General features: G+C 34.9%; 3 protein-coding genes and 4 long non-coding RNA genes across 23 annotated transcripts in view; 4 read left to right on the forward strand and 3 right to left on the reverse strand.

Moving 5' to 3' along the window:
- The first annotated feature begins 1691 nt into the window (after window positions 1–1691).
- LOC149080160 (uncharacterized) lies at window positions 1692–37238 on the forward strand. 2 transcript variants are annotated; one of them, XR_016193536.1, is made up of 6 exons: window positions 1693–1772; window positions 7422–7949; window positions 9237–9331; window positions 17580–17651; window positions 22779–26481; window positions 28748–37238. It is a non-coding gene; the product is annotated as an uncharacterized LOC149080160 (long non-coding RNA). The 2 variants fall into 2 exon arrangements; XR_016193537.1 differs by lacking the exon at window positions 7422–7949 and having other exon boundaries at window positions 1692–1772.
- A 4638-nt stretch (window positions 37239–41876) lies between these two features.
- On the forward strand, window positions 41877–155833 carry LOC149080161 (eukaryotic translation initiation factor 4B-like). Of its 8 annotated transcripts, none has more exons than XM_089239186.1 (16): window positions 41938–42049; window positions 52090–52227; window positions 60209–60393; window positions 78795–78911; window positions 83365–83410; window positions 90245–90355; window positions 94916–95104; window positions 97335–97391; window positions 103673–103729; window positions 114419–114493; window positions 123891–124068; window positions 129662–129734; window positions 132079–132133; window positions 135804–135895; window positions 146053–146202; window positions 154298–155833. In XM_089239186.1, the coding sequence occupies exons 1-16, from the start codon at window positions 42037–42039 to the stop codon at window positions 154346–154348; spliced, it is 1587 nt and encodes a 528-aa protein (XP_089095312.1). In that variant the 5' UTR covers window positions 41938–42036; the 3' UTR covers window positions 154349–155833. The 8 variants fall into 8 exon arrangements, with proteins under 8 accessions (XP_089095315.1, XP_089095312.1, XP_089095313.1 ...); XM_089239187.1 differs by having other exon boundaries at window positions 90248–90355; window positions 154298–154491; XM_089239189.1 differs by lacking the exon at window positions 146053–146202 and having other exon boundaries at window positions 41877–42049.
- Window positions 66784–69228, reverse strand: LOC149080162 (uncharacterized). Its single transcript, XM_089239194.1, has 4 exons — window positions 68936–69228; window positions 68380–68571; window positions 68037–68163; window positions 66784–67267 (listed from the first exon to the last, which is right to left on the reverse strand). Exons 1-4 carry the CDS (start codon window positions 69146–69148, stop codon window positions 66804–66806), a joined length of 996 nt encoding a protein of 331 aa, XP_089095320.1. The 5' UTR covers window positions 69149–69228; the 3' UTR covers window positions 66784–66803.
- Window positions 155834–162006: 6173 nt separating the features above from the next.
- LOC149080163 (uncharacterized) lies at window positions 162007–196568 on the forward strand. Of its 2 annotated transcripts, none has more exons than XR_016193539.1 (3): window positions 162007–162517; window positions 183435–183561; window positions 196305–196568. It is a non-coding gene; the product is annotated as an uncharacterized LOC149080163 (long non-coding RNA). The 2 variants fall into 2 exon arrangements; XR_016193538.1 differs by lacking the exon at window positions 196305–196568 and adding an exon at window positions 184309–184432.
- LOC149080164 (protein zwilch homolog) lies at window positions 170655–258502 on the reverse strand. 7 transcript variants are annotated; one of them, XM_089239199.1, is made up of 17 exons: window positions 258300–258447; window positions 254767–254847; window positions 239003–239045; window positions 233698–233793; window positions 232489–232700; window positions 227352–227497; window positions 218850–218932; window positions 206737–206886; window positions 206191–206262; window positions 205513–205615; window positions 202855–202989; window positions 201002–201081; window positions 195419–195524; window positions 188520–188697; window positions 184301–184399; window positions 179619–179728; window positions 170655–170793 (listed from the first exon to the last, which is right to left on the reverse strand). In XM_089239199.1, exons 2-17 carry the CDS (start codon window positions 254805–254807, stop codon window positions 170708–170710), a joined length of 1740 nt encoding a protein of 579 aa, XP_089095325.1. In that variant the 5' UTR covers window positions 254808–254847; window positions 258300–258447; the 3' UTR covers window positions 170655–170707. The 7 variants fall into 7 exon arrangements, with proteins under 7 accessions (XP_089095325.1, XP_089095328.1, XP_089095327.1 ...); XM_089239201.1 differs by lacking the exon at window positions 170655–170793 and adding an exon at window positions 170834–172959 and having other exon boundaries at window positions 258300–258446; XM_089239200.1 differs by lacking the exon at window positions 170655–170793 and adding an exon at window positions 172974–174503 and having other exon boundaries at window positions 258300–258446.
- LOC149080165 (uncharacterized) lies at window positions 209308–240155 on the forward strand. The gene is made up of 3 exons (XR_016193540.1): window positions 209308–209388; window positions 217896–218306; window positions 239601–240155. It is a non-coding gene; the product is annotated as an uncharacterized LOC149080165 (long non-coding RNA).
- Window positions 258503–270888: 12386 nt separating the features above from the next.
- LOC149080166 (uncharacterized) overlaps window positions 270889–288358 on the reverse strand; it is a 21071-nt gene continuing 3601 nt past the window's right edge. The window contains exons 2-3 of one of the 2 annotated variants that reach the window (XR_016193494.1): window positions 286482–286517; window positions 270889–271351 (exon numbers count right to left, since the gene is read on the reverse strand). This is a non-coding gene — a long non-coding RNA (uncharacterized LOC149080166). The remainder of the gene's footprint in view (window positions 271352–286481; window positions 286518–288358) is intronic. The other variant, XR_016193495.1, reaches the window with a different exon arrangement.

A 288358-nucleotide genomic window follows, 5' to 3' on the forward strand; every position in this document is an offset into this window, starting at 1 on the left:
GAGTAAAATACGCAAAGTGTAATTTTCTTATGTTTTCTGTAATTGTAATCAAAAAATATATCATAATGAAGGATGGCTACATTTTGCGAGTTTTATTAATGTTGTTTTATCGCACATAAATAACAACTGTTAAAATTTTGAGGCAAACTTGATAATTTAACTAATATTATTGCTTATAAAATATTTAACTATTATCAAATCATATTGTTTTTTTTCCATGAGGCACAATCAAAATCCAGTCGCTAATTTCAATCAAAGAATTGAAACAATTTTATTTGATAGGTGGCAGAGGGGTTTCTAGTTCATTGATGTCTTTCTCACATGTAAAATATGTACAGTATAATTCTTTAATTATAAAGAATATAATAAATAAATATAATAAATTTCTTAATTATTTATCTTCTTAATATTTTCTAGAAGGCATATTTTTGCTGATAACTAATAAAAAATACTTTTATCAATTTTTTTTTTATTTCAGAAATTTCTTGAAAAAACCTTTTTTTTTTCACCATTTTTCCATGTTTTCAATCAGATGAAATAATTTTTCCCCAAATATTTTGTCAGTGCATTCTTTTCTGCTGTGTTATGAACAACAATCAAAAATACAATCACGTGAATAAATCCTTATAGTGAGTGTTTGAGAATAATCTTTGAATGAAATATAGGATTTTTAAAATAATTACATGAAAAATTTAGCTTTAATTTCCTAATTCATGACGCATTTTATCCTTGACAGACACATAACACAACGTTAGGCTTCTTTAAAGCGGTGGCTTTTTATATTTAACACACTTTTTTTTTATAAATTTTTAAATTCAATTTTTGAACTCCCAAATTATTGAATCTTATTGTCACTTTAATGTTATTGAATCCCTTTCTTTCAGATGAGCCTGGAAAATACCGGCTAATTGAACTATAGATACATCATTTTTTTTTACGGGGCAGGCAACGACGCCGGGTATCAGCTAGTTAAAAATAAATTAATAGGAATTCTCGAATCACCCAAAAGAACTTATTCTGAAAATCTTTTCAAACTTGGGGATGAAAAACCGCTATTTTTTTATGGTATTTCAGAAAAGTTTGGTTGCCGCTGTGGTGGTCGAGTGGTCATAGTGACGGACTCGTGTCTTGGCATTCGTCGGGTTCGAACTCCACCGTCGCCACAGTGGTGATCGGCTCAAGTTGGTTTTCTGTGGTTTCCAACTTCAAGGCGCGAATGCGAGCTGATCTCTCTTTTAAAGTCTCGCCACAGAGAGCAACAGACCTACAAACAGTACAAATATTTAATTCAATCATAACACATCCCTCACTTCACTTCTGAACTATAGATTTCAGCACTGAAAAATCAAACACAACACTACATGTGCACTCAGAATGTTAGGTACACACAAGGTTACACTTCCGCCACAATTCACTAGGTAGTAAATTGCCCATAGATGGTGATAGACCTGAGTTGTGTTCGGTTTGAAAGAAATAAAGAAAAGTTTTTGGTAAGTTTTGCTTCATAATTGGCAACTAAGCCGTAACTTGGCGACAATTAGCGATGGCCCGTATTTGCGAACCAAATTTTCTTATTTTTTTCGAGAAAATATGGTCATTCTACTCATATCGAGCTTGCTGTTTCAATCAGGGGAACAGCCAAGGTTTCTAGAATATATAGCAGGTTTCTAGAATATATTCTAGTCAAGTCAAGGCATTGTACTCAGACGGATGCCGGTATCCGTATGACTGTGGCTATATATTCTATAAACCTTGTATCACAACGTTCTTCAGTAAGTAAACACTGTTTATCAGTCAGCATAGAACCCTGAATAATAAGACCAAGACTGTTTATCAATTGCAGGATAAGAGCCCCTGAGTAGCTTTTGCCTTGGTACAATTGATTGAAGATTGAAAGTATGTCCATGCCAAAGCTAGTTAAGTAATCGTTAATCTGGTTTTGGCCCACACGTGGCGGATTGGTGTATATTTTATTTATATCATTAGCATCTCTGGAAATGTAACGGTTCTTCTACTCCTTGCAGGTTTCAAAATGTTAATTTTTAATAATAATCAATGACCAAAGGGAAGTCGAAAGCGATTCAGTCTCGGGAACAGATGCAGTATGGTCCGCCACGATTTTGGCGACTTTTTTCTCGCGATAAGTCGCCAAGACCGTCATAATGCTTCTCTGTTGAGAAAATAAACGTTTCTGAGGTGCCATATTTGGCGACTTTTTGAAGGGTATCTAAAGTCCATGGTACCCATCGGACACAATAATAGAACCAGGCTTTATGTTTCTTCTAATAACTTTGAGAAGAGTTATATTTATTCTAGCCTGAACAACCTTCAAAAAACACCTATCAGTCACCCTTCCAAAGGCTGAGGTTACGTTGATTCTTTTACCATGATTAAATTTCCTCTTGCGAAATTTATTTTCATTGATTTCTGGAATTGTACCGAACCCAATCATCTTATTTCTGTGCAGACACAATTCAACACATATCTCCATGCAGAAACTCATCCTATCCATGACAGATCTCTCTGAAACATTGATCTCGAAAGAAATAAAATCAGAGGTGGCATTTCATACCCACATATTCATCATCATTAAAATCTGAATTAGATTTAACTTACTCTGCCTCCTCCCCCAGGCGGAGGCCTTAAGTGCAGGGGGGAGGATTCGTAAAAACGATATCTGGCTAAAATTTTTGAAAGTAAACATTTCTCACCAGGTAGGGGGCCTTAGAAAAATCACTTTGCCCAAGGTCCCAGGATGTGGTTAAGACGGCTGACTCTAGACCAGTGGTTCTCAATCTTTTTGGAACCGCGGCCCGGTGAATCAAATTGCTGAGTTTACGGCCCGGTCTGGAATAGTTTACTCGTTCAAAAGTTAATAATTAATAAACAACCAATTACATTTTGATTGTGAGCTAATTAATTAAAAACCCATTTAATCAATTAATAATTGATTAATTAATTTAATCTATTTTAATTGATTAATTAATTTAATCTATTTTAATTGGTTAATTAATTTAATGTATTTCAATTGATTAATTAATTTAATGTATTTCAATTGATTAAAACCATTTATAATGAATTCATTATTTTCTTGCGGAGTGATGAAAATTTTTTTTTCCGGTAATGTATTAATAACGTGCAGAAGTCAAAACATAAACGAAGCGTCTCATCAGCAACTGCAGTAAACATCATCATTGCTTAAGCGCCGGAACCTATGTACTGAGGCTGTTTGAGCGCCCCCAATATATTTTACGAGATGGCTGAGCCACCAATAATCAATATACAATGTAACGTTCCACTCACTCTCCTGCATAAGGGCTTGAGCACGTATATACGGGACAAATGGCAACCTTCAGCCCCCCTCAACGTTTTCTTCATTTCAGCGCTTCTACCTCATTGAAAAATTCAATTGATCACAAATCAATCGAGACGTCTTAATATTCAATTCTACAGACTAATTTCGCATAGTGTGTAAAAATATGAAGTTTTCATTCATAGTGGGCAATGGAATTTTTTTGAGCTGACATCAACGCAGCACTTATTTATTAGCACTTTTTTAATAACTTAGTGTAAAATATATTTTACAATCGAACTTTGCATTTAATCTTAGCTAGAAAGAAGGTAATGGTATAAAAAAATCGTCTATATTGTAACTCACCATAAAAGTCTGCTGAAGAGCAGAAAATTGTTAATTTTTGGGCGAAACACTTTTCGGTATATTCAGGATAGATGCTTATGTTAAATTATGTAACTTGATAAATTACAAAACTTTGATCGCGATTTTTCTACTCTAAAACTTTTCTCTATTTTTTAACAAAAATTGAGATTTGTGAACCTATCCACACTCTGGAAAAGAAATCAAAACAAAAACTCTCGCAACGTAATTCACTGCGTTTTTGCAAAGAAAACGGTATTCGAGTTATCACCAGTAGTTATGTGCACCTTGATGACCGTTTCAAAAACACACTATTTTCTGTATACAGATGGTGCTTCACTGATTAGTCTCTGAGATTTGCCACGCATATGTGAAATACTTCGTTCTTTTCTGAGAACACATACTAAATCGTAAAGAGGTTTTTACCACTGGCCATAAATAAACGGGTCCAATGGTCGATGGTGGTTTTCTATTGCCCAGAAATTTTCCTAATCACTCGCAATTATTCCCCTTTGAAGTTATGCAGCTTGGCGAGTAGCACAGATGTTTTTCCAGTCTCCAAGGAACGTGGGATGCCGAGTTTTCTCATGGCATTATTGTTTGTCTTCAGGACATTTTCTGTGGTGCCAACAATGGCAAACCGTGGACACGCAAACGACAGGGTCATCAGAGAGAGCCCTGAAGCAGTAGGATATTTTCGGGGAAAGGGACGGAGAGTATGGAAAAACATTCCCCACCCCTGCTGTATTGTTTGGGTTTCATGAAGACTGATACTCAAAAATACGAAAAGAAAAAAATCACAATTAAAAATACTAGTTTCGAGGGGAAGGGAAGGACCAGAGACATGTTTCCTTTCCTTTGGGCCTTGCAACAAAACGAAGGATTTTCAGTGCGATAAGGGGAAGAGGAATCCTCCAAATTCTTATAATTTGCAATTGCGGCTGGAAGCCTTTGATCTGGAACTCTAGGAGGGTTTTTCATCTTCCTTTGTATGATTTTTAGACTGAAAAACTAAAATAATATGTACCATAATAGTGAAATAAACCAATTAGTTATTCGTGAAAATACAATACTTTGAAAAATGAAAGGGTAATGAATATATTCTCGCGGCCCAGTACGATTGATGTCACGGCCCGGCGGTTGAGAAACACTGCTCTAGACCACTCACTGAACTGGTCCCTCGCTCTGTAGGTAGCTTGTTTGGTCATTCACACGCTTGCTCACACTCCAAGTCACTCTTGCTCACTCATGTGCTTCCAAACTCTCTAGGTCACTGACTGTCTGGGCAGAGGTGAGGGTTATATATCTCCCATCCTACTAATTTTCTTGGCCACTTAGTCCTCAAATCTGCTGCCCTTCTGAACTTGCCGCCCTAAGCTATAGTCTGCTAAGCGCCCTGTAAATACGACACTGTCTTCGGTGTCAGGGCATGTGGGTTTGAAATCTGAGTGCTGCAGAAAAAAATTAGAAAAGTAGCTGCAAAAAAAAATTTCTTGAATTAATAGAGATATGAATTATTAGTATAATAGACAGACAGCAGTAATCTGGCACATATCACACCAGGATAAGCTGGGTTACCAAAATTGCTGAATTACTGCATGTTGTGATTGAAAAACCCATTTAAATAATATAAACTTTTGCTCATAGACATGCACTAATATATATTTTCTTCTATGTTCGAAGAAAAGCAGCCTAAAAACACCAGATTACTGGAGGGATTATTTTAACTTTTTTTCTAGATAGGAGGCACATTGCCTTTTATTTCACATGCACAGACTTGTTTCTCTGCTCACAGAATTTCAATATCTTTGTGGAATGATAAAATGACATGCTGCCTTTAAAAGTATAGGGAGTTTTTTTCTGCGCAGCAAAAAACTGTACCTATATAAAAAAGCATTCTTGGACTCTAAACATCCATATTTTGTAAACTTTTTCACCATGAAAACATGGTGTCTTTCTTAGGCACTTTTGTCCATAATCAATAAATGGGTAATAATAAAATTTTATCAGCAAAAATATGCCTTCTAGAAAATATTAAGAAGATAAATAATTAAGAAATTTATTATATTTATTTATTATATTCTTTATAATTAAAGAATTATACTGTACATATTATACATGTGAGAAAGACATCAATGCATTAGAAACCCCTCTGCCACCTATCAAATAAAATTGTTTCAATTCTTTGATTGAAATTAGCGACTGGATTTTGATTGTGCCTCATGGAAAAAAAACAATATGATTTGATAATAGTTAAATATTTTATAAGCAATAATATTAGTTAAATTATCAAGTTTGCCTCAAAATTTTAACAGTTGTTATTTATGTGCGGTAAAATAACATTAATAAAACTCGCAAAATGTAGCCATCCTTCATTATCATATTGTTTTTGATTACAATTACAGAAAACATAAGAAAATTACACTTTGCATATTTTACTCGTTATTTTACCATACACAAATAGCATTGTTAAAGTCTTGAGGCAAACTTGACAATTTAATTGATATTATTGCTTACAAATATTCATCATACGATATTGCTCTTTTCATGCTGCAAAAAGAGGGTCAAACCTCTCTTTCTCGAAAACTCTATTTCTTGAAAAACTATCTCAAAGAAGAAAAGAAATTCCTGCATTTACTTTACGAAATCAATGCATTTTCATCTCTGTCTCGAAGTAATTTTTAAAAAACTCTCTCTCTCTTAAAGACCAGGCCAAGATTATAGTGGAAAGAAAACACTGAAATTCTTTTCCTTCCGCATAAATCTGACTTTTTCGGATTTGAAAGAAACTAATAAGAAAGGATTATTACAACCCATTGTGCTGATGGATCTTGTCAATCATAGGTGGAAACTATGATTGGTGGGAAGTGGATGCTATGTGGATGGCTTGTTCAGCATGGCAAAAAGTCAGCCAACAGAAAATTCAAAATAACGCCAAGAAAGCTGGGTTTGTAACCAGCCATCTATGTGATGAAGGATCAATTCCGATGACTCGCTCAAATTTTAGTGCTTCTCAGAAGAATGCTGAAGATGAAATTTCAGAACATTGGGAAATTACCAAAAAACACTTGAATCTGGAAATTTCATTTCCCAATTTTGTGGAAATGGTCAGCTCACTACAAAGTTATGGCACTTACCGAAATTTTTGCTGAATGTATGGCCAACTCGGGTGATGAAAATGCAGCAGAACATGATTCAGAGGAACAGAAAAAAGTAACAGTGAAAAATTCCGAACATCCTGTAAAAACGGTGTGTCATTTTCTGGGGCAAACTTAAAAGTTCAGAAATATTTGCAGCTCTTGCTGGTATCAATGACATTGTGAAGGCTCAAGAGCAAAAAACGTGCATCAATCTAAGCTTATATTGATATGATTATTTTATATAGGTCTATATATAAAAGTACTTTAAATAAGGTATATGTAAATAAAATTTGAATTGATCTATATTAGAACGTATTTAAGTGTATTTTTGCATTTAGTGCTGTTACTTAATTAATATTAACTCTTAACTCTCACTAGTTAAGTTATGCAATCAATGTGTTCAATAATTATATTTATAATTTCATCAATATGTAGTAAAATATAGTACAGTATTTTAGTTTTTCCTCAATCTAAATTTTTGGTGTGTTTTTCCTTTCTTACACAAAAAAAAACAACTCTATCTCGAAATTTTTTTTGGTCCCTTCAGTTTCGAGATAGAGAGATTTGACTAATCAAAATCCTGTCACTTATTTTAATCTAAGAATTTTAACAATTTTATTTGATAGGTTGCAGAAGGAGGTTCCAGTTCATTGATGTTTCTCACATGTAATACAGGGTGATTCTAAATTCGTGGGACAAACGTAAGAGGTAATATAAGACACCTAAACAAGCATTTTTGATCACCGAATGTGCGGTCGAACTGCAATAGCTATGGCGGTAGAGGGTGTTTTGGAGAGTGCACAACACTTCACTAAAAACAAATATTTTTTCCGACGGATTTGCTGCAATATATGCCATCAACCATTCGAGGGTGCATATGCACTTCAGAGATGGGATTGGAGTTTGTTTTTTATTGCTGCAAGGACCATATGAAGGTGATGCAAAGCCAAGCAATGATCAAGCGGTAAAATGACTTGTGGACTACCTAAGTTGCACCATGAAAAGACCTACCACATTACACTATCCTGCACCCTGGTCATGAACATTAGCATACACAAGATAACCTTGGGTTTGGGGAGTGCAAGGAATTTCTCCCAGAGAAATTTTGAGCTACTTACCTTCAAGAAGCATTTTAAATTAACAGAAATGTATAAGTAAGTATAACATACAGTATAAAGGTATTTTCTCTTTAGATATTTGAATTTTTTATTAAAATATTTGAATTTTTTTGAACTTTTGATCATCTTGGGGAAGACATGCCCCCCCCCCCCATGTTCTCTTGCTTGCACCTCAGGTCACAAACATATGAACTCAGGGCTGCCACTTTGCTAGAAAATTTTGCTGCAGGGTATGAATAAAAAGGTAAGAAAAACCTCTCTTCATGCTACGCATGTGTGGGCAACAATACAGAGAATCACAATTTTAAAAACAAGGAAATGACGAGAGCGATTCTTGGACTTGGATTTTCAATGAACAAATTTTTTGGATTAAAAAAAAAATCCTTTGGATTCAAAATAAATATTAATTTATTAAAATCTGTTCTGTTATAAAACTTGATTGAATAAGATTTTCCTTCAAACTATTGTAGGTAGAATTTTAATACGTTATATGATGTATACAGTATGTGCTAAATAGCTCAGTTAATACAAAATTCCTTAATACGTTATATGATGTATACAGTATGTGCTAAATAGCTCAGTTAATACAAGATTCCTTGAAAGACTGGTTATATTTTTGGAGATGATTACAAGGAAGAAAATTCATCTCTGCCCTCGTGGGAACTTGAATCCTGGTCTCTCGTTTGCTGGATGAGTGCTCTACCAACTAAGCTATAGAAACAGATAGAATATTTCTCCCTTGGAGCTTGTGTATATATATATGTTGAAAGACTCTGTACATGGACGTTGGCAGCAATCAACTAATAGCTTATGAATTATTAGTTGATTGCTGCCACCTGAATTTTCTTTCTTGTAATCATCCTCTCCCAAAATTTTATCAGTCTTTCGAGTAATCTTGTATTAACAAGTGGAAAGGACATTTCTACATAGCTCAGTTAACCCTCTGAAAGGAAGAAATTTTTTCAAAACCCATAGGAAAAAATGTAAAAAGGTGGGCCCACTTTGAAACAACCTGCGCCCCTTCAAAGAAGTTTTTTTATTTGATATATTTACTCTCATCAGGACATTCTCTTGTGACATGTTAAATTATCAATTTATTAATTTTTCACCCCCCCCCCCCCCCAAGGGGTCCATGAACACTTTGGGAACTACTGTATCAAGGTGAAGAAAGAAAACTTTTCACATAGTCGTCTTAAGGGCGGCAAAATATTATTTACCTCAGGCGGCAAAATTTATAGGACTGGCCCTTCCTGTATCCATTTATAATCCTTGCATGCATAAAATGACTGTTGCTACAAAAATGATCTATGCTTATGTTTTCAGATTCAAATAATATGGAGGAAGAACAAGAACAACTTTACCAATTTACAAAGAGAGATCGAAGAAGAGAGTTGACTTGGTTTTTTTTTAATTTTCCAGTATGTTTTATTTTGATTATGACTTTTTATAGGAACTTCTCTAATGAATTGGCACATGTCAGAATGTGCTGTGTACCTAATCTAATATGAAGAGGAAACAAACTTGCCTGTTAAAAAGTTATACTACCTGTTTTTTTAACCATAACTTTTTAACTGCTTAGTCATCTATGAGCGATTGATAAGATATTGTAAAAATTTAATTATTAATAAAACAAATGATGTAATTTCTTAAAAAGTTATATGCTGCAATTTGCAGTGTAATAATGATTCCTCAATAAATATGTTTTGAACTAATTTTTTGGTTGCTAGAAAAGTTATGAGGCTAAAAAAAAAAAAAGAGAAAAAAATTTTACTTTATTTAAGAGTTGAACTGCTCCAATTGCTCATAGATAATTAGCTTAGTAGGCTGCTGAATCACTTATTGATGATTTGCTATTTAGGAGGGAAAAAAAGAGGAAGCTTTTTTCTCTTACTCTTGTGGATGGGTATATCTCATACTATTTTTGCAGTTTATATATAAGGGCTAAGCATGTGAGCCTCAATTCAACCAAGGCATACAGCAAACATTCCCTCTAATCCGCAACAGTTTGAAAATTTGCAGAATGAAATTTTTTTTACACGGAGACACTCAAAAATATTGGTAAAATTGTCATCTCTTTCCACTGTGCCGAAAATTGAAATTCTTCATTCATGTCACTTTTAATGCTGAATATAATATTTTGAGTTTCTGTAATTTCCTGCCACTTCTAATTCACAGGTTATACATAAAATCTGAAATTTGAAGTGTAGATTATAGACTTCTGCTTTTTTTCTGAAAGGTATGGAATAAAAATAAATAGTTTATATATATATAGGGTGCATAGGTAATAGGACATATGGTATTTTATTGGCAAACCATTGATCCTAGGTCATACTTCGAATTACAGAAAGTGTCCGAATGACATGTAGTACTCAGATATGTCATTCATCGTTGAAACAGCATTAACCTTTTGGGCTGGAAATTAATTGGCAGAAGCCCACGACTGCGAGCTTTTACTTGTAATAATTTCTATTAAAGTTTTAAGCAGGTTGTGTGTAAAAAATGCATATAGTTGCACTACTTAGATAAATATAAATAAGATTTACAATGTTTTTTAAAGCATTTTATTAATAATTCTGTACAGTATGATAAACTTCAAAACAATGAGGAATATGCAATGCAACAACACACATTTTTTACACTCCTCCCAGACAGTTTCACTGTGTTTATTGTGTTTCCCACATACCTTGCACTTTCGCTGAGGCCTTTACCTTTTGTAGGTGGAATTTTTCCTGGAAAATGTCCCCACTGTTTTGCCTGCAGACGCAGTGGTGTATTATCTTCAGAGGCCTTCTGCATGTTCAATATTCAGCAATATTTATATTTTGTAAGATTTCTTTTGCAATGTCCAGTCGAAATTTTAAAAATGAATATTTCCTGCCATTTGGCGTTTGTTGTACTTTGTGAAATAAAACAAATGCATCATAAATGAATATCATATCCATTAGATAAAAAAATATTTTTCTGTAGCTTTTATAAAATTTTCTCATCATAGGAAAGGAAGATAAGTAGTTATCCTGTAAATCGACACCACACTCATGCTGTTGTTATTTATTGTACCGCAATAAAACAAATAAAATTTTACAACGAACTCAGTTCTCTGCAATAGCACTACTGATTGCATGCTCAAATATCGTGTTGCTGTAATACCTACTTACTTATAATATAATAGTATTTTATAAATAGTAAATTCAGTAGACGTGCTATGCACGTCACTGCCACTTGAGAAGCAGATAACAAGCAATGTGCATAGCATGTCTTTCCAGCCCAAGAGGTTAAATATGGGTAAAAACGTTTACTCACATTTAACACTATTTTTTCCCAACTTTCTTTGGTTTTTCAAATTCAAATATCTCAGTGAATATTGTACTTAGAAACTTGGAATGCTTTTTCTTGGCATCAGAAAAGAGAGGGCAACAACTTTGTAATTTCGTTCTTGAGCACACTGTCCATATAAAATGTTAAAATTTTTATTTTGATAACTATACAACCCCTTGCAATATGAATGACATATCTGAGTACTACATGTTATTTGGATACTTTTTCTAATTGGAAGTATGCCTCTAGGATCAATGGTTTGCTAGTAAAATACCGTACACCCTGTTACCTATGCACCCTATATATATATATATAAACTATTTATTTTTATTCCATACCTTTCAGAAAAAAAGCAGAAGTCTATAATCTACACTTCAAATTTCAGATTTTATGTATAACCTGTGAATTAGAAGTGGCAGGAAATTACAGAAACTCAAAATATATTCAGCATTAAAAGTGACGTGAATGAAGAATTTCAATTTTCGGCATAGTGGAAAGAGATGACAATTTTACCGACATTTACGAGTGTCCCAGTGTAAAGGCAAACTATCAACCGCCCAATAATTATACATGTGATTCCTTGTGAAAAACTAATATAGGAAAGTTTTTTCCCTTTTAAGTTCAGATGAATATATATATGAGTTATAATGTTTTGAACTTTTGTGACGCATGATTTTTGTATTGGTCAATTGCATGTCAAAAAAAAAAACACAAAAGTTAAATTTTTCTCAGCAGAGGGTTGCAGTGTTTTTGAAAATGAACTAAATCCAATTTTGTAGAAACCAAAATCAGTTATTTTCTTTCAAGATTGGTGCTTTTTCTTCTTTGTGTAAAGGGATGTTCACCAAACGAGATCTGTGGAAATTTTTTTTTTCCCAAAATCAATACTTTTTTGCCAACATGTGGTAGTTTGTTCTCCTTCACTATCAGGCCAAATTTTTTAAGGGAAGGGGCATTGGGTCAGTGCATAGTGTTTACTGTGTGATTGTTTTTTTTATGCTGTCGTTTTAATTTGATTACATATTGATCAGTAAGACAGGGCTATATATTTTTAGTTATTTCAAAATTGCATTCAAATTGTTACAGAAAAGCTTCAAGGGAGATTGTAAAAAGTGGTAGCTTGACAAAGGTAGCTCGTGGAAACTGTAAAATAATAACAATGATTCAATCAGAAACTTCTAATCAAACTAATTATTTATGAACTCAGGTATTCAAAACAATTAGTGGTTACAGATTTTTTCTATTGATTATTGATCGAGTCACATTTTCATACTTATAATGTTGCAATAAAAGCTTTTCATTTCCTTGTGAATTGATTTTTATCGTGCTGAAATGTTAATAAATTTTTTACCTTGTTACAAGAAAGATTTTGATGACTTTGAAATAAACTTCAACCTATATGATTCAAGCAGAACTTGGTCATTTTTTCAAATAAAATTTCATTCATGTACGTATTTATAGAGGGGCAGTTGCCCCGGGCCCCTCTTAGCATAGATGGACTTCAGGCTCTCTCCCTTCTAGGCGCTATTAATTTTGCTGCCCCTAGGAGATGCTCTTATGTATATATTTATAATGTAATATTATATCTAAATATTTCTATTTCTTCCTGAAAAATCATGCCCTCTACCCCATTAAGTTCTCAATTTTCAAAATGAAAGCCACCTCTTCACTGTTTGTTCTTCTAAATATGGTTTTGAGTACTGTTTCATACACACTCGCGTAAGTCAACATAAATGAGATGCCATGTAAATTTCAAACTGTATTTTTTAGACTTCATTGTGACAATTTGTAATTGTGATCAATTTCATTCAACCAGCTTATTGTGCTAATCAAGTTAATTATGTTGCAGAATTAAAATCAAACACTGGCGCAACCATTGCCCCCACATGTAGGACAAGGCTTCTAGACTGGCCCCCGAGCGCATGCTGTTCTATAGTGAATTTGTAGCATGAAAAAAATTATAATAATTGCCTCGAGGCCCTGTCAGCCCCATCCGTGTCGGGGTCATGGATGCAGGACTGTCTTAAGAGAACCGCTGGCATCCGAGCCAAGTAATTTTTCTGAGGCCCTACGAGACAAATTTACATACACACTCCTCGAAAGTTTCAACTATATCTCATTTTTGTGAGGACCCTCTTCTCTTGAGTTCTCGGGTCATGCGTTAAGCCGGAATTGCATGGATGTGATTTGTAAAGCTTCAAAAACTTCGAAGTTGAAACTGGAAAGAAAATCTCATCTCAAAATTGTTAGTGAAACTTGATTCATTTAAATGAGCCAAATCAAATGAAAACACACATGCTGATCAAAGCAAAAACATTTTGAATTTTGAGTATAAAATAGTGTAAATGTTCACAAGAGAAATAAAACTGGTTTGCTTTTTCTCAATTTTTCTTTAGGGTTATACGAATGTTACCAAGTTTCAAAAACACAAAGTTGTACTTTTGATGTATGTTCGGTGAATTTGGCTGGATTTTTAAGTGATGTCATCAGTTTTTAGACCTTTATAACTCATTAATTATAGGTCAAATTGAAAAACTGAAAACACTTTTCTACATTAGTTTTTCACAGGAATCACGTGTAATTATTGAGCGGTTTATAGATTTCCCTGTATATTCCTTCTTTTTCAAAATATATCAGATGATGTATAGATGTGGTAGAAGCATCAACATTTTTTTCTAGAAAATATGACCAACAACCAGGTTAGGGGTCATTCAAGTGTTATGTCAGTATCAATGGGGGAAGGGGTTTCCGATTTGCTGACTTTTGATGACAAGGAGGGGGAGGGGGGTTTGGATAATGCTTACGTCATCAACCAGCCTTTATGAAAATATGAAATATTCTTAATGGCATCTTACTCGGTGCACCAAAAATGAAAAACCCTTTCGATAGTTTGTGGGCACTTGAAGTAACATTCCCCCTATTGATAAGAGCCCTACAGAGCCACTTTAGTGATTTCTAAATGTTTTGCGGATCCAAGTGATCTAGAAATGTGTCTGAGCCGCTTAAGTGCTCTGGAACTGTGCCACGCATCACTCAAGTGATCCGTAATTATGCCGCAGATCACACTTAAATGATCTGAGAATGTGCATAACTTGAGTGATGTAGAACTGCACTGGGGGATGCTTAAGTGCTCTGAAGCTATGCCCCATGTCATTCAAGGTATTTCTAAATGTTTCACGAATCACTTAAGTGTTCTGGAACTGTGTTGCGGGTCACTTAAGTGATCTGTGAATGTGCCACGGGCCACTTAAATACTCTGGAATTGTACCATGGATCACTTAAACAATCTGTAAATGTGCCGCTGAGTTCATTTTTAGAAAATTAGGTTTGAGGAGAGCAGGCCGCATCAGATGACCTTCGGGGCCGTATTTGGTCCGTGCGCCAAGGGCCGTTATGCGATTTACCATATATGGCTTAGAGCAGCGGTTCTCAACCTTTTTTGTCCCACGAAGCCCTTCCCAGTATATAATTTCTATGGCAGAGCCCCGTAGGCCTATTTTTTATTTATTCATCAAAATTACTGACTTATTTTTATTATTCAAAAATATTAATAATTATTCTTTTCAAATTTACTGTTTTTTTTGTTTTTTTTTCCTCGAGCGGCCGCGGAGACCCTGGGAGTTCACACGAAGCCCTTAGGGCTCTGCAGAGCACCGGTTGAGAATCGCTGGCTTAGAGGGTGGGTCATGATAAATTTTTTGAGTTCCTAGCCTTCAAATGGCATTGATATTAACAGAGATTGGTCAAATATTTGGCTGGATATTTTTTTGATAACATATAAAGGTACTTTTTTTCCGAAATTTCAATTAAACATTTTTTTTTTGCATTAAAAAAATAAATTTTTGATCTTGGGCGGGGGAGCACTAACCCCCTATGTCCCCACCCCATGTATGTCTCTGATCCAGCCAATATGCGTTAGGATTCAGAGGGGCAGAGCTGATGACGAAATTTTGCTGGGAAGGAGGTCAGTGTTTTGATGACAAGGGGGGGGGGCAAAAATGACTAAAAATTTGCTGACGTAATACTTATGAAAAAAAATTGATATTTTTAATTTAAGTCAGATTTTTTATAATTCAAATCAGATTTTATATTCAAATTAACTGATTGCTTATTAATTAAAAAATCTTGTAAATTATTAAGAAATCATAGTTTTTCTTCCATATTAATCTCTCAAATTTAATTCAGCATAAATGAATAAAGTAACAAATGAACTACAAGCAAGAAATATGAACACCAAAAATCTGTTTTTTTTAACATAAAACCCACAAAGCAGAACGCTTTGCATTTTTCTGCAATGAGCCCTTGATTGACTGGAAATGTTCTGCAGTAAAAGTTTTCCATAATAGTTTTTCTTCACTACACTTTTCTAAAAATTCTTTCAGATTGTTCTGCAGTAGCACTGATGGTTCTGCAATGTACATCGCAGATTTTGGCATATTCTGCTTTGGGTCATGAGAGGTTGTTGAGCCCAAATTAACTTCATGGGTTTTTCTTGTAGAGTGCTTATATCTATAAGGGTTCCCCTTTTTAAAACAAATTCCTGGTCAGTGTTGCATATGGTGCACAGGTTATGCATATGTATCAAACATTGTCTGACAAGATGGTTTCTTGCACAATTGATGCATGAATTTAATATGTATCTAGGGATTAGGTTCAAGTCTATATTTACCTGATCTTTTATATTACTTTTAATCAAGAACTTTACTACATTTCAAATCACATGCATGCCATACTAGGTTAGATTTTTCAATTTTTAGATCTCATTATTGCACACATTAAAGTTAAATAAAAGAAAAATGAAATTTAAATTTTGTGATTTAAATCAATGATTTTTTTTTTAAATCAAGTGATTTAAATATTGATTTTAATTATGATTTAAAGCCACTTACCCTGCCAACAACCCCTCCCCATTCCTTTAGATCTCATTAGTGGTGATACAGACAGCTATCAGATATTTTTAAGTGCGGCGATATATGATAACTTTTTTCCTCGAAGTAGTGAAACTTTCATGTGTGGATATGCTGAAAATTGTTTCCTGAAAAATGATACAATAAACACAGTAGATCCCACTTATAAAATTTTTCAAAAACTGTCATGAAAGAACATTGTAAGTGAGAAAATGTTTTAAACAGAAAATCTGGATGTTTATCAGCAAAAGTTGAGGCCACAAAAAAAGTTGTTCTAAGCAGGAACGTTATAAGCAAGATTTACTGTATCGTGAAAAATTACAAAAATTAAGAATTTTGGTTATCGATATCGCTGCAACTTTTCCTATAAATGTTTTTCTCTATATTCAAATGAAAAGTGCTAATTATTCCAACTTTTTATTTAACCCTTTCCGACTCAGTAAAAATTCCCTTTTCAAACACTGAAAATAAACTTTAGATGAAACGAAAATTAGTTTAGGGGTTACTTTAAACCACCTTTATAAACACTAGATAACAGCACCACATAAGCCGATCCATACTTTTGGCCTTTGTTTATTTTTTGAAAACCCTTATTTTTCAAAGAAATGGATTCAAATTTCAAAGAATTTTCTTTTTTTGGAATAAAAAGGATTTCCAGAAAAAAAATTATACATTATTTTTTTGGCTGTACACTAAACTCTTTATTCTGTATAAGTTTTAACTTTTTACATTCAACACTTGCCTAAAATCGAGTCCTGAATTCAAGGTTGGGCACACCCACAAAATTAAAACGGTAAGTGCAATCTTTACAAAGTTATACATGCATACTCCTCTAGGCCTGAATAGACTGCCTACAAATTTTTATTGTGTAATTCCAACTTCAAAGAGTGGCGTGCCAGAAAGGGTTAATGTGTCACCATATAAACAATTTAATTTTTATGTTCCCAATTATCTTACGGAAGCAAAATTGATTTTTATTATCACAACTTATATTTTTCATATTTTACAAGGACAGCTTTCCAACAATCTTGTGTCTTTCAACATAAAAAGGGGGCAATTAAGTGCCGCAAAAGTTGGAACAAAAATTATTTAGGACTGTTTTTCATGAGAAAAAATCTGCTTTGGGAAATTCTGTTGGTACCTAAATGTTTGTTTCAATTTGTCAAACCCTGGGTATACTGCTTGATAACTAAATTCATGCATACGTTGAATTGACTATTTTACACTTAAAAATGATAAAATTTAGAAAACGACAAACAAAATTATGTATGCAAGACAAAAAAAAAAAAATCAATGCTATTTTTTTCCATTCTTCAGCATACAATCTTGCACAGATGAAAATATTTTTGAATGCTTGAATGTGTCCATATCTATTGTTTCCCATTATTTTATCTTGCTTTTACTCTTATTCAAATGACATTATTTCAGAAATAAATATTTTTAGGCATTTATTCCTCACATTTGAATGACTGAGTTTGTGGATGCTTTTGCAATATTTATCAGCTCAATTGTAAAGGTAAGTTTTTGTAAAATTCAAAACAGTTTTACTTTGTGATTATAAAAAGCTAAGTTATTACAAAGCTGTGGTTTCCAAAATGTTTTGGACCGAGGAGCAATTTTTTCTGCGCAGATTTCATCTTGGAAACATTTTTTCCAGAGAACTTATGCAATCTTAATACTGATATGAAATTTTTTTGCCACTGACTTTTCAGAGCAGGTTCTACATTTCACTAATTGGAAGTTTTTAGCACATATTTATATTATCTCTCAAAAAAATTATTACATTTTAAGAAACTGTCATTTGAAAATTTTTGTAATTATATGCATACTTCTAAAGTCAACAGCTGCGAAGATAGTACTATATATAAACAATTTGAATCACCCTTTATATATAGTCAAAAAACACATTACAGTCAAATCCCATTATAACGAAATTCAAGAGACCAGAGAAATCACTTTGTTATAATGGAAATTTTGTTATAAAGGAATTCCAGGTTTTCCCCTTGTTCCTTATTAATTAAACTTATATGGGGTCATTAGAAAAGTGTTCGTTAAAATGAGATTTTCACTATAACTGTATTCATTAAAGCGGGATTCGACTATACCAATTTTTTTCCTTGAAATTGTATTGAACTTTTTTAGTGTTATTTCAATGCAAAACATGCTATATACAGTCAAACCTCATTAGTGCATCACCCTGGTAACTCGTCACTCTGCTTACCGGGTCACTTTTTCGGCTATCCCAATTATCCCCTATGGAGTGCTAATGTTAGTAAACTCCTGATAATGCATTACCCCACTCCACTTAAGACATCGCTTTTCGTGGAAGCATTCTTTGGAAAATTACCATTCAAATCGGAAACTCTTCGTACAATATACACAATGAGTCAGACGCTCACTTTTATCATGCCACCGAACCCCAAAGCAAAATTTTTTGCTTTGTTCTGTAACAATCCCTCAGCTGACTTAAAATGTTCTGCGGTAAAAACTTGCATCTACATAATAGCGTTTTTCTACACTTTTCTTAAAATTCTTCCAGATTGTTCTGCAACAGCACTGGTTGTTCTGTGACGTACGTCGCACACTTCGGCATATTCTGCTTTTGGGTCAACGATCTACCTAGCATTTCAAGCAGAAGCCACCTTTCACTGCAGGCTTGTTAACAAATTCTTTCAACATTGGGCTATTTCTTATTTGGGAATGGTTCAGCTGTGATATTTTTTTCTTGGCGAGTTGCAATTTTTGGTCAGCTTTAGCTGAGAAAGTGTCCACGGTAGAAATTCACCAATTTTTTTTTAGAGAAAAAAAGGTGTTCAATATTTTTTTATCTACTTTTTGACGTTTTAACCTTCTACCAGCCGAATTAAGATTTGATTGATTTTCTTCAATTTTTTTCTATTATTTCACCTTTTGACAAACCATAAAATTAATGGTTATTATAATAACCATAAAATTAATGAAAAAAAATTCGCCTGTATGTTTTCTAGACTTTCCCATGTCTATTGAAACAACATTAAAATTAAAAACAAAAAAATTAAATTTTATTCTTCCTTGCAAATAGGAAATTTAAAATAATTAAAAAATGAACCTGTCACTAATTTGAAATAATGAAATGAACCTGTCACTAATTTGAAATAATGAAATGAACCTGTCACTAATTTGAAATAATGAAATGAACCTGAATGAAAAAAAAATGACCTTGAATAAAAGTTTTGTTTTGCCAATTAAGTTTTGAAATTTAAACTAAATTTTTTTTTTTTTTTGTTATGTGTAACTCTTGACTGCATTGCCTTTGAATCATGTTCATGTTTAACTCTCAAGTGTAAACTAATAGCCAAGTATAACTTATGTTAACTAATAACCAAGACTACATTTTTTTTTAAAAATTGACATATATTGATATAGATTCAACAACGTCATTATTCATCAACAAAATCATTTTCCATCCCTCTTTCTACTGGCAGTATTGGTAGTTAAATCTGGATATTTTTTTTTTTAAATATACTATATTTACATGGTAATCACAATAATTTAGTAATTCGTTGCTTTCAAAATGTACACAGTCTTGAACATAACCAAGACACAAATTCAAAATTCATGCAACTACGTAAAAAAGCTAAAATTTTCCTCACTTAAGAAATAATGAAGAATCAATTACCAAAAACAATTTATTCATATTTATATGGAAGTATTTGAGATTGCTAAAAAAATGGTACATATAACACAAACACGCATAGCAAATAAATATTGTGATTTTCTTCCGTGGCTTTATTAAATAACTGTGATGGAGCCTTTTTGGCTCATTTTCATCTTCAATGGCCACATTCTATTATGGATATGTGCTTTCATTCGTCTTTTGCTCCCAAATACTTGTTTATCTGAAAAATTAAACACAGGTTTCATGAAAAAAAAATTCCCCCTAAATAATTAAGCAAATTATACTCATTTGTTGTGATTTCAAGCAGAGTTGTTTGGTTTAAACCATGTTGGTTTAAATCTTGGTTTAACCAAGTGGTTTTTTTAAAAAAATCAAATAAAAGTTGCCTAAATATCATTTTTTTTCCTTGAAAAATATCATATTGGTTCATTATTAGCCAAAATGTTTCATTTTTACCACATTTTATATCCTTGGGGTACATTCTGATGGTATATCTTTAATGACATACGATTTTATGAGTGGTTTTTTTTTTCAAAAAGTCTCATAAAAGTGGCTAGAATACATATATATTTTTCATATGAAGTATCTTAGTTATTTAAAGTTATGTATAAGAGCCAAAATTTCTCATTCTTACAACATTTTCTAACCTTTGGCTACATTCTGATGCTCTATCTTTAGCAAATTCATGAATAAAGATTGCATCACACATCTAAATGTAGTGGTGTATTATCTCACAGGGTTTCTTTTTCCCTTCACAAAGAAGCAGCTACAGTAGTGTCACCATCATGCTAGGGCCAGGTGGTCCTATAATCCAATAAAGACACCAACTGTCCTTAAAGGACAAAGACTAGTGTACTAGTAGTTACATTACCTCACATACATTTTCATTTTCTTTCCCGTAAGAAGTAGCACATCTCCTATTGTATATCTCCCAGTCTTAATATTCAATAGTTGTTTTTTTTTATACTTTCACACACACACTTTGTTAAGCCCAGTTAATCAAGGTTCTACTGTATAGTAGTAACAGGTTCATGAAAAATAATCAGCTATATACAGGGTGATTATAATTTAAGTTTTGATTCCAAAATTATTATGTCCAAAACAATAAGTACTGATCCGAATGACTTGAAAAATTGCATGGATACTGCTGAAGCAATGGAAGTTTCCTTCGCAAAAGAAAAAAGTGCGAAATGTGCAAGTAGATGATACTGTACTTGGCCAGCAGTATAATCTATTTTGTGCAACCACATCATTTCGGCACTTCCACAGCATCAGTGTGTGGATAGAACTTCTATCAAGATGCACATTGCAATACCAGCAAAGCAGCTGCTGAAGACCCATTTTGACAGGATGCACCTTAACCCTTGCAACTTCTGGCTGTGGGGGTACCTCAAAATGTTATAAACAGTGGTCAGATTGCAAACTTTGGTGAATTGCAATCTCCAGCACATTACCTATATGTTAGAAGTTCCTCAGGATAATTAACGGGAGGGGAGTGGCGTTTAGTTTAATAAAGCTGAATTGCAAGCACATCCACATTATGACTATGGCTTACTCTGATTCTGTTGTTGAACAACAATTTTTGTGCTTTCAACCTCTTAGCCAGAAGTTAGGAAGTTGTAGTTATTTGTTCAATTACTTCGTTTTTTGTGATGTTTCCATGAATTATGAAAATGTGAAATGCTATAATTAAGGTATCATTCTGCCATGACTGGCTATCGTTTCCATTCTTCGAGCAAATTTCCCACATGTTGGATGTCATTAATTTTACATTTTTAAGTATTTTTTCCCCTTTATCAAATAAAATTGAATTTTTTCAGAAATATTCATGTCAATTTTCAAGTCATTCTGACAATCATTCTTTTTTTACAGTGTTTTGAAATCAGAACCTTAGTTATAATCACCCTGTATATCGTAAATCATTGCTAATTAATCTGCATTATTTATGCTTTATTAAATGCATTATATTCACCTAATTTTTATTACTTTTTGCAAAATAGCCTCCTAATTAAGTATACTGAAAGTAACTGGAGAAAAACCTTTATATATTATATGGTTAATAATAACATTAAAAGAATTTTCAAACACACAGTAATCCATTGAGTTAAGCAAAAACTAATTAAATTGCAAAAGTTGGTTTTTGTTAAAATGTAATAAATATTTATTGATTAATTAGCATGGGAATAGTGTTAATTACATTAATAAACATTTTATTTTAGTTAATTATTAGAAGTTTGAATGATTTTTCAGAAATTTCATTGTTTTTAATGTTAATACTATTCAAAACAAAAAAAACGGTTTAAACCAAAAAAAACCCGGTTTTTTGGTTTTTTTACCAACCCTGATTTCAAGTACAGTGGAATCATACTGCATAATACAAATAAAGCACATGTAATCACCAATTACATGGTATGAGTTAAGTAATGATAGATTACTCAAATAATATAAATTTCAATCATTGCCCAATGCTGGCATGAACTCCACATAAATAAGTTTTCAAAAAGTAATTTCATGAATTTTTGAATTGGTGTTTTGTGCATGAAAGGTATGATCACACACTAAAATCTTGATAAAATGACACTCTGCAGATCAAGAAAAAATAGTTGTTCTCTAGAAGGACTGCTATTGTAAATAACTTGAGAATATTCTTATTATTCTTAATTAGAATATTCTCCTGTTATTTATAGTATATAAATTATATATAATACATAATATCCTAGAAAATATTCTCTGGAAGGGCTACTTTTATAAATTACTGGGGAATATTCTTATCGAAACTAATAAGAATTATTCTCAAGTTATTTATAGTTCTTCCAGAGAATATTATTCAGTTATTTATAATAGTAGTCCTTCTCCAACAGTATTCTCAAGAATATTTGTAACAGCATGTATTATAATAAATAATCTCTATAAATAACTTGAGAATAATTCTTATTATTTTCTATAAGAATACTCTCTGGTATTTTATAATGGTAGTCCTTCCAGACAATATTCTCTGTCCCTGTCTTTCTTCCCATCAAGAAGATGCGGAAATAATGAAATTTGCAGCCCCAATATTAAAGTTCAAAAGCAAGAAAATGAAACCAACACACATGGCTGAATTGCACAACTTGCAAAGAAATATGAGTGATACACAGAATTTAAGTGTATGAAGAAAACAACAGTTCTGTATCTTCTTAGAATGAAGGTGATTATATTGGAATAGCTTCCTTTATTGTTTTTGGTTAAATTTTTTTATTTTGAACTTATTCTGAAAATTTAACTTAAAAATTTTTTAAGGTTTAAAAAATATATATATAATATCTTAAGATTTCTAAAATCTTCATAACAGAACTCAAAACCTCTCATCATGAGAAGCAGGGACGCCAGAAGTCAAAAATGATTGGTGTTGCTCAAAGTATGAGAGTCATTTCTCCTACAGGCCATAATATTTACATATATTTTTCACTGACCATACGTCCTTTTGTAGTAGAATGTTTCGTTTTTTCCCCGAATCTATGATTTCAGTGATGGCCGTTCTACAACCTACTTTTGCAGTAGTGGTAAGATTTTTACACCACAGTAAAATGTAATAAACCTATGCAGGAGGGGGTATAGGGATCTCCTGTATCTGCCCCAAGAGCCAAGACAATCAAAAATTAAAATTATTTTTTTGAATAAATTAAAATATTGAAAGAAAATACCTTTGTGTGCTATATTTTTAAATTTCTGTTAATTTAAAATGTTTTTTGAAGGTAATAAATTCAGATTGTCTCTGGGACAGATGCCCTGTGCCCACTCATAATATTCACATAAAACTGTGAAATTCTATTATAAACCTATAGTGGTGGAAAATAGGTTTAATCATCAATCAAATGATGATTTTGATCATCAATCAATGATGGTTTTGATCATCAATCAATGATGGTTTTGATCATCAATCAATGATGGTTTTGATCATCAATCTACGATGGTTTTGATCATCAATTCTTTAAAATCATGCTAATGCGTATTCTGAAATCGAATAATTCTATCGTATGTATTTTAGTTTTTTAATCAATGATTTTATTGGATTGTTGACGATTTAGTTGGATTTGCATTTCAAGTTCTCCGATAATTTAAATTGATAGCCATCACCACAGAGTAAAGTTGCAACATTTGAGTATACTGTTTCAGAATATTGGGGAAGCTTACATTGAAAACAGAAAGTGATGCAAATAGATAATGCAGGGGTTCTCAAACTGTGCCGCGGCACCCTGCAAAAGTTTTTCGAAGAGACTCTTTGTTAAACTGCTCTGAGGAGCTGCGGATAAGCGTTGATTAGGGAAAGAGGTGCCGCGGGTGGAAAAAGTTTGAAAACCCCTGACATAAAATATAAGTGTAGAAGAGGCCCCACACATTCTCCAACACTGCCTGCGCTAGGATCTTTAACGGGTCCCCAGGCCAAGTGAAACTTCAGAATTAAGGCAAGAAGTAATTTCAGAATTCATGAAAGCCTCCAATAGTTTACCGTGAGTGTACCACAAATCAATGTGCCCAGCAGTACCGTCTTGGGCCTCAAGAGAACTAGAAGTAGTTGATTTTTTCGGGAATTTGCCAGGTAGAGCCTTGGAAAAATCATTTGGCATGGGGTCCCATGTTGCTTCTAAGACGGCCTTGGTGCCCAGTGCGACCGCTCCTGTCTCACACTCCTAAGAGCGGCTCTCACTTTTTTTCATTTTTCTTTGACAGTTTCAACCATTTTTTCTACTGAGGGCAAAGCAAGTATTGGGAAGGGTGGGGAAGACTAAGGTGAAGAGATGCTTGGCTAGTCAGTGAATATCTGTTGTTTAAATTTTGTTGGCTGGGCTGTCCTCACATCCCGTAGGCTGGGATTTTTGGCGGGTCCAAGCAGAGGCGGATTTAAGGACGGGTGCACACCCTGGGCCACGTAAAACCCAAACGTTACACTTTTTTTTAATTTAAGGTTCCAGTATTTACTTTTGCGTCTGGGGCATCAACTGACTTTAATCCACATCTGCCCCCAAGCAAAACTTTTCACTGGCCCTTCTGTAGTGAATTTACTGCTTGAAAAAAAACCCAAAAAATTATTGTAATTGCCCCAGGTCTGTTCCCATGTCAGTCCTACCCTTGTGGGGTCAAATGCCGAACTTGGCCATACAGAAATCTGGCGTCGACATTTGCACAACAATTTTACCGAATTTAAGAGTTGAACTTGAAAGTTGTTGGCAACATTCCCAGTTTAAACTTGTTTTTCTACAGTTAATTACACAAAAGAAAGCAAAAAAAAAAAAAAATGTCATTTAGATAAAAGCAAACTTACATGGGGTAGAATCTAGTTCATCAATATGTCACTATGAAATCCTTTGAAGCATTTTATTTTATTTTTTTTTATTTTTTTTGCTCACATAGGAGCATTTCATTATTCCAACAGAGCAAATTTGTGATTACTACTATCTGACATAAATAGTTTAATCTTACACGAACGGCAAGGAAGGGTTCGATTCTCTACATGTAGCTGGTCATCCGACAGAGATGAGCGCGGGAAAAAATTACACCATAAGAAGTCCAGCATAGGAATTCTTTATTGTTGGCAGCAGAAACAATTTTTTCCCCCTGATGTGGAAGGTATACTGTATATCTATTCAAGAAAACAGCCAGGGAATTTTAGCCACACACTAATTGTATGCTATCAGCGGCTCTCTTTTCGCTGAGTAAAAAAAGACTGGCAGCTTCAATGTTAATTGAACGCATGTGTTGAATAGGTCTGCAAAACGATTTTTTCCTCTCCCTATAGAAATATTTGGTTCTGAAGAAAAAAAGAAGCTAAAAGCCCCCATCCCACGATTACTTGTTTCGCGACGCAGGGTAAGATAATAAAAAGTCTTTGTTGAACGTAAACTGTAAAAATCACAGCCGGCGTGAAGGAAATCCCGTACTTAATCGAACATCTCAAAGGAAGGCGCTTGGTGGGGAGAAAAAATTTGGGGAGTGTGTAATAGAGAGAGAGAGAGGTTCAGTATGTGTTAGCTGCAGGACAAATACTCAGCAGCGCAAACGAGCACTCTTCCTTCTCTATCCATTTCAAAATGTCTGAACTTTCCCTGTTGTTGGCTAGATGTTCCTCCCGTTCTGTGGCCTTTGTATTGAAAGCCATAAAAGTTATTGCTTCCCCGAGGCCACCTCGGATCCTGACAAAGACTTTTATTATCTTTTACTTTAATTATCTTACCCTGTGCGTCGCGAACCAAGTGATCGTGGGATGGGGCTTTAATATCCCTTTACAATTCCCATTTCCCCATGGTGCTTGCGGGCATTGGCAACACCCCCTAAAGAAGAAAGCCTCTACACCAAGCTTCCCACCGAAGGATGAGTCATGCTCTGGTGGCTGGGAAAAACTAGTTCCGAAGATCGCCTTCTTCTTCTTGATGCTAAACGTCACTGGCCTGCTTGAATGTTGAGTCCATCTTCTTCATTAAGGATAATTCTAATTTTTGTTTAAAAATAATAATAATTGTTATGCTTTTTCTCTGCATGTAAAAACCTAAAGTAGAACATGGTTTTTAAATGTTCAATCGTTAACTGCCGCGGGAATTACGAGGGAACGGAGAAAGTTTCAATGTTCCGCTTCCCCAAAGATGATGACATTTTAAAAAAATGGCTGGCAGTGATTCCTCAACAAAATTTGAAGATCACTAAAAATTCAAGGGTAAGTTTCAATCTATTTATTTAAATTTTTTATTTCAATTTCATGCTATTTTTCCCCATATTTTGAAACAATATTCTAAATTTTTTTCTGTGAGTGAATGTGTTAGAAATATATTTTTTTTAAAAATTGAGGCAGACGTATGTTCTAAAAAGTTTTTTTAAATATCATTTTTTATTTGTTCTATTCTTAAAATTTTGTGTAGTTGGTTTTTCAAAAATGGGAATAATTTTTTTCAATTCTAATTATATTTTAAGCAACAGTGCAGCCTAAATAGTTCCTAATTATTTTTGTCAACAATATTACATTTGATATAATGATAAACTATTCATATATATATATAATTATGTTAATTACTAATTATACCTTGATGAATTGGAATTTAATATAATATTTTGTCAGTCACTATAATCAAATACAAATAAATTATTAATCATAATTTATTCAATAATTGTCGCATTTAATAGCAGCCTAAAAGTAGAAACTGAACGAAGCATTAAAATTGAAATTTTTGAATCCAAAAGATTTCTCCCTAACATTAAAGACTATCCAGTGATATATATATATATATATCAGGGTTGGCAGGTTTTTGACACATGGCAGTTTTTGACGGTTTAAACCGCAGTTTAAACTGTCACGTCAAAAACCCTCCGTCAAAAACCTTTGTCAAAACTGTCAAAAACCTAAAATATTGCTTTTCGATATAAAAATTCCCAATGAAAATGCACACGTTAATTGCATGTAATGTTTAAAGTGACTATGTTATACAAAGAATAAATATTTAATAAGATTCTAAAATAATTTTCTACTCCCGACAGAATTATTTTGGACAATATATGGTTTTTTTTTCTTATAAAATTTGAATAAAGCATAACATGAACATTGAAGGGAAAACTGTGGAATGATTTGACATTCTTTGATTCAAGATGATTCTTGACCTTCCAAAATTTCTTCAACTGCTTATATATATGCATTGATATAAACTATCTGCTGTACTCTTTTTACAACAGATAAGTGTTTAAAAAAGTTTATTACATCATGTATGTAATGTTGATTTCTGTTATTATTAAATTATCTAGATAACCACTGATACTTAAAACAATACCCTTATTGCACATAACATTGAAATATATCTAGCGATCAAAATACTGAATTGTAGGACTAAAATGTCATTTAATTTGGCAATGCTAGCTTGTATATGTCAAACTTGGTTTATTCTTACTTTTGCACTATGATACGGTACATTTACTAGTATTTATAATGCTATGGTTTTCCAATTGAAGCTGTATTCAAACATGCAAAACAAATGCTTTGGGTATAAAGTCTTGTCAGCTCTGCTTTGGTTGAAAATAGTCTTTAAAGCTGTGTGAATCTAAGAATCTAATCACCCTGATCTAAGAAATTTTTAGGAGAAAATAAATGAGTTTAGTTAGTGCATTAACAGACGCTGCGTTAGAAATTTTATATGGAATAAAATTTTGGGCAGATCAGAAAATTTAAAATATCAAAATATATTTTTTTCCTCAGTAATTATAATTCTGAATATAAAACCCTTTAATCTAAATAAAAATAAGTATTTTGTTATTTAGCATATCTATCAAGTTAACAAAAACTATTTGACATCATTGACAGTAAGATTTTGATAGTTTTAGTACCGAGTTAGTTTCTGGGGTCAAAAACCTAACCCTGATGCCTTATCATACATATTTTGAATAAGCAGCTCTAATCCACTTAACAAATTGAACACAGGTAATGAGTAGCTTAGTTAAATAAACCATAAAATTATATTTTATATGTTCTAGACTCTTATGTTGAAGAATTCAAAATTGCAAATTATAATTAATATTTTGTTTTAATTATTGTAATAAATTAATGTTTAAAAATAAAACATTGTAATATGCCAAAAAGTAAGTTTTTCATCATGTTGTATACCTATTATGTTCAAAACATTATCAAAAGGCATTCATTTAGGTTTTTGACGGTTTTCGACAGTTTTTGACGGTTTAAACCAGTTTTTGACAGTTTAAACCAGTTTTCGACGCTTGTCGTGTCAAAAACCCAACCCTGATATATATATAGGTTTGTGAAAGTTTTTCTCTTAATTCTCCCCATTTTTAACAGTTCTTTCATGACTAAAATTCTTGTAGGAATAGAGATTAATTTTACATGTGTTTTTAAAAATTTGTTTTCTTAGCAGTTAATTTTAAAAAAAGAAATGCCATATTTGTCTCCTTTTTCATCTAATTTGTATTATTTTATTGGTTTCTAGATCTGTGAAGCACATTTCCAAGAAAGTGACATGCAGCGACGGTGTGAATTGTTTGTGGAAAAAACCGGTGAAAATTAAGTGTTCCTCTCCTTCATCCACATCTTTATGATTTTGCTATTCCTTCAAATTTTCCAAGCTGCCCTAAATATTTTTCCACCAGAAAATGTTTCCGAGAAGGACCTGATGTAAAACGACTTCGTTTAGAAAATGAAGCTCTCTCCAGTGCCATTCAGGACAGCATTAGATCAAAAGAACTATATGAGAATAAGTTTACGTTCAAGACTTTTCAACAACTAAAAAATTGTTTGAAGGACTTCAAAATGGACAAGTGGACTTTGATTATGGATGACAATTATGTAATGTTTGTGTTGCGAAAAGTTGGACTAGCACCTCAGTTGATAGCATCTGTGGTCATTGATGAATCCTTGACATTGGTAAGTGTTTACAAATCTGTAAAAATATCAAAGTTGAGAAAATTGAATTTTCCCATGACTGTTACTGACATAAATCGTATTTCTGAAATTTTGCACCAACTGGAAAACTTCAATGCTTCTTGCAATCAGAAAGATGATCTTCTAAATCTATGTAAAAGCGCTGTTGGAGAATTGAAAAATAGTATGGAGGAAAAAAATATATGTGATTTTGTTGAAGAACAACTATTATTGCTATCGATTCCCAAAAATTAGAGAAAATATTCCTCAGAATTTTTAATTCTTTGTTCGATGTTATTTTATATCTCCCCATTGCTATAAATTTCTGCGTAAAAGTAATATTTTTATACTACCACATCCTGCCACTTTACAGCGGTTGTTTGTAAATTACATTGCTGATCCATTAGATCAGTGGTTCTCAACCTTTTTTTGTCCATGGCCCCCTTTCAACCTTTTCTCATTCCTGTGGCCCCCTTGCGAACATGAATAATTTTCTACTCCTCCCTTTCTCCCCCACCCCCGTTTTCCCATTAGAAGATAGTTATTCAAAAATTGTCTGAAGTATAAATATTTTTGAATTTAATTTGATTAATTTTTAATTTATGAAAATAACGAAAAAGCAGAATAAACATAATAGAATACAGTAAGAATAGAATAAACCCTTGGGGTCACAAAGGGTCTGTATTATCGTAATGTTACTTTTTGTGAAGTTTATTGTTTTGTGCTTTTCTCAGTTTGATTTGTATTTTTTATGTGTTGTGTCAGTCCAATTAAAAAATATATATATTTTTAATCAATATAAACTCTGCGCTTGAAGACGGCACAATGTCATCAAGTTACTGTACTGGATGAAATTTTCATTATTTCCAAATTAGTTTTTTTTTTTTTTGTGTAAAAGATTATGGTTTCATTGAGAAATGTCAGTTGTCGCTTCCAAAATATGCATTCTTATAATGATAAAAACCGCATAAAGTGGTAGCGCAAGCAGTTTTATTAATTTTATTCTCTTCATGCGGATAAAAGTAGTAATGAGGGAGTAGCCACACAAATGAATCACAACTGAAAAGTTCAACCTTTCACATCGTTTTCAACAATAATACATGTGTAAAGGATATAGGTTCATGTTGGAGCCCTACTATGGATTTTAAAAAAAAACTAAAATGTGCGTGTGAAAATTTTCTTAAATATTTGTTTGAACCATTCATTCCAGAGAAATCTTGTACGCAGTGACAAAACTGTTCGTGTACAAAGAGACGCATTGAGCGGGTTATGGACATTTCAAAGTGAAGACTTGCGTGAGAATTTATTGCACTTTTTTTAGACATCAGCATAGGCAGTGAGTCTCTAATAAACGGATTTAAATTGCTTTAAATGTAGTCATACGTCTTTTTAGGTGTAAATGTCCACTACATTGTTCTTGCAGGATAGGAAAAATGCATTGAAATTATTTAGGATGCTGCAGGCCAGTAGTAGGGCAGTTAAAAGGAAGCATTACAATATTGATTAAAAACTTTAAAGATGTGGTGTCAATCTTGGAGGAAGCCCCAATACAGGGGCGGCTCGAGTTTACCTGCCGCCCGGATGCGAAGCCTCATGTGCCACCCCTACTGGCGACCCTGCCAGGAGGCTGATAGGGATTCGGTGAAAGGCACCTGGAGATAAACCTGATTTTTTTCAGAAGAAAGCCGCACATAATTGTTTACCGTGCAAAATGTGCGTGACCATACGTCCCGCTTTTGAAGTAGAAAATTTTTTGTTCTAGAATTATTTTACCTTTCTTAATAAATGCCAGATAACTTAATCCTTGACAGAGCACTTATTTTTGTGAGCCATCATCACTTATCCTGTGAAGATGATATTTAACGGGGTAATTTTTATTAAGAAAATTTTTTCAAACGTGTTTCTGGTGTTCCAGTAGCCGGACAAGTGAAAAACCAAAACTTTCCTTTGCCTTCATTTGACTATTGTGGATCAAATTCTGAGTGAGAATATGGGCCCCCTCCTAGTCAGATTTCTCACGGCCCCTTCTATAGTTAATTTATAGCCTGAAAAAGCCAAAAAATTATGAGAATTATCCCGCGCTCTTGTGGGGGCCATGGGTGAGGGAACCAAAATGGCCCTTGTAATAGAGTACAGGGGTGGCGCTTGGCCACGCGACCCATTGCAGCCACACGGAGCACCACTTGTTAAATCCGGGGTGAATGGGTAAAAAAAAAAGTTCAATTTGCCAAAAAAAAAACCAAACTGTCGGCTCTGGAGGGGCGCAAAATCGGAAATGAAGGGCCGAAAAAATGTTTTGTTAGGAATTGTTTGGATAAATTGTGAGGGAGGGGCATGACCTTCTAAAGGTAGGGCTGACAGGGCACCAGCTTGAGGCCCGGGACTAAATCCTTATAATTCACTCTATAAATTAACTGTAGAAGGGGCCCCGTGGAAAATCGGGCATGGGCCCTACGCCCCCCTTAAAGATTCCCTGACGCAGGAAGTAGGGGCTATGGAGGGAGCAATAAGTAGGAGGTGCAAAAAATAAGTCCCACACGGATACATATTTTGTCTCGAGCCGCCCTGATAGCTTTCTGGTATTACGATCAGAGGCCTTGTCTATTTTCTCAACGTTTCCGTTGTCGAGCTATAGTAGGACTCAAAAGCGTGAATTTTTACTGTGTCAAATTTTGTTGTCTTAAGTAAAGTCTAAGCTGCCGCTCCTTGCACAGTGCCGTCTTAAGGCATGGGCTCACCCAGGCACGGCCCGGGGGCCTCAAGCGAAAAGGAGCCTCACAAAAATGAGATCTGGTTGAAATTTTCGAGAATTTGTTTGGTAGGGCCTCTGAAAAATCAATTGGCCCGGGGGCCCATGATACTCTTAAGATGGCCCTGCCCTTACAACCTGCCGCACCCCTTGCACCCTCGCTTAAGCCGCCCCTGTCCCAATACATTATCACAGCAATGTAGTTTTAAAAAATTTTTAATTTCACTGGTATTTTTCCCTATGTATGATTTGATCTCTAAGAATTCATTATAACTAAATTCGACTTTATTTCTTTTCAGCAGAGGCAATGGATTGGCACCCCCTTTCAAAATTCATAAAAAAATACCCCAGAGCAATCATTCTATATTCAATTTTTATAAATATATTCCTCATCAGACTACTCAGTGCTGGCTGAAGATAGCTTTGTGCTAAACTAGATGGCTATCCGTCTGTAATTGCATGAAAACAATGGGTTTTTTACAAGCTTTCATTTTTCACCAATCTACTTCTTGGATTACATTTACTACCAGCACTCAAAAGAATGCCAATGAATGGTCAACAAATCTTTGTCTGCTTTCTTTATGACAGCCCTTTTTGAATGAAAAGTCTTCGAACACACAATTTTCTGTCTTTACAGTTACTTCATTTTGCTTAAACCTCTTCTAATAGTTTGTGTCAGGGCCTACTGTCACCCCCAAGTCGTAAAACCACCGAGATTACATGAACTTATTTTATTTTCTTCCTCATGTTAATGTTACTTGAATGGGGGAAAATTTGCGAAAAAGATATGCTATATATATTGTATTCTATGCATTTTGTTTGCAATTAAATTTTAGTCAGAGTGACTAAAAAAATTTAATTTCTTAAACTTCTTCGTGGCCCCCGTATCAGTAGCCATGGCTCCCCTTTTGCGAGATTTTCATCCGTGGCCCCTGGTTGAGAACCACTGCATTAGATGAGCAAAATGATGTTAATTTCTTGTTATACATCAAAGATAAAGTCTCTCATCTCAATGAAAATGACAAAACAGTGTCATTGTTAATGGATGAGATTCACATTAAAGCTGCTCTTAATTAAAAAGGTGGAAATCTGATTGGCCTTTCAGTCAATTCAGAAGATATTGCCACTACATGTTATGTATTCATGATACAAAGTGTGAAATCTATTTTCAAAAATGTAGTTCATATTTATCCAGTTAAAACTATTTCCGGTGATATTTTGCATGCATTTTTATTGAAATTAATTATTGGCTTAGAAAATCTTGGTTTTAAAGTAATTTGTGTCTGTAGCGACAATAATGCAATCAATCGAAAAGTAATGTCTCAATTCACCAATCCTCCTAAACTTCTTAGTAAGTATAATCATCCTGTTGATAACAACAGGCCATTGTTTTTTGTTATTGACACTGTGCATTTACTGAAAAACATACGAAACAACTGGCTTAACCAGAAAAACGCAGAAATTACATTTTACTATCCTCCCTTCAATAGCAATGAAATGTCTCCAGGTGATAAATTGAAAACAGCTTCATTCAAAACCCTGAGAAAATTACACGAAATTGAATCGTTGAATGTTGTTAAATATTGCCATACCATAACTAACAAGTCACTTCGTCCTTCTAATTTAGAATGACAAAATGTCAAGTTAGTATTGCAAGTATTTAATGCACATACTGTAGAAGGTTTGAAAATTGCAGGCCCAGTTTATAATTTGTTAAACTTTGCGGAAACTTCTTCATTCATCAAACTTATTACCACTTGGTGGGATATTGTAAATGTTAAAACTCCTTTTAAAGGCATTGCAAAAAGAAATGAATTTCAGCAACCACTCACGAACTTGCCAAGTTATACAAGATTAGAATTTTTGCAAAATTTTTCTTTGTGGTTGGATAAATGGAAAACATGCAACAGTGACACTGGAAAATTAAGTAATGAAACTCATTTAGCTCTATCACACTCAACAGAGGCTCTAATTGACATTGTCAAGTATTGCACAGGAGAATTGCAAATGTCTTACATTCTTACTGGAAAATTTCAAACTGACTCATTAGCAAAAAGATTTGGTTTATACAGACAGTTGGCAGGTGCATAATATAATGTCTCTTTAACACAAATATTTGAAACTGAAACTAAACTGTGAGTACGAAGTCTTCTTCCCTTAACTTTAAATTCACATTTATATGGGGATTTTGTAGTTGACAATTTCAATACTGAAGAAAATATAAGTGCACCACTTATAGATGATGATGACTCCAAAAACTTCAACTTTTTGGTGAACTTGGATGATTTAGAATGTGCTGATGACTTAAATATCATCCTAACATATATTGCTGGGTATTGTGTCAATGTTTGTTTGAAAAAGCTCAAATGCGAAACTTGCCATGATATTCTAATTACAAATAGTACAAATGACATAAAATACCAATTGATAGAAAATATGGATAAAGGGGGATTAAAATATCCATCTAATGAAATAATAACTGTTGTAAAATTTGATTATGTGATCATCACAAAACTGTTATCTGTATTTGAAAAGGAATTCATTAAATGCAAAAACCACCGAAATGTAGCTTGTAATGTTACGTTACAAAACCTGCGTTTATCAGAGATATATTTGAATTCCGAATGTCATAAACATAATATGTATGATGTCATCAAAACTATTGTTTTTTCCTCAACAAATACTCTATTGAAAAATTATTGTAAAAAAGTCAATGATGATTTGATTAAAAAAAAAATTGCCTGTAAGCAAAATAGGAAATTAGAAACATTAAAGAAATAATTTTGTGTGCATGTAAATATGTGTCTGATTATGTATATTGTGTGTTGTTTAATAAACGTTTTTGATTTAAAAAATTTGTGGTTTTATTTTGGAACAAAAAAATTCAAGGTGTTGCATTTTCATAGATTATCAAAGGCTGCTTTAATTATTTTTATTTATTACTATTACTTTCATTTTTTTAATTATTTTTTAAAGGAATATGGAACAAAAATCAATTACTTTTAAATGGAAATGGGCTATTTTTTTAATCTTTTTCGCGATTACAGTTGCACTTTGAAGAAAAATAAAACGCGAAAGAAGAGAAAACAGCGTATAGGGAAATGCCCCTTTACCTTTGAAGGAAGAAACCTAGGCCACCAGAGCATGACTCATTCTTTGTGTGCGAGGGCTTTCTTCTTTAGGGGGTGTTGGCATTGGTGCCGGCCTTGATTTTGAACAACACAATGCAAATCACACGGGTAGGGATATGAATACAAGAAATGGAAAGAAAATGACGACATTTTTTCTTGGTTAATGGTGTCCTTTTTTATGCAAAATTCTGTTTTATCAACCCTAGGGGATAATGAGCAGGCCAAACGTTCTAGGAAAAGTGTGCAAACTTCTCAAACATGAATTCATAGGTTCTCCGGATTGGGGGGGGGGGGAGATAGATATTGACTTTTACAGTTGGCAGTGCGGAAAAGCAATACGAAAAAAACACGCAAGTTTTAAAATAAATATAGTGATTTAAAATACTTTTTTTACATTCTTTTAAATTTACATTCTTAAAATACTTTTTTTACAATGAAGGGAAACATTCCCTTCACTTTTCCATTGTACAACATGATGTATAACTTGTGTATGTCCAGAAACGAGATGCATGAGACATAGTTGTCTCAATTTTCATGGTGCATCCAATAACTGTTTGATCTCGTTTATCGAATCATCTTTTCTTCCATGCACAAGAATCATTTTTGATATTTGTCTTTGGTAAATATAGAATGTTAAATAATTATTCACATGCGTTCTGGAAGTAATAGCAGAGAGGTTTCCTGGTGTTTTCGACGATAACTTCCTGGTGATAATTAAAAAGTTGTGTATCTTTTTATTTGAAGTCATTTATGTATTTTTTTTCTTCACAAATTCTCCCTCACACTGCCAGAAGTCGGGAAAAATTGAAAAACAAACGTCGAACCATTTTTCCTTTCTTTTTGAATCTCAATATACAGCATCTCATTTTACTAGGATGTTTTTTCAATACATGTTTCTGTGTCTGTATTTATTTATTTATATTATGTTGAGCTTTGAATTTTTTTTAATTTTGGTAATAGCGCTGGAATATAAACGGTCCTGTAGTCTGATTTTTTTATATTTTTTTGCGGTATAAACTTCAGATAACAAAGCTATGTCATTATTGCATTTATATATTATTTTTTTTATTTTACAAGTTTTATTTTCTCAGCGACATTTTTTGTACTTTTTAACTACATCAATGAGACTATTGATATTTTTTAACCCTTTACACAGCATAATAGCAATAAGCTTCCTTATGATTTTCAGCAGTAAATGAGTATATATAAAGTAATGGGTATATAGAGCAGCTTTTTTAAAGTGTGCGTCGCTATTTCTAGAGGCATCTCCAACCTCTATGTGGGGTGTCGCGGCGAGCTTGAGATATTGATTTGCGCTCCTATTTATGCTTCGAAGAAGTTCTTTTATATAAAGAAAGGGAAAACATCTATTCACCTATCCTGAAGAGCCGCTAACAAATCATGAATCAGGCCAGAGAGCCGTGGTTGACAAAAATTGTAAACTATTGGTATAGGGAAAAAGTGTTCCACTGAGAGAGGGATTAACTTTACAAAATATTTGGGCTTGCCAATGCTAAAATAACGAGGTAAGATATCTTGTCAATGCCACTCAAAGGGTTGAGATCGGTCTGAAATCAGCAATGAAATGTACTGTCTCAAGTCTATTGCTGTGACTGCCGTTGTGGTATTCAGATTCTATGATGCTCATTTTATTCCCATGCTTAATGGATATACAGGGTGTCTGAGAAAGTCCCTCGGACCTGAAATGACGTGCAAACAAAAAGAGCTACAGTTATGCAACTCCTCACAAGGAAAGAGTCCCAAGGATATGTCTTCAAAAATTTTAATTTAAAAAAACCGCTTTCAGTGCAATATTCAAGCTATGTGCAAATGATTGGTATTGCTTTAGCAACACGAGCAGATATGTTCCGGCGTCCCTGATGAGAAGAGAACTAAGAATATTCTCGAACTAAAAGTTGTCATTGGGGGGGGGGGGGTGATTGTGCCAAAAATTTTGTTTTAAATGTTTCAGGCAATGAAAAACTGATTTATATTTTATAATATAAACTAACCTGGATCGCGTTCTGAAACGTGACGGTGAATATGGCCGTAAATGACTAGCCCGGCATTCCAACTACAATGCTGGCGAACAGCGCTCCCTCAAGCGTGCATAACTGCGGATGATCAGAACTTTGATTACTTGTTGTGAAACTTGACGTGTAAACGTACTCTCTTCGTGTAGAGTATCGCTAAATAAAGAGTTTTTCACCCATTATTGGCTTGTCATTTCTGCATCTTCGTTTATCCTCCAGCTGATCAGGTTGGGGTTACTGGTCATACATTCCTATGTGATTCTGTTTTGTTTTTGTGTTTTCTACCTCCCCTAAAAGTTTGTACGTTGAGTTTTGAATCACCCTGTATATATTTGTGTATATATAATTAGTTATATTTATATTGCTTGTATTTCTTACTTTATTATATTTATATAATTAGCTCTTTTTTTATGAATAAGACAGCGTTAAACACAGTATAAAAAGGTCGAGAAGTGATCATAAATCAATCAAAATGAATCTAAGTAGTCAGGGAAAATATGTATATCACAAGTATATACATGATGAGTTTCCCTGTGATACTCATACATACGGGACGGATTTAGGAATTTAGCTATAGCAGAAATTGTGACTGCTTCTGACTAAACGACTATAGCTACACGAACTTAACTGAAAAGACCATCAGTGGTTTTTGACGAGCGTCAAATAGCACCATTTTCACTCCTTAGTGGTACGGCACAGTGCTTGCTGAAAGGTCTGAAGGGGGAAAATTTTGAATTAAATGAGAAATTTAATAAAAGTCCTGAAAGGAAAATGTTCACACCAGAATATTATCATCAGCCAGTTCAGTCTTCGTAACACTTTTAAGAAATTTTGAATTTGCCAGTTCGGCGAAGTGAAACCTAGATATCGTTCGGGAAAAACCGTCAAAAATGCCTGGACGTGCCCGTTAGTAATTTTGGTCTTGTTAGTTGAGAGGCAAGTCCTTGGGACTTGTTTTTCATGAGAAGAAATCACGAAAAATAGATAAGTCCAAATGGCGAAGCGCCATTGGACGAGACTGGCCCTGCTTCCGAGAGCGCCGTCAAAGCTGTTAAGATATTGCCGTTAGAAGAAATTTAAGAGAGAAAATTAATAAATAATTTCAAGTTCAGAGGGGTAGAAAAGAAAAAGAGTACAGAAAGAGATTTTTAATATATTTTTCAAAAATTTGAGAATTTTTCTTTGGGGGGGGGGCGCTTGATTTTTTGATAGAATTAGTTATGTTGGTTAAATAATCCAAAACGTTAGTTAATACAAAACGAAAGAGGATGGCACAAAAGTGATGGACGGAAAGTAGAGAAGAAATTTTGTTGATCGCACAGCTACACGACCATGCAATGCAATATTCAAGTACTGATCAATCGCTACTGATAAAAAAACTTTCCGTAAGGCGTAAATATAACTGTTAGAAGTTACAACAAAAACTGTTTTTGAAAAATTGAATCGTAAACGAAGAGAACAAAGCAATTGCGTCACTGCAAGTAGTCAACTGGATGGTTCTGAAGAGATTAATGGCACGTTCTCAAAATAGCGGCTCTGTATATGCAAATTAGAGAGGAAGACGAATATCGGCAAAATTTTTCCGACTGTAACTAGATAAGCTTATCTATAGTTTTAAAGAAGCCTGTGGCAAGCACAAACCACTTTGTAGAAAAGTATACAGTTTTGTGTGAGAAGAAAAGGAATTTTTCCACGAAAAAATAGAATACTTCGATTTTTTTTTTGAAGATAGATAGCGCCTTATAATTTGCTATCGAGTAAAGGTGTGGTCATTAGATTCAAAAATGAGGACGCGTGTATGTGCAACCCTTGGAAACGACATAATTTTTTACAACATCATGACAGTTTAATAACAGGTGACGCCACTATATCTTGAAAGAACAACAAAGATTTCAACTGTTTTTCCAATCAAAACAATCACTTTCAATATTTTTAAAGTATTTTTTTTTTCCTTCACGGGGTTCCTTCGGCAGAGAATATTTATTAGGAAATCGGGCATTGAGTGCTGCTTCATTGATTTTAGGGCCGTATGGACGTATGGTCACACCCAGGCACGGTCCAGAATCTCAGATGTATAGGGAGCTCCAGGATAACGAGATGTATGCTGTGATTTTCAAAAGTATTCAAATTTTTGGAGGGGAGGGGTATCTGTCCATTACACATTAGCTGTTGCTAATGCAACAGGCCATTTCATAAGAAATTCAAACTGGTGGGGCTCTTTGAAGAAAAGGCATCCATCAGTGTGGCGGGGGTCATAATCATTGACAAAAAATAGTTATAGCCTACGACTGAACATTTTTCTCTATACTTCATTGGCGGAGATACTGGGGCCTAGTGTCAAAGGTGGAGTCGACTGATGTTTATACGAATATGCATCATAATCGTGCCCCCAGAATTCCAAGTCTATCTCCCCCATGCTTTACTTGTGGACCAAAACCCACCAGCAGTTAACGCGTTAAAAAAAAAAGGACTGCAATGCAAACAATGATATAGGTCAGTGGTTCCCAAAGTGGGTGTTAACACCCCCTTGGGGGTGATGGAATGTTCCGGTGGGGAGGTAGAAGCTACGAGTTAGGATTCTATGGGTTAGATTGCGATGGGAGAAAAAAGGTTGGGAAACTATGGTATATAGATCATAGTTTCCCAACCTTTTTTGCCTCATCGCCTCCTTCTTCAGAAATTTTTTCTTCCATCGCCCCCCCCCCCTAACGCAATCTAACCCATAGGATTCTGTTATATCCGTAGCTTCTACCGCCCCCCTGGATCATTCCATCGCCCCCAGGTGTTGGGAATCATTGGTATAGATGGATGTTCAAGATCTCTCTCTTTCAGCGCTATTTTCAGTCTGTCCTTTTCATGTTACTGCTTTATCGAGCACGAGGGTAGCATCCGTCCAGCTTGGAGGCAACTTCGGTTATTGTTTTCTGCGAATATTCTAACGGTTTGATCATTTTTGTCGCACCACGGTCATTTTCTACACACGAGGGCTTTATAGACCGGGACCTACAATTTATTGCCGATTCCGAACGGCAGGCTTGTTTTTTTTTATACTCATCGAGAGTTTGGTGCGCTAACCCCTCGATGTGGGACTCCCTGCGGTATCAATTTTTTTGCTACGGTCAAGTCGCCGTTTCTGTTGTACCCCTGTGTCTGGAAAGTTTTCTGAAAAGGATGAACCGGATATTGAACTCACAACACCTCTAAACATCCTTTGGTACTTTAGGCGGGTATCTTATCGACCTGGGCTACCGCGCCCCAGATTCACTATTCTAACGGTGAAAGTGCATAAATATCTGTGCGGTGCTTTTGAAGAGGTATATTTTTATATCTCCCTCTAAGGTGTAGTGGGGAAATATGTTTCACATTGCTTTTTTTTTTTTTTTTTAATCTAGAAGTGAAATAAAAATTAATCTTGTGTGTGAAACCTAAAAATGAGAGCATAAAGGAAAGAAATTTCAAAAATGCTTGCGGATGCTCAGTGACGAAAAAAATTATGTCTGCTAACCCTAGATTTGGGTGTTTCAACGAGAAAAATACAAGGAATTCGGATAGTAAATACGGGATATCGTCAAAAAAGTTGCCAAGTGTTGCTGAAATTTCCAATTGTCATCAAAAGAGTCTATAATCAGCATCACTTTGAGGGACAGGCACAGGATGATCCCATACAAATCAATGTCAAAATTGCCAATTTTACCGTAGAAATGCGGAAATTCAGTAGGTTTTCCGCCACATCAATAATTTTAAAAATTGATTGAATTCTCTATTTTTGAAATATTGAGTTCGCTTAGAGATACGAAGCTCAGACAATTGAACTTCAAGAACATTTTCGAAATGTCTAGTGCTCATTAAAAAATTAAAGATACATTTGTCCGTTTTTTTAATTTAGATTCATCCTTCATGAGTCGCCATATTGGTTACCTTGTCTACGGTTTGTATGTCCCTCAAAGAAAGAGGGAAATATTACCTGATTCAAAAAGGCAGGAAATAAAAAGCTGAAAGTTAACAGCGAATCTGTTGTGAAATGAGCTTTAATTACGATTTAGCTAAAAACATAGAATAATTTTATTTAAAAACAAATCAAGACGACGACCCGTAAAATATGGGTCGTATGGTCACCTAAATATAATGGACTCTAATGAGCTCGCAGATGCCTGTGATTTTGTAGCGTGGCGTATCAGCTGTCCTGCCGTCATATTTTTGCGATTTCGCACAATAAAAACACACTAAAAAAAAACAAAAATACAGAGAAGATTGGGGAAGGCTGCTTTTGATTCCTCCAGAACCAAAATATTCTGCTTTTGGGAAAACGGCTTTAAGAGCTCTAACGGATGTATTCACCAACACAGTTTCAACTGCAGTCACAGGCGAAAGGATTGAAGATCGAAACGGATTGGTTAAATTAAGGATTTTAACCAATCCGTGTCGATCGCTGATCGTTTAACCTGCGATTGTAGTTTAAACTGTGTTGGTGAATACGGCCGTAAGATAGGAATTTGATCCATTAACTGGTGGATTGGTTCGGGGCCGTAACTAGAATTTTTGTGAGGTGGGGGGAAGAACAAACATGATTTTTCCGCCCTGACCAATTAAACTAAATAACTGCTGTTCGGAATCGGTAATAAATAGTAGGTCACGGTCTAATTAGCCCTCGTATGCAGAAAAAGACCATGGTGTGGCAAAAATGATCAAATTGAATAATTTTTATGGTATTTTTGTTCCCTCAAAACTTGTCGCTCGCCTGAAGTTTTTGCCGCACTTTTCCAGTTGCGTTCCATCAGTTTCGGCCTTCTGGGGGGCGGTGCGGTGCCAGACTGCTTATTTTTCAAATTAGTTTCCAAACATGCCGCTAGAGGACTAAAAAGAAATGTCCATAATGATGCACAAACATTAATGTATTGGTAGCTGGCAATACCCTACAACCGTAATTTCCTGAATCTTGTGCAAAATGGCTTCCTCAGGTAAACGATCCATGTGGCATATTATTCATTCACGATCGTGATATTCCATTCAATTATAATCCAAATGGTGCAACGTCTTAAAATGCTATTCGTAGACACAAATTTATGACGGGATAGGGACGAAGACCTTTAAAACTTGGTCACATCCCCACATGCAAAAATTGATGCGCACGTGACATTTCATCCTTATGCCAGTATTACAGTATTGTTGGGGACTTGATTGGTTGATTGCTGGATTAACGATTTCGTATTGCCTTCTATGAAAGGAAACTGTGTGATATCATTTATTGAGTCTTCTTGCACACGCTTCTTTTGTGTCTTTTTTATTTTTTGAATCTGTGTGGAAATGGTACTGAAAAAATCTCTCCTTTTGACCAGTATTTCTACAAAAGAATTTTCAATGTTTATTACACTGTTCAAATGAAAATTGACTACTTGTACCGTTGTACTGCAATGTTTTATTTTCTTACCAATTTTAATAGTGAAACCTTTATAAATTTCATGCTATTTCTATTTTCCAGATAAAAATGTTAGTTTTTGTAATTTCTATAGGTTTTTTTTTATTATCATTAGTCTCAATGCTATACCACTAAATCCTATGTGAATAGATGGAAACAAATTGGATTCAGCACTTTACTGTTACCTTCTGACCTGTTATTTGCTTTGTGTACATTAATCTTGTCTTCAGAATCTAATTTCATATACAATTGTAAAAAAACTTGACATGACTATTTCTACTTTTGCAATCAATGACTTCATTTGCAAATTCAAACATGTACTGTGTCCTTTACTTCCTGAGCAGCTACAGGTTCACTGACACTTGTTTTTAATTTTTATACTGCCTTTTTATAAAAATACTATGGCACCGTGAACAGTTGTCATTAATTTCCGTATTATGTATATCTAAAGCTTTGTACAAAAAGTACTTCACATTAACACTAATTGATAAACTGTTTCTACCTGTGAATTATCCTCTTTTGTGTAATGAAAGCTAAATTTATGCTCGAAATCAAAGTTTCATGTTTTTATTTACATGACAAATTTCCATGGCATTGATATGGTTTTAGTCAGTCTCCATCCCTCCTATGTAGTCATGAGTAAAATGGAAAAAATGTTGAAATCAGCACTTTTTTTTCATTCTGGCCTAAGATTAGCTGTTTCTATTACTTCGATCTTGACTTCGGCATTAAATTCCATCCATTTATATACAAAAAACTTGATGTGAATATTTCTACTTTCACAATAAATGACTATTTGCAAGTTCACACAGTACAGTATTCTTCAATTCCTGAGCAGCTACAGGTTCATTTGACACTTGCTTTTATTTTTTACACTCCCTTCATACAAAAATACTGTGGTGTCATGAACTGTTGTCATTCATTTTCATATTCAGTATATCTATAGCATCTGTTGAAAGTGATTGCGAATTATATAGTCGAACCAGGGTTGTCAGGTTTATTGTCCGGGTAGATACCCATTTCCCCCCTCTCCAGACCAGATTCTTTAGACTGAAAAATTCAGATATTTTTTGGAATTTTTTTAATATTTTGAGTTTAATTAAAAATAGCATATTATATGATGTTTAAAAATATATATTCAAGTGGCGAATTTAAATTTTTTTAAAAGCAATAGTATAATAGCAAAACATTTATTTATGTGCAAAGCAAGCGTGAATTTGCACACAATTATCATGACCTGCAAAGCAAAATATGCTGAAATCTGATGTGCATCGTAGAACAATCAATGCTACTGCAGAATAATTTAAGAATTTTAAGATCAGTATAGAAAACACTATTATGGGTATTTTTACGGCAGAACATTTTCGGTCATCCGAAGGCCTGTTGCAATGTAAAATATTCTGCTTTGGGCATCGCGACTATCTTATTCAAACATAAAAATATTATATGAGATTGGATTACAGTGGAAGTTCAGTTAACAAGCAACAATTTTGAAATTATGCAGTTGTATTGCAATGCTTTATCTTACCAATTTTAATATTGCAACATTTGTAAATTTCATACCCTTTCTATTTTACAGATGAAAATGCTAGTTTTTATCATTTCTATAGGGTTTTTTATTGTTAGTCTCTATTCTGTACCAAAAAGTTATATGTGAGCAGGTGAAAACAAATTGGATTCAGCACATTACTGTTCCCTTCTGACCTGTATTTGCTTTGTGTACATTAATCTTGACTTCAAAATCTAATTACATATACAGTTGTAAAAAATCTTGACATGACTTTCTACTTTTGCGATCAATGACTTCATTTGCAAATTCACACAGGTACTGTATCTTTCACTTCCTGAGCAGCTATAGGTTCACTAACAATTGTTTTTAATTTTTATACCGCCTTCATATAGAAATACTATGGCACCATGAACAGTTGTCATTAATTTCCATATTATGTATATCTAAAGCTTTGTACGAAAAGTACTTCATTAATACTAATTGATAAAGTGTTTCTTCCTGTGAATTATCCTCCTTTGTGTAATGAAAGCCAAATTTATTCTCCAAATCAAAGTTTCATGTTTTTATTTACATGGCAAATTTCCATGGGATTCACATGCTTTTAATCAGTCTCCATCCCTCCAATGTAGTCATAAGTAACATAGAAAAAATGTTGAAATCAGCACTTTGTTTTTTCATTCTGGCCTAAGATTAGCTGTTTCTATTATATCGATCTTGACTTCTGCATCAAATTCCATCCATTTATATAAAAAAAAAACTTGAAGTGAATATTTCTACTTTTGCAATCAATGACTTTGATAGCAAACTCACACAGGTACTGTATCCTTTAATTCCCGAGCAGCTACAGGTTTACTGACATTTGTCTTTTAAAATCTCTCAGTAGAAAAATACTGTGGTGCCATGAACTGCCATCATTCATTTGCAGATTCAGCATATTTATAGCTATCTGCTGAAAATGATTCACAATTATAGAGTCGAACCCTGATGTTGTGCCAAACGAGGGTTGTCAAATTTACTTCCAAGGTATCAATTTCCCCTCCCTCCGGACTGGATTTTGTAGGCTGAAAAATCCAGGTGTTTTTTTTTTTTGAGATTTAAAAAAAAATGTTTTGAGATTTACTTAATTAAAAAATAGCGGCATATTATGTTTAAAAATATATATTCAAGTGAGAAGAATTTCAAATTTTTTAAAAGCAATAGTAAAATAGCAAAACATTTGTTTATGCGCTACCATGAATTTACACACAATTATCACAACAATCTTTTTAAAACACATATTTAAACACAAGATCAAACTACATTGGATCTTCGGTTTAACGAGCAATTCTCATAAAGAACAGAAACTTTGAAAAAAAATTTACTCGGTTAACAAGCGATGGGCTTGTTATGGTTCGCATTGCAAACAAAAAATTTTGTGCTTCGTTTATATTTTATTCACTTTCATTCACACACATGCTATGGATTGTGGGCAATATTCTCCCCTGCAGAGAGAGAGATAGTTTCCTCCTGTCAGCCTACCTTATGTGTATGTATCCTTAAAGTTATTTCAAATTGTGCTTGGAGAAAACTGTAGGCTGATTGCATTATTGAAGGTGACTTTGAAGGGCAAGCTCATGAACAGAGCCAACATTTGTCAGATTATGTTCCAGACAAAGACCATGGACTGGAGCTGTATGAGGATGATATTCAAAAACCAGTGGTAGAACATGGTCAACACACTCCCGGAGTGTGATATTGACCATTAATGGATCTGCTTGATGGATCACGCAACAGCAAGAGTTTATGGACAGTATCTCCTCTGAGGAAAGGAGAAGTGAAGTCCCTTGGTTATGGTGAAGCGACAAACACCATAAATCAGAAGGATAATACTACGTCAACCCAGGTTATTAACTATTTAATCAATGCTAAATAAACAAAAACTATATTATATCAAACATTAAGTGAAATGGGAGTTAGTAAATATATACACAAAAAAGCGCAGTTCTTTTATCGGTGACTCTCCTGATCACTTGCTGCACTTGTCGCGCCATATACATGATGTCGTCTTATTTGCATGTGCATATAGTCTCCTCTCAGTGTACCAGCGGTATGCTGAATTTTAATTTATTTAAATGCCTTATTGAGAGATCAGAAAAGAAAAAATGTTGTATTAAGCAGCTGATTAGGTTTTTGCAGCAGCTGTTCAATCTGTTGGCGTTACAGATGAGAATTTGAAATAATTTGTGTGTACAGTACTGTATCCTATAGCACTAGAAGAGCAGAACTATACATTATACCTAAAAAGGCCTCTAGCAGTCATTTTGACTGTTGCTTCTTTTTAGTGCAGTATATTTGACTGAATTTTTACAATAAAAAATAACCAATATTATCCCTCATTGTTAATTTTGAAGAAATTTGTGTCGTCTTAAGCATACAGGGTGTCCATAAAATGACTTTCCAACTATAAATGTGAAAAATTAGAGTTCAACTGTGAACAAGATTTACCATGGAAAAAAGATAAACATTGCATTTATATCACATCGTACATTGTTTCATTTTGATGATGGTTTTTATAGGTTATATAGTTTCATTTTTATAGGTATATCACTTTTTTTTATTCACTTTTATTTAATTTGTGCATGCTATATGGATGATATGGACAACATATACTATTATGCCACTGTAAATTTGCACTATCGAGAAAAAACTAATTCCTTCTCATTATATCGTGTTTGATTACTAGAGCCGGAAGTTTGGGCAAAATTCCTTAAATGCCTTTTTTTTGCCTATTTTCAAGTTTTTCTGGAAATTTTTCTGTTATAAATACTTATTTTAACATAGTTTCAAGTTTATTGGTGCATTTTAGAGGTCATAATATGCAAAACTTGGATATTTTGAGCATTGAAAAAAAAAAAAAAAAAAAAACTTTTTAAAAACAATTTTCTTACTATAGAGATGGATGATAATTTTTTTCTTGGTCAAGATACATGAAATCAATAGGCTTTCTGAATATTGCCAAGGTGAACAGGAAAAAAAAGTAAATTCTCTCCACCGGGAATCAAACCCAGGACATCTTGCGTACTGGGCAAGCACATAGACCATCAGTGTGCTTTTATTTTCATTTCTCTGCTTCGATTTGATTTCTTGGTATTAATTTTCATTAGAAAGTTTCTCCCCCAGCTCCATTTGAACACGAATAATTTGGTGAGATGATGATCTGAGAGATATAGAACTTGGTGTTGCCACGTGAATTAACATTACTTTGACCGTATGGTGTTAGCATATGCTCTCCCACATCTTGCGGTAGAGCCCCAGGCTAGGATCTTTGGGCAACCTCCTTGTCAGTTGTTTCATGTGCCCTAACAAAAAGAACTTATTGCATGGAAAAAAACAAAAAAGGTAAGAATCATCCTGTCCCTCCCGGCTGGAGCCCTGTCAGCCCCACCCTTGTGGGGGTCGTGTGTTAGTCGTGTTTCAGATGAATGCAACCCATGCTAGAAAAGCAGAGGAAAATTATAATTATTATTGCTTGCTTCTCCACATGCTTCACGTTATATGTCCCACTCAGGCATTGGACTACATTGTATATGTATAGCTGACTGATGGCTGTTCCAAGAGGTCATCAGTTGACGTTGTGACTTGCCCAAAGCAGAATAGGAGAAGTGGGGACCACTGTTGTTTTGATTTTGTTTTTACACTACAAATGCACTGCAAACAACCATGGATATTTATTTTACATATTTTTTGGTATTTGATTAAATTGACCAGAGTCACCCTCAGGCAGGCACAGATCCAGGGTGATGTGTTGGAGGGGGCAATTTTTTGGGCATGTTTGGCGCAGATGCCAAACATGCTTAAAATATAAAAATATTTTTAAAAATTAAAATTATTTAAAACTTTAAATCAACTAAAAATTGTTTGATTTTTCATTGCTGTCATCTGTATTTCAGAAGTGAAGTGAGTGATGTTATGATTTAATTACATTTGTACTGATTGTAGGTCTGTTGCTCTCTGTGGTGATATTTTAAAGGGGAGATCGGCTCGCATTCGTGCCTTAAAGTTGGGAACTACTGAATACCAACTTGAGCTGATGATCACTGTGGCGACAGTGCGGTTCGAACTCTGGACCTCGCGACAGGAGTCCGTCGCAATGACCACTCGACCACCACAGCGACCTTCATTTACATCATTTCATACTGTGCACCGCCCAGGCTCTATCGACCATTGTCAATTTTAGCCATAAGTGAGAGATCCCCATGTGGGGTCTCTTCTTTTCTCATTCAGTAGTCTGTTTATTTGCAGGCCAATTCATGGGGGTCCTCAGTTGGCTCTGCGTGGCTCATTCTTCAGTCATATCAGATAAGTACTTGCCACCCGGTACTGGACCTGACCAAAACGACTTTGTTTCCATCCAGAGGGACCCCAAGGTGGTCCCTTTGTGGACTCTGCTTGTTTCGCTCAATACCTTGTTTAGTATTTACCCATGATCTAAAGCTATCTATTTGAAGTTATTTATACTATTAGCAGAGTTGCCAACTGCTACGGATTGTCCATGGTTTCTATGGACGACCGCAATGAACTACAGAGCTTATTAGTTCAGAGCTTTTAGCGTATTAGTGATTTGAATGATTTGATAAATCTCAGGTTTCAGGTCACCATTGTGATTGAAAAATTGGCATTAGCGCCTAAAATCTGCATAATAAGGGATGACCAAGTCCTGGAAAAGTAAAAAGTTAGATAATTGAATTTTGACTGTTTTTTGCTACTAAGAAATTTATTCCATTCGCCTAAATTTATTTTCAAATCCTGGGGATTTATTCCAATTGTCTAAATTTATTTTCAAATCCTGGGGATTTATTCCAATTGCCTAAATTTATTTTCAAATCCTGGGGATTTTTTCCAACTGTTTTCACCAGTAAGTTTTCCACCTTTGAGCTATGATTACTGGATTCATCATTCACGATGACATAATCCTACTTCCACCCTTCAAGTCTCAACTTCTCTTGTGAGCAAGTCACTGTTTCCTGGTTAGGGAGTTGTGAGATCTATTTCAAGATCTAATTATTACAATATGTTCATTATGTTGACATTTAAAACAAACACTATTGCTATATTTAAATAAGCATCTTATTATTGGACAAGAATAAGGGTCATTCCATTTCAAATCACCCGGCAAAATGACACCCATAGTCTTAGATTTCGATGATTTTTTTTTTATTTGTTGCATTTACCATCCTTATTAACCGTGTGAAATATTATTTGCATATCTCTAAAACTTTTTGAGAAAAAAAATGTTGAAATTTATCAAAAACTGATGCAGATGACTTTTCCGAGGCTCATATTTAAGCGGCATTGTTTGAGAAAATAAATCATAACTTTTTCAATTTTCAATATATTCAAGTGAAATTTTCACTAAAGTGTTCACAAAAACATACAGAATATGAATAAAATAATTCATACACTTACATTTGAAATTTACATGCAAAAAAATTATGTAAATTCTGTTTTTGTGGAATTTTTCGTTAGAAAAAATACAATTTTTCAAACGTATTTTTAGACCAGAGGCACAGCAGTTACCAAAACAACTTTTATTTTAAATTTCTCCTAAACATATGAAGTAAAATACTGGAGAAAAAAATAATGTTTTTTTTGACCGTTAATATGTTTATTCTGGCTCGCAACACAAAATTCATCGCAATAAGACTGGATCGTTCTGATTTCAAATCATTCAACTAGATACTGAAATGCAACCCATCATCCCGGATTCCAATTATTATTTTTTATTTATTGCTTCTACCATGCTTGTTGACCATGCAAAGTTTCATGTACATATCTCAAAAACTTTTTGAGAAAAAAAATGTCTTCTAATCCCACTAATGACGTCTGTTAGGCTAACCCCATTCAAGCAATATTATTTGTGAAAATATATCATAAGTTTGCAGATTTTCAATATATACAAAAGAAATTTCCACTAAAATGCTCACAAAAAAATGTAGATTATGACTAGGAAATTAGATTGCAAAAAAATTGTTGAAAATTAATTTTTGATTCTTTTTATAATAACACAATGGCTCACCTTTGCTTTTTCATTTACAAAAGCTCTCCTGCTTTTCTCACAGCATATTCAGTGACATTGAACTCTTCAGATTTTTTTCCTTGTTCCCCTTTCTTAAAGCAGGGCCAGAGTTAAAATTTGCAGTTTTCCCCTTGTTGTGATGGTTAAATTGAGTCTTATTTCTAATTAACTTTATCAAAATAATCATATTTGCTTTCTGTTTAATATCTTCATTATGTGTGCTTTGAGATTAATTTTCTGGTAATTCTTCAAAAACTTAACAAACATTTGATTTTAAATTGTTGCAAGCAGATTCAACTTTTCTTTTGGCATTGTTTGACTTGCACTGTGGAGCTACCCTATGAAGTTTAATTGGTTACTCTTCTATGTTCTGTAGAGATGAATTTATTTCTTCAAGAGCTTCTTGTTTAATAATTGACATTTTTCCAAGTTACTTCTCTACATTACTATCACTGTTCATCACAGTATTCAGTTTCTTCACTTAATTTATTGTTGTTTATTATATTCACTGTCCCTACAGTCATGGCATATTTTTTGCCCTGGAAATTTATTTTATTCACCCAAAACCTTTTTTTTTCACCAACTCCCATTTGACACATTACATTAACATTTATAATTATTTCATGAATTCATTTAATCCTAGAATTTTAAAATTTATTAATTGTTTTGAATTATTGCATTAACTACTCATGAAACTTAATTTAGTGAATACTGTAATAAATGTATAAGCGTACATGAAAAATAAAATACAAATTTCTTTTTACTAAGCATGAATCATTATATTAAGTCAAAATGTACAAATATAATTAATGTAGTCATATAAGTACAATTGTGTTTTGTTACTCAAATGTGTTAACTGTCAAAATAATGTTTACTTTTCTACAGTCTTCTTAATATATTAATAGGATTAAATTTAAAAAAAATTGAAAATTCATGCTGTGCATCCAAAAAAAAATTGTGTTAAAAATAATAAAAAAATTGAATTTAAATGACTTTTTTCCTCTAAGGCTTACATTTTTTCTATTCATAATCTGCATTTTTTTGTGGGCATTTTAGTGGAAATTTCTTTTGTATATATTGAAAATCTGCAAACTTATGATATATTTTCACAAATAATATTGCTTGAATGGGGTTAGCCTAACAGACGTCATTAGTGGGGTTAGAAGACATTTTTTTTCTCAAAAAGTTTTTGAGATATGTACATGAAACTTTGCATGGTCAACAAGCATGGTAGAAGCAATAAATAAAAAATAATAATTGGAATCCGGGATGATGGGTTGCATTTCAGTATCTAGTTGAATGATTTGAAATCAGAACGATCCAGTCTTATTGCGATGAATTTTGTGTTGCGAACCAGAATAAACATATTAACTGTCAAAAAAAACATTATTTTTTTCTCCAGTATTTTACTTCATATGTTTAGGAGAAATTTAAAATAAAAGTTGTTTTGGTAACTGCTGTGCCTCTGGTCTAAAAATACGTTTGAAAAATTGTATTTTTTCTAACGAAAAATTCCACAAAAACAAAGTTTACATAATTTTTTTGCATGTAAATTTCAAATGTAAGTGTATGAATTATTTTATTCATATTCTGTATGTTTTTGTGAACACTTTAGTGAAAATTTCACTTGAATATATTGAAAATTGAAAAAGTTATGATTTATTTTCTCAAACAATGCCGCTTAAATATGAGCCTCGGAAAAGTCATCTGCATCAGTTTTTGATAAATTTCAACATTTTTTTCCTCAAAAAGTTTTAGAGATATGCAAATAATATTTCACACGGTTAATAAGGATGGTAAACGCAACAAATAAAAAAAAAATCATTGAAATCTGAGACTATGGGTGTCATGGCTGGGTGATTTGACATGGAATGACCCATAAAGCAAAACATCTTTAAAATATTTTTTTCTATTCGTTATTTTTCTGCTAATTTTTAAATAGCTTATTCTGTAAATTTATTTCATTACTTATTGTTAAAGTAATTTTCGATGCGAAACTGATTCCAGTTTTTTTTAGGGAGAGGTAAAAATCGCCGTATAAAAGGAAAAACAGTTGATTTAAGTTCATTTCTTGGTGATCAGAAAACTGCTCCAGGTTTTGCTGTAGTAAATCCTAAGCTTGATTGGGCTGATTATGTTGAAGAAGAAAGTGAAGGTGAGATTCTTTTTACTAGTAGTCTTATTCCTATTGTTTAAATTTTATTTTTTTCAAGGTTATTACAAATGCTATTATGACTATCTGAATAAAATAAATTGATATTTACAAATAATTGAGTACACTATCTGAGAAATATTATTGTTCCTATTATAAGTAATAGATAAAGTGGAATTAGGGTCACAGAAAAAATTAACACTGGTTTGATGTTGATGGTTCAATTAAATGTCTTAGGTAAAATTTTCAGTTGTTCAAAGTTTTCAATTGTTTTTTAATACAATAAAACCTGTCTTTAACAAAATTGCAAGGGACCAAGATTTTTTTCCATTGAAGACAGGTTTCCGCTTGATAAAGGTTCAATTAACATAATGTGTGAAATTATGTCATGATCTGGTACATATTCTATAATATGGTACATATTCTGGTATATTCTATAATTACTGCTCTATATACGCATCATTTGATATGATACATTACTTATTAACAGCACATTACGCACATATTTACTTTGAAAAATTTCACAAGAAATAATACATTACATACATAAGTTAATCACATCACACAGTAATCAATGAAATTGAAAAAAAGATAACTAATACACACACAAAATTTGTTTTAACAAAAATATATTTGATATTTTAATTTTTTCCAGTAATCAATAAGAGTTTTTTGTATGCAGTTCACACCCTTTGCTGCCTGACCACCTGCAAACGGTTTGGCTTTAGAAATCATACAAAACATGTCCGAGTCATGATGTCGTAAAGCAAAGTGCTGCAGTTCTTTCAAGGTTTTGGCAGCATCAATTTAAATCTTCACCCTACACTGTTCTTCCGAAATTACAACGTCCATCTCTCCTTCATCCTCCTCTTTTTCTCTCTCCGTTTCATTCACTTCTTTCTCACTTTTAAAATTTTCAATCAAAGTGTAAATATCTGCTTTGTCAGGTTCAGTTTGTACATTGTCTTAAATTTTGGAAAAAAAAATCAAACTTTTTGTAGCTCTGCTAACATAGCTGCCAAGTCTCCCGAATTTTATCTTCATCTCCCGACCTCCCGAAAATTTCTTGAATCTCCCAAATTTTTACAAAAATTGTAAAAATCCCTAATTGTCCCTAAAAATTTTCTACATTGAAAAATTTCCTAAGAATTTTCTCGGGGGGGAAAAAGGTTTGCTTCTGTTCTTTTTCCCTTTTGAAATGACGTCGCGCCTAGTAAGTGGAGAATAGTGGGAATTTCTTTTTACGGAAGTTTTGTTGTGAACCCTCCGATGGCAACAAGAAAAGTTATTTGTCTTATCGTGCAGGGAAATAGCTTAGCAGCCAATAGCAGCCTGGATAATAATTGAAGGTTATAGTGACGCTCATATGGTCAAACTTTCCTCTTTGTTGTTGAAGTCATGTACATGAGGTAACGAAACATGGATGAAACATGATAAGCCGAAAAAGTATTTAATTAATTTTAAAGATACTTATTCAGATGAATTTCCTTTCATCAACCGTTCCAGAAAAGGGACGACTTTTGCTTTTTGTACAGTTTATGTTACAGATATCAACATCGGTCATGGTGGGAAGAATGACATCCATATGAAATCAAAAAAACATAGAGCAAGTACCAAAACAAGTCAGTGTTTAAAAATTGACGCTTTTTTCCTTCATCTTCCGATGATTTTGGGGTCATTCGTGCAGAATGTTCGTTCACATCATTTTTGATTGAACGCAATTTGCCGGTCAGCTGCGCTGATCACGTAGGACCATTACTGAAGAAAATGTTTCAGGATTCCGAAACTGCAAAAAGTGTGGATGTGCTTGCACAAAAGCAACAGCTATAATTCACGTGATGTCTGAAGCAGAACAATCTTCATTAATTGTGGTTTTACGTCAGAAACCATTTGCTATTGCTACCGATGGTATTAACAAGGATGACAAACTATATCCCGTTGTTGTGACGTATTTCGATGGTAAAACTTTGCAAATTCAAAGTGATTCATTGTGTGCTCCTGTTTTGAGCGGTGATGCAACAGGGAGAAACATTGCAATCTTGTTGTTGACAGTTTGGTGTCCAGGGAAATTACAATAAAAAATTGTATTGCCCTTGGTTATGACAATGCAAATGTGGTGATTGGGCATCGCAAAGGTGTTGAGTCAGTTTTAACTGACCATCACAGTGAAATTTTTGTAATGGGTTATGTGAGCCATCTCACTGATCTGGCTGCTGGACGAGGAATGGCCTCTTTGCCCATAAATGTAGATGAAATTTTAGTTAATGTTATTACTATTTAAAACGGAGTGCAAAGACTGAGCAAATTTGAGCAGTTCCAGGAACTTCATGGAACAGAAATGAGAAAAATCCTCAAACATGTCGAAACCAAGTGATTATCCATGGGTTGATGTTTGAATAGATTGATTGAACAGTGGGACCCACTGTTGAGTTTTTGTACTGAAAAAGTTTCAAATAGGCCTACTTGCAGGAAAAAAACAAGAGACACAAACTGAGATTCTTATAGAATTCCAAAAGTTCGAAAATTATCAGAAACAACAGAGATCACAAATACAGGTTTGAATTTCAATAAAATTTCCTGAAGTTTCCAAAACAGCCTTGAGTAAAAATTTCAAGAGGAAGGAGCGAACAGGTACAAAATTAAAACACAATGAACAGAAAATTGATACACCCAGAAATAAAAAAGAGCGTGTCTTTGAATTTCTTTTATCAGATCTGAATAAGGCATTCTGTTTGTTCTTGAAAAATATCATACCTGTATTGGAAAGGTTTAGCTCAATTTCACAGTCACAGTATCCTTTGAAACATGTTTTATGAAAATTATTATAGATTTTTTTAAGGAGCTGCTCTCGAAATTTGTGAAAGCAAATTTTGCAAAGGAAAAAAAAAATCTCCACTGCTTGTGGATTACCATAATCCTGAAAACCAAAAAAAAAAAAAAAAGATCTTGAGATTGTCATTGGCAGTCTAACTTCAAACTTAGTTTCATCTTTGCCAAATAGAGATAGAGCATTTTTCTTTTTGAATGTAAGAAAATATTTTGTTTCGGATTACATTTATCACACTTTCCCTCTTAATTCAGACATTTTGGTCAATGCTGAAGTAGTAAATTCAGCAACTATTTCATATTCTGACTTTTCAAAAGTCAAATATTTTGTTGAAAAGTTTCCTGTCATTTCATTTAAGAAAGAAGATGAAACTATGGAAAAGGTCTTGGATGATTTAGAGCCACAGTTCTGTGAATTGCAGATGGAAGATTTGGCTGACTTGTTAAATAACAAAAAACAAGATGTTCAATGGACACGGATTGGTAACATTACAAGTGCAATCGGGGGAAAAAAATGAAAGACTATCCAAAGTGGCTATCCATACTTGTAATTCCTCATTCCAATGCTGAATGTGAGAGAATTTTCAGTCAGGTTAGAAAAATAAAAACTGACTTTAAATCATCTCTTTCTAATGAGAACCTGGAAAGTTTACTTGTAGCTAAACATTGTCACGAAACTGAGTGCTTTCAAAAAGATTTCAGTAATGAATTTCTGAAGAAAGCTAAGTCTGCTACACATGCACAACTTCACTTTTAAGTCAAACCTTTGCATTGAATTTTTATTTTCCTGTAAATTTTTTTGATCCAAGTATTTTTATAAAAAATTTTCTTGTTAAAGTCCTTTGACTTTTTTTTAAAAAGAAAGCATTCCCACATTTGAGTAATAAATTTATATTAAAGTACTTTTTCTGAAGAGGCTGTATTTAGTCTAACTATGTGTTTTAAAATAAATTTTTGATATCCTTTCTGTAAATGCTGTTTTAGATCACTATTGAAATTTTGGCATCCAATTTCACTTGTTTTTTATGTAGGGATTTTGTTCCCAAGGGTTTAACTTACATGTGGGGCAAATCCCTATATTATTTGAAAAATCCCTTTTGTATTTATTTAGGAGTGGTTTTAGTAGAAAATATGGGTTCGCGCGAAAATCTCCCTAATTTTCATTTTCAAAAGTTGGCAGCTATATGCTAAAAATAATTTATATATTAATTTTAATTCTAAAATAGTAAACGAAGTTATGTTATTGTGAAATATCTACTTTATGCAATAAAAATGTTACTTTATTTTAAAAATAATCAGGTAGTAAAACGCCTGTGGCGTACCATGTACTGAGATCTGCGCAGAGGGGTTAATACTGCTGTAAAATTCCTCGCTGTCAAAAATGCAAAAATGTGTGAAATTATGCAACTTTACAATCAAGGATGTAATATTGTGTCCAAAAGCCATTGGAATAAATTCAAACAAGTTTTCCTGTTTTCTTTCCTCTCTCCTCATTACCGCAAAACATTGTTGCAACCCCCATGAAAAAATTTTTTTTTACTTGATGTATTTTTCTATACATATATTTCTATACAAGCACATAAGAATGAAAAAACTTGTAGGTGAGGGCGAAAAGAAATCTTTGTACCTTACTCTTATCTGTAATTATTACAGATGTGTTTATTATAATTATTACAGATAAGAGAGAAAGAGAATGTAGTATCTGTTATACTGTATTCTTCTGATTTGTTTGTTTTTTTTCTTTCAACTTTTTTTCCCTTCCTTTTTCTAACATGCGGTTAGGTTAGGACAAGGTTGCCACATATTTATTGCTGATTTGTTGAGCAGAGATCATCCGAATTTCTCACCTATCTCTTGTAAGCGAAGCGGTTAAAGCTCTAAACACTTTTAAGGAATAACTTTAAGGAATAAAAAAAAATAGGCAGATACGATGGTATACATACACCTCTAAGCAGGGTTGGCAGGTTTTTGACACGTGGCAGTTTTTGACAGTTTAAACTGTCACGTCAAAAACCTAAAGTATTGCTTTTCGATGTAAAAATTCCCATTGGAAATGCACACATTAATTGCATGTAATGTTTAAAGTGACTATGTTATACAAAGAAAAAATATTTAATATGATTCTAAAATAATTTTCTACTCTCGACAGAATTATTTTGGACAATATTTTTTTTTTCCTTATAAAATTTGAATAAACTAGAACATGAACATTGAAGGGAGAACTGGAACGATTTGACATTCTTTGATTCAAGATGATTCTTGACCTTCCAAAATTTCTTCAACTGCTTATATATGTGTGCATTGATATAAACCATCTGTTGTACTTGTTTTACAGCAGATAAAAGTTTAAAAAAAGGTTTATTACATCATTATATATGTATGGTGATTTGTTATTAAATTATCTACATAACCACTGATACTTAAAATGATACTCTTATTGCACATAACATTGAAATATATCTAGCGATCAAAATATTAAATTGTAGGACTAAAATGTCATTTAATTGTCGCTGCTAGCTTGAATGTCGAACTTAGTTATTCTTCTTTTGCACTATGATATGGTATATTTACTAGCATTTATAATGCAATGGTTTTCCAATCGAAGCTGTAATCAAACGTGCAAAACAAATGCTTTGGGTATCAAGTCTTGCCAGCTCTGCTCTGGTTGAAAATACACTTTAAAGCTCTGTGAATTTATACACCCTGATCTAAGAAATTTTTAGGTGAAAATAAATGAGTCTAATTAGTGTTTTAACAGATGCTGCTTGAGAATTTTTATATGGAATAAAATTTTGGGCGGATCAGAAAATTTAAAATATCAAAATAGATATTTTTCCTCAGTAATTATCATTCTGAATATAATACCCTTTAATCTAAATAAAAGTAAGTGTTTTGTTGTTTATATATATAACATATCTATCAAGTTAACAAAAACTATTTGACAACATTGACATCAAGATTTTGATAGTTTTAATGCAGAGTTAGTTTCTGGGCTCAAAAACCCAACCCTGATGCCCTATCATATATATTTTGAATAAGCAGCTCTATTCCACTTAGCAAAATTGAACACAGGTAATGAGTAGCTTAGATAAATAAACCATAAAATTATATTTTATATGTTCTAGACTCTCATGTTGAAGAATTCAAAATTGCAAATTATAATTAATATTTTCTTTTAATTATTGTTATAAATTAATGTTTAAAAATAAAACATTGTAATATGCAAAAAAGTAAGTTTTTCATCATGTTGTATACCTATTGTGTTCAAAACATTATCAAAAGGCATTAATTTAGGTTTTTGACGGTTTAAACCAGTTTTTGGCACTTGTCATGTCAAAAACCTAACCTTGCCTCTAAGTCTTGCCGATGTCGTCCATTTATATGAAAACTCTCTAACAAAATCCTATTATATTACAGATTGTAAAATTATTCATGGATATTTTCTTAGGAAAATTATTGTGAAATAAAGGGTTTCCACTCGTCCTACTTTTTTTGGTAAAATGTTCTACTTTTGTTCTACTTTCTAGTTTTTGCCCTACTTCTATTTTTTTTTTTTAATCCTATCAACAAAATTTGTGTAGTTGAGTAGGGAATCATCGATATGTAGACAAACAATACAAATGTAGTAGATTGCAATTAATGATTCTGCCAAAGCTGAAATTGTATTGTTTTTCAGGTTATTCGGGGGGTTGTATGTGCACCATTTAGTTTATTAATTTTTCTTATGCTTAGTTTGGGGGTTCAACAAGTAGGGAAGTCATTAAAAACTTCTGTCTGGACGAAAAAAATAATTTTGTATTTACTACTGGTTTTGGACAGTAATATTAATCATTCAAAATTAAGGTACACATTTTGTGTATGGTGAAACAACAGTTTGCATTATGAAACAGTTGGATACATAGGCTTATTCTAGGTTTGGTGATTCTGATGCTACCCAATAGCATTCAATTGTCTTTTGTATTTTTTGGGAATGCAGATGCCAAAACAATATTTTACAATATTTTCAAACAATATCTGGACGAAAAAAATAATTTTGTATTTACTACTGGTTTTGGACAGTAATATTAATCATTCAAAATTAAGGTACACATTTTGTGTATGGTGAAACAACAGTTTGCATTATGAAACAGTTGGATACATAGGCTTATTCTAGGTTTGGTGATTCTAATGCTACCCAATAGCATTCAATTGTCTTTTGTATTTTTTGGGAATGCAGATGCCAAAACAATATTTATAATGCTCAGCTAGAAAGAGCCAGAAATGAAAGTGCTTCATTTGTCAAAACGATGACTGGCATTGAAATGTGAAAAAATCAATTTATAAAAAGATAGACAATGAAGTAAAACCATCTGGTTCACCTTGACTTATATACATTACATCTGGTAATTTAAAAGTTTTATGCTGTGCTTTTGAAAGTGGTCTAGAAATAGCATCATTTGTAAAAGTATGTGACTTCATAATTTGCTTTGTACATTGTCGAAGAGAGTTGACACACTGGACTGTGGAACACTCCAAAAAAAGAAGGTAATTTATATTGTGAGGAGAGACAAAAGTTTTATCTGTGGTTGCTAGTACACTGTTTTTGCCCAAAATTGTTTTTGTTACCAAGTCATTTTTGTCATTTTGCTTTGGCTCGAGTTTTTCTTGCAGGATACTGAAATAGAGCTATGACAAAAAAAAAAAATTGTTTTTTAAATAAAAATTTTTGGGTATGCTTATTATGCTATGATTATGTTCTCTGGGAGTATCCTCCCTCATCCTACTTTTTAGTCCTGCTTTTTCCTACTTATTCCAATTTTTTTGAGTGGGTGCCCTGGAAATATTTCTTTAGACTAGTAGAAATAATTTAGAGAATTATTCTGTGACAAAATTATTTGAAAATTTATCATTGGAATAACAGAAAAGATTCAATCTCTTCAAAGGAATATTAAATCATGAAAATTTGTTAAAACTTTCCAGTACTATCTATTGACTACCAACTGTGGGACTTGATAAACAAGATGAAGCATGTACAAAGAATAGAGATGTTTTTTTTTAGTTTATAGTTTTGGTTTGGTACCAGCGATTATTATTTTTGTAAATAGATACAGTTATATAAAAAAATGTACGCTTCAAAAAATGTAACAACTATTATTTGATTCCATGTTTTCATTTTCAGACAAATATTCAAATTATCGCAAAGAAGAGAAACAGCTTGTGCTTCCAACTGCACCAAAAGCTGCTCGAGGTCCTGATTTTGATGTTAGCAAAATTCCATCTGAACCTCCATTTACTGCTTACATTGGAAACTTGCCCTTTGATATTACAGAAGATGAAATAATACGTTTCTTTGGAAACCTACTAGTATGTTCTATTTTCAATACTACCTTGTAATGTTCTGTTTAATTAATATTTTTATTTTCAAAAAGCAAATACAGTACATTTCCCTTAATCTGATCACATCAAGACAGTAAAGTGTCTGTACAGTGTGTAAAGTGTCTGACAGTAAAGTGTACATAAAGACAGTAGTTTTTAATGATTGATAACTATATCCCCCCTCCAAAAAAAACCCCCAATCGCAAGTACGATGACCATGTTCTGTTTAAAAGCGAAAAATGTGCTGTTTCTTCTTTTTCTCATACATTTCAGTCATCCTGTAGTATTAATCAGAACAAAAATTTAATAAATCATATCTATTGTGAATATTAATGATTACTGTATATCTGAAATCTAACATTTCAGTAACTTTTCATGAGTTTAACTTGGATTTCATTGCTCATTAACTTGGCAATGTTTCATCCATGGCTTTGAAACTGGAATAAACAATAAATTTAGAAAAGTGACTTCATTGACATATAGAAATCTCTAGTTAAGTTGAAATTTAGTTTTTAAAAACAAGCACCTTTCTAGAAGCAGGTATAAACCAGGGTTGTTTGGTTTAAACCAACTGGTTTTTTTCAAAAAATCAGATAAAAGTGGCCTAAATATCATTTTTTTTTCCCCTGAAAAATATCATATTTGTTCATTATTAGCCAAAATGTTTCATTTTTACCTCATTTTATATCCTTGGGGTACATTCTGACGGTATATCTTTAAATGACATAAGATTTTATAAGTGGTTTTTTTCAAAAAGTCTCATAAAAGTGGCCAGAATATATATATATTTTTCATATGAAGTATCTTAGTCATTTAAAGTTATATATAAAAGCCAAAACTTCTCATCCTTACAACATTTTCTAACCTTTGGCTACATTCTGATGCTCTATCTTTAGCAAATTCATGAATAAGGATTGCATCACACTTCTAAATGTAGTGGTGTATTACATATCTCACAGGGTTTCTTTTTCCCTTCACAAAGAAGCAGCTACAGTAGTGACACCATCATGCTAGGGACAGGTGATCCTATAATCCAATAAAGACACCAGGGGCTGTACTATCTCTTCATGCTTATCGGGAATCCGATCCGTATCCCCGCCGATTATGACAATATAAGCATGAAAGGGAAATTTCCGTACTAGCGGCATTCTTCCTCCGAAAACAAGCATGGTATTTCTCCGAATATTCGGATGACGATAAGCATAGGGAAGACCCACTGCTTAAGCAGCATCTGATCGGATATTCTCTTGTAGCGATGGCGGCGTCAATGGTTGCTCTCATTGATTACTTTTATAAGTATGACTCTGATAGTGAGGACAGTGACGAAGGTTCGGCTGAAAAACGGCAAGCCATCGATGCGCTCTCTCTGCGAAATGACGAGTTTATTCGGCTTTTCCGTTTATCCAAAAGAAACTTTCATATTCTGTGTAAAGAATTGCGACCGATACTCGAACCACGATCTCAGCTGAAGACAGCAATAACAGTGGAAAGAAAGGTAAGAATTATAAATTATATCATTATGAATTAATTTTAATAATATATAATTAATGAATAATTTTTGTGAACAATTGTGTTGAGTCAGCTGAAAACTATGGAACTCACTAAGCCTCGTTGAAAAATGTGTACAGATCGCGAAATGTCAGGAAATACTTTTCACGAACTCCTGCTTAAACACATGGGCTCAGAAAAACGAGAAGCAGTTGAGTACTTCAGAAATTTTCCAGGTAGTGCCTCAGAAGAACCATGATGCTCTTAAGACGGCTTGGGGGGGGGGGCGCCCTCACGTGGATTAGGGGCCCCATGATTAGAATAAGTGCTGTGGTTTTCAAGAGTTTTTAAAGTGGTGGGTATGTGTACTTCTAATTTAAACAGGGGCCCTACAGATCACTATTTGTTTTTGTTTCATCATCAACTTGCAAAATATTTAAGGCCCAAACCCCCCCCCCTTCCCTTGCATTTCTCATGTAAATCATTAAAATAATGTATCAGTGCAGAAATCAAAACATCACAAACGGGGGCAGTACCTACCTTTAATTACTTTTATTTTCGTCTAAGGCGCCATAGCTCAGGTTTATAAGATACTCGCTCAAAGTACCAGAGGCTGGTGGTTTAGAGCTGTCTCGTGTTCGATACCCGGTTCGTCATTGTCAGAAAACTTTCCTGACACAGGTGTACACAAAAATTGTGACATGGCCGCAGAAAAAATTGCTTCCACAGGGAGTTCCACATCGAGGGGTTAGTGCACCAACCTCTCCATGAGTATAAAAAACAAGCCTGCCCTTTCAGAATCGGCAATAAATTGTAGGTCCCAGTCTAATTAGTCCTCATGTGTAGAAAATGACTGTGGCGTGACAAAAATTATCAATATTCTCATCTAACAAATCCCAATACTTTGAATCCTCTTCCAACATCTGGGTCTTTCACCTGTGCATATTGCTTCTTACATACAACGAGATGTCTGGGGGGGACTTTAGGTAAACATAATACTACTTGCGACTGAACTGTGCACGGGATGAAACTTTGAACAGTTCAGTTTCAAAAATGTGTTTGATTGTACTTGTTTCATAGGTAATAAGCATTTTTCAGGCTTATTACTAATGAACGGCTTATCACAGGCAGGCGATGCTGAAATACACATTTCTGTTCAGTTAGATTTATCTTTGTCATTCTTTTGTTGGTTATTGCAGCGTGGATTCAAGGCACGAATTGTAATAATCTTTTTTTCAATTTCACAGGTGCTCTGTGCATTGCGGTTCTACGCCACCGGTGCATTCCAGAAAACCTTAAGCCAAGACGTATGCTTGGCTATGAGCCAACAGTCAGTTAGCAACATTATTGGTCAGGTTACTGATGCAATTAATGAACTGATGTTGGCGAAGTATGTGTCTTTTCCTGATCCATCTACATATGTAGATGTTCAGCAAAAATTCAAAGATGCATATGGGTTTCCTGGAGTCATTGGTGTCGTTGACGGCACCCATATTGCCATAGAGGCTCCTTCTCTTTATGATCCGAGGTTCAGAGAGGCTGATTTTGTTAATAGAAAAATGTATCACTCCATTAATGTACAGTTGGTGAGTAGTAATATCTGTATTGCCATTTTTTTTTTCTTCGTGAATAATTTTTTTTTTTCTCCTTCAATGAAACTTAGCGTTACTGTTGTAATTTCTGCTCTCATAGGTTTGTGATGCTGACTTAAAAATTATAAATATCAACAGTCGATACCCGGGATGCACACATGATGCTTTCATATGGAGCAACTGTGGTTTGAGGGCACATATAGAAAACCAACAGCTTGGTTCGGAACCGTCAGGCTGGCTTCTAGGTCAATATATGTTTTACCTCTTTTTACATCCCAATAAGTTCTCATAAACTTGAGTTCTAAAAAGACTACCACATTATATTCAAATTTCTATTAACATGTCTCGTGTTTTTCCTTAGGTGACAGTGGTTACCCATCTGAACCATGGCTTTTGACACCTCTTGCTCACCCACAGACTGCTGCAGAGAAGCGCTACAATGATTGTCTGAAGAGAGCAAGATCTGTGATTGAGAGGTGCAATGGTGTCCTCAAGTCAAGGTTCAGGTGTTTAAGTAAGCACCGTACTTTGAAGTACAGCCCAACGATGGCATCAAGAATCGTCAATGCCTGTGCTGTGTTGCACAACATGTGCACAAATGAACGCATCGAGCTTATGTGTGATAGCGATGAGGATGATGACACTCCTTTCGATGACGAAATGACCCAAAGTCCTCAAGAAAGGAGAAACGGGTTGAGGACCAGAGAGAGGGTTATTGCAAATCATTTTTCAAGAACATAATATATTGGGTATGTAACATCATACACTATGGATAGGGCCTTTGTTTTTATGAAAAAATTTTTTCTCCCATTCACTTCCACATACATTTTTACCTCTGATATCCCATTAACTGTGGGTATAAAATGAAGAATAGATTTCTTAATTAGAAAGTAATTAGGATATTATATATTCATAAAAAAAACCTATTGGGAAACCATTGCCAAAATATAGTCATTTGAATGACATGCATTGTACGTGGGCGATACCTTGATTTTTTTTTTTAAATAATGGAAGTTTGGTCATACAAATTTTTTTTGGGAAAGCGCATTACATTTGTCGTAATTATCAGGTTTTTCCCTTTGATAATCGCTCTTATCTTGAGTTGCAACATTTTAGATTCATTTGCCACCCTCACTTATTTTACTGGCAATTTGTTTTTTTTTTTTTTTCAGCCACCTTCCTATAGAAGCAGATGGCTGCTGTTGATTGGGTAAAGCAGAATCTGCCATTCAAAAGCATGGAATCTCTGTAAAGTCTTCAGCTCCTCTACATAATCACTTGAAGAATCAGATTTTCAACATCTTGGCAATATTCCATCACAGAGGTCAATATTTTGAAAGGCTTAAAATCTTATTAGGCATAGACCGGTTCTACTGGGTTTGTAAATATGTAAATTTTTACACATAATTTTTCCTACTGTAATTATTTTTTTTCAATCACATTTTATACTCCGCTTTTTTTAATACCGATTTGTAAGAGTACATTTATTAGATCATCACATTGACACAGCTCAGTATAAATAGATTTGTGTTACTACACAAATTGTGACATAACATCTGTCACAGCCCTGTTAAGTGCCTTTTTGTGTGACCACTTGAGCTTTCCTAATACTTATTTTCTAGTCCAATCATGAGGACAATAAATTTTTTATTTTATTCTTTATTATAACCTAGGCTATAATTCATCTTTATACCAACCCTCGTGTACTTTGCAACACTGTCCTCGGAATAGCAGAGAAAGACTTGTTGTATGAACTGTTTGTTGATTTCAGTCGGGACCTCTAAGACCACTAGTTTACATTTGCTCCTCTGTGAAGTCTTTTTTTTTTCATTACAGTGAATTTGCAACAAGTCTAACTCCAATAGCTTGAATATCTGTTTCAGTATGAGTGTGCAGCTCATTAATTAAATATGCGTGCTTGCTTGTTAGAAATACCATTCCCTCATAGATTATTACTTCAGTGAAGAGATACTGATGAAATTTATGTTTATATATATTTGCCCCCCTGACGCCTACGGCGTCCAACCCCCCCCCCCCCAACTTCTCCAATGGAGCTAACTACTCGTTACGTCTTCTTTAATTATAAAGCTAAATTTTCCTCAGGCACTGCTAATGTCTGCGAAATAGCTATTCATTGCCAGTTTTCTATTCTGATTTCGATAAGCAATGCACTGCCATCATAAATACAAAAGAATACTCTATGCAATGCTTAATTGGAGTTGTGTTTTGTTTTTAAAACTCAAATTCATTTTTTTTCATTATATAGAAAGTCAGTAATTTTTTTCCCCCCTAGAATCAAATTCTGCTACAACGATTTTTTTTTTTTGCGGGTGTTAAAAATTAGAAATTCCTTTTACAACTAAATTTAGTTATAATGAAGTGATTTCTTCGGTCTCCTGGAGTTCGTTATAACGGGATTCGATTGTGCAAGAAATTTCTGTTAATTTAATGCTGTTTGAAGGATAAGATATACATACCACTTGAAGGGGGTCTGCTGTACAATTACAGATCACTAGTTTTTACCATGTGTTTGTGTTTTCATTGCACACGTACCATTTCTGTGTAATCTTATTTTGTCTGTGAAGATCAGTGTAATGTATTTTATGTATATGTAATTGTGCTATATGAGATAATTTTATGGAATAGGGATATATTGTAAGCAAACTCGACTGGCAATTTTAATAAAAATTTATCAATTTCTGTATACCATGTGTGAATACTCCATTGCTTTTTTTCTTAGTGTTAATCAAGTATAAAAACTACAAATGAAAATTCAGTAGAAATGCATTCATACATTTCATTAAGAGAAAAACCATACTAATAACTGCATGGAGTCAAAACGCCAATTTGAGACATTATTTGATAAAACGAACTTTGAACCTCCAGTACTAAGGGAGCAAAAATATTTGTGGTGGCTCACCTAGGATTGTTGCCAAGTGTGGAGATGGCGTGAGAGGATGCTGATTCAATATGTTGTGTTGTCTATGATTCATTAAGCGCTAATTACATTTTCATTTTTACAAGCGTTCATGTCCAGGTTTGGAAATGGGTGTGATATTTCCTTTCCCTGAAACAATTATAATTCCATGTTTTACACCTGACATGAAATTTTCAATGAAAAATTCACCATGGATCTAGATATGCTCACAATGAGCAAGCTTCATAGCACTGCAGCATGACAATAGAATTATTCTCCATCTTTCGGAAGTGTGATGCAAAAAAAAAAAAAAACTTTAATCAACGTTTCAGAACTTGAATGAAACTGATGAGCATAATTTAAGAAAAAAAACAACATAAAAACAGCGCATAAAATTTATTTTATTTCTTTTGAATTAATTGAAACAATAATTTGTTTCTCTCCTCTTCCATTTTTATTCGTCTCTCCTCTAATTGCAATTTTTTTTCCTCAAGTGCAAATAATTTTTCTAAGCCATCAGCCACATTTTTTAATGCTGCTGCGTTAGTTCCGTGGGCTTTGGCAGTGGCTTCATGAGCCTGCGCTGCTGCTTTCTGCGCTTCGATGAGCTCCAGCATTGCGTCTTTTTTTCGTTTCCCCCTCATTCGCTGAACACCATTTGGGTCAGAGCTACCCACAGGAGTTGGCAATGGATTTTGGGCAGCATCGAGGGGTTGAGCTGGCAGTGGCGCTGTGGTGGGAGCTGGCCGTGGTGCTGGAGCTGGCGGCGGTGCTGTGGCGGGAGCTGGCGGAGGTGCTGCGGTGGGAGCTGGTGATGGCCCTGGGAAAGGTGCTGGCAAAATTTCCTCATCAGAGCAATAGGGATCTGTAAATTACAAGTTTGATTTGATCAATAACTCTAGTAATTCATCATAATAACAATGTAAGCAAACTTCAGACATTAGTCTAGTGTAGTGGTTTTTCACCGGTGCTTCACGGAGCCCTTCGCAGCTGCTTCAGAATATTGAGAACTGCTGGTCTAGTGCAATGGTTTCCAATCTTTTGAAAAGTGAGAGTCCTTCTTTTATTTACCAATTTATGTTGGTATGAATATAATGTGTTATTAGATTTTTTCATACCTACCCTTGTAGGAAGACAATTTTTTTTTGCTTGCTTAAGTATCTAGTACAAATTAACTAGCAAAAACAGATATAGTAATACCTTTAAAAGTACGTTTTAACGAAGTGATTTGACAGAATATTGATTATTTAGCTTGTTTTCCCAAAATATCAATTTCCTTGCAATTCATTGCAATTACCAATAAAATATTTTTTTCTGATTAAAAATAAAATTATTAGTTTTTTTTAAATGATTGATATTGGATTTTAACTGTGCTATGCAATTATTTACGTAAATATTGAACTGGTAACCGACTGATTTTTTTGTGTGGATTGATTTTGACTGATCCGAAAGATTAATGCTACAACAGAGCGAAATGAAGCTAAGCAACGAAAGTTCAGTGTTAAAAATGTTCACAGAGTTATGCCTTGATTATGGGTTTTTAAACACAGCTACCCAATTCTGTGTAGAATATATACACAATGTAAAAAATGAGTAGTGTAAAAAAAATAGCATAACAAAAATTGTTGCCTTACCAAGCTCTGTGGCTGTAATTGTGAAACTATTCATGGAGATCCTAGAACTCTCCATGACATGCAGTGGCTCTTCTTCTTCTGCAGGATAGAAGAGAACCTGCTGCTCAACCATACCAGAGGTTGAAGGCTGGAAGAAAAAGCAATGTCCTCATGAAATATTTATTGATGATTTGTATAACAAAGAAATTAATCACTCACTGATATCATTATCTTACATTATATCATTGCGATTCAAAAAGGGACTATAACAGTTAATGGGTGCATGCATTGCTAAAAATGAGAAAAGTTGATCTCCTGAAAAGAAGGAAGTAGCTGAGGAACTCTACAGCGAAATTATACCAACCTGACTCTGATACGTGACAGTCTCAGCAACCTCTGCATTTCCATAGATAACAAAATCTCCAAGAAGGGAGACCACCTTCTCTTCCACTTGCGTCAATGGGCAGAACCTCGCCACGCCACCTCCAGTTTTTCCCATGTTCTTTTTCCGCGCAGCAGCCTTTTTTTTAATCTCGCTCTTGTACTTGATCCAAGTCTGAAAACAAGTTACGGTTGCCAATTTCAGAAAAAATAACATGAAACAATGTTTTGAACATCAAACAAGATGGAATGGTGTTGCAAATTTTATAGTTGTGTGGTAACTAACCCTTCAAGTGACAATGACGAGATATTATATATTCGGGTGAAAAAAATTTTGGCGCTTTAAAGTTTTTCTAATAAGATTTTTAGGGGGATTTGTCCATATAGTAACCATTACTTATTCTTTTTAAGAAGCTTCTCAAATAATCAGACTATATATTGAAGTAAATAGCAACACACTGTATGCAAGGATTATTTAATTTGATCAAAGATAGAGCGGTTAAAAAATGTATTAAATAAAGTATATAACATTTACTTACGGTTTTCCAATCTAGCCACGTTTTCTGCGGCCCCATCGGCATGGCATTTAATCTGTTGGCCAACCGCATCCACAACGCATCTTTATCCTCTCTAGTGAACTGAGAATCAAACTTCCCATCAATCATAGATTGATGGGAAATTATGAAATTTACCATTACCTCAAATTGCGCTGAGGTGGTTTTGGGCCGCCTTGTGCTACTTTTTGCGGACATCGTACCCTATCAGCTTGTGCCTATACGTGAATGAAAACAAATATTTTGCACGTGCAATGCAAGTGAATTTGTTGCCAACGTCGCTGAACAAAAAAAACCTGTAAATGTTAGTAGTAGTTGTATATCCCAAGCCTAACGTTGATTGGTCGGCGGTCGATCATCCAAAGGGAAAACTGTCTTTCCCTACGCAGAAAGTCATTTCTTTCAATTTTCCCTCTTTTACGTCACGTGACCTTAAGGATGACGATGATGAAAAATTTCTTGGTAGCGTTTTTCGGATTATTCTTACCGTCATTCTTATGAACCGATGCTTATGATTCGGATGGGATGAGAATAAGCATGAGGAGCTAGTACTGCCCCAGCTGTCCTTCAAGGACAAAGACTGGTGTACTAGTTGTTACATTACCTCACATACATTTTCATTCCCATAAGAAGTAGCACATCTCCTACTGTATATCTCCCAGTCTTAATATTCAATAGTTGTTTTTTTATACTTTCACACACACACTGTTAAGCCCAGTTAATCAAGATTCTACTGCATAGTAGTAACAGATTTATAAAAAATAATCAGCTATATACAGGGTGATTATAATTTAAGTTTTGATTCCAAAACTATACAATAATTACTGATCAGAATGACTTGAAAATTTGCATTGATATTCCTGAAGCAATGGAAGTTTCTTTCGCAAAAGGAAAAAAAGTGCAAGTAGATGATGCTGTACTTGGCCAGCAGTATAATCTATTTTGGGCAACCACATCATTTCGGCACTTCCACAGCATCAGTGTGTGGATATAACTTCTATCAAGATGCACATTGCAATACCAGCAAAGCAGCTGCTGAAGACCCATTTTGAGAGGATGCACCTTAACCCTTGCAACTTCTGGCTGTGGGGGGTACCTCAAAATATTATAAACAGTGGTCAGATTGCAAACTTTGGTGAATTGCAATCTCCAGCACATTCCCTATATGTTAGAAGTTCCCCATTCCTCAGGAATATGAACGGGGGAAAGGGGGCGCGTATGGTTTAATAAAGCTGAATTGCAAGCACATCCACATTATGACCATGGCATATTCCGATTCTGCTGTTGAACAAGAATTTGTGTGCTTTCAACCTCATAGCCAGAACACGCGGTGAACAACATATTTAACATTTTTTGAGTAAGTTGTAGTTATTTGTTCAATTACTTCATTTTTTGTGATGTTTCCATGAATTATGAAATCGTGAAATGCTATAATTAAGGTATCATTCTGCCATGACTGGCTATCATTTCCATTCTGCAAGCAAATTTCCCTCATGTTTGATGATGTCATTAATTTTACATTTTTAAGTATTTTTTCCCCTTTATCAAATAAAATTGAATTTTTTCAGGAATATTCATGTCAATTTTCAAGTCATTCTGACAATCGCTCTTTTTTTACAGTGTTTCGAAATCAGAACCTTAGTTATAATCACCCTGTATATTGTAAATCATCACTAATTAATCTACATTATTTATGCTTTATTAAATACATTATATTCACCTAATTTTTATTACTTTTTGCAAAATAGCTCCTAATTAAGTATACTGAAAGTAACTGGAGAAAAACCGTTATATATTATATGATTAATAATAACATTAAAAGAATTTTCAAACACACAGTAATCCATTGAGTTAAGCAAAAAATAATTAAATTGCAAAAGTTGGTTTTTGTTAAAACTTAATAAATATTTATTGATTAATTAGCATGGGAATAGTGTTAATTACATTAATAAACATTTTATTTTTGTTAATTATTGGAAGTTTGAATGATTTTTCAGAAATTTCATTGTTTTTAATGTTAATACTATTTAAAACAAAAAACCGGTTTAAACCAAAAAAACCCGGTTTTTTGGTTTTTTTAAAGAAAAAACTGTTTTTTTACCAACCCTGGTATAAACCCATAGCAGAATATGCCAAAATCTGTGACGTATGTTGCAGAACAGTCCCAAAGAATTTTAAGAAAAATATAGGAAACACTATTATAGCAATTTTTACTGTAGAACATTTCCGTCAGCCAAAGGTTCATTGCAGAACAAAGCAAAACATTCTGCTTTGGGGGTATAGAGAATTCCTGCCTTTTGAATGAATGCACCTCTGTGTAGATTATATTGTTACAAAAATTGTATAAATAATCATTATTTATCATGTGTTATGTCATTTTTTTCACCTGTAAATAACCTTTAATAGAAGTCTGCAAATATCGCTTAGTTGGTACATTTGGCAATGGTTATAAGAAATTAGCAAAATTATTATGCAGAAAGAAGAAATATAAAGATATTACACGAATTATGAGATTATTCTAGGAAATTCTTTTGTCTATATAAATGGCGGCACTAAAATAGAAGTATGGCCAGTTAGAATTGTATCAGGAAGACCAGATCTTATTTGTTGATCACACTATCTGTAGTTCAGGTTCTGTCAAGATCTCTGCTTGTAAATAATAGATAACAATTTGATGTGTCAGAAGTGGGATAATTCAAGGCCATGAATGGTAAAGACCAGAGGAATAAACATGGACGAGATGCGAGACCAGCTGATGTCTGATGGGCCTGATGAAATCAGGCATCGAAGACAGGATTCAGTCAACATGTTCAGCTATGAAAGATGTCACCAGCTCTATTGCCGCTGTCAACTCCTCCACCACTAAAGTCAAATATTGCTGTCAAGGAGAATGTCACCAACTCTATCACTGAAGTTAGAAAAGATGTCACTGCCATGAAGGGAGACATCACCATTGCCATCGTTGGAGTAAAGGATGGCATCTCTCGCCATTGCCATCGCTGAAGTGAAAGAATGACACTGTCACTGAAGTGAAAGAAGAGCTCTTCCAGGAGAAGCTGCCTGAAAGAATACAAGAGTTGGAAAAGAAAATTCAAAAGCCAACGTCTTCTGTGGACACTCACCAGGTCTTGCCAGCCATATCTGACGTTAGCTGGCCAAACATCAAGTCATCAATGTGCAACAGAAGAACATCATGGTTGAGCTACAGGACACAGTTTGAGAAGATTGCCTCCATGAATGGATGAGACTGTGTGCTCAAGGCCTTCCAACTAGCTGCCACACTCCAAGGTGAAGCCGCTGAGGTTCTACAGATGGTCGCCACTGAAGACCGATACAGCTCTGACAAACGTACTTGAGTTGAGGTTTGGAGAAAACTACCTCAAGCACTTTCACCTTCTGCAACTCAAGACCAGGCAGCAGAAGACCAGGGAAACATTGCAAGAACTGGCCATGGACATTGAGAGGCTCTTGCAGTTGGCCACCCAGACTGCTCTCTGGACATGGAATGGATTGACCCTGCAATTCTTCATTGATTCTGTCAAAGATTTGGACATCTAGCAGGCGTTGCATCTGGGCGAACACAAGGACATGAGAAGTGCTCTTGGGCGTTGTTATGCCATGAACTTTGCAGCAGCCCATCAAGCTTCCAGGAGAGAGCAATGAGTGGTCCGCAGTGCTGTTGCAGAGGACTCTACTGCGGACATCATCAGTAAACTGAATGAATTCCTAGTGAGTGCCAGGAACAATCTTGGGAACCGAAAAGACAAATCACTGGTTTGCTGGAAATGGCATGAAAAAGGTCACCTGTGGAGCACATGCTCAGTTGCGGCTGCTGGTATGGGAAATGTGGCATGCCAAGTGTACCACATCCAACAGCTGCATGGTGGAGACTATGGACTATATGTGAGAGGTGAAATTGGTGGACTTCTACGTAGGATTTACACGAACACTGGAGCCACTGTGAGCGTAGAACGGACCTGGCCCAAAAATTCCATCAATGACTTCTTTACAAGCCACCATCATTAACGCTGCAGATAGTAACGAGAGAAAGTAACTGTGCATGGACATGAAAAATTGGATTTTCCCGGTGAAGTTCACCACGGTTGCTTACCGACACTGTCTTCATGGCTGACATAAAAGACCCATGTATCATCAGACTGGACTTCCTGAGGAAACATGGATTTTTCTTGGGCATGAGGAATGACCAGTTGCACACTCTGAAGGGATGCATCGCCTTACTCAGGTGTGGTCATGATGAATTTCCTCCATGACAAGTGGTGGCCATTCTGGAAGTGGAAAAATAGTTCAGCCCCGATGGCATTAAAAAAGAAACAGCGTATAGAAATGCTGATGCCCTGACGAGAGGACCGGGTCCACAGAACCTTCATCAATGCCTCAAGGTAAAAGAGAAATATGGGCCGGTGAACCCTGTAGGGAGACAGGTAACATCTCAAGTCCCAAATGACGATCCTTGAAGCGACGAGAACACCCAGAAGGCCCAGCTAGAAGATCCAGACGTACGACCAATTATCAAGGGGCACGGTAGCCCAGGTCGATAAGATACTCGCCTAAAGTAGCGAAGGCTGTTTAGAGGTGTCGCGAGTTTGATACCTGGTTCGTCCTTGTCAGAAAACTTTCCTGACACAGGGATACAACAGAAACGGCAGGGAGTCTTCCATCAAGGGATTAGCGCACCAACCTCTCGAGGAGTATAAAAAAACAAGCCATTTGGAAAAAACAAGCCAACTGCCATTTGGAATCTGCAATAAATTGTAGGTCCCGGTCTAATTAGCCTTTGTGTGCAGAAAATGACCATGGTGCAACAAAAATTATCAATGACCAATAATCGACTTGAAGGAATCCACACAGAGTAAACCAACGTGGCAAGACATCTTCTCTTCCAGTCTGATGACCAAAAGATACTTTGTTTCAAACCGAGCACAACTCAGGTCTATCACCATCTATGGGCAATTTTACTACCTAGTGAGTTGTGCCGGAAGTGTAACAGTGTGAGTGCGTATGTAGTGTTTTTTTTTTTCAATGCTGCCATCTATAAGATAAGATACCAACAAACAGTACAAATGTAATTCAATCATAACACATTACTGAGAAGTGAAGTGAGTAATGTTTTACATTTGTACTGAATTACATTTGTACTGTTTGTAGATCTGTTGCTCTCTGTGGCGAGACTTTTTAAAGGGGAGATTGGCTCCCATTCACGCATTGAAGTTGGGGAACCACAGAAAACCAACTTCACCTGACCATCACTGTGGCGACGGTGGAGTTTGAACCAGGGTCCTCGCGATGCAAGTCTGTCACTGACCACTCGACTACCATAGCAGCGACCAAAAGATACTGGGCGCTACGGGAATCCCTGGAGATGAGATGGTATGCTGTTCTGCAAATGGGTGTCGGAGGACGTAAAGATGTTCAGATGGCGACTCATCCTTCCTCTCTAGAGGTCCGTGAACGATTCTGTGGGGACAAGTCCAGGACTGATGTGGAAAAGTTGTTCAAGAGTTGCGATGCCTGCGCTGCTCGCGAAGGACCTCCACGACGCACCCAGGCACGCCTTCAACGCCACAATGTTGGAACGTTCGGGGGAATCGCCATGAATGCCCTGGGACCATTACCAAAAACCACCTACAAAAGCACCGGATTCTCAGTCGCAAAGGCACATAGGACATGGTCTTCAGCTGCCAGGCAACCGCCAGATGCTCCTCTTCCACCAGAACAATAATGTTACAATAACAGGATCAACATCAGTTTCAAAACGATGAAGAACCATTATGATGCGAAGGCCATATCTCACAACTTCAAGGAAAGACAGCTTGTCTGGCTCCAGAACCCGGCTTAAAAGGACTCTTCCCGAAACTCCAGACATCACGGGAAGGACCCTACAGAGGCGTGAAGAAACTAAATGTCCTAGTTCGCATTCAAGGAGTCCCTCATCGAAGTGCAAGGTGGTCCACTTCGACAGGCTAGCTCCAAACCACAGTGAATGACAGTGCGACCTGCCAGCTTGAGCACTGAGTTGTCGGGACGAACAATTTTGAAGCAGGGAGCAATGTGATGAAAATTACATTGCATGTAAGTGGTGTGCATTGTGTCGAAGAGCATGGGTGGAGATACGGGGGGGGGCAAAGGTGGAGTCGACTGATCTAATGTATATATGCATATATGAATTGACATCATCGTGCCCCCCAGGCTTCCAAGTCTATCTCCGCCTATGTCTAAGAGAGTTGACAGATTGGACTGTGTAAGACTCCAAAAAAAAAAAAAAAAAAAACCAGAAAAGAATTATCTGTGGTTGCTAATGCACTGTTTTGGCCAAAAATTGTTTTTGTAATCAAGTCATTTCTTTCATTTTGCTTTGACTTGAGTCAGTTTTATAGGATACTTTCAATTAAAATTTTTAAAAAATCACATTTTTGAGTATTTTTTATTGCGCTATGATTATGTTGTCTTAGATGGGGTACCCCCTCCTGATGGCAAAGCTGTCCATTCAACACTATTGACAAGCTTTAAGCCAGTGTTGGCATGTCTGCAAATAACATGCAGTACTCAGAAAACTTTTTCTAATTGGAAGTATACCTCTAAGGTCAACGGTTTGCCAGTAAAATGCCATATCCCTTGTTTGCTATGCACCCTGTATAAATACTATACTTTGTATTATATAGCCTAACATATTCTTATTAAACGTTTCCTGTAATAAGATTATCGCTTTATCAACAATTCATTTAAAACTATCCAATCTCACATAGGTGATGTCTAACTGGACAGGCATTATTATATTCATGCCTTTAATTTTATTGCTGAAATGATACAGGATTCGTACAGTCCTTGGAAAAAAAGTTCATTTTCAAGTCTTTGAAAAATTATTGCAGTCCTTAAAAATAATCATTTTCAAGTGCTTATAAGTGCTTGAATTTTTTTTTTGTGTGAATTTCTTCCATCACTTGTTGTCCCCCTTCAACTAAATCCCCCATATATATACACCCATATTCCACTGGGGTGAAAATGTTTAGAACAATAATGATACAATGATTACAAGACAATGTTCACAACAGGACATATCACCCATGCCTGAGGTATTTCTATGCTTAAAAAGATGTTGCAAAATTATTTTAATACTTAATTTCAGTGAACAATAAAATTTCAGTAGGCTTTGCTGAAAATATATGGAAAATAATGGCACATTTTCATGAAAAGTTGGGATGGCCAAAATTACATGAAGATATGGGAATGTCCCAGGAAATATACAGATCTATATAGTCGCCCTATATATATATGATTAAATGGTTTCTAATTTTTTTATTGAAGGAAAATTTCAATACTGTTACAAATATAAAGTGATTTCTTCTTAAATGTCATTTAAGAATGACTTAAATGTCATTTCTAAACTACAATGACTTTTTTTAACGTAAGACTTCCCCCTTCAAAACTTGACATTGTCTATAAGTTGGAATGAGAATTATAATTGTTTGAAAAAATTATATATATATATATATATATATATATATATATATTTGAAAGTATGAATGTCTGTGTGTGTGTGTGTTCTTTATACAAATCTACAATTTTAGACTGATTGTTACCAAATTTTGTAAGTATACCAAACAGGAGTGGGATTTAACCGTGGGCTACTTTAAAAGTAGAAATTAATTGCTTTTGGGTTAGATAATACAATTGAACAACTGACATTAGTTGACCCAAAATTACAAAAAGGAACCATGGCTATAAGCATTTCGGAACTATATGAAGTTCTTTCATCAGTAGCAGAACTAGTGAAAATATTGTAAAATACTCCCTATAGTGGGAGTTACTCGCTGTTGTAGACAAATTTTGTATTGAATTTGACTCTTTTGTCTACAACAGCGAGTAACTCGTGCTATAAGGAGTATTTTACAATATTTTCACTAGTTCTGCTACTGATGAAGGAACTTCATACAGTTCCGTATGATCAACTAACATCGGTCGTTCAATTGTAATACTTTAAAAGTTCATAAGAAATGGGCGAAAAACTGATGGGCAACAATGGTTTCTCGGCCTTAACAATGACTCTCGGAACGTTTATTTTGGTGACCATGGTTCCCTAACAATGCATATCAGTCATGTGCATGCCTTTACAATAGTTTGCCACTTCTTTAATGCTGCCAGTAATATGCATGATAGTTCATGCCTTTGTGATGGTTTGTCACTTTTTCAATCCTCTCAGTAATTGAAGAAAACCCGGGCAGCACCGGGTATTACAGCTAGTCGTTAATAAATTAGCATTTCAAACTCGAAATTAAAAATGAGTAAATGTTGAATATAAATTTTAAACAATGTAAGTAATTTCATTTTTTTTAAAATCAAAATTTTTATCATCCGCTATGTCCTTGAATTTTGAAATTTTGATTGGAAAAGTGCTTGAATTTTTTTACTTTCAAACAGTATTAACCTTGTAATATAAAACAGCGTTACATGCACATGAATGTGTGGTGTGTACGGTTTAAAAATTTGAAAAAAAATTCATGTTTAATTTATTTGTATTGTTATGAACTGCTTATGCTCCAACATTTATTTGATAGGATGAAATCACTTTTTTTAATGTAAAAATGAGAAATAAAGCCCTACAAAATAACACCATGATTTGGGGGTGGGGGAGAAATGGAAGATGTTTTATTCATTTTTCTGGCTGGTGATATCGTTTGTATAAAAAATATACATTGGCTTTCCGCATCAATAATTGATGAGAGAGAAAAAAATCGTACTTGAATGGTATAATTTTTCTTCTCTCTGCTAAAATTCTAATTGCAATTGATCGATTAAATTCAGAAAATACAGTTAAGAGCTAATTACAGCAATATCTATGTAAAGCTGATTTGGAACAAAAAAATTCACGATCGCAGGAATTATTTATTAATGATTTCAATAAAAACTTATATAGAATAGTTTATTTTAATTAATAAATTGTCATCAGTTTTTAATAACATAAATTTCAATGAATAATTATTGAAATGAGCAATCCCATCAGTAATAATATGCTTCTGGAAAAGTCTATTTTTTGTGAGCAAATGACAACCCCAGATTTTGATCTGCCAACAGGGAAAAACTTCATCGAGGAACGGGGAGCATTGTACTTTCCAAAACTCTACACGCCATGCAAAAGCATTTGAATTTCGCCACATGCTTCCCTTTACCTACACAATTCAGAACAGGGCCTTCTTTCGTGCAGGAAAGACTGCCCACACTAATGTCTCTTTTTAACCAACATGCTCTTGGGAAATCACACTCCTAATTGCCTCTGATGAAGTGTCCCGCTCCTGGCATGCTGGAAAGATTGTACGTGTAAAGGGGCCTTTTAGATTATCATAAAAAATAATAGAGTGCCAAAACAGAATATGCCGAAATCTGTGACTTATGTCGCAGAACAGTCATTTCTACTGCACAACATTTCCAGTCAGCCGAGGGCTCCTTGCAGAACAATCCAAAGCATTCTGCTTTGAGGGTGGCAGACAAATTCAGTGTCTAAGATAATGAATGTGTCAAGATACAGAGGTGACCAAACAGATAGGTTTTGCTGTATTAAATTAAATTTTAGAGGTGGATGATACTTTGAACTGTTGGTAATTGTTAATTCACACCAATTTTTTTTTTTTTTTGCTGCTACACTAATGCACATTAAATTGCAAGGCTGTGATGAAGGAAGCATGAGTAAATGCTTCTGTATGCTAAACAAAATATGATGTGCCAAATTTGTACATTAAATTGTATAAATAAACATACAGAGCCATTATTAATTTACTAAAATTTATCAAGTATTTGATGTGGAATAAAAAAGTTTTTATATATATTAAAGGTAATATCTGTGCGTTTACCCCGTGATGGAGGGGATAGAGGAAGAATGCGGGGATTTGGCTATGCAGAATTTGATACTAAACAGGCATTAATTGAAGCTCTATCTTTGAACGGCGAGGTAAGCTGGCTTTTCTTTTTTGATAAAATAGCAGGGGAGATGTGCTGGATTTCCTGAAATCCATTACTTTTCATAATCTTGTCAGTCAGATGACCAGTTGGAAATGTAAAAAATATTATTTTTCATTCTTTTATATATCAATGTTTCACTTGGTAATTTATGTTTGATATTGATTATAATATTTGATCTTATTTTTGCATGTTAATAGCAAAGTATGACATGACATTTTATAAAAATTCACTATATATCATGCATTCTATTGAATACCTAAAGGTTTTCAGGTAAAGTATAAAATTTAAGCTCCTGTGATCAGATCCAACACACCCTATGCAAGGATGGAAACTGATGTCAAAATTAACATTTAGCACAAAATTTTATCCTGTTCCAAAAGTGTGTTTTGTGTTAGTTCTGCGCCGAATCAGGTGGTGGTTTGCATTTTCTTTTATATGTTCATAGAGCTCTTTAAAATACCTTTTATATTTTCCTTTCAATAATATATAATATGTGCTTTGAATATCTAGAATCTTGAGAAACATATGCACAAAAAAATTTTCCCCGAGCCTCTACAAGACATGTTTATTCCAAGAGTGTGTTCTTCTGTATGACCATTTTTCCTTTCTCACCATCTACCATTATCATGTTATTTTGTGAACTTCGAAAGCAGTTGTACTATTTAAATAGAGAGATACAGTATTGGTATTACCCACAGGCTATTTTTGAGAATTTTTTTTTTAATGTTGTGGAAGCAATACAAAGATTTTTTGTTTGGAAAAAAAATGTAATTCTTTTTCTTGTCCTTCATAACTTTATCCCAAGGCAAGTTTTTTTAGAAGTGACAAGCATGTCAAACGTATAATACATCTCATAAGCATCCTTGCCCCCACTCTGGTTAGAGATGCAAGACTGAATAGTGTAAATTCGCAAATGAAGCCAGGTCCATAACTGTGGTAGGGGGGAAGACCCCCCCCCCATATACACCTCTGCTGCCACTCTGTGATATTTTTTTTTATAGCAATTTTCCACATTTTTAGCTTTATCAGGGTGTATTGATTTTAATTATATAGAGTTTTACATTATACACCTTTTAGATTATTTAAAAAATTTAATAAATGTATGTACTGTGGGCTTCTCAATATTATGAAACATTGATTGTATATTGCTATAATAGTATTTCACATTTTTTACATACTTTTTGCTGCTTTTCATTCAGCATAACTCAGCAGGTTTTCGTGTAAGGAAAAAAAGCCAAAATCCAAACCAGTTGAATAGAAATTTAAAGTGATCCTAGTTTTTTTAAGCTTTTTTTTACTTGTATTTTTAACTACCTCAGTCCTGGCGTCCTCTGTAGGAGATACTGGGCAGCACTTGAAAACACATCCATTTAGCTAAAAGAAATGCTTACAGAGACCTCAAAATTGGTTCTAGATGTTTTAAACATTTGGTATAGTAAATTGTTCTTACAGTCCCCCCATACATACCTCCCAACAATGGCCGCTAAGGGGACTGTGAAAATGTGGCATCTATTGGGAAGTTGCTGTTATTGGGAATCATCGTTTTATTTCTGAAAACAACTAAAATTTGCTATCTATATAACATGTAAAATGGTAATCCATTCTGTAATTGATTACAATTACATAATTTATACAAAAATTGCCACGTTTTTAAGACAAATAAATTCAATTGGTCGAATGGTCGACGCGTTTCGGCTCTTCAATGGAGAGCCGTCATCAGGACCTCGTGGTCAGAACTCACACGAATGAAGAGTGATGTTTACGTCTGGTCGTCCGAAGAGTTCGCCTTTGTATTTGCTGCGTCCGAGTGGTCTTTGGATGCGAATTGGGGAGCCATCTGTTGTAAAGTGTTGAAAGTTTTTTCACGACTGAGGTTAATAAAGCCTGTCCAAGCTGACGAAATAGGTGGTGTGTTTCTTCCATCATTAACGAGGAAATTCTGGCATGTTCTGATGAAGTATCCCTCGAGAAAAATTCAATTCCGAATTGTGTGTTGCTTTTTTAAAAACAAATGCTTTGTCAAAATCAAAATGATGTGAATGTTGCCAACAGTGTTGGGCAATAGCCGAATTATCCGTCCGTCCCTTCTAAACATGCTTTCGGTGTTTGAGAACTCGAATATTTAGATTTCTTCTAGTTTGGCCAATATATCCATTTTCACAATTCTTGCATGGGATGAAGTAGATGAACATCATCGAACATATCTGTGATGCCTTGCAACGTGCTGTTCAGAAGAGATCTCCACCCCCTCTTACTCCTACGGATTTATGGACAGCCCTGCAGGATTCATGGTGTCAATTACCTCCAGCACTACTTCAGACATTAGTCGAGTCCATGTCATGTCGTGTTGCGGCACTTCTAACTACTACTACTAGTAGTAGTAGTGAGAAGTGCCACTAATAGGCCTACTACTAGTAGTAGTAGTGGCACTTCTGCGTGCTCCCGGGGGCCCTACACGATATTAGGCAGGTGTACCAGTGTTTTCGGCTCTTCAGTGTAATACAAACATTTTTCAAAGTTCTTAGTAATTCAGTTTATTTATTTATTATTTTTTTTTAAATTCTCAATGACTGAGACAGCCATGGTGCCAACGGGGTCATGACAATCATTGAGCTCCTCTATCTCTGTCACAAGGGAGTCCAATTTTACCCCATTAAAACTTAAATCTCAAACAACCAAATCCAATTCATAATTATTAAAAAATTCATTAATTATTAAAAACAATCGATCTGGAGTTCCTGTCTTTTTAGAAACAGCCATCCTCATAGCCAATCCAAAAGACAACCTTGAATCCCAATTTTGGTGTTTATTGCGCTCATAGCACCCAATCATGTGTTTAATTTCTTCATTCTATCAGTTAAATTTCTCTGAGGATGGTATGTAGTGGTAAACCTATGCTTAACATTTAAAACGCTACAAATTTCTTTCAATAAATTTGAAGTAAAACAAGATCCATTATGTGAAATTAAATGCTTTGGAAATCCATATCTACAGAAATATTCAAATATTCATAGATTAATCTTTTACTAATTACACTAGTAGTAGCTTTTCTCGAGGGGAAAGGTTCAACACACTTGGAAAAATAGTCTACCTCTACCAGTAAACATTTCCTTTATTTGATATGGGAAATGCACCTATTGTATCCACACCAATCATTTCCCCTGGATATTTAATCTGAGTACTTTTCATAAGCCTTGACATTATCCTGACATTATCATGCAAGTCTGACATATTGGGCAGCTCAGTACATACTTTTTTACATCAGCTCTTATTTTAGGCCAATAACACCTCTGTATGCAATTGTCATATGCAATTCCCATATGTCCTGCTATAGCATGATCATGCATTTCTTGTAAAAATTTGTTTACAATCAGGAGGAATAATTAAATGTTTTTTCCCTTTCACAATATAGTAAATAATAGATTATTTTCAAAACTGGAATTTTTTGTTTTCTAATTTTTTTCTTTCCCTGAACAAAAGTATTGAATTAATTGAAAATAATATTTTTTCTGATTTCTTTTAATTTCTTCAGGATCTAAAAGGTCGATTAATAAACTTTAACTGTTTTATGAAGTAACATTCTCCACTGTGGTTAGAGCATTAACATTGATGATTTGCTGGAAGAAAAAAAATATAGAAAAGTTTCTTGACTGCCAAATAAAAAATTGTAAATCAGTAATAAGGTGCAGCCAACAGAAAAACGTAGCACATAAAAAAACAAAGAAAAAGAAGATTAGGTTGAGCTGCATGCAACTGACAGCATCACCTTGAAGTTAATAAAAACCTCAACCAGAAAAATCTCAGGACAAGATTAAGTTTGCCACGTTTGAAAAATCAAGGAAAAGATCATTGCTTTGTAAGCAGCTGTAAGCACTTATTGAAGGAAAAATTTCTTTTGCATATATGGAGGGAGAACTATATCTCCAAAATTTCTTGGAATCAATTTATTCCATTTGATCGTTTTTGATCACTTTTGTTGCACCATGGTCATTTTATGCATGCGAGGGCTAATTAGAAAAGCACCTAAAATTTATTGCCGATTCCGAATGGCAGGCTTGTCTTTATACTCTATGAGAGGTTGGTGTGCTAACCCCTTGATGGGGAACTCCCTGCGGTGGCAATTCTTTTTTGCAGTCATGTCACCATTTCTGTTGTGCCCGTGTGTCAGGAAAGTTTTCTGACAAAGACAAAATGGGTATCGAACTCGCGACACCTCTAAACATCCTTTGTTACTTCAGATGAGTATCTTATCAACCTGGGCTGCCACGTCCCAATTTATACCATTGTCCTATAATATTTGTATTTTTACACTGAGAGTATTCTCTATTTTGGAAGGTTTTTGATATTTATTTTACAAAGATGGTGCATGCTGTTTGAAAAATAATACAGTGCATTCATGATTATGAATCTGTAAAAGTCTTGGTTTTTAAATTGTATTGCAGACGTTGAAAAACAGACCAGTGAAAGTGAGCCTTGCAGGTGAAAGTGGTAAGATTATTTTAAGTTAAATTTTTAATACTTTTAGCTTTCATTATCTGTCAATTAAAAAATTTCAAAGCAAAACTCGCAAGTAAAATCAAACATCACAATAGCAAACTCTGAGGGATAATACACTGCTGGCCACCCAAATTGCAACACCAAGAAAGACAAGAGATATCGCAACAATATTTATTTTGTAGATAACATGTTGACCAAGCATCAAATGATTAAATTTATAGACTTCCGTGACGTGTGGTTCCTGCCAAAATCAGGAGCCATAGTAGCCGCCATTGTTGGAGATCACCGCTGCAACACGCCTCGCCATTGATTCAAAGAGACTTTGGATGTGTTCTTGGGGTACAGCAGACCAAGCAGCTTCCACGCGTTGCCAAAGTTGATCTGGTGTGGCAGCTGGGGATGTAATCTGGGTCAATCGTTGAGCAACCATGGACCACATGTTTTCTATCGGCGAAAGATCCGGAGAGCGAGCTGGCCAGGGAAGTAATTCAATCTGGCGATTGACGAAGAACCTTTGAACAATGCGTGCCACGTGTGGTCGCGTATTATCCTGTTGAAATATGGCTGTGGGCAAGCCCTGAAGGTAAGGAAGGACAACTGGCTCCAACACCTCAGAGATGTAGCGCTGGCTTTTTAAAGTACCGGCAATGTGTACTAGAGGAGTGCGAGAGTGATATCCAATACCGCCCCATACCATAATACCCGGTGCAGGACCAGTGTGGCGGTGTATAACGCAGCTGTTCAGCATCCTCTCTCCACGGTGTCTCCAGACTCGAATTCGACCATCGTGGTGTTGCAGACAGAAGCGTGACTCGTCAGTAAAGACAATTTCATTCCATTGTGCCGTCCACATCCTTCTTTCATCGCACTATTGGCGGTGGAGACGTCTGTGGTTCTGCGTCAAGGGTAGACGAAGCAATGGACGTCTTGCGGACAAACCACTCTGCTGCAAACGGCGTCGAATGGTACGCGCAGACACTGGATGATGCGGTACAGACTGAATGTGCTGTGCTATGGTTCGTGATGTGGCAGAGCGATCCGTCACTGCCATACGCACAATACGCCTGTCATCACGTGAAGTGGTGCACTGAGGTGGATGCGATCGAACACGTCGGTCCGTCGTACCCTCCTGCATCCAACGATCACATATCCGCATTACAGTTGTTTGGTTTCGTCCAACACGACTACCGATTTCCCTGAAAGATAATCCACAATCTCGGTAGGCCACTATCCTTCCTCTGTCGAACTCGGATACTTGATCAAAAGATGATCGCTGTTTTCTATGAGGCATAATTGATCGTTTTTTTTGAAAAAACCACAAGAAAAACACAATTGCCGTACTTCAAATCGTCGAAATCTCCAAGCCTTAAATAGCGCTTTGAAGTGGCGCCACAGGCGCGCGTGATGTGCGTCTGCGCTGAAATTCTAATCATTTGCATATCTCACCTCCGCTAATGCATGTTGTAAATTTCATATTATTTGCATGCTTCCTTCTGGGTGTTGCATTTACGGTGGCCAGCAGTGTATTTGGTTCATTTTGTCTTGTGCATTGCCATGTCTTATCAGATTTGGGGGAATTCTATTGAAATAGATTATCACATGTTTTGTTTTACCTCAGTTTCACCAGTGATAGTTGTCAGTGAAGCTTGGATTTTATGGAAACACATGTGCATATGCCCGGGGTCTGTCCAGCCAAAATTTGGGTCCCACAATATTCGAGATCTGAAAAGTGGACCCTTCACAAAATAAAAATTCATGAAACCATGAATTTGGCATTTCTTTTGTGGAAGATTACATAGATTATTTCACTTGAACAAAATTACTTATTTTCACAAAATTAATGACCCTTCTTTCAAAAAGAAGGTAAATTTTCATAAACAAGATTCTACAATAAAGTCTGGACAGATCCCTGTATGGATTTGTATATTTTGGTGGTTTTTTTAGTATTATTGCATATAAATGCAGAAAATAATTTTCAGAATAAGTATATTTTTGAAAGCTCACTTTTTTTTAAATATAAATTTTCAAATAAATATTGTTCATCATGTATTCATATCATCAGTTTTTTCTGCAGGTGGTATTCAGTGAATTAAGAGATGTTTGCAGTATAGAGTATTTTCCAAATATCAACTGTTTTATTGTAACACTTTCTAGAGATAAATCAAAAGTGTTAATTTTCTTTTAGAAATAGTGTCAAAATTCTTTTTTTATTGGTATTTTATTACTAAACAGCTACAACGAACTAGAAACTAAAATCCCTAAATAAATGTGTAAAAGTTATTTGCATATGCAGTGTATACAGATGTGTGGATATTTTTGGTAGATGATTATGCGCTAAGAAATAGAAAATATGCATTTTAAAAAACATATCTGCTTTTTTATTGCATGGTGATTTATTAATATTTTCTCATTTTTGGTACAGATTTTGGAATTTTTAACTCTTACAGGGTTTTTAGTGCATAATTTGGCATTGTTAAGTGCATATTTCGTCCTTTTTTTGAGCATATAATCTGAGCTTCAGTTAGCAGCATTAAGCTATTCTTTACCCTTTTTTCCTCTATCAAATACAGTGAAAATCCTATATAATGATATCCTCTATGGTGATACATTCATACTTCAGCTAATAAAGATTGTACCATAATCACATTCGTTAGCTGAAATCTGGTTTCTCATAGGTTCCTATGGGAATTCATTTAATTTGTGCTAGGTACATCACAAAATCTGATGAGTTTTATAAAGCACAAAAAAAGATAAAACGAGTGAAGACTAAGCTGAACAGCTTCAAAATTGAATGAAGGAGAATTGACAGAAGATGAGATGTACTGAAAGATCTTTTTATTATACACTGTATGCACAGTCCATTTGGATTTGTCATTGTTCTCTAGCATGATGTGGTCATCTCATTTCACCGTCTTCTACATTCAGATGGAAAAGATAAGCTTCTTAAAATGGCTAGACCCTTCAGTTAATAGGGGTGCTAAGAGCATTAAAAACATTTGAGTGTAGCAGAATGGGAACTCTGCGCCAATTGCGCCGAAATTAACATCTTGCTCCAATAGTGTATTTTTGTATTTTTCTGCACCAAATAGTGAATTTTGTTTCAGTATGCTTGGAATTTCAGAAAGGACGGCAAAACATTTTTGTTCCTGCTTGCCGCAAAACGATTCTTTCTGAGAAGAGCATGTTTCAGAGGGGCCGATTTATTGCCGAATAATGAGTGTTAAATCACCAATGTCACTGAACAACAAGTGTTAAATCGTCAATATTGCCAAATAGTGAGTGTTAGATCACCAAATAACGAGTGTTAGATCACTAGTCTAATATCGCTAATATCGCCAAATAATAAGTGCTGAATTGCGAAACATTGTGTTGATTCTTCAAAATTCTCTCCTGTTTTGCAACAATTTCTTTCTGAGTATAGAAAAATTGAAAACTAGAAATTTTTTTAGCCCATTTGAAGTGCTGCTGTTCCAGACAGCAAATAATGCCCTGAGTAAGCAAAAATCATCTTAAATATACTGGTGTGAAAAATTTTATGCACAAGATAAGCCAGATAATAGATTAAGATAATAAATGCTAATAAAAATAGACTATATTCTACTGAAGCTCCTACTTCTCCAATACACAATCAACTACTGATCTGCTATATAAAAGGTAAATTTCCTCAGAATCCCCTGGGCTTACTCTGATTGGAGGATAATGGTTGCTATCACATAATTGCTGATTTACATATACTGTGTGTGTGTGTGGTGACTTTCTAAAAATGTATATGTACCAATTATCTCTCTTCAAACAAACTTAAATTAAACAAATATTATAACTTGATAATTACACAAATTATGAACATAAATATAATATATACTTCATTTGAGCAAAAATACATAAATATATAATTCTTTCAATCTAACAAAACAAGGTGTCCAAAGCCTGAACACCAAAAACAAAGAACAAGCGGATGGAAAGATATCTTTTGATAACAAAAGACAAAAGTGCTGTTGTTTTATTTTGAAAAGGGGTGAAGGTCAACGAAAATATTCTTGTTAATTTCGCTGCTCCAATTTATAAATATCTGCTCCGAATCCTGAATTTTGCTGCTCCTAAATGGACTTTGTCACTTTCCACCCCTGGTGTAGCCTTCTCTTTTCCCCCTCCCCCCTTCAATTCATTTTCCTCTTAGTTTAATCATTCATGTTGCATAAAATCGCTCAAAAGCCTTCTGAAAGAAAGTGGTATATCTGAAAAGTAATTCTGGGGCAGACATAAATTAATCCGGCTCGAATGATAGTAATTCTGATGATGATTGCATGAAAATTCAACTCACAACATGGCTGTGGTATGTTAGCAATTACATAGATATATCTACCAAAAAAAACTCAAACTATATATTCAACAAACCTATAATCAAAACATTCGTAAGCTGATGCTGAAAAACCGCAACAAAAGCGTAAGCTGAGGTATATTACTCAACTGTTATATATTATATTCTCTAGTCCTGATTTTTCATGATGTTAATTATCAAGTTTATTGTTATATATTAAGTGGCAATGACAAGATATCTCGCATGCGTAAAGTCATATTTTAGCTTTGACAAGCCCAGATATTTTGTAAAGTAGATTTCTCAATGAAAAACTTTTCCCTATACCCCTTCATTAAAAAAGACATAGCATTTTGAAGGGTCGTTTAGGCACATGATTGTGGAGACACATGGGCGTGAAGCGGAAGAGGAAAATAACTGCAGAAAATGGACAATATGGGATTGTATAGGACTGGTCACACACAACACACGTTCCTCGCACAAAAGGCGCGTTCTGAAGGTCGCACATACAAAAGCGCAAGTGCTATTTTTTTGAATATTTTTGCTATTTGCCGTGGTCACATGAATTTTAGCACATGCTGTGGGTATTTCTTTTTCCCCCCTTCTATATTTTCTTTTTTTTGCTATTTAGAAATGGATTAATTTGGAAATTCTTTCATGTTGATTTTTTTCACTTTTTCTCTTTTTCCCCTGTTGTGGCTTCTGATTTTGTATTTATATTTGCATAAAGCAAGGGTTCTCAACCTATGAGTAGCAACTGAACATGGTTTGCAGGGGATTCTGAGATGGGTCATACAGTAAGACGCTTTAATATACATTACTAAAGGCTTTATAAAAGGGGCTCTAGGTCATACAAATCCACTTACAATCTGGTTAAAAATCCATTCGTTGCTGCATCACTAGTTTCAGGGCACTTATCTTAACAGCATCTGTGGATTGGACTGGGACCCAGTCATTTTTTGGGGCTCTCTTGAGCCGTGATTTTATATATTTTTGGGAAGTCAATTCAAAAATTTTTAACATTATTACTGAATGCACAGTAGAGGTGTCAAAAATGTTTTAGACCTACAAAATTTACAGGTGCTACAAATGCTGTACCCCACACTGGCTCTGATGCTGTTAATGCATGGGAACGCTGAAAAATATCTAGAAAAGTATAAACCCCACAAACGAAAATTCAGAAATGATAAGAATTTGGAATTAATGAAAGAAGTGAATAATTCCAGAGTAAGTGAAACCATTTTCTTAGTTCAGTTTCCCAAACTTTTTGTTCCATTGCCCCCTCTACTTCAGGAATTTTTTCTCATCGCACCTCAACTCAAGCGAACCAATAGGATCCTATGTTATACCTGTCATTTTATTGCCCCCCCCCCTGAATCATTTTATTACCCACTTTGGGAAACATCTTAGTTGAAGATAATGCGAGAATTAAAAAAAATGCAAGAAACAATAAAAATATTGCAAAAATCAATGAAAATTATGCAAGAATTAAAAAATAATTTAAAAAGTTAAAAATTAATGAGAAATAAATTAAAATAAGTCTAGATTTAAAAATTCAGAATTTATGAAAAAAAAATTCAAGTTGAATTTGTACATTTCCAGTTTCTAATAATTTTGATCCCCATGTTTAATTCAGTGCCCTTTCTCAGGTCCTGTTGTCTCACCTGTTAAGATGCCACTAACTGGTTTTAAAAGATTATAAAGCCAAAAACTTTATTATTTATGAACATTTAATAAGCATGTTTTCAAATTTGTAATAGGCCCATGGGTCATGAAGTTGATCCTTCTTTTTAAAAATATTCTGAGTTAATTTTTATATGGTAGTGCAGTCAATAGAAGATGACTGCAAAATATAATCTCGTTTGGCCAGGGGGTGGAAGCTGTTCGAAAACAGGTTTGACAAGATCATACAGATATGCTCTGTGATGATCTTGAGATATATTGTGCTGCAGCTCTTCTGTTGCTGCACACAATGCATCTCAGTTGCCTGGCACCTCTTTTGTTCGCAAGCGATTTCCATCCACTATTCCGCTTTTTCTGCTCGAAGTTTTTTGTCTTAGCTGCCATTCTTTGAAGACTTGAGATACGAGAAAAGCCAAGAAGGTTAGCAGCTTTGGAGATACTGGAACCGCCCCTTCTGGCGCCCAAAATCATGTTATGTTCAGTCATTCAAATCTCTTGTTTTCTCCATGAAAAGGCAAATTGCAACATTAGCTGGTGCTTCTGACCACGGGAGTTTTTTTTAATCAGCAAATCTTGTTTATTATGTCAGAGCATGTTCTGCACCGATGATTCTTAAGTTTAAGTAAGAATTGTTCCTAATTTTTTGGCCACAGAGTGTATATTTCATCTTTAGCGATAACTTGATATATAACGATACATTTCTCAGGCGTTTAACTTGTACCGCCATTCAATCATTATGTCTCATGAATAATTGTGGGTAGCAGTTAAATTTTCCAAGTCCTGATCTAGCATATGTTTGCATTTTAAATGTTTTTCAATGTTTTCAGTAGACAATGATAAGAATGAAAGAAAAAATGACGGCATTGATCGAACAGCAAGTGATTGGCGAGCTGCTCCAAAAGCTGATGATTCATTTAGTAGCAGGAACCAACGAAATAGTAAGTAAACTATCATTTATATACATTTTTTTCATTCTTATTAAAACTGCTGTTGAAAATTTAACATTATAACCTTGATAAAAGTTGTCATATATCATGTTTTTTTGTTGTCTTCTAACATGCACAATGTAACAAAAGTTACTAATATTTGGATATTTTTTAATTAGCTGTGCAGTTCCTAACTAGGGTTTTCGGGGCGAGATTTCTCGCCTGCCCATTCTCTGGAATTTTTTGCGATTTCCTGTTCTGAAATCCTGAGAAAAATTCCCGGGAAATCTGGAAAATTACTGTTGTGACACATTAATACTGAAAATGAAGTACAAAAGATTTAAAAAAAAAAAGTGGGAATACTTGTTGAAAATTTACTTAATCTTCTATACCAGTGTTTCTCAACCGAAGCACCAGTAAAAAATGTCTGAAACAATTCGACGGACCACTTGCATCCTGTATTACAGGACACTTTTGTACTATTAAAGGTTCTGAATTTCTTTCTTTGTTCTGTTTTTTCCAATGATGTATATTTAAATTTATAATGTCCACTCCGAAATCATTAATAAACAGCATTTTTATATATAATTTCGAATTTTTAAATAATTTTTCCATACTTAGGATAATATTGGGAACAAATATTCATCTCACATTGTCAAATTAAACTGGTTTTCCTCAATTTTTCAGCAATCTTAACTAAAATTGGGGGTTTTGCTGACTTATGGCAATATTTTAGAGATATTTGACGGTGACGTCCCGTATTTTACAGTAATTAGGTCATTTGAATGGTTTTTTTTGTCAAATTTTTGATTACTGCGATTTGCAGTAACCTTTTATTTCTCCACTTTTCACCCCTTTTTGCAATAATCAGCAAATTTCTGTAAATTGCATTTTTGGGCTGCAAATAAGTGATGTCCCGTATTTAGGATTGCAACTTCCCACATTTTTCTTGATGAAGAATAATGAACCCAAGTATGAAAGCACAATTTTTATTTATGAATCCATATGGATATTACTGTAACATCAGTTACACAATTGAATAATTTTCCATCCAGTTAGAATTTAATTATCAAGTCTGCCTGCCCTTTTCCTGCCTGCCTCATCAGCACTTCTTATTTAAGGGGCCCCTTTTTCCATGGAGAATAATTGTGTAATACCTTCAATACATTCTAACCTTTCCTCTCTCCACAACCTTAATACTTAAAAACCTATCTTTTTTTCCCTCTTCGTCTAACCACCTGCAAGTGATTGAGAGAGGAAGTCTTTTATGGCTTTACAATGCCCGATTGGGTTCACGTGAATCCCTTCCCTGAGAAAATTAACCAAACCCCCTTGTTTTTTAAGCAGTCCTGTAGGAAAATAAAAGAGCAATTGGGGAGGGGCTTTTTTCTTTACTTTCAAGTGAAATGACCACTGACCATGATCAGCCTTTCCATCTGAATGGCTTTAAATGAAAAAAAAAAAACTTATGCACTCATAAAACATAAGATTAACATGATTATATTATATCTATGGATGTACAAGTGTGGGGGAAAAATCATATTGTACAGTTGAAGCTACAAATCTCAAACATTTAGACGCAGTTTAGTAGGTAGAATTCTTGAATGCTTATTCTGTGTTAGTGGTTGTGAATTATATTTATCAGTAGTGATTAAGAGTGATGTGTAAGCATGTGATCAGCCAGCATAATTGGGATGAAGCCATCTTAGTGCTGCATAGGCAAGTTGTTATTCAAACTGTACAAAAGGTAAGACATTTTTTCTTTTTTTCCCTTTTCTAACTGTGGAAAATTACACAAACAGTGATACCTCGGCTGACAAATTTTTTGGCTAACGAAAGATTTTTTAGATTTATCAGCCTCGGCTAACGAATATGGATTCATCTAACAAAATGGTTTTTTTATATGGAATTGCCAACTGCTATGGATTGTCTACAGTTTCTATGAACAGCCACACTTGAATACGGAGCTACAGAAGATAATCTTAATACAGAAATTTTTTTTTTTTTTCAAATATGTACTTATGTTTTTCTCAGAAAAGAATTTGGGTCTTTGAATTTCTTATGGTATTTTACTTATTTTTATTTTTGATGTCACATCAATCTTCAAAGTCTTTGCTGTAGTGATAAATTCATATTTGCGTGTGAGAGAGTTTGAGTGAAGACAAAACCTGGACTAGAAAAGGGAGGGTGATCTAACTGATATTTGGGCCACATTGAAAGGAATACAGTAACTAACTCAATATTGAGTGCTTTTTCAAGTTTTATAAAACAACTTTTTTTTTTAGTTTTTTAAGTTTTTTAGAGTGAAATCCCATCCTTAGATTAGTTACTTCTGAAATATAAAATTTCAATTTTTTTAAAGTTTATAGACTCAATATCGTGTAAAATATATATGTATGTATATATCGGGGTAGGGCGACACACACCAAAACTATTCAAGTGCTTAGGGCCTTCAAACGTGTTAATCCAGCTCTGAGTGAATGCTGTACATAGATAACGTTGTTTAATAAAAGTATTTAGTTTTAAAAATTTTAAAAATATTATAAATATTTAAAAATATTATAAATATTTAAAAATATTATAAATATTTAAAATTATTATAAATATTTAAAATTATTATAAATATTTAAAATTATTATAAATATTTAAAGTTATTATAATATTTATAGTTTTAAATTTTTTAAATATTTATAGTTTTAAATTTTTTAAATATTTATAGTTTTAAATTTTTTAAATATTTATAGTTTTTAATTTTTTAAATATTTATAGTTTTAAATTTTTTAAATATTTATAGTTTTTAATTTTTTAAAAATTTAAAAAGAAAAAATTAAAAATTTGTAATTAAATTTAAAAGTTATTAAAGTATTCAGTCAATTATATTTGTAATGAATTACAGAACGGCTTATAATTTTGGCCCCCGTCAGTGTCCATTGTTGGCAGGTTTTATTATATAAAATCGTAAATTATAGACAAAAGGCAGTTAAAGTTGCTATATCTTTATCTCAGAAGGAAACAGAGGGATAGACGTATGTGGGTACACCCTATTGATGCACAGGGACTTTCACATGGTGTTTTTAAGGGTATTTATGTCAAATAATTAAAAAAATTCTGTGCAAAAATCATCTTGAAAAAGTAGCCAAAGATGTGCACAAATTCAACCCACACCCGCATCGTGTGAATAGCTCCGAATAACCTAATGTACAAAACTTGTATGTACAGATGCGGAGCCCCCACTTAGGTTCTTAGGTTTTGACACATGCGGACGCCATCTGGACCCACGTGAACACTTTGAAGGTGCGGGCACATTCCGCATCATCTGAAAGGCTCTGTATATAGCCTTTCAGACGATAATAATATTGATAATGCTCCATAAATACAATATTGATAATGCTCCATAAATACAAAAAAAAAGTGAAAAGTTTACAAAAAAATTGGATATATTGACTATGCTTGGCGAAAGTAAGTCAATAGCTGCTGTGGCTCACCAGCAGATTATTTTCATGATATAGATCCGTCGATAGTACATTCTTCACATGTCGAAAAATTGGTAGAGGAGGTCTTGTCAACGTACTCCAACATACTTGATGATATGAAGAAGAAACAGCAAACAGAAATCACAATGTTTTTTCAGAAAACATCAATCAATCACTGCACCCTCTTTTACATTCCCTTATATTTTTGCGTCACCCTGCTCTTCTCATGATGTTCAATAAACAAGATGGTTATTTGCAGATTTCCCATGTTTCCCCCACCCCCAGAATGTAACCCCCACAAATACGGGGGTGGGGGGGTCGACTATAATTTAGATCATATTTTCCCAACATTTTTGTCCCATCACCCCCCAACACAATCTAACCCATAGGATCCTAAGTTATACCTATAGTTTCTACCGCCCATGTTGGGAATCACTGATTTAGAATGATATTAGATGGTTTAGAATTATATATGTGCCCCAAAGCAGAATGTGCCAAAATCTGTGATGTATGTCGCAGAACAATTAGCGCTACTGCAGAACAATTTGGCAGAATTTTAAGAAAAATGCAAAAAAACACTATTACATGTTTGGGGATTTTTACCGCAGAACATTTCCAGTCAGCTAAAGGCTCGTCGCAGAACAGTGCTAAACATTCTGCTTTGGGGTATATGTGCATCACAGTGTATACGCATTTAGTCCGGGAAATTTTTGAATTTGGTGAGGGAGAGTCGGAAATGATCAAGCAGATTTTGCTGGGGACCCTGCAATTATATTAATTTTTTTTAAATTAAAAAAAAAGTAATTTTTGTGTGATTTTTTTTTTTTTTGTTGTTGTCCGGAGAAGGGGGCCCTTTCCTATAGCAAAGCTCAACATTCATCACTAGTGAGAGGCTGAATGCCAAAGTTGGCATGGATATTGGCACAAGCTAACATAAATTGGCACAAATCACAGCAGATTTGTGAGCTGAAATTATGGAATGCATATTATGGGATAAATTTTCTATGAAATCCTTGGAAAGCATTTTTTCAATTTTTTTTTAAATTTGTAATCTTTTTTAAATATTCATGATTTAATAGCCTTGAAATTTTATCTGTAGGTAAATATGAAGAACAAGAGAGCAGAGAACCATATAGGGGAAGAAATAGCTATGGTGAAGATCGAGGTCGTTTTGATGGTAATCGTCAGTCTTATCAAGGTAGAAGAAGTGCAGATCGAGATAGAGATTTTTTTTCTGAAAGAGACAGAGGGTTTAACCGACGATATGGTGACAGTGGCTTTGACAGAGGTTAATTTCAATTTTTTGTTAACAGTACATTGAAGTAGTCTAACCCACTTGTATGAAATAAACTTCATATAAATTTTACCAAGTTATATAAATTTTTAACGTGGTATAACGTTCATTGCTTTAACTGTGCCACACTTACAACATCAGTTTTTATAGTCCCCCTTGCTAGCATATTTAGCAAATAGGACTCATTGAATCACACTGCTTATAAAGTGATTTTATTCAATCCCCAGGAGTGACCTTATATAGTAGAACCTCGTTTATCCTTAACATAAATTTTCCAAACTCAGTCAACTGAACACTTTTTCAACTTAACTCATTTTCAGTTTTCTATAGTCAATGATGCTCAAGAGTTGGTATGTTTTTGGAACTTCTTATCTCCCAACACGATAGCTTCCTTCTATTGTATAATAATTCATTTCCAAGCAATTGTACATACTGTACCTGTGAGCCATAGATGTTAGTAGGGTAGATGTAGTTGTAAATAATTGACAAGCAAACAAATGCGTGAATAGGAGCAGATTTAGCAGCTATTTCCTTTGCAGTATCAATTTAGTTTCGAAATTGATTTTCTGAATTATTCACATTTCCGAACACCCTTCTGTCCCAATGTGTTTGGATAATCGATGTTCTCTTGTACAAAGGTATGACAGTACTGAAATCAAATGTAGCATTAATGAATAAACTAACAAATAAACTCCAACGGGTAAGAAAATTTGTTCCTTGACATGAAAGTTTATTGAGTGATTAACTTCAGTGATGAACATTTTTCTTGTAGTGAAAAGTGTTTTTATTCTTGCGACCTACTCCTTAAAGTGGTGGGGATTCAGTATTGCAAATTTCCACTGTGTGGTCGTATTGCAACGCTCCTGCATATGCCCCAGGTTGAAATCTTTGCCCCTGGTTTCTTTGATCCAGAGAATTGGTGCAAAAGGTGCACAGAAACAGTCAAATGGTTCAAAAGACATTTTAAATTTCAACAAGATTGTTTATTAACATTTTAACAGAGGTTAATTAGGTTGCAAATGAAAGGTTAACAATGAAAGAATTCTCAAATAATCATTCCAGTCTGCATGTAAGTCTGAAGTGGCAGTTGAAGTTTGACAATGAATCTCAAGCTACACAGGCTGTGACGTCACATACCTTGAAAGGAGCGGGCACGATCCGATGTGAGGCTACACATGGCAGGAAGACACTGGGAAATCTGCATGCCTGACAATACGAGTTGGGGCCAGGGTTGCCCCTGACTTTTTATCAGTTCTAGCAATTCGGCTAATCCGATAGAAAAAATTGTAGCCAAATGAGAGCCAAATTAATGTGTCATAAAATACAAATTCCAAAAGAATTGCGTCAAATGACTGATTCAACCATCAACAGGCCGAATAGACATGCAATTTGATGAATTTGATCTTTTAGTTTTTCGCCAAATGAAATATTTTGATTTGGTGCAATGGCGATCAGCAGCGTGAACACTGATCGAAGCAACTATCAATGCCAAGTGGGAAAGTGGACAACTAGATCCAATTGCCAGATGACGACCAGCATCAGGAAAAGTAGCAGATGACTAGCGTTACATCAAGATGATCATGAAAAGATGTGATGCGCACTGGAACCAGACGGAGGACAAAAAAGAAAAAATGGTGGCCATTTTTTCTTTTTTCTGCCCTCCCTCCTTTACTCTTTGCTGGTTCATTTTGAATTCAACTCTTTTGTCTGCAACAGTGAGTAACTCTCTCTATAAGGAGTAGTTTATAATATTTTCTTTGTCTGCTACTGATGAAGGAACTTCATATAGTTCTGAAACACGTATAGCCGTGGTTCCTCTTGTAATTTTGGGTTTACTAACGTCGCTCGTTCAATTGCATTATCTAACCCAAAAGGTAATTCATTTCTAAGGTTTTGGTGTTCAAGCAGCAGAAATTCTTGCTGCCTAGGCTTTCAGTATGCATGGTGTATAGTTTGGAAGAAGTCTTGTCATTTCAGAATTGCATGTTTTATCAGTGACAGATACTTCAGAAAAAATGTGAAATGACTTTAATTTGTGACGGAAATTTATTTAGAATTGTCCATTCTAATCTTTTTTGGCAAAACTTTCGGCATTTCACAGAAAAGTTACTCTTTGTATCACAAATATAGCTCGTTTTTAGTCCTGCTCTATTGTTACCAAGTTTCATGGTGAAATATTGATGACAACTCTAATTTCATAATTCATTTATTTTTTTATAATTAGATAGAGGCAATCGAGCAGACAAAAAAGATGATTTTGAATTCCGGAGAGATGACCGTGGTAAGAGTGAAGTTTTTGGATTTCATTAAAACTTACTTTAATCACTTGAAAGCAACATTTTCATCTTTAATACAAACTTCCTTACCAGAATAATAAAGAATATATTGCATTTCTGTATGTTTAGGGCACGCATTTCATTCATTTTGCAAATTAAAGTGAAAAATCTTTGTCCATCTGACTGTGAAAAACATACCCTTCTCTTCCTGAATGTCTTCAAAATTTTAACATTGTATTCACTGAGAATAGGACTTTCTTCTTGACTGTTAAGTCTTTGCCAAGTTTGCTAAGTGTTTGTACATCTTTGATGCAGTGTTCGTCCCAGAATGCTTTTTTGATTTGAGAAAAAAATCCGGATGTAAGGCTTCAGTGTAGAACATAGTAAAGATGCATAAATACAGTCCATCCCAAAAGTTTAGATAATGTATTTTTAAATTTTTTCTTGTATTTTTAATTTTTTTTTTTAAATAGCAAGATATATACACTGAAGGGCCAAAAAAACTGGTACACCTGCCTAATATTGTGTAGGGCCCCCACGAGCCTGCAGAAGTGCCGCAACATGACGTGGCATGGACTCGACTAATGTCTGAAGTAGTGCTGGAGGTAATTGACACCATGAATCCTGCAGGGCTGCACACGCCCCATACCATCACAGAGCCTCCACCAGCTTGAACAGTCCCCTGTTGACATGTAGGGTCCATGGATTCATGAGGTTGTCTCCATACCTGTACACGTCCATCAGCTCGAAGCAATTGGAACCGAGACTCGTCAGACCAGGCAACGTGTTTCCAGTCCTCAACAGTCCAATGTCGGTGTTGTCGGGCCCAGGCGAGGCGTAAAGCTTTGTGTCATGCAGTCATCAAGGGTACACGAGTGGACCTTCGGCTCCGAAAGCTCATATCGATGATGTTTCGTTGAATGGTTTGCACGCTGACACTTGTTGATGGCCCAGCATTGAAATCTGCAGCAATTTGCGGAAGGGTTGCACGTCTGTCACGTTTAATGATTCTCGTTAGTCGTCGTTGGTCCCGTTCTTGCGTGATCTTTTTCCGGCCGCAGCGATGCCGTAGATTTAATTTTTTACCGGATTTCCGATATTCACTGTACACTCGTGAAATGGTCGTACGTGAAAATCCAAATTTCATCGCTACCTCGGAGATGCTATGTCCCATCTCTCGTGCGCCGACTATAACACCAAGTTCAAACTCACTTAAATCTCGATAACCTGCCATTGTAGAAGCAGTAATCTCTCTAACAACTATGCCAGACACTTGTTGTGTTATATAGGCGTTGCCGACCGCAGCGCCGTACTCTGATTGGTTCCATATCTCTTTATTTGCGTACGCATGCCTGTACCAGTTTTTTTGGCTCTTCAGTTTATATGTTGAGCAAAATTAACCAGCTTTTAATGGACAATACCTAAAGAATGTTACATTCATAAAAAATATTTTCATAGAACATTTAAAATACAGTAAAACTTGGTTAATTTGAACTTAGATAATTCGAATTTTGGGTAATTCAAACTTGGACAGTTAAAATTTTTGGTAATTTGAACTTCTACAAATTCCCCTTGAGTTTTTTAAAAAAAAATTAATATTTAAAAATTTATTGTTTAATTCAGTTTTTTTTCATATGTTTGGAATAATTCAAAGTTGGTGAAAAAAAAAATCAGAATTTTTTTGTGAAGCAAATTTAGTTTGAAACAGTTCTACAAGAAGTCAGACTTGGTTTTTTTCCTCTCTCGACCTAGTTAAACGAGAAATTTTAAAAAACAAACGAACATTTGAAAAAAAAAAAATCTCTACTCTGTCCTTGATAATTTAATGTCCATTTTTATTGTTCATTATGAGCTGTTTTTATGAGTTAATAATGAACTGGTGATAACTTTATTGTATTATATTACATACAATATTTACTCTGATTCATTCTCAGCATGTTTGTCATTTACTCTCATTACCACCTTCATGCAACGTAATAAGTGTTTTTTCTTTTAGTGCCAGAATACTTGACAATTTTCTAATGCTAAATTAAGAGATAAATTGAGCGTCTCGGTTGAGTGGTCTGAGCTGGAGAAAAAACAGTTCTTGTTGATCAGGAAGTTGCACTCAAAGTTTGCTATTTTTTAGCAGAGGCATCTACCATAGATTAAGTTTTGTGTTGACATACTGCAGGAATCTCTCGACTTACATGATCACTAAAAGTGAAAGATTTCTTTCGAAGGAAGTGTCTCATAGAAATAAGAGATAGTCGAATAGGAGTTGGAGAAGACTTGTCGGCCAACCTCACACCCTCAAATCTGTTCAAAATCTCTCTTGATAATGTATCAGTCATCAAGTTCAGCTAGATAATGAACACGACCCAATCATTGAATAACAGTTCCATACTTCCATAGGCTTGAATGATTGTAATTTCTTGACTCTACTCTCTCCTCTTTTGAAAAATTTGTCAAAGACTGGTTGTGTTACTTTGTTCTTGTATGACTTGAGTTGTAAGATTTGAGGAGATCTAGCTTTGATCTGAGATTCTCTCCAAACAATAATTCTGCTGGTGTCTTTTCACATGAAAGAGGCACAACTCTGTACCGAAATAGTAGTTTACATAATTTTTCGTGGAGTGTTCCTTCAAATTCTGTGCATTTCAGTTTTGTCTTCAGGGTTTGACAATATTGTTCTGCTTGTCCATTTGTTGAGGGATAACCAGGAGCTGTCATTCATTGTTGAATATCATTTCATTTGCAGAAGTCTACGAATTCTGGTAATTTGAAAATTGAAGCATTGTCACTAACGAGAATTTCTGGCAGTTCAGGTCGACAGAATATTTCTCACAGAAAATGAATTGTAATAGCTGAATCTGGAGCTTTCTTCATGTAATAAATTTCTGGCCATTTAGACTTTGCGTTAATGACAAGTAACAAGAAATGTCCCATGAAGGGTCCCGCAGAGTCCATGTGAACACTTGTCCATGAGCCAATTTCTTGTTGAAATTTCCCAATTGTGCACTGGAACGTTCTGGAGGTTTTTCTTTGTCAACAATTCTTGGAACTTTTCACTAGACTTTCTGTGTCTGAGTCTATGTTCTTCCAATAGCAGTAATTTCGGGCAAGTGCTTTCATCTTCACAACTCCACAATGAGTTGAGTATAGTTCTTGAACGGTAGTTGGCTGAAATGCCTTAGGTATTATCTCACGCTATCCATGAAGTAGAATTCCATCTTGTAATGCTATTTCTGGGTCACATAAAGTTCATTGCACTTGCACATCACATTTTTCTATAGTTAACCAAGATCATCATCCAATTATGTTACTTTTCAAATTTCTTCAGAAGTAATTGTGTCTGTGTGTCTGATCATTGATTCTTGCAGGATACATACATCAATTGTATTGCCTTGTACATCTGTCAGTGGTAAGAGTGTTCTTGACTAATAGTCCACGTTTGCAGGTTCAAATTTTTTATGCTTGATGTCATAGTCGAAGTTCGAAAGGTACCGTAAGATTCTTGTAGCTGATAATACTGCAAGTTTTTTCTCTGGATGCAAGAGAGTCATCATTGGTTTATTGTCCACTACTAATGCGAAATTTTGACCGAAGATGTAATCATAGAACCAGGGTTGGCAGGTTTTTGACACATGACAGTTTATGACGGTTTAAACCATCACATCACAGCCCACAGTCAAAAACCTAAAATATTGCTTTTAAATATAAAAATTCCCATTGAAAATACACACGTTAATTGCAATGTTTAAAGTGACTGTTAATACAAAGAATAAATATTTAATATGATTGTGTAAAATAATTTTCTACTCTCTACAGAATTGTGGACAAAATATATAGGGTTTTTTTCCTTACAAAATGTACAATTTGAATAAAACATAGCATAAACACTGAAGGGGAAAAAACTATGGAATCATCTGACATTCTCTTATTCAAGATGATTCTTGACCTTCCAAAATTTCTTCAACTGCTTATATAGCCTATGTGCTTTGATATAAACCATCTGCTGTAGTCTTTTTACAAAAGATAAGTGTTTAAAAAAGTTTATAACATCACATATGTAATGTTGATTTCTGTTATTAAATTATCTAGATAATCACTGAGATACTCTTATTGTACATAACATTGAAATATATCTAACGATCAAAATATTAAAGTGTAGAACTAAAATGTCATTTAATTTAGCAATTCTAGCTTGTGCATGAAGCTTAAGAAACTCCTGTAACTTATCCTTAGTCTAACTTAGTTATTCTTTCTTCTGCACTATGATATGGTATATTTACTAGCATTTATAATGCAATGGTTTTCTAATTGAAGCTGTATTTAATTTTAAATGTGCAAAACAAATGCTTTGGGTAGTCCTGACGGCTTTACTTTGGTTGAAAATACTCTTTAAAACTCTGAATTTAAACACCCGGAGCTCTAAGAAATTTTTAGATAAAAATAAATGAATTTAATTAGTGTATTAACAGATTCTGTGTGAATTTTTACATGGAATAAAATTTTGGGCCAGATCAGATAATTTATCAAAATAGATTCTCAGTAATTTAATTCCAAATATAAAACCCTTTAATTTACATAAAAGTGTTTTTTTTATTTAGCATATCTATCAGGTTAAAAAAACTATTTGACAACATTGACATTAAGTTTTTTACTGTTTTATAGTTTCTGAAGTCTAAAACTTAACTCTGTGATGAAAACGGATGTGTCATCCACATTCCATTTTTTTCATCATTAAATATGACACTGAGTCATTTGTCTCAACACATACACTTGCCCCAAAGCAGAATATGTCAAAATCAGTGACGTACGTCACAGACAATCATGTTACTGCAGAACAATCTACAGACCTGCCAACTCTCTGGATTTAGGCGGGAGAATCTGAATTTTCCTCCTACCCACAGAGGACAGCCGTGGTCATTTCCATCAAGCAGTCGTAAAAAAAGTCTTGGTGACTGCATTTAAGCAACTGGTAAAGATGTGACTTTGTTTACGTAGCGTTTATCGGGCAGTCATTTATTAGAACCATGACCTTTGTTGCCGAAATTCCTGTATAATCGTTATTGTATTCCATTAACAGTCGTGCGGTAAACACAAGTTTTTTTGTCAGCAGCTTTGTATTTTGCAGTTTTTAAATTGTTTGCCCCGATTAAATGTGTCTTCAGAAAGAAAATATGAAACTTTAAGCTATATGAAGCTAAGTATAAAGCTTTTAAGAGTTCATATACCCAAGATTATCAATCACTGATAGCATCCACGAAAGGAAACATGTTTTATGAACGGAAACTTATGTTTTATGAACGGTATGTAGGTGTGATTTCTGTATTCTGCATGGAAAGACTGACATGCAATTATATTCTGCTCGGGGGCAATGCAGAACCTGCCTTGGGGGGGGGGGAGAAATGGAACTTTTTCTTACTTGATGGGAAAAAATTTTAGAAATTATTTTTTTGCTCATTTTTTTTTTTGATTGAGACTATGAGTACCAGGGGGGGGGGGAGCATTTTTGCATTAAAATCAATCTTTGAATGGTTGTCTTCACGTAAACTTGTACTGCATAGCATAACACAATGTGGTTTCGGCTTTTGAGACATACAATAAGCCAATACATGATAAACGCATCATTTTGACTGGTTTAAAGTAATTGCAATGTCTTTTACAGCCTTTCCTTTTGCTTTTAAATGAAGTACTTGAGTAATCTTGTATGAAATATATGATGACTTTGGTATTTTTTCATTGGATGAAAACAAAACTTTTCACTTTTATACTATCACGTTCCCGAAATGTCATATAGACGCAATCGCAAAAATTTGCATATAATCAGAAATCTGTCAACTTTTAAAACAGCTATTTTTCAAATTTTTGAATTAAAAAAAATTAATCAATTTTTCTTAAAAATGACCAAAGATCCAAGAGAGCTTTCACATTCTGATTGCAATTAAAAAAAGTCAAAATTCGAAAGGATATTCATAGCACGGTTAAAAATATAGTGTCTAAACCAACTGTATTACAGTTCATTAATAAAACTGCTTTACTTATTGAATCCTATATTTCGCTGGCTGAAAATTGCTCTGAAATTCACTTCATTTCTTCCCACCCGTTTCTGATTATATTTTGTGGTCCTTCCCACCACTACCCCAGATAATTGAGGTTTTATTGCATAAAGAAATGGCAGCTGTATTGCTAATTATATTGTATTGAACTCATGGTGATAATTTTTTTTTTAAAGTTTCAGTGAAATATATTAATGACAGCTCTTAAGTCACAATTCACTCATTTATTTTTTTATAATTAGACAGAGGCAATCGAACAGAAAAAAAAGACGATTTTGAATTTCGGAGAGATGATCGGGGTAAGAATGAAGTTTTTGTTTTTGCCTAAAATTTGCATTCATCACTTTGAAGTGAAAATTCTGTTTTCAAAACAAAATTCCATACCAGAATGTACCATACAGGGTGTCTACCATCACGTAAAACTCACAAAGTCCTGGAATGAGAAAAAAGGTAACAGAAGTCCCGAAAAAGTCACAAAATTTTAATGAAGGTTAGATTTTTTTTATTTTCCAGAGCCCTTTTTTTAAATTTCTTTTCCCCAAAATCTAGGCCATGGGGAAGCTATGGCGTTCAATGTTTTTTCTTGGGTTTTATTCTTACTTTTTTTGCCCCGGAGGGATGGATGGGTAAGTATCAACAGAAAAGAACAATGTCAATGTGTAGCCACCCTATATTGGGGCAGACATATGGGTGAGGCAAAAAAGCTATTTGGACTGGATGAACACAAAACTTTTTTCTTTGCTTGTCCAGACCTTTCAATATCTGTAATATTCCCCCTGAAGCAGTGTTTTCATGATCATATGATAATTCCTGGAGGAGGAGAGGGGTCTGTAATAGACCACAGCAACAGCAGTAGGGAGTCCTCTTGGGAACAATACTTGTTTTCTGTAGAAAAGAAATTACCTTCCCCCCCCCCCACACACACACACACACACACATTGTGTAACAGAGCTGTTTAGTCTGACTATATTTCCTCCAGAGAAATACGGGAAATTAGGATTCCAAACACGGGAAAACGTGGGACATCACCAATTATTGCCAAAATTGAACGAAGTTGCCAAATATTACTGAAATTATGAGAAAAACAATATGGCAGGAAATGAAGCATTACTGCAATTGCGGTGAATTAAAATGAATTCCAGGAGAAAAGACTTATGAAGATAAATATTCTTACTTATAGTTGCAATTATAATATAATTTATGAGTTGAAAAATAATTTCAAACTTTGACTTCAATGAAGAATAAAAGTTCAAGTAGGCTTCGTGTAAAAAAGAGCAAAAACTGGGATACTTTTGCCAAAAAGTCGGGATGGCCAGAAAAAATGGGAAATGCCAGGAGTGTCGTGGGGAATACGGGACGTATGGTTGCCCTAGGGCTGTTGGATCTCTGGCAGGTTCTCAAGCCAGAGTTCTCTCTGGATGGGGCTCTGTAGTGAATTTATGGCATGAAAAAACAATAATGATAATTGTCCCTGGCTTTAGGGCTGCAGCTTTATCAGCCTCATTTTTGTGGGGGGGGGGGAGAAGGAAAGGGCACAAATTTTTCCCCCTGCGAAGGAAGAAAAACATTTTTTTTTGAATTAGCATCCATTTTTTTTTATCGTGTCTATCGTTACCAACTGGCTATAGCGAACGACGAAATCATACAGTATACACATGTGACAGAACAAGAGTGTTCAATAGAAGACAGACACCAGACTTGTTTGCCATTAATTGTGTTGTGACACAACATTTAGTCCAAATTTAAAGGAGTACCTGTGTTTCCAAAAGCATGCATCGCGGCTCCTAGGAGTGTTGTGGCAAGCTGAAAATATTGATTTGTGTGCCTATTTATGCTTTGAAGTGGTTCTCTCTTTTATATGGTGAAAATATCTGCCAAACTTTTTGGGAAGCCGCCAATGAACCATGAATTATGCAAGGGAGGCAGCTGACAAAAGCAAAATATAGGAATATGGTGAAAAACTTGCAATCTAGACGGACACCTAAGCATGACCATAAAGCAAATAACACACGTCTAATATTGGACTTGGAAAAATGTGAAAAGGAATATGTGAAATCCGTCCTTTGGAAGGGCCCTTGGTTCGTCTAGTGCAGTGTTTCTCAACCCTGCAGGAACATGGCATCTGCTAAACCGGGCTGTGAGTGGTTTATTGTTTTATTTTCACCCATTTATTTCCCATTACTCTTGTATATGCCCAGGCCTTACAATCAAGAGAAAGAAATTAGTCATGCTGCCTCAGGATTCCAAAGGTTGAGAACCACTGGTCTATTGGCCTCCATATCCTGCAGTAAGACCCCCCCCCCCCAAGCTGAGATCTTTGGTGGGCTCAGGCAAAATTTTTCACGGATCCCTGTATAGTGAATTTATACTGTTAAAAAAGGAAAATGATTATCTCATTTAGGATCCCAGGGCTGGAACCCTATCAGCCCCCTACTGTGCTTCCCTCCTAATTGGAAAATCTGCCAGACTATGTCTGTACCCTTACACGAAGGCTTTGGCTCTCGTATATAAGAAACATTTCTTTTAATTTTTTATTTTATCTGTGGCAATACATTTTGTTTGCAATGTATACGCTAATGCAATCAGTAAAGAAATAGGCTCATTAGTGTGCATTCTATTTAGATTGTTTTCCTCTGATGCACATCCGTGTCTGGCGATGAGCGTCGATTCCGACGGCAAACTACCGATTTTGACAGTCGGCACCAATCATGGAACCGACTGAACAATCTGCTCGATCAATTACACCTTGCTCCATTCAACATCCTTCTGGTCTTTTGCTCTGTTTTGTGCCCACTATTGCTATGCGTTGCAGCGCAACACGGCTGCTGTGCCCACGGCTTCATATAGCTCAATAGTGCGTTCCGTAGTTTTGCATTTGCAGGATCCATTTTCAACAAGTGTGGGTGCTCCCATGGAGCTTGCTTTGGAAAGTTTTGTCATAGGTGGCGAAGAAACTCAGATACGACAAAAACCTTGAGGAAATCCTGGGTTGCCAGACGCCAGTATATGCGACCCGCAAGGGCGTATGCCTGAATGGATTGCATTGAATGTGCTTGATCTACCGAGGGCTTAATGATCTCTCCAAGTTGGTTGGAGCCATAGATGGGGATACGGGGGGGGGGAAGAGGACAATAAAGATGATTGCCGCTCCCCCTATTAAGAACGTTATTTGCTTAGGCAGAAGATGGACATTAGTCCCCACCCACCTTGTTGGGGGAAACAACCTGTATCCACTTATGCTTTTGTGGGGCTTATGTGGCTTGAGCCCTTAGGGTCCAGTTTCTATGGGGCATTGTATTTAAATCAACTTGAAATTTAAAAGTTTTTAAATATTAAATTTTTTTTGTAAATTCACTTGCGTTCCCTTTTTTCATTAAGACCCTCTCTTTTATTAACCCAAACCCCCCAGGTGGTCGCTACTCACAGTTTGGGAACAATTGATGTAAGAAAACAATCCAACATGGCTCATTTTGTTGAATGCAGGACACCCACTCGTCCTACCTTTTGGTAAAATGACCTACTTTCTAGCTTTTGTTTTACTTTTCCTACTTTGTTAATGAAATCCTATCAACAAAATTTGTATAACTGATTTTAATTAAGGAGGGAATCATGGATGTAATGCCAAATAATACAAATGTAGTAGATTGCAATTAATGAGTCTGCCAAAGCATAAATTGTATTGTTTTTAAGTTTATTTGGTTTCCCGGGATGTATGTGAACCATTTGGTGGTTTAGTAATGTTTCATTTGCTTAGTTTGAGGATTCTACAAATAGAGTAGTCGTTAAATACTTCTGCCTGGTTAAAAAACAATAATTTTGTATTTACTACTCTTGGACAGTAACTAACATTCATTGTTCAAAATTATGGTGCACGTTTTCTGTATAGGTGAAACACAGTTTGCATAAATAACAAAGCAGTTGGGTACATAGACCTACTCTAGGTTTTGTGACTTTGATAATATTCAATTGCATTCAATTTTCTTCCGTATTTTTAGGGCATGAAGAGGTACAAAGCATATTTACAATGCTCAAGTAAAGAGATAGAAATGAAAGTGCTTTATTTGTCAAAAACAATTACACTGGCATTGACCACTAAAATTTAAACAAATCCTTTTTTAAAAGGAATGGACAACACAGTAAAACCATCTGGTCCACCTTAACTTATTTATATCAGACCTTGTAATTTACACATATTGCTTTTGGAAGTGGTATCAAAAGAGCGTCATTCTTAAAAACTTATATGTCTTCATAATTTGCTGTGCGTATTGTCGAAAAGAGTTAACAGACTGGACTGTGAAAGACTCCCAAAAAAAAAAAAAGTGTATATATATATAATGTAGTGAAGAGAGCAGAAAACAATTATCTGTGGTTGCTAACACCCATTTTGGCCAAAAACTGCTTTTGTTACCAAGTCATTTCTGTCATTTTGATTTGGCTCAAGTTAAATCTGATAGGATACTGAAATAGTGCTAGGAGAAAAAATAATTTAAAACTTTTTCAAAAAAAAATATGGGGATTTTTTTTATTATGCTATGATTATGTTGTCTAAAGAGGGGTACCCTCCCCCATCCTAGTTTTTCTAATTTTTTGAGTGGGGGCCCTGCAAATGTGAAAAGGTTGCAGAAAAAATCACCAAAAAGTCCTCGGAAAGTCACAGAATTTTGTTTTTGCTATTTGGTAGACACCCTGTCATATTTTTGTGTCCAGGACGTGCATTCTCTTGTCCAAAATTGATGAAATGTAAAATCTTCCTTTTGACGATGGGAAACATTTCCCTCTTATTTTTATCTATTGAACCTACTCCACTGATCTTTTCCTTCATTTATTTCCTGAATGGTAACAAAGATACTAGTTTTAGAGTTGTATCACTGGTACTTCACCTAAAAATAGTCCAAAATTTGTTTCCAAGAACTTGTTCCTTTTTTACTTATTGTTTTTTAGATATGTTTAAAAACATTTTCAAACCAAATGCCATACTCTTTGACTTTGAAACATTTTAATTCTTTCTGCATAATGAAGATAATCCTAGGAACTGGGTACCAAAATGGCAAATGCATCAACTTTTCTCTATAGGTGCCTTATATGAAACAAACAGCGGTTAGGAAGTGGGCTGAAACTTGAGCTTCTATAAACTAAACATGTTATTGGTTTCCAGGACTGAAATATTAGTATGCACACCAACTGGGGAATCTGAATATGACCTCCTAATTTTTATTAGAAGTATTCCTGACCATCTAATTTTTATTTTTTCTAGGCATAGTTATCACTATTGATCATTTCATGTCTTCATGCCTTATCTATACGTGTTATTGATTTGTACAACAGAAATCTTGACGGTTAGAATGGATCTCTTGCTAACAGATAAAGATCCAGTATTGAATTCTAACTAATTTTTTAGCATGAGGTTTTTGAAGTTTTGGATGCATCTTTTTGATTGACAGAATAAAAAGTTATCTGTTGCTTTTCTGATGAAGGGAGCTATTATTCAAACTCCAATTAATCATAATCTCTATAGTTATAACTACACATGAATATGTGTCTAGAAGAATGGCATATGTTAAAATTTTAAAATTTTATAAAAAAACACCAACAACTAAGCATCTTATTTTGAGGTCAGAATCACTGCAGAAATCACATATACCCTTTTTCAGTATGCCCTTATGTGGTAGTTTTGAACCCTAAAACCATTACAGCAGAGTTTGCCACATCAAATTTTACCTTCTAATTAAAAAAAAAGAACATTTTGGAAAAAATTTAACAATTTGCCCTTTCTTCAGACACCTATTCAAATATTAACTATGTTATGAGGTGACTTTTGATAAATCTTGGAGAATTTTCTGGTTTTTACTGCTCTATTTGTCAGGTCGCCTGGAAAAATGCCAAAATGACACCAGTAGTCTCAGATTTCAAAGATTTTTTTATTTGTTGCTTTTACCATCCTTATTAACAGTGTGAAATATTATTTGCATATCTCTAAAACCTTTTGAGAAAAAAAATGCTGAAATGTATCAAAAAATGATGGAGATGACTTTTCCTAGGCTCAATTTTTGAGCGGCATTTGAGAAAATAAATCATAACTTTTTCAATTTTCAATATATTCAAGTGAAATTTTCACTAAAGTGTTCACAAAAACATACAGAATATGAATAAAAATAATTTATACACTTACATTCGAAATTTACATGCAAAAAAATTATGTAAATTCTGTTTTTGTGGAATTTGTTTTGTGAGAAAAAATATAATTTTTCTAAGATATTTTTAGACCAGAGGCACAGCAGTTACCAAAACAACTTTTATTTTTAATTTCTCCTAAATATATCAAGATTGGAGGGAAAAAATAATGTTTTTTTTGACCGTTAATATATTTATTCTGGCTCATGACACAAAATTCATCGAAATAAGACTGGATCGCTCCGATTTCAAATCATTCAACTAGATACTACTGAAGTGCAACCCATTATCCCAGATTCAAATTATTATTTTTTGTTTATTGCTTCTTCCATCCATGTTGACCATGCAAAATTCCATGCATGTATTTCGAAAACTTTTGAGAAAAAAAAATGTCTTCTAACCCCACTAATGACGTCTCTAAGGCTAATCCCATTCAAGCAATATTATTTATGAAAATGTGTCATAACTTTGCAGATTTTCAATACATTCAAATGAAATTTTCAGTAAAATGCCCACAAAAAAAATGCAAATTATGATTAGGAAAGAAAATTTAAACCTTTGAATTAAAATAAGATTGCAAAAAAAATGATTGAAATTTAATTTTTGATTTTTTTAATAATAAAAAGACAATAACTCACCTTTGTTTTTTCATTTACAAAAGCTCTCCTGCTTTTCGCACAGCGTATTCAGTGGCATTGCTCTTCACAGATTTTTTTTCCTTGTTTCATGAAGCAGGGGCCAGAGTTAAAATTTGCAGTTTTGCCCTTGTGATCGTTAAATTGAGTTATATTTTGAATTAGCTCAATCAAAATAAGAAATATCATTTGCTTTCTGTTTAATACCTTCATTAAGTGTGCTTTGAGATTCATTTTCTGGTAATTCTTCAAAAACTTTACAAACATTTGATTTTAAAGTGTTGCAAGCAGATTCAACTTTTCTTTTGGCATTGTTTGACTTGCACTGTGGAGCTACCCTATGAAGTTTAATTGGTTACTCTTCTATGTTCTGTAGAGATGAATTTATTTCTTCAAGAGCTTCTTGTTTAATAATTGACATTTTTCCAAGTTACTTCTCTACATTACTATCACTGTTCATTACAGTATTCAGTTTCTTCACCTAATTTATTGTTGTTTATTATATTCACTGTCCCTACAGTCATGGCATATTTTTTGCCCTGGAATTGATTTTGTACAACCATTTATTTCATTTATACATGAAAAATACAAGTTTACTATCCTTAAACCTTTTGTTATTTTTTTCTTATGACATTTTAAAGGATTAAAGCATGCTTTCGGATATATTTCATACTTTGAGAAAAAAGCTCTATGATGCTTAAACACACAGTAGATAAATGTTCAGAACTTGCTCCACTCCTCAAGATCGAAAGATTGATGTCCGATTGGTCCAATGATGTGTAATGGGTAACAGATTTTTCACTTTTGCATAACACTTTTTGTGACGATGATGAACGCCAGGGTCTCTGCCACCGGACTTATCCCGTTGCCGAGATGTTTTCCAGCCCAGCTTCGTGGCAGAGTCTGGAACAAAGTGAGTGTGTGTGTACACCTAACAGACTGAGTGTGTAGCTAGTGCTGTGTATAATATTTCAGTGCTGCCATCTGTACTTCGAATTGTGAGTGAAGTGTAATGATTGAATATTTGTAACGTTGTAGGCCTGTTGCTCTCTGTGGCGAGACTTTTTAACGGGGAGATCGGCTCGCATTCGCGCCTTGAAGTTGGGAACCACAGAAAACCAACTTCAGCCGACCACCACTGTGGGGTTCGAACCTGGATCCTCGCATCGGGAGTCCGTCACTATAACCACTCGACCACCACAGCGGCCACTTTTTGTGACAGTCAGATCCAGTTTCTTTTCCAACACTATAAATTTCAAGTGTCTTTTCTGACTTCCAAAATGATATAAAATATTTAGCTCAAATGAAAATTGTGTTATCATAAGAAAAATTGCTAACCCTGGAGTAGGCTACTCTATGAAGCACATTCTGTCTTCAGCAAGATCATAATTGAGACTTTCATCATTTGTATGTGGGGGGCAGTTTAGTTCCAATACTTTTGTTTTAGTTTTCTCAATGAAGCAGCAGCAGTGACTTTATCATCACCTGTAGGGATGATAAAGTCTTATCAAATAAGACACCAACTGCCCTCTGAAGGACAAAGACCAGTGTGCCATAGTTTATGGTGTAGTTCTATCTTCACAGAAGCTATTATTATTTTTTACAATCATCATAACAAGAAACATCACAACTAATATATCAAACCACCAGACATTATATACATTAGGTTTTAATTCTACTCTTTGATCTGCCTCAGCTATAACAATCAGGTTGTATCTGATAATTATTTTATTTTTTGTCATTTAATCCTCATTCTGGCTTTTTATCAGCAATATTTCTTGGGAAAAATTTGTAGAGGCCTGTATTAAATATGATGTAGAATTTTTTTCACACAAGTATAACCATTTCATATTTATTATATGTATTAAATATATGTTTATTAAAATATATGCTGTAAAAATCAAAGTAATTTTTAAAAAAATTTAACACTGTTTTGGTAAAATACCTTTATAATTAAGAATGTTAAAAAAACTTCAAAATACATCTATATATATGATTAATAATATCTGGATTTATCAAATACAAAATAATTCTTTATGCAAAAATATAATACCAGATTGCAAAAGTTCGCCTTTGTTCCATCATAAAAAATATTTATAGATCAAATAAAAGTGAAATTAATTATTATTTTAATTATTTGGAATTTGAACACTTTTCTAAGAATCTGAACATGAAGGTTTAATTTAGAAAATTATTTTATTCAACAATAAAAGAATTTATTGTAAGTATGAATTTAAACCAAAAACCTTTTTTTCACCAACTCTGATTTGACACATTAACATTTCTAATTATTTCATGAATTCATTCAATCGTAGAATTTTAAAATTTATTAAATGCTTTGAATTATTGCATTAACTACTCACGAAACTTAATTTAGTGAATACTATAATAAATGTATAAGCGTACATGGAAAAATAAAATGTAAATTTCTTTTTATTAAGCATCAATCATTGTATTAAGTCAAAATGTATAAATATAATTAATGTAGTTATATAAGTAAAATTGTGTTTTGTTACTCAAATGTATTAACTGTCAAAATGATGTTTACTCTTCTAGTCTTCTTGTTAATATATTAATAGGATTAAATTTAAAAAAAAAAATTCATGCTGTGCATCCAAAAAAAAAGTGTTTAAAAAATTGTTTTACTTTACAAAAATATTAAATTTAAATGACATTTTGCTCTAAAGTTTAAATTTTCTTTCTTATTCATAATCTGCATTTTTTTTTGTGTGCATTTTAGTGAAAATTTCTTTTGAATGTATTGAAAATTTGCAAAGTTATGATACATTTTCATAAATAATATTGCTTGAATGGGGTTAGCCTTACAGACGTCATTCGTGGACGTCTGATAAAAAATGTTGAAGACATTTTTTTTCTCAAAAGTTTTTGAGATATATGCATGGAATTTCGCATGGTCAACTAGGATGTGTAGAAGATTGCTTCTACACATAAACAAAAAATAATAATTGGAATCTGGGATGATGAGTTGCACTTCAGTATCTAGTTAAATGATTTGAAATCAAAGCAATCCAGTCTTATTTCGATGAATTTTGTGTTGAAAGCCAGAATAAATATATTAACGGTCAAAAAAACATTATTTTTTCCCTCCAATCTTGATATATTTAGGAGAAATTCAAAATAAAAGTTGTTTTGGTAACTGCTGTGCCTCTCTCTGGTCTAAAACTATGTTAGAAAAATTATATTTTTTCTAACGAAAAATTTTCCACAAAAACAGAATTTACATAATTTTTTTGCATGTAAATTGCAAATGTAAATGTATGAATTATTTTCATTGATATTCTGTATGTTTATGTCAACACTTTAGTGAAAATTTCACTTGAATATATTGAAAATTTAAAAAGTTACGATTTATTTTCTCAAACAATGCTGCTTAAAAATTGAGCCTCTGAAAAGTCATCTGCATCGTTTTTTAAAAATTCAAAATTTTTTTTCAAAGTTTTTTTTAAAGTTTTAAAGATATGCAAATAATATTTAACACAGTTAATAAGGATGGTAGAAGCAACAAATAAAAAAAAATTATCAAAATCTGACCATGGGTTTCATGGCTGGGTGATTTGACATGAAATGACCCTGTCTAGTTCTGTGTGAATTTTACAAAAACAACAAACATGTATTGTTTTGCAACAGGATTGTACACTGATCGCACAACAGTTCATGCATCATCTAATTTTAACAGTGACACATTTTTTTCATTTCATTCACCCCCATTTTTGACAAGATTTACGCAAAGAACTCAAATCTATGATGCACATTAAATCTCTATGCACATTCATTACATGTCTCTTTTCTACTTTTTTTTAAATCTTATCAAATAAAGAACAACCTATCACATGTCACCCCCTTTAATACCATTCCTCTGTCCGTTTACTACTCAGTAAAAACTGATCAATAATTAAAAAGAATAGAAAGGTATTTGGGGAAAGACGACACAAAAATTAAAGTTATTGAATAATTCCCAGATTTAATTGAACTGAAGTAGAAAAAAAAAAATTTTAAAAGCTATGTAACCTGTAGATTTATTTCTGAAATTACTGTAATCTTTTTTGAATATTTTCACTGGATAATGGTAAGCTTTTCCTTTTGATAATATTCTTAATTTTTGTCAAGTTCTTTTAATCTTAAATGTTTTAAAATTTCGTTTTAAATTTTTCTGTCTTAAAGGTTATAATAGAAGTGGAAGAATAGATAAAAGAGAAAATTTTGATAGAGATGGAAGAGATGAAGATCAAGATAGAGGCATGTTTCATGCTATAAATTTGTTCTTTATTTCTCATTTTCAATGTGATAGTTTCTTGTTTATATAATTTGAGAAAATGATTTTTGTTATATAAAATTAGTTTTTTTTGTGTGTGTCAACAGTGCAACCAATGTGCATCAATTGATTCAATACATTTCAGTGAAGATAGGAAAAAATTTAATGCAAAAAATTGATTATATTTAGGGGTGAATATGTTAATTATAAACAAATACTGATTTCTTTTTATGAAGATATATTGGCCTAAATTGTGTCAAGTCTTAAGATAAATGATGAGGCTTACACTAATTTTTAATCATTATAATAAAAATTAGTGTTAGAGGGAATTTAAAAAAAAAAAGTGTTACCTCAGGCCAAATTTTTTGCAGCACATTGTAGACTGTGTATACTAGAGAAAACTAGAAGCAGACAAACTATAAATCTTAAATCTGTCAAAAATAACTAACTAGGTGTTATTTTTTGTCAGCCATTCTGTACATTTCATACAATTTTAGATTTCATCAAAAATTCTCAATGGACAATTTTTTTTTTCAAATAAACATTTCATAATTTGATTGGGTTAGGAAATCTACAAGACCAAATAAAAATTTCTGAAAAGACAAGATAAACTTCTCTTAACATCAACAGATGTTCTTGGGGATTTTTTTTTGGGGGGGGGGGAACTGATCCACTCTGTGTTAATTTCTCTTTAGTTTCAAAACAGAAACATCAGACATTCCCGTAAAGAGAGCAAAAATTTTTCTGCTGGGAATAAGTTCACTTTTTTTCCCATTTTATAATAGCAAATAGATTGGTCTGCTCCACTTTTAGTACACTGACTTTTTCTTTTTCGTAGTATCAATAAGCTCCATACTATTCCGCAAGGACTAAATGGTGAAAACCAAAATACTGAAAATTGATGTTATGTGCTCGTTATTAGTTCAATATTCCCAAGGCCAAAAAAAAACCATGAAATCTTACTGCATGCAGCATTCTTACAGATCAAAATCATTCAACATGAATTTGTATGTAATACATGCAAATACTATACCATGTTTACTTTTATATAACAAAAAATTCTTCTTTCTCTGAACATCCCATATAAGGATAAAATTTATTGAACATTTATTGTTTGGTTAAGTGAGGCCAGCTCTTGGAATTTTTACTAAATATTAAATTTACCTGGAATCGATTCTAAGCTTTGTCATCTATAAAGGAAGATATAAGTTAAGTGATGAAAGTAATGTTTCTTTTTTTCTTTTCTTTTTTGTTTAAAAACTTTTTAGCCTCTTTTTTATTTTGAAAAATATCCAAAAGATACAAATGCCCTAAAACCTTAAAAAATACCCTAAAAGTGAAAAAGTTGAAAGATGCAAAAAATATATATATAAATAAATGTCATCAACATCTGGGCCCTGGCTATGAGTAATAGGAACACTGATACAAATTGAAGAGCACTGTGTACAGCGTAGGAAATGCATCAATGACAGTGCTTCTGATTTATCCTGAAGATAAAGAAGATTACAGGTTGATTTTTATATAAATAAAATTATCACGGAACATGGGTCCCTTGGATATTACCAGGAATGGAGACACATCAGATGGACGATATATCTTCTGTAGAAGTACGTTGTGGTTTTGCCGCCTGGCAGTCCTGTGGTTAGGGAGCTAACTTCTGACTTTGCAGGTCTGAGTTTGAATCCCGGTTCAGGCATGGATGTCTACTAACACACTACCAAATTCCCTGGACAAATCGTAAAGATCTCTTCGGAATACGTAGTGATTACATTATTTTTAATATAAAAAAAAAAGCAACAGAAGATTCCACTACATTTTTAAATGCCCACATTGGGACACAAGAAAAGCTACGACACAAGATCAGAGACACTTATCAATAAAATATATTAAGATTAAGGAAGATAAAAGACTTCCTAAGAGAAATTTTGAGTACAGCATTAGAAACATTTAGAATATCAAATGTATAAAGTAAATCTAACAAAACTTTAATTTGTAATGGTGGAATGGATTGAATATATCGCTAGTAGTGTATATATAAAACGTAGTGTAAAAGTGTTCTGTGAAAGAATATTAAGAGTATAATTGTTAAGTTTGCATATAATTCATGTTTTGTGGGTGATTTGAAATACCCAAGCATATCTTGAGGATTGTAAACTAGAATTTTTAGTTGTAACTGCTTCACTTTTGCTTAGTGTTTCTCACAAATTCAATTTATTAATATGAATATTTCATGTTGGGTGTGTTGTTTTTTTTTGGCAAATTTTTTACCAAAAATATAAAATAGTGATCCAATTGATTGAACTTTTCTAATTGTATTGATGAGTATATATGAAATTGAATCCACACATCAATAATGTATATTGTGTTAACCCGTAATGTGAAGCGGGTAATACACTGTGTTGACAAACTAACACAAACAATATAAGATTTGTGTGAAAGGATTACATATAGTATATGGAACTTACGTAAAAGAATATTTTGTGATTTTGCACACACAAGATGATGTGTGTAAGTAAATTTTGTATATTTGTTGTTAAACATACACACATGCAAGTTGCAGGACAGTTTGTAAATTGTTTCTGATATAATGTGGTTTTGCTGTTTTGTCCTGTGAGTTTCGGGAGGACACTGCAATTTTTCTCATTTATTTTCTTTTTCTTTGGCAAACTAAAATTGGAGGATGTCTTAATTTATTCATTGTTTTCATGTTAACCCATTAACGCCGGTTGGTAAGAAAATTTGTTATTCTAAATTTTAAGTTTTTTCTTTGCCAATAAATGATGAAAGTGGTTCCACTCATTATTTTTTGTTTTTAAAAAAATCAGTCATTAATAGGTTAATCTTTAACTCAATTAACTTTAAATCATGCAGAAACAATAAAGGTGTAATGATCTGTGCCGTCTTAATGCATGGGCCCACCCGGGCACATCAAGAGAAGAGGGGCCTCAGAAAAATGAGAAGTAGTTGAATTTTTTGAGGATTTGCCTGTTAGGGCCTCAGAAAAATCACTTGGCCCGGGGGCCCGTGATGCTCTTAAGACTGCCCTGGTAATGATTATGATTGGGACACTCATGAAAAATGAAATACTGAACAGGACAGCTCTCAAGGCATCTGATCATCTGAGATAGTCTCATGTCCTATTGGACGAGACAAGGTAATGCAACAGAGCTTATCCTGAAGCCTTCGATTTTCTAGCCTGATTAAAATATTCCAGTCAGAAGCTGGATTCTTCTGATTTTTCATATCTTTATCGAAAAATCATCAAATTGGGCTTTGCTTTAGTGGAAAATTCCTCAAGGAAATATTCTTTCAGTCCTTGCAATTCCAGGCTGATCATGTTTTCTCAAAAAAAAAATATGGGAAATTATGATTTCAAGCACTGGGAATTGATATTTGTCACCAAATATGATGCCAAAAGTAAGCAAAGATGCTGATTATTACTAAAAAAATCAGGGCAGTGAAAAATAATGGAACGTCAAGAGAGAACAGGTCATATTGTTACCAGAAGCAATCTTAAAAAATCCCCAGTTTAACTTTTTATTTGTATGTGATGTTTTCTTCTCTCTGTACAAGATATTTCATCACTTGATCAGGATTGTAATTTTGTCTGGTTTAAATTAGTTTTGATCAGGCTACCACCAGCCAAAAATGGTTTTAATCGGATAAAAGTGATCAAAACTGGCCAAAACTATTGAAATAGTCTTAAACTGATGTGAAAGCAAACAGTTAAAACTATTACTACATTAAATTTCAAATTACGGTCAGTTTTTAATTTTATTAAGCATCAGAATGTTTTCTTAAAAAAATGGGGTTGCATTGACTAACCAGAAGTGGTTCTAACCATGCAAAAAACCTGTTTCAACCGTTTTGGTTGATTATCAGTTTTGACCATTTTACGACTATAGACAACTTCAAATGTCAAAAGGAATAGCAACTAATTTTTCCATTAATTTTTTGACAAGTAGTTTCTCATAGAGTTGCCATAGTTGTATGCTACTCTTCCCACAGCAGGCAAGGCTGCAACTACAGTTGATTCCTGTTTCAAAAACTGTTACAGCAAAAATATCATTTTAACAAAACTTTTCTAATCCCCTAAATAAGTTTACATAGAAACAATATAAAAATCCAGAATTCCTTTATAACAAAGTTATTTCTCTGGTCTTTTAGAGTTCATTATGAGATTTGACTGTAGTAGAGGGCGGGAGTGTCTAGTGCCCTGGGCGCTGAGTTTGTTTTTCTGTTCAAAATTATGTGGAGGGGGGGGGGGTAAAATAGACTGGCTGTGACAGTCAGACCGGCGGACAGTAAATTTTTTTTCTAGTGGTTGCAGTGTCAGCAGGTTGTACGGTTACTAACTTATTTCAATTCACTTATTTATAACTTGATTATCTTGATGTTTATTGATTGTTTCTCCTATCATTTTTATTTTATTAAAATATTTACAACTATTACTACATCAGTTTCAAGACCATATTTGACCACATCTGGATGTGGTTTTAGCCAGTGTCAAAATGCCAACTCTTTATCTATTATAATGAGTTTTTATTCTGGAAAGGAACAGTTAACTAAAAACTCTAGACTGTCCAACAGTTTATAGTGGGAACTAATTTAGGCCTAGATGTTTTCTTTTCATGCTATACTATCATATCATTACTACTAATCCACACATGCACCTCATCCATATTCCTCTGCAGAACTTCTAACGAATTGATACATGTTGAATGTGTATGTATGTTACAGTGGGTCACCGTACTATGTAAATTTTTTTTTTTTTAAATTTCTATCCGGTACAGCACGAAAAGGGTGCCAAATGATGTCTTTAGCTCACATATAAATTCTTTTAAGAATGGGTTACCATCTTCTCTCTGCCTCCGGATTTACTTTAAAGAATACATATTTTGAAGAAAAAAATGTTTTTTTGATGATTTGTCACAGTATATAAGGTTTTACAAAAAAATGTTAATGTGTGTTTATAAAACAAATACAAATTGCATGAGTAACATTTATTTATTACAAGAAAAAATTTACAAAAGTGGAATTTATATTATCATATTTCAAATAGCGCAAAAATCCTTATTGAGTTTCGACACAGCATTTCGAGACTTACTAACTGAAACAGCGACCCAGTCCATGTTCCAAAGAATTTCTAACCGATGGGTCACTGCTGGGGTAAAACAGCATGACGGTGGATTAAATATATTCTACTTCTACCAGTAAATGAGATCGATGTAAGGTGATACATCAAATTCTACAATAGGAAGTTGAAACAGTCTTAATCTATTTTTCTGAATGCGGCGGGCTACTAGTTCACGGATGTGCAGTTCAGAGTCTGTCAGCATTGTGATCAATGAATTTTCAGGGTGTGCGAAGTAAGTGTTTCTTTGTGAATTACGGGATATATTTTGCCTTTCAGTTCTGCAGGCAACGACGAGCTTGAACAGGTGCAGTGTTCCACCTTTACAGGAATGGTGAGTTTTGATAGCAAACCAAGTTGGAGCGTAAAACTTGACGATGTGTTGCTAGAATTATTAAATTTTCAGAAGGAGATTCCATCGAAACGTACAAATGTAGAATTCGATTAGCACGAGCTAGCCATCGGGCATGAGACATTTTGCCTGGTGATTTGTTGGTCATTTTGACCATTTTTGTACCATGGTCATTTTTCTGCACATGAGGGCTAATTAGACAGGACCTACAATTTATTGCCGATTCCGAATGACAGGCTTGTTTTTTATACTCGTCGAGAGATTGGTGTGCTAACCCCTTGATGGAGGACTCCCTGCGGTAACAATCTTTTCCTGCAGTCATGTCGCCGTTTTTGTTTTGCCCCTGTGTCAGGAAAGTTTTCTGACAAAAACAAACCGGGTATCGAACTCTCGACACCTCTAAACATTCTTTGATTTTTTAGACGAGTATCTTATCAACCTGGGATACCGTCCTGGCAATTTGTTTGCTAAATCCTTAAGCCTTTTGAAACTGCTGAGACTATTCTGTACAAATATGTTTGGTCTGTGCTAATACCTTGAATAGAAAAATTGGGTAATTCTCTTGAAATAACTTGAAACGAAACACTTGGGGTTTTTTTTCACACATTTCTATATCTTTGCCCATTCTCCCTGAAAATGTTTTGGGTCCTGATGTGCTGCTGTCGGAAGGGTAATTCGTTCATATGCAGTAGACAGATAATCCACCGCAACGGCTTATCTAAATTTTTTTTCAAGCAGACGTATCACACCTTCATATTTACCAATGTTCACATTAGTTTCACGTCACACCCAACTGCCACTAAAGATTCCATAGATATTTCTGATTCCAAGCAGAAATTGAAGAATTGCTTGTTCTATGCATTCAAATGTGCCAGAAGCTGGTGCTTCAACAATGGTTCCATTATTAATTTAATATGCTCTTCAAGAATGCTGTCTATACCTTTTTCCGTTCTTTTCTGATATAATTAAAGTTTTATCCTTCTGTCCGTCAAAGTAAACTGAAGAGCCAAAAAAAACTGGTACAGGCATGCGTATGCAAATAAAGAGATATGGAACCAATCAGAGTACGGCGCTTCGGTCGGCAACGCCTATATAACACAACAAGTGTCCGGCATAGTTGTTAGAGAGGTTACTACTGCTACAATGGCAGGTTATCAAGATTTAAGTGAGTTTGAACGTGGTGTTATAGTCGGCGCACGAGAGATGGGACATAGCATCTGATACGTCTAGATACGACTTTGATAGGTGACAGGTACGTAAGCATCCTGTCTGACACCCATTCATGTCCATTGTGCATTCCGACGGATTTGCACAATTTCAGCAGGACAATGCGACACCCCACACGTCTAGAATTGCTACAAAGTGGCTCCAGGAACACTCTTCTGACTTTAGACACTTCCGCTGGCCACCAAAATCCCCAGACATGAACATTATTGAACATATCTGGGATGTCTTGCAACGTGCTGTTCAGAAGAGATCTCCACCCCCTCTTACTCCTATGGATTTATGGACAGCCCTGCAGGATTCATGGTGTCAATTACCTCCAGCACTACTTCAGACATTAGTCGAGTCCATGCCACGTCATGTTGCGGCACTTCTGCGTGCTCCCGGGGCCCTACACGATATTAGGCATGTATACCAGTTTTTTTGGCTCTTCAGTGTATGAGACAGTTATTTTTAGGACTTTGGTCGCTCATTGGTCGATTAGGAAGCTTTTCTCTCTGACAGGTATATTCTGTATTAGGGGCAAATGCACTCTTCAATGTTCTTACACTTGCAGGATGAAATAAATGTTAAACAATAATTTATGGCGAATCTCTTCTAATTGCTTCTTCTGTATTTAAGGTGTGATTTTAAAAGATTTTGGGATTTCGTACATGATACGCCTTAAACATCGCTTTCACTCATTTATGTTGGACAGAAGGAATGGAATCTCTTGACCATATTTCCTTAATTTTTGCCCCGACAATGTCCTCTAGTTCTTTATACGTGGGGCTGTTTATTAGTTTCATTATCAAGTTTTATTTTATGACAGTTTCACTCATAGAACTTAATAATATCTTTGTAGGTTGGTAATATATTGCATTTAACGTCACTTGAATCATGAAATAACGGACATTTCCACTTTGAACGAGTACGATCCACGATGAAAATAGCACAAGCGAGAGCAGCACAACCTCGCCTTATTTCAGCCGGAGTTATACTGGGAAAAATGAGTGTCCCATGCACACGCGTAGTGTCTTCCTAGACTCTACCCTCTAATACCTACAATGTGACAAATTGTCTATGTTTGTAGAAAGTAACACAATTGGTTGAAACCCTAATTAAAACCTACCTTGGGAAAAAAAAAATCGAAAAATATCAATCTGGAGGCAGTTACACTAATCAGAATGTAAAAAAAATCACAAGTGTTATTTTGAGACCATTTAGCACCTTTTTATCGCTGTGCCCCTTAAGAAATGTGATTTTTATTTTTTTGACCCACCCTAATGTACGTGTTGTAAACCTAACTTTGTTTGTCTCCGTGTAATGCTTTTTATGTGTAGGGCTGCCATCTGCCATCAATTTTTCCAACTATGACTGAAGCATTATGATTGAATAATTGTATCGGTGTAGGCCTGTTACTTTCTGTGGTGAGAGTTTTTAATGGGACTATCATACTTTTGGAGAACCATAAGCAGTCAACTATCTGATTATGAAATTTGCCTATATATAAAAGTTCCATTTGATTTTTGCGCTCAATCTTTTGTTGGCCATTTGGAAAAGCTGATGGTTAAAACTAAATTTACAATGAATTGATATATCGATTGTATAACTTCACATTAACTTTTTTCTTTTTTAAATTTCACAATGTTGTTTATCTGCTTATGAATAGTATTTTAACTTCATGCATGGCAGACATCTTCAACCCATTACTTGCAAACACCATGGTGCTCCAGGAAGCACCCAGAATGCTCGATGTTTGTATCTGATTTCGTGCTCGTGAGCACTTGAACAAATTTCATTCAAGGATTGAAATTCTGATTTCATGCATTCGTATGTTGAACTTGCCGTAAGGGTGCTCTTCTTTTGATGATGGGTACAGGCAGTGCTCGTGACTAGAAAAAGATTGAAGACCTCTGATGTATGGTAATGAGGTGAAGGTTTTAGACAGTATAGGATATAAGAGTTTTTGGACAATATGGTAAAAAATGTGTTTACTTTTTGGTTTTTACTATAATGACCAAAACCTCACAGTACCTGTTTTGTATTGATAATTCTTTGATTTTGGATGTGCTTTTTTTATGGCGTGAATTCAATTTTATTCAAGTTTACTATAAATCTTTCATATAATTAACTTATATACATTTTAATTTTAGCCACCTCATTGGCCATTTTGTCTGTTGTGGCCTTTGTATTAAATATTCATACTTTATTTCATGTGATTAATTTTATTGAGTTAAGACAATATCATGTAACTACTCTTTTTAAGAATTTAATGGGAAAAAATTGAAGTTTGGAGTTTTTTTTTTTGACCCCTTGAAGTGGTTGAAACTGGCTGAAACTAATATTGAACAGGCCAATTTATACCTCCCTGGGTTAAAACGGGCACAACCTTGCACATGATAAACTACAGATTCTTCAAGTCTGGGAATCGGCACCTTTGGTAATGGAGTTTAATACTTATGTTGTTAAATACTTATTTTTATTTTTACATGTACCTTTGCACAAGTGACAGTTTGAATATACCAAGATACCAAATTTTCATAGAATGAAAGAAACTTGACCTTCAGTGTGGCTATTTATTCTTATCGTATAACAGAAAATAAAAAATTTATTGATTTTATATCAACATCTAGAATGTTAAAAATGTCATGCTCAAAACATTACACAATGTAAATGTTTTATTCTTTAGGCACTGATAGATCAAAAGATCGTCCTAGACTACAACTGAAACCACGTAGTGTCCCAGTTGGTGAGCAGACTCTTGGAAATCCTTCTAACTCTTCTTCAATATTTGGTGGAGCAAAACCAGTAGATACAGCAGCAAAAGAAAGAGAAATTGAAATTCGACTGGCAAAAGAAAGAGAAAAGTATTTTTATTTTCAGTTATCTTGTACAAGTAATGTGATTAGCTACTGGCTGATTGATTAATGCCATAATACTTAAAATCGCATTAAAATAAGTCAGTCATGGTGCATTTTTTTGTCAAGTAATGATATGTTTGAACTGCATGTAATTGGGAGTGTCTATTGCAGTAGTCTTAATAATCCAAGATGCTGTAGGTACCAAAGAATACTCTAGTGAAAACTCTTCGTCAGTGCTGTCTGCAAGTGATTGTTCATTGTTTTCTTGTATCATATGAACGATATCGTTGACCGTTAATGGTTCCGAAGTGAAGGCCACAGTGAAGTGAAAGTCAGAGAAAATAAATTGTCCAGCGTTCATTCGGAACAAACATTTCTTTTGCGATGTGTTTCCACAAACGCTGCGAATCTGTGGATGCACTTTCATCAGCTTTATTCCAAGTTTCACAGAATTCTGCTGTGATTAAATTTGCTTTCTTCTACCCATTACGATCTGTCTAAGCTCCAGCTATCATATCCATAGCTTGCTTGACATCATACCTCACTACGATTTCTTCAATATCAAGCTGGTGAATACATCTCAGCAGTTGCGTACGGTACTTTCCTTTCACCATATTAATTATGCATTGGTCAAATGGTTGTAAAACAGATATGCAGTTAGGAGGCATGTGTTCGATGTGAATGCACTCTAATTTTGAAGACTTAATGTGTACAGTACAATTGGTGATAAGAAGCAAGATCTTTCTATTTTTTCGCTTCATTTTTCCGTAAAACTTAACTAGCCCCTTATTAAAAATTCTTGTAGTTATCCTAGCCCTTCGACTTGATTTATAATTACAAGGCAGTGATTTCACGTTCTTAAGGCACCATGGATTCATAAATTCTTCAATCACCATAACTTTTCTTTCTTCGATTCCATTCATGCTGCAGCAAAACAAAGCAGTTAAGGGTCGCTTAGAGTTTTTGCTACTTATCTTTTTTAAATGTCAAAGTTTTGTTAGGGGGTCATTCAAGCATTTAGTCAGCATTGATGGGAGGGGGTTTCTGATTTGATGACAAGGAGGGGGGGGGGTTGGATGATGCGTACGTAATCAACCACCCTTTATGAAGTTATAAAATATTCTTAATGGCATCTTATTCGGAGCGCCAAAAATGGAAAAATCTTTCGATAGTTATTGGGCACCTGAACTAACATTCTACCTATTGATAAGTTCTCTACAGCAGGGTTTCCCAACAGGTGTTCCGTTCCGCGGAACCTTTGGGTTCCGTGAAAGCTTTTTTGGGGTGGGTTCGGCGGAATCAAAAGGGATGGAACCTGAAAATTCGAGAACCCTGGTAGTTTGAAATTTTTTCTTGTTACTGTTTCACCTGAAGCAATTTTTTATTTTTATTTCTGTTGGGAACAGGTACTCTAAAATAATTCAGAGAAGATATTGGATAATCGACCACTAAAAGACAATATTCTTGTTGGCTCCTTTCTTTCTTTCCTCCTATTCTCGCACACAAGTCCTTCAGACAACAACAGTCAAGATGACTTCCTGGGAATTGGTATTCCCAAAACTCTCAAGACATACATGAGAAGATATTGGATAATCGACCACTAAAAGACAATATTCTTGTTGGCTCCTTTCTTTCTTTCCTCCTATTCTCGCACACAAGTCCTTCAGACAACAACAGTCAAGATGACTTCCTGGGAATTGGTATTCCCAAAACTCTCAAGACATACATGAGAATTTGTATAAGGGTCTTCCTTCAAAGATTCAGAAGTATTAAATTATTCCTTTGCATTCTGCGCCTCTCCAGACTGCCTCTCTTAATTGGAATCGCCAATTGAGATTAATGGCGTCGGATTCTTATCACTTTTCTGACTAACAAATCCTAAATAGCAATTCTAAGACAGAGAGAAAAAGAGAAAGCTTTACTTATCTAACTTGCCTGAGGTTATATTCTCCCATGCTACAGATTCTTCACAAATGGAACCTTGTTTACACAACGTTCAAGAGGCCACGTCAAAATGTCGTATAAGGGTGGAAATCGTACAATCAAAACTTCTTTGAAAATGACCCCCCATCCCATAGACCTCACAGAAAATATCACAAAAATTCAATGGTTCCAATTGCATTTTGTTTGTTATATAATAATTCTAAAGAGAAATTATCCACAATAATAAGTTTTTCAAAACAATATAGTAAATTACTTAAATAACTAATTCGCATTTCATCACTGTTCCTTAAATCCTGAGTATTCTTATATTGTTGTTCTGGAGATTTGAAAAAAACGTAACTTTTCACTTTTTTGAAAAAGTTTGTTTTTGTTTTCTATATTGATCAAAGCAGATAATAGTTTGACATCGAGTCCAATTCTCTAAAAGTTGTCTAAAAGAGAAGAACCGAAATACAGTGTTTCTCAAAGTCTCTCAGGGGCGTCGCAGCAAACTGTCGACATTGCTGATTGCTTGTTCAGTGCTTTAAAAGGATGCATTTTTAAACTATTCTGAGTAGGGCTGTAACCAGAGAGGAACTTGGGAGTTCTGGTGACCCGAGCGCCGGACCACAGGGGGCGAAAATCTGTGTGTTCTTATTTGTTTGAAGCCTAAGCTTGTCTTGTTTTACTCTGTTGAAGCTTAAGAATAGTTTTTGTTCATATTAACTATAGCTAGTTCTGGTTTGGCACCCTTTCTCTTACTTTGACCACTCGTTCCACATTTGTGATGAGAATGGTGTATGCCAAAATTCACACTCAATCCATGACCAAGTACAGTGAGTAGTAATTTTTGCTTGTTCCATATTTTGTTATCAATATTATTTATCGTTAATGACTATTTCATCCAGGGTAGTGACTACTATTTCTCTGAGGAGGGGCAAACATGATTTCGTCACCCTCTCCACTTGAATTCTGATGATTTTAAAATGGTATTTTTGTTCTTCACTGATATTTGCCGCCCCCCTAAAGTTTGGCGTCCGGGACAGTTTTCCCCCTCCTCAGTTCCAGCCTTGATTTCATCTATTTTTTTACTAGTTTCTTGTTTTTTTGACAGTTTCTTACATTTCGTGAATTTTAATGTGAATACTTGAACGAGAAATCAGTGATACTATGTACTAGTTGTCAAGATTAAAAAACAGTGCGTATTTGTGAAATACTAATTACATAGCAGTGAAATATGGTAGCCTAGGTCGATAAGATACTTGTGAACTGTGCCACAAGATGCTCAGATGTAGTGTTCAATACCCTCTTTTGTCCTTTACAGTGCTTTTTACGATGATCGACATAATGATCAAACAGCACGTTGCTATTGAAGAAAGTATGCACACCAAATGTTTGTTGTTCAAACCCCTCTCGGTGAGAAACAAAAAAGCCGTTTGGATCAGCTGTGAACTGTATAAGTAACAGTCTAATTAGTTTATTCAAAATGAGAAAAATAAATGTGGATGAGAAAAAAAGATTAAATGAGCATGTTTTTCATTATCCTGAAGCTATGTGCATAACTAGGATGACCATATAAGAAAAAAAACAAAAATATTTCCATTGATCCATAGCTCATGCTAAAATAACGAATTCACGATTTAAAAATTTCAAAGTGAGTTTTTTAGAAAGTTTGACAAAATTAACATTTATATTAAAAATGTTAATTTTATGATGAAATAACAGAATATTATGAAAAAATAATTCAATAATTCTGCCTCGTAAAATATGGATCATATGGTCACAGTATGTGCAACTCGCAAATATATATATTTTTTGACACTTTTATCTACTGCAAGTGAAGATTTTTGTTTTGCAGAGCGAATGCTGACTTTTAGGACACCCTGTATATTGAAGAAATATTCAAAGTTTGTTAAGGGTTTCCACGGAATACCCTCGTTACCATCAAGGTTTTCGCGCGAGCTTTCACGTTGGAAAACCCTGCCTACAGAGCCACTTTAATAATCTCTGAATGTTCCACGGATCCTTCAAGTGCTCTGGAAATGTTTCCAGGCCGCTTAAGTGCTTTGGAACTGTGCCACGCATCACTCAAGTGATTCTTAATTATGCCATGGATCACTTAAGTAATCTGGGAATGTTCCATGGGTAACTTGAGTGATGTAGAACCACACTGGGGACCACTTAAGTGCTCTAAAACTATGTCATATGTCACTCAAGGGATCTCTAAATGTGCCACGGATCATTTAAGTGTTCTGTAACTGTGTTGCGGGTTACTTAGGTGATCATTGAATGTGAAAGTGATCTTTGAGGCACTTGATCACCTCAGTGATCTGAAATTGTGCCACAGGCAACTTAAATGCTCTGGAATCGTGCCACTGGTCATTTAAGTAATTTGTAAATGTGCCGCTTAGTTCGTTTTTACAAAATTAGGTTGGAGGGCAGCAAGCCAGATCGGATAACCTTCAGGGCCACATTTGGTCTGCGGGTCAAGGGTGGGTTGGAATGAATTTCTGAGAGAAAACTTTTGAGTTGTTACCCTTCAAATAGCATTGAAATGAACAGAAATCAATTATATATAATTACATATAAAGGTGTTTTCTTTCGAAATTTTAATTTTTTTTAAATATTTTTTTGCATTAAATTTTTTTTTTGTCTGGGGAGGGAGGCGCACGAGCCCCCTATGCCCCCCTCCCGTGTACGTTTCTGATCCCACCAATAAGCATTAATAGGTAGGAGGCAGGGATGATGACATTTTGCTGACAAGGGAGAGGGAAGGGGTCAAAAATAACTAAACATTTGCTTACGTAATACTTGAACGGCCCCTAGGTAACAGTTGGGAGAAGATTCCAGCTTTGTCTGCGTTAAACACATTGGAAGGATCATATGATTTTACCACTTTTGTTATTTCACCAGCTTTCCATTCATTCACATTTTTCATATCAACTAAATTTGCTTCCTCACCATGCATTCTTTGAAGCAATTAGCCAGCCGACACTTGCTTGAGAGTTTTCGCATCCAAAAGCACGTGCAAATGCCAAAACCTTTTCTCCTAGGAGCGGATTGGTAACTGGGATATTTCGGGAATGAATGTCCCAAAACCAGGTAAAGACAGCTGCATCCACATCTTGTGAATTCGAAAGTTAGATCTTTTTCCTAAGAGATCCTAGAACTACTGTTTGAATTTGCAATTTCAATTTCGGCCGATTTTTTCAAAAACATTGAAAGAGTAGAATGGAGATTGATTCTTTTGTTTTTCGGAAACGTGTTTTCGAGTTCGTTATAACAGATTTTTCATTTCGTTATACCGGAATTACACAATACATTGTTGCTATGTAAATTGGTTTGAAGGATTGGAAAAGTTTTCGTTACAACAAGATTTTCATATAACGGTATTCGACTGTATATAAAACATTATTTCAAATATTATACAATTATTTCCACCTTGCTTTTATAATGCTCTAATAATTTTTTTTGGAAGTGAAAATCACAAGGGTAATATGCTTTCTGCATTGGCCAGGTTTATGTGTCGTAAGAAATTTTTGATGAAAAAAATTTGTCATTGAAAATTTTTTGTCTCTACCTGCTGCCATATCCAGACTTGACATCATTGTTACTTATTTGCATCAGTTATATGTGGTGAATATCGAGGTTCTGATATGTATATATTTTATTTTAGGCTTGGAGATGATGCAGGAAAACCAAAGTTTTCTTCATGGGGTGATGGAATGGATGCTGAAACTGTTAAAAAGGTATGCATTCCAAAAACAGTATATGGTCATTGAATAAGAAATCACCATTTTTTACAAAATAAATTTCATAAACAGCAAATTAATTTAATATCTATAGAACGCGTCCATGTTATATTAAAAAACAGATTGCTAACTCATGTTGTTAATTAAAGTGTACAGTAAAGGTGCTGCTGAGCAAATATAACATACAATATTGTGAATACAAGGTTCATTGAACGACTGGTTATTTGTGGAGATGAAAATTACAATTAAGAAAATTCATCACTGCCCCCACAGGGACTCGAACCCCGATCTCTTGCTTACCGGACAAGTGCTCTCGTCCTGATAGCATCATCCTCCATCACTGATAGCATCCACGATTATTTTATTCTGCTCAAGGGCTACATGCCTTTGTGGGGAGGCACTTTTTCTCGATTAAATTTTTTTTTCAAAAATTATCACAATTTATTTTGATTGGGTCCACAGGGCCCTCAGGAGAATCTCCGGATTCCAAAAGTTTGTACGTCTGTATGTAGGTTCTTATTATGGCAATAAAATGACATATATGGATATTGACAGATATAAGGATTTTTTTAGATGCAAAAGTGTGCTTGCCAGATTTTCAAGTGAATCGCCAGATTTTTGTGAGAAAATTGCAGGATTTTTACCTTTGGAAGGCTGGCAGGTCTAGTTAAGCTTTTGTATTCAGAATCTGGACCCTGTATTGATCTACTGATATCAAAAGCGTTATTTCTGTCATCATCCGACTTCATAGTATGATGATTTTGTATTTTCCCCACTTAATTATTAAACATCATAGCCATTCGTACGAAATGTCATGTCAAAATTCTCAATTTTTTTTGTCACTAAAAGCTTCTTCACATTTAATTCCTTGTTCTGCAAAAATGTCATGATGTATTTTACAGTTGCCTATTCATTTTACAGATATCTATTGGTCATTCTCTTGGTGAGAAATGTATGACACTTTCACAGAACGCATGTGAGAATTTTTTAGTTGCATAAAAAAAATTGAGAATTTTGACATGACAATTTATGCAAACGACACAAAATTCTTCATTTTCTTCAGAGTTCTTTTTTATGTCACCAACGGTTAACAGAAACAATGACATCAAATTCTCTTGCTATTTATGCTTTTTAGATTCAATTCCTAAGACAACTAGGAAATTTTGCTCCACAGTTAAAATAACACGCATTCTTTTACTATTTTTTACCATATTCTTGAAAGTCAACACAATTTGGTTTTTTTTTCATCCTCCACTACACCCTTTAGAAATTAATTTGCTGGTGAAAAGATTTCAGACTTACAGTAGAACTACATTTGTAGTTCCCTGTACATTTTTGTTCCCTGATTCAGAGATGCCGCTGTACTCTAAATTACCTGGGGTCCCAGGACGCAGGTTATTCGAAAAACCTGGATCCTTTTTGAGTGAAAGTAGGTCCCTCTCAAAAATTAATTATCTTCCAGCATGTCCCAGGTCTTTGATCACCTACTTATATTTCTTCTTTGAGACTGAGCAGTGGGTCATGTTCTGGGTAGGGGAAGAAAGTATCTGTGAATCAAGTATAAATCATTTCTAAAAAAATGTTCTATCAGAGGGTCCATTGTCTACTAGTAGGAAAAGCTTGCAAAGAAGCTCATTAGCACTGAGAAATTAAAGTATGGAATTGCGCACATGTAATAAATCTGAAATATACAGTTGATCCCAGTTATAACGTCTCTTCCATTTAGAACGTTTTCCCACTTAGTACAATTTACTTACGTGGTCCTAACATTAAGTAATTCTCCTTAACATTTCCAATTCATACATTTTTGCTCTAAATCTGCTCCAAATCCTATATTTTGCTGCTCCAAAATGGACTTCATCCCTTCCTACCCCTGAATACACAAACAACTACTGATCTATGGATCTACTATGAAAAAGGGAAATTTCCCCAGAATCCCCTGGACTTACACTGATTGGAGGATAATGACTGATGTCACATAATTGCTAATTTACATATACTGATGACACTTTCTAAAAATTTATATGTACCAATTATCTCTTCAAACTCAAATTAAACAAATATTATCTCTTAACTTGATAATTACACAAATTATAAGCATAATATATATTTCATTTTAGCAAAAATATATAATTTTTTCAATCCAACATTTTTTCTTTCCAAGTTCAACTCAGCATAAAATCCAGAAAAGAGTCTAGTTTCCTTTCAATTGTAACCAAATTTCTTGACATCACATTTTTAAGAGAACTGCTTTGTTTTTTTGTAATGCCATGTTTATAAATAAAATGTTTTTATATATTTGATCATCAAAAGTTTAATTTAAATTCTCAATGTTTTACAGGTGGAAACAAAAAAGCAACCTGAAGAGCCTTTGCGAGAAAAAAACCATACCAGAGGTGTGTATTTGATAAATTACAAAGCTTATATATTTGTAATTAATTATAGATGCATCTGATATGCTTAGGTCGATTTCGCATTCTTTGTTGATGAAAGTATAAAATTAAAATTTCTATGAAACAAAATTTTTTTACTAGAATGTTCACATACTTCCTACATATCTCCCACCAGTATAAATGAACAAAAAAGAAGTAACGTATCGTCCCCCACATACCAGAAGTACAAATGAGCAATTTTTCCCTTTTTTTTATCAGCTGCTTAAGATTTGCCTGAAACGCAAATGAATGTTTATCCCTATTGAAACACATTACAAAACATTTTAGGAAAATAACTTTCATGGCCAGAGAAAACATTCAAACATCATTTTCCACATTCTTTTTTTTTCCAAGGACATTGTACATTCGTGCTTCTGGCATGAGGTGGATGATATGATTGTAGCCCTATTTATATCTGAATCTATCAAATGATACATTGCATTCTGTTTAATTGGAAACCATCTGAAACATAAATGTGCTGAATTTTCAGATGAAATTTAGAAATTTCCTCACCAAAAAAAAATTACAGGTAAAAAAATCTTGTTCAAAATCTTTGAGTGATCATGCTCTAAGCAGTGTTTCTTAATCTTTTTTCACTCATGGCCTTCTTTCGACCATATTTTGTTCTTGTGGTCCCTTCTGACTTATCCAAGCTTTCCTACCATCATCCTGAAGCAAGACCCTTTCTACTTACTGATTTGTTTTTGGAAAGTAAATTTATAGCGAACAAAAATTTTATGAATAATGCCTATTTCTGGAGGCCAGAGAGGCTCACTCTTGTGGGAGGATCTATGTAAGGCCACTTCAACATCATGGGCCCCAGAGGCAAATGATGTTCTAGGATCCCATACTTAGTTGGATGAAACAGCTTACATAGTTGCATACTTACTCAAAAATCATAGTATCTTATCATTTAGGCTCCCAATGGACATAAGAGCCCCTGTCATATGTCCATTTGGGGGCCCCAATGTCTGACCTACTTAATGAGACCTGTACTTATGACCTACCCCAATTGTCTGGTTCTATAGAGAATTATGCTGGATTCTGAAAGTAGTTACACCCTTTCCTATCATATTTCATTTGAAAGTTTTATCTCTTCACATTTGAATTTTTTTCACCTCTTTCTGTGGCCCCCTTGACTAACTGCCATGGCTCCTCTTCCACTTGATTTTCACCTGTGGCCACCTTAGAATATCCCAGTACTGCAGGGGGGGGCCATGTAGCCCCAGGTTGAGAGCCACTGCTCTAAGTGATAGTTGAGTATAAATTGATACATAGGCAATAACTTATTCCTGTGCAACTTAGCATCACTAGACCAAAATATCAACATTTCATGGACTCCTTTCCAGTACTAGTATACGAGATGAATTCTATTTTTTAAACTTATCTTCATGGGAAATAATTGCATATATTTGTACCATACTCTGTGGCAAAATTATTACATGAAAAATGCACAACCTGATATATCCAAACGTAGAAGTAACTGTCATAAAAATTTTATTTTTCTTTATTATCTGGCAGGATTGTTTGGTTTAAACCTTGGTTTTAACCAAGTGGTTTTTTTCAAAAAATCAAATAAAAGTTGCCTAAATATAATTTTTTTCCTTGAAAAATATGATATTGGTTCATTATTATCCAAAATGTTTCATTTTTACCACATTTTATATCCTTGGGGTACATTCTGATGGGGTATAAATGACATAAGATTTTATAAGTGGTTTTTTTCAAAAAGTCTCATAAAAGTGGCCAGAATATATATTTTTCATATGATATATCTTAGTCATTTAAAGTTATATATAAAAGCCAAAATTTCTCATTCTTACAACATTTTCTAACCTTTGGCTATATTCTGATGCTCTATCTTTAGCAAATTCATGAATAAGGATTGCATCATACATCTAAATGTAGTGGTGTATTATCTCACAGGGTTTCTTTTTCCCTTGACGAAGAAGCAGCTACAGTAGTGACACCATCATGCTAGGGGCAGGTGGTCCTATAATCCAATAAAGACAACAGCTGTCCTTAAAGGATAAAGACTAATGTACTAGTAGTTACATTACCTCACATACATTTTCATTTTCTTTCCCATAAGAAGTAGCACATCTCCTACTGTATATCTCCCAGTCTTAATATTCAATAGTTGTTGTTTTTTTTTATACTTTCACACGCACACTGTTAAGCCTAGTTAAACAAGGTTCTACTGTATAGTAGTAACAGATTTATGAAAAATAATCAGCTATATACAGCGTGATTATAATTTAAGTTTTGATTCCAAAACTATATAATAAGTACTAATCAGAATGACTTGAAAATTTGCATGGATACTCCTGAAGCAATGGAAGTTTATTTCGCAAAAGAAAAAAGTGCAAAATGTGCAAGTAGATGATGCTGTACTTGGCCAGCAGTATAATCTATTTTGGGCAACCACATCATTTCGGCACTTCCACAGCATAAGTGTGTGGATATAACTTCTATCAAGATGCACATTGCAATACCAGCAAAGCAGCTGCTGAAGACCCATTTTGAGAGGATGCACCTTAACCCTTGCAACTTCTGGCTGTGGGGGGTACCTCAAAATGTTATAAACAGTGGTCAGATTGCAAACTTTGATGAATTGTAATCTCCAGCACATTCCCTATATGTTAGAAGTTCCCCATTCCTCAGGAATATGAACGGGGGAAAGGGGGCGCGTTTGGTTTAATAAAGCTGAATTGCAAGCACATCCACATTATGACCATGGCATATTCCGATTCTGCTGTTGAACAAGAATTTGTGTGCTTTCAACCTCATAGCCAGAACACGCGGTGAACAACATATTTAACATTTTTTGAGTAAGTTGTAGTTATTTGTTCAATTACTTCGTTTTTTGTGATGTTTCCATGAATTATGAAATCGTGAAATGCTATAATTAAGGTATCATTCTGCCATGACTGGCTATCATTTCCATTCTGCAAGCAAATTTCCCTCATGTTTGATGATGTCATTAATTTTACATTTTTAAGTATTTTTTCCCCTTTATCAAATAAAATTGAATTTTTTCAGGAATATTCATGTCAATTTTCAAATCATTCTGACAATTGTTCTTGTTTTTCGGTGTTTTGAAATCAGAACCTTAGTTATAATCACCCTGTATATCGTAAATCATTGCTAATTAATCTACATTATTTATGCTTTATTAAATACATTATATTCACCTAATTTTTATTACTTTTTGCAAAATAGCTCCTAATTAAGTATACTGAAAGTAACTGGAGAAAAACCGTTATATATTATATGATTAATAATAACATTAAAAGAATTTTCAAACACACAGTAATCCATTGAGTTAAGCAAAAAATAATTAAATTGCAAAAGTTGGTTTTTGTTAAAATTTAATAAATATTTATTGATTAATTAGCATGGGAATAGTGTTAATTACATTAATAAACATTTTATTTTAGTTAATTATTGGAAGTTTGAATGATTTTTCAGAAATTTCATTGTTTTTAATGTTAATACTATTTAAAACAAAAAAAAACCGGTTTAAACCAAAAAACCCGTTTTTTTTGGTTTTTTTCACCAACCCTGTTATCTGGCATCATCATACTCTGTGAATCTCTTCCAACAACTTAGTAAGTATGCTTTTATTCTGTAGCTGATGGCAATGAGCGATCATCAAAAGACCATTTAAATTTTGTCAAGAGCGGTACTCATGTTAGTTCATCAGAGCAAGAAAATGGTGAACCTGTGAGTAATTTTTTTATGAAATATAATTTTGTATAAAATTTATAACATGGCAAGTTATGACATGTACATAATACTAGCATGTTCTCAATTGTATGATTCACAAATATGCAAAATAGATATTTTCTTTTAAGGATATCAAGCTGATACAGCAGACTTGACCTTTAGATATTGGTTTTGATATATTGCAGGCGCATGGCACTTTGATCAATTGAAGTTGTAAAAGTAAAATTTACATGGTTAATTTATAGTAATCATTCTTAGAAGAAATCTCTGGCTCATTTCATCAGGTTTTAGCACTTATTCAAATACATAGAGTGTCAGGTAACTAATTGAAACTAAGTTCAGATAATCTGAAGTTTTATAAAAATGACTTCCATTCACTATGCATGTCTTGAAATTGCATATGTTATGTTAAAGTTTATAGTTTGATGTAATGGATCAATCTTACTACATCAGATAGATGTCTATTCTAAAGAGAAATGCATTAAAATTTCAAATAGTTTGATTTTAATACCAATGTAAATTAAGAATGTGATTACTCTGTTTATATGGCTTTTTCAAGTTGATAAAAATTGTTTTTTCGGGTTCGAAGACCGTCGTCCGTTTGAGTTTGTTCTCAACCTCAAACGGACGACGGTCTTCGAACCCGAAAAAACAATTTTTATCAAATGATGGCCGCGAAAACCTTATAGACTATTTTTTCAAGTTGTTTGTTTTGAGGAAGAAAAATTCACAATTTTTGCAATGATGAATATTACAGTAGGAATCAATCTCAATTTTTTTATTTCTGATGAATTTGAAATTTCTTGTCTCTAATGAGTGATTGAGAGAATTGGATAAAGTAAATTTTACCTTTGGGGCCGTTCAAGTATTACGTCATCATTGATGGGGGGGGGGTTCCGATTTACTTACTTTTGATGATAGGGGGGGGTTTGGATAATGCTTACGTCATCAACCACCCTTTATGAAAATATGAAATATTTTTAATGGCATCTTATAGGCGCGCTAAAAACAAGAAAAACCTTTTGATAGTTTGTGGGCACTTGAAGTAACATTCCCCCCCCCCACTATCGATAAGTGCCCTACAGAGACACTATAGTGATCTCTAAATTTTTCGCGGACCCAAGTGATCTGGAAATGTGTCCGGGCCACTTAAGTGCTCTGGAAATGTGTCCGGGCCACTTAAGTGCTCTGGAACTGTGCCATGCATCACTTAAATAATCTGAGAATGTGCCGCGCGTAATTTGAGTAATGTAGAACCGCACTGGGGGGAGCCACTTAAGTGCTCTAAAACTATGTCACATGTCACTGCATTTCAAACCCCTGATTAACAGCACCCCATATTTTATGGACAAACTTTTTTGTCCCAAAGGGGTCCACCAAATCGAGACTATGCAGTAATCAGTGAAGTTCAGAAAAGTTGCAGGTGGACGATATTACATCGGTGGTCAAACCGATTTGTCGCATTGAAATTGTGTGCAGAAGAAACTTTTTTCTGATTAAAATTTCATTCGGAATAAATAAAGAGCATGTTTATGTATTCCTTTTTTTTCAGATATTAATGAATACAAATTTTTAAAATAATTTAAAATAAGTTCTATGAATTGAATCACAATTTTAGCAAGTACATTCAGGTATGCCAATATTGGCATGAAGCCTCTCAGCAATCCTGAATGTTGACTTTTAGGGTTGGCACCACTCCCTCCCTTGTCTGGAAAATATAATCATAGCTTAATGAAAGAAATTCATTTTAATTAATCAAATCATCAAAAATTAATCATAGCCTAATGAAAGAAAAAATACTGATATATCTTAATCTATACATATGAAATAACATGTTTCGACTGATTCATTATCGCCAAGCCAAAACCCCTGAAGCTGTAAATTTTAAGTTTTATCTCATGATCTAAAGACTCACTAAGGAGGAATTTTCCAAAATTTGATCGCTAAGGAGGGTTTAAAGGTTATATAGAGAAATCATGCTGATCTGAAATTATAAATGTGAAATTTTATCAGTACAGTGAATTCTGTATGAAACAGAACGTCAAGAGACTGAAATAATATTTCATTTTAGACAAATTTACGTTTTATATAAATACAAATACAAGGCCACAACAGGCAAAATGCCCAACGAGGTGGCTGAGAAAACTATGCTCATAACAAATATGGATCTGATATGTTTCTAAACTACAGCAAACCAACTGAAAATGCAATTATAAAGAGCACTAATCATTAAACAGACTCTATTCTGATTCCATTTAAAACAAGTTTCCACTTCTCATACAGTGTCCATCTTAGACAGGTTTCACTGTAGTTTCATTTCCTGATTACTTAGACTTGATGACTTGTAAAGATTTACTAAGAAGGAGTTTTTCAAAATTTGATCCGGGGGGGGGGGTCATGGTTATAAGGGGTTTCGAAGATTATATGGGGCAATCATTACTGAGCCCCAACTGCTGAAGCTACAAATATGAAATTTGGTTAATATTATATTTTATAACATAGAGACTTGCCAAAAACAGGACTTCTGGAAATGACTCCCAAGGGGGTAATGAGGGGTTCAAATATTATATGAAAGAACCATCGCGAGTAATTTTTAGATTACCACATCCATGCGAGCGAAACCGCGGGGTATCAGCTAGTTTTTTACAGAAAATTTCAATTGGGATGAATTCATAGATGAATAAGATTCCAGCATTCCATAAGCACTGGAGCTGGGGGGGGGGGTGGCAAGTACACTGGGCCTCCAAGAAAGGTTGCAAGTTCCTCAGTAATTCATGAATATTCAATATAACGCCTCCCTGCATAAGCACTTGTGGGACTTCTACAGACCCTACACCCCAATGTTTTCTTCCCATCAAAACTCCTGTGACAACTATGATGACACATTCTCTGTAAGCTAGGAGTGCAATAAAATCATTACTGATTGCAAAATAATCTTGTGTTTAGAAATTTTTTGGGTTATAAAAATGGTAAGTTTGATTTAATTATTTCATACTATTATACATGGTGTCCTTTAAATCCTAATTCGGCCTCTATCTCATCAACCATTCGTCATAGAGGTATGGTTCTAGTTTAAAAAATTCTCAAAATGTTTTCAGAAATCATCCTGTAGCGGTGAGTGAAAATAGTGTTACAAAATAAAAAAAATTGAATTTTTATGCGCTCCCTTTGCTTTTTAAGATCCAATTAAAAAATTGTTGCTCTGTACCTCTTGATGCAAAAAAAATCCTATATTTTCAATTTTTATACACACTCAGACGTTTTCATTTGAAAATTGGAGAAAAATTGGAAAAAAATAGCAAACTAATGGACAATGCTCTTTCCACTCATTTATGTTATCTTTTTGTGTTTGCCTCAGGAGAGAGACAGCAACAACTTTCTAATTGGAGCTTAAAAAAAGGAGATGGGGAACCATATAAAAATTTTGATTTTATTTTTGACACACTGTATTTTCACTTTTAGAGGGTCAAAAATGGCTAAAAATCTGCTTATGTAATACTTGAATGGCCCCTTACAGATACCCTGTAAGGAAAATCCATGTTGAAGTTCCATTGAAATGTAAACCTCATAGGCCGGGATTACATTATAAAAGTCCTTTGTCAAAGATCATTCATACAATAAGTTTGAGAAAAAATTTGATAGTGTAATGGGCAAATTTGATGAAAGTTGCTATTCATCAAGTTTTTTTTTATCAAATTAAGCCTCCTCGTCCAATATTTGAAAAAAGATTAATGTTGATGCTTTACTGCAGTTTCAATTGCTGAAGTTTATGTATATACTTTGTGATTTCATAAAGAAATTAAAAAATGAGTTTTATGTAGTCAGTGGGAGCTACAAAGATCTTAATGCCGTACGTGAACATCAGGTAACTGAATTTCTCTAGCTGACTACAAAATCAGAAACAAACGGTTGGATGCTTATCGGTTATAACAAATTTAATTCGGTCCTAGTGAACCTGCAATGCAATACTAAAATAGGGTTTAAAATATCGTTATAACGAATAGACATATTTATATATATGGGATACAAGGAGTCATGTTTTCTAGTAATATGTCACCACCCATGGGGGGGGGGGGAGATTGCATTAGCTGACTTTCAATGACAAGGTGGGGGGGGGGGGAGGTGTTCGAATGATAATTGTATGAGCAATAGAGGTACAAAAATATGAAATTGGGTTATGGTATTTGGTTGGTATATATTAAATGGTATATAATTTCCGAAAGTACAGTATTTATGCAAATTAGTCCTTGTAATTCTGGTACTTGCAATCAGGTAGTGGGGCCTCATGATGCTCTCAAGTTTTACGGACATGGGTTACAGCAAGATTGAGGTTGGATGGAGCAATGAAGGTTACATGCCGTGGGTGATAATCTAGGAGTCCGTGGGGTTGTTTCCAAGTTTTTCTTTGGCAAGCCACACTGGTGGATCGATTTTTTTTTTTAAATTTTCTTTTCAATGGATTACACTCCATAAATTCCAAATTAATATTTCAGGAAGAAAGAATCTTTGAAGTACTACTGCGTACTATTGCGAGAATTGGCTTTGGTGTGTTGTCAACGCGATAGCTAGATGGTGACCTCTAGCTTTAGATAATGCTCTGGTTCTGTTCATTCCCATATAACCACTTTTTTTTTGAAGGATCGACATAACTACAAATTTGTGTCAGAGTTCCTCTGTCTTTGTAAACTAATACGCCACAGTGCTGGTCGGCTGAAGGTAGTTTTCAACTTTGAGAGCCCTGAATGCAAGTCTATTTCACGTTAAAAATCTCACCTCTGAGAGAATCAGGCCTCCAATGGTACAAATATTCGATCTTTATACTTCACTCACAATTTAAAATGTTGATGGCAGCACTGGAATATCAGACACAACACTAGATAGGCACTCAGACTGTTAGGTACACACCCACATCTCCGGCACAACTTATTTGTTAGTAACTTGCCCATGACAATACACCAGAGTTGTGCTGGGTTTGAAAGAAAGTATTTGTAAACGTTAGAACCATTAAAATATCAATAACAATTCAATGGACCACTTACAGCCAGATTTTAAAAATTTTGCCTTCCATGGCCCCCTTGTCTTTGTCAACGTTTACTTACGGCTCCCCAGAATTTAAAGTATACTAGATTCTCGGTAACTCGACACCCCAAAAGTATTGACAAACATGTTGACTTAAGCAGATGCCGAGTTAGCGGGGTTTCACTAAATTTTTGTCCGATCGTTTTTGTGTGTGTAATTATATACATTCTTCTAACAATTGTGTTAAATAGAATGCTAATTCTCATTAATTTTAATTCGGAGGAGTTTCAGAATAGAATCAAAACGTATAAAAAAAATTTACCTCAAAAAATAATCAAGTACATTTGCTTGTTTTTCTTTCCAAAGAGAAAACAAAACTTTTTCTACACTATTCAGTTTTACCGTGATTGTTTGGCTTTTTCCTGACTGTGTAGGAAGTGACGGATCACATCTAGAGTAAAAACTCTATATTTAGTGCATCATGGAGAGATGGTGCAAATAATTTTTCATCTGAACTTTCTGTGATTCTATTTCTTCAAAACATGAAGCACTTGCTTTTTTTGGGTGATTGATTCTAGAATATCGTTGTCGGCTAAAAGTCCTGAAGTTACAAGATCAGAGTCAATACTCATAAATTTATCATTGATACAATCACCCATAGTGGTATTTGTGCTTTTTTTCACACTTAATCTGGGAGGAATCTTTGGAGAAATAATCATTCTCCAAAGACTCCGAACAAAAACCAACATGACGGAAGCAGTTCCTAATTGTGGCACTCGTGCCTGAGGTCCATGCAGAATCAATCATTTCAACTGCATCTAAAACAGAAATTTTTGCTTCCATAAATTCACAAATTTTTTGTCTGCAATTTTCTGTAAAGTTTTCATACTTAGGATAATTCCTAATTTCCTTGATTGATACTTTTTGCAAAATCTTTTGCTTTCTCTTGAATTATTGGTCCTGATAATGGGATTGAGTGAGATTGAGGGATTTGAACCAAAAAAGAGTTGCTTCTCTGAAATTCTGATTTCTTATGCATTTTCTGGTGGGTTCATAAAAAGATTCAAATGCTGAAAAAATATTTCCCTCATTTTTAGCAAATGTTGAAATGGGTTCCGTGCAACTCCTTATTCTTTGGCAAGTTCACTGAGTTTTTCCCAATTCTAGTTTTTTGAAAATTTCAACTTTTGATTTTGAAGTTAAAGTATGAAGTTCGCATGGAGCCATTACATTCACGTTTGTCAATACTCACAATGATAACCAAATGACATATTCTGCGTTTAACCAGGCTTTAGCTCTTTTTCTTTTACTCCTTTTCCAAAAAATCGTAAAACCAATTTCCGCCAAAAACATTCTCCGCAACAGACAGTATTAAAACTCACAACAGATATTTATCCCTATTGGATGTTGACAATTTCAACATCCAATAGGGATCATCCCCACTTTTTTTGGCCATGAAAAGACTGAAAGACCTGTCCTGGAAACGCCACTGAAATGATAGGCTGGCCACGAGGCTTCAAACATTCATTCTTCACATGTATGCCCCCCCCCCCAATAGCACAAAAAAGGGACCCATTATATAGAACGAAGCGAAGGATTATCAAAGTACCCACAGACAACGTAAAACAATTCTTAGAATGGTAACACACCGGCAATTGTAAAAACCAGTTGTTGTAAAGGGACAAAAGTTGTAGTCAACTTAAGCAGAGTTAAACCAAACATGTGTCGAGTTAGTTTCCCCTTCTTTGAAATTAGTATTGGGCCAACCAAGGGAATAATAGATGTCAAGTTATCCAGATAGTCAAGGTATCCTCGTGTCGAGTTACTGAAAGTCTACTGTACTACTTCAAATCACTGAACAGTTGCACATTAATACAGACAAATCGCCTCTGATAAAGGCTGGTGACTCACCCTTAGAAGCTGCGACTCTCACTTTCAGAACCGCTGACTTGCAGTACACGGGTATTAATATTTTATTCAAAACTACTTGAGTATCTTTAATGTTTGTAACATACGTAAGTAATTTTCATTGTAATTTTCTTAAATTTTCAAGTCTGTTCGAGGACCACCTCTTCCATCATCACGAATAGGTTGACAAGTGAGTTTTTCTCATTAAACTTGGATATTTATGGTTTATCTGTTTTCATAAATATTGGATACAACGGATGTTTTTCACGTTCCACTTCATTATATCCGGGCTTGGCTCTTTATAGACACATCACTGGATTTGTTGGTTCATACTGATGATTCATTTATTTCATCATCTGAGATGGGTGACAGTGAACCAATACATTATATCAGGTGGCAAATCTTTTATCAAATATTGCCTCTTCGTCAGTGTGATAAAAGAGTTATGCTTATGCTCTTCTTATCCCGCAGTTTCAATCGCCGAAAATATGTACGTGACACTGTGACATATTAACTCTTCAAAAACCTGTTCTTTCTACGTCATCTTCTCCTCTCACTTGTCCCTCCTTTTTCTGAGGAGAAAAAAAAAAGATGATTCTCTTGAGTTTTCAACAATAAATATAGAAAATCAGGAACGTAACTAGGCTGGGGCAACAGGAGCACTGCCCCAGGGCTCTGAGCCAAATGGGGGCCCACAAAAATATACACTTACCAGAGCCAGCCAAAATTTGGGTCTGTTTTCCGGACCATTCAAGTTCCGGATCTAAAAAACAAATCCTTCATGAAATAATGAGTCCATAAATTTGAAATTTAATCTCTTTTGTGATAGATCAACTAGATCATTTAGCTTCCCACAAAATCACACTCATTTCTCACAAAATTAATGACCCTTTTCACAAAAACATGACCCTTTTCACAAAAACATGACCCTGCAAAAAAGTCTGGGCAGCTGGGCCTGCTTAGCCCAAATAGAAGTCTGCCCTGGGGTCACCAAAAAGGCACAACAAGGCCTTATAGAAAATAAGTTTTATGTCACCCGCTTCTCTTGCCCAGTTCATGGTTCACTTTCTGCTCCCCAGAAAAGTTAAGTGGTCACTTATAAAAGAACCAATTCAGAGCAAAAAGAGGCACAATGCCCCTAGAAGCCATGGCGCACACTTTGATAAACCCTGTCATATCACATCACTGGATTTGATGGTTCGCATTAATGATACATTTATTTAATTATCTGAGATGGTAGAGATTCATTATATTAGGGGTGGTTATTTTTAATATTCGAGAGCTAATATAATGTTCAGTTGCAGCATCACGGCCCACAGGTGCCACTCCGATGTATATGCCACGGTTTGTATAAGCTCGGAGACAAGGTGAAATGGTGAAAGTTCGAAAAATGCTCGCAAACATTTTTATTTCAGCTTCATTATTAAGTCCAAGCCTGTTTTTAATCAGTCAATAAACCATCATTAACTTATTAGTTTTTGACAATTATTAATTAATATAATAATTAAACAATTAAATTAAGATAATAGGGAATTAAATTAATGAATAAATTATTTATTCTCAACAAGTAAAAACCTGCTTTAAAAAATTAAAAAACTATCATGAACTTATTAGTTTTTCCAAATGCTGCCATGTATCCAAGTTTAGGTTCACTTGTAGTCAAGGCCGTTATTGTCCCAATATCTCCAGAGGGGTGCGGGGTTATTCGCTCACTGTGTGGGGATGCGGATCAGCAAATGAAACTCACCCGACACCCCATGCATCAGCACGACAATAAGTTTTACTTAAATACTTATTATAAATTCATTAATAAGCATCATTCACACTAGTAATTATAATTATTAAACAATTAAGACCAGTGGAGAACTATTAAGTTAATGATGGGTAATTAATTCATTGAAAACAGGCTTTTATACTGGTATGAGTAAATTAATTATGAGCATCAATTACTTAAATAGCATCAAAACCTTATCATGGTGGTTATATTGTTTATAATTATTATGAATCAACTAATGAGCATCAGGAACTCATAAGTTCATGATGATTGATTCATTTAAAACAGACTGACTTGGTAAAAATCCCAAATGAAAACGTTTACAAGTGTTTTTTGGACTTTCACCAACTTGCCTTGATAAAACCGAGTCTGAGATTTTACTGTGACATATAAGCTGCAATAAGTAATATGGTGAAACACTAGCAATGTATTCACTAAACTTTCTCTCTGGGCTTTGTACATTAAAAGTTGCATTCCCAGACAAAATACAATCACCCACATAAGCTTCATTTTTTTTAACTGGAGCCATTACAGAGATTGCAAATGATAAATTTCCTATAGCAAATGGTAAAAAAATTTCTTCATCCATAACTACTACCAGCAGCGGCACAAGACTAACGAAGACGAACTGACAAAAATTTCTGCAAAACCAATTTTATATAAATCTTTTATGTAGTGTAATAAGGTCCATTTCTTTTATAAACTAAATGTTATTAAAAAAATTTGAACACAAAATTTATAAAAGATGTTTGCCAAGTTTTATAAAAGGAATTTTATCAAACTTTTATACTGTAATTCTGGCCTTAGTAGAAAAGGTTAATGTACTATTGCTATTTATCAGCATTCCATTGTTCATTTGGTCACTTTTAAAATATTTCAGTCACGATTTTCACTAGTTTTGAGGCTGTCATCCATGCTGAGCCCTGTTATTTGAAAGTGTATTCAAAGTTCTCATGACAATGCACAAGGATGAAATTTTCCATCAAATTTTTCCAAAAAAATCCATCAATTTTTTTATACATCATTTGCATTATAAAATCAATTTACAAAGTAGAACGAAAGCCAAACACTCTGTTCCTGGATGAAGAGGAAAGGACTACATACTCAAATGTTATATTCTGACATTTCAAACCATGTATTAATTATATTTTATTATGTTTTTAGTGATTATGAGACTTTTTTAAAAAATTCCAGAGTTGAATTTGTTGTGTGAAGCTGTCTTAAAACAATTTTGTTTGCATTTTGTTAAAGAAAACATGCCATCTCTATGCTTATGACAGAGACCGTAGGACCTAAAAAAATAATTTTTTTTTTCATATCAATGAAATACATATGAATAAAAAGTTATTACACCTTACTTAAAATTTTCTCATGCTACTCACATACACCTGTCTTTTCATCATAAGGTTTGAGAGCCATGTGAGAATAGAAACTTTGTTTTAACCTAAAATAGGGTTTAAGACGTAATATTCAGTTTCGGAAATGGAATCATCAAGAAATTAATTCAAGTACTAAGAGCTCAATAATGAATGGTGGAGAAAGTGAACTACTGTTAAAGAAGAGAGCTCCTATACCATCTAGAATCCAAAAAGAAATTCACAAGGTGACTTTTCGAATAATTGCATGCATGCACGCACGTAACAGCAATTGAATGGCTATTAGCTGTTAGTGATAGAGAAAAGCTTTTATTTTGCGCTTTTTATACTCATGATATTTTAATGTTTGGTAAATTGGGTTCTTGTCAGTCCATTTTTGTTTTTTGTATATTCTATATTGTTGAGGTATTGACAGTCTATCTTTTTGAGATGTAGCCAGAGAAAGATGAAAAATTTGAATAGAAAAGAACGCAGTAGAGAGAAACCCAGTTATATCATGCTTTAGTGCAAAATGAGATGTATTGCAGGCATCATTGTGTACTTTCTTATTTTACAAATTTTTATTTTGAAAATTAACATTTACAAACTTTTTTTAAATGCTGTTTTAATCCTGAAAGGAATATTTTTTTAATGTACTTTATAGACGCTGTTTGTCTGTGAGTGATGAGATGAGCTACCAACTAGGTAGCAAACAGATTCCTTTTATGATCTTGCTGCCATTAAGCAATTTCCTTTGGAGAAACATTTAGAACAAGTGTGCAAAATGGAACAGACATTTATTTAACTCTGAATGTGCAAATTTTTGTTTTTTGTTTTTCAGTCCCATTTTTTAATTAGAAAAAATTAGTTAAACATATTAATTAAGAAATCATTTATCTCTCTATAAGTAGCCGTTTATATTGACTTGAGAAGTTGCATTTGTGTTTTATTTAAAATTCAATTCTTACAATTGAGTGGAGATTGCTCATAGATTATTCAGGAGTTTAAATATAAAATTATAAGCTCTGCAACACTAAATTCTAAATGCAGTTAATTCTAACTACAGTAACCACCTTTATATCACACGTGTAGAGCGACAAAGAAAGAACTAAATATAACTGATGGCTTTATGTTAAATTTTTAACACTAGTTCTAATAAAAGATATAAAATATCAGAATTTTACTAGGGACTATTGTACATTACTGTTGAGGTACACTGCTAAATTCTCATTTGCTTAAAAAAATTACAATTTTGCTGAGTATAGTTAAAGAAAACAAACCTTTGCATAGAAATTTATTTGTATACTTTTGAGTGGAGATAAATTGCAGAACTGATATCAATAGATGTACATGTTAACTTTGAGTAAAGCTTGTTTGAAGCAAAAAGTGTACAGAATTTATGAATTTGCAAACATTTTTGTTGTGAACTGTGATATCTTGAGATGTTTTTAGAAATCAATATCACTTGAAGCTATTCAAGTGAAAATAAAATATAAATTTTGACGATTGCTTGTGCTTTAAAAAAATGTATCAACCTATACATGGTTTAATCCTCAAATTTCTCTTGAAGGTAGGAAATCCAGATAATTTGAGTTGCAAATTTGTTGGAATTTTTCCACTCAGAGAGCAAAATTTTTGACTAATATATTTGAATTCGTTGCTTCAACACATTCATTGATTTCTTTATTAAAAATTCATTCGATAATCATAAATAAAATTTCTTTTTTCCTATCTCTTATTGATGTTTGGTCACCAGTATTAAAATTCTGAAAAACTTAGAAGGGGTTTGGTGCGAATATACAACGTGGCTGAATAAATTACATTCAAATGTGCTAATTACATGCAGTGAGACTTTCAAAACTTTGTTTTTTTCTTTGATAATGTTTTTGGGTTGGGTTTATGCATCTAGCTTGTTTTAAAATTACTGTACTTTAACTCAAGTAAATGAGACTATTTGCATGTTGATTTTGGAAGTATGTTCTTTCTGTTTGAATGGTCTGATAGTTTAAAAATGCAACTTATTGTGATTTATGTGGATAAACCAAATGCTATGATCCATAATCTAAAACTACAGCTATAGTTCTTGTAACTTATTTTTATAAAAATAAAAACATTATTGCATGTTGAGAAATGCATGGATTAAGTTGTGATTATAGATTTATGAAATTTAATCATTTAATGCCTGCCCTAGTTCCATATATCTATAGATCAACAAGCACATTTTAATCTTTTGTTAAAGACTGGTATAATTTAAACAATGGAATCATGTCTACATATATGAATCATTTCATATTTTTTGAGTAAACTATAAATTATTAGATTTACATGATATGTAATAAACTTTTCATTGATTTGAAAAACAACATGAGTTTGTGTTGATATGAAGGATAAGACAAAGTTTAAAATGGTTTTGAAGATGAATACAAAATATATAAATTGATGTGTTTTTCTGATGGGTGCTGTTGTCAAAGGTAAACAATCAGTACAATTTAAATGCTCAGAATCAAGTCAAAAAATCCATCTGCAGTTGCATGAAAAGAGATGCCCCGATTGGTCTTTGAGAGTCACGGTTTTATTCACATTTTTTGGTAAATTTTCAGTGGATACATTTTTTTTCAAATTTTGAAAGTGTTTTTTTAGTTTTATTCATCGAAAGTGAGTTAAATTAGCATTCAATACTATGGAGAATAGTGCTATATCTTTTATGAATGATGCCATTGATTTGAAGCACACAGAAAGTGTATAATTTAGTTGTAAAGACAACATGTGTAATGCAGCCTTTCTAGTAATACAGATAATTTAAACATTTTTTAAATTCATGTATGAATTCAGAATCTATAGCTGCAACCCAGAAAATTGTTTCGTAGTGCATAAGAAACTTGGTCCCCTGTGAGTTTTTTTTCTTCTGTCCTTTTTGCTCATTACCAAATTTAAAAGCTATCAAAAAGGACTTTTTTGAAACAAGGCACATAATGTTAATCAATATTGTTATCAGCGTTATAGTCAAAACAGTGGAACCCAGTTTCATACATCTCTCATTTATATGTTTGGCTTTGGTTGGAATTCATCCTGCATGCTTAAATGTTAGAATATTTCATTTATGCTGCACACGATGACTTTTTGTAAAAATTCAATTTTTATCCATCGAATCTACATAATTTTTGTAAAACAAGTCATTGACATCACTAAACAACTGTAAAGGTAATTATCGACCGATATGAAAATTAGCATTGAGCCAGTTATGAACATTTTACAAATAGTAAGTAACAATTTATTGCCTGTTTCTGAGAATTTAGCAGACACTGCGAGTCCTAAAGAAACAGATTCCAACTGTTTGAACCGTGACCATATGGGGGGGGGGTGTCTGTCCAGACTTGTTTTGTAGGGTCTTATTTTTGTGAAGAGAGTCATTAATTTTGTGGGAAGTGAAATAATCTAGTTAATCTATCTCAAAAGAACTGAAATGCCAACTTTATGGTTTCATTAACTCTTATTTTGTAAAGGGTCTGTTTTTCATGTCTAGAATTTAGTGGTGTTATTTTTAGATTTAGAATTTTGTATAGGGTCTGGGAAACGAACCCAAATTTTGGCTGGACACCCCCTGCATACATTCTTTTTTGATTTTTTTTCCAATGCCCACAGTGTTATTCTTGGAGGGTAGGAAAATACATTGAAAGTGTCTGGCAGGGTGTTTACAATCACTGAAAAGTCACGAAGTCACGGAATGGAGAAAAGGTCACAGATGTTCCAAAAAAGTCACAAAATATGAGTAAAGGTCACAGATTTTTTTTTGATTCTTTCCCCCCCTAAAACCTAGGCTTTGGAGAAGCTTGTGGCATTAAATATTTTTTCTTCTCTCTCAGGTTTCTTTTCTCTTTTTTATTGCCCTGGAGAGAGGAATGGATGGGTGAGTAGCAACAGAAAAGAACAATGTCAATGTGTAGTCACCCTACATCAGGACAGACATATGGGTGGGGCAGAAAAAAAAAACTTTTCTTGCTTTGCTTGTTGGGACCTCTCAACACATTTCCCTAGCAGTGTTCTCAGGATCGCACGATTGACTTTCACAGTAATTGGGAGTCCTCTTGGGAACAAAATCAGTTTTCCGTAGAAAGGACACGACCTTCCCCTCACATCCTGGAGCAGGGCTATTGGATCTTCAGCATGTCCACAATCCAGAGTTTTGAAGGGGAGGGTGGGGGGGGGGAACGGGTAGTGTATTTATAGCATGAAAAAACAAGCAATGATAATTATTGTCCCGGGCCTCAGGACTGCATCCCTATCAGCCCCATCCTTGTGGGAGGCCAGGTGAAAAGGCACAAATTGTTTTTTCCCCGCAAAGAAATTTTTTTTTTGTTAAATATCACCCTTTTTTTAATTGTGCCAATCTTTACCGACTAGGGACAAGCTATAACGAACAATGAAATCGTACAGTATACGAATGTGACAGAGAACGCAAGAGTAGAAACATCAGACTCATACGCCATTAATTGCGTTGCGATGCAACATTTAGGCCAAATTTAAAGGAGTACCACAGTGCCTCCAAATATTGTGCATCATGACTTTTAGGAGCGTTGTGGCGAGCTGAAAATATTGATTTGTGTGCCTATTTATGCTTTAAAGTGGTTCTTGTATATGGGAAAATATTTGCCAAACTTTTTGGGGAGCCACCGATGAACCATTAATTACGCAAGGAAGGCAGCTGACAGAGAACTGTGACAAGCTTGTGATCTTAGACCGACAACAAAGCATGACGATAAAGTAAATAACAAGTGTATAATATCAGACTTCGAAAAATTTGAATAGGAAAAGGAATATGTTAAATTCAGTCTTTCGGAAGGGCCCTGGGTTGGTCTAGCTGGAGCGTAATGGTTTTTTCTGGGAAATTGAACATCATGAAGGCTTCGGTCTAGTGCAGTGTTTCTCAACCACCAGGCCCTGACATAGACCAAACCAGGCCGTGAATGGTTTATTGTTAAATTTTGCCCATTTATTTCTTCTTATTCAGTCACTAAATTGAAAATCGAAAATTATGAGTTGAGTCGGGCCAGGTTAAAAATAAACTATTGGCATCAAAGCCAGTTTTATTCATAGCAAGTAAGTAGGTACAAATAATAAACATAAGTCAATCTATGTATACAGTTAGTAATCCACCCACCTGGAGCTACGTATACAAAACCAATGAAAACGTTCACTGGGTGCCGTATTCAAAAATAAAGATAACATCAAAGAGAAGGGAAAAAAATCTTTATCGCTCAATGCGAGCAGTTAAACAGAAGATGTGTGATCATGGGAAAAGAAAATCAGCATTTCTGCCTAACAATTTCCCATTAATTGTGTGTATGGCCGGACCTTCTAATCAAGAAAAGAAATCAGCTGTGGCAGATTCCAAAGGTTTAGAACGACATCCTGCAGTAAGGACCCTAAACTGGGATCTTTGACGGGCCCGGGTCAGATTTTTCACTTGTCCCTGTATAGTGAATTGATAGCGTAAAAAAAAATTTGAGAATTATCTCAGGTCCCCGGGCTCATGGCTCCCACTTGTCCTACTTTTTGGTAAAATGCCAGACTTTTATCCTACTTTTTTACCAAATCCTATCAACAAAATTTGGGTGATTCATTTTAATTGAGCAGGGAATCATTGATATATTGCCAAATATTACAAATGTTGGAGATTGCAGTTAATGATTCTGCCAAAGCAGAAATTGTATTGCTTTAAGGTTATTTGGGGGGGTTGTATGAGGACCATTTCGTTTATTAATTTTTCATTTGCTTAGTTTGAACAAGTAGAGTAGTCATTAAAGACTTCTGTGTGGATGGAAAAAATAATTTTTTATTTATTACTTCATGGTCTTGGACAGTGACTAACATTCATCATTCAAAGTTATGGTGCAAACAGGGCCGTCATTTCAACTTTTTCCAGGGGGGGGGGGTATGTGTGTATATATATACCATTTTTAATATATTTTCAAAAGCCGGGGGGGGGCTGTTGCCCCCCCCCCCCAAATGACAGGCCTGGGTGCAAATAGGTGAAACGACAGTTTGCATTACAAAGCAGTTGGGCCTATTCTAGGTTTGGTGATTCTGATGCTACACAATAGCATTCAGTTGTCTTTTGTAATTTTAAGGCATGAAGAGACATAAACAATATTTACAATGTGTGCTCCACAAGGAGCTAGAAATGAAAGTGCTTCATTTGTCAAAAGCGATTACACTAGCATGGAACAGTAAAATGTAAACAAATTCCTTTAAAAAAGTATGGACAATGCAGTAAAACTATCTTGTTCCCCTTGCCTTATTTACAACGGATCTTGTAATTTACACATTTTGCACTGTACTTTTGAAAGTGGTGTCGAAGGAGCTTCATTCTTAAAAAAACGTATGTCTTCAAAATTTGCTGTGCATTGTTGAAGAGAGTTGACAAACTCTGCACTTTAAAAGACTCCAAAAAAATGCAATATATATGAGGAGAGGCAGAAAAGAATTATCTGTGGTTGCTAGTATACTGTTTTGGCCAAAATTTTGGTTTTGTAACCAAGTCATTTTGCTTTGGCTTGAGTCCAAATCTTATAGGATACTGAAATAGTGCTGTTAAATTTTTTTTTGTGGGATTGTTTTTCATTATGCTATGATTATGTTGTCTAAGGGGGTTACCCTCCCTGTCCTACTTTTTAGCCCTGCATTTTCCTAATGTTGTAAGTGGGAACCCTGTCAGCCCCCTACTGTGCTTCCTTGCGCTGGTGAATGGGGCATTGACTCAGAATTGGAAAATTGAATGGGCTATTTTGTACATCTCGCTCCATTCGATGTTTTTTTGCTTTGTTTTGAGCCCACTATCGCTATGCGTCTCATCGCAACGTGGCTGTTGTGCACACGGCTTAATATCTGTGTTTTCAGTAGTTTTGCATTCATAGGATGTGTTTTAAACTTGCGCAGATGCGCCCGTAGAGCTTATTTTGGAAAGTTTTGTCGTATAGGTGCCGAGAAGGAACTCTGATATGACAAAAGCAGGGGGTGTAGGGTTGCCATACTTCGATCTATATTGCCCATAAAGGCATATGCTGGGATGGATTGCATTGGATATTCATGATCTACTGAGGGCTTAGGTGACCTCGCAAAGTTGGTTGAAGGCATTTGTGAGGGGATATACAGAGAGAGAGGGCAACTGGGACGATTGCCCCTAAAAAAATTATTGGCATAGGTAGATGGACATTTGTTACCCCCACCCCCTAAGTTCGAGAAAGAACCTATAACCACGCTTTTGCGAGGGCGGCTTATGCGACTTGAGCCCTTAGGGTCCAGTTCTTATGGGGTATTGTATTTTTTTTGAGATCTTTAATTTAAAAGTTTTTAAAACTAACAAATTTTTTTTTTTTTTTGTGGTTGTCCCCAAGTTCAACATTCAGCACTACTGAGATGCTTCATGCCAATGTTGGCATGTCTGCATGTGCGTATATATTTTTACATCATCATGCTCTATGGGAAATTTTGAAGGATTAAAATAGATTTCTTATCAAATGTTTTTATTTTGTAAATTCACACGCGCGCGACTGTGACATTTACTCAGTTTGGAAACCAGTGATATAAGAAAACAGTCCAGCATGGTTCATTTTGTTGAATGAGAAAAGCAACCGAAAAGTCACTGTGTTTTGCTTTTGGTAGACACCCTGAAGTCTGCTAATAGGTTTTCTTTCAAAATGTCTTAATACATCCCCAAGTTGATTTTACTGCTTACATACACGATTGGAATCTTTTCTTGGGATGCAAATCATCACTGATCCACCTCTGAATTGGCATTTTGATCCATTATTGAACTTAACAACAGTCTTCAATCTTTTGATTCTTAAAATTTTCTAATCAGACATCCCATTTCCTGTGAGTGAATATTTTGCTGTTTTCAATTTCCAACAAATTTGTTGCCTTTGGCATGTTCAGTTTCAGAGAAAACCCTGATTTCACTGGACTGATGTAAAAAAAATCTTGTTAACATGTCAAAAATCCAAATCTCTTTCCCAGACATTAAAAAAAAATGTCCTTATACTCTTTCTCCAAATCTGACCACTCCTATAATTTTAACTTGTTTCTCTGAAACAATGCATCATTAATCAAAAATATTATACCGCTGGAATGATAAGTGGGTTCATAATCCAAAATGTAATTGTTTTGGCTATTATCATAGCATTACATGAAATTATCAAGAAATATATCATTGAATTGATGAATACAAAAAAAAAAAATCTTCAGTGGAAGAAAACTTTCTTATTGGTATAAGGTTAACTTTTTTCAACACAATTTTATAGATTTTTTTTTTTAATCATTTGATTCTATGCTTTAATGTTTCAGGAGGCTTTCTTGTCCAATAAATTTGCTCATTTGTCAAGTCAAGATGAATAAAAAGTTGAAATGAAAGTGGATAAATATGGTGTACTTATTTTTTGGAAGCTAAAGAGAACATTCTTCAGCTGCCTGCCCTGAAAAACAGAACATTCACTAAATGTGCCTTCATTTTGATTGGTTTATTTTCTTTTTATAAATGTGTATGTTTTGCCTTTGTGGCATACATGAGGTTTTACTTTTTTGGTCAAATATTCAACTAATATATATAAATATGTATATGATAGTACGTTATTTTTGGTCGAAAGTTTTGACATAGTATAGTAGATCATTCTGGGTCAGAGTTTTGTGGACATAGTGGACTTATTTTGTATTTATTGGAAAATATGAATAACAATATATATAATATGAAATACATATTTCAAACACTGTCATACAAAATCTTATTGGACTAGCTGGCATGATGAATATCATTGCTTTTGTAGTTATACTTAATAAACATCCAATTAGAATAAATATATATAAAATTATTATACATATAGGGACATGAAGGAAAATCTATTATAAGAATATAAACATTTTAAATTATTAATCTTTAACAGATTTGCAGTGTTTTTGCACGATGCTTTGAATGAATTAAATATATTCATGACTATTTATTATACCTTATTTATTGTATATTTAATTTTAGAATGATTTCAAGACTTTTGTTCCTTGGCGGTAATTAATTTATTTGTACAATGTTTTGAAACTGTTAGAATTTTTTTTCATAGTATGATATTGAATGTGTTAAGCAAGTTATTACTTGCATATTTTGATTTTATGGACTGTTTTGTGGATAAGATGAATATTTTGATGAATTATCAGTATCTGATACTGCAAAAACTCATTTGGAGTGGTTAAATTTTTTATATTGCGCCAAATGTTTTCCTTGCATTTATTTTTTAATGCTAGACTTCTTTTTCTGTTCTTGTACACACCAAATGAGTTTTTGATAGGTTGTTTTGTATATTCGGCATAATGTAATTTACTTGCATCACAAGTGAGAGGAAAAAACATTTTCTTCCTACTCTTGTGCCAAAATAGTCTAAGGGCTCTAGTGAAAAAATGCACATTTTTATTTCTTGTGCATAGGTTATAGATTGACCTTTCATGTGTCAGTGAAAAAAGAGGGGGTTGGTAATTTATAGTTTTCTATAACCATGTTACCCTATAAAACTTCTAGCAATTTCACAAAATATTAAAATTTCAGAATGTATAATATAATAATCTTTCCTATAGTTAATACACAATAAATCGAAATGTTTACTGAGAAGTTGCTTCCATAATGAGGTGAATTTGTGGTGAAGGGCTCTTGAAGTATATATTTATGCATATTTCCACTTTCATTCATTGTAATTTAATAGTTACTCTGTGCATTTTTATACCAAATGAATTGACAGTCTTAGTCGCTGTAGAAATGTACAGTTTGTGTTCTGTTCAGCAAAAAACGTGATTTGTCATGGAGTTTAAATGTTACAAAGTAAATAAATTACATCGAGAACATGCAATAGAATAATATTAGTGTAAATGTGTCTGGTGCATTTTCTAATACATGTTCTGTGCTGACCTATGATGATAATTAAGTATACATTTTTAATTCATTTGCAGATCAACATTCCTTAGAAATGGGTAATAAAAGGGTTTTCTTATCTCTGTAATGCCGAAGGTAGAAGGCAACATCTCACTAAAAGAAAATTTTACAGGAGCGGCCATTTAATGGGTTTTTTTTCAGTATGGAGCTGGCTTGTTTTATAAAGTATATCATTTATTTTAATAGAAGTTCGTTACACTACACATAGGTATTAGGACACACTATAGGTATTAAGTACTACTATTAAACCAAACATACATCTCATCCATATTCCTCTGCAGTACTTCTAACACAGTGGTTCTCAACCTTTTTTCACTCGCTGAGCTATAATTTCTATGGTGGAGCCCCATTTTTTATTTATACATCAAAGTTACTGATTTATTTTTATTTTAAAATATAATTTTTTCAAACTTACTATTTTTTTTTGATCGGAAGGGTAGTGCACACGAAGCACTGGCTGAGAACAAATGTTCTAACAAATTGGTACATGTTGGAATGTATGTGTAGTGCTAACATCTGCCATCAATTTTTCTGAGTCAGGTGCCACTGACATGCTATAGCACAAATGCCTGGAATTTCGGGAAGTATGCACAAAAAAATTTGTTCAGGCATTGTGTGGAAATGTACTTTCAGAGTTTTGAGGAGAAAACCCCCTCTGCACCAATTTTCCTTCTCACCATCTATCATGATTGTGCTAAGGCGTTGTGACCTTGAAAGGTAGTTTCACTAGAATGTACTGTATCAGTAAAAAATATATAACCCTGTGGGTTATCACAAATAAAGCTAACGAAATATCAAGTTGCATTCGTGAATAAGCGACTATTATACGAAGTTTTGCAATTTCTGAGGGTTTTTCCTTAGGGTTATATATTGGAAATCACAATACTCTCGCGGCTATCCACCCACGTCAAAGACAGCATATTTACCACGTAAATTTGTTCCATTTGGACAATATTGTATGTACACCTTTTTGAAGAGTTGTATGATTGGATCGCTCATTTAAATTGTGAACAAATTTTCTGAGATCTTTGGAGAGAAAAAAAACGATCACAAATATCCAGTCTTGTCATCTAGCTGCTATGCGGTTGTGAGTTTCACACCACGAAATCCAGGTTTTGGACCTGCTAATGCACAGTGGTAGTCAGCTAAATACAATTTTCTGAGGTTTCCAAAGGCTATTCCTTTGAAATAAAGCTGTGTTGCCATGACACAGAAGCAGCTATTAGGATATGCAGTCCCATTGTGGGGAGGGAAATCCAAGATAAAAGGGTGATTAGGAATTGCAGGGCTAATACAAATGTGGCATAGCTTCCATATTTAGGTGTGAAATATGTGGCAGTTGAATGGTGGTAGACCACAGCTGCACGCTCCCATTGAAAAAATTGGCAAAAGGATGGGGAGAGTACCCCCTTTTAGACAACATAATCATAAAAAAAAATCCCTCAATTTTTATATTTTAAACAAATTCATAGCACTATTTTGGTATCATATAGGATTGACACAAGCCAAAACAAACTGACATGGTAACAAAACAGTGTATTATCAACCACAGATAATTGTTTCTTCTCACAATATGGAGTCTTCCGAAGCCCAGTCTCTCAACCCTCTTCGACAATGCACAGCAAATTATGAAGAATGACACTCTTTCGAGACTGCTTTGAAAAGCACAGTGCAAAATGTGTAAATTAGTGTCCATTGTAAATAAGCCAAGGTGAACTGTGTGTGTGTGGATAGTTTCACTACATTGTCCATCCTTTTTTAAATGGATTTCTGTTTACATTCTATTGTTCAATGCCGGTGTAATTTTAACAAATGAAGCACGTCCATTTCTAGCTCTTTGCTGAGCATTGTAAATATTATTTATACCTTCAAAATACAGGAGACAATGCTATTGGGTATCATCAAACCTAGAACAGGCCTATGTATCCAACTGCTTTGTTATACAAACTGTTGTTTCACCTATACACAAAATGTGCACCATAATTTTGAATGATGAATGTTAGTTACTGTCCAAGACTATGTGAAGGAGTAAATACAAAATTATTTTTTCCATCCAGATAAGATATGACTGCTCTACTTGTTGAACCCTTAAACTAAACAAATGAAAAATTAACAAACCAAATAATCCACATATACCCCCAAAATAACCTTAAGAACGATACAATTTCTGCTTTGACAGAATCTGTAATTGCAATCTACTACATTTGTATCTGTCAATATATTGATTCCCTCCTCAATTAAAATCAATTACACAAGGTTTTTTTGATTGTATTTGGTGAAAAAGTAGGCCAAACCTAGAAAGTAGGGCAAGTGGGAGCTCTGCAGCTGTGCACTATTAGGGAAGAAAAATAAAATCATTCCACTCAAGCATTTATACGAATCGTAAGATCATCATCAGAGAATGATTTGCTTTAAATCAGAACTTATTATTGGAAGATGTACAATTTTTCTGAAATGAAAAATCAATCGAGAAATTATACTCTCATTTTTTTTATTAGTAAATACTGTAATGTAATGTGCTTAACTTAATTGTATTTGTTACATATGTTAATTCTGCATTGTTGATGGGTTTCTTTGTAATTTTTCTTTACCAACAGAATCCTTAGCGATGAATACTAATATAACTAAACCTAGTTATATTAGTAAATTAAACTTTTTTGGGAGTGAATCTTTGGATAGAGCATGTTTTTAAAAATCAGTTGATTCATAGGGGTACCTATAAATGATGGGGGGGGGGACCTAATTTTACTGAAAAAGAACTCTGGTAAATTACAGTGGAGCAGCATCTCTGATGAGTGAAGTGTAATGATTGAATAACTCTACTATAGTAGGCCTGTTGCTCTCTGTGGCGAAACTTTTTAAAGGGCAGATCGGCATGAAATCGAGAACTACAGGAATCCAACTTCAACTGACCACCACTGTGGCAATGGTGGGGTTCAAACCTGGCTCCTTGCGATATGAGTAACCAAATTAGCAAGTACTGTAAATTAACAGCGTTATCCTATTGATGAAAATCAATATACAGGATCTTTTACCTCCGGCATACAGGTCTATTTAACACATTTATTATTTTTAGAGAGCATAGTATTTCACTGAGGGGAAAGAAAATCTTTCTGAAGGAATTGCAGAAGAGAGAGAATCAATGATGCCAAACATCTGAATACGTACACAACCAGGGTTCATACAAAATTTCCTAAATAAAAATTAAGGACTTTTTAAGGAGTCATGGCAAATTTCATAACTTGCAGCAAAAAAAGGATGGGGCACATATGCAAATTTATTTTTAATTTGCCAAACAAATTTTCCCTCTTCTCAAAAATATAGATGTAAAAGTGGTTCAGAAATTACAACTTTTGATCTGTTACCCAGCATTATAAGAATTCATAAAATAATCAATCCACATACAGATAATCAGTACTTTTCTGTTGTCACCAAAGTGTTATAAAACCTTTAAGTTTCAGTCAAAAATATAACTCATAAAAGTATCACAAAATTCTAAGTGAGGGCTTATCAATATAAAAATTCTAAGTGATATTCATTCCCCCCCTCAATTATTCAAAATAAAAAAAACCAAAGCTGACAACGATTTTTTTTTTTTAAAATTATTTATATTTGCAGCCACTCTTTATTCGCCTCTCGCTTAAAGTGGATCAACACACACAAATTTTTAAAATTAAGTTTTTCCAATTTTTTTTGGTTTGATTCCTGCTGCCTTCTTGTTTTTCAGTTATACTCAAAGAAATCGATGCAAAATGGGAGCAAATTTTAGGACATTAAAAACAATGTTTGGCGATTTAGCACTCGTTATTTGGCGACATTGGTGATTTAACACTCGTTATTTGGCGGACTAGCTCTTTTATTCATGAAATAATTTTTTTGCCCATGAAACATCGGGATTTGACGCAATGATGGTCGCATTGACGACTTTTTTTTTGCTTTTTGAAAACTGAAACCGCGGTCGGTGGTTGAGAAACATTGGACTAGAGTAAACCATCTTATATCCCAGAAGGGACAGCCCGGGTTGTGTGTGGTCTGACAGAGTAAACCATCTTCAGCTGCACGATCAAGGATATGATCAGCGTTTCATGATGAGGGGGCCAATAATTAAAGAGCTGCGGTTACCACAGTCCGATTTTCAAGGACAAAATTGAGAGCGGGAACTTGCTATGAAAATCCAACACACATCTAAATTCAATTTCAATCCTTTGAATTTTGTAGAAGACTGAAAATACTCTCAAATTTTGCATAATTTTTTTTCATAAAATAAAATACTGCTTAAAATAAAAATTTTCTTTTTTATATTCCCCTTAAAATTTTGGAGAGGAGTGAAATTGCTCTTCAAAATTATTTTCTCGAATAATTCTAAGTGCGACTATAGAAGATGGGAGGAATCATTTCGTGGCAATGCGAAAACTTTTTTTGTGCCCTTTTCCGAAAGTCTGTGAATTTAATTCGCTGAGCGTGTCATTGTACATACCATAGAGAAAAACATAAGTATTTCTCCTCTAAAGGTGCATACAAGACAGGTATAAAAGTATTTCGAGGAGTTTCCAGGTACACACACAAAAAAAGCGCTGTTTGACACAGAAAAATACGAAAATACACTATAGGAGCAAGATGTTAATTTTGGCGCAGAGTTCCCACCACTGGTAGCATCATTTTCTGGACAGGAATGATGGAACTTACTAACTTCTTTATTTCAATTTTTTTGACAGAACAACAATCTTTTCTCAGCATATCAGAAGCGGGTGTGGCCTCTGTAGTCCGACCAATCAGGTGTCCTTATCACAGCTGCGCTGGTCGTCCGCAGAGCTGTTCCCACCCGCTACCAGGTGGCCTTGAAATACCTTTCTTTTTTTCAGGGACCTTCTTTCAGCATCAAGTACTACTCATCAACCTTAGCAGGAAATATTCCAGGGTTGGAGGAAAGTAGACTTTTTCTTAGAAACAGCTGGAAGGATTTTAAGGAGTCTTAACCCATTTGCATCGTTCAAAAAAGTGGAAAATTGGCCCATATCACCAAAATCTTTTATTTTGTATAAAGTTAGAAATATTTCAAAATGAAAAAAGCGAAAAACAAAATTGCGTACACAAAGAATTTATACTTATTTCAATGAAAATAATTTGAAAAATTACATTTAATAGTTTTATACAGTATGATAGTACTCTAGTGTTTTGTTCTTGCGCATATCTGCGCTTTGGTGATAACGGCCAGGAAAATTCCACGCATATAGGTGCTTATGATGCAAATGGGTTAAAAAGGAAATGAAAATGACTTTAAGGAGTTTAAGCATCGTACGAACCCTGAACAAAGTATCAGAATAAATATGTGTGAGGAATGGGTACTGTTTTTCAAGGGCGTAGCGGGGGGGACTTGGTTGTCTGGTCCCCCCCGAAATGTGAGAAAATGACCGGAAAAAGATGGCCAAATCCATTGTTCTGTCACTTTGGTTCCCCCCCCCCCCGAACGAAATTTCTGGCTACGCCCCTGCTGTTTTTAAAACTAAAGAAAATGACATGCTTGGTCTGACTAAAAGATATAGAAAGCTAGTCCCTACTGCTCGAAATGTAACAATATGATAGGCTCAGATCATACTAAAATTCAGTGAAAAAAGTGCGATGACATTCACGCCCAAAAATACAGTCGGTCCAGCTTATGACCTTTTTTTTCAGCGAAAATGAATGTTGAACCCAGTCATTTGCTGAATCTGTGTTTAAGATGAAAAAACAAAATTTGTAAAACTAAGTGCTTTTCTAGCCGGTCAACTTCTCGCGGTACTAATTCGTCGCAGCTCTAATTTTGTAGCTGTACAAGTTTGCAGGGCTCTGCACGGGTCACTTTTATCACGTATTTTCAGGCCCAGGTCACTTTTTACACTTTTTTAGCAAAAAAACATCGGTCTCGCGCGCTTTTCTATTGTCAGTGTTTTTCTTTTCTTCAAGGAGGAACACTTTACCGGTTCAATACACGACCACCTAGATAATATAGGTTATATAGGAGGTCGTGTTCAATATCGCTAATTTTCTCCCTCCCTTTATTGAACTACCATCAAAGGCGTCTTATCTTCCCGGGAGCATAGCGTGTGACGTCAGCATAACTTGATTTCAAGGCGCTTGGAAGGATTAAGACGCCTTCATTAAGGAGTTCTAGGAAGGATAGTTCCTTGGTTAAAGAATCGTCATTTTATGGAAAAGCCGGTCGGAAAAAAAAACTAGCATAAAAGGCGTATACTTACAACAAAGAATTTTCCCCCCTACTACCATTCATTCTTATTTCCCCACCTGCTCACTCGTTCTTTCATTTTCATCTTATTTTAAAATTGATCCTTTTATTTGTTTTAAAAAGTTTTAGTCCTAAGGGCCGAATTCCTTTCTTGGACCATCGAGCAAGTTACATTTGTTGTTTGTTCTATCGTTACTTTTTTCTAATGTTATTTGAAATGACGATTTAAGAGAGCCCGTGCAGAAACTAACTTACGCGCTGCGGGAGAATGCCGAAGCGCGTATTAAAGACACGTATTATTAATACGTATTAAGCGTATTAATAAGCTTTGGAGAATACTCTTGTAGCTGGCCAAGGTTAAAGAAGCTCGCAGGTATTTTGAATTTACTTACAATAAAAAAATTATCCGATTGAAAATCGCGATCTCTATTTACAAATAAAATTCGTACTATTTTTCTAACTGGATTTAAATCTCAGCAAGAAACCGTTGCCCCAAATTTGATCGAGAGGAGAACTATTTATGAAAAGATCACAGAATCCAGCAATTCAACATTTAGTTTAACACAAGGGTTTCCAAATCAGATGAAAATTGGTCATCAGGCTGATAAAAACTCAGTTAATGCATTCGAGCCGTAGATAGAGGCGGATTTAACGGTGGGCACACCGAGCGCGCCTTTGGCCCCTACTTTACTCTTTTTTCCTAATTTAAAGGGCCTAATATTAATTTTTTTTTATGCCCGGGCCGTCAACTGACCTTTATCCGCTTCTGGCCGTAACTTAATTTAGAGCATCTTCACGATACTGATTGTTGACTTAATATCGACATCTTGCGCTCAATTCTTGGTATTGTGTAAAAAAATCCCATTTTTAGACCTCGGAAGTTATTAAAACGTTTTTGTCTCGAGTCGCTATTACGACCGCAATAGGAGAGGGCGGGGGTCTGTTATTGAACGAGGAAAGGTGCCGAGTTTACTCTTTTTCTATTAAAAAGAGTGGATACCGGCCCCGGGCGATAGTAAATTTTCGTTCGTACTTGCGACCCGGGTTGCTACATACCGTGATCAGATCTAAAACTGGGAGCGGGGGGCAATGCCTCGGACGGCGTTTTTGATGGAATGGTATATTTAAGAAAAGGCAATAAAAATTCCTTTGCAAAATTATCGAATTTCACAGTCAAGGGGCAGTAAAATTACGTTTCCCCTTCAGAAAAATCAATTTTATTACGGGCATGGTAAATCGGGTGCCCCGGGTGGGGACGAATTCTTTGTTTTTGTTCGTTGAAAATTACGGGAGGAGTCAGCGCTAACGTGGCGACTTTTTTTCGCGCTAAAATAGGTAACCCTGACAGCACAGCATCCATAAACTCTATCAACCGCATTTATAAACCCCGTATGTCGTTGATTCGATTTTTGTGTTCATTTTACCCTAATTTTCCGTATTTCCCGATATATTTCTATCGATTTTCGCATACTGCCGCATATTAGGTTGATTCATATAAATTATGTTTTTGTAATTTTTTATGTGCCCTGTGTCAGCCGCTGTGGTGGTAGAGTGGTCATAGTGACGGACTCGCATCGCGAGGATCCGGGTTCGAACCCCACCGGCGCCACAGTGGTGGTCGGCTGAAGTTGGTTTTCTGTGGTTCCCAATTTCAAGGCTTCTGGCCTGAAATTGGGAACCGATGCGGGCCGATCTCCCCGTTAAAAAGTCTCGCCACAGAGAGCAACAGGCCTACAACATTACAAATATTCAATCATTACACTTCACTCCCAATTTGAAGTATAGATGACAGCACTGAAGTATCAGACACAACACTAGCTACACACTCAAACTGTTAGGTGCACTCACTTTGTTCCAGACTCTGCCACGAAAGCAGGGCGGGAAGAGATCTCAGCAACGGGATAAGTCCAGTGGCGAAGCCCCTGGCGTTTATTCATTGTGCCCTTTGTCAGCCATCTTGAATTGACTACCGCAAAACGGCGATTCCTTGGCGCGAAAAAAAGTCGCCACGTTGGTGCTTACAAGGTTCATGGGAAATTTACCGGGGAAGGCCGCGGAGAGTCTCTTTTTCTGTTAAAAATTACGGGGGGGGGGGGCCAGGAGCCAAAATTATACTGTTTCCAGGGGTGGGAACACTGCGCCAAAATTAACATCTTGCGCCATCCTGCTCCAATAGTGTATTTTCGTATTTTTCTGCCAAATAGCTAATTTTGCTTCCGTATGCCTGGAATTTCGGAAAGAACGCCAAAAAATTTTTGTACCTGCTTACCGCGAAACGATTCTTTCTAAGAGCGTGTTTTATTAAACTGTACGCCTTATTTAAACTATCGGCCTTTCCATCGCGATAATATCCGTGATCGTGCAACTGAAGATGGCTTGCAATGGTCTTTCAGCTTTAAAGCGCAAATGCGAGTCAGTTGCCGTTTAAAAAAAAAAGTCTCCTCTGGAAGCAGCAGAAATTACTGTAGTCGATCATCACTGCGTCAAATCCCGATGTCTCGTGAAAAAAATTTTCATTCCGGGAGTAAAAAGTGCGTTTCCGCCGAATTACGAATGCTAATTTAGAAACTTTGCCGAATAACGAGTGCCAGATCACCAACATCGCCAAATAATAAGTACTTAATCGCCAAACGTCGTGTTGATTCTTCCGAAATTCTCTCCCATTTGCGACAATTTCTTTCCAAGTATGAAAAAATTGAAAACTTATAGAAAATTTTTAGCCCATTTGAAGTGCTGCGGTTCCAGACAGACAATAGTGCCCTCAGTAAGCAAAAATCATCTTAAATAGACTGGTGTGAAAAATTTTATGACGGCCTCTCTTTCAAACAAGCTGTCAAAAGCCTGAAACACCAAAAACAAAAAACAAGCTGATGAAAAGATGTTTGATAGCAAAAGACAGTGCAGTTGTTTTATTTTGAAAAGGGGTGAGGGTTAACAAAAATATTCTTGTTAATTTTCCCTGCTCCAATTTATAAATATCTGCTCCGGATCCTGAATTTGCTACTCCAAAACTGCTCAGAATCCTGAATTTTGCTGCTTCAAAGCTGCTCCAAAATGGACTTTGTCACTTCCCACCCCTGTGTTTCTGGGTAAAGGAGTAAATGTGTGTTTTTTTGCAGGGGTGTATGTTGTGTGTAAAAAAAGAAAAATATATATTTTTAAAAATTTTTCTCTCAAAAACCAAACAATTTCAAAACTGGTTTATTTTCTCCCTCACCCAAGGGCAGTATTATTTTCCCCCGCCTGTAAAATAGTAGACTCACCCACTTTTCCCAGTCCAGCCATAGGTGGAGATGGACTTGAAGGTCTTGGGGGGTGTGACACGATGACAATTAATATACATCATATATATGTATATATCAGTAGACCATTGACGCTGGGGGGAGGGTGGATTGCCCCTCCCTCAACGTATAATAATTTAAATACTTTATTCAATTTAATAATTTAAATACTTTATTCAATTTAATAATTTAAATACTTTATTCAATTTAATAATTTAAATACTTTATTCAATTTAATAATTTAAATAATTTATTTATAATTCAGTAATTTAAGTAATTTTTTGATTTAATAATTTAAAATATTGTTAAAAATTTAATTTTATAGTTTTTAATCATTATAGTAAATTTCTTAAAATTTGTTGGAACGTATTATACAAACCTAGGTATGTAAATCAAATTTGTACTAGTTAAAAAAGTTTGAGTACATTTTGTATACTGTCATTAATGGCATAACATGAATGAAAAATCCACTGAAATGTAGATGGGACAAATTCTCTCATCAAATTTTGTGTTATTTCATTTTTTTCCCTTTTTTGAATGTGAAAACTTTTTCCCGTTTTGAAGTTTTTCCTGCTTAAATTAATTTTAAGATGGGTTGTGGTAAGCAATATGGGGGAAGGCATTGCTGTTACTCAGAAAGGATATAATGTAGTTATTCTCTCACACATAGTTGTTGATAAATTTTATAAGTTATTCAAAACTTTTCTGGTTAGCAGAATGTGTTTGAGTTTGATTTAATTATTTCACACTATTATGTAAAAAAAAAAAAAAAAAAAAGCAATTTCAATGAGTTCTATTGAAATGCAAAGTTAAAACTAAATTCAATTTCAATTCATTCAATTTGGTAATAATTAAAATTCATTGTCCATTTGGTCTCTTTTTAAAAATATTTTGGTCACTATTTAAACATTTTGGTCACTATCTGCTCACTTTTTAAAACATTTTGGTCACTATTTTCACTAGTTTTGAGGCCATGATCCGTGCTGACCCCTGAGTTTGCCGCCGTGTCAATTCGTCGTGACGTCAATTTATATATTACAGCACAGAATCAATTCACACACACACATCGAACCATCGATTCTTCACTGTACATGTTCCACGTGAGCTTGTATGTAGGTTTTTGTCTTACACGTGAAATAAAAAACATGAACAAAAGTGTACAGTCAGTTAACGGAAAGGTCATCGAAATTAAAATTACAATATCAATCACATTTAAAAATTTAACTACATATAAAAATATTTAAAAATTCAGTTAGGGGCCATTCAAGTGTTATGTAAGTAAATTTTTAGCCATTTTTGACCCCCTCACCTCTTGTCAGCAAAATTTCGTCATCACTGCCTCCTAACGCATAATGGCGGGATTAGAAACGTACATGGGAGGGGGCATAGGGACCTGTGCCACCCCCCCCTAGATGAAAAAATGTTTGTAATACACAAGATATTTAAAAAAAAAATTAAAATTTCGAAAGAAAATACCTTTATATGCTATTATAATAAATTTCTGTTAATTTCAATGTTATTTAAAGGGTAAGAACTTAAAATTTCTCTTTAAAAAATCCATTGCGACCCACCTTTTAAGTCATATATGGTAAACCCTTGACCCACAGACCAAATGTGGTCCTGAGGGTCATCTGATGTGACTTTTCTCCCCCCCCCCAACCTAAGTAATCCACGACACAGTTACGGAACACTTAAATGATCCGTAGCATATTTAGAGATCCCTTGAGTGACATGTGGCACAGTTTTAAAGCACTTAAGCGGCCTGGAAACATTTTCAGAGTACTTAAAGGATCCGTGAAACATTTACAGATCATTAAAGTCGCTCTGTAGGGGACTTATCAATAGGTAGTTATTGGGTACCTGAACTAACATTCTATCGAAATGGTTTTTTTTTTTTCGTTTTTGGCGCACCGAATAAGATGCCATTAAGAATATTTCATATCTTCATAAAGGGTGGTTAATGACATAAGCATCATCCAAACCCCCATCCCCTCCCCCATTGATGCTGACGTAATACTTGAATGACCCCTTGAAATTTGAAATGTTTTTTCGGGGTCATTCAAGTATGGATGTTTGATTAATGATTGTTAGATTTATAGTAACTGATTTTTGCTGTGATAAAATTTCAATATTATGTGGAAAAATTTCGGTTTGTATGATATTCCCCAAATTACAGTGAGTCTATCTTTAACGGTAAATTTCTATCTGCACCATGGGCTCAAGAGTTCCCTCCCCCCTCCGAGAGTAACCAACATTTACCATTACAGTATCTCTGTAAGGACCTGAAATATTTAATTAATAATTCAATTACATTAATATTTAATTTTCAACGTATAAGCCGCACTTCCTGCTTTTGTTGGAATTTCTCACAGCGAAGGGAATTGGGTGCAGATCAAGGGTAGAAATGTACAGTGCTTATGAATCACGATTCGATGAAATTTCATATTGCCCACAGGATAAGCACCGACAAAGGCCATGTAATCACCAATAAGAAAGACGACTATGGGTCAGTCGCATATCTTTGGCTGGCTTGTTTGAATGTTTTCACATAGTTTTCATTAGCGTCTAAGCTTTTGGTACAAGGTTGGTGTGCTTGGACTACATATTTCTGTTGGCAAAAACATGGAATAATGCAAAACTGAACGTGGAAATGATATGTTGGTTTGTGTGTGTTTTTAAAAGTTTTCCCTATAATTCATATTCCGAAATTAGAAAAAATTTTAATGCAATTGAATGAATTAGACCCTATTATTGATTTTCTTTGAGTTTTTTGTTGTATCAGAAAATAGAGATACAGATTATACGGATGACAAAAAATAATGTTGGACTTTTCAAATTAAATTGCAATAAATTAAATCTACGTATTGTTTAAAAAAAAAATTATGATAGAATAACAAGTGATGCTATTTTAAACTATTAATCAACATCTGGCTTTTTATTGTGATATTCATGTTAGATAAGTGTTTAAATAAAATGTTATTCAAAGGCACTGAAAATAAATAAAGGTTTAGATATTGTGGAGTGTTTATATGTGTGAGATACGAATTGTTTTTAAAATTATCCTAATACTACAGGCTATAATCAGAGGCGGATTTATAGTTTTCCCACCTGTGGGCTATTCAAACCTTGCCTCCCTTCTTCCTTTCTAATTCATGTTCTTAATCACCAATTACTCGATTTTGATTACACCCTTTCACTTGTCATCTTGGGATAAAGCCTGCATACCCCCCCTCACCACACAGAAAATATGCCTTTGAATATAATCCTTTATTGTCTGCTAATTCATTTGTGTCGTAGGAAGAAATTTTTACTAATCTTTGACTGGAGCCGTATGAGTGTCATGTACATGAAGTTACATACAATAGGCTAATTAAAAGTCGGATTTCATTCTTTTTACTTGAGAGTTGTTACTTTAGAGTTGAAAAAAAAAAATCGATTGACATTTGCAGTGGTGTCAGAGACAGATGCAGTGGATGCCCAGGGTACTTCATGGAATGGGTATGAGCACCCAGAGAAATGATTCAGAAATCAATTTCCTACTTCAAGATCAAGACAAGAACCCACAAGTTCCAAACACTTCCAGGATCCTTGGCCAGTCAAAGGTGCCGACATGAAAGAAACATTGAGGAAGGAGGGGGAGCTGAAAATCGCCATTCATTCCGTATATAAGGGACTCAAACCCGTACTCAGGAGGTGAAATGGTACATTGCCTTATATATTCATGAGTTATTGGAGTGAGGGGGGCCTCAAATGGCATCAGCCCACAGTTTCTGGCGCTTATGGTAGGAGTGTTTGAATATTATTTCGGTGTGATAATACAAAGTGATTTGAAATGTACATTGCATTGCAAAAAAATAATTTGAAAATAAGACTTTTCACAGCTGTTACACATAAAACGTAGATACATTGTCGATAAAAAATTCCTTAAAGATATGTTCTCTGCATAGATACATTTAATAGTGAATTACGGAAATCGTGCTGGGGGGGGGGGGGAGGCACATTGATCGCAATTTATTATCTCAATGTGCACCCTCCAACGCCCCTCGATGCAAGAAATGGAAATTGCTACAGAAAGCGGGAAGCGCAGCCTATACGATGGAAACTAAATTTTTAAAATTTATTTGATCCCAATTTATTATCTTGGTGTGCTCCCCAATGCCCCTCACTGCGAGAAATGAAAATCCCGACAGAAATGCTGCTTATATGGTGAAAATTTAAATTTTAAAAATTTATTGGATCCCAATTTATTTCTTAGTGAGCTCCCCAACGCCCCTCACTGCGTGAAATGGAAATCCAGGCTTATATGGTGAAAATTAAATTTTAAAAATTTATTGGATCACAATTTATTATCTTGGTGTACGTTCCAATGTCCCTCGATGACTTCAATTAATGCTTTCCTTCATTTGTTAAAAATTAAAACAGATGGGAAGGGGGAACATTTCCAATAAATGGGGAAAAAAATTAGTTCCATTTCTTACGCCTAAACAAAACTACTCTATAAGATCACAACAAACACATGAATTTTAAAGCAATTAAAATTTGTCGCGACGAATTGACATCGCGCTGAAATGACTTCGCGACAAATTTGTACCGCAACAGAATGAGCCTGCGAAAAATTTGTACCACGACGAAATGAGCCTGTGACAAATTTGTGCTGCGACGAAACGAGCCTGCGACAAATTTGTACCGCGACGAAATGAGCCTGCGACAAATTGACCTAGACCATACAAGATTATATTGATATTTAACAAAATATTTTTTAACCATCCACAAAAAAACAACAAAATTCATTTGTTGATTGTAAACACAGGGAATCTATCGGAAATTCAGCAAAAGATCAAATAGGTCATTTTTTTAAAAAACAATTCTGTCTTCATTCTTGTCTTCATTTTCCATGCTCATTCCTTCCTTCAAGGAAACAAAGTTACTTTTCCTCATTTTGTCAAACAATTTGATTATGTGAATTAAGTGCATTATCTCCGTATTATGAGAGCGTAAAATAAATCCAGTTTTTTCTGGTTCTCGCATTTACTCTCATTTTCTCAAGGTTTCCCTTTTGAATTTTCTCTCGTTAAATCCAAGCTGCCATAAAAAACCTTGCTAGTTGAAAGCCACAGAATTTGTATACAATTAATATTGTAAAAAAACAACATTGATTTGCTTTTTATAAGCGGATTCATTTGTGTTACACATAAACCAATTTCATATACATTGTGCAATGACAAGCAGTAAACTTTGATCATTTTATGTATTTGTAGCTTTCTAAACAATAGAGGTTATTTCTATTCCCAATTAGAGTTGATAAAAACTGCAGAACAAGCTTGATACTTGGAGATACTTGAAGTTGACACTACCGGATCACAGCTTTCTAAAAGAAAACAGTATGAACAAAACAAAAATGATAGTTATAAAATGTTTTACAAACATTACAATATTGAATTGAAATATGTTTATTATTCAATATTTTACATGTTAGAAGAAACTGGCTAGAATAAAACTCCAATCAGAAAATTCTCTTTGGTGGTGTGAAACTGCATGTGGCTAGTCTCACAATATTCTTAAGTACATCAGGCAGTATTATGTGCTGTGGAACTGCTGCCATCTATTCCAAACTTATAGTGAGATACTGATGATGAGTTATTTTGCTTCTATAATTTTGTGGGTGTAATCCTTGCTGACCTCTTATTCAAATTTACCTACTCAAACAAAACAATTGATGGAAAAAGTAAAGCAAATTGACACTTTTTGGAGAAATCGACGCCACCCCCTTTCAGCACTTTTTCATTTGCTAAATGACATTTTATTATCACAATGATGAGAATAGAAAATACTGGTTGTGCCTGTTGCTTACTGTGACACCATTTTTACTTTGGTTTTCTGTGATTGTCAGATTCCATACTTGTTAACTATCATTGAATGTGTGTAGTTTGTACTGATAAAATACTGAATTATGGTGAATCATGAAAACTATAGAAGTCTTTTTAGTAACTGCTTTTAATTGAGGATTTTTTTGAATTCCATCATCCCATTGAGTATAAAATGACATCACAAAGACTGCAACTCCAAAGAAGATCAGATGGCAAAATGTTATAAGTCGCTTTTTCAAAAGTTCATGATAACAGATTTGTAAATAATATTTTGCCGAAATGTGATGCTGTTGCTTTTTGACATAACAATTTGCTTCCATTGTTTCCTCATAAACTGAAAGAGAATGATGAAATTTCCACCTTTCGCCAAACAGGGAAGTGCATCAGAAGAAAACTGCGACTTGATAGAATGTGCATGAATTAGCCCATTTCTTTACTGATTGCATTAATGCGTGCAGAAAAAACATATTGGCGCAGGTAAAATAAAAAAATTCAAAGAAATGTTTCTTATATACAAGAGTCGAAACCATCGTTTAAGGGTACAAACATAGTTCAGTCGAATTTCCAATTCGGAGGGAAGCACAGTAGATGGCTGATCCGCCTGGGCACTCTAAATGAGATAATTTTCATTTTTGTTTCTTCACACTATAAATGCACCATATGGGGCCCAAAAATTTGGCCTGAGCCCGCCAAAGATCTCAGCTTAGGGGGCTCTACTGCAAGATGTGGGGCCACTAGACCAGTGTTTCTCAGCCTTTGGAATCCTGTGGCACGGTTGATTTCTTTTTCTTGATTGGAAACCCACGGCATACACAACATTAATGGGAAATAAATGGGTAAAAATGAAGCAATAAACCACTCACGGCCCACTTTGGCGGATGCCAGGGCCCGGAGGTTGGGGAACATTGCACTAAACCAAGCAAGGGCCCTTTCAAAGGACAGATTTCACATATTTCTTTTCCCTATTCAAATTTTACAAAGTCCAATATTAGATGCTCTTGTTATTTGCTCTATCATCATACTTAGGTGTCCGTCTAGATCAGGCATCTTTAATCCGGTTGCTCGCAAACACACATGGTGCTCCCGAAGCACTCAGAGTGTTTGATGCTCGTGTCTGATTTGGTGCTCGCGAGCACTTGATCAACATTTCATTTAAACACCTTGTGCAAATTGCATTCAATTATTAAAATCATCCAGATTTCATACATTCTTATGTCAAACATGATGTAAGATTGCTCTTCTTTTGATGATGTGTACAGGCAGTCCTTGTAACTGGAATAAGGTTAAAGACCTCTGGTCTATATTGCAAGCTTCTTACCGTATTCCAATGGTTCTCTTTTGTCATCTGCCTCCCTTGCGTAATTAATGGTTCATCAGCAGCTTATCGAGAAGTTTGGCAGATTTTTACCATATAAAAGAACCATTTTAAAGCATAGGTTTTGTGCGCACAAATCCATATTTTGCATTTGCCACGACGCTCCAGAAGCCTTGATACACACTTTTGGAAGCACTGTAGTAGTCCTTTAAATTCAGCTTAAAAGTTATGTCGCAACACAGTTAATGGCGAACGAGTCCTATGTCTGTCTTTTCTCAAACTCTCTCGTTCTGTTGCATGTGTATGCTGTACGATTTCTTCGATCGCTATAGCTAGTCTGTGAAAATTGACGCTATCAAAATAAAAAAATGGATGATAATTAAAAAAAAAGTCTTTCACTAAGAAAAAAAGTTGGTGCCCTTTCACCTGTCCCCCAGAATGATGGGGCTGACAGGTCTGCAGCCCTAATGCCCGGGACAATCACCATCACTGTTTTTCATATTAAAGAAATTTACTACAGCGGCCCCTCTCAGTGAAAAGCTTGCGGACCCAAACATCTAACAGTCCTGCTCCACGATGTGGGGGGAGGGAAGATCATGTCCCTTCTATGGAAAACTAATATTGTTCCCAACAGGACTCCTTACTGCTGTGGTCTATTACAGTCCCGCCCCTCCTCTAAGAATTATCATGTGATCCTGAGAACACTGCTTTGGGGTAATATTACAGATGTTGAAAGGTCTGGACAAGCAAAGAAAGGTAGGTTTTTTTTTGTTCATCCAGTCTAAATAGCATTTTTGCCCCACCCATAATGTAGGGTGGCTACATATTGGCATTGTTCTTCTTTGTTGCTACTCATCCTTCCAGGCAAAAAAAAGAATGAATAAAACCCGAGAGAGAAGAAAAGTAATATTGAATGCCACAGCTTCTCCAAAGCCTATATTTTAGGGAAAAAAATCTCTGGAGAATCAAAAAAACCCTTTGTGACCTTCACTCAAATTTTGTGACTTTTTTCGGGACTTCCGTGACCTTTTTCTCATTCCGTGACTTTTCTGGGACTTCATGACTTTCCCGTGTTGGTAGACACCCTGATATTCCTATATTGAAAGTGGTTCAATGGCCCTTGTACAGCACAACACAGTTTTGAGAAAACATTAATGAAGTTCTGTAGTTTTTGTAAGAAAATCAAATGAAAACAAAACTATTACTTCTACATAACTGAACACAGAGAAAATAGCTGGAGATGTCAAAAAACACTTTTCTACATTGCCGTGAAGAAACTTAACTTTTTAAAGATAGAATGCATGTTAACTAACTCTTTGTACATCTGCTGACCAATTTCCAGTTGATTCCCAGGAAACTTGATTGCAAATAAATAGAGCCCGGAAGTTTAGGCACTAAAAATGGTTTAAATAGGCAGGCAAAAAGGCACTGAAAATGCCTAAAATAAAAAGGCTATTATTTTTGGAAGGAAGAAAAAATAACAAAAAACAAAGATATTAAGTGTCCAAAAAAACTAGCTTAAAAAATTGGTTCCACTCAATCCGTCCATTGTTTTAATTATAGTTTATAATGACTGCATTATTATCAAAACAAGATTGATTTCAAGCCCAAAATAAAATGCTAGTAGATCTTCAGGCTTATGCCAATTTCAAGGCCACCATTACCAGACACTAAGCTGGTAGAGAAAATGATCTGTGGGGCTCCCTCGAGTTACAAATAATTCTGGTTTATTTGTTGTACTATTTCAAATAGTCATCATATCTATAGTTGAAAAACATGGCCATCTTGTTGTATTTTTGTAAAAAAATTTGACTTTTTATATTACCATATATGCGAGACTCCTTCAAGCGCTGGGCCCTGTGTGGCTGCATCTGTTACACACTCCTGAAAACAACTCTAGTCAATTTAATTAGATTTAGTTAGAAATTTCGAAGAGGAATGTGTACGAGGTGCATGTACGGTTAAGTAATAGTAGTTGATTTAATCTAAAACTGAATATGTATGTTTAATAGATAGCCATGGCTGTTTGCAGTAAATTTATGGTGCAAAAAAAAAAACATGGGCCACAGAGCCGTCTACTCCTACCCCGCCTTGTGTGAGCCATAACGTCAACCAATGACCTCTTGGGACAATCATCGGTCCACACCGCAAGACATATTATGGGAAGCATGTGGAGAAACAAAAATTTCTGATTTTCCTTAGCTTTTCGGACACCGGCGGCATTCATGTGAAACAAATTCATCCACGTCTAATGCCATCTGGTCAAAGCAAAGTTAATGCATGGCAACACCAATCTCGCAGATCACTTGGTTGTATCAAAATAGGGCTTTAAGTGGGGGAGCTTTCCACGAGTGGAGATACGAGGGAAAATTACCACCCCCCCCCCAGTGTTGGAGAGGGAGTCGATTCATCTAATGTATATGTGTATACACTGGCGTACGCAAAGGGGGGGGGGGTTCTAACCCCCCTCAAGCCAAGATTATAGTGTTATTTTGCAGGAAAAAACGTAACCCTACCCAGAAGAAAAAAATTGAAACCCCCTTGAGAAAATTCTGCGCACGCCTATGTGTGTATATATGAAATGACATTATCATCATTGTGCCTCCCAGACTGGAAAATTTAAAAAAAAGTAATTCATTTGAAGTTCTCGATGGTCAAAATATCCAAGTTTTAAAGATTATGGCCTCTGAAATTCACTAATAAACATATTATGTTATAGTGACAGACTCGCGATGCGAGGATCCGGGTTCGAACCCCACAGTGGTGGTCGGCTGAAGTTGGTTTTCTGTGGTTCCCAACTTCAAGGCGCAAATGCGAGCCGATCTCCCCATTAAAAAGTCTCGCCACAGAGAGCAACAGTCCTACAACGATAAATCATTCACTCATAATTAGAAAAACTGGTGGCAGATGGCAGCACTACACATAACAAGCATTACAGAGAAACAAAAAACTTCACGTCAGGTTTCACTACACGTACACGCACATTCCCGCATGTACCGATTCGTTGTGGGTTCCGCTGAGGGGGGGGGGGTGCATGTGTGGTGTAGCAGTAGTAGGTAGGGCCTCCAAAAAATGGCTCGGGGATCCATGATGTTCTTAAGTCAGCCAACTCGTTGGGCAATTTGCCTGTTGTGACGTTGTATTTGTATTAAAATAGGCATTTATGACACAAAAATTTCACTGCATTTTTACTAAAAAAAGTTTGAAAATAGGCAAAAAAAGATATATAAGGCATTTTGTCTGAACTTTCGGGCTCTATAAAAAAACATCAACTTGTAAAAATCAACAATTATTTCTAATTTTATGACTTCTCCATGCTGGCAGACACCCTTGTCCAAAGAAAGAAAATAATTCTGTTCACTAAAGCTTTTCTGTAGGGCTTCCCCCTCAAAGCCTGAATATTTGTAGAAACTTGCATACATACCTAGGGATAAAATTGAGCAAATGAATTTGGCAGGACAAGCCGAACAGCTTAAATCACAAAAGAAAAAGAAAGCTATGACTTTATGATTTTTCACAATAGTAGATATTTAAGTATGATTTGGATCAGTGGTTCTCAATCTTTTTTGACCCACAGAGCCCTTTCCAGTATATAATTTCTATAGGGGAGCCCCGTAGGCCTATTTTTTATTTATTCATCAAAGTTACTGACTTATTTTTATTATGCAAATTTTTTTTTTTTTTTAATTTACTGTTTTTTTTACTATTTTCCTCAAGTGGCTGTGGAGCCCCCGGGAGTTCACACAGAGCAACGGTTGAGAACTGCTGATTTGGATATCATTACTTATTTTTGTTAATTCTAAATTATCATTAGTACTTTTGTAATTTGAAAAAAATGCTTAGAAATCAGGGTTGGTAAAAAAAGGTTTTTTTAAAAATAGTATTAACATTAAAAACAATAAAATTTCTGAAAAATCATTCAAACTTTTAATAATTAATTAAAATAAAATGTTTATTAATGTAATTAACACTATTCCCATATTAATTAATCAATAAATATTTCTTACATTTTAACAAAAACCAAATTTTGATATTTAATTATTTTTTTCTTAACTCTATGGATTACTGTGTGTTTGAAAGTTCTTTTAATGTTATTATTAATCATATAATAGTATATAAAGGTTTTTCTCCAGTTACTTTCAGTATACTTAATTAGGAAACTATTTTGCGAAAACTAATAAAAATTAGGTGAATATAATGTATTTAATGAAACATAAATAATGTAGATTAATTAGCAATGATTTACGATGTACAGGGTGATTATAACTAAGGTTCTGATTTCAAAACACCGAAAAACAAGAACAATTGTCAGAATGATTTGAAAATTTACATGAATATTCCTGAAAAAATGCAATTGTATTTGGTAAGGAGAAAAAAATACTTAAAAATGTAAAATTAATGACATCATCCAACATGTGGGAAATTTGCTCGCAGAATGGAAACAGTAGCCAGCCATGGCAAAAAGATAACTTAATTATAGCATTGCACGATTTCATAATTCATGGAAACATCACAAAAAACAAAGTAATTGAACAAATAACTACAACTTACTTAAGAAATGTTAAATATGTTGTCCATCGCGTGTTCTGGCTATGAGGTTGAAAGCACAAAAATTCTTGTTCAACAACAGATCAGAGTATGCCATAATCATGATGTGGATGTGCTTGCAATTCAGCTTTATTAAACCAAACGTGCCCCCATGTTAATATTCCTGAGGAACTTCTAACATATAGGGGATGTGCTGGAGATTGCAATTCACCAAAGTTTGCAATCTGATCACTGTTTATAACATTTTGAGCTACCCCCACAGCCAGAAGTTTCAAGGGTTAAGGCGCATCCTGTCAAAATGGGTCTTCGGCAGCTGCTTTGCTGGTATTAAATGTGCATCTTGATAGAAGTTCTATCCACACACTGATGCTGTGGAAGTGCCGAAATGATGTGGTTTCCCAAAATAGATTATACTGCTGGCCAAGTACAGCATCATCTACTTGCACTTTTTTTCCTTTTGCGAAAGAAACTTCCATTGCTTCAGGAATATCAATGCAAATTTTCAAGTCATTCTAACCAGTAGTTCTTATTGAATAGTTTTGGAATCAAACTTCAAATTATAATCACCCTGTATATAGCTGATTATTTTTCATAAATCTGTTACTACTATACAGTAGAACCTTGATTAACTGGGCTTAACAGTGAAAGCACAAAAAAAAAACAACTATTGAATATTAAGACTGGGAGAGGAGATATGCTATTTTTTATGGGAAAGAAAATGAAAATGTATATGAGGTAATGTAACTACTAGTACACTAGTCTTTGTCCTTTAAGGACAGCTGGTGTCTTTATTGGATTATAGGACCACCTGCCCCTAGCATGATGGTGTCACTACTGTTGCTGCTTCTTTGCGAAGGGAAAAAGAAACCTTTCAGATAATACACCACTACATTTAGATGTGTGATGCAATCCTTATTCATGAATTTGCTAAAGATAGAGCATCAGAATATAGCCAAAGGTTAGAAAATGTTGTAAGAATGAGAAATTTTGGCTTTAGTATATAACTTTAAATAACTAACATACTTCATATGAAAAATATATATATATTCTGGCCACTTTTATGAGACTTTTTGAAAAAAAACCCACTTTAATCTTATGTTATTTAAAGATATACCATCAGAATGTACCACAAGGATATAAAATGTGGTAAAAATGAAACATTTTGGCTAATAGAAGAGTTGATCCACTTTGCCCAAGAATATTTAGAAGACACCAATGAATAAGGCAAATACACAAAAAATAATAAAAGTCCTAATGCATTTCAACACCAATGGGTGCCGTCTTCAGAGGAAAAATTTAACCACTAGTTTCGCTGACCGAGTTTCCCATTTGGGTTGAATACCAAATCTTCACGCTCGGTTGCTCAGCGGAAGAAGTATGTCTGTTCACTTCAAATGTCGTGGTCAGAATGAAGCTGTGAGCCTGTGTGAGATATTAATGCAGCGCCCTGATTGGACTTTTGCGGAATAGTGCTATCCGATAGGTCCATTCGAATTTTCTTGTAATTCCCTCTCGAAATGAATTTAAGCCATGGTGTTGCGATCGGGGGTGTAGATTTATTATCGTTCACTAGCATATTTTTGAAGGCCCGAATATATGTGCCTTCATAGAAATCTAGATCAACTGTGGACTTGACTTTGTGAAAAACTCTCGCTTCTTGAAATTTGAATTTGTGGCCTTCTTGCCAACAGTGAGCGGCGATGGTCGATTTTTCACATTCCTGATTCTTAACACAGAGAGCGTGTTCATTTAATCTTGCTTTTATGGGTCTCCTTGTCTGTCCTATATAACCAAGAGAGCAATCACCACATGGAATGTAATAAATGCCCCATTGTTTATTCTGCGGTATAGCATCTTTAGAGGGCATGAAACCAAAGTTTTTAGTGGGCACATCTATGGTTGTTAGATTAAACTTTTTAAGAATCGGTTTGATCTTCAGTGAGAGTATTGGATCGTAGGGTATGACTACACTTTCTCTGAGTGGTCTCTCTGTAATATTTTCTAGAGTGGTTCCTCGTGCCGGTTTCAAGAATTTTCTACTTAATTCGTCAACCATCTTGGTGTTGAACCCCCTGTCTATCGCAATTGCTCTGATGGTTTCAAGTTCATGGTCTAAAGTGTTCTGATCTGAACAGATGCTAAATGCTCTCGCTACATAGGTGCAAAAAGCCGAAAGTTTCTGTTGCATGAGATGGCAAGATCTGAAATGAGGTAGTAATGAGACTGCGAAAGGCTTACGATAGACTTTTGCTTTTTACGATAGATATTTGCCTTATTCGTTGGTGTCTTCTAAAAATTTTGGCTAATAATGAACCAATATGATATTTTTCAAGGAAAGAAATGATATTTAGGCCACTTTTATTTGATTTTTTGAAAAAAACCAAGGTTTAAACCAAACAACCCTGTTAGAAATTACCTGTATTGCTTAAAGCCAAGCATTACAAAAGATCAAAAGATGCTTACTTCCATTCATCTCACATGCTTCAGGTACTTTGCTTATTTGTACTATTGTGTGTTTTTGGTAGTTTGCATCAGTTGTCTTAAATATTGCTTGTCTTATCACTGGACTGCAACTATTAAAAGACATTGGGAAAACAAAACAAAATTATATTAAAATAAAAGCGAACCAACAATGCAAGCGAAGTAAATAATGCAGTAATTAAAGCAAATAATGCACACAATTCAGTAGAATTGAGTTTTTATTTTGTTACTTTTTTAATAAAATACCTGCAGCTCCAATGCATCAACTTTTTTCTTCATGCATTTCCTGTATGCTATATGGTTTGGAAGAAAGATATATATTTGGTCTTAGTGAGTAGTTTCCGAACTGTGCTTTGCAAAGCACCAAATCCTTCATCAAAGATTTCTTGGTGCTCTGTGAGAAGAATAGCAAATTGCAGATTTCTTTTTTTAAACTTCAATATGATTGAATGAAGTACAGTGTGAATACAAAATAGATGTATTCATATAAAACACTTGCTGGTACTTCTCCAAATACAGCTTATCTGTGTTGTCTCATATTTTCAGTTTTGTAGATGCATTTAGTGAAATTTAAAATTTTCTTAAAAGAATTCACAACCTTAGTAGCATCAATGCACATATGTATTTTTTCCAATCAACTCACTAAAAGAATTCTGGAGCTCTTTAACTCATAGGGGGAATGTTCGAAATGACACCCAGCCCACCAATAGCTGCGTCAGGCATGGGAAGAGATAAAGTTAATTTTGAAGCAATTTTTGGAGCAGTAAAATATAGGATTTGAAGCAGTTTTCAGAGCAGAAAAAATTAAGTTTTAGATCAAGGATGTACAAATTGGAGCAACAAAATGAATTCAAGGAAAAAATTCAATGAATTAAAGCAACAATATTTGAGATTGATAACAAGTGAAAAAAAACCCCCCCACAAAATTTCTTAAAAAAGCAGCCATATTTGCTTGAACTTTTCACACCAGTCTATTTAACCAGTCAACTGTCCAATTAATTTCTCCGAGCGTTACTCGAAATGCGCACTTTTTTTGAAGATGCGCGTGCTTTTTCCCTTTTTTTTTTCATTTTCTTGGAAGTTTGAAATATTAAAATATTTTTTCTAAAGCATGTTTTTTTATAGCTCGAATGTGTCGAGATGTTATATGACACCCCAAAAGTGGGGAAGGGGGTCATAATGTTCTGTGACTAAAAGAAATGCTGTTGATGGATTTATGTGGAACCATAGTAGTTGAACCTTTGCTAAAAGATATATGAGTAATAAAACAGATGCATCTTCGCAAGGGAATCAAAAATCGAAAAAAAAAAAAAGCGATGGGGATGCAGCTTTGCAAAACATGACAAACATAATAGTAATAATAATCTCAGACCTTGAAATATAATTGTTAACTCCATCTAGTGATGAGATAATAAAGTAGAAGGATGGCTGTACAGATATGGCAGCACATGTATGACAAATTATTTCGTCATATCTATGTGAAAAAGACAGAAAAGTCTGCGTGTCTGCAAATGCCGTCGTAGGCAACACCATTACATATGGCAGCGACGGCAAATGACGTCTTAACCACTTGACTGGTGAGAAAGACCGAAAAAAGTCTGCCCGTCGGTGAATGCCGTCGTAGGCAACAGCATTACGTATGGCAGCGACGGCAAACGCCGTCGTAACCACTTCACTGGTTAACATGACTCTCACTTTTTGCCTGCTGAGGGAATTATTTCTTGTCTAGAACAGCAGCAGTTTTAAATAGGCTAAAAATGTTCTATAATAAGTTTTCAATTTTTTTCTTCCTTAAATTAGTAATTTATTGAATAGCAAATTCTTAATTTTTGATATTTTAATACATTTGTGTATAGTAGTATTTGGCGTGACCTATCTTCCAAATCATGATGCGTGTATATGTAACACGGTGTATATTTGTGTTATAGGTCTGCTGATTGCCACGGCAACCTTTTTTTTTTCAAAGGAATATCAGATTTGAAATTTAAAAACCACAGAAAGCTGTATTTAGCCAACCACTACTGGGAAGTGTGCAGATGTCAAGCTGCACCTTGAAAAGCCCTGGAAATGCTGTGGAAATGTTTCTTATTCTCAATATATCGATATATCCTACATTTTGTTGTTAGAATTATATTATAGAATAATTACATTGTAAATAGAACTTTATGGACAATTTTTTTTTCACACTTTCTGACAATTATTTTCTTTATTCACTTCAGATTCAGAGCCACTCAGAGTAGTACCTGGCCCGTGCAGAGGATAGCCCTTGAGCTGCACCATTGAGTGAATGAGTAAAAATGAATTATAAAACCTTAAATGTTATTCTCTAAATTAGGCAGTGTTTATGTGCTCAGGAAGGGCTATCACTTATGTTCTAAATCGGAAGTGAGAAACTGATGAATATAAACAATTGATTTTTTTTCAATTTCATGGGCATGATTCCTCTGCTGGCTTCTTGTTATACTCAGAAAGAAATTGTTAAAAAATAAGAGAAAATTTCAGAAAAACAAATTTGGCAACATTGGTGATTTAACACTCGTTATTTGGCAAAGTTGCAAAATTGGCATTCATAATTTGGTGGACTAGCTCTTTTACTAGTGAAATGAAAAAGTTTTTCCACGAACATTGGGATTTCATGCAATGGCGATCTACCATAGTAATTTCTGCTGTTCGCAGTGGCGAATTTTTCTTTGCTTTTTTTGCAAACGGAAACTGATTCGCATCTGCCCTTTAAAGTTGAAAGACCATCTTCAGTTGCACCATCACAGATATTATCTGGGTTTCGCAATGGAAAGCCTGATGGGGGGGGGGGGGGGGGGAAGGGCAATAATTTAAATAAGGGGTTGTGGTTGTCCCAAGCCGATTTTCAGGGAAAAACTAGAGGGTAGAAACTTAATGGGAAAATCTGAAAATGATTAAAAAAACAAAAAACCTGTACCTTTATATCTGCAGTTTTGTAAGTTTTTCTAGACTTCTGGCAACTTTTCAAGGAGAGACCGGATGGATTATTGGTTTGACATGTTTGTGGCAAAAAAAAAAAAAAAAAACTGTTTTGGGGTAAAGGAAGGATAAATAAAAATTAAATATTTTTTAATTGAAAATTTTTGATCGAATGGAAAAAATATCTTTTTAGTGCTTGCAAAGCATGCAAAGCACACATGTACTACAAGTCTTTTCCAATACAGTACTGTACTTTGCAGTAGTCAAACTATTTTCCCAACAGACATCTCTACTTTTCAAGGTCAGGAGATAGCACAACGATGGTAGGAGGGGAAGTTGTGCTGAAGTATTTGGAGAAATAAAATACACTCTCTCAGAAAGAATTGCTTCGTGGCACACACATGCGGGAACAAATTTTTTTTCCCCCATCCTTTTCCAAACTTTTGTACACACTGAGACAGAATTGGTGAATATTTGGAGCAGTAAAATATGAAAATACACTGTTGGAGCAAGATGGTGCGATGGTGCAGGATGTTGATTTTGGAGCAGAGTTTCCACCCCTGCTGCATTTGCACCAACAAATTTCTTGCTATAAATATCTCTTGATTTGGCAAAAAATTTTAGAGGGAGATAGTGGGGTATGGTTTTGTCACAATGAAAAAAAAAGTATATGTAAGCCTGATGTTATAGTTGTTGCTCCTGAAGTTTGTTGAACACAGTTGGTTAGCAAGCTACAGTATTGCAGTACTTAATTCTTGTATGATAATTGCAGTAGCAGGTAGCCATTTGCTTTGCCATTTTTTTTGGAGAATTTTTTGTGTAAGATTGTTCACCTCATATTTTTGATTGATATTTGAGTTCTAGGTTATGGCATATATCCTGGTTTTACCACCTGTTCAATATTGGAAATCAACTCTCGCTGAGGAATTGCTGCAACATAAACTGGCATCAGCTTCAGTGAACCTGTTTCTGAGCTTCTTTCATGGTATAGTGTAAGGATTCACTATATTGTACATGTTGACTTAATATACTTTATTATATAAATTTGTAACTATTAAAATTACTAAGGGTTAAACTTTACTATTTACATCGCAGTCGAGTATGTACACGTCCGGACATTCCGAAGTCTCGACTATCTCTGTTCGTAGTACACATATACATATATAAGTATACACTCGCAGCATTCACAGCGACAATCATGGATGACTAACGCCATCTGCTGGACTATTGGTTGTTATACAATAGTATCGCTACAATGGCATGTCTGATGTGACATTTAGAGACTTAACTTTTCTTACTATTAAAAATAATGCAAAGTGGTTTTCACTGTAAATGACTCCATTGTCCAGATTGTCTGCTAAATTTTCTGGCAGATGATATTTTTCATAAATAAATATAACTATAGCTTGCATTGTAGTTCAACAGGTCCCATTCATCTACCTCATTTTCCAGACTCAATCATCTGATTTCATTTTGTCATCTATAGCTCATGAATTTGACGTAATCACTATTTATCTGAGATAAAAATTACATGCAAAATTTATTTTGTTCATCAATAATACTGAGAAAGTTCACTGGAAGCAAGTATTTCACTCTTCTCAACCTCCCCCCACCCAAAAAAAAAAAATCTTGAAAACATTACTCTGTTCTACAAAATTAAATTAAAACATAAATGAAAAGCATTTTCCATTTTCGTATCTTGAAAAATGTTTTTGATACTTTACTTGTCTAGCACTGTCTTGACAGCAGACAAGGGAACAGCAATCTGGAAAACATGTGAGGGTTCAACTTTAGGTACAGAATTGTAGTAAAGGAAAATGGATCTGGAAAAAAAAGAGCAAAAATATGGATCTGGACAAGTTTTGCAAAGAAAATTTTTAATTAAAAATGGCATATATGCAGCTATGCTTTTGATACATGACAATCATTTTTCATTATTACAGTATATACTTGTTTTTGCAAATTCAAACAGTCTTAGACAAACAATTAGTTTGGCAAAACTGAAAGTTTGTAAATCGTAAAGACGATCAAAGGAAAGTGATAATATTTGAAACCCAAGAACTAGTTTTTAAAAAAACATGTTGATAAAATTAAGCACTAACTGTGTGAACTTCAAGTCAGGGCCGTAGCATACCTTCTTGGGGTCCCGGAGAAGACATTTTCTTATGAGCTGCCCCTTAAAAAAGGAAAAACTTGTGAAATAATTGTACATTTTTTGTGAGGGTCTCCATTTGGCTCAGGCCCCAGATGTCCCAGCCCAGTTATGGCCCTGCCTCAAGTAATGTCTGTGTAAATAGTAAAAAAAAGAGATATATAATGAATATGTTATATATCTTTTTAAGTTATAAATTTTTTTTTCAAGAGATCCATGTGATCTGTCTAGGATATTTGTTGGTGTTAGCTGACGTAGATGCTAGAATTGAGATTGCCTTTTAACGGCCAAAGATGGCCCATATAGGGATTACGTTTTGGAGGCTTTTGTGAGTGACAGGGAAGATGAAAGCTCTCATCAGAGGGGGGAACCGGAAAGAGAGGTTCAAGTCCCATATGAGCAGTGCCAGACTTAGGCAGGTGTGAAGGGTGCGGCAGCACCTGGCCGCTAAATTTTAGGGACTGCAAAACAGAATAAAAATGCTTTGATTAAATGGCTTCTCAACAAGCGATAGCTCAAAATTATGTCGAAGACAGGGAACCCACAAGGCAAGAGTTTTGACAGAACCCCCTCCCAGCCATTGCCTTGAGTTCATGCTCTGGGCAAATATGAAATTTTAGGGGCTCCTTATATAAAATGTTCTGTGAGGCAGAGGAATGGAGAAGGACCTCTGCCTGTAATGCAAAAGACAGCCAGTTTCGTAGCCTTGAAAATTTGAGGGCCCTGGCACATAAGCACCAGCTTATGTGCTTAGGATGCTTTTTCTTTCCTTCAACCTAGCACCAGCTTATGTGCTAGGTTGGTGCAAGAAATAAGCCTTGCATTCAGCCAAGAGTGCACGTGGGTTTGATGCCCCGGGTGCTGGATCAGAATGAGTGCAGAATTCTTACTTTAACAATGTATTTAAAACTACACTGGGGGGGGGGGGGCAAAATGCATGCTTGCCCCAGCTGAAAGAGTATTTAGTTGCAGCTCTGGGGTAGATAAACCTCTGACAACAACCCTCCATTGTGGTGCGCTGAGTACAGATATTATAGACATGGCCCCCACATCTTGCAGTGATTATAAAGTAGTGGCTCTGAACCTTCAATTGGCCAGGGACACACTTACAATTTTACTCGTTGAGCGATAGGCCCAAATTTATTGGCAAGTGAATTTTTTTTACCATAAATATAATATAAAAAACTATACGTAAGTACATGGTTTGATAGTCGTTCTCTGGTGCTAATGCAAACCTGGCGTATGCCAGTGTGCTGAAGGCACTGGAGGATTGGGAAAAATTATTTTAGAGGGCCACAAAGCTGTTCTCCTACTGGGCTGCAAAATACTTAAGCCTGTCTCTGCATAGAAAGAAAGCAGTCAAAACTTGGAAGAGCCCACTTCGAGAAAAAATATGAGTGTTACAGTCAACAACCTGTGCATTTGAGGACTAGCACTAACCACTCTATTACCTGGCAGCATATATGTCACATTCACTTTACATCAAAGAATAGTTCTGTTCAGCATATACATTCTCCAAGGAAGAAATATTCTGTCTTCATATGTTGGTGGCAGAGCGCTCATCTGGCATATGAGATATTGTAGTTCGTGTTTCCATGGCGGCAGATATGAATTTTTCTTTCCGAAAAATCAAAATCAGAATCTCTACATATAGTCAGTTTTTCATATAAATTGAATTAACAAGTGGAGAGGACAACTTTTTTTATATTATTGGCATAGCCGAACAAAAAAAAAAACTCAAAGTTTTTTCCAAAGACAAAGCAGCAGTAATGCAGGAGAGAATTGTTTTTTCATAACCGACAAAGCCTAATTTTCAAATAATCAGCTCAATGGTAAAATCTATAAAACCTTTGGACAAAAATCTTTAATTTGTTTCTGATAGCATAGCAAGTTTATCTTAGGTACATTAATAAATTTTTCAAGCATAATTCCTGACAGATCATTCTAAATTAGTTCATCATTTCTACTTTAGTGATTTTTCAATATCGTCTTGAAGATTGACCTTTTAATGAAGAATGAAGATTTACCTGGAGAAAAGTTATAGAACACCAGGGTTTAAGCTACAATAGCATTCTTTGCAAAATGTGAAAGAAAATCTTAGAACGCGAAAGAAGTAGTAGCCACTTTCGCAAAAATGCGTACAGGAGGTACGAAACGAGAAGACATCCAACCATAAATCATTAGCATTGTAGCATTTTGCTAAAGCTTTTCCCCCCATTTTCACTTTTTTGCTAAAGGAATTTTTTATCTAGCTTAAACCCTGTAGAACACCATGGTATTTATATATGCAGTAGACCAACGGTTCCCAAACTTTTTATTCTATCGCTTCCTTCTTCAAAATTTTTTTCTCGTCATCTCTCCCCAACTCAAGTAAACAGCATAGAATTCTATGTCATAGCTGCCATCTTTGGAGAATGAGAATTCAGGAGGTTTTTGTGTGCATCCGAATTCTGTACAAAAATAAATGTAAAAGGTATCTTTTAAAACATTTTATGGATTTTTCATTAGTAAAAGGGAAATTTTAATGATATTTTTCCATTGCAAAAACCATGACACTGTGCAACCCATCGCCAACCAGTAGGTTAAAGTCCTTGGGCTAAAAATTACCTCCCAAAAATTTCAAATCTCGCAAACCAAAAAATCTCTGTCAGGCCCAAAATGTGTCATATGGATAAAGTAGATACACGTGATCGTGCCAATTTTGGATTTCGAAAGGCCGGATTGACGCTTGCTGATTGGCGAATTTTGTGTCCTCTCCCAAAAATGATTTTTTTTTTTTTTTTTGTGATTTGACAAAATGGTGACAATTTACACAATGCACATGAAGCAGGAGTTTTTTTTTCTGGGTAAATTCTTGGGGAATAATTTTTCTAAATGTAGAGACTTTTTGCAATCACGGGCAAAATTCAGGAGATGAAAGAATTTTTTGGGAGTCCAGGAGATAGAGTAGAAATATGGGATCCTCGAGGAAAATTCAGGAGACTTGGCAGCTAATGCTACATCCATAGCGTCTATTGCTCTCCCTAGATCACTTCATCGTCCACTTTGGGAAACACTGCAGTAGACTCTTGATAACCCGGCCATGTGTTAGCCCACCTTTTCCAGTAATCAGGCAGGCTTTCTTTGAACATAGAAGAAAAAATGCCACTGCGTGTCTGTGTGCAAAAGTTTATACTATTTAAATGGGCTTTTTCAACTAACTACCACTAATCCGGCATACCCTGGGCTAATATGTGCCGGATTAGCAAGAGTCTACTGTATGTATTTTCTGGGTGTGGCTTATTTACTGAAATTATGGTGCATTATTTATAAATAAACAGTCACCCCCATCCCCCCTTTTACTACTACTACAGCGATGATTTTTTCTTTTGATGAAAAATCATATCCGTGAATATCCCATTAGTAGTTTACAATGGCTCTTTAGAGTAAGTTTCTAATTAAATTAATAATATCACAGTAACGTTCAGCTTTGACTGTGGCACTGACTAACAACCATTTCGACAGCAGAGTTCAACTGCCAGCAAAGTACACTGTCAACAAACCTTGCCAACCAAAGCAGTTGGCCTTGAATTCATTGCATCCTAACTATATCAATATAAGTCTTTCCTACTTGGCAAACACATCCTAGAATAACTTTCTGCATTGTTACTAAAATATCATGCCACACAGAACTGCCAATTATTTACATTGTTTTCAGCTCTGTCTATGCTTCAATCAAGCAAAACATTTATATGTTTGGGGGGGGGGGAAACCATATTCTCTGAACTAAAAATTCTACAAAAAAAGTTTACCTCATTAATTTACGAAGTTCCATCAGAGGAAGGTGCAAAGCAGATCTGCCAATTATAAGAAGCTCCAACATCGTATGAAATTTCTGAAGCCACTGTAGTTTTATATCAATATCACCTGATTGAAATTTTATCAACACTTCTTTCATAGATGATGATGGGATAAGGTATAATGGACCACCTAAACAGAAATTTGTAATTTTTTTACATAAGCAATCAACATAAAAACTGTGTGGTAGGAAAATGATATTGAAATCCAAATTTTATTAACATGTTAAATAATTAGTTCTGTCTCTGTGTGTGATTGTTATTACTCGGCAAGTTTTTCCATCATTTTTTACTAATTAAATTCCAATTTTATTCTATATCTGATTGTGCCATTACAAATTGATGGAATAAATGAGTAAATCTCGAGTTCTTCACATAATAAAAATCATTACAAATCACAACAATGTGTGTTAATCATTGCATTTGGTTTGGCTAGAGGGAGTTGTCATTACAATTTTATGAAATAAAATTACAATTTGAAAGGTAAAAACCATGATTTACTAGTTATAATGCAATATTGCTTTTATACAAATGTTTTCACGGAATGGATTAATATTCGCTCTAATGATCTTGTTTGCTGACTAAGTCAGCAATAATAACAGCTCACACACACAATCATGGGGAAAATTGTTGTTATAACAGATTTCTCATTACAAGCAAATTTCAATTTTTTGCTCTATCAGGTAAAAAACATTTACCTGACAGGTCTTTACCCTTTTTTCACCCACCTTAGGTCTTTACATGCATAATTATCTTCCAGATCATTCTGTTCTAATATTGGCAAAGGAAATTGATTTTTGGCTCACAGCAGTTGTTTTGCTCAAAATTTTGTATACTCAAAACTGGTGTTTCCCAATGTGGTCAATACTATACCAATTTTTCTATGCCATTTCCCTGATACAGCAATACTTACTGACAAAATATAAGAGAAGGAAGGGGTAGGGGGCGATGAAAATATAAACTTCTGAGCAGAGAGGCGATGAGCAAAAATGTCTGGGAAACTATGCTCAAAAGCTCAAAACTATATGGCAGACTGACTGAACAATTAAAATTTTTAATTATCTTCATTGCCTAATCCATGATTAACATCTTCACATTAATCCGAAGGTACGTTAGACACAATTTGTTCAGCCTTTTATATCACATAAACCTTGCAGTGAAAAATGGCCATGGTCTATCTGTCACTGGAAGTAACAAAGGTCAAAAACCACGTAAATGTTCAGTGTATATGTTGGTAAAGCCTAAGAATAAGAAAAAGAGGGAAAAAATGTGAGTTTTGTGTGTCCATCCTTTGTTAGAATTAACTCAGAACAATGTTTACCAGGAGCATGTGCAATGATCAGTGATATTAATCCATCTTCAGTTAGTGGATAAATCCATCTTAGGACGAGTGGGAGCCCTGCATTCAACAAAATGATCCATGCTGGACTGTTTTCTTACATCAGTTGTTCCCAAACTGTGAGTAGCAACCATTTAGGGGGGTTTGGGTTAATAAAATAGAGGGTCTTAATGAAAGGGGGAACACAGGTAAATTAACAAAAAAAAAAAAAACAAAAAAACCCTTAATTTTGTTCCAGATGTTTAAAAACTTTTAATGTTGATTTAAATACAACGCCCCATAGAAACTGGACCTGCCACATAAGCTTCACCACCCTCCCCAAAAGCATAAGTGGATACAGGTTGTTTCCCTAACAAGGTGGGGGATCTAATGTCCACCAAGGGCGTAGCCAGGGGGGGGGGGACTTGGGGGTCTGGTCCCCCCCCTGAAATGTGAGAAAATGACCGAAAAAAGAGAAAAAGATGGCCAAATCCATTGTTCTGTCACTTTGGTCCCCCCCCCCCGAACAAAATTTCTGGCTACGCCCCTGATGGCCACCTTTTGCTCTTCTGCATACGCCAATAATTTTTTCTAATCCGATGCGCCCTATAAATGCAAAACTACTGAACACACTATTAAAAGCTATATGAAGCCGTGTGCACAACAGCCATGTTGCTCTGCAACACATAGCAATAGTGGGCTCAAAACAGAGCAAAAGACCGGAACGATGTTGAATGGAGCAAGGTGTAATTGATTGAGCAGTTTGTTCAGTTGGTTCAACGATTAACGTCACTTTTGAAATTGGCAGTTTGCCGTCGGAATCAACGTTCATCGCCAGACAGGGAAGTGCATCAGAAGAAAACTGCGACTTGATAGAATGTGCATGAATTAACCCATTTCTTTACTGATTGCATTAATGCGTGCAGGAAAAACATATTGGCGCAGGTAAAATAAAAAATTCAAAGAAATGTTTCTTTTATACAAGAGTCGAAACCATCGTTTAAGGGTACAAACATAGTTCAGTCGAATTTCCAATTCGGAGGGAAGCACAGTAGATGGCTGATCCGCCTGGGGACTCTAAATGAGATAATTCTCATTTTTGTTTCTTCACACTATAAATGCACTATATAGGGCCCGTGAAAAATTTGGCCTAAGCCCGCCAAAGATCTCAGCTTAGGGGGCCCTACTGCACGATGTGGGGCCACTAGACCAGCGTTTCTCAGCCTTTGGAATCCTGCGGCACGGTTGATTTCTTTTTCTTGATTGGAAAGCCTGGGCATACACAACATTGATGGGAAATAAATGGGTAAAAATGAAGCAATAAACCACTCACGGCCCACTTTGGCGGATGCCAGGGCCCGGAGGTTGAGGAACACTGCACTAAACCAAGCAAGGGCCCTTTCGAAGGACAGATTTCACATATTTCTTTTCCCTATTCAAATTTTACAAAGTCCAATATTAGATGCTCTTGTTATTTGCTCTATCATCATACTTAGGTGTCCGTCTAGATCAGGCATCTTCACTCTGTTACTCGTGAACACACATGGTGCTCCCGAAGCACTCAGAGTGCTCGATGCTCGTGTCCAATTTGGTGCTCGCGAGCACTTGATCCACATTTCATTTAAACACCTTGTGCAAATTGCATTCAATTATTAAAATCATCCAGATTTCATACATTCTTATGTCAAACATGATGTAAGATTGCTCTTCTTTTGATGATGTGTACAGGCAGTTCTCGTAACTGGAATAAGGTTAAAGACCTCTGGTCTACATTGCAAGCTTTTTACCGTATTCCAATGGTTCTCTTTTGTGATCTGCCTCCCTTGCTTAATTCATGGTTCATCAGCAGCTTATCAAGAAGTTTGGCAGATTTTTACCATATAAAAGAACCATTTTAAAGCATAGGTTTTGTGCGCACAAATCCATATTTTGCGTTCGCCACGACGCTCCAGAAGCCTTGATACACACTTTTGGAAGCACTGTGGTAGTCCTTTAAATTCAGCTTAAAAGTTATGTCGCAACACAGTTAATGGCGAACGAGTCCTATGTCTGTCTTTTCTCAAACTCTCTCGTTCTGTTGCATGTGTATGCTGTACGATTTCTTCGATCGCTATAGCTAGTCTGTAAAGATTTACGCTATCAAAATAAAAAAATGGATGATAATTAAAAAAAAATTCTTTCATTGAGAAAAAAAATTGGTGCCCTTTCACATGTCCCCCACAATGATGGGGCTGACAGGTCTGCATCCCTAATGCCTGGGACAATTACCATCACTGTTTTTCATATGATATAAATTTACTACAGCGGCCCCTCTCAGTGAAAAGCTTGCGGACCCAAACATCTAACAGCCCTGCTCCATGATGTGGGGGGAAGATCATGTCCTTTCTATGGAAAACTAATATTGTTCCCAACAGGACTCCTTACTGCTGTGGTCTATTTCAGTCCCGCTTTCCTCTAAGAATTATCATGTGATCCTGAGAACACTGCTTTGCGGTAATATTACAGATGTTGAAAGGTCTGGGCAAGCAAAGAAAGGTAGGTTTTTTTTTGTTCATCCAGTCTAAATAGCATTTTTGCCCCACCCATAATGTAGGGTGGCTACATATTGGCATTGTTCTTTTCTGTTGCTACTTACCCATCCAGCCCTTGGGGGTAAAAAAAAGAATGAATAGAACCAGAGAGAGAAGAAAGAAATATTGAATGCCACAGCTTCTCCAAAGCCTAGATTTTAGGAAAAAATATCTAAATCTGTGACATTCACTCAAATTTTGTGACTTTTTTCGGGACTTCAGTGACTTTTCTGGGACTTCCCCATGATGGTAAAGTCACAAAACCCTGTTGAAAGAAAATAACTTTGGATGCTATCTTGCACGAAGGCATCTGTCTCGAAAAGGCAGATTCTTTGTACACCACTGCCTTGAAGCCCCCTTCCCCACTAGGCCATCTAGCAGGCACCCTACATCAATAAAGTAAATTTGAAAAGTATCAAATGCCACAAAAAACCGTAAGGTTGATTCCTAGGCCCTCCAGCAAATGCCTTGTCAGCCTCTTACCATTGTCATTTCAAAATATGTAAGACAGATGGTAGCATTACAAGAACAAGCATAACTCTGACAACATAAATACTTTGACCAACTCTCTGACAACATAAAATAGGGCCACACATATATTCAGAACATACATTCCAGCATGTACCAATTTGTTAGAAATGCCCCAGAGGAATGTTTATCAGGTACATGTATAGTTAAATAATAGTAGATTCTTAATTATAGGGACAACGTGCCTGTCTTCCTGAGAAAGAGAGTACAATGAAAAGCTTATATAATGATAGTAGACAAAACTGGGGAAGTTTATCATTATAAAGGAAATATATTAGCATGACAAAAAATGCATCGCGACCAGAGAGCAATTATCATTATATAGGATATTCACTGTATGTACAAGAACAAGCAAAAACTTACAATGGCAGGGCTATCTTAATGGTATAATGGTAGTACACAGCCTGGAGTGCTTTTGGTGCCATGAGGGACCTGCATGAAAACCATTATTGAAATTAACTTTTATTTTGGCAGGGGTGTAGGGACCCTAGCGCATTGTTATGTTATGTGCCGCTATGGTGGCCGAGTGATCATAGTGACGGACTCACATCGCGAGGATTCAGGTTCGAACCCCACCGTCACCACAGTGGTGGTAGACTGAAGTTGGTTTCCTGTGGTTCCCAACTTCCAGGCGCAAATGCGAGCCAATCTCCCCATTAAAAAGTCTCGCCACAGAGAGCAACAGGCCTATAACGATAAATTAATCAATCATTACACTTCACTCATGGTTAGAAAAACTGGTGGCAGATGGCAGCACTATACATGACAAGCATTACACAGAAACAAACTTCATCTCAGGTTTCACTATACGTACACACACATTCCAGCATGCACCAATTCGTTAGAGGTTCTGCAGAGGAATATGGACGAGGTGCATGTGTGGTTTAATGGTAGTGCTGGGGCCCATGGTATAGGGTTTTACCTCCTCCCCACACACAGTCTTTTTCTCCAAGTTTTTTCATGCAAAATTATCAAGAAAACCAGCTTTCTCTAAGTACATTTTTAGTTGTTCCCTGAATAAAACAACTGATTTAACAGACTTAGATGAACTAAAAATTGTGATGGCCTGGCACATTCATACGTGCTTCACAGAAAACAATTGCTTGGTGTTTTCATTGCTCTTTATTTACTGCCATCCTGAGAACTTATCAAAGGTGATGTATGGATGGAGAAACAATGAACCAGTGTCAAGTCCTTATTAATCTGCATGAAATTTGAGCAGTAGAGACTTTTAGGACATCACTGTTATGGATGCGGCAGTGATGACTAGATTAAAATATAATCCTCGTGTATAAGAAACCCTCTGATTTTTTGGGCTTGAAATTTGGAAAAAAGTTATCGCAAAAGATATTTTTTATTTCATGATATAAAAAAGACTTTTTTTTTTTATTTTAGCATGTAAAAAGATATTTTTTTATTCATTGTAGAAACCAGTAAATTTTTTCACTACTCCAAGAGGATACATCACAACAATCAACTACATCATAATCAGAGTCTCTCACATTGTAAATTGCAAGGAATTAAGTAATGGGTTAATATATATAGGTGATTCAAAAATAATCATTGGGTTTTAAAAATATATAACTTGAAACATATAAATTTGATTGTTTAATTGTTTAATAGTAAACACGATATGAAGAAGCAAAAAGGCTAAATTTTTATTTCCACACAATGAATATTCCAGAAGAATTTTGTGTTTTCGGATATGCAACATCTTCATCGCTTGTTTCAGTGCAATGAGCACACTGATGAAAATATGGAGTACAGTTGTCATCCCCTCATACGAGCCTCTAAGGCAGTGGTTTTACAACTTTTGTCAATTGCGGCTCCCTTACCTTATCGTGTTCATCTACGGCTCTCCAGAATAGTTTAATAGATATTCCCCCCCCCCATATAAAAAATCATCTTAAAGCATAAATAGGCACACATACATCTATATCTCTAGCTTGCCGCAATGCACACTTTGAGAAACACTGCTTCAAGGTCCCCTAATATTTTACTGTTTGTGACACTTTTTGGAGTTTCATTAAAGACACTGTGTACGTGCCTCCACAGCCAGAGTGAGCTCAAGAACCAAATTACCACTGTTTTTACAAACATCAATACTGACATGCTGTATCAGGGATGAATTGGACTACCGTGTATATGTGTGCTGTGTAACGAAAGGACACACAAAATACTTATAAGTAAAGGAAAAAAACTTGAAATGTCTCTGCTGCTTATGAGCTATTGTCCATCTTGCTATCTGCAATATTTTTTAAACTATATTACTTTGAAATCTGATGATTATTTTTGAATCGCCCTGTACTATTCATGTATGAGAAACGCCTAAAATTTTTGGGACCCAATTTTGGTGTTCTTGGAACCCAACCGCAGCTTGGGTTCCTTATACATGTTAAAATACAGTAATTATAATAAGCTTCAGCTTTAAAACTTACTTGTAAACACAAAAGTATAATCCTTTTTCAACTTTTCAATACCCATGTCCAAAACAAATTTGATTGGATTTTCAGACTGAAACCCAGCTATCTCACCTTTCTGATGCTAAATTTGCAGATGAGAAAATGTTGTGAGATGTTTGATAAACACAAAGTAATTATATTAAACTGTACCTATATATATACTTAGACACATGTAGAGCTCATTCTGGTTGATGTATTCTGTTGAAACTTGGTATAGAGTGGATCCCACTTATGATGTTTCAACTTAGAGCATTTTTCCACTTAGTACACTTATTTTCATTATCACAACTTTCTTTCCTATGCTGATAATATCCATCAAGATATGCTGTTTGAAGCAATTTCTAGTTCACAATGTTTTGTCATGACAGTTTTTAAAAACGTTGTAAGTGGGATCACTATGGCCTCTATGTTATATGGGCCACAGGGAAGAGAAACATGTAATATATATATATAACGTTTTTAAAAACTGTCATGACGCACGCACGCACACGCACACACACAAAATAAAAGCTTGAATTTCATTTAGAAAGAAAAAGTTGCACACAAACAATATGAAACACAAATTGGAAACATGAAACATCCTTTAATCACAGCATTTTTACAATATGCATTCCATTTCTATCAATCACATACTCAAATGTGAGTCTTCAGCAGCATGTTCTCCTTAAAGCCCTAAAAAGTGTCCCATGATATATGCCCCTTTCTGCAAACTTCTGCAGAAGCAAGTCATTCATGCTTTACAACAATAAAAATAATTAGAGACTATTGTCTTCATGCAAGACGTGCAAAACCCTATATTGTCTGAAAAGTGAAGGCATTGCTTTGTGCTCATATTGAAGATATATGTTTCGGACATTTTCAGAAATTTCCCAAATGTCTGGCTTCCTCATTCTCTGGACTTGAGTCCCTGGGACTTCTGGTTGAAGGGATTCCTGAAAGATCCTGTCTATGCAGGAAGCATACAGACTCTGCCTGAATTGAAAGAAAATATAACACATGTGTTGCTCCAATTCCTCAAGAAAAACTCTGTGTACTGTCAAACATGCTATAAAATGATTTCAACATGTGAGTAACATAAATGTAATGCACATTTAACAAACACTGTGATAAATTTTTTTTTAATGTTTCTAAGTTGTGCTTCTTGTTTCTTATGAGCCACTTCTTCACCTGGTGGTCAGAATTTAAAGTACTATTTTTTATTGAAGTTTCATTCTCCGCATATAATTTACCAAATTTCAATGAAAAATGATAATCAGAGAGAGAGAATAGGCTCTACATAGATCTTAGTAGAGCCAGTTAATTATAACCACCCTGTGTTTAAAATAATGAATGGGTTATTCAACTACAGATAAGAAAATGAACTCAGCTTATATAGGGTAAGTCCTGTAAGTCCTAATTCAGCTTTTATATGATCAAACGTTCATCATAAATCAATGATTTTTCAACACATTTTGAGCATTTTTTTAAAATTAGAACCATACCTCTACAATAAACAGTTGATGAAATAAATGCAGAATTAGACTTATAGGGCACGCTATATATGTTATTAAAAACCACATTAATAACAAAATTAAATGTCAGAGAAAGTAATTAAAATTTAATAAAAATTCAGAATTGGAATTTTTTTTTCAATGATTCAAAGCCTTTTTATAAGCATTACGCTACCACGGATCCTTTTAATATCACTTGAAATTTTCATTCGGAAAAAAGATTCAGTCAATAGTTCTTCACTTATTGTTTCCAGCTGCAACAACTATAAATTAATGTTTCTTTGACATTTAACTCAATTTTTTTACTTTTTCCTGAGTCATGTGTGTTTAAGACAACATCAAATCTAAGCACAACATGCTAATAACACAAGGTACCAATAGAAACAAACCATGAAATAGTTTGGGTAAATAATGGTATTTTTTCTCAACCAAAATCTAAAATGACTACGATCACTAATCGAAAAAAAAAACCATGTTTACAACGCAAAATTTGTATGACATTTCTGCGAGCAGAAGTCAGAAGATGAGGCATCAAAATATTGGTATGATTCATATTTTTTTAGGAATTGAAAAATTCACTTTTTATCCTTTATCACCAATTTAATTTTCCTGATCAGTCAACATGTAGTAATTTTTTTTCCATCTCCACACCCCCAAAAATGCTCTCCCGCAGCCCCAGTTGGGAACCACTGGTATAGACTAGCAATTTGAGTTCACGACTTCTGATTTGGAAATAGGAGCCCTTTGCAGAGCCATAAATAATAGAATGTTCTTCGAATCTATTGGTAATTACTGCATGAAAATATTAGGGAAAACACAGAATTCTTTTACTAATAATGACCTGCCATGTCAAAAACCTCAAATATTGCTTTTCAATATAAATATTCCCATTGGAAAAACTTTAAACATTAACGTGTACATGTACCGTCCTCATGTAAAGTATAGCTAAATAAGCAGTTCTGCTCACTCATTATTGGCTTGTCATTCCTGCATCTTTGTTTATCCTCCAGCTGATCAGGTTTGGGTTGCCGGCATACATTCCTATGTAATTCTGTTTTGTTTTTGTGTTCTCTACCTCCCCTAAAAGTTTGTATTTTGAGTTTTGAAAATCACCCTGTATATGTGAATAGATATAAACATCTGCTGTACTCTTTTTATAACAGATAGATGTTTTAGATGTTTAAAAAGTTCTTTTACACTATATATATATATAAAATGTTGAAATGTTGATTTCCATTATTATTAAATGATCCATATAATCACACTAATACTTATAAGACAAAACCCTTATTGTGCATAACATAAGTATATATATATATATATCTAGCAATCAAAATACTAAATTGTAGGACTATAATGCCTTCTAATTTGCTGGTTTGTATATGATGCTTAAGAATTGCCTGTAACTTAATCTCAGTGCAAAAGTAAAAATAACTAAGTTTGACTATCATATAGTATATTTACTAGCATTTGTAATGCAATGTTTTTTCAATTGAAGCTGTATCCAAATGTGCAAAACAATACCCAAAGCATTGTTTTGGTATTATCCAAGTCCTGCCAGCTTTCCTATGATTGAAAATACTCTTTAAAACTCTGGATTTATGAAATCTAAGCTAAGAAATTTTTAGGTAAGAATAAGTGAGTTTAATTATTGTAATAACAGATGATGCGTTAGAATTTTTATATGAAATAAAATTTTGGGCAGATCAGAAAATTTAAAGTATCAAAATACATATTTTGTGCTCAGTAATTATATAATTCAAAATATAAAACACATTTATCTACACAAAAGCAAGTTTTTTTTTTTACTCAACATATCTATCAGGTAAAAAAAAAACTAATTGACAACTTTGACAATGAGTTTTTGACTTTTAATACTGAGTTGGTTTCTGAAGTCAAAAGCCTAACCCTGTGATGCCCTATCACACATATTTTCAATAACCAGCAACCAGCTCTATTCTGCTTAGCAAACTGAAAAAAAGGTATATATACTGTATAATGAGTAGTTTTGATAAATAAACCATAAAATTACATTTTATGTATTCCAGACTATTTTTATGTTGAAAAATTAAAATAAATATTTTGTTTTAATTATTGCAATAAATTAATGTTTAAATATAAAAATAAAATAAATATAAAAATTTAATCCATAAGGCTGCCTGGAAGGGCGTGTCCCTTGGGGCCCAATATTCTTATTATGTGTTCTTGTCTCGTCCTTCCTATTTGATAGATTTATGTTTTGTCTTTGAAATGTATTTTGTGTTTGTTTTTGCAAAAAAAAAAAAAAAAAAAAAAAAAAAAATTGTAATATGAAAAGAAAAGTAAATTTTTCATCATGTTATATACCACTGTGTTCACAACATTATGCAAAAAGCACTCATTTAGGTTTTTGACGGTTTTTGATATTCAAACCAGTTTAAAACCCAACCTTGATTAGAATATTGTTACAAATTATAAATGATAGATGGCGCGACTCATTTTTAAAGGATCTTTCAAGAAAAATATCACAATGTTCTGTTGGCAACAGCAGTGAATACCGATTTCGGTTTATCGGAAAAACATGCGATTGGTGGGAACATTCCAGAAGGTTACACCCATCCAGACAGTGGCGCCACAAACCTGGTACTATGAAATAGAAATTTATGGAATGTTCTTTTTCTTGAAGTTTCGACCGGAGCTATAAATATGAGGCAATCGCAAGAGGGATGCCAGATTCGGGAAGAGAGATTAGAGAGACTGGATGAAAAGTCAGTTGTGATTTAACTTTGCGAGAAAGTTGTTAACTCTCTGATTGGCTTGTAAATACGTGTAAATTGTTGTTCTGTAAATAAATCTGTGTTTGTCCGTCGAACTGCTTCTTGTTTTGCAATCTCGAAGTCTCATGAAAAATTATCCGGAACAATTTGGTGTCAGAAGTGGGATAATTCAAGACTTGAATGAAAACGAGAAGAGAATGGACATGAATGAAATGCGAGAACAGCTGAATCAACTGATGTCTGTGATGGGCCAGATGAAATCAGGCATCAAAGAAAAGATCCAGTCAACAAGCTCAGCCCTGAGAGAAGACGTCACCACTGTCAACACGATCATTGCTGCTGTTAAAGAGGATGTCACCACCTCTTCTGCTGAAGTCAAAGAGGATGTCACCACCTCTACTGCTGAAGTCAAAGAGGATGTCACCAACTCTATTGCTGGAGTAAAGGAAGATGTCACCGCCGTGAAGAATGACATCGTCAGCGCTATTGCCTGAGTGAAGGGGGACATCACTGCCGTTGAAAGTAGAGTGGACAGTATCGCAGAGGAGATGAACTCTATCACAGAACAAGTGATTGCGATCGATGAGAATCTCTCAAACAGAATACAAGACCTGGAAAGGAAAAATTCAAGAGACTACAATCTCCGCGAACATTCTCAAATTCTTTTTAGGCTGTCAAATGCTTCCATGCCTTAGAGCAGTGGTTTTCAAAATCTTGTCATCTGCGGCTCCCTTGCCCAATTCATGATTCATCTGCGGCTTCTGAGAATAGTTAGTTTAATAGATGTTTTCGCTTCGAAAAGAACCACGTCAAAGCATAAATAATCACATGAATGAATATCTTTTGCTTGTTCTGATGCCTCTAGGAGCTGTGCCACACACCTTGGGAAACACTGTCTTAGGGTAAGAACATAGTGCAACAGGTTTTCAGATCCAGAAAGTTGGCACCATTACGGAATGGTTAAAAATCTGAATTTCAGGTTAAAAAGGATTTGAACCCAGGCCACTTGTGCTAAAACAGCTGTCAAGCAGGTAAAATAACATATCTGCAAAGGGATATGAACGAGATGCATGTATAGTTCAGTAGGTAAAATAACATTACATCATGGAACAAATAAAGAAAAAGCAACAAATTATCACATTATGAGCAACAAAAATGATTGTAATAAACAAAATTTTACAAGTAGATTGCCATTATTAAAAATGTGTAAAAAAACATCATAACAGAAAAACAACATTTAATATGGGTGTAAGCAAGTTGAATCAAAAAAGATTTTTCCCTTACAATTTTGATAATTTTTTTTTTTTACTTACCAATGGTACATTGTCAATATTCTTAATTTTCAAGAACATAAATTTCACTGCCTCTTCCAGTTCATCAATACACGAAGAGCCTAAATATATAATAGTTAATTTAAATATTAAAGAATATATGACAATGCTATCCGTCATAATTTCAAATCAAACTCAAAGTTATACTTTTCAGTTTCAGAAAAAACAAAATTCAATTGAAATCACTACAATTTTTAGTAAATAGCCATTGAGATGTATAAGCTACTTTAAGAAAGTGATCAGAGAAAAAAGTTTTCACAGAAACACAGCAGCTTGTAAAAATCTGTCTTGAAAACACCACAGTCCACTTTGCAACAGATTGTACCATATGCAAAGGGTATAAATTGAAAGGAAGTAGTCTTTCTATATTATGAAAAAAATAATGAAATAGGTTGTATAATGTTACAATCAACAGTTTATGCCCACCCTTCTTCTAAAACTGACCATTCATTGAAGCATTGAAAGCATTATAGCAAAAGATAAGTTCTCTCTGACTTAACAAAGAAACCTGCTCTAGGCTAAAGTTTTTAAGCCTTTTTATTTACTATATTACACCTTGTAAGACAAAAATTTTAGTGCTTCCCTTCTTATTGTGTGAACCGACATTAAAACTGCAACTAGAACTACTGAAAATACCCTTTATAGGTTCATACTGATAACCAGTGCAATGCTCCTCCTCCCCAGGCTGACATAACATGCATTGTTTTAAGCCAGTGGTTTTCAAACTTTTGTGCTTCCTTGTCCCAGTCAATATGTATTCACAACTCTTCATAAGGGCTGTACCATTGGTTGCGGGGGAGCGGGCTGGGGCAAATTAACACCCAGCTGCATTGGATTAGCTCACAAGGAGCCCCTTGAAGATTGAGAGAGACCACAGGTTCTGTGTCTGCTTAGTTTAGTTATTGCTCTGCTCCTTGTTGCGATTATTTCACTGATAGTAGTTTGAAACTCAGAAATAAATTTGCATCACAATTGTCAAATGTTGTCAGTATCCAGTATCTCTCTAGCATGGCCCAACCCACACCGGTAAAGGGCTTATATCCCGGAAGGGAAAGCAGATGAAGGCCCCAGTGCTTTGAATTTCCTGGGGATGGGAGGAATTATATGTTTCTTGAGAGGTATGGAGAGAGTTGTTGGGCCACAAACATTTGATGGATTTCATTATATGAGGGCCATTGAGAATCATAGATACATAACATATTGTTTCTGAACATGTCAGATTAAAAAAATAAAGTGATTCTATGTGGCAGAAAATAAATCAAAATTTTATCTAAAGTTGACATATTCTTAGGCTTTCTATGATAGAATAGAAATAAAATACAATATAGAATGGTCTAAAAAAGAACTAGGTCTTTTCACTGAGCAGAGCATGAGAGCACTTACAACAATGCAACGAAGAGCACACTAAGAGCAACTATGCGCACTTTGAGAAACACTGATTCTGGAAAATAATCAAAAATTCTAGACCCTTAACAAGCATTGAACAAAAAATTCTCATTTGTATATCAAACTGGAGTTTTTTTTCTAGTGTCTGCTGCAGAAGCAAACAAAACCTCCAGATCATCCCACAAGGTCATTATATCAAAGCTGTCTAAGCATTTGAGTTAAGCCAGATAGAAGTGACCTGTTAGTATGTTTTTTTCCCTTGTTGTTCAGTACTCAATTTTTTTGGAAAAATTCAAATTTTACTTGTGATGGGAGAAGCGTTTTTGAATAGACAGAAGCTTTAAATTAGCCACAAGAGATAAATATCAACTTTTAAAGCTATATAAGCTGTGGCTTTATTACAAAAAATTATGGTGTATTCAATTTTTATATGAAACAAAGATACTCACCAGATAAAATTGACCATAAATGGCTAGCAAAATCCATACAAACATGACCTTTTGTCACACAAATGGTTAGTAATGAATCCAAATCATATGATTCATCACACTGCTTGTCCTGAAGCAAAAATTCAGGGAAGGAGTCTAGAAAGTTATACATAAAACACAAATATTTAAATGAAATGGGAAGAAAAAGACTAAAGAAAAAACAATAAATACAGGCTGTCCCAGAACTCTACAGTGAAAATGAGAGCCATTATCTGGTTGCACGAACATCATGAGAAATTCACGATGCCCAATTGCACAGTAATAATCCAAGTTCAACCCCCCACTGACAGAATAGTGGTAGTTGGCTGAAGTTGGTTTTTTGTGATTTTCTAACTTTAAAATGTGAATGTGAGCTGATCTCCCATTTAAAAAACTCTCTCATGAAGAGCAATCAGGCCTACAACATTTAAAAAATTCATACATAATACAACAGGCAAAATAACCTGCTGAGTTGTTTGCCTGCCAGTTGACCATCCCAAGATGGTCTCTCTGGGCGGTCAGCGGTCATGTCTGTCTGTCTGCTGAGTTGTTTGCTTCTGAACTCGTAACACAAATGGCAGCATTTTTTAAAAACATATAACAGGCATTCCTCAGAAACAAATTTCACATAGGGTACAGAGCACACACGACACATTCTGACATGCCCCAATTAGTTAGAAGTTCCTCAGAGGAATATTTACAAGAAGCATGTCTGATTTAGTAGTAGTTTTAGCCAAAATGAGAGGGTGGAGGCAGGCGCATGTCAAGACTTTAGCAATGAAACCCAGGGTCGCAACCAACTTATTCCGGGAAATATGTGAATAATTCCACTTTAGAAGTTGACAAATATTGCAGTCATGCCCACACATCACATATTGATTCTTAAAAATTTATTTCTATAGAAGAGTTGATCAACTTTGCCTCAGAGCAAAAATTTAACCACTAGTCTCGCTGACCGAGTTGGTCAGCTCGCTAACGCTCGGTTGCTCAGCGGAAGAAGTACATCTGTTCACTTCAAACATCGTGGTCAGAATGAAGCTGTGAGCCTGCGTGAGATACTAATGCAGCGTCCTGATTGGACATTTGCGGAATAGTGCTATCCAATTGGTCCATTTGAATTTTCTTGTAACTCTCGCTCGAAATGAATTTAAGCCATGGTGTTGCGATCGGGGGTGTAGATTTATTATCGTTCACTAGCATATTTTTGAAGGCCCGAATATATGTGCCTTGGTAGAAATCTAGATCAACTGTGGACTTGACTTTGTGAAAAACTCTCGCTTTTTGAAATTTGAATTTATGGCCTTCTTGCCAACAGTGAGCGGCGATGGTCGATTTTTCACATTCCTGATTCTTAACACAGCGAGCGTGTTCATTTAATCTTGCTTTTATGGGTCTCCTTGTCTGTCCTATATAACCAAGAGAGCAATCACCACATGGAATGTAATAAATGCCCCATTGTTTATTCTGCGGTATAGCATCTTTAGGGGGCATGAAACCAAAGTTTTTAGTGGGCACATCTATGGTTGTTAGATTAAACTTTTTAAGAATCGGTTTGATCTTCAGTGAGAGTATTGGATCGTAGGGTATGACTACACTTTCTCTGAGTGGTCTCTCTGTAATATTTTCTAGAGTGGTTCCTCGTGCCGGTTTCAAGAATTTTCTACTTAATTCGTCAACGATCTTGGTGTTGAACCCCCTGTCTATCGCAATTGCTCTTATGGTTTCAAGTTCATGGTCTAATGTGTTCCGATCTGAACAGATGCTAAATGCTCTCGCTACATAGGTGCAAAAAGCCGAAAGTTTCTGTTGCATGAGATGGCAAGATCTGAAATGAGGTGGTAATGAGATTGCGAAAAGCTTATGATAGACCGAGGTTTGGAACTGTGATTTCTGTTTCGTTACTAATACGTCCAAGAAAGAGAGTTCATTGTTAGTTTCAAATTCGGCTGAGAACTGAACATGAGGGTCTATGTCATTCATAACGAGTAACAATTGTTCCAAGTCATCTTTAGAGCCGTCCCAAAGCACAAAAGTATCGTCCACGTATCTTCGATAAAATGAGAAGGGCACAACGTTCAATAGCTTACTCTCAAAGTCGTCCATATATATATATCACACAAAATCGGCGAGATGGGATTGCCCATTGCTAGACCATCTGTCTGGGTGTAAAACTTGTCATCGAAACTGAAGGCTGTTTGTGAGATACATGTGAAGGTGAGACTGCAAATTTCTTCTACTTCAGGCTGTGAAAAATTGTGGGTTTTAAGTCGTTCATTTGATCATTTTTGTTGCACCACGGTAATTTTCTGCACACGAGGGCTAATTAGACTGGGACCTACAATTTATTGCCGATTCCGAACGGCAGGCTTGTTTTTTATACTCATCGAGAGGTTGGTACGCTAACCCCTGGATGGGGGACTCCCTGCGGTAGGGTTTTAAGTCGTCTTTCTAGACAACTGATACTACCACCTATGGGAATGTTATCATAACATGTTCCTGCCTTGCTCATTTAGAAGTACCCTTGACTGGAGAGTGCCTATTGAACATAAAAATTCAATCTAGTGAAACCCGTACAAAAATGTGTATACCACAGTATATATGAACAAAAGCACTTGAATGAAAGAACAATGAATAGAAAACCTTTAAAGAATTTTTTTAATCTTTCCAATACCCCAGTTGGTTTGTCTTCATTCTCATTCAATGGCCAGCAAACTATACCTGTATGCAAACTATCATTCAGAGCCTAGAATATAACATAGTAAAAGTAAATTTTTACTCATGTGAGTATGAGATCATAAATATCAAAATTAAAAAAAAAGGCAGATATTTTAAACTAATAATTCACTACTTAAATATTTAAAGAATGTGTTAAATGTAAATAAAAGGATTGATATTTTGTAATATAGCTTACAGATTAATCCCATAAAGAGAAGCAGAAAAAATTAGTCATTGCAGTGAACAAAATTTTGAATAATGAAATTTCACACACTTTTTCAGAAAAAAAAAACATCCGTGAATATTCGATTGTTGGTTTGACAATGGTTCACCCAGTAGTTTTTACACCAGAGGGGGCCCCCAATCGCTTCCTGTTTAATTTTGATCACATTGTATAAGAATTGAAAATTATGAGCATGCCACAAAAAAAAAAAAAACCATGGGAAACTAAAAATATACTTCAACATATATATAAAGTTATCTTCCAAATTCATGATTCTAAGTACATTACAAGTTGAACAATTAAAATGCTACAAAAAAAGAAAAGAAACAAATAAAACAAAACTAGTATTACTAACTAGGAGATTTTATAAATATGGTTACCTCAATAAGCTTCAGTTCTCTATACTTTATATATGCTCCAGTACAATCATCTCCCAGAACAGCCTTTAAAATCTTAAAAAAAATATATATGCAGAGGAATTAGAAAATAAACTGAATTTCATACAAAGGTTGTTCAATGCTCTGCATTTAAAGAGAGTCAAACATGAAATATTTGCAATTTTTGCATAAATCATATACCTCAAATGCATCCATTGTTAATATCTTTCCTCTGAAGAAGTAAATCCAAAACAATGTTATCAACTTCATTTTTGTAATTTTCTTTTACATTAGAAGCACAATTGAAGGGTAAAAGTGGTAAACACTAAGTGCCAAAAGAGAAACTTTTTTGAACTACTTGGACGACTACGAGGCATTTTTCAAGTTGACAACATAATAGTATTGCTCATTTGAAATTTTAACATGAAAAACTGTTTGAATTTTTTGGCACTTATAGCATTTACTATCTTTACCCTTCAATTCATGAATTAATTGGATTAAACTACACACAAACTTTTATGCACAAAATATTGATTAAAAAAAACTAACCACCAAGAAACTATCATTAGGAGTTGGTTCTTGCATTATGGACTGTAAACTTTTTCCAAAACATTTAACAGCTAGCAGTTCGGTATTAGCTGGTTTCACTGCATTACTGCTTTGATGAATATTATAATACATAAAAAATGATTCTTCAGTCTAAAAGAAAAGAAACCAATTTAAAATTTCTCATGCTTCTCTCCATCTTGATTTTTCAGATTGTATTGTTCAATAGTGTGTTTAGATATATAAGATATATATATGAACTATATCAAGGCATTTCAAAATTTTTATTCAAAACTCCATGTCTCTCCCTTTATATCGTCAAATTAAAACAGCCTTTGGCTGGGAGGACTATCTATTGTCCCCCTTGCAAATTTGTTTCAAACAAATTTTTATGCAATTGAGATTTAATTGCAATACAACTTTTTTTAATGTGGTGTCTTTTGAAACTACACTGAATGATACTTGTAGCTTTTATAACTCAAACAAACCTGAAATTTGGGAATATATAGAACTTTGTTGCCCAACAGATGTAGTTAAACAATGTTCAAAAGAAAACAATTCCTCACAGTAATTGTTTTGAGAGACGTGAAATTCTCAAGATAAATAAAAATACAAAAGCCACAACAAGGTGGCTGGAAAAAGATGCCCATAAAAAATATGGATGTCAAATATATATCTAAACTACATCAAAAATACAGCAACCCAATAAGAGCAATAAAAAACTAATAATTGTGATGAAATATAAATATAATGCCCATAAAAATTTATGGTTGTCTCATCTAAGTATAGATAGCTTCTTGATTTATCCCAATATGTTTATCGTATTTATTTTTAAACATGTCAATCCTGTTATAATTCAAGACCCTCCCGGAGATAAGCTATTCTATTTATTCACAACCCTTTAGAGCAGAGGTCTTCAACCCTTTTCTAGTTGGGAGCACCCTTACGGCATGCTTGACATGTGAATACATGAAATCAGGATTTCAATCCTTGAATGCAATTTCTACGTTTTAATTACTTAATTAAAACATTGATCAAGTGCTTGCGAGTACTAAATCGGAAACAAACATTCAGCTCTCTGGGTGCTTGTGAACAACGGGTTGAAGATGCCTGCTTTAGAGGAAAAACTCCTTGCGACACCATAACCCAGAATTGTCCCATACCAATCGATACTGGTGTCCCCTTGTTGAAGCAGTCAATTGACAAAGAATTAATAACTCATGGTCCATTTTATCCATCCCGTTGAAAATTTTAAACACTTCGATCATGTTCCCCGACACCAGCGCTTTTCCAATGCAAACATTTTCAAAAAATCAAGTCTCTCTTCATAGCTTTAGTTCTGTGTGAAATCAAGAGCACCACATTGACCATGTCAATGTCCCCTGTAAGTATACTCTCCAAAATCTGATGGAATACCCCAATGCAGGACAAATTATGCTTTGGAAAAGTGGAAGAGCCACTTTGGGAGAACGCAAAAAAAAAGAACCCTTTTTGCGAATGAAACCAAGAATTTGTATGCTTTTTTAACCACTGCTGAACAATCTTCTGAAAAACTAAGCTGCTTGTCAATGAGGATTTCCAAATGGGTGATCCTAGTTGCATCTGGAATGACACCACCATTCAACTTTTAAGTGAAACGTGGGTTGTTCGTGCCAAAATGAGGGACCATGCTGCACTTGTCAATACTAAAAGACATGCTCCATTCATTTGCCCACGCTGCAATCCAGATTAGGTTGGTCTAGAGCAGTGATTCCCAACGTGAGAATTAACGCCCTCTGGGGGCAACGGAATGTTCCGGGGGGGGGGGGTGCGGTAGAAGCTACGGGTATAACATAGGATTCTATGGATTAGATTGCATTGGGGGGCGATGGGAGAAAAAATTTCTGAAGAAGGGGGCGATGGGAGAAAAAATTTCTGAAGAAGGGGGCGATGGGATAAAAAAGATTGGGAAACTGGTGTCTAGAGCAACTCCATATTGCTTTGATTCCTGACTACTCCCATTAGCTTTACGTCATCTGCAGATTTGCTAACAATCACATCAATATACCCTGATCTAGTTTATCGATAAAAAGTGAAAAAGTAAGGGGGCCAAGGAGACTTCCTTAAGGGACTCCACTTATGACATCTGTCCAATCAAAGAACTCCTCATTCACCATAACCTGTTATGACTTATCTCTTAACAATCATTCTCCAACTGAGCAATTTGTCCCTACTTCCAATCTCGTGTGAACGTTTCAAGAGTTTACCATGTTGGACACAATAGAATGCCTTTCGGAAATCAATATAAACACCATCAACATTTTTTCCCTCACCCAATGCCTTAATGACATGATCATACATTCAATAAAGATATTGTAAAGAAATTATATTATTATTTTTTGCACCATTATTAAAGTAATGGAGTAAGTATTAAAATTAAAGTCTTATATATATGACGAATTTCAGTTTTTATTATTTATGAATTATTTGCTATTTTGTAATTTTTTCAAACCTATAAATATGTATGTCATTTCAAACTTTTTATTGTAGCCGCTTTCTACATGGATACATCTTTCTATTTCTATACAGTGGTGGAAAAAACTATATGGCTAGGTGAAAAATGACGATTAAAAATGTTTCCAGAGATGATGAATATGGTGAGAATTCTACCTAATGGTGAGAATAATATCTAAAAAACTCTAATTCCAAAATTCATAATACTTTTTGAGTAAATATTTTTTCCCGATTATCAGTGAAATGTATTTGGAAAAATTCTATAAGACCACTCCCCTCTTCTCATGTCACTGACCTTATTTGCATAACCTTATGGTTGGGCATCATTTTTGAGAGTTTCTTGAATCATAAAATGAGTTGTTATGTGCAAGAGTGGTACAAGTCAAAAATATACTTGAGATAAGTAGTTCTTTTATGGGAAATTTTCATAATTTTGAATTAAGTTAATGAATGAAGTATTATTGTTTCTTCACAGTCAACTCAGTACTAAATATGTGTAACTATTTAAGAAAGTGACAATTGAGGTATACGATTGAAGATTAAGCTACCCTTATATGGTGTGAAAAAGGATTGGACGAAAAATGGCTTACACCACTCTTGCACACAAGGGCGTAGCGAGGGGGGGGGGGGACTTGGGGGTCTGGTCCCCCCCCGAAATGTGAGAAAATGACCGAAAAAAGGGAAAAAGATGGCCGAAACCATTGTTCTGTCACTTTGGTCCCCCCCCCCCGAACGAAATTTCTGGCTGTGCCCCTGCTTGCACACAATGGCTCAAATGTGTTTTTCCCCCCTGAAGCTTGATTCGTAAAGATGAGATGAGGCTAAAAACTTTATTGGCTACAACAAGGTAAGATCCTTGCAAAAAATTTTCGATTAACTTCTTGTGAAATCGGGAAGAATATTGATAATTCTGAAACACTGGCTAACTATTTCTAGAAGAGCAATGGATGTTATTCTGAGTATAAAGGTATGGGGCAGGAAATTATTCTAAACAGATCAGCAATAAACGATGTGAACAAAAAAAAATGTCTTCAGAGAAAATTGTGAATGATTCCTAACTCTCTTGTATAAGTGTCCACAATATAAAAAAAAGAAGTCTGCATGCAGAAAAAAAATTCAAAATCGCCCTTTCCAAACGCATACAAAGTGATGAGATTGGACACTGCTGAAAAGTACTTAATGTTAGGCGGTACACAAAAATAACCGTTACAACACAAGAGAAGAGAATGAAATTAAGCCAAAGTTGGCTCTGAGATGTACAAGAACCTCTTTCTTCCACATCTTGCAATCAGATAATCTTGCATCACTTAACCAATCATATTCTGTCTTTCCCAAGGAACACGTCTAACGTGCTGCCAGCTCTAGAACTAACTAATCAATCCAGCAACAACAGCACAAGAACAACTGCTACTCGGGACTCCCCCCCCCCCCCGAAAAAAAAATTAAAAATTTAATTTTTGAAGTTTTGTCTCAACTTTTACAATTTTCATGATGATGCGAACCACTAGTGTTGAGGACTAACCAAAAAATTACACCAGCTTTCAAACTTGAAAAATTCATCTCTCATCTAAAACACTTTTTATTTTCATGGAATTACAAATAAACATCTAATATTTGTTCAAGTTCTATTATTTTGCTCATACAGGTGGGAATATCTGGTTCTTTGTTTCCTACTATTTTTTTTTCCTGCTTCTTTGATGTAAATTCGTAGGTTTTTGGACATCAGTGTTAGCAAACAAATATACGTTTCCCGGGTACTCTCAGTAATTTTAGTTTTTTTTTCATTTGGGCCCTATTATTTCAGTTAGTGAATAGAGATAGTTAGCTAATACAGTGGAACTTCGGTTAGGAGCGGTCCGGTTAATGAGCAAACATTTTTAACAAGTTTTGGCTTGCTTAACGAGCGATGATTCACATTATGAGAAAAAATTTGTAGCTTTGTTTATTTGAGTTTCCAGTTATCACAACTGAGGCAGATGGTTTTTCGCTTTCACCCACACATATACTGTGGAATTGTGGGTAATATTCTCCCGTCAGCATGCCTTACTCAAAAAATAAACACACATGCAAGTTTTAATGTTTACGACACGAAACTAAAAGTAACATCGCAATCACGTGTATGTGTGCTAAAAGGATTTATTTTGTGTCCAAGTGTAGTGACTTTGCTGTGTTTAAGCACCTGTGCTCCAACCGATAGCTTCCATGACAAAGAAGGTTGAGAAGAAAAGCCATAGGAAGATGATTACGCTGGAACTTGAGAAGGAAATCATCGAAAAGCACGAGCAAGATATGGGATTCACCGACATTACAGGATCCTATAAGAAGTCTACATCTACGATTTACATAATATTAAAGAAAGAAGAAATAAAAGAGATAAATACAACAAAAGAAGTTTCGAGAGTATCAAAGCAATGGCCACATGTTATGGAGGAAGTAGAAAAGTTGCTGTTCGTGTGGATCAATGAAAAGCAACTAGCTGGTGATACTGTGACTGAGAACATTATCTGTGAGAAAGCAAAAACTTTGTACGCTGATCTCGTGAGCAAACTAGCAGGTGTGTATACAAAGAACAAAGAAGGCTTTCAGGTTAGCAGGGGATGGTTAAAAAACATTTAAGAAGAGAAGTGGCATCCATAGTGTTGGAGATGGAAAAGTTCAAGAAGCTCATGGTTTCCGAGTGTTACCTGCCGCAGCAAGTTTTCACCACTGATGAGATAGAGCTTTTCTGGAAAAAGATGCCGAAGAGGACCTTTATTACAGCAGAAGAGTATTCAAAGCCCATGAAAGACTGTCTCACCCTCTTGTTCTGTGCTAATGCAAGCAGGGATTTTAAAGTGAAACCTCTGCTCGTGTACCATTCTGATAATCCAAGAGCTTTCAAGAAATGCAAACTGCAAAAGAACAAGTTAAACGTTATGTGGAGATCAAACAGCAAGGCTTGGGTCACTCGTATCTTGTTTATTGAGTGGATCAATGAGATCTTCGGTAAAAATTATCTTTCAGAAAAGAATCTGCCACTCAAAGTCATGGTGGTTATGGATAATGCTCCTGCTCATCCTCCAAGTCTTAAGAATGACTTACTGGAGTAATTCCAGTTCACTGAGATCAAGTTCCTTACTCCCAACACAACTCCATTATTCCAACCTATGGACCAATATGTAATTTCCAACTTCAAAAAGCTTTACACCAAAGAACTATTTCAGTGATGCTTTGAGGTGACTGAGGGAACAAATCTTATCCTCCGAGAGCTTTGGAAAAAACATTCAACATCATGTACTACCTCAAAATCATCAATATAGCCTGGGATGGGGTCAACAAGAGAACCCTAAATTCTGCTTGGAGAACACTTTGGGCTGATTGCGTTATTGAACGCAATGAGGGGCTAACTCATGAACAAGAGCCACCAGTTGTTGAAGTGATTGTGTCCTCGGGACTGGAGGTGAATGAGAAAGACATTCAAGAACTACTGGAAGAACATGGCCAGGAGTAAACCCAACACCTTCTAGCTAAAGATGGTGCTGGTTAACCATGGACGAATTGATGGATCTCCATTGTGCGCAACAGCAAAAGCCTATGGATGGGATCTCGTCTGAGGAAGGGAAAAATGAGGAGGAGTCCCTCACTTCAAATGAGATTAGAGGGATGTGTAAAACTCGGGAATGTGTGAGAAAATTTGCAGAAAAGAACCACGCAAATAAAGATGGGACAATGTGAGCAATGAATCCAGCGAACAACAATGCCATTTTCCATTTCACGATGTGTTGTTTATTATAGCCATTACAGAATCTTGGGGATGAATCATTTTTACACATCTCAGGATATGATATTTTTTTAAGAAATAGATCTGATAGGAAAGGGGCTGTTCAGGTATTACATCATCATCATCGATGGGGGAGGGGGGGAGAGGGTTTCCGATTTGCTGACTTTTGATAAGAGAGAGGGGGAGGGGGGGGGGGTTTGGATAGTGCTTATGTCATCAACCACCTTTTATGAAAATATGAAATATTCTTAACAGCATCTTACTCGGTGCGCCAAAAATGAGAAAAACCTTTCGATAGTTTGTGGGCACTTGAAGTAACATTTCCCTTTATTGATAAGTGCCCTACAGAGCCACTTTAGTGATTTCTAAATGTTTCGCGGATCCAAGTGATCTGGAAATGTGTCCGGGTCGCTTAAGTGCTCTGGAACTGTGCCACGTATCACTCAAGTGATGCATAATTGTATGTTGCGGATCACTTAAATAATCTGAGAATAGGCTTTGTGTAACTTGAGTGAAGTAGAACCGCACTTGGGACCACTTATAGTGCTCTAAAACAGTGCATGCCACCCAAGGGATCTCTAAATGCACCACGGATCGTTTAAGTGTTCTGGAAGTGTGGCGAGTCACTTGAGTGATCTGTAAATGTGTCGCTTAGTTCATTTTAACAAAATTAGGTTTGAGGAGGGCAGGCTGCATCAGATAACCCCCTGGGCCATATTTGGTCAACAGGCCTTTATGCGATTTATCATTGTATGGCTTAGAGGGTAGGTCGCAATGAATTTATTAAAGCATAAAAATTTATTAAATTTTGAGTTCATAGCCTTCAAATAACATTGAAATTAATAAAAATTGATTATAATAACATATAAAGGTATTTTCTTCCGAAATTTCAATTAAAAAAAATATTTATTTGCATTAAAAAAATGAATTTTTGATCGTGGGAGGGAGGCACGAGCCCTACTATGCTCCCCGTGTACGTCTCTGATCCCACCAATATGCATTAGGATTCAGAAAGGAAGAGCTGATGACGAAATTTTGCTGACAAGGGGGGGGGGGGGTCAAAAATGGCTAAAAATTTGCTTACGTAATACTTGAACGGCCCCAGAGGGGGTGGAGTCATGATATATGTGAAATCATGTTTGAAGGCTAGAGAGTGTGATGTGAAGAGAAGTGATTTTGAAACTATATGGGTAGAGCTCTTGAAAACAAAGAGTCATAAATTTATTGTATGGGTTTGTTATAATCCCCCAAATAGGGATCCAAACTACATCGCCAAACTTCATGATGAAATTTCCTACATGTGTCAGAATAAGAGGGTTGTCATATTAGGGGACTTCAATTACCCGGGTATCGATTGGGAGAACTTTTCAGCTAGAGTTCAATATGAAAGAGATTTCAAGTTGGTGCTCAATAATTTTTTGTATCATCGTGTATCAGAAGCTACTAGGGGTACAGCTATTTCGGATTTATTTCTCACTAGTTCCGAGGATCTTGTTGAACATGTTTCGTGTGGGAACGAGTTTTCTTCCAGTGATCATTGTGTCATTAGTTTTCTATGTAACTTTTCTTTGGGTAAGGTTGATAACAAAAAAATTGCTCCTTGTTTTTGGAAAGATAACTTTGATGTTTTTAGAGAAAGGTTAGAGTTTTCAAAGAGTGGTTAGAATTACTCGGGGTGGTATGTCCATGGGAAGAATTAAGTACGAAGCTGTCCTCTATTTTAGAAGATATCATACCCTTTGTTCCTAAAAAGTGTGTTTGTACATCGCGCTCCCTATGGTTCACCGATAGCATGCATAATCTTTATCTTGAAAGGAAAAGAGGACTCAGAGAGTATAAAAGTGTACTAGGTGCTCTGTAATTGTTAACTGATAAAAGAAGGGCATTGATGAAAGCGATGAGGGATAGTAAAAAGGAAGTTGAATCTAGGTTGGCAGATAACATAGGCTGACCCAAAATCATTTTTCAGGTACATCAATAATGAATGTAAGAGGACAGTTGGTTCCCTCTCAATAGGAGGGTCTAAGGTAGAGAGCAATGTAGGCATGTGTAGTGCTTTCAATGACTTTTTCTCATTAGTTTTTAGAAAACAATATTCAATGCATGGGTGTTGCATGGGGTAATAAAACCCTTAACGATATTAAAGTGGAAGTTATGGAGGTCTTAAATCTTCAAAAAAGTATGTGCAAGAAAAGCACCAGATGATATCTATCCTTGGGTACTCAGGGAGTGTGTTTATGAACTGTTGGGCCCAGTTATAGATTTACAGAAGTGTCATAATGTCCTGTGACTAAAAGAAATGCTGTTGATGGATTTATGTGGAACCATAGTAGTTGAACCTTTGCTAAAAAATATATGAGTAATAAAACAGATGCATCTTCGCAAGGGAATCGGAAATCGAAAAAAAAAAAAAAAAGTGATGGGGATGCAGCTTTGCAAAAAACATGATAAATAGTAATAATAATCTCAGACCTTGAAATATAATTGTACAACTCCATCTAGTGATGAGATAATAAAGTACAAGGATGGCTGTACAGATGGCAGCACATGTATGACAAGATTATTTCGTCATATCTATGCGAATAAGACTGAAAAGTCTTTGCGTCTGGAAATGCTGTTGTAGGCACCACCATTATGTATGGCAGCGATGGCATTTGGCATCGTAACCACTTGACTGATTGAAGTCATTCTTTTGCTTTTCTGAGGCTTAGTTCATCCTGGACTGGAGTATGCTGTAAGGTCTTGGAGACCATAGACTTGGTTGAAGGGGTGCAGAGAAGAGCTACACATGTCCTTATTGGCACACAGGGCTTGAGTTATGCAGAGAGACATCATTTTTTGAATATGTTTACATTGGCTGAGCGCAGGTGTCTGGGAGATATGATCGAAGTGTTCAAAATTTTTAACAGGCTGGATATGATGGATCATTATTAGTACACTGTCAATCGATTGCTTTTACAAGGGGACACCAGTATCGATTGGTAAAGGACAATTATAGGTTATGGTGTCGCAGGGAATTTTTAAATTTTGTTTTTGAAAAGACTAAAAAAGAACCACTGGTCAGAATTACCTGATATTTCACCTGAATATACATGAAGCAATGGGATTTTGTCATGTAGTTTTTTGTTAGCAATGGAAAAAGTTCAAAAATTGCCCAATAGGTGGTGCTGTACTCATCATAAGATACAAATTAAAAGACATGACATGAGCACCGTAAATTGCAATTGTGATAAAAGGCGGGGAACATGCAGTTCCTGTTATTTTCTCTGCATCCGATCAGGTTGTTATTGAAGGATAGGGCTCTGCTTTTGAAACTTTTCAGAAGAAAGGTGACTGTGTGGAATCTGCATTAAAGAAATTCCAGACATTAAAGAGTATTAGAAGCAGCTCTGGTTTGATGTCTGCAAACGGTCTAAAGAAGATTGCTGAATTCGAAGAGACAGGCTCATTTGACGTACAATGTGGCCCAGAGAGGAAAGTAGATATGCTTCGACGTCAGTGGAGCAAGTGGCTACAGAATTGCTGGAAGCGTCAAGCAGTGCTTTGGGAACATGCTGCTCAGGGAATTGGTCGAACTTTAGACATGCCTGTCAGTATGGTTCGTAAAATTTTACAAAACATCCTGCAATGCTATTCCATACAAAATTATGCATGTTCAAGAGTTGTTTCCTACAGACCTGCCAATACGAGAACATTTTGCACTGCAATTTCTTGCTCGGATGGAAGTGGACCATGCATGACCATGAAGCATTTTGTGGACAGACGAAGCCAATTTCCATCTACAAAGGTTCTGTCAATACACAAAATTGCAGGATATGGGCCAGAGAAAATCTGTTCCAAATGCAACCATTGCCTCTTCATTCTCCAAAGGTCATTGTGTAGTGCAGGTTTACGGCAGCGTTGATTGTTGGCCCTTTCTTTTTCAAGGAGATAGGTCCTTCGGGCCCTGTAACCTGTACTGTCAATAATACACGGTATGAATCTCTTTTGCGCAACTGGCTCATTCCAACACTGATGTGTGGATAGCACAATTTTCATGCACGATGGAACTTCTCTGCATATTGCAACAGCGGGACGACATGAATGGTTTCATAATAACCCCCCCCCCCATTACATGTAGTTTATATTTTATATATATTCGTTTTTAAAAAAAAATATAAATATAACCAGCCAGATCGAGTCAACCAAAACACCAAGACCGAAGCTGATCCTTAGCTAAGGCTCTCTCCAGACAATGCCCACCAAGCCAACATTGCTCACCAAAATAAGTTTAGGGTGAGACGACTTGACCTGGCAGTTATAAATGTGTGTATATGTGTATTTCTCTTTCCTCTATTCAAGTTCTTCATGCATTTCATGTCCACAACACACGTGCGTACTCATATTGTCGTATTCATGTTGCTCACCGAATAAGGTGCTAAGCGAGATGCCACGGGTGATCCCTAATTGTATATATTCCTCCACACAATACTTCTATTTTGTATATTTTCATTAAATCTGCCAGAGCGAGTGAACTCAACCCAATAAAACTGATGCTGGCTTCTAGTCCGCAAGTTATCAAACCCATTTGCTCACCAATAAGGTGTTAAGAGAGATGACTCGCTCTGATGATATATATATATTTTTTTATTTCACAATAAGATTTTTTCTTTTTGTATCCTGTGTATATAATATGGCAAGTGTAAGATAACAGATGAGATGGCATGGGGGGGGGGGGGCCCAATTGCTTTCAAAACATACCTCCATCCTAATATGTGTACATTCATCTTAACTAAACCCTGAAACTTCTCCAACTCCTAATCCCATCTCGTCTGTAATCACCACAAAATTTGTTAATCGCGACAGTACCCAATTGTCCAGGGAAAATATATTGTAAAAGTTTGTATGTTTTTGTTTTTTTTTCTGATAGAAAATAAAGTGTTCCAGACTCTGCCACGAAGCTGGGCTGGAAGAGATCTCGGCAACGGGATAAGTCCCGTGTCTAAGTTCTGTCTTTCATTCATTCATGCATATTGCAACACCAGTAAAGCAACCGTTGAATCTCCATTTTGGCAATGTCAGAGTTATCAGTTACCATTTTCCAACAGTTTGGCCGTCACGATTGCCTGACCCGAATCCTTGTGACTTCTGGCTGTGGGGTCATCTAAAAAATGTGTACAGTGGTCCAATTGCGAATGTAGCTGAGTTGAAACTGCATTACGCAACGCATTCACAACATCACCCCTGATACACTTCGATCTGTTGTGTAATATGCTGTTGTGCGCTTTCGGCTCATAGGAGACAACGGTGGACAACATATTGAATATTTCTTGAGTAGCAGGTAATTTACCACATCCTTTTCTTGATGCTTTCATCACTGTTTGCTTTTCTATGATTTTTTTTACGGTCACGTCTTTTAATCTGAATCTTATGATGAGTACAGCACCATCTATTGGTAAATTTTTGAACTAGTTTTTTCTTCAAAATCTAATTGCTTCATGTATATTCAGGTGAAATATCAGGTCATTCTGACCAATGGTTCTTCTTTTACAGCCTTTTCAAAAATGAACTTTAATTATAATCACCCTGTAGCTTACCCCCGAAAGCAGTAAATTCTAACACAATTGACACGTTACTTAGAATAAGACAAACATAAGTATTCTTTATGGGCATTGTATAATATTTTATCTTGTTATAATATTTATATTGTTTGTAATTGCATTTTTCATTGGGTTGCTGTATTTTTGAGAACTATATGACATCCATATTTGATATGGGCAACTTTTTCTCAGCCACGTCATTGGGCATTTTGCCTGTTGTGGAATTGTGTTTGCATTTGTATATTTTCTTTAAATCCAAAAAAAAAACACACAACAAAACTCACTATGGAAGTGCCACGAGAGAAACATCTGAGATGTCTGTCTCTAATAGTATTCAAGTCAAATTTTTCATTTTCGTTCAAAGTTCCTGTAACACATGTAAAAAATTTATGTAAATGTCTTGCACTATGTTCATAAAAGTGTCAAATATTTGGTTAACCATTTGTAGCAGAAGTCACTAAACCCCCCAGTAAAATGCCATATCATTTTAATGAAGTGGGCTTCCTTCCAATTTTTATCAGGCACAAGTAAGAAGGATGAGAAAATGCGCTCCATTGAGAAATCAATTTACAAAATATCTGGGCTTGTCATTGATAAAATAAAAAGGTTTTTTCTTGTTAAATGTTGAAGGTTTTTTTAGATATATGCAGCCGTACCTTGAAAAATCAAGATCAAATCTGAAAATACTTTCATAAGTTTCACGCGGATTATACATATATGTTTTCCTTCTTTTTTAACCTCAAACTGATTCTAGCAACATTGCCATAAGTAAATTTACTACTGATTGAATTAAAGGGAAATTCTTCACTCAAAAAAAAAAAAAAAAAACATTATGCTGATGGCACCTACCATGGGAGGATGCCTTCTAAGTTAGTTCTCAAAATATCACTTTTGATCAGCATAAGCAAACGCTACTTCAGACTAGATGCTTGTGGAAATTATGTTTCATTATCAATTTCATATGAAGAGATAGAAGCAAGAAATGTCAATGTTTGATTAAAATTGAATATTATTGTACCATCCTAATTATACATATGCTTCCTTCTTTTTCAACCTTAAACTGATTCCAGCAGCATTGCCATTAAAACATTTACTACTGACTGAATCAAAGGGATGTATGCCACTCAAGAAAATAATTCTAGAGTGACATGCATAATAGAGTGGAAATAATTTTTTTTTTTTTTTGAAATTGCCATTGTAATAGAATTTAAAATATGCCTTTATGTGAGGAAATGCCATTCCTAATTTTTTCCCCCAAAATTCAAACTTCTTGAGATTCCTCATTGCCCCTAAAGTTTTAAGCACGTCTGGAATTCTGTAACATAACACTGAGGAGGAAGCTTTTCTATTCCCCTGAACACGTGATTCGTTCAGTGACCTTGATGTTTTTCTCTTGTTTCCAGTATTCATTTGCAATCTTACCCCTCAACTGAGAGGGTGTATATCAGTCAAAATGACGACCTGAAGCTTTTATCGTTGTAACATTTTAGGAAATCACACACATAAAGAGTTGGATTCTCAGGTCTTGCCCAGAAGGCACAACAATCAAGAAGAGATCCAGCTATTGCAGACATTCTGGAAATTATCGTGCAAAAGATACCAATACAAGAATCTTCAGAAAAATAGGAAAGCAAGGAAAGATTCTCAAACTTTCAAGTTGAACTTGAAATCTTTTCAGTTTGAAGCATGGAAATTGTTCGACATTGCAGCATGCAAATGTGATTTTGAAGACTAAGTGTGACAAGTTGAGAAAGGTCCCAAATTTAGAGTGCGATTTCTTGCAAGATCAAATAATTACATACAAGATGGCCTTTGGTTGAGTAGATACCCTAACAACGAAGAAATTGAAAAACAATGAACAAAAGAAAATGGTATCCTGTTTGAAGTCATCTTAAGAAGAAACGGCGGAAACTAGTTCATCAAACACTGAAGAATCATCTATATCCTACGATTCTGAGGAAAGTGATCCATATGAACCAAAACACAGTTTACCGTTGAACTTAACGTTTCCATCTACCAGTACTGAAGCTGGTCCATCAATCGGTGCCGAAGCACATACTTCATTTTGCTTTTGAAATTCTACCATCCTCCTCACAGATGAGAACTAAATTACCAAATGTTACTCTTGCTTGTGATAGAACTGGTGTGTCTGATGTATCAGCTGCAATTATTGCGAATGCTGTGCTGAAAGATGTTGGGTTATTGAGATGACAATAGACCAGATGAAAATAAGGCGTGAAAGAGCATCACAGAGAATTCTTTTGCAAGATAAAATTCCTAGAACAATGTGCGAGGAATATATTTTGATGGTCGAAAAGACAAAACCTTAGCTAATGCCAAAGAAGGCGATTCTTTCCATGGAAGAACCATATCTGAAGAACACGTAACCATATTGCAGAAACCTTATCTTGGTCACACAACTCCAAGAAGCAGTAGAGCAAAGGATTTAAGTCATCAACCCTAGACTTTTTGAAGCAAGATTTTGATACAAAAGAATTGATGGCGATCGGATACGACGGAGCTGTTACCAATATTGGTTATAAAAATGGTGTTATCAGATTAATAGAGAAAGAAATAGGCCATCCCTTGCAATGTCTTATTTATCTTTTTCACTTCACCTCTACGACATCTTGTGAAGCATCTAGTCAGTTCATCAGTCTACATGGGCTTCAAGGTGATATCAGAAAAAGTTTGGAAAATTGTGAAAGATTACCTATTGTGAAATTTAAACCAATCTCTAATAACCTTCCAATAACGGACAGTGACAACAGTCATTTAAGTTCAGATCAGAGATATCTTGTGGAAATGGTACGGACAATATAAATGGGTGATTCACCTGCTTCGTTATCAAACTGTGATCCAGGTAAACTTCTGCATGCTAGGTGGCTAACGATATTTTAAGGTTATACTCTGCAACAGAAAAGCCCAGTGAAAATCTAAGCATTTTGACTGAGTACATAACGAAAGTTTAAGCATCAATGTGGTTCAACATTAAGATAAAGTCATCGTGTGCTGATGGAGCAAGACATTTGTTCAATTTAGTAGAGTTACCCAGGTTTTTACCTGACAAAATATTATGCATTATTGACCCAGTTATTCAAAGGAATGCTTGCCATGTCTCACAGAATTTATTGCTCTTATTACTCTCAGATGAGAATCTCATTTACAAAGAACTGGAAATGAAGAGAATTCTGAAAATTAGAAATGAAGGATTATCAGAAGCAGAAATCCGTACATTCCATGTTCCGAAAATAAACTTTTCTGCTAAGCAATATTCGGAACTAATTGCATGGAATCAAGTGCGAGTGACTGAACCACCTATTATAAAAAATCAGGAAATAGACCCACAAAAATTATATGAACCTGCTTTTCCATCTATACCAAATTTTCCGTGTCTCACATAAGCAGTTGAACAGGGCGTACGACTCGTAACTGAAGCATCTCTTGCTGCATCAACAACCAAGAGTCGTGAACACTTCATTCAAGCCAGAATAAAATCAAGGAGTACTCGTCCATCGTTTGAAAAAAGCGGACTATTTTGCAAAAAAGTGAAATGTAATAACAGTGTGATAACAGAGGAAGCAATAAATGCATTCTCCTGACACCTATATTGTCAAACTATGTTTTTTTTGTTTTTTAATTTGGAACATGGTTATAGGTTTGTCCCCACTCCCTCCCCAAAAAAGGGTTTATTTTCATCTCCCTCTATCAATCACTGTATTCGAAGTGCTTGAAAAATTCTCCTTTCAACTGCAATGCTGCATATTTGCTTGTCAGTTATTACTTATATATGGAACTCTTATACCGTAACTTGCTATATGAGGCATGATAGTATCCCTGCTGTAAGAAATATACTGAGTGTTACCAAAATGTGCATACCCCACCCAAGGGCGTAGCGAGGGGGGGGGGGGCTTGGGGGTCTGCCCCCCCCCCCGAAATGTGAGAAAATGACCGAAAAAAGGGAAAAAGATGGCCAAATCCATTGTTCTGTCACTTTGGTCCCCCACGAACGAAATTTCTGGCTACGCCCCTGCCCCCACCATCATAGCCCTAAGCGATTTTATAGCTTACAAGAGAGAAAATTTGAACTCAAAAGCAGGCAGACCATTAAGAGCTAAAATGTAATACTTGAAAACATTAGTGCCATCAAATTCATATATATGCATAGGTACACACTTTCATCGATTAAGTGAGATGGATAAGTTTTTTTTAAACAAATATGTCACATGTAGTGCATTCTTCTGACATGCCCAAAAAAAAACAAAATTTTCTTCAATTTCATTTTTTCGCCACAGACTCACTATTACTCAACTTGATATGACAATCAGGGTTAGTAAAAAAACCCAAAAAAAACTTTTTTTTTTGGTTCAAATAGCATTAACATTAAAAACAATAACATTTCTGAAAAATCATTCAAACTTCTGATAATTAATTAAAATAAAATGTTTATTATTGTAATTAACACAATTCCCATATTAATTAATCTATAAATATTTCTTGCATTTCAACAAAAACCAACTTTTGAAATTTAATTATTTTTTTGCCTAAGGAATTACTTTGTGTTTGAAAATTCTTAATGTTATTATTAACCACATAATTTAAAAGTGTTTTCTCCAGTTACTTTCTGTATACTTAATTAGGAAGCTATTTTACAAAAACTGTGATAAAAATTAGGTGAATATAATGTGTTTAATGAAGCATAAATAATGCTGATTAACTAGCGATGATTTGCAATATACAGGGTGTGATTATATCTTAAGTTCTGATTCAAATGGTTAATGGTTCTTCTACAGAAGTCATGTAAATTTTCAAGTCAGAATGACTTAAAAATTTACATGAATATTCCTGAAGCAATGGAATATTATATGGCAAAGAGGAAAAAAAATACTTAAAAATGGGAAATTAATGACACTGTACTCATCCAATTCAAATTTGCTTGCAGAATGGGAACGATGGCCATTCAGGGGAAAATTGTAACTTAATTAGCATTGCACGATTTCATAATTCATGGAAACATCACAAAAATGAAGTAACTAAACAAGTAACTACAACTTACTCAAGAAATGTTAAATATATTGTCCACTGTAAAATGGCAATGAGGTGAAAGCAAAAAAAATGCTTGTCCAACAACAGATCAAACTATGTCATGATGTGGATGTGCTGACAATTCACAGAAGTTTGCAATCCAACCTCTGTTCATAACATTTTGAGGTACTCTTCCCCCCCCCCCCCCCCACAGCCAGAAATTTCAAGGGTTAAGGTCAGGTGAACTGATGGTCGGCCAGGTGTTGTGCCGTTCTGTTATTGCAATGTACATCTTGATAAAAGTTGTGCTATCCACACGCTGATGCTGTTGAACTGTCCAAATGATGTGGTTGCACAAAATAGATTATATTGCTGGTCAAGAACAGCATCATCTACTTGCACATTTTGCATTACTTGCAATTTTTTCCTTTTCTTTTGCCAAAGAAATTTCCATTGCTTCAGGAGTGCCCATGCAAATTTTCAAGTCATTCTGACCAGTAGCTCTTATTGTATAGTTTTGGAATCAAAACATTAATTACAATCTCCCTCTGCGTATAGCTGATTATTTTTCATAAAGCTGTTACTATTATACAGTAGAACCTTGATTAACTGGGCTTAATGGGTGAAAGTAAAAAAAAAGCTATTGAATATTAAGACTGGGTGATATACAGTATGAGTTGTGCTACTTCTTATGGGAAAGAAAATGAAAATGTCTGAGGTAATGAAACTACTAGTACACTGTGTCATAGGGGCAGCTGGTGTCTTTTTGGATTATAAGACCACCTGTCCCTAGCATGATGGTATCACTATTGTTGCTGCTTCTTTGTGAAGGAAAAAACAAAAACAACCCTGTGAGGTAATATAACACTACATCAAGATGTGTAATGAATCCTTATTCATGAATTTGCTAAAGATAAAGCATCAGAATATAGCCAATAGATAGAAAATCTGGCAAGAATGAGAAATTTTGGCTTCTATTTATAACTTTAAGCAACCAAGATACTTAATATAAAAAAAATACATTCAGTATATCCAGGCCTTTTATGAGATTAAAAAAAAACCCGCTTATATCATGCTACACCATTTAAAGATATACCATCAGAATAAACATATTGGCTAGTAATGAACAAATATGATATTTTTCAAGGGAAAATTTATATTTAGGTCACTTTTATGTGATTTTTTGAAAAAAAACCACTTGATTAAAACCATGGTTTAAACTAAACAACCCTGTAATTAATATAATTAAATGACACTATATACACTATGTTTCCCTGTGTAGGAGCGTTTTTGACCATACAAGCCAGATTAAAGGAAACATTGCTGATTTTACAATTTTTTTTTTCATAGTTTATGCAGGGGTGTACGCAGGATTGACCTTTTGGGGGGGGGGCACAAAAAGCTTACAAGGGGGAGCTAGGAATTTAATTCTAGAGAAATTTTGATTTACTAATATTCATAACGTACTTAAATTAACAAAAATTGATTAAAATAGCATGATTAAATAACATGCTAATTATTTTTTATTTGAGGAAAAGACAAATGAAAAAAATCTTCAAAAATTCTTATTTTGAGCAAGAAAAACTAGCAGTTCAGCGGTGGAAACTGATGTAACAACATCGCGCAAGCGCATTCACTATATCAGCAAAACCTGTTATACAATCATTAAATTTAAAATAGAAAATTACAAGTTGGGAAATGAGGTTAAAAAAAAAGCTATCAGCATTAAAGCCGGTTTTATTCACAGCAAGTATCAAGTATGTACAAACAATATAAACATCAGTCAATCTACACTCATGTCCATAAATTGAGGATAATGCCAGCGCTGGCAAATAAAGGTTCAGAAACAAAACAAACGTTACTTATTCATAAAGCCCATTTATTAAACAAAAGATAAAGAACAAAAACGATGGTGTATGTATGATACCATTCATAAAAACTACGATTTTTGCTCCCTGGAGCAATTGTAAAAAATATCTCCTTTACAAAAACTTACTATTACATGGTTGGTATGATGGTTAATACATTGTATGTCTCCCATGCGATGAAATACAGTCTGTATAACGCCTAGGCATGCTGAGTACCAAATTATCGATCTGATCTTGGGGAAGATCACTCCACTCAGCAAGCAATGCTCTCCGAAGTTTCGGTACACATGTAGGAGGTGGGTGATGGGCTACAACTCGTCGGCCAAGCATGTCCCACACATGCTCTATCGGATTCAAGTCAGGTGAGAATGCTGGCCATTCCATACGGGTTATATCCTCAGATTCAAGGCATTCGTTTACGATGTTTGCTTGGTGAGGACGGGCGTTGTCATCCATAAACACAAATTCTGCTACCCCTAAACAAACATACATGTTGTTCCAGAATGATGTCCCGATAAATTTGGGCTTTCATGGTTCCGGTTTGAACATGCAGATCTGTTCTGGAACCCAGTATAATTCCATCCCAAACGAGCAATGCTGCACCACCGTAACGGTGTTGTTCAATGATGTTGTCTTGGTGGTAAAAGGTACCTGGCGTTATCCATATGAAAGTCCAACGTGAATCAGGCTGCAAGCTAAACCTGGACTCATCGGAAAACATCACACAAGCCCACTGTGACGATGTCCACATTGCATGTTCTCTACTCCAGGCTAATCGCTGCCGACAGTGAGTTGCCGTGAGCGGAACACATCTGACAGGCCTGTGAGCATATAGACCAATATCTCCCAAACGTCTGTACACGGTTTGCCTTGAAACTGTGGTACCCGTGGCTGCAGATAGCTGACGAGACAGGTCGGATGCTGCGCTCCGTCTGCTTCTTTTGGCAGTTACTGCGGAATACCGGTCTTCATTTGGCGTTGTAACTCGGGGGCGACCTGTACTGTAACGTCTACTGACATTTCCGTTATCTTGGAATCGTTGCCAAAGCCTAGAGATGACACTTTGGACAATTCCAAGTTCCTCGGATACTTCCATCTGAGTACGCCCACATTCTAGGCAGCCGATAATTCTACCACGTAAAAAATCATCCACATGCGTCCTCTGTGTCATAACTATTCGCTTATGGCACTGAGCGCCTTACAGAACTCTTGTGAACAATTTCACTTCTTTGCCACCATTCCTTATATACCCCCCTCTTACACTCTCGTCATTGTGACGTACTAACGGCATCATCTGGTGGCTTCCTGAAATTTGAATATCATTCTTGCAGATGTGTGTGATAATTCTACAGGTGAAATTTTTACTTTAGATTTTGATTTCCGTGTGATTCTGAATTATCCTTAATTTATGGACATGAGTGTATATATACAGTCAGTCATCTGCCTACCTGGCTTTGCGAACAATACAACCAATGAAAATAGTTTCAGTCTGCAGCATATTAAAAAATAAAGATGAGGACATCAGCATCAGAGAGAGAAAAAAAAAGGAAAAAAATATTCATTGCTGGACACGAGCAGATAAACATAAGATGCTTCAACATGATAACAAGTCCAAACAAAATCTTGGATACAGTCAAAAAGTTGAGGTTGAAAAGCAAAAAAGTTTGTTTCAGGCAAAGTTATTTATTCAAGCAAAAAAGTTCATCGCAGTAAGTGGTCATCACAGCTACCTGACCTTAATCTTATAATAATTTTCCTACTATACCTTTCCACACCCTAATTTGCTTGATAAATATCAATAGAATTTTATTTTTTTCCTGAGTTTGAGATTTAATGCAAAAAAAAAAAAAGAGTGCCTTGTTTTTTTTTTGATACTACTGTAAATCTAATTACCTTCGATAGAAACTTTGACACGTTTGTTTGCAGACACTCCTAAAAGTAGTGTTTTACCTTCATCCTTACTATTGCATAATACATAAAATGATAATTTGCTGAAATTCTTACTGCTCTGACAAAGCTGATACAGGCTACATAAACACCTAATGACAAAATAAGAAATTAAATGGCAACCATTATAATATCTTGATGATATAGCATTTTCAAAATAGTCAAATAAGATGCAAATTTAATATTTCAAAAATTTGTTCCTAGTCAAAAGTGATTGCAAATGAATGAAAAAGCAATAATAAGGAACCATATGTTTATATGTTAGAAGACATAATATAGTAGACCCCTTTCAAGAAGTACTACTTAAGATGTATTTTGGAAGCCCTTTTTGCGGAATCCTAATTTTTTTTAGCGCAGAAACACACAGCTTAGAGTATAGACTCTCGTTAATCCAGCATAAATCAGATTAAAGTTTGCCGGATTACTGAATCACAGGATTAATGGAAGTTAGTTGAAAAAGCCTATTTAAATGACAAATATCTGTGCACAGACATGCAGTGACATTTTTCCTCTTCTATGCTTGAAAACAGCCTGTCAGATCACTGAACGGGCTGGACTATCGCATGGCCGGATTGTGGAGAGTCTACTGTACATTTATTTGGTATGGTGCCCATAGTGATTTAGTGAATCTTGCTTATAACATTCCAACTTTGAACATTTTTCCACTTAGTGACTTATTTTCATAAAACGGCGACTTGACCGCAGCAAAAAATTGCTACCGCAGGGGGCCCCCATCGAGGGGTTAGCGTACCAACCTCTTGATGAGTATAAGAAACAAGCCTGCCATTCGGAATCGGCAATAAATTGTAGGTCCCGGTCTAATTAGCCCTCGTGTGCAGAAAATGACCGTGGTGCGACAAAAATGATCAAATGATCAAAACTTATTTTCATAGCACTGACTTTTACTTATACTCAACAAGATTTCCCGTTTAAATCGTTTTTCAGCTTACTTTTTTCATGACAATTTTTTGAAAAAGTTATAAGCAGCAAGTACATTTGAGAAAATAATCATTATGGAGATAAAGTGGGTACTTCTTTTATACAGTCACCCAGTGCTAGGTAGTAATTGGTTACATTTTATGTACGAACATGTTCAATTCAAAATTAAAGGGGTTCTGGGGGGGGGGGAAGATCCAATTCATTATCACAGGATCTGTAAATTGACCACAAATTGTAACTTCATCATGAACATTTATGTAGCATTATATATTATTATGTTCATAAGGAATGTTAGCTGGTACATTATTTTACTGTTCTGAAACTGTTACCACTGTACAATTTTTCAAGTCTGCTTCATTAATCCTACAATGCATAATTTTTTATTTTGAGCTGATAATTTTTTCCATAATTATTGAAGTCAGGAAAAATATTAAAAAATCTATTCAAAATTGTACTCATTATACAGGGTCTTAAAGAGGACGTAAAATCACATATAAAATTAATGTATTGAAGTATTTTTAAGCACTTTTTAAGTAGTCATGGAAAACTTCAGAACTTAACTAGTTTTACAGCAAAAAAACAAAGGGTAGGGGCAAATATGCAAATGTATTTTAAATCTGCCACACAAATTTTCACTCTTCTCAAAAATTTAGATGTAGAGCAGTTTAAGAAATGATAACTTTTGATTTTTTTTATACCCAGCATTATAAGAATTCATAAAGTAATCAATCCACATACAGATAATCCATACTTTTCTGTTGTCACCAAAGTGTTTTAGAACCTATAAATTTTAACATAACATTTGATTAACTAATTAAATTATTACTAATTAACTGCCACAATCCCCATTCAGGGATTTTGGAATTTTATGTGCTTTATGTTTACAACTTTTTATGCATATATATATATATATATATATATATATATATAATTTATCTGGCCAAAAATTAAAAAAAAAATTGGTAGTTAATGGGTTAACGTTTTGGTTAAAAGTATTCATAACAGAATCACATAAATTATAAAAATTCTAAGTGATATTCATACCCAAATTATTCAAAATAAAAATACCAAAGCTGAAAAAGATTTTCTTTACAAAATCATTCATATTTGCAGCAACTCTGTATTCACCACTTTGTGAAAGTGAACACATACATAAAAAATTACTTTAAATTAATTTTTTTCATTTTTATGGGCATGATTCCTACTGGCTTCTTGTTAGTTATACTGAAAAAGAAATTGTTGCAAAATGGGGGGAAATTTTGGAAGAATTCAACATGCTAGGCAATTTAGCACACGTTATTTAGTGGCTTAGTTATTTGGCAATGTTGACAAATTAGCATTCGTAATTTGGCGGACTAGCTCTTTTACTCATGGAATGAAAAATGATTTCATGAAACATCTGGATTTGATGCAATGATGATTGACCTTAGTAATTTCTGCTGCTTGATGTGGCAACTTTTTCTTTTTTGAAAATAGAAACTACCTCACTTTGCGCTTTAAATTTGGTAGACTAGAGTAAACTACCTTCAGTTGCAAGACCACAGATATTATCAGGATTTCACAATAAAAAGCCTGATGAGGGGCCGAAAATTTAAATAAGAGGCTGTGGTTATCTCAAGTTTCCTGGGACAAAATTGATTGCAGAAAAAAAAAAAATCAGTGTCTTTCTCTCTAATTTCATAAACTTTTCTGGACTTCAGACAACTCTTTAAAGGAGACACAGGATGTCATAATTTCATAATAAAATACCACTCTTTTTTTCAAAAATACCCCTTAAAATTTTGGAGAAGAGTGAAATTACTCTTAAAAATTATATTTTTGGAAAATTCTGAGAGTGACTATGGAAGAGGGGAAGTAGTACTAAAGTACGGAAATATAAAACATGCTCTCTCGGAAGGAATCATTTCACAGCATGAAAGAAGAAAATTTTTCGGCATCCTTTTCCGAAATTCCGGGAATTTGAGGACTTGTTGGTGACACTGATACATACAAAGCAGGTATAAAAGTATTATCACGTTTTCAAGTGCACATACACAAAAAAATATTTAATATATATGTATTCACAAACAAACGCTATTTGGCACAGAAAAATATGAAACACACTATTGGAGTAGGATGTTAAGTTTGGTGCCTATGTTGCAGAATTCCCACCACTGGTAGTAGCACCATTTTCTGGCAGGAATGATATTTAGAACTTAGCTAACTAATTTTTTTATTTCAATTTCACTGTCAATTTCTTTGACAGCACAACAATCTTCTTTTCAATTCTCAGCATATCAGAAGTGGTTGAGGCCACTGGAGTCCGACCAATCAGGTGTCGTAATGTCTTAGCTGTGCTGGTCATTGGCAGAGCTGTTCGCTAGAGCACCCGCTACGAGATGGCCTTAAAATCCCTATAAATAAATCCCCCTGCAACCCCTCGTTTTTCTCTCCCTTTTTTTCAGGGAACTTCTTTCAGCATAAAGTAACAACCTCAGCAGGAAGTATTCTGGGGTGGGGGAAAAGTAATGAACTTGTTTAGAAACTGCTAGGAGGATTTTAAAGGCCCCTGAAAAGGGAAATGATAACAATGACTATTTAAGGAGTTTTAAGCACCATACAAACCCTGGTCTATTACATTCGCTCACAATCTTTACAAATCATTTGAGAGATATCAAGAATATCTACTTCCATTTGCATATTCCAATTGATGTTTTCAGACATTTTATATACACTTAGCGACAATAAAATATTTTGAATTTCGAATCACAACCTGATCCATGGGTTGAGAACAGAAGCTATATTACGTGGAAAATAGCCAACTGCAATGTGCTTCATCTGAACAATTTTGGAATGAGAATTAGATTAGCTTGTTTTGTCAGTTTTCCATCCTTAGTATCTATAATTTTTCAAACTGAGTTTTCACACAACAAATCACATTGAATGGACAAATAAAATTATAATGTAAGTTTTGACAAAGAATAAATGTTATTTTCAAAGGAAGGACTACTCATGCTTTATTAGAATTCACCCATATTATCTTGAACTTCTATCAGTCTTTAAGGACTTATTTTTTAACAACTTAGTTGAATCAAAGTTTTCAAGAGTTGAATCAAATCAAAAGGAACCTTCGCATATCGTAGGATTTTTCCAAACTCTGTTCATGCTTGCTCATAATAAAATTTTGATTACATTTAAAAATTTCAAATTTTTCAGAACATTTGAAATTTTTTTTTAACTAAACAGGTCATTTCAGAAATAAGTTAGATAGGAAAACTCAATGGGAGTTCATGAAAATTTGAATTAATCAAGTTCCATAATCTAAACATATAAAATAACTGTCCTGACCGACTGATGTATCATCACCAAGCTGAAACTGCTGAAAATATAATTATGAAGCATGGCCAGTATTTTCATTTTATAATGTAAAGACTCGCTAAGAAGGATTTCTCAAAATTCAACCCCTAAAGGGTGGGGGATCATAAGGAGGCTTAAAGGTTATCAGAGAAGCATCGCCGAGCTGAAATCGCTGAAGCTATAAACATGAAATTTGGTCAGTATTTTTATTTATAATGTAGACACTCTCTAAGAAGGAATGTTTCAAAATTAAACCCCCTACAGGTGTCTTAAATGAAAAGCAAATAAGCACCAAGTAAACAGAAATTATTGAGTGTGAATTTATTAAAAAATATAAGTAACAATATACTTGTTTACGTATGTACACAAAACATTGTACAATGGACAAATGTACTCGAGTGTTAATGCAATTTGAAATGAGTAATCAATATGACAAATTAAATGAGTGGTGCTGCATAAACAAGGATCTCATAAGATCAGTTTAGGGTAATGCAGTATATTTTAGGCATAAAATTATATAAAATAAAAAAGTTAAAAGACTGATTCACAAACAGTGTGTCCCAGCACTCTAAGATAACATGAGATCATTGAAAGGTGCAATATTTTGTGGGGAAAAAGTAGTACTGAAAAAAAAATACACACATTTTTTCAAAGCAAAACACTGTAAAAACACAATATTATCAATTGAATTTTAGTTAAAAGAAGTTTCATCAAAACTGAAAAATTTAAACTTTTATAATGAATTTTTCATGAAAAACTTTATTTTTAATAACCAAATGTAATTATTTTAATATATTTTGTAACTTACCTGGCATCTCCTACTGGCAATGGTTTGAGATACACAGCTTTTTCAGGACTTGACCAAATTGAAAAGCTTTTTTCAACGAGACTGGAATCAAAAATTGATTCTAAAGGGTTGCCTTCGACATCATCAAAAACTACATTCTTAAAAATTTGCAGATCGGAAAACTGTTCATCTGCATTCTGTTCTACTGATATTGAAACTTTTTCTGGATTTTTCTGAAAATGCATTCAAACACAAAGAAAAACATGAGTGTCTTGGATATTTTATTTATACTTTCTTTCCCTATTCACTGATTTCAAAAATTTTGAGCCAACTAACTTGTTGGATTTACATTTGAACATTATAATACTTAAAAAATGTTGATTCATTTATTTGATATTCTAAATTAAAAACTTGAAAGCTAAAAATATCAGATCACAAGTGCATGAATATATTTCTTTAAATAAGTTCAAAATGAAAATATCTGCAAAGTTGAATAATTGTTTGGCTAGAAACTTCAAAATTCATGAATGCAATTTTATTTTGAACTTTGTGATTGGAAATAAAAGTAGTCATTACTGATAATTTTTTGATAATTTTTGTCAAACTATGGTGATTTTCTGTGCACAAGGGCCAATTAGACTGGACCTACAGTTTATTGCAGATCTTGAATGACAGTGTTCATTTCTTTTGCATATTGCAAAAGCGGAATTTCCCATATGAACTAAATATCTGACAATAGTGAAAAGAACTTAATGTGCATTAGAACTGTCTGTCTGGAGTCAGTTGATATGTAATGGTGCTGCTTCCCCATCTAAAATAGGCAGAATGTATCTAGTGCATTTTGAATTAAGAGCAATAAATATATTTAATAGATTATAAGCGATACATTCTCAGTCATGTGAAAGTTATACTGTTTTCTGATTGTTGATACAAAATGATTTATCAAAATCACAGCAGATGTTCAACAAGCATATATTTCATAATCCACATGAAGTGGTGAGTATAGATGAACTCAATATATGTTACATTTATTAAATAAAAGTAGTAGCAACTCAGAAAAGCAAATTAATTTTTTATTTTGGGATCCAAAAAATTAAGCTTCTGCAATACTAATAAAATACTGTACTAGAGAGTGTAAAAGTTCAATTATTTCAACTAAAATTACTATCTGCTTGATGGGTTCTTAAAAAAGAAAGTTTGAATAATAAAGTATATATCATTTACACATACTTCTACAGAGACAACTAATACAGAGTTCTCGAAAAATTCCTCAGGTAGATTTAACCAAGGTTTCCAATTTCCCAGCAAAAAAAGGAGATATTTTTCCTGAAATTAAAAATATAAGAAAAGCCTTTCAAAAGATATTTTCACGATCTAAAATCGCCAATAATGACTTGTAATTATTGTAATTGTATTAATGTAATGTAAATTATTAAAATTTAGGAAACAGATTTGTAACTGATGATAAAATGTTAATTGGTAATTATTATTGCATGTGAATGTTGATAATTAAGTTGAGATTTGTAGTCATATTGCATGTGAATGTTGATAATTAAGTTGAGATTTGTAGTCATATTGCATGTGAATGTTGATAATTAAGTTGAGATTTGTAGTCATTTTACAGATTCAGGACAGATTAATTGGATTATTCCAACTTTTTCCAGTGACTTTGAACTTGGAATTTACCAAGTTTGACTGTTTAAATTACAATGTTATAAGTAGTACTGTGGGCATGCAAAAATTCAGAATAATGAAAGAAATCATTTCAGAATAAAAGAAATAATTTAAATATTTTAAAATTCCAGAAAATTATAAAACGTCAGAATTACAGAAAACGATGAAGGAATTCCAATATTGATGAAAATGCAGTTCCAGAATTGATGAAAGAAATTGTTATGCAACACACTCCTAAGGGCTATTTCGCTAATAACTGTAGCAGCCACAACACTGAATACAAGCAAATAGAATTGAAGGTATTGTCATAAACATGTCAGTATGTCATTCTGGGGTATGCAATTCCACTCCTGTTCTACTTGGTCAGTCATATATAGGTAACACCATTGCTGGTATCAGATAATGTTGGACCTTATGTCCAACATTATCTGACGTCCACACATGCTTAATGGGAGAGAGATCTGATCTCGCTGGCCATAACATATTCAGGGCTCCCACTCAAAAAATTAGAGAAAGTAGGAAAAAGTAGAACTAAAAAGCAGGAGGGGGGAGGGTACCCCCTTAGACAACATAATCATGCATAATAATTTTTTTTGTTTTTACTTTAAAATTATTTTTTTTTTCATAGCACTATTTCAGTATCCTGTGAGATTGACTTGAGCCAAAGTAAAATGACAGAAATAACTTGGTTACAAAAACCATTTTGGGTCAAAATAGTGTACTAGCAAACACAAATAATTCTTTTCCTCTCCTCATAATATATCAGGGTTTAAGCTACGGTCGCATTTTTCGCAAAATGCGAAAGAAAATCTTAGAATGCAAAAGAAGTGGTAGCCACTTTCGCACAAATGCATACAGGAGGTACGGAACAAGTGAACACATGATCCAACCATCAATCATTACATTAGCATTGTAGCATTTTACTAAAGCTTTTCTCCCTATTTTCGCTTTTTTGCGAAAAGAATTTTTTATCTAGCATAAACTCTGTAATATATATCACATTCTTTTTTTGGAGTCTTCCACAGTCCGGCCAGTCACCTTTCTTCGACAATGCACAGAAAACTATGAAGACGTGCAAGTTTTTTAAAAATTCTTTTTCGAAGACACTTTCAAAAGCACAGGGCAAAATGTGTCAATTACAAGTTCTCATATGAATAAGTCAAGGTGAACCGGGTGGTTTTACTGTGTTGTCCATCCTTTTTTAAAAGGGGGGGATTTGTTTACATTTTACTGTTCAATGTCAGTGTAATCGTTTTGGACAAATGAAATACTTTCATTTCTAGCTATTTACTGAGTATTGTGCATATTGTTTATGCCTCTGCATGTCCTAAAAGTACAGAAGACAATTTAATGCTACAAATCTAGAGTAGGCCTATGTATTCAACTACTTTGTAATGAAAGTGCTGTTTCATTTATACACAAAATATGCACCATAATTTTGAATGGTTAATGTTAGTTACTGTACAACGAATAGTCCATGAAGTAGTGAATACAAAATTATTTTTTCTATCCAGACAGATGTTTTTAACGACTACTTTACTTGTTGAACCCTCAAACTGCGCAAATGAAAAATTAATAAATTAGATGGATCACACAGCCTCTCCACAAAATAACCTTAAAAACGGTACAATTGCTGCTTTGGCAGAATCATTAATTGCAATCTACAACATTTGTAATATTTGGCAATATATCGATAACTCCTGAATTAAAATCAATTATATGAATTTTGTTGATAGGAAAAGTAGGACAAAAACTAGAAAGTAGGACATTTTACTATAAAGTAGGACAAGTGGGAGCTCTGCATATTGATACCCTGTAGAGAATGTTGGGTTATAACTGCTGTGTAAGGATGAGCATTATCCCACTAGCCTTGCCTCCTTGAATGATGCATATGAATGGCAACACAACAGGTTCAATCACAATCCTAATATAAACATGAGTAGTCAAAACACTTGGAATAATGATGAGAGTGGTCTTGCTATCATTAGAAATCCCTCCCCAGACCATCACGTTCAAAAAATCAAATAAAAGTGGCCTAAATATCATTTTTTTCCTTGAAAAATATCATATTGGTTTATTATTAGCCAAAATTTTTCATTTTCACCACATTTTATATTCTTGGGGTACATTCTGATGGTATATCTTTAAATGCCATAAGATTAAAGTGGTTTTTTTTAAAGTCTCATAAAAGTGGCTTGAATATATATATTTTTTCATATAAAGTATCTTAGTTATTTAAAGTTATACACAGAAGCCAAAATTTCTCATTCTTGCCACATTTTCTAACCTTTGGCTATATATTGATGCTCTATATATCTTAATCAAATTCATGAATAAGGATTGCATCACACATATAAATGTAGTGGTGCATCATCTCACAGGGGGTTTCCTTTTCCCTTCACAAAGAAGTAGTACTCATAGTAGTAGTCACTAGTAGTGACACCATCATGCTATGGGCAGGTGGTCCTATAATCCAATAAAGATACCAGCTATCCTTAAAGGACAAAGACTAGTGTACTAGTAGTTACATTACCTCACAGACATTTTCATTTTCTTTCCCATAAGAAGTAGCACATCTCACACTGCATATCACCCAGTCTTAATATTCAAGTTTTTTTTTATACTTTCATTGTTAAGCCCAGTTAATCAAGGCTCTACTGTAAAGTAGTAACAGATTTATGAAAAATAATCAGCTATCTACAGGGTGATTATAATTAAAGTTTTCATTCCAAAACTATACAATAAGTACTGGTCAGAATGACTTAATTTGCATGGGTACTCCTGAAGCAAATGGAAATTTCTTTGGCAAAAGAAAAGGCAAAAAGTGCAAGTAATGCAAAATGTGCAAGTAGATGATGCTGTACTTGGCCAGCAGTATAACGTATTTTGTTCAACCACATCATTTCGGCACTTCCACAGCATCAGTTTGTGGATAGAACAACTTCTATCAAGATGCAACTTAACCCTTGCTACTTCTGGCTGTGGGGAGGGGGGGGGGGAGGGCACTACCTCAAAATGCTATGAACAATGGTCAGATTGCGAACTTTGGCGAATTGCAATCTCCAGCACATCCCCTATATGTTAAAAGTTCCTCAGGAATATTAACATGGGGGCACATTTGGTTTAATAAAGGTGAATTGCAAGTGCATCCACATCACGACCATGCCATATTCTGATCTCTTGTTGAACAAGAATTTTTGTGCTTTCACCTCACAGACAGAACACGGTGGACAACATATTTAACATTTTTTGAGTAAGTTGTAGTTATTTGTCCAATTACTTCATTCTTTTGTGATGTTTCCACGAATTATGAAATTGTGCAATGTTATAATTAAGTTATCTTTTTGCCATGACTGGCTATCGTTTCCATTCTGTGAGCAAATTTCCCCCATGTTGGATGATGTCATTAATTTTACATTTTTAAGTATTTTTTTCCCCTTTATCAAATAAAATTTCATTTCTTCAGGAGTATTTATGTCAATTTTCAAGTCATTCTGACAATCGTTCTTTTTTTTACAGTGTTTTGAAATCAGAACCTTAGTTATAATCACCCTGTATATTGTAAATCATCACTAATTAATCTGCATTATTTATGCTTCCTTAAATACATTATATTCACCTAATTTTTATTATAGTTTTTGCAAAATAGCTTCCTAATTAAGCATACTGAAAGTAACTGGAGAAAACATCTTTATATTATATATATGATTGATAATTTAAAAATTTTTCAAACCTGTGAAGTAATCTATTGAGTTAAGCAAAAATAATTAAATTGCAAAAATTGGTTTTTGTTAAAATGTAAGAAATATTTATTGTGATTAATTAATATGGGAATAGTGTTAATTACATAAGTAAACATTTATTTTAATTAATTATTAGAATTAATTATTTAGATAACTTGAAAACAATAGCTGATCAGTTTACTGAAATCCAGTTCTGTTGAAACTAAAAATAAAATTTAGTAACGAATATATTTTTATATGGCTAAACAAATATGTAGTAAATTAAGTAATACTACATTAGCATCTTGTTTAAAATATACACATTACATATATTTTTTTACCAAATAAATATTGGTCACCCTATTAGTGGATGCACTGCCATTAATTCTGAGGATTTTGTGTTTCCCTTAGTTAGGTTCCAATTCAATGACATAAAATACTATAAGTATCAACTCCATTTTTAGTCGCCATGGCAACCTGTCACCTGGAATTTGTCAAGCTCTGGTCAATAAACCGAATTCTTATGAAGAAAATCAATCTGAATGATTATATGCTTTCACATGTCAACATGATAATCAGTTTAAACAAAACTTGTATACAATCCAAAAGTTGTTGAAGAGGGAAAAAAATTTTACTTTCTTAAGAGCCCATCCTAGCGTCTTGATGTTAATCTCACTAATAGAATATTTAAGTTATGGAAACAGCTGGATCCTTGATGAAAGAACAAATGTGTGTGTTCATTATAAATTTCAATCATTGCAACACGAATAAGAGAAGAACTACCAAGAACTTTGAACAGACACATCACCAAAATAAGTTGATTTGTTGCCTTAAAGACTATTTATGCAGCTTTTTTAGTTTTAATGTTTTTTTTAATTTTTTGTGAAGAGAGATATCTGGCAAAATTTAGATACAGTCCAGAAGTGGCTCAAGAACAAAAAGGTGACTTTTGGTTATTAGCTTTGCTATACTATACTTTTTTGAAACAACATCCAAGTTCCTGTTCGTGAAACAAATTATACTTCATTGTTTAAAAGACAATCTCATTCATACTTTTCTAAGAGATAAAGTGAAAAATAAAAGAGAGGCTTATATTTTTGACGTTTTACTGTATATTCATATAAAAAGAAAAAACTTACTTTATATGTGACAGAGTTTGACTTGCATTTTCCATTTATCAGACTAAAAAATACAGAAAGTATTTTCCAGTTATCAGATAGAAAGTATAGAAATGTCATTGTAATTGAAATTAGATGATACAGTATACTCTTTGCTAATCCATCATATAACAGACCAGGGTATGTCAGATTACTGAAATCGCAAGATTACTAGAAATTGAAAAAGCCTATTTAAATAATATAAACTTCTGCACAGAGATGTCGTGACAGGTTTTCCCTCAGAAAAAGAATACAAGATTACTGGATGGACTGGACTACCACACAGCCAGATTATCGAGAGTCTATTGTATATGTAAAAAAAAATTGAATATGCAGTGAAACTATCAATAATAAAAAAGTACTGTATTTCATAAAATAGGTCTGACCTGTGCATTGGACACAGAAAATTGTAAGAAAATGCTCAATGTACGAAAACACAATGTTATTTTATTTATCACCACACCTTTTTTTTGGATAAAATTTATCACAATTTATGTCATATTGGTGTTATGTTTTAAACCTAGCATGTAGAACTCTAGAAATTTAAAAGTATCATTCATTATACATTATTCCATTACAGCTGCCAGTGCTTTTGCTGTTGAATAAAGCCTTAGAGTCAACACTACAAGGTTCTCTCAACACTCAAGGTTTTTTTTCTCTCTTTATTGACAAACTTGTTCTTTAAGATCAGAGGTTCCCAAATTTATCTGGTCCTTTGCTCCCATCAAAAAGAAGAAAAGAAATTACTCAGTGCGTCTCTTACCCAGAAATGTACAGTACCAAATTTAGTTGACCACTAATTCATCTCGCATTTAATGTTCTTGATTTGATTTTAGTGTGACAAATCCTGATGACTGTCTTACGATGATATGGACTTCATTGTTGGGCAAACCGGATTTTAGAACTTTTGATTAACATTTTTAATTGCTGAGAAGTCAGGTTCATGACAAGAATTTTATAAAATTTTCTTGATGAGCAGCCTAATAGATTAGGAGTCCAGGACAATTTTTCATGTTTCAGTGTTTAGTGGAAGGCTGCAGTGGCTGGAAACTCAAAGTTTCATTGGTTTTTAGAGGTGGTGCTTCTTATACAAATACAATGCCACAACAAGCAAATTGCCCAACGAGGTGGCTGAGAAAAAGATGCCCATAAAAATATGGATGTCATATATTTCAAAAATATAGCAACCCAATTAAAAATGCAATTAACAAAAATTGTAAACAATATATGCACATGATAAAATATTATACAATGCCCATAAAGAATACTTATGGTTGTCTTATTCTAAGTATGGATAGCTTCTCGATTTAACCCAACATGTTTATCATATTTCTTTTTAAACGTGTCAATTGTGTTACAATTTACTACCTCCTAAGCTATTCCATTTATTAACAACCCTATTAGAGAAAAATTCCCTGCGACACCATAACCTTGCACTGTCCCTCACCAATCGATACTGGTGTTCCCTTGTAAAAGCAGTCGATTGACGGTGTACTAAAAGTTCATGGTCGATCCTATCCATCCCATTGAAAATTTTGAACACTTCGATCATATCTCCTCGACACCTGCATTCATCCAATGTAAACATATTGAAAAAATGAAGTCTCTCTTCATAACTCAAGCCCCGTGTGCCAATAAGGACACGCGTAGCTCTTCTCTGCACCCCTTCAACCAAGTCTACGTCCCTCTGTAGGTATGGTCTCCAAAACCTTACAGCATACTCCAGTCCAGGACGAACTAAGCCTTGAAAAAGCGGAAGAATGACTTTAGAAGAACACGAAGAGACCTTTTTGAAAATGAGACCAAGCATTCTATTCGCTTTTTTGACCACTGCTGAACAATGTTCAGAAAACCTAAGCCGCTCGTCAATGAGAATTTCCAAATCGGTGACCCTAGCTGCATCCGGGATAGTGACACCATTCAACTCGTAAAGAGAACCATGGGTTGTTCGAACCAAAATGAGCGACTATGCACTTATCAACGCTAAACGTCATGCTCCATTCATTTGCCCATGCTGCAATCCTGTTTAAGTTGGTCTGGAGCAACTCCCTATCGTTTTGATTCCCGATTACCCCCATTAGCGCCACATCATCTGCGAATTTGCTAGTAATCTCATCGATATCCTGATCGAGTTTATCGATAAAAAGTGAAAAAAGTATGGGGCCAAAAACACTTCCTTGAGGAACTCCACTTGTGATGTCTGTCCAACCAGAGAATTCCCCGTTCACCATAACTCGTTGCGACCTATCTCTTAACCACGATTCTATCCAATTCAGCAAGTTGCCCCCAATTCCAATCTCGTGTAAACGCTTCAAGAGTTTACCATGTTGGACCCGATCGAATGCCTTCTGGAAATCAAGGTAAACAACATCTACATTTTTGCCCTTACCCAAAGCCTTCGTCACGTGATCATAGAAGCAAAGGAGGTTAGTTACACATGACTTCCCCTTCCTGAACCCATGCTGATTATCCGACAATACATTATTCTCGTCCATCCCCTTCACAAACTGCCTTTTGATGATAATTTCCAAAATTTTTTGAGAGGGAATTCGTCAAACTCACTGGACGATAATTGGACACAGTTTCTTTACTACCCTTCTTAAATATCGGAACAACATTAGCAAGTTTCCAATCCGTTGGGACGATACCCTCAGCAACACTATTCCTGTGCGACTGGTCCCAAAAATTCATTAGCACATTCCCTGAGGATCCTGGGATAGATATCATCTGGTCCTGGTGCTTTGCTTGCACATACATTTCTTAGAAGATTTAGGATCTCCACGTCTTCTACTTGAATATCGTTGAGGGTTTTATTACTCCATGCAACACCCGTATATTGAATATCATTATCTCCATTAAAAACCGACTCAAAAAAGTCATTGAAAGCACTACACATGCCAACATTGCTCTCTAACCTAGAGCCTCCTATCAAGAGGGGCCAACTGTCCCCTTACATCTATTATTGACGTATCGAAAAAATGATTTTGGGTTAGAGCCAATGTTATCTGCCAACCTAGATTCAACTTCCTTTTTACTACTCCTTATCGCTTTCTTCAACACTCTTCTTTTATCAGTAAACAATGATAGGTCACCTCGTCCACTTTTATACTCTCTGAATGCTCTTTTCTTTTCAAGATAAAGGTTATGCATGCTATCCGTGAACCATAGAGGGTGCGATGTACAAACACGCTTTTTTCGAACAAAGGGTATGACGTCGTGCAAAACAGAGGACAACTTCGAACTAAATTCTTCCCATTGACTTACCACCCCTACTGATTCCAACCAGTCTTTTAAAACTTCCGCTAACCTTCTTCTCAAAACATCAACGTTAGTTCTTCGAAAACAAGGAACCAGTCTTTTGTTACCAACTTTACCTGAAAAAAAGTTAGTGAAATCTGACTATACGATGATCACTGGAAGAACACTCTTCCCCCACCGAAACATGTTCAACAAGATCCTCAGAATTAGTAAGAACTAAATCCAAAATAGCAGTACCCCTCTAGTGGCTTCTGATACATGCTGATACGAAAAGTTTTCGAGAACCAACTTAAGAAAGTCTCTTTCATACTGATCTCTAGATGGAAGGTTCTCCCAATCAATACCTGGGTAATTGAAATCCCCTAGTATGAGAACCCTCTTACGCTTACACATGTAGGAAATTTCATCATGCAATTCGGCGATGTAGTTTGGATCCCTATTCAGTGGATTGTAACAAACCCTAACTGTGGTGGTCGAGTGGTTATAGTGACGGACTTGCGATGCGAGGATCCGGGTTCGAACCCCACAGTGGTGGTCGGCTGAAGTTGGTTTTCTGTGGTTCCCAACTTCAAGGCGCAAATGCGAGCCGATCTCCCCGTTAAAAAGTCTCGCCACAGAGAGCAACAGTCCTACAACGATAAATCATTCAATCATAACACTTCACTCATAATTAGAAAAACTGGTGGCAGATGGCTGGCAGCACTACACATAACAAGCATTACAGAGAAACAAAAAACTTCACGTCAGGTTTCACTACACGTACATTCCCGCATGTACCGATTCGTTTGGGGTTCTGCGGGGAGGGGGGGGGGGGTTGTGGGCGGGGTGCATGTGTGGTGTAGCAGTAGTAGGTAGGGCCTCCAAAGAAAAAAAAATGGCTCGGGGATCCATGATGTTCTTAAGTCAGCCACCTCTTTGGGCAATTTGCCTGTTGTGGCGTTGTATTTGTATTAATAAGTTTATGACGTCTTTTGTTCTCAAGCTCAACCCATATAGTTTCAATATCACTTCTCTGCACGTTACACTCTCTAGCCTTCAAACATGATTTCACGTATATCAACATTCCACCCACTTTCCTATCAGATCTATTTCTCAAAAAAGTATCGTATCCTGAGATGTGTAAGAAAGATTCATCCCCATCGTTTGCTCAAGATTCTGTAATGGCTATAAGATCCAGGCCCTCCACAACTATCATAGTTTCTTTCTTATTACCCAAGCTCCTGGCATTTATTAACACACTTTTTAATTTGCCCAGTAATTTAGTGTCAATAGAGAAGCCATCCAAGTCAGAGGTGGGTAATTCCCCATCAGTACTGTTGTGATTATCATTACCTAACTCGCATTCCCGACTACGTGGTCTGGGAGTAAAAAACCTGACCTAAGACTATCGTAAACCTCCCAGACTCCCCTCTTATTTAGATGGATCCCATCCGAACGAAGCCACCTATCGGTAAATTCGGGAAGCTCCAAGAACGTGACCCCAAGTGAGGAGCAAATGTCCTTCAGGCCTATATTGAATTGGTGGATCCTACTCCTATACCCCCTACTACACCTTAGCAGCACTGGAATCAATGCCACATCTGAACCCCCTCCCTAGCGGATAATAGTAAATTCCGGTACTCTAACAGAGACTCACTAATATTCGCTCCTACCTGATTCGTTCCCACCCACAAAATCACCCGCAAGGGCAACTTTCGGGAATGAAAAACATATTGAACGTTGCCAATCTTTCCCCCAGGAAGACAACAACGCTCGTACCCCAAAAATCCCTACACACTTGGTTTCCAAGTTCCCTAACCATAGAATCGCCGATCATCTACCCCTATCACTATCCCCCTCTACCTCATCCACGACCACCCATTTGCCCTCTAAACTGTCATTGTTCATGGAGATTGCTTCTTCATCAACAGGTGGCTCGACGACCAGAGGCTCCGTTATAACCGGGCCCTCTAGCACCCTAACTTTTTCCCATAAAGCTTCGACCTTGAGTTCCAGCCTTGTCCTATCCAAGCACCTTTTACAATTGAAACTGTCAGCTACTATACCCCTAGACCAGGGAAACCTCCTGTCGCAAGCTCTACACAACACTAGTCGAGGTCGAGACATACTAACACTATTGCTAAAGCTAGATAATAATAATAATACTTAAAAATAGGAAAATGAGAAACATTAACTGGAAATTAAAATAATGTAAAATACATTACTATGCAAAATATATGTAAGAGATTATACAAAAAAATTACGTAAAATAGAATGTTCAACACTTAATCACGAAAAAGAAAATATATATGTATATAAAGAATACAACACCCTCTAAAAAAAGTATTAAGTATTAAGCTACAAAGTACAATTTATACTTATTAGAATTAGCTAACTATCTCAAATCACTAACACTACAGCAATAAGCCCAAGTGGAAGGAAAAACAAAGTTATTGAGAGTACCCGGGAAAAAGTATACACTGTTTGCTAACACTAACGTCCAGAAACCTACGAATTTATATCAAAGAAGCGAGAAAACACAAACCTGGCGAAAAAACAATGAAAATGAAATGCGAACGAGAAAAATAAATTTAAGTCGATCGGAAATACACAACGAAAATTTAAAAAAATTGAGAGCAATATAATAAAAAAAAAACCACTTATCTCGCAATCTAACATGCGCTAGAAAAAAAGAAAACCACAGCAGAATATGACCCAAAAATAAACAACACGCTAAGTAAAACTCATGAGAACGAAGAAAAACACGAAGGAAAAAATCTTGAGTGATATCCAAGCATTTTATGAAAATGGCTTATATTCATATGTTGCTACAGAGTATTTTAATTGATATGTACCATACATGGAGGTTATTTTTATTTATTAGCTCGGCCAAAACATAAAATATGTTTGCCAGATTTTTTTTTTGCAAAGCTTTCCAAAAGAGTCTTTTTTACTTTTCTGGGAGTTGGTGAACACCTTCCGTGGTGGTTGACATACTGCCATAAATTGAAAAATGTGTTGGGCCAATCAGACTTCAATTTAGAAATTATGTACAGCAAAGTTTAGGCACCAATACCAATTCATGTTGCTCACCGTATAAGGTGCTAAGCGAGATTGCACGGGTGATCCCTAATTGTATATATTCCTCCACACAATACTTCTATTTTGTATATTTTCATTAAATCTGCCGGAGCGAGTGAACTCAACCCAATAAAACTGATGCTGGCTTCTAGTCCGCAAGTTATCAAACCCATCTGCTCACCAATAAGGTGTTAAGCGAGATGACTCACTCTGATGGATATAAACTGAAGAGCCAAAAAAACTGGTACAGGCATGCGTATGCAAATAAAGAGATATGGAACCAATCAGAGTACGGCGCTGGGGTCGGAAACGCCTATATAACACAACAAGTGTCTGACATAGTTGTTAGATCGGTTACTGCTGCTAGAATGGCAGGTTATCGAGATTTAAGTAAGTTTGAACGTGGTGTTATAGTCGGCGCACGTGATATGGGACATAGCATCTCCGAGATAGCGATGAAATTTGGATTTTCACGTACGACCATTTCACGAGTGTACTGTGAATATCGGGAATCCGATAAAAAATGAAATCTACGACATCGCTGCGGCCGGAAAAAGATCACGCAAGAACGGGACCAACGACGACTGACAAGAATCATTAAATGTGACAGACGTGCAACCCTTCCGCAAATTGCTGCAGATTTCAATGCTGGGCCATCAACAAGTGTCAGCACGCGAACCATTCAACGAAACATCATCGATATGGGCTTTTGCGTCGAAGGTCCATTTGTGTACCCTTGATGACTGCACGATACAAAGCTTTACGCCTCGCCTGGGCCCAATAACACCGACATTGGACTGTTGAGGACTAGAAAAACGTTGCCTGGTCTGACGAGTCTCGGTTCCAATTGTTTCGAGCTGATGGACGTGTAAGGGTATGGAGACAACCTCATGAATCCATGGACCCTACATGTCAACAGGGGACTGTTCAAGCTGGTGGAGGCTCTGTGATGGTATGGGGCGTGTGCAGTTGGCGTGATATGGGACCCCTGATACGTCTAGATACGACTGACAGGTGACAGGTACGTAAGCATCCTGTCTGACACCCATTCATGTCCATTGTGCATTCCGACGGACTTGGACAATTTCAGCAAGACAATGCGACACCCCACACGTCCAGAATTGCTACAAAGTGGCTCCAGGAACACTCTTCTGACTTTAGACACTTCCGCTGGCCACCTAAATCCCCAGACATGAACATTATTGAACATATCTGGGATGTCTTGCAACGTGCTGTTCAGAAGAGATCTCCACCCCCCCTCTTACTCCTACGGATTTATGGACAGCCCTGCAGGATTCATGGTGTCAATTACCTACAGCACTACTTCAGACATTAGTCGAGTCCATGCCACATCGTGTTGCTGCACTTCTGCGGGCTCGCGGGGGCCCTACACGATATTAGGCAGGTGTACCAGTTTTTTTGGCTCTTCAGTGTATATATATATATATATTTTTTTTATTTCACAATAAGATTCTTATTTCTTTTTATTTTTGTATCCTGTGTATATAATATGGAAAGTGTAAGATAACAGATGAGATGGCATGGGTGGGGGGGCCTCAATTGCTTTTAAAACATATCTCCTTCCTAATATGTGTACATTTAATCTTAAGTAAACCCCGAAACTTTTCCAACTCCCAATCCCATCTCGTCTGTAATCGCCACAAAAGTTGTAATCGCGACAGTACCCAATTGTCTGGGGAAAATATGTTGTAAAAATTTTGTACGTGGTTTTTTTTTTTGACACAAAATAAAGTGTTCCAGACTCTGCCGTGAAGCTGGGCTGGAAGAGATCTCGGCAACAGGATAAGTCCAGTGGCAAAGTTCTGCTGTTCATTCATTCATTCCGAACCAATACCAATTTTTTAGTTACAATGTTAACCCTGCAAACATGATTGTTCACTTCTTGATGTCTAGTAAGACACATGATTGAGAGAGATCCAGAAATATATTTCTAATCTAGATTCAGAATTTAAAGCCAGAAAGATCTCTATGACTAAAAATGCATGTTAAGTTGATGAATTGATAAACTATCAAAGTATATCACTCAATTTATTTTAATATAGGCCTATACCCACCATTTAAAATGAATCAGTTTTTCTTACATTGCAGCAATTTTTTTTTTCTGACCTTAATGTTGTAATCATTGCTGTGATGCGAATGATTGTGGTTAGTTTTCTACTCATTAAATGATGTAAAACTTTTGCTCAGGAGTGGTCTTAGGGCAGTGCAACCAGTGCAACTGCATAGGGCACCAAATGATAAGGGGCACCGAAACACATTAGATATGCATTACTACTACTAAACCAGACATGCACCTCCTCCATATTCCTCTGCGGAACACTTCTAACGAATTGGTACATGTTGGAATGTGTGTGTACGTATAGTGAACCTTCCGTGAAGTTTGTTTTTGTGTAATGCTTGTTATGTGTAGTGCTGCCACCTGCAATCAATTTTTTTAAACTATGAGTTTTTTCTCAACTCATAGCGAGTGAAGTGTAATGAACAAATAATTATACCGTTGTAGGCCTGTTGCTCTGTGGCGAGACTTAAGATATACATTACTAGAAAAATGTCTTTAAGGTACGTATTTAAAAAAATAACTGTATACAAATACAATGCCACAACAGGCAAATTGCCCAACGAGGTGGCTGAGATAACTCGTTCAGATATACATACATATGTAATATTATATACAGCATATATAATATTACGGTTATTTTTCGAAAAGAAAAGAATCTATGGGCAGCACACCTATATACGTACAGTACATAGAGATTTTGATCAGATAAAATACACACATACTTGAGCTCTTTTTTTTTCGTTTACCCCTGCAGGAGACTGGGGGGAAAGACACAACCTTCTTTCTTATTTGTTGTGCTGTAAAAATAAAAAAAATTGAGGAATCTCCCTCGGTTTTTCTGCTAACGAGAGAAAGAGGGGTTTCTTGTGTTGTGGGGAGCATTACAGAAATTGAAAGTGTTTTTTTATGTTAGAAAGATTTTGAGCCAGAGGCCTGTTATGATTTTTTTTCCCCGACTTGTAGTAAAAACACAGAATCGAATCACTAACACAGTAAAGTATTTAAAAAAAATGCAATAAATATTTTAAAGAAATGAATGAATTGAAACCCATGATTTGTTGACCATTTAAAATAGGGTTCCTGCACCTCGTTCCTACCTGTCACACGAGGAGAAACAAATGTGCGCTCTCACGAGAAAACCCATGGATTTTGGAGCCCCCAATCACTGGTTCGTCTCCCGCTAGTCAGACTTTCCTAGTGATGCAACCAGGGGCAGCTTGGTCACATGGGTGTGCTCTAGAAGGGTGTCAAATCTGAAGTGAAAGGGCAAAAAAAATTAGAAAAAATTATTTGTGCCCACTGTAGAAGGATCAAGTCTGAGGTAGAAAGAGTGAAAAAGGTTAGGGGAAATTATTTCCGCCCCCCTCTAGTAGGAGCACCAAATCTGACGTAAAAGGGCAAAAGAAATTACAGAAAATGATTTTTACCAGCTTTAGGAGAGGGGCATCATATCAGAAGTGAAAACGCGAAAAAAATTAGGAAAGAGGGGCGTCAAGTCCAAAGGGTAAAAAAGGGGAAAATGATTTCTTTACACTCTAGGAGGAGCGTCAAGGTAAAAGGGCAAAAAAAATTTGACATGATATGTTATGAGTTTTTTTTAATGGGGAAAGTCAGGGGCACAAAAATAGGTCCCGCTCGGATAGAGATTTTGTCTCGAGTCGCCCCTGAGTGCAACATATATGTGTGGACTTGGAAATTGTAACAAACCATACATACACAACTGAACGACTTTTTGGAGTTTTATGGATCTTGTTCCACCAGATACCCAGTGAGTAAGGGTAAAGCCTCCTATGAGGCTCCTAGACAGTATCTAGGAATCCTTGGTAAAATGTAGCCACACAGGACTCTAAAAAGACATCTCTTTCCCTTTTAAGAAACTAATGAGGATCTTGTGCTAAAAATTCAATTTAATTTTTTTAAACAGTTTTGTAAACCAGATTCCAAAATCATGAATTCCCCCCTAATTATGTTTTTGAAACTAAGAAAAAATTTGAAACAAAAAAAATATATTGCTTTATTCCATTAGGATCGTTGTCCCTAAATATGCTTCACAGCATTGTTTTTCCCCTTGGTAAGGTACTAGGTGGAAGAGCGATGATACGTCTCACCAAATAGATTTATTAATTAAATGCAGTGCAGTTTATTAAAACATATAATTTTTTTCACTACATTATATATTATTTGGGAATATGAATCATTGTGTGAACTTAATTAATCTAGCTGCCTGTAACTGTAAGGTAGGCTTATATATTACGATTTGCGTAACAGTGGAAAACATTAGGATACACAAAGGGCACTGCAAACCAAGAGAAAAAGTTTGGGAAATAGAGTGATTTTTTTACGACCATGTTTTAGGAAATGGAAAGATAACACCTGAAAGACAGAAATGCGAGATTTTCTAGGAGCAGCTAGGGTGGTCTTTTGTTGCCATTGAAAGGAGATGTAGAACAGTTGGAAGTTAGGATTAGCTGAGCTTTTCATGACCATAGATCGAACTAACTTTTCAGAACAGTTGCCTTGATACAAGTGGAGAAGTTGTTAAAAGTTTTCTTTTCTTTAAAAGTGGAGGAGGTTGATAATGATCGATTTAGAACCAATACCAGGAAGCTAGACACAGCTATGTCTGCCGAGTCAGAAGATAGGAACGTAAAAACTATGGTTCTTTCTCCTTTTTTATGACTTTTCAACTGGGGTTGGGCCATTGATTGTTGTTCAAATCTAAAAAAACAATAGTGTATATATGTATCACGAGAGACTGTTGACACTTCAAATTCATAAATGGAGGGGGGGGGGATGATAGCACTTTTGAGGGGATATTTTGGTGACAGCCCTGCTTTGGAGTGGTCTTTCAGCCAATTAAGTATGCAGGAATGTCATAATCACTAATCAATGCTGATTGCTTGACAAGATATGCCAACCAACTTTTAAGAAGGGCCAAAAACAATATAAATTTGATTGAAATGAAAATCTAGTGATCCTAGTGAAATTTTTGATTTTAATTTTTGTTATATTAGTTTTCTATAAGTTTTAAGAATTTTAATCATCTTAAATAAAATCATTTTGAAGGTAAGTCATTTCTTTCTGTTTTCTTGTCCTTGATGTGAATATTGAATAAGAATTAAACAAAACCTATTGAATTTTCCTGCTTATAAACCACAGATGCAAACATCGCTAGTTTGAGAAAAAAGGCACCATATAGTCCGCAGTAGTATATAACCAACACCACACTAGAAATAGCTTTAGTGTGGTGTTGATATAACCCGCATGAGAAAATTTCATTTATCAATGTAAAATCTCTCTCAAGGAGTGGGGGGGTTTGTTTAACATGGTTTTGTGGAGTAAAATGTCAATATTTGTACTGTCATCTACCCCATCTATAAATATTTAAAATATATATGGTTTTGTGAATACATTTCCAATATAATGATAAGTAATCAAACCTCTCTCAGAAAAAAAAGCTATAGGTAAGATGAAGTGGTTTATTCACACTAAAGCCACTTCACAGTTAAAACTCTTCATGCAGCTTTGATCCACACTAAGAAATTCATTTCAGACACTTTGTTTTTATGTCAACATAATTTTTTAAAACATATAATCTGTGGATTATACGCAGCAGATTAGGGTAAGTTAATTGGGATTTCCATGGAAATAAGTCAAATATCCCCTCACATATCCAAAACAAAGAGGGGGCGGCAGCAAATCCATTTTGAATAGAGAAATTTCGGATATGTATCTTTGTATATTTGAAATGAGGTCTTTTAAGCTGATGAAACATAGAATTAAATGTATGTTGCAGTAAATGTGTTAAATTGATAAAGCATATCAGTAATTCATAATCCCTAATTGTCTTGTTAAGTTTGATAAATTTTGCAACATTTATCACTTTTACCGACAATTATGCATAATCCTTTTGCACCCTGTATGCACAAACGTGTGGGTTGTTTTTTTTCCCTCTATACATTCTTTTTTCTACCTCAGGGATGTTCAGCTCAAACTTCAAGAATTGTGAGTTATCATTGAAATTAAAGCCGAGGTCCCAGAGGTTGGAAAAAAAAAATGTACAGAAAGAAATAAAAACCCCTTCCCCTGGGCTGTAGCGTGCTTTCTCAGGACAGACTTTTCTTGGAGTTTCCTTGAAATGATTATGCTCAGAAAAAGGAGGAGTTATAAGGGCCCCCCCTCAGCTCAGGGGCCCGGGGCACTGCCCAAGTAGCCTCAGCCTAGTTACAGGCCTGCCCCTTCCATTCCTTAGTGCTGGTCTGAAAGGGATAATTTCAAATGAAGTTCATAAGTTTTAAAAATATGAAAAAAATCATATGGAAATATCACTTCAATCTAACCACTAATTATCAGTTTCGCCCGTACGTGATACAAGTATTTTACCATAAAAATTCAATTAAAATAATTGTAAAGAAAATAGATCCTTTTTGTAATGAGTACCCTGCGTAAATGTGATGTTTTTTTTTTTTTAAGTCTTTAAATCTCTTAATTAAATCAAACAAGTTGGTTTTTAACAGGGTTGTTTGGTTTAAACCATGTGTTTTTTTCAAAAAATCAAATAAAAGTTGCCTTTGGCTTGAAAAAGCCAAAATTTCTCATTCTTACAACATTTTCTAACCTTTAGCTACATTCTAATGCTCTATCTTTATCAAATTCATGAATAAGGATTGCATCACACATCTAAATGTAGTGGTGTATTATCTCACAGGGTTTCTTTTTCCCTTCACGAAGAAGCAGCTGCAGTAGTGACACCATCATGCTAGGGGCAGGTGGTCCTATAATCCAATAAAGGCACCAGCTGTCTTTAAAGGACAAATACTAGTGTACTAGTAGTTACATTACCTCATATACATTTTCATTTTCTTTCCCATAAGAAGTAGCACATCTCATACTGTATATCACCCAGTCTTAATATTCAAGTTTTTTTTCATACTTTCACTGTTAAGCCCAGTTAATCAAGGCTCTACTGTATAGTAGTAACAGATTTATGAAAAATAATCAGCTATATACAGGGTGATTATAATTTAAGTTTTGATTCCAAAACTATTCAATAAGAACTACTGGTTAGAATGACTTGAAAATTTGCATTGATATTCCTGAAGCAATGGAAGTTTCTTTCGCAAAAGGAAAAAAAGTGCAAGTAGATGATGCTGTACTTGGCCAGCAGTATAATCTATTTTGGGCAACCACATCATTTCGGCACTTCCACAGCATCAGTGTGTGGATAGAACTTCTATCAAGATGCACATTTAATACCAGCAAAGCAGCTGCCGAAGACCCATTTTGACAGGATGCACCTTAACCCTTGAAACTTGTGGCTGTGGGGGTACCTCAAAATGTTATAAACAGTGGTCAGATTGCAAACTTTGATGAATTGTAATCTCCAGCACATTCCCTATATGTTAGAAGTTCCCCATTCCTCAGGAATATGAACGGGGGAAAGGGGGCGCGTTTGGTTTAATAAAGCTGAATTGCAAGCACATCCACATTATGACCATGGCATATTCCGATTCTGCTGTTGAACAAGAATTTGTGTGCTTTCAACCTCATAGCCAGAACACGCGGTGAACAACATATTTAACATTTTTTGAGTAAGTTGTAGTTATTTGTTCAATTACTTCGTTTTTTGTGATGTTTCCATGAATTATGAAATCGTGAAATGCTATAATTAAGGTATCATTCTGCCATGACTGTCTATCGTTTCCATTCTGCAAGCAAATTTCCCCCATGTTGGATGATGTCATTAATTTTACATTTTTAAGTATTTTTTCCCTTTTATCAAATAAAATTGAATTTTTTCAGGAATATTCATGTCAATTTTCAAGTCATTCTGACAATCGTTTTTTTTTTACAGTGTTTCGAAATCAGAACCTTAGTTATAATCACCCTGTATATTGTAAATCATCACTAATTAATCTGCATTATTTATGCTTCCTTAAATACATTATATTCACCTAATTTTTATTAGTTTTTGCAAAATAGCTTCCTAATTAAGCATACTGAAAGTAACTGGAGAAAAACCTTTATATATTATATGATTAATAATAACATTAAAAGAATTTTCAAACACACAGAAATCCATTGAGTTAAGCAAAAAATAATTAAATTGCAAAAGTTGGTTTTTGTTAAAATGTAACAAATATTTATTGATTAATTAGCATGGGAATAGTGTTAATTACATTAATAAACATTTTATTTTAGTTAATTATTAGAAGTTTGAATGATTTTTCAGAAATGTCATTGTTTTTAATGTTAATACTATTTAAAACAAAAAAAACCGGTTTAAACCAAAAAACCAGTAAAAAAAAACAAAACGTTTTTTTACCAACCCTGGTTTTTATGCTTGTTAACAAGTTAAATAGCAGAATGCCATTCTCGGAAGAAAGCTTTTCCAACTTCTTCTTCCTTTTATATCCAACCAGGATGGGGGACAGGTACTGAGGCGATGGGGACGATTATCCCACCAAGAGCCTGATAATATGGGAGAATGAATCTGTCCCGTATTCTACGGGGCAGTTCTGACTAGCAATAAATCTCTCCTTCGACACATCACCCCGAATCCATGCCACTAGGTTTAAGACCGACACTGCTTTTGCTTTATCAACACAGGTTTATAAGAATATACACCAAACAAGGCTGTACGAATTTTTAGCCAAAGTAAATTAATTTTTTTTTATCACTTACATAATTATTCAAATATTAATTTTTATCTCAGATTGGTTTGAAGCTACAGCATCATTTGTAGGCCTAAGCTTACCCTATAGCTTGTTGAAAATGAAGAATGACCTAAACAAATTTTAAGTTTAACAGATGTTGAAATTGGTACTACTTCTTTCTACTACTAATTTTTTAAATACCACCCAAGCCTTTTATGGAATGTCAGGTCTATATGGCTCAGTCTATGTGAGCCTTCCCCCCCCCACCCCAATTATTCATGAATATTGTCTCAGGCGCAGGATCAGATGGGCACTGAGTTTAGTATTTCCATTCAAAATTACGGTGGGGGGGGGGGGGGGTATGCCAAAATAGACAATGCTCCTAGGCGACAGAGCAAATTTTCCTTTCTAGTTTCAGTCCTGAATATGCAATGCCATGCAATCCCCCTCTTCCTGTGCATACCTTTGCGTCCTGTATAAATGGAACAGCTGGCAACTTTAAAATCCCCTTCAATGCTTATTTGATGGCTGTGGCTCTGCTATAACTGCTGTTTTTTTACATTTAAATTACAAAATAATCAAACACTTTAAGTAGAGCAAAATATGAATTTAACTTTTAACATTATAAATAATAAAAAAACATACAAAATAAAAATAAAATAAATTATAATAAACTGCATGGGCCTACTTACCTGGATATTAATTCAGAAAATTCCTCAGCATCATCCTCCATATTTACCTCTTATTTGTAACTGATAAGTATCAATTGAAACCTGTTTATCAATACAAAGCCATTCATGAATTGCATAGTAAGATGAATAGAAATACAGCGAAACCTCCTTACAACAATACTTGGTTACAACAAGGTGTTACCAAAGCATTCAAAGTGTTTTACATATGTAACTTTCATTTGCACAGATTTTAGGGAATGCAGTCTTTTGTGTACTGGATGGGCCATTCCATTTCAAATCATTCAGCAAAATGTCGAAATGAAACCCATGGTCATAAATTTTGATGCGTTTTTTTTATTTGTTACTTTCACCATCCTTACTAATCATGTAAAATGTTGATTGCATATCTGTAAAACTTTTTGAGGAAAAAAAATTAAAATTATCAAAAAATTATGCAGATGACTTTTCTAAGACTCGATTTTTAAGTGGCATTGTGTGTGTTTGAGAAAATAAATCATAACCTTTTCAATTTTTAATATATTCAAGTGGAATTTTCACTAAAGTTTTCACAAAAACACACAGAATATAAATAAAAATAATTCAAACACTGGCATCGAAATTTATATGCAAAAAAAATTATATAAACTTTTTTGAGTAATTTTTCGTGAGAAAATATTTAAATTTTTCTAACGTATTTTTAGACCAGAGAGGCACAGGAGTTACTGAAACAACTTTTATTTTAAATTTCTCATAAATATATAAAGTAAAAGACTAGGGGAAAAAAATATATTTTTTTACCGTCAATATATTCATTTTGGATCGCAACATAAAATTTATCAAAATAAGACTGGGTCGCTCCTATTTCAAATCATTCAACTAAATATTGAAATGAAACCCATCACCCACACCATTCCAGATTTCAATTATTATTTTTTATTTTATTATTCAAAAAAAAAAAGGCACTAGCCAAATTTGCTTGGAGTGAAAAGAAAAACAGTCCTCAATAATTTTTTTTACTTTTCCAGGACTTTATGACCCATTCCCATGTTGGTAGCCACATTATTACAAAATCAAAATTTTTTTTTGTCATACTTACACTTTATTTTAGCAATGATGCATAATTTTAGATCCAAAATTGATTTTCTAGTCACCATGGCGACCTGGTATTTGTCCAGCTCTGCTATCCCCACACTGATGCTGTTGAAGTGCCGAAATGATGTGGTTGTACAAAATAGATTATACTATTGGCCAAGTACAGCATTGTCTATCTTTCACCAAAGAAAACTCTGTTGCTTCAGGAGTATCCATGCAAATTTTCAAGCCATTCTGACCAGTGGTTCTCATTGCATAGTGTTTCAGAATCAGAACTTTAATTATAATCACCTTGTATATAGCTGATTATTTTTCATAAACCACTTACTGCTGCACAGTAGAACCTTGATTAACTGTGGGTAATGCTGAAAATATTAAACCTGGTGGTGATATACAGTTGTTTGTGCTTCTTACGGAAAGAAAATGAAAATGTCTGAGGTAATGTAACTACTAGTACGCCAGGGTTTAAGCTACGGTCGCATTTTACGAAAAATGTGAAAGAAAATCTTAAAATGCGAAAGAAGTGGTAGCCACTTTCGCAAAAATACGTACAGGAGGTACGGAATGAGTAGACATCCAACCCTCAATCATTACATTAGCATTGTAGCATTTTGCTAAAGCTTTTCTCCCAATTTTCGATTTTTTGTGAAAGGAATTTTTTATCTAGCTTAAACCCTGTAGTACACTGGTCTTTGTCCTTTAAGGGCAGCTGGTGTCTTTTTGGATTATAAGACCATCTGCCCTACCATGATGGTGAAGCCACTACTATTGCTGCTTCTTTGTGAAGGAAGAAAAAAGCCTGTGAGATAATGCACCAATACCACATATGTGTGATGCAATTCTCATTCATGTATTTGCTTAACATAGAGCATCACAAAATGTAGCCTTAAGTTAAAAAATGTCCTAAGAATGAGAAATTTTGATACTGTATACAACTTTTTAAGCAACTGAGATACTTAATATGAAGGAAAATTTATATTCAGGTCACTTTTACAAGATTTAAAAAAAACGCTTATATCATCTTACACCACTTAAAGATATACCAGCAGAATGTACCCAAAGAAAAGAAAACATTTCAATAATGAACCAATATACTTTCCAAGGGAAAAAATTATATTTTGGCCACTTTTATGTGATTTTTTGAAAAAAACCATTTGGTTAAACCAAACAAACCTGACTTTAACCCAATTGACTCTGATTTAAATACCCTATGTGTAAGTGTTGCACTCAGATTTTACCCAATCAACTCATACAACACTATGTTCACATCCTTTAGTAACTGGGCCTTTAATTCTGTTGACATGAACGTTACGCAGGTAAAAACTATGATTTTTAAAAAAAAATCATTTTTTTTTATCAAAGGCGACTCAAGCTTACCCGCCACCCGGGTGCAAAGCCTCATGTGCTGCCCCTAAAAGCGAACCTGGTGAGGAGTTGAAGGGCAGCTATTGCCTGACGGACCCTGGGATAAACCTATTTTGGTTGTAGGAGGAAGCTGCACACCAATGTTTACCAAGAAAATATGCGTGACCATACGTCCCACTTTTGAAGAAAATGTTTCTCTTTCGAAGCAGTGTTGTCTTACTTTTTCTGTCTGAAATTATTTTACTATTCTTGATTATGCAGATGATTGAATCCACAAGACGCACTTATAAATGAGCCATCATTGCTTATACTTATCCAGTAAAGTTGATGTATAAAAATGAGGCAATTTTTATTTAAAAAATTATTTCAAATATATTTCTGCTCCCGGGACCGGGCAAGTGAAAAGCCAAATTATTTTCATCGCATTTATATTTGACTGTTCCGGAAAAATTAGTCTGAGAGCACCAAAATGCATACTTGCCCCTTATGATAGAGTATAATCTTGTTTTTGGTATTATGGTCCCAGGTCCAGTCTTTTTCCTCAAATTTGCTCAACACCTCCATTGCTAACATATGGCTCAAAAGCGTGATGCCATGCAAATTTTCATTGCTGTAAATTTTTAAAAACCCCTTGTTTAGGGGCTTTACTTTTTATTAATTTTTTCAGAACTAATTCAACAATTTTTTTTCTTATGATTAAGATTACACTACATGTATATTAAATATTTAGTTGATGATCAGCACTCTGACACAAGTGTCTTAAAATAAACCTTCAACACAGGTATAAAAAACGTAATGGATAGTTTTATATCTGTTTGTGCTTTCAGATATCCACTAGATTAGATGCTAATTGAAGTAAGACAATAGCAATTTTTGTGAAAGAAACTTTATCAGTATCTTAATTCATTCATCAAAATAATGATTTCTCGAACAAAATATTAAAATTAAAGGGACGATTTTAGAAAATTCTGGAGAAAATATAATCATTGATTTCGTTTTTGAGTAAAACTGAGTCATAATTTTTCATTTCTCTAACAAAAAAAAAAACCATTTAAATATTTTGAATAAAAATACAAACAAGTAATACACATACACACCACGTTTTTTTAAAAATCAACTTGATCTGTAAGCTTTCTGGATATAGTGTAAGTGAAGATAAAATTAATGTACATGAATATATATACAGAATATCAACACACACAGAAATCCCGCCAAATTTTTTCGGACAATTTATTATTTTTCTCCGCAGTGTTGCCAAAAGTCCATGGGAAAATTAAGTCGGACGTCATTTCATCACAGCCATTTCCTACGGGATAACGTAGAGTGACCATACGTCCCATATTTCCCGGGACAGTCCCGGTTTTTTTCCTTTTTCTGGCCGTCCCGACTTTTTTGCAAAAGTGTCCCGGTTTTTTCCGTTTTTTACATGACGCCTACTTGGATTTTTATTCTTTATTGAAGTCAACGATTGAAATTACTTTTCATCTCATAAATTATATTATGATAATTACAACTATAAATAAGAACATTAATCTCCCGCATTTGTCTTATTGAACGTTTTATTTCGTGGAATTCATTTTAATACACTGCTATTCACAGTAACACTTCGTTTCCCGCCATTTCGATTTTTCTGTAATTTCAGCTATAGTTGGCATCTTTGTGCACTTTTGGCGTCATTCTTGGCGATAATTGGCAATGTCCCGTATTTTCCCGCATCTGGAATTCCAATTTCCCATATTTCTCTGGAGGAAATATGGTCAACCTAGGGATAAGCATATTCTGATCCCTTCATCATAAGCTGACCATATTTTTTAGAAAAATACGGGATATTATGATTTCAAATATATGTTGTGACTATACGTCCCGTGTTTACTGGACATTCCAACGTTATTTTGGTAAATTCGACTTTTCTGTGAAAATTTCCCGTTTTTATCATGGTTTTGTAAGTCACATGTAGCTAAGCTTTATCAATAAACACCGTGAGCAATGTAGGACATTAAAATGTTTACAGAAGTCAGTGAGTGTTGATTTTCTGCCAGAGATTATGCAAAACATCTCTGAAAAATTTCGTTAATGTAAATCTCGGAATTTGAAATGAAGTCATGCTGATCTATGAGCTAAATAAGGAGTCGTATTCGGAGAAAAGAACTTAAAAAAAAAAAAGAGTAACCATGCAACCGTAGACTTCTCAGTTTTTCTATGGTTAAGAATGAGACGGATTTAGTCACATTTTTTCCGTCTTGCATGTTCGTAAGCCAAAACAAGGTCGTATACCGAATCAATTTTGTTGTTCGAAAAATGAATTGCACGCAAAATAAGACGTTCGTAAAACGAGGGTTGACTATACTGCAATTTGCAGTAGTGCCTCATTTCCCACCGTTGGTGATTAATCATTCATTTTAGCAATAGTTGGCAATTTTGCAATACGGTATAATACGGAACATCGCCAATTATTGTCAAAAATGTTGCCGAAAGTAAGTAAAGTTGTCAAATATTGCTGAAGTTTCTGAATAATCGCCAATGGTGGGAAATGACGGACTACTACAAATTGAAGTAAAATGAATTAAAACGTGAATTAAAACTTAAAAAAACTATGAAATGTGTGAAACGAATGTTCCTATTTATAGTTGTGAAATTATCATAATATAATTTATGAGTTGGGAAGATAATTTCGATCCTTCATTTCAATAACAAATGAAAATTCAAGTTGGCTTCGTTGAAAATACGTGAAAAACAATACATTTTTACCGAATTATAATGACCAGAATTATGTGGAAGTATGGGAATGTCGCGGAAAACATGGGACGTATGAAAACCCTATTCACCACGGGTGCATGAGTATCCTTTGACCACAAAATGCCTTTTCTTGAAAATGAAAATTTAGAAAACAATTTAAATTCGAGTGCAATTTTGTTTGAGTGGAAATATAAAATTTTTCAATGAACAGTTGTTCACATGAAATTATTTTAATAGGATAAAATGTGTTTATATATCAACACATTTTATAAATTGAAATTGAATTCATATCATGTTTTATACAGAAGATCAAAAGAACTGCGTGAAATCATTCAATTTTCAAAAAAGATGTAATGGATTTTTTGAGAGGCGTTGAACTAACAAAATGGATTTTTAAATCTCCCCTTTTTTCGAACTTTATAAATAACGAAAATAATTATTTGCATTACTTTAAACTTTTCAAGGATAAAAAATAAAAGAAGACGCGCGAAAATAACTGCAGTCGACAATATTTAATAATAAGAAAGAATACATCATTACTTGTAAATTTATGTCATAATAACACTGTATACTGCTATGACAGCGTGTTTAGTCACGGCGCCAGTTTACTACCGACACGTCGTACCTCTTTGATCTACTCGATCAAGTTAGGGCTCGATTCCAAACTACGGAGCTGTTAATTTTTTTCTATTTCTCCATGGATGGCTTCCAAAACTCGAAGTATTTGTTAATTTTTGCGATGTCCAGTTGACGTTTCCAAAATGGACATTTTCATTTTGGTCATTTGATCATTTTTGTCGCACCACGGTCATTTTCTGCACACGAGGGCTAATTAGACAGGAACCTACAATTTATTGCCGATTCCGAACGGCAGGCTTATTTTTTCATACTCATCGAGAGGTTGGCGCTCTAACCCGTCGAGGGGGGGGGGACTCCCTGCGGTAGCAATTTTTCGGACATTTTCATCACCAAAACACACCATTTTCATCACGTCAATTTTGAGACAAATTATAACTTACTGAAATTTTTTTTTTGACGTCAGATGACAACTTGGGTCGAAACCTTCTTATTTCGTCAATGATGAGTACAGAGACCTTTGAGAAATTGACTTGTCCTAAGATAACCTTTTCCCATTCTCGTTAACTTGTCAGATCAACTGCCAATAGGTGGAGTCAGCTTTTGTTTAAATTTTGATAATAGAAGGAGAGAGACGGTGTTTGAAATAATAATATATACGACGTTTTTCCGTTCCTTTTGGGGTATTATAAGAATATGTGTGTGTGCGTACAGTATAACTATAAATAATAGAAATACAAATACAAAGGCCACAGCAGACAACATGCACAATGAGGTGGCTGAAAAGAGATGCCCATAAAAATATGGTTGTCAAATATATATCTACAGCATATCAAAAAATACAGCAACCCAATAAGAGCAATAAAAAACCAATATTTATGATAAAATATAAGTATACTGCCCATAAAATACTATGGTTGTCTCATCTAAGTATGGATAGCTTTTCGATTACTCTAATATGTTTATCGTATTTATTTTTAAACGTGTCAATCCTGTTATATTTCAAGACCCCCGGAGGTAAGCTATTCTATTTATTCACAACCCTTTACAGAAAAACTCCTTGCGACATCACAACCCAGAATTGTCACTTACCAATCGATACCGGTGTCCCTTGTCAAAGCAGTTGATTGACGATGTGTAACTCATGGTCCATTTTATCCATCCCGTTGAAAATTTTAAACACTTCGATCATATTTCCCCAACACTTGCCCTTTTCCAACGTAAACATTTTCAAAAAATCAAGTCTGCCTTCATAGCTCAAGTCCCGTGTGAAATAAAGAGCATCCGTAGCTTTTCTCTGCACCCTCTCAACCAAGTCAGTATCCCTTTGTAAGTATGGTCTCCAAAACCTGACAGCATACTCAAATCCAGGACGAACTAAGTAAGCCTCGGAAAAGTGGGAAGGATCACTTTGGAAGAACGTGAAAAATCCTTTTTGAGGATGAAACGGAGCATTCTGCACGCTTTTTCAACAACTGCTGAACAATCTTCTGAAAACTGAAGCCACTCGTCAATGAGGATTCCCAAATCTGTGTTCCTAGTTGCATCCAGAATGACACCACCATTCAATTTATAAGTGAAACGTGAGTTGACCGAATTAAAATGAGCGACCATGCACTTGTCAACGCTAAAGGTCATGCTCCAATATATTCAAGTTCGTCTGGAGCCTCTCCCTTTCGCTTTGACTCCCGATTACCTTCCTGAGCAACCCGTGATGCGAATTTTCTCACAACCCATCGGTACCCTGATGGAGCTTAGAGATAAAAGTGAAAAAGAATGGGCCCAAGGACACTTCCTTGAGGGACTCCACTTTTAACACCTGTCGAATCAGAAAATTCTCCGCGCACTATAACCCGCTGTGACCTACCTATCTCGCAACCACGATTCTATTCAACTCAACAAGTTGCCCCCGATCTCACGTAAAAGCTTCAAGAGTAAAAAAATAGAGTATCTTATAGATATGACAGAAAAGAGCATCAAATATCCATATAGTTGCCCCTCCCCCACCGTAATTTTGAAGAGTAATTTCAGAGTAAATTCAGCAACTTTCTTGGCACCGAATCCCCTCCTCGCCCTTTTTGCGCCCGTGCAAATGACAGTTCCCATACAGAACTTTTTTCTAGAGCATCGTAGGCCCCACGGTGTAAAACAATGTTCAAGAGCAATGTTTCCCAAAGTGGGCAATATCGCCCTTTGGTGGGTGATAGAAGCTACAGGTATAACATAGGATCTTATGGGTACGCTTTAGTTGGGGGGCGATGAGAGAAAAAATTCTCTGAAGAAGGGGGCGATGTAACAAAAAGTTTGGGAAACTATGTTCTTGAGGCCACTCACCTAGGCAGAGGTACAAGCCTAGAAATTTAGAACTTAATCCCAATACTTTTTATTCCCGATCTCATTACCACGGGACCACCATATGCACTCTCTCAATGCCCCCTTTACCTGGGGACCATGCGTTAAAATCGGCTTTCTATTGTCATTTTTGTGTTAACTGAGAGTTTTTGAAAGGTTTAAATGAGATCGAAAATCTCACTGATAGAGACTAGAGCGTTTATATGCATGAACAATTACAGTGAAGATAATGAATATATGTATGTTGCATCGATGAAATAGGAAATTTTCATCATAGTCGGGATGGCCGGAAAAGGAGAAAAATGCAGTGGTCCAGTAAAGTATTTTCATGGAGGTCATATTTTCCGCCAAATTTATAAGCCCTTCTTTTTGGTACTTTTAAATAACACTTCATTTGAACGGTAATGAATAGAGCCCGGAAGTTTAGGCACTAAAAATAGGGAGGCAAAAAAGGAACTAAAAATGCTTAACATGGGCACTAAAAAAAAGGCATTTATAATTAACGGAATAAGGAAAAAATAACCAAAAGCCTAGATATTAAGCGTCCAAAAATTGGCAAAAAATTGGATGCTTTTATTCCGTCTACTCTTTCAATTATAGCTTTATAATTATATGCATTATTTTAGAAATTAAATTGATTTCAGCCCAAAAATAATGTTTGTGGTCCCTCAAGATTTCGTCGATTCCAGAGGCAGAATTACCAGACGCAGAGTCTGTAGAGAAAAGGATTATTGGACTCATTTGAGTTAGAAATGAGAGATTTTAGAAGAAAAGTTCGAAATTAGATAAAAATAGGATTTATTGCATTTTGCTTAAACTTCCGGGCTCTAGTAATGAACTATAAACCCGTACCTCATGGAATATCAATGAGATACGTAAAATTACTTGCTGTGACTTGCCTGAAAATAGCAAGAAACACGTATTAAATGTGTTGTTTTATGTTTTACGATATAAAATATAATATTCACCATAGTAACTACCGGAAGACATTTTTGAGAAAAAGTCTGACACGTACGAACAGAAACTAACAATTTTTTTGGTCCACTACAAAATTTTTAAGCACAATATTACCTTTTGTTATTAATATTATAATTTTTTATTGTTTTTCCTCATTATTATCGTTCATTATCATCATTATTGCTTTATCTATTATCATTTTTTAAAGTTTTTTGAAACTCAAAGTTCAAATTGAAATGTGCTGATATTTAAATCGGGATAAAACTCTTTTTTTATCATGATGTCATTTTATATCTAAAACTATCCAATAGCTCAAAATAAATGGCAAAATCGTTGGAATGCCAATTCAAGATTGAAAGGTTTTAGCTACCTAAACATTTTTGTTAGCAGGTGAAGGAAAACAAAAATTGACAAAATGTTAGGAGTTATTCTTGGATCAGGGTCTTCTTATCTAGATCTCCGAATGTTATTTTTCCCTCTTTTGCGTCGGTTTGGTTCGTTTTTATCTCAAGTATGCCGTACGATTTTAGGGGCCGTATCTAAAGAAAGCCATCGGTTTTATAGTGTTAAGAATGCAGAGAAGGGTTACACTGAAGCTATGCAGCTTGCGTTTTTATCGCGATACTTCGCATGTCGAAGGCCAAAGTTGGATCCCAGTGTCTGTACAACGTTCATCGGCAGATGGGTGAGTGCCGATGAATGCAAATTGGGTTTTCATTAAAAAGAGAGAGAGAGAATATTGCTACTGCGTCCTAAAACATTAAAAAAATGCGTTCATTCCAACTTTCAAAAGTGCTTACTTTAAATTTTACCAAATAAAATTGAAATACAACTCGTCTATTTGAAAGATAAACAATGCTGATAGAGGGGCTATGGGCAATAGAAGAAAATAAGGAGCTACTCTCTCGTTGTTTAGAATGAGAGATTTGGTTACATAGAACAGAGGTTTTCAACGTGTCTCTTCTTTTCAATGAAGAACCCTTGATGGTTTCGTAACTATTTCGCGGAACCCAAACATGAACATTTCTCCAATATAGATATTTTATTGCAATACCGGGAAATAATTTCACAGCTTTTGAAATTAGAGAGACGTTTTTATTTATAAACAATGGCGTCCCACAAGATTCTGCGTTGGGTCCAATTTTATTTCTAATCTATGTAAATAATATAAAATATCTTGAATTGCATGACAATGTTGTAAGCTATGCTGATGACATAGCCCTTTGTAATAACTAAAAATACTCTTTTGACATTAAAACATCACACTGAAAATGATCTAGGCATATTTAACAGTTGGGTAATAAATAATAAATTATCGTTGAACTTTGCTGAACTACATATATAAAATTTCAACTTTATATATACACAAATAGAAACAGAAACAATACCGAAAATCTCATAATTCATTGTCACAATGAAGAATGTTTACGAGTAAACTGTTCATGTCCCGTAATCAATGAAACCGAAGAAATTAAATATCTAGGCGTAACATTTATAAAAATTTAAAATGGAAGGGGCCTCGGATGATCATGCTCTCTGACGATCTGATAGACTAAATTACATAGATATTCGAATTTTCAGTATAAAAAATAGTTTCCATGGATTTCCTACTGATCATCTATTATGCCTGGGTTCTTTCCTTGATTCAGTGAACTATCTGCATCTGGGGGAACGGGTGACTATGAATCGGACTTAAATCCGATCAATATTCCTCTCAACAAAATTTTACGTACATAGTTCCATTCAAATAAAGCTCGTTATCAAAATGATTTTCGTTTTAATCTTAGAAAACTATATATTGTAAAAATATTAATGTTTATGTAGAGCATAACATTATTCCTCGTGGTTTAAAATAAAAAAAAATTATCAAACCGGGAATTTCCTATGACATTCACAAACTTAAAAAAACATTTTCCAAAAACAGTTTCTCTATCTCGCCCCCAGAAACTATAACAACTTAAACCGCAATCTAAAGAACGACAAAAATTTAAACTCTTATAAGAAATCGATTATCAACTATACAAATAGCCATATTGGTTAAAAATTGTTACTAACATCAAGTCAAAGATACATAATTAGATTTGAATACCATTCTAAAATTATGGTGAAATCGGAACTGGCTTGTAATTTTATTTTCAAAACCATGCTCAAGATTATTCATTCTGCTTTAGAATGTGTTTGCCACCTGCAAATATATAGTTTGCCTTGGACGGATCGTACCAGATCCCTTAGGCACAACGGAAGCGGACCATGTATGTGCACATGTGTTTGTATATGTTGTGTTATTACTTTCTGTGTGTGTTTGCGTATATGTGTGTGTGTGTTATGTTAATAAGTTTCAGTTAAAAAAAAAACAACTCTCCCCTAGAACCCTGAGGGTTTCACGAAACAGCAATTGGAAACCATTGACATAGAGCAATCTTTTAGAATGGATTCGTTAGAGGGATACACAAAAAAAGAAAAGAAAGAAAAAAGAGATATGATTGAAAGCTTCAAGAAGAATCAATTAAACTAAGTAATAAAATTTCGCGTTATCGTGTTAGTCTAGCACCAAAACATTGGGAATAATTTAATATTCTACTAAGATTGATTATTTTAAAAATTAAAAGAAAGAACTACTGTAACCAACTTACGAAAAAATAATTTTCGTGGTGGTTTTTTATCAAAGAGGTACTGCTAAACTTTTGATACTGCTAAAGACTATTACAAACTTTATTTGGAAGCCATATGGTGCAAAATAAATTGAAGGGGGGGGGGGGAGAGATAAAGGGAAAAGATATACTCTATGAATTCGAATAATATCTACTTCAGTTTTTAGGTATAGCTTATCTACGTTCAGTATATTCATCAAATGTATGGCATATCTAAACAGCATGAGTGAGTGGCTGTCTGAGCCTGAAAAAAGGAAAGAGTGAAAAGATTCGTGGAGAGACGGTTCCAAAAGACAGATTGACCATTATGGACATAAATCACCTGACAATGACAGCTCTGCAGTTTATGCTCAGAGATGCAAGACATGACTTTTCAAGATGAGAAGAAAACTAGTACGGTTTCAGCTTGATGACAAATAGGACATGAATTATGTGTTACTTTTTTCTTAAGTTTATACTTCCTCACAAAGAAAAGAATATCGTCCAATGGTTGGTATGTGAGATTTTATAATATAGAAATAGTGTCGAAATTTGGATAATCATGTATACCATAGTTTTCCAAACGTTTTGTTCCATTGCTCCCTATTTCAAAAAGTTTCTCTTCTCATCGCCCCCCCCCAAGTCAAGCCAACCCATAGGATCCTATACGAAACCCAAAGCTTCTACTGCCCCTGGACCATTCCATCGCCCCCCCAGGGGGTGATATTGCCTTGACCATTTCGGGAAACACTGATGTATACTAATAAACAGACATTGGAAAAAAATATTGATTTCTGCATAAACATACATAAAATTATATTATTTTTATCTAGCTTCATTAAATTAGTATGTAGGATTAAGTGCTCACACATTTACGAAAGAGATGGGACATATTTTTTTTCGTCCGGCAAGAACTAAAAAGAAAAAAAAATTCACTTAAACTAGAGACACACGGAAGCCATTACTTAAGAAAAAAGTGCAAATTACTTTATTACTACGACACATACTTTACTGGCCTAAGTAATCAATTTTCATTAAAATTAACCGCCAAAGTCGTTAACGAAGTTTAGTGTTATATAAAAAGAATAAAATGCTCGTAATCATGGTGTTTTATTCTCAATCAGTGATGAAAGGATTCGGCCGCACCATCACTGCATAAAGATGAACATAATGATCTGGAGAGGGAATCGAGTATTTTATGACTGATTTTGTGATTAATGAACAAAGAACACAGGTAATCGTTGTTTTATGAATTTTAATCATAGTTTTCCTACTTGATAAGCAATAATAATGCGAAGTAAGTTTTTACTGATGGAAACGTGATACTGCTGCACTTGAAATTTGGAAAGAAAAGACTTGTAATTATACCTTGTTTTGTTTCTGAAAGCAGCTTGATTGTTTGCTTCATCTTGTTTGTGATTTTATGCAATCAATAGCAAATTAGACCAATCATATAGTTCACAGTCGGATAATGTTGTATTGCTAGCGAATTTAGTGTGTTGGTCTCTAGCGCCAACAATCCGTGTTACACTTCCGGAATCGCGCAACGTTGGCTTATCAGTTCCATAGACAATTAATACAATAGTCTATGAAATTGCTGATATTATTTAGTCTATACCGGAAGAAAGGAGATGTTCAATAGTTTTCAGCAAACGTACTAGCTTATGAGAGGATGTTGCATTGGCTGTAATAGGTATTGGTTAAAAAAACTTAGACTGAAACATTAGAGCAATCATTGATTGCAAAATTCTCCATTACGTCGTTTAAATGCACATTAATCATAGACGAGGAATACTAGTAGATCGAAATGTTACCAAAGTTGTGATAACTCCTAGTACACTAGAAGTTGTCATTTATCAAACCGTAGAAAGTTATGTCTCAGAAGTATTACGAGTGTATGTGGGAATATACCGGGTGGTTCTAATTAAAGCATTCTTATTTAGAGCCTTTTTGAGGTAGAAAAATCGGTAAAACAGCATCAAACTTAGATAGTATGCATTTCACATGATGGAAAATGATTTTTGCAAAAAAATAATTACAGTTTAAGGGAGTTGGTGGACGCAAATTTTCCATTTTGAATTTTTCAATTTCAAAATACTATGAAATTTTCTGCGTCTAACTGTTTTCAAGTATTTGTTCTACCTGTATTAGAAATATTTTAAAAATATTTTGATAAACTGCTGCAGGCATTATATATGCTAATATTTTCCCCTAAAATGTTCTTTTCTCAAAGTTTTTTGTGAGATAATAAACATTTTTTGGAACACCACTCATTCAAATGTCTTGAAACTTTGTGGGTTTCTCAACACTATGATATTACATACATTAACACGAGCACATTTTCTATTACAATTATTAAAAAAATATGGCACAAACTATGGGAAAATTTTGAAAAAAAATTGATGTTGTAGCAGTTAAAATTCGAGAAAAAATAATTAAAAACTAAATGCTCGTGTTAAATTATATAAAAGTATCCATAGTATTTGGAAAAAAATTGAGTGCCTAAAGCGAATAGGAAATTTTTAATTGTTCCTTAAAGGAATGAGATTTTTCCTATAGGAAAAATGTTCGTGATATAAAGAAGTTATCAACAAATGGTTGAGTGAAATTATTTGACGATCACGATGGTGTTGTCATTGACCATTTTTGGAATTATTTATTTTACAAAAAAAAAAAAAAACACCGTTTGCCTATCACTCAAGTTTGATGCAGTTCCCTCAAAAATTCAAATTTTTTCACCTACACATGTTACACCAGTACAGGAATTATTAATAGTTAGATAGGTACATACATGCATGGATGTAGATGGGATAAGGGAGAAAAGATCATCTGCAGGGGTATTTCAATAGGGATACATTAGTTAGAATCAACCGGTATATACGTCCGAAAACTTATATCAAGTCGTGTTCTTAGAGCTATAACAGAAGAACAGTTTTTTGCATGACAATGGGTGAGAAAAGAGTTTAAAGCCTCCTCTATGATCTCATAGACATCTGATTTATGTTGCAGAAAATGTGTGGAACATTTTCTAAGGAACGTTAGTGGGTTATGAAAAGTCACCTTCGAGGACGCCGTATTCTCTGTATTATGGAGACACTGGTTTATTATCATTTCACCATCATCAGTGGGGAGTGAAATGTTGTAATTAGCAAGATAAACGTTATAAGTTAAAGTCTGAATTCTCAAATGAACTTCGATTTACTGTTGACAGCTAGATCATTTCAACATTATACGTTTTATAATACGGTATATACGTATGTTTCAGTAAATGTGATAAATCGATTATTATGCATAATCGTCAATCGTCTCAGTAAGTTTGATACATTTATCACTTTTACCGGTGATTATGCATAATACTCTTGTGTAATTGGAGAATTTAATAAATATGAAAAATTCCCAAAATGAATCAGTCTAATATGTTTGATAGATGTTGTAAGACCCCGATCTAACGAACTCCATTTTTATGAATTTAATTATTTAACGATTTTTTTTTTCGAATCCTGTCCATGTGCGAATATTCGTGTGGATAGCAATCGCGATATATGGTTTTTTATCGATTTAACGAATAAATACATCGGTTTTACCTAATTCGTTAAATCGGGGTTCTACTGTATTTTGAAAACAAACAATTTTTTCTAATATTTAGGTAGTAATGGGGAAAAATGAGTGGAGTAGGTCTCCCCCCATTCATTCGTTCTCTCGGGGTGCGATAGTAAAATTTGTTAAATGAGAGTTCGTTATATCGGCTAACGGTCATAAAAAATTATGTTAAATAAGAGATCATTATATCGAGTTCCGATTCCAGAATTCTCCAAATACGAGTTAATTATAAGAGTTATTTCGGGAATGTTCGGAAAAATTCGTTAAATTATATTATATCCGGTTCAGACACTGGCTCACAATTAGGCCATCCAAATAATAAATCTTATTTCGGCAATAAGACCGATTTATCACGTTTACCGATACGAAATGGCGATCATGCATAATAACCGGCAAATGCGATGAGTTTAAAACGATTTATCATGTTTACCAATGACACTTGGGGTATTATAGGAGTACATAATCGTCGGTAAAAGTGATAAATTTAAGGAAATTTATCAAACTTATCAAAATGGTCAGTGATTATGCATAATGGCCGGTTGTTATGGATTTATCACAATGCATAGTGGTTGTTAGGATGCCATTTTGAAGAAATAATTTAGAAAAACTACGCTGAAAATTTACATTACGGGTGACAATTGATAGTATACACGCCATTTCTCTCATGTTACGAGATTAATACTTTTTTAACTTTTTAACAGTGGAGAAAATAAAAGAGTATATTATCCGTTCAATAAAAATGATTATGAAGACAATTTTGAGATTATGTCTTTTATTTTTCTTTGCATCATTAAAAGTTAGAATATAATTACATTGTATTGAGTGTTCCAGAAAACGTGATGCTTGTAGTAATTTCAAATAAGCAAAGTAATATGATATCTTATAATGGAGATGGAAAATAATTTCGGTTATATTTGCTGATACATTATGCGAACTCTATATACGATAATATATGCGTGATAAAAGGAAAGATTTGAAGAACAAAATTTTGGAGTTGGTAGTAGTTATTAAAGAATTAACATAGTAAGCATAGTATCAACTGTTATTATCCTAAGTTTGCATTTGCAGAGTTTTCTTACAAAGTTAGCCAACATTGACCAGCATACAAATTTGTCAAACTTAAGGAGTGGTAGAGCTATCATCGTATTCATCATAAATAGTCTTGAAAATGTCAAGATTATTTTCTTCTACTTCCATGTTTCGGTGCTCCCTATCGTGGAGAAGAGGCTGCTCATGAGGTGGATTCTTCAGCAACATAAATGCAGTGGCTCGATATCGGCCATCTCTTTTACCATGTCCTGTTTATGTTTAAAAAAGAAAATATTAGCTAAATTTAATAAGAAATTATTCTATAAAAATATCTATGTTACTATCTGCTAGAAAAAAAAAACAACCTAAATATTACATTTTAATAAATAGACTATTTCGTTCAATACTTCTAGAGATGGAAATTGTGATGGCATCATTAGTGAATTTCATCGTTTCGCCCTGCATATATATTGACAGATATCATCATATATATTTATATCATACACATACGTCATATACATATATCATACATACGTCATATACATATATCATACATACGTCATATACATATATCATACATACATCTCATACATTTACGTCATACGCATACAGGGTGTACTGTAAGTCCTAATTCGGCCTCTTATCTCATCAATCGTTCGTCGTGGAGGTATGGTTATAATTTCAAAAATACTCAAAATGAGTTCAGCAATCACCTTGTACCAGAAATCACACCGAACACTGTACAAGAGATTGAAAATACAGTGTTTCACAAAATAAAAGTAATCTAAATATTTATACGGTCCCTTTGTCCCCAACTTCCAATTAGAAAGTTATTGCCCTGTTTCTCCTGAGCCCAACAAAAAATATTCCAAATTTTAACTGCAATATTCGCTAAAATATTTGAATTTAAAAACCGGAGAGAGAAAAGTTAGGAAAGAACAGTATAAATGAGGGAAAGGAACTTTGTCCGTCAGTTTACGCTGTTCTTTTCTAACTTTTCTCCAATTTTTGAATTCAAATATCTCAGCAAATATTGCGTTGGAAGAATGGAATTTTTTTCTGTTGTCTTTAGGAGATACAGGGCAAAAACTTTCTAATTGTAAGTTAGAAGACAAAGGAACCGTATAAAAATTTATATTTTTTGTCACACGCTGTGTTTTCACTCTCGAAACTGATACATGGTAATTTCCAAGCACATTTTGAGCATTTTTTGAATTAGAACCATACCTCTGCTATGAACGGTTGGTGAGATAAAGACCGAATTAGGACTTACAGGACACCCTGCATATATCATATGCGTACATACATACATCTCATACATTTTGGAAGACTCGCAATCTTCTTTACGGCAGGCTAATTTAATATATTTTTATAAAAAAAATTGGTTGATTTTTTATAATTATATACTATATATTAAATATAAATTTCATTTGACTTACTTTTGTTACATATTGAAGATCAGTTATAGTTATAAGAAAAAGAGAATTAGTTTAAAAATTAATCCACACCGAGTTAACTGACTCCCCCCCCCCCACACACACACACATACGCACAAACTTATAAGAGTAAATAGCAGGTATTTGTTGTGCTCCACAAAATTTGAAAAAAGAAAACAGTTACTTTCTTTTCAGCATTTTGAACAGAGAGAAACTTTTTTTTCCAACTAATTGTAAGTTTCCCAAAAGCATCTAATTTAATGTTTCGATTTTCGGAAAAAGCATTATACCGTTATTAGTTCTTGGCAAAAAATGGATAACAACCAAGAATAAAAAAATTCAGATTTCGATTCTTTCATAATAAGGAACATTCGTTGGTAGAGAGTTTGTGTGCGTATGTATAGGCTGTTTCTCAAGAACGGAAAGCAATTATTGCTTCGCACTTCGAAATCCAGAAAGAGATTGGATTATCGGTCGATGAAGATACTATGGTTTTAAAAGCCGATACTGTCTGTTGCTAGAAAGCGTGTGGGATCGATTCCTTGGTTTTTACATCAGCGTTTTTTCTATAGTAATTCATGCACATTTTGGAGTATAACGGAGATGTTTTCCTTTTGTTAATTATTGTGCATGGAGGTTCCTACGCCTATTTAAAAGAAAATAAAAGTTAAAAAAAAAAATAATTTTTCCGAATTTCAGATCAGCACATCATAATATAAGGACCCCAAGGTACATATGCTTTTTCCCTTTTATTTAGCAGAGAAAGCAGCTAGAGAAATAGATTTATGCTCACAAATTTGAAAAATAGATAAGCTCTTCTCCTAAATGTGATACGTTCATACAAAAAAAAAAAGAAAAGAAACTATTCACCAGAGGATGTTATCCAGAAAATTCGTTTTCAGATCAAATATTCTTACCTATAAATTTATATTCCAACGTGAATATTGATTTAAACAGTACTTTTAATCCTGTGAGATAATTTAGTCACACTATTTGCAAATGCATAAAATTACAATGTACATGTTCGGAAAATTTTTAGTATACTTTTTGAATAACGGAACAATTTTTCAAACATTTTTCAACGCATTCATATTGTATTTAAAATCTGGATGAAAAACGAAATTTCCAACTGCTGTCGAAATGACCGCTAGTGTTAATGCCTGATCGGAATGATGTGTTTTCTGAAATGGAAGTAACCTAAAATCCATAGAATTAGATATTACGTAACTCGACTGAGTCACCGATATGAAGGAAATATTGGGGGAAGGGGTTATATTTAGGGTTTCCAGTTATATGCAGTGAAACCTCGATACAACGATACTCTACGGACCAAAAAAAATATTATTGCAGAAAATTTATCGTTATATCGAGAGTTTGCATTATCGTCAGTTGCCATCAAATTTATGCAGTTGTTGACATCTATTCTGAATTTATGTAATTAGAACCACCAATTAATTAATTTTATAAGTACTGTATTTATTCATAATAAAAAAAATTATAGTCGATTAGTTGATTCAGTAAGAGTTGTTCCACACTGTGAAGTGGTTTACTGCAAAGCACTTTTATGTATAGCACAAAAAGTAGCTTCACGGCACCTCTATAAATACTTTCGGAAAGTAGATAGAGGCCATTCAAGTATTACGTAAGCAGATTTTTCGCCATTTTTGACCCCCTCCCCCCCTTGTCAGCAAAACACTAACCCCCCCCCCCGTCAGCAAAATTTCGTCAGCAGCTTAGAATATTTCATATCTTCAAAAAGGGTGATTGATGACGTAAGCAACCTTCAAATCCCCCCCCCCCCACTTGTCATCAAAAGTCAGCAAATCCAAAACCCCCTCCCCCTCGATGCTGACGAAATACTTGAGTGGCCCCATAGTGAAAAATGTCGATTTTATTAAATACCATCGAAAGAAAAAAAATAGCGAGGAATTTAAAAAAATATTGGAGGGGATTTTGAGGGAAATATAAAAAAAAATCGTTATAGAGAGAGAGAGAGAGAGAGAAGAAAGAGAGAGAAGAGAGAGAGAGAAGACAGAGAGAGAAGAGAGAGAGATAAGAAAGAGAGAGAAGAGAGAGAGAAGAAAGAAAGAGAAGAGAGAGAGAGAGAGAGAGAGAAGAAAGAGAGAGAAGAAGAGAGAGAGAGAGAGAGAGAGAGAGAGAAGAAAGAGAGAGAGAGAGAGAGAGAGAGAAGAAAGAGAGAGAAGAGAGAGAGAGAGAGAGAAGAAAGAGAGAGAAGAGAGAGAGAAGAGAGAGAGAGAGAGAGAGAGAGAAGAAAGAGAGAGAGAGAGAGAGAAGAAAGAGAGAGAAGAGAGAGAGAGAGAGAGAGAGAGAGAAGAAAGAGAGAGAGAGAGAGGGGGGGATTTGTGTCGTGGCAAAGGATATCGCTGTATCATAGACATACAATTAACTGTGTTATATATATCATATATATGCTCTGTATCGAGAGAATTCAAAATTATAAACTATAGCATTGGCGTACACAGAGCCCCCCCCCCCCGAGTAGAGATTATAGTGTTACTTTTAAGGAAAAAAAATGTAAAAACCCTCTCTTCAGAGGGGAAAAAATTTAACCCCCCCCCCTTGAGAAAATTGTGTACTATAGGCAATTCCAAACAAGATTTGAAAAAAATATCGTTGCAGAGAGATTTACCGTTGTACCGACTAAACGAGGTTTCACTGCACATGAGCATTGAAAGCGTACGTTGGAGGTGTGGGAAGGGTATGGTTGATCGTATATTCAGGAATTATAAGCGGGGTCTTACAATAAGCCCACTCACAATTGTTTTTTTAGGGTCAACAACGACGTGAAGTGACCATTGGCGTACGCAAAGGGGGGATTTTGGGGTTCTAAACCCCCCCCCCCTTGAGCCAATATTATAGTGTTATTTTACAGGAAAAAACGCAAACCCCCCCCCCCCCCCCTCAGAAGGAAAAAAATATGAAAATCCCCCGAAAAAATTCTGCGTACGCCTATGGAAGTGACATTATCATCTAGGTTCTATCACGTATGTGTATCGATGTTAAAATTTTGCATGAAAAATTTTTAAGGAACTCACCGGTAGAAACGTTTACACAAGAATTTTCGCTTCAGGGAAAAGAGAAGTAAAGATTCGTGGGAAGTAAATCGCGCCAGTATAAGCGACTTCAATGTTACTGGAGAAAATCTTTGAATGATTACTGTAATTGCAAACTGACCATTAGTTTCGATGAAAATATTTGCAGAAATCAGAGATAAGCTCTTCCTCTGTAAGTTTCAGGCTTTTAAATGTGTTTATTTAAAACATGTTGGTGCATGTTCTGTAAAGGAATTTTTCATTTGTGAAAACCAACGTGCTTGCTTTATTGAATCATTTTAGCCGCGGGGTTCTTTTTCCTTAGGTGAAGGATTTTCAAAGAAAACCGGAAGACTTTTGGGACCGGAAAGTTCAATACCAAGTTTTAGCTGCTATATCCTTAAACTCATTCATTTTGTTACACCAGGATAGGTCGGAATCAAAGCAGAAGGAAATTTATCCGCTAGAGCTGATATTTTCTCCCTTTTCCCGCTTTGTCAATATCCTAGATAATTAAATGTCAACATCTTTCGGTTTCGAGCGAATCACATCTGAAGTTTGGAGGAACATTTTGAAGTCGAGCTTTCGACAAATTTCGAGAGACGACTTCAAAGGTTTATCGATCCTACACATTCTTCAAGATGTTAACTATTAAAAGATTCAACCTCCAGACTAACTAGCAAACATAGCAATAAATGAATTCGATATTATATCTCAAAATACATGTCTTAGAAAATGGATTTTGAAACTCTCACTGATAATAATAATCCAACATTAATGCTGTCACAGATATTTGGAAATTATTGGTCTCAATCTAAATTTTTTCCCAAGCTTTAGTTTCATGTAAAACTTTTATAAAATTCAATCGTAAGAATTTCCCACGTTCATAATGCACTATTTAAAATGCTGTGTATGTTATCAATTGCGTGTTAAATTTTCGCACAAAGGAGAATTAAAATATTTATAAGGTTGACATCTCTAGAACAACTTTTTCCTAACAGTTTTAGAAATGTAAAACATCCATTTTTCGCATGAAACAAAGCTGAAAGAGAAATAACTCAATAAGTAAAACAAAGCAAAAGCTTTTGGTTTCAAGCAACATTTAGCAATAAGAAAAATATATACAGTATTTGCAAATGTGCGATTGGATAAAAGATTCAACTGTTAAAGCTCAGCAAACTAGATTAAGTTTTTAATTATTAAAATTTTAAAGAAGAAACGATTCCAGAATTCGTACAAGATTCTTACTTATGAGCATGCTGATTTCAAAATGATCCTATTTCAATGACTTGTATATATAACCATAATTTTTTGATATTAAAAAGTAACAGATATATTCATACTATACAGGAAGCCCCAAATTGTTTATACAGCGAATATCTTTGCAACCGTTGACTTTAGAAACATACTTTCAACTACAAAAGTATTCAAATGGCGTGCGTTTCATCGTCATCATTAATCGTTGGTGCCCCAAGAGAGAAGAGCTAAGGCAATTTCACTCATTGCTCTGACACCAAGTAGTGTAACACGAATTATGGATCATGTAGGTGTGAAGAAGTATCATTCTGTGGAGATTTCTCAGAAGTTTTGCAACAGCGATGGGAACGAAAGGCATGGTAACTGTTACCATTTTGTTGAATATTAGAACCTGTAAGTGGAACATTATAAAATACCTGCAAACGATGCAGGCCTTATGTAAATAAATGAGGAGGCTGCTCTTATTTGAGATACCCCTTTAACCCTTTATAGGGCAAAAGACTAAGGCCCACATTTTATTTTTTTTTTGCCTTGTTATATGTCAGGAGGTATATAAAATCATGTTACTGTAGAAATTTGATGAATATAAATTGCATATAATGAATATTATGCAAATTATGGGGTGGGAAATTATTATCCAACCGCCCGTTTAGCGCAACATGCAACATCGAGTGAGTGATGGGATAATAATTTCCCACTTCGTATGTATATAAAAAAAATCAAGTGAATGCAACAAAATTTTATATAAAATTGAAGTGATATATGAAATTACTTTATTCTTTGGCATAAAACAGAAGAAAACCTAATGCACAAAGAATTAATAAATATCAGACTTAGGAGATGTGAAAAGGAGCAAAACAAAAACTTTACATAAAGCCGCATCACATTTCTTACAACTCACACACCACACACACGCATACACATATCCTTCCTCATATCATCTCTTCTTTTTGGTTTGGCCTTTGTGCTGCAGATAATATTTTTTCAATTTTTTTATTAATTGGTACCCTGTTCTTTCCCAATTTTTCTCCGATTTTTCACACACACACACACACACACACACACACACACACACACACACACACACACACACACACACACACACACACACACACACACACACACACACTCCAAACTCCATGTAAGGGTATGTAACCAGAGTGGTTTTTGCTGCAAAATGTGCTTATCAATTCATTTGCTAAAATTGAACGGAACTGTAAATGACTTATGGGCTTCTAATGGTTATGAGGTTATGAGTTATGAATGTAGTTGTTTTCCTGTTTGACTTTCTCTTCTCTTTATGGAGCTTAATTTTTCTATTACTTGTAGGCTCATGCCTAGGGCAGATGCCTTTTGAAGAGCTAAGAATGTATGCATGCAATGATAAAGAAATTACTGCCTATAACATATTTGCCGTAGCATTTGAACAAAATAAAAAACGCTACCTATAAGTGTTACACATTCAATTATTCGAAAACAACGAAAAATTCATAAATTATGACACATTGTTGACATAAAAAACAAAAGAAAAATTAAGAATGTATAATTGAAACTGTCATTATTATTTTAAAGCTTTCTTGTGAGCAAGATTTTTGATGTCATCGAGAAACTTTAAATAGCAAATTATACATTGAATTACAATGAAATTGGTTACATGCCTTTCAAATAAGTCACTGCTTTTTGTAACAAAGAAAATTTGAAATCGAACGCCGCAGAACAATGATATTCAGCTTCTTACCGGTAACGAACGAACCAGTGCGATATATACTTCCCACTTTGATAAAAAAAAAAAAACTTTCATTATAGGCGGGAAATGCATCTCATATCAATAAAATGCTTCCATCTATGAACAACATTCTCAACTTCATACTTCACAACGAAAAAAAAATTCAATAATTACTTTAATTTTCAATGATGGGGAATTATTATCCCAGAGACTTATAAGGGGTGGAGAAAAGAAGCAGAGGAGATCTCCTAGGTATATGGCCGGTAACACAGCATGAAGTTATTGAAAAATAACGCATGAGAGTTTCAATCAGAGCAGAGAATCGATACTCACCATGAGTTCAGGTGTTTAGTATAATTAAGAAAATTTATCAAGTTGTAAATGCTGGCTGCATTTACTACTTCACTTAGCATCACCTGATGATCACCAACGCAGTGCTTTCTCGTTATAGAGAATACAGGGCAACTTCCTACATAGTGAAGTGGAGTTTCATCCTCTTCGCCGCACACAGGACTGATAGAACTGATAGATGAATCTGTGTAGCCACAGTTGTGTAGATGTTTTGCTAGGTTAGCATGGCCAGTGATGATTGTATAACCTGTCGAATTTGTTTCCTGTTCAGTAAAATACGTTTTTTGGCAATATTGGGTTGGGTTTCAGAGGTCAGTTTGGGTTGTCTGCAGTCTTGCCTTGAGTTCCATTGCCGATAATGTTTATTTTCTATCCATTGTTTGACATCTCCTTTCATGGTTGACATGGAAACAGGATAGAAAGGTTCATGTCCAGATAGCTTCAGGTCTGCAAGTTTATTTCCATGGAAGTTTAGATGCCCAGGGACTCAGTAAAGGTTTATGTTGTTGTCAAATGCTGCTAAGTTATTCAACATAAATCAGTGCAGTAGTTGACAAAAAGTTGAAACTTGAAGAAGTTGTCAAAAGCCATTAATTCTGCTTGGCTATCAGAAGAGATAAGGATTTGTTTATTATATGATTCCCTTTAATGATTAGGTTTTCAGCTAGTGTAGCTATTGCAAGTACTTCAGCTTGGTAGACTGTAGTCGTTTTACCAAGATGCAAGTGTGTCTTATGATAGTCATGATCAACTCCAGAGATGCGGAAGATTGCTCCAGCATCAGTTTTAATAATCCTAGAGACATCATTGTAGCATATGACAGCTCCAGTTAGGATGTTATCAATAATGTCAGCAATTTCATTTCTTGATGTATGAATAGCGTAATTATTGATAAAATTTGTTATTTTGAAACGGGAGTCTCTTTTGACATTAGTAGAAAAGGAAGTAGACAGCTGTCAACGTGGTTTTTGAAAGAGGGTTTGTATCCCATGAAAGATCGGTTGCAGCAGGTACCAATTTTTTCAAGCCTGTACATGGTTTTAAAAGCTTCTCTCCTTGTAAATACCATTTTAGAGGTGGCAGCTTGAGAGCAGTTTCGAGAGCAATAGAAGGGTAGCTAGGCAAAGCTCCCGTGATTAGAATGCAGGCTAATCTTCGCACTTTTTGTAGAACAGTCTCATTGGAGGTTTTTACTAACGCCTGATGCCATACCAAACACCCATAAATTAGTATTGGGCGTGCAATAGCGGTGTAAAGCCACTGGTTGGTTCTAGGGTTTAAACCCCATGTGTTATCAATAATTCTTTTACATAGCATAAGCCTATTAGTTGCTCGTTTAGCCCTTTTTGAATATAAATTCAGAAGAATTTAGAGTCCATATGGCATCCAAGGTATTTCACCTTGTCACATACGGTGAATTCTTGTCCCTTGAGGGTTAGGTTTCTAAGTTTCCATTTCCTGTTCCGCGTAAATATGACTATTTTGGTTTTTTCCGTGGAAAATACTAGTTGGTGTTTATCACCCCATCTGTTGACAGAGTGTAAAATTTGTTGAGCAAGATTCCTCATGGATTAATCATGCCCTTGGATGAGCACTACTAGATCGTCTGCATAAGCTTGAGTATAGCCTAGTCCATTGATTAAATCAGAGATCAAATAGCTAAAGACTATGTTTCATAATAATGGAGAAATTACTCCCCCTTGCGGGCAACCTTTCTTTATAATTCTTTCAGCATGGACATCGAGAACACGAGCAGTAGTTGTTCGGTTACTGAGCATATGGCCAATCCATCTAATTATCATAAATGGAATGTTGTAGTCCATTAGTGCCATTTTTATAGAGTCAAAAGTAATATTATCGAAGGCTTCAACACTGTCCAGGAAAATACCAATAGCAAATTGTCGATTTGTAATTGTATTTTCAATTCTCCAGACCAATTGATGAAAAGCACAGAGAGTCAGTAGAGTACCCATTATTAAAACCATGCTGGTTCAAATTAATCTTATCCATTAAATAGGGAATATTTTGGAGATGCCAGAGTATCAATCTTTTCAATAACTTCAATTGAAATGAAAATAATGTGATCATTATAAAAGATGATGATTTATAATAGGTGGTTTTTTTCCTGGTTTTGGCAGGAAGATACCTTTGGAACTACTCCATACTTTAGGTATACGTATCCTAAAATTAGGCCAACTTTGCAGAGACGAATCAGTTCGTTACCAATAATATCCCAGCCTTTTTATAGAGAGATAGGATACATTTTCCATCTGTGTCTGGAGATTTTAAAGGAGAAAATCCTTTCAAGACTTTGGCGCATTTTTCAGATTAAACTATTATGTTGATTAGTGAGAGGTCTACTGGTTTCAAGGTAGACCTAGTCTGTTCACCTAGTCCTGTTCACCACAGTCTGGTTTTGTAGGTCCACCAAGGTAATAATCCAGTAAACATTCGAGCGTCTCCGCTGGGTTGGTAGTGTAGGTTCTATTCGGCCATTCAATAACATCTATTTTATCAGAGGAATTGTTTTTGATCAATTTGATTATTTTAGCAGTCTCTGACGATGAGCTCATTTCTATGCAGAACTTCAGCCAAGAGCTATTCATTGCTTTTCTGATTTCTATCTTGAACTTTCTCTGGACTTCCTTTGAAGTAATTCCAATCTGTTTCAATTTTGGGCCGGACAGCTTTCCTGTGTGCCCCTCCTCGTTTAATTACGAAGGAGTTCAAGATCTTTAGTCCACCATTTTTTAAAGTAGACTTTAGATTTAACAAGCTTGAGTGGACATGATTGATTTGCAGAATTTCTGATCCCTTCCGTCAGGGTGACGGCGTGGGAATCCAAATCATCTGCTGTTAAGATCTCATCTTCAAGGATGCCGAGAGTGTTAAACTGGTTTTCCAGATTTTCTTTAAAAAGATCCCAGTTTGTGTTCTTAAAGTGCCAGAGTGGCATGGTGGTAAGATGCTCGTCTACCATCGTGAAGGTTGTTGTCAGGGTCCCGGGTTCGAACCCAAGGGAGGATATAGATAAGATATTTTCCCTAACGAACTCGAGGCGACCACCGATAGACAGCGCCTTCACTTCCAACCCATCTCACTAATGGCAGTAAATTGCAATATAGCGATATGGCCAGAGTTGGTGTTTGGTGAAGTAGTTTGTGTTCTTAAAAATTCCGAAAAAAAGTTATGAATATTTGTTGCGCCGTAATGGAAGTTTATAAACCTGTGATCTGATAGGAAGTTTCATTACTGGCCATCTAGTTCTTAACCCGGTTTGCAATGTCTATTGAGACAAGAGTCAGATCAATAACTTCTTCATGATTTTGTGTGTAGAATGTTGGCCCAAACCAAATTTATTTCCATGAGGAATTATAACAGTGTTTAACCTTTCTGGTTTATACGTGAGCCATGCTAGATGACGATGAGCACTGGCATCACATCCAATTATTATACTTATATTATGACGTTCACAGTACTCCACCAATTCACACAACTCTTGTGGGATTTTTAGATCGTAGGCCATATAGACCAAGCAAATCATGATAGGGTGATTATGATTGAATTCATTACTCTCTGTTAAAACAGCAACATAGAAAAACAGCAACAAGCAACAAAGCATGGATACATTTGGCAAGATGCACACATGCTCTAGGATGAACCCCCATTCCTTTCTTGACAAAAAGCACTCCCAACTAAGGAATTGAGTAATCGATCCATAATCATCCCGTTTTTGGCCCATGGTTCTTGAATCAGAGCTTCTGATTCTTTGTGCCCTTGCTGTAGGATGTTTCCTTGCAGGCCTTCATGATTCTTGCTTCTGGCGTGTCGTCAGGGACTTTTCGACGCTTGCGAGGGATAACCCCCTTCGACTGTGAAGTCTCAACAGTGCCCGATGTGAGTCCTGAGAATTCGAACGTTACGGCACTCTCTTCATTCATCGCATCTTCCTCTGACAAAGTCACATTCGCTAGAGCCTTATCAATCCTCCTTTACGCCTTTTTTTTTTGGCGTTTATCTTCTCGCTGAACGAGAGAAGTTGGCCTCCCTCCGCAACAGGATTCCTGGCTTTCGCTTGTGGTACCGCTGATGTTTCCGCATGTGCTTCCACTCTCACTTCCACCTCTCTTCCTGATGCAGGGGTTGAACGCTTTAGGAATTCATTCGATGCTTTTTTTTTGTTTCTTTCTTTTCCAAATTCACGGTGGAAATCTTAAATCTGTGTGACCATCTTCCCTGGGATCCCTCCAAGGAAGATTTCCTGAAGCTAACCCCAGATTTCTTCATGCAGCAGCGGTCTCGGGAGAGATCTCCCCCCGCATCATCAAGCATTACCCCACCCAGGCACCACCTGGAAATACAGGACGAGCGGGATTTATACTACAGTTGATAGGGCAGCCTTCCTGTGTGCTAGACAGGGTTCGAGTCCTGTACTACCTGGTTGCCTGGGAAACGCTAAACCCAGTTTTTCGCCTACGCCTTCTATTACAGACTTTCTCTGAGACTCAATTCGCCTACGTCCTCCAGGAAGTTCCCCCAGTTCTGCTGATCACACAAGGGGTGGTCGCTTGACTGCTTCTGCCGGATAGTGCTTCCTCACCCACATACTCACTTGTATCAGCAGTATCCGTTGCCCGGTCGCAACTTATTGTGGAGGCAGCAGTTTACTTGGCAGATAGGGTTGTAGGCCCTCCAAAATGTCCACCTTTGCTGCCATGACGTGTGGTTACTAAAAATGTCTTAAATTTCCCAAGGGGATAGATACATAAAAAAATTAAAAATTAAATTTTTATGTAGACCCTATGAGCTAAAACTTCCAGTTAGTGAAATGTAAGTGTGGTTCTGAGAGGTGAATTACAAAAAAAAAGGCATTTTTTAAATGTAATATCAACGGAGATATTTGACTTTGAAGTTTTTAGCATTTATCGCTAATGATTGAGGCGTGGTTCATAAATTGCGATACGTAAATTAAATTTGAAACTGTAAAAATTCTATAGGTATCCAAGTAATTGTCAATTATGTAATTGTTACTTATTGCGAATGAAAAAATGAAATTGTTTTCATTCTATTTGTGTACAGTCTCTAAAAATGGCAACTTTTGAGTCAATGAAAACTTTCCAACTGTGATAAGTTGCAAGAGCATAGTGATTTTATATATTTAATATCTCGATAAATATTGCATTTGGAAACATGAAAAGTTTTTGCAAATGACTTTTAAAAGCAAGATCTACGTTTCAATAATTCACGGGGATCGTATATATAAAAAGTAAATTTCTTTATTTTTTTATGTATACGACCTCACAAAAACCAGTTTTTATATTTTAAGTAACTTTACGTCATTTGAAAACTTTGTGTTATACAGGAAGTATATGCTCCTAAAGTTAATGGTTGCAAAGACATCTGCTGTGCTAAAAATTTGGGACAGCCTGTATATCCCAATTACAAGTATTCACTGTTTCCTGTATATTCAGATGGTTTGATAATTTTTGTCGCATCATGGGTATTTTCTGCACACGAGAGATAATTATACCGGGACTTACAGTTTATTGCTGGTTCCGAACGGCAGCCTTTTTTATACTCACCGAGAGGTTGGTGCGATAACCTCTCGATGTGGGACTCACTGCTGTAGCAATATTTTTCTGTGGCCATGTCGCCATTCTGTTGTACTCCTGTGTCAGGAAAGTTTCTGACAAGGACGAACCGGGTATCGAATTCACGACACCTCTAAACATACTTTGGTACATACTTTAAGCGAGTATCTTACCGACCTGGGCTTCCAGGTCCATTTTTGTTTAAAGCATAAAAAAACCGAAGTTATAAATGCATATGAATAAAAAGATATGAATTTATTATGAAAAATTCAATTCGAAAAAAAGCCGAATAGATTAAAGGTGTGATTATGAGTTCACGTTTGGGAAAACTGGTGTATAGACAGTTCCGCACGGTGCATCTCTGAACATGGGGAATTTGGGGGCAAATCCGCACAGTCTATTTCCGCACTTGCGACAACAAAGGCCCTTCTTGCCTTTTTTTTTCTGTTTTTCTTTTTTTTCCTGTCTGTTCCTTCTTTTCTTGTCTCCATAAATGGACTGAAGTTATAAGGAGGGAGAGGGTTGCTTTATCAACATATGAAACTGTTCCACTGAAATCATCTTTCATGAATGAAAAATGTTAGCGTGAAATTATGATTTTTGTTATTTTTTCCCATTCCAACTCATGTATCCTCCATATTTAAACTTTAATTTGATTGGATTTACTTGATGAATTCAAGTGTTCGAATTAGGACTTATGCTTTTTCAACTGATTTCTCATAATTCGAAAGAAATATAACAAATCAGTAGAAGTTCGTTATAACGAGTATGGCTTATAACGACAATCTCTATATAACGAGTGATTTGCGAAGACACTGATGTATGACTGTCAAAGAGCTAATGTTACAAAAACAAATACAAATACAAATACAACGCCACAACAGGTAAAATGCCCAACGAGGTGGCTGTAAAACATCCGCTTATAACGAGAAGATTGTTATAACGGCAATTTCTCCCATGATTGTGACCTGTCGTTATAACGGACTTATGCTGTACATTAGAAAACAACTTTTAATGGATAAATACATCATTATTGTATATGCTAAAATATATACATAGTATATATATCTTCATTTCTTACCCTAGACCCTGTGGATACAGTCCCTATACAACTCCTATTCACTTCAGGGAGGGAATAAAAGAAATTAAGCGTAGAAAGAGGAAGAAAAAGAAGAAATTGAAGAAGGAGCTGGATTGTGCGGAAATGTCCCCGAATTCCCCCATGCGCGGAAATACCACGTGCGGATCTGTCACCAAACTCTTTCCCTCGTTTATGCTGTTTTCCCGAACTTTTCCTCGCTATTTTAATTCAAATATCTCAGCGAATATATTGCTCTTAAAAACGTGGAAATTTTTCGTTGACATCAGGAAAGAGAGGGAAGAAACTTTCTAATTGATTTTTTAAGGACAGGGTGTCCGTGTAAAAAGTTAATTTTTATATTTTAATAACTATACAATCCCTTGCTATATATATGTATGACGTATCTGAGTTCTACGCGTTATTTGGATACCTTTTCAATCTGGAAGTATGCCTCTAGAATCAACGAGTCACCAGTAAAATTCGGCAATTGGAATTATGGAATCATCCTGTATACAGTGCATGTTATGATGTATGTATAAAACAAAAGTAGCTTCATTTTGTTAATAGAGTATTCGAAGTTATATGTCGCCCACTGTCCAATCTGATGTAATACAAAAAAATTCGAATTGTTAGAAATTTTATCATAGTGGAGATTAGAAGATGGCGGAACAGCAAAAAAATAAATGCTTTAACCTACCGGTATAAAATTAAATTTATGTATGTAGCAGTTTTCTTGAAGATATTTACGTCGAAATTTCAACCAATTTCCGAAATTTTACTTTCTCTTACCATGCTTTTCACAATTATTTATCACGAAACAGGTGGAAATAAGCCCGAAGTGATCATGTATACTCATTTTACATGTATTTCAAAACAAGAACTTTGATTATTGTGTAAGACTTACCTCCCATACAGGCGTGGCCGTATTTCATACAATTTCCTTTTGTGAGAAAGCATGAAATAAAAAGAGAGCATACCTTTTTTTTTTTCAAGGGAATAATAGAGAAATTTCGCATCCTTGTTTTTTTGAAACAGGCATAGATACAAACTGGATAAATAGTTTAGATAGATAAAAGAAAAAAATTAAACACAATTTAAGGATCTCTGCTACTGGAGAACAATCACTTCTTTTCTCTTGTAACTTCACGTATATTCTATAAAAAAAAAACACTTGCGTTTTTATTAGAATAAATACAAGATAATTTATATACTTAGCCGTAGAATATTACTAATACGCAGACTTGATAATTTTTTTTAGGATTCATACCATTCATATTGGAAATGAAAAGTGTAGGAATTATAATTATTACGCCAATTGGAGGAAATATGCATTTCATACGGATTAGTATTTACGGAATTTTCTTACGGTAAATTAGAATAATTATAATTGATAACGTATTTTAATGCAAAAAACAATTAAGAATTCCAGACGGAAATTGGATTAGTTGCAGTTTGATTCGTTGTTAGACGCAATCGTGCCTATATCGGTAAATCTTTGCTGCTGTATTTTGATGTATTTTGAACATTATTTTCGATGCTGTAAAATTCTGGCTCATGTAATAGATGATTTTTTCTCCCAGCTGTTTGATAATCAAACTTTTCTCTTATTATATTTTATTCAATTATGAAATGAATGACATAGTAGTATTTTAGTAGTCAGATGGATGACAATTATATAGTATATAGTTTTAATTCTATCTCTTTTTGCTGCTGCACAGTATGACATGCGAGGTATGTGGTGTAGCGATATCCTGCAATAATATCGAGGTTTATTGAATATCCATTGACCTATCTCGGTTGCTCAATTGGTCGATTTTTGAATGGTGTCATCGAATTTCTGACAGTAAACAATCTTTCTCTATCGATATGTCTAGTCTCATAAAGGAAAATAGTGAATAACTCTCGAATCAGACCACCAAACGGTAGCTACGAGCGTTTTCCGATAAAAGTTTGATTCTAGGTGCTGTTTGTTAGTTCATTAAAGTCTAACCATTGATCACGTACACAATCACATACAGAATACATTTTTAGTCACAAACGCCTGCGGTTTTCACTTTGACAGTTTGTCGCAGAAGGGACAATTAATCATGAATTTGATGGAAATTTATCAACATTGATAGCTGAATTTATCCTTGGTTTTCTGTTATCCAGTTTTCCATTCTGCTAGCTTAAGAGATTGGATTGCTCCAGTTGAAGTTGGGTTTTGTTGCCCTAAATCTTCATCTGTTTCATTTACATAAGCATAAAACAGCAAGTTACCAACGACCAATTCAGTGTGTTAAATTTAAGATTGAGAGCATTAATTAGATAAATTTGTCGTGTGTGCGTTTAACATTACTAAACCACTTCTGTAACCCTAATAACATATAGACTGATTGAACTTGGCTCAATAGATATTCATCCTTTTATCGATTCATTGATCTGTTAATTTGTTTTGGGTATTATCAAAAATTCATTTTTTTATCAAGATTACCACGGCAAATAAATATCCTTCAAATTTCACGCGCGCTCATTGTAATAAATACTAATAATATTTTTAAGATTCTTTTTATCAAGTAATTTATAGACGAACGTGTCAAAATATTTTCTGTCTCAATCTATTTTTATACGAAGATTTCCCCTAACATGATATCATTGGAAAAATGTTCAAGCGTCTGGAAGGAGAAATAAAAGTATGACTATAATTTATAGCTGATTCATTATGTGAGACATAAGTGAAGAAAGATGTTATTTGAAAACTTTATTTTTTCTTTTCTATCGCATTGGCCATAAATCAACAGA

Source organism: Pholcus phalangioides, unplaced genomic scaffold, assembly GCF_987345545.1.
Source record: "Pholcus phalangioides strain wild (caught in Gottingen) unplaced genomic scaffold, Ppha-v1.0 ptg000011l_1, whole genome shotgun sequence".
Classification (NCBI taxonomy): domain Eukaryota; kingdom Metazoa; phylum Arthropoda; class Arachnida; order Araneae; family Pholcidae; genus Pholcus; species Pholcus phalangioides.

What these genes read in the sequence shown, in the direction of transcription:
- LOC149080161 (XM_089239186.1), top strand. An exon ending in TGTTGAAGAAGAAAGTGAAG is followed by an intron (nt 52,228 to 60,208) that starts GTGAGATTCTTT and finishes TTTCATTTTCAG; the next exon opens with ACAAATATTCAAATTATCGC. An exon ending in ATTCCGGAGAGATGACCGTG is followed by an intron (nt 97,392 to 103,672) that starts GTAAGAGTGAAG and finishes TTTTATAATTAG; the next exon opens with ACAGAGGCAATCGAACAGAA.
- LOC149080164 (XM_089239195.1), bottom strand. Translation starts at nt 254,807, where the DNA reads ATGGAGGATGATGCTGAGGAATTTTCTGAATTAATATCCAG. An exon ending in GAGAACTGAAGCTTATTGAG is followed by an intron (nt 205,616 to 206,190) that starts GTAACCATATTT and finishes GTTATATTCTAG; the next exon opens with GCTCTGAATGATAGTTTGCA. An exon ending in TTATACTTTTGTGTTTACAA is followed by an intron (nt 188,698 to 195,418) that starts GTAAGTTTTAAA and finishes ATTTCTGTTTAG; the next exon opens with GTGGTCCATTATACCTTATC.
- LOC149080162 (XM_089239194.1), bottom strand. Translation starts at nt 69,148, where the DNA reads ATGTCCGCAAAAAGTAGCACAAGGCGGCCCAAAACCACCTCAGCGCAA. An exon ending in CGTGGCTAGATTGGAAAACC is followed by an intron (nt 68,572 to 68,935) that starts GTAAGTAAATGT and finishes ACTTGTTTTCAG; the next exon opens with ACTTGGATCAAGTACAAGAG. An exon ending in AATTACAGCCACAGAGCTTG is followed by an intron (nt 67,268 to 68,036) that starts GTAAGGCAACAA and finishes TGTAATTTACAG; the next exon opens with ATCCCTATTGCTCTGATGAG.